Source organism: Dipodomys merriami, unplaced genomic scaffold (assembly GCF_024711535.1).
Source record: "Dipodomys merriami isolate MVZ:Mamm:240054 unplaced genomic scaffold, mDipMer1.0.p SCAF_8, whole genome shotgun sequence".
NCBI lineage: Eukaryota > Metazoa > Chordata > Mammalia > Rodentia > Heteromyidae > Dipodomys > Dipodomys merriami.
Genome location: NW_027206401.1, coordinates 49,468,836 through 49,714,330, shown reverse-complemented (window position 1 = coordinate 49,714,330; position 245,495 = coordinate 49,468,836). Strand labels below are relative to the sequence as shown.

Genomic DNA, 245,495 nt, shown 5'->3' with positions numbered 1-245,495 from the left:
CAGGTGCCAGTGGCTCACAACTGAAATCCTAGCCATTTAGGAGGCTGAGATCTGAGGATCATGGTTCAAAGCCAGCCCTGGCAGAAAAGTCTGTGAGACTCTTATCTCCAATATACCACCAGAAAGCCAGAAGTGGTGGGTGTGGTTCAAAGTGCTAGAACCTGGAGCAAAAATGCTTAGGGACAGCTCCCAGGCCCTGAGTTCAAGACCCCCCTCCCCAACCAAAAAAACAAAAACAAAAGACCCTCTATTAAACACTTTGCACATTTGAATTTAAGAGTAACCTGCTTATCTATGTCATACAGCCCCTTAAGTTCTCTTATTACTAGTGGTTCTGGGTTTCTTTTTCTACAATGCATAGAGTCAGGTAGCTCCCATGCTGGAAACAAATCCACAGAGTATCAAGGCAAATATTGTAGTTAGTGACAAACAGGAAGCTCACCGGTGTCTCTCATGACAATAACAGTAGCAGATTAAAGCACTCCTGGACTGACTTCTCAGGCATGTGCGATCTGCAGCACATGCTGAAGATGGCTGATACTTTCACCAGAGGTGTAAGGAAGCTAAGCATGCATTTATTTTATTTTTTTTTTTTAATTTTATTTTTATTTTTATTTTTTATTTTATTTTATTTTATTTTTGTCGGTCGTGGGGCTTGAACTCTGGGCCTGGGCGCTGTCCCTCAGCTCTTCAGCTCAAGGCAAGCGCTCTACCACTTGAGCTACAGCGCCACTTCCTAAGCATGCATTTAAATGATATTTAGGAGTCAATATTTCTTTTCCAGTAAGATTTGGGATAATTCAGAATATATAATTCATATGAACATAAAAAGTAGCTCAGATTAAGACTAAATATTTGCTTGGCCACTAGTTGGGCTTGGTTTATAAACAAAGTCAGTCACAATATTAACAGGAAACAATATTTCTGCCAAGGATTTGTTGAAGTAGTAAAGTGTACTAACAATTTTTGGAGGTTTGTTTTCTATCTCCCTGAAAACTTTTGTTTCTTATGCATAGTGTTCTCATCTGTGGAAGCTAGATCTAAAATACACGGGGACATGGTAAATTATACAAGATGTAGGTCTCACACACAGTGAGACCAAAGGAGGATACTTGTAGGGGAGGAAAACAAAGGTGCAATGTCTAAGTGCCTCTGATCATAGGAAATAATATTTATTGAAATGAACCTCCAGGAAGTGGGAACAATATCATTGTTAAAAAATTTGTTTCTTAAAATTGAACACTGGGATGCAACTTGCTGCTTAACAATGAATGCTTTACTCTTGCTTAGAGGATTTGAGTCACTGCTTACAGAGCAGCAGCCTCAGTTTCCAACCAAGCATACAGTCTTCATAAGAGGGATCTCAACTATGACATTTCACATATAGAGTAGCCTTTTAGTTTTCAAGAAACAGAATCCCAAGACTACTCTGTGTGTGTGTGTGTGTGTGTGTGTATTTGGCAGTACTAGAGTTTGAACTCAGAGCCTTGTGCTTGCTAGGCAAGTCTTCTAAACATTTGAGCCATGCCCCCAGCCCTTTTGGGCTTCGTCATTTTCAGCTAGGACATCACACTTTTTTTTTTTTTTTTTTTTTTTTTTTTTTTTTTTTTTGCTGGTCGTGGGGCCTGAACTCTGGGCCTGGGTGCTGTCCCTCAGCTCTTCAGCTCAAGGTTAGTGCCCTACCACTTGAGCCACAGCACCACTTCTGGCTTTTTCTGCTTACGTGGTGCTGAGGAATCGAACTCAGGGCCTCATGCATGCAAGGCAAGCGCTCTACCACGGAGCCACCTTCCCAGCCCGGACATCACACTTTTGCCTAGTGAGTATGGGGCTGCAATCCTCCAACCTATGCCTTTTGTGTAGCTTGGATTACAAGCATGGGCCATTGTGCCCGGCTAATTCTGAGACTAGAGTCCAGATATGATGTGGCCCCTATTTACATATGTGCTTTGAGTCTGTCAAAACATTATCCTTTAAATTTCACCTGCACTCATCCCTAAAACTACACACCTGCCATTTGATTCACCAGACATCCTGCAGCTCCTCTAGTCATCATTTCCCCTCCTTAGAAAAGGTCAGTACACTTTGTCCAACAGTAGTTTTTGAGGTTTGTTCTGGGTGGTCTTGGACTGTTTTAAGTCTGGTCTGGGTCATCAAGTAAGTAGAATAAAATGTCTTTTAGGACAATGAAAATTCTACAGGAAAAAGATGATCCAGCAGAATGTGTAATTCGGAAGAACCGGCTTCCAAGCTCTGTGGATTCTGCAACCTAGGGCTGTGAAAAATTAGGGTTCATCTGCAAATGTCTTGTCACTAGAAAAAAAAATTCAAAAAGATAATGCCTACTTTAAAAATGGGCAAGCTACAAAGGAGGAGACAACAATGCTCGATAAGAAATGTACTCATTACCTTGCTCATGTGATTGTAACCCCTCTGTACAGTATTGTCACAATCAAAAACTTATTTCAAAAAATGGGCAGGCTTATAAGGGTCATAATGGGGGGAAAATCAGCTTCATGAGGGTAACAATTATGGTTAACTGAAGTTGAGACCATAACGATGTTCCAACTGGGAAGGAATGAACAAAGTAAACAGGAAGTGTTTGATAGAACATTTACATCTTTCCATTTCAGGTACATATACGATTTTTCCGTTTAACTGTGCGTGCTAGTGCATTTACAGTCGGGAGCTGAATGAACTCGGCCAGCGGGACTGCGCTGCGGGAGGGGGGAGCGGCAGGAGGGCGCGTCCCACCAGGCGGGACGCCCAGGATCTGTCCTCCAACCAGAGAGAAATCAGTGTCCGGTGCCGCCGGGCTGTGAAGGACCAGAGCACTCGCTGGAGTCCCAGCACCGAATGAACAACAGAAAAAAGAAATCCCGACGGCGCCTCCCGCAAGCCCCTGTCGCTGTCAGGAATGGGGACGGATAGCCCTCCACGCACGTTTAAGGACGTCCCCCCCCCACGGAGCGGGGTACACCTGTCACCCTCAAAAGACCACGTCGGGGCACCGTGCCGCACAGCGGGTGGGCGCTGCTGGCCATCTCAGCTGATGCATGCCTTTATAGCCTTTAAACGAGTGCGCACGGCTCAAACAGCACGCCGTTTCCCGGAGAAGCGTTCCTCGCCCTGGCTCTGCTGCGGCGTTAGCATGCTCCCCGGCAATCGAGGATTTCCCTCTTCTTGACTGGCTAGACAGCTCTAACCAGAGACCCTGCGGACCACAGAGACCCGTGCACGGGACCAGACCAGCGTGCAGTATGAATCACAATCCGAGGTGGCCAAGGCCGACGTAGAAGATGAAGGTGGGCGACGTCCCGGCCCCCGCGGCTGGGACACGGTGAGCGCCGCCCACCCCGGCTAAGTCCGTGGGCCAGGTGTAGCCTGGGACTACAATTCCCAGAAGGCCACGCTCGCCTCTGGGGACTGGGCCTCTTCAGACGCGCTGTGCGGGGCCGCGCCTCGCACCAGGGTTGGCTCGGCTGTAGTGGTGTCCGCCGCGAGGCCTGGGCCAGCGCCCCAGCGCACCTGGCGTTAGTGCCGGGCCGGCCAAGGCCGGAGGCCTGCGGGCGGCGGCGGGCCGCTCTAGGCCAGGCGCTGTCATCTCTATGACCTCGGAGGCCGTCCGCAGTGTCCCGCGGGGGCGCGCGCGCCGGGCGCGCGCCTCAGTTCCGCGCGGGGCTGTGGGAGCACCATGGCCGCCCCGAGAGGTGCGTGCGGGTCCGAGAGGGGATGCAGGGGAGCGGAGGGGGCCGCCGCAGCCCGTATTCCCTGCTCGGTGGTGGAGGAGCTCTGCGTTCGCGGGGCCCGGGCCGGCGGGGGCGCCGGGCGCAGCTGGGCGCCTGGCTGCCGGATGGGGCAGCGGCTTCCAGCCGCGGCGGGTCTGGTGCGGGGCCCGGCCGGGGCCGGGATGCGGGATGCGGGCGCGGTGGGGGGCGCAGGCCTCGCGTGCCGGCTCGGGTTCTGGCGGGCCGCGGCTGCGGCGGTCCCGGGTGGGACCTGCCTCCTCCAGTCCGGGTCCTGATCGCTCCCCGGGCCCTTGGCGCCGCCACGGGCCGCGCGGGGAGGTCGAGGCTCCCCGGCCGCCGCCGGTGTCTCGGGGCGTGGAGACATCCCCGGAGCCCTGCTAGCCGAAGGCGCTGGGTGCTGGGGGTGAAGGGGTCGGGGCGGCCACCGCCATCGCCATCCCGGGAAGGCTCCGTCCACACTGCTCCCGGGGACGGACTGATGGCTCGGGGACGCAGGACGCGGCGCGTGGGTCTCCCTGGCGGGGTTCGTGCAAGTTGGGACCCTGCCGCATTGCTGTCCTGTAGAGTGGGAGCTGGGAGACGGTGGGATGGGTTGGGAGACACCGGATCTTTCTCCACCCTTTGGTCAAACAGCACTTGGCTTCACTTCTGAATAAACATTGACAAATACGTAAAGACTATCTTTTTATTTGTATGGCATGGGTGCCAAATGCGTTTTCTTGTTCAGGAGTCTCCATTCGCCATCTGCCGCCGTCCAGGAGCGATGTCTGTAGTCACCCATGCATTGTGCATGCCCCCATTTCAAGGAAAGACAGCTTTGCCACCCAAGAAGTGACACAATACAGAATTGTTTTGGTAACTAACGTAGAATAAGCAAGACTAATGATGAGAGAGCGCTCAGATCCTTACCCGAAAGAGTTGCAACGATGTACAGATTGAGGTTTGCTGCCAGTACTTGTTTTGTGTCTTGGTTGTGTTACAAGGTTTATGTGAGTGTTGCCAGTGCGTACTCTTAAAATTAGTTTCCCTTGCTTCCTGCTTTTTACAGAGGATTTATCTGGGACTTCCTGAATGTCCCAAAATTTCAGGTATTACAAGCAATGACTCATAAAATGAAACGGAAAAACAATTGTGTAACTCCAGACTGTGTCTTGGGGCCAAATTCCCCATGCAGACACTTTGTAAGAGAGCTAATGGGACCCTGTGAAATTGGGGTCCACAGGAAGGTCCCCCGCTGGGTTCTAGGCTAGGTTTATAGTAGGTTTGGGCATAATTTGAATTTTACATTCCATGTTGTGTGTGTATGGAGGGGGTGTGGGGAGGGTATTTGAACTCAGGACCTAGGCGCTGACCCTGAGCTTCTTTTGCTTAAGGCTAGCGTTCTACCACTTGAGCCACAGCTCCACTTTGTTTTTTTTTGGGGGGGGGGAGGGAGGAAAGGGTTAGGTAGGGGTAATTTATTGGAGCTACGAGTCTCACAGACTTTTCTGTTGGGTCTGGCTTTGAATTGTGATCCTCTGATTTCGGTGTCCTACATATCTAGGATTCAGGCATGAGCCATTGGTTCTGGCCCAGTTGACTTACTATAATTTATAAATCAAATAAGTTGAGACTACTGGAATCATTGAAATTTCATGCTGGGAAATTTGTGAATGGAGTAAAGAAACATTCTGATCTAGTAGTAAACTGAAATGTCAGTATAAATCATGACTAAAAATTTCATTTTTGTCACATGCCAGTCAGTAGCGCTTGCCTTTACTCGACCTATTCAAGAGACTGTGATCTGAGAATCTGCATGAAAGTCTGTGAAGCTCTTTTTTTTTTTTTTTTTTTTTGGTCCCGTTGTGGGGCCTGAACTCTGGGCCTGGGCGCTGTCCTTCAGCTCTTCAGATCAAGGCTAGTGCTCTACCACTTGAGCCACAGCGCCACTTCTGGCTTTTTTCTTTTTGCTTATGTGGTGCTGCAGAATCGAACCCAGGGCCTCAGGCATGCAAGGCAAGTGCTCTACCACTGAGCCAACTTCCCAGCCCTCTGTGAAGCTCTTATCTCCAATTAATCACCATAAAGCCAGAAGTGGATCTGTGGCTCAAGTTGTAGATCACTAACTTTGAGCCACAAGTGGAGCTGTGGCTCAAGTTGTAGAGCACTAGCCATGAGCAAAAACACAGAGAGCAAAAAACTAAGGGACAGTGCCCAGACACTGAGTTCAGCCCCAGAACTGGCATCCATATACACCCACACTTACACACACACTCACACAGTTATTTTTATAAGTGGAAATGTTTCTAAAAATGATATTCCATACCAAAGTCCTACATTTTTACAAGTAGCTAAATTTGGTAACTTATCTATTGTGATTAATTTTTTTTTGTTTTTTGTTTTTTTGTCAGTCGTGGGGCCTGAACTCTGGGCCTGGGCGCTGTCCCCGGCTCTTCAGCTCAAGGCTAGCGCTCTACCACTTGAGCCATAGCACCACTGCTGGCCTTTTCTGCTTACATGGTGCTGAGGAATCAAACCCAGGGCTTCATGTATGCAAAGCAAAGCACTCTACCACTGAGCCATGTTCCCAGCCCTGTGATTAATATTTTCAAGATGATATTTCCATGTAATTACTCTGCAAGTACTTTTCAAAGTTGATAACAAAGTCAGAGTTTGTTTGTAGGTATAAATACTACATTTAGTGTTTAGCACTCATGGTGTGTTTTCAGAACCAGCAACCTATATATGAGCCAGAATAAAGTAGATTTGAATTTGCAGTCCTAAGCACTGTTATTTATAAAAAAAAAAAAGATAATCTAGTACATGGCTGCACAAACTTTCTGTAAAGTGCTGATGTTCTCTATAGCTATTCAGTGCTGCAATTATAGGAACAATGTATCCAAAACATTTAGAGACAAATGAATGAGAGGCTACGTGTAACATTACTTATGGACTAGTCCCAGCTTCATGTGTCATTAAAGGTTGCCTAAAGTTTAACAGTTTAGAAAAGAGAAACCTGAGCTCACATGAACACAAGGCCATATGCAAACAAGGACAGTGTAGTTTGCCTACCAGGTCTAGGGAAGTGCATTCCAGAAGAGATTACTGCTGTCTTTGTTTACACTTTCCCCTTGTGTATGAAGGTTTTAAAACAAAGAAAACATTGTAGTGATCTTCATTTCCTTTTACAGAAACATTGATTTTGCACTGTTTGGGTTTTTTTTTTTTTTGGGGGGGGGTCTGGTCATGGGCCTGAACTCTGGGCCTGGGCGCTGTCCCTCAGCTCTTCAGCTCAAAGCTAGCGCTCTACCACTTGAGCCACAGCGCCACTTCTGGCTTTTTTCTTTTTGCTTATGTGGTGCTGAGGAATTGAACTCAGGGCCTCATGCATGCAAGGCAAGCGCTCTACCACTGAGCCACCTTCCCAGCCCAAGGGCTTTTTTTTTTTTTTTTTTTTTTGCAAAGTAAGTTTGAGGAGTTCAGGCTCTAATTCTATTCTACCATATTATTTTCTAGTTAAGATCTGATTTCATTTCAGAGACTGGTCTGTAATGTACAAATTGAATTCATTCAGGGGAAGATATTTGTATGAATACCTGTTTTGTTGTTAAGCTCTTAAATTAACAATGTGTTTGAAACACTTATTTCCTGTGAAAGCTCTCTTTAAATTGTGCTTCCAAAGCAGGAACAGAAGCATGTTCAGCACAGATGGTAGATCCAGCAGCCACCTGGACTCTCTCCATGTTCCTGGACTCTTAATCTTAGTTTGCTAAGTATGATCCACTATCCGTTGCAGCCCATTATTTATTTATCCAGTACAGAGGAACTCAGCCTCTGTGCTCACTCAGCTTACTTGCCCTACTGGCACTCTACCACTTGAGTCATGCCTCCAGCCTAGATTTTTGCTGGTTATTTTGGAGTTGGAGTCTCTTGGACTTTTCTGTCTGGGCTGGCTTATCTTGATGATGTAGATTACAGCTAGGATTATAGGTCTCTAGTTTCTGCCCCCATTGTTTTTGTTTTGTTCTGTTTGGCCTATGAAGTAAGAATGGTTTTTTTTTTTTATAGGTGAACATTTGCAATTAATTTGATGACAGAATACTAACTTTGAACACATGTAATAAAAAAAACCTCCTTAATCAATTCCATTCTTATGAGTGGATGTATATTAGAATTGTACTTATAATTTGTAGAAATGCGGAAATTTGTTTTCTTGTAACACAAATGCTCTATATGATATCCTTAATTTTGCCTTGAAAAGATACTATAGTTCAGGCCTTGGGCGAAGGAAAGAAACTTGATTCCAGGACTTGCGGTTTTCCACAAGGTGTTGGGCTGGCTCTGCCGCTCTCTGGCTGCCACTCATACACGCTTGCGGGCAGTTTTAAATTGACTGCCAGTAAGTTCTCTATTTCCTGCATTTCCTCTATTTCCTGCATTTATAGAGCTTTATTCTTAATATTCTTTGTGTTATGAATTATGCAATGAAATACGATGTGATGCAACTTGGTTTTGATAAAGTTCTGAATTGAATCCTATGTTTTTGTTTGCTTAAGACACCGTTGGACTATATCCCAGGGTAGCCTTAAATTTGAGATCATCCTGCCCCAGACTTCCAAGTAACTGGGATGGTAGGCATGCGCCACCATGTCCCTCTTACAATCTCCCCACCCCCCTTTTTTGTGAGTCTGAGGATTGAACCTAGTGCCTTGCATGTGTCAACCAAATATTCCACAACTGAGCTATACCCCAAGTGCTGATTTATTTCTTATTTGGAGATGGTCTTGCAAGGCTGCCCAGGCTGGCCTTGAACTCAAATAGCTGGGGTTATAGGTGTGCATCACAATGGCTCTATCCCTACTTTATCACTCGATTATTCCTTTTGTTTTCTTTCTACTGTCTTTACATTTCACCCTGCTTTCATACTTTCCTTTTACAAGTTTGTAATTATAAAGTTAATTAAAACATGTGAGAGATGGCATCTTACACTAGAGTTAGTATGTACATAACCTTGCAGTCTCTGCTTAACTTGTAGTGATTTGAAGACAGCTGGGTTTTGTGATCACGTAAAGTATTGTTTTGAAATAGAATTTTAATGGTTATAGGTTAAAAAAAAATTTCGCACTGGAAATAAGAAAGCTCTTGGAGCTGTAAGTAGATTTGTTTTATCAACATGGTATCCCCCAAGTCATGTTTTTTTTTTATTTTATTTTATTTGTGAACATACTGTACAGAGGGGTTACAATTACATGGGCAGGATAATGCGTACATTTCTTACCAAGCATTGCAGCCTCCTCCTTTTGTTTACCCTTCACGTCCCTTCCCAGCCTCCCCCCTCCCCCCCAATCCCAATCCTTCTCCTTCCCCCCCATTTCCCCCCCCCCCACACCGACGTTGTAAAGCTCGTTTTGGACATGACAACTTGTATTTCTCATTGTTGCAACAGTTCCACCTGTATCCTTAAACAACTGGTTTTTCCCATCTCCTCCTCAAGTTATACTGACATCAAATATAGTGAAAGCAGGGGTTATACTGTGGGGGAGGGACATACAAAGCAACAAAGAGATAATCTTATAAATGCGTTAGAAACACATGCATGAAAGAAAAAAAACATTAAAATACATATCTAAGGGTTCATTTTCCTGACATCACATTATCTGACCTTTTCCGCTTGACTCATGCATATACTAGATATTGCAAATAAGGGAAACCATGGGACCTATATTTCTTTGGGCCTGGCTTACTTCACTTAATATAATTTTTTCCAAGTTTTTCCATTTCCTAACAAATGGGGCAATGTCATTCTTTCTGATGGAGGCATAGAATTCCATTGTGTATATATACCACATTTTCTTGATCCATTCATCTACTGAGGGGCATCTGGGTTGGTTCCATATCTTAGCTATGGTAAATAATGCTGCAATAAACATAGTTGTGCTGGTAGCTTTAGTGTGGTCTTGTTTGTAAACATTTGGGTAAATGCCCACCAAGTCATGTTTTTATTTCATGTGTTTTCCAGAAAATGTCGGTCTGCTCTTCAAGTTATACTGCTTGGCCGTGATGACCCTGGTGGCAGCAGCGTATACCGTGGCTTTGAGGTACACGAGGACCACAGCCGAGGATCTCTACTTTGCCACCACAGCCGTGTGTATCACAGAGGTTATAAAGTTACTGCTAAGTGTTGGACTTTTAGCTAAGTAAGTCAAAATGTCTTCTACTTAGTGAAGGCATTTTCTTGAATAGAAAACTAGCTGTAACACCTTATGTATTTGGTGGTTCTACAGAAGTGTTTCTCAGCTAGGGGATGTTTTCCATTGTTACCACCTGGGAGAAGGGCAGAGACCAGCGGTGCTGTGCTGGTACAGCCTCCATTGTGCGCACTCCCCCCCCCCCCCCCCCGCCCGCCCCAGTGCCACTGCTGCTGAGGCTGAAGTCTGCACTAGGGCAGTGCAGGCAAACTGTCCTCCACGGCCAAGTGTAGCTTAGTGTAGCTTGCTGCCAGCTTCTCATTGCTTATGAAGCCAAAACTATTACTATTTGACTCATAATAGAAAATATCTGCTGGCCTCTGTTTTAGAGAGGTATAATAAATATTTTGTGAGTAATTGCTATACAAACTGTTAGGCACTCTGCTAAATGCTTTTCCTGGGTTTCCTCGTTTAGTCTCTCAATATATATATATATATTATTTTTTGGTCTGGTCGTGGGGCCTGAACTCTGGGCCTGGGCGCTGTCCCTCAGCTCTTCAGCTCAAGGCTAGCGCTCTACCACTTGAGCCACAGCGCCACTTCTGGCTTTTTTCTCTTTTGCTTATGTGGTGCTGAGGAATCGAACCCAGGGCCTCATGCATGCCATTAGAGCAGGTGAGAATTGCTGCAGGCATGGGTGTGTATAGGTAAGAGCATGATGCCATAAGGAAGGCCAGTGTAGGCCTTACGTATCAGTAGACAACTTACACATCAGCATTAGCAAGCTCCATCAACAAACGCTGAGGAATTTCTGTGTGACAGTGAATTATGTGGATGACACACACAGAACTGTGTGACGGTGAAGACCGAGCTCAGCATTCGGGTTTTCTACAATGTTGCCATTCAGCACCATTCTTTGACTAGACTGATGAACTTTGAGAAAACAGAGTTCCCAAGAAAGGCCATACAAAACAAGTGACTATAGCCATAACATTAAACATTTGAAGAAGAGTAAGAAATACTATACACCAACTACTTCCAAGCACAAAAACCAAACCAAACCCAAAATCTACATGAGTAGCTTAAATTTGGCTTCACCAATTTTATATACTGTCTATACACTAGGTACATGCAGTATAATATAAATATATGATGTATACCATAAAATGAACGCTTTAAAGGGGTTTTATATATGTAAATAGCCATATGAACATGCACATACATGCACACACACGCACACCTTATTATCAAACATTAAATTCAAAAAGCAGTCCCAAAATCAGCACCAAAAGGCACTCAAATACAAAGCACTGTCCATTGTTTCTAATAGGACAGGCAAGGACAGAGCCCAGGGGTCTGAACAGTGTTTGTGAGCTCTGACTACGACCATCACTTGTTATTTTTAAGCTAGGATCCCACTTCCTGCTTAGCCGCATGCCTGTGTTGCACTCTGTAATTTCACACTTCCTCTTGTTGCTAGGGTCATGGGTTCATCTTCACTTCCAGCTTCCCTCTGTGGAGAACCGAGTCTCAGCTGGCCTGGCGCTCTGATCCTCTCAATCGCAGCCTTTTGTGTAGCTTGGGGTAAGAGGCGCTCCCTCTGTGCCCTGCTGTAGATTGAAATAGGGTCTCATGAATTTTCTTGATTGGGCTGCCCTCCAACTTTGATCCCCCTATTGTTGGCCTCTTACGTAGATAGGATTATAGGTGTGAGCCACTGGAGCCTGACTGGGAAAAACTTTGAACTTCTTTCACCCATTCTTTCCTTTGAGATAGAGAACTGTCACTTTATATAGAGTTGATAGAAATATTATCCCAGAGCATCAACTTCATTTGAACTATGTAAAGGTTAACTTCACTGTAGACTGGTCATTTGGGCTGTTGATTTAGTTTGGTTTTACAGTAACGCCTTTTGTTTTGTAATGTTTAGTCTTGGTTGATCATTAAAGGAATTTTACAGATTGTTAGAGGAATTTTATATCACTTTATATTCTATGGGATGGAGGATAGAAATTTCTGAGCATTCTTTTTTTTTTTTTTGTCGGTCGTGGGGCTTGAACTCTGGGCCTGGGTGCTGTCCCTCAACTCTTCACTGAGCTACAGTGCCACTTCCGGTTTTCTAGTGGTTTATTGGAGATAGGAGTCTCACGCTCTTTCCTGCCCGGGCTGGCTTTGAACCATGATCCCCAGATCTCAGCCTCCTGAGGAGCTAGGATTACAGGCATGAGCCACCGGCACCCGGCAATTTCTCAGCATTCTATAATTCAGTTCCACTTAGAGAAATGTTACATCCAAAGAATCTGTGCTTCTAACATCTTCAACACATAGTCATGCTAAGGGTATTTCAAGATACTGTTAGCAAGATGTAATGGGGTTGTAGAATTCATTTAGCAAATATTTATCAAGGTTCACACTGTGATACAAGAAACATAGTTCCAAGCCAAAAAGATATAGTTCTGCCCTTGTGGAATCTAGAATCTACTTGAAAATTAATTTTTTTTTTTTTGGTTGGGTGTGGGGCTTGAACTCTGGGCCTGGGCGCTGACCCTCAGCTCTTCAGCTCAAGGTTAGTGCTCTACCACTTGAGCCACAGCGCCACTTCCAGCTTTCTGAGTGGTTTACTAGAGATGAGAGTCTCTTGGACTTTCTTGCCCCGGCTGGTTTTGAACCACGATCCTCAGATCTTTGCCTCCTGAGTAACAAGGATTAGAGGCATGAGCTAGCAGTGCCCGGCTGAAAATTAAATTTTACAATAAACAAATAATAAACTGAACTTGCTATGAAGGCAAAACAGAGGAGCTATCAAGAGGCAGACAAGAGGGTCTCCATTTGGACTGGAAAGTTTCTCCCTGAGGAAACTGCACTTCAATTGAGACCTGAAGACTGGGTAAACAGAGCAAAGGGAGCAAGCAACCATTGAAATGAGGAAACATCTTGATTTTATATTTTAATTTTTAGTTTTATTTTGTCTTTGCGGTGTCAATACTGGTGCTTGGCTCAGGGCCTCACACTCTTGGTTGGATTTTTTTGTGCTAGTCCTCGGGCTTGAACTCAGGATTGGGGCGCTGTCCCTGAGCTTTTGGCTAAAGGCCAGTGATCTACCACTTAAGCCATAGCTCCACTTCTATAAAATTCTTGATTCTTAAGCAGTGTCAGTATTTCCTGAGTGCTGTGAGAGAACAATGGTGCTAAAATAAACAGGAAGGTCATTAAGATGTCAAGAGTAATTTTCTGGGAAAGTAGGTATAATGGCTCATGCATGTAATCCTAGCTACTAAAGAGGCTGAGATTTGGAGGATTGAAAATTGAGGCTAGCCCAGAGAAAGGTTGTGAGACCCAATTCCTGAAGGTGGTGGTGTGTGCCTGTCACCCCAGCTAGATGAGAGGCTGAGATCAGGAGGATCAGGCTCCAGGTAAGCCTGGCAAAGCAGTTTGCAAGATTTCCATTTCAGCAGAAAAAGCTGCTGTCATGGTGTATGCCTTTGACATCCCAACTGAGGAAGTATGACATTGGAGAATAGTGCTCCAGACTGGCCGGGGCAGAAAGTGAGACCTTCTCTCAAAAATAACCAGAGCAAAAAGGGCTAGAGGATGGAATAAGCAATACAGTGCCTGCTTAGCAAGCTCAAGGCCCTGAGTTCAAATTCCAGTAACACACACACACACACACACACACACTCTCTCTCTCTCTCTCTCTCTCTCTCTCTCTCTCTCTCTCTCTCTCTCTCTCTCTCTCTCTTACAGAGCTGCTGAAGTTTTTGGGTTTGATCTAAAGTGCATTAGAAATCATTAAATGTTTTAGGCCAAGGATGAACATGAGCCTACTTTGCTTTAAAGACTCACGTTGCCCTACTAAGGAACACAGATTGAGACGTGCAGAGGAGTGTAAGAGCTGGAAGAAGGGAAATGTACTAGAGGCAAGTGAAGATGGCCCAGCACTAGAGCAGAGGAAATGAAGGAGCTACCGGATGAGAGCCAAGCTCCGGAGGTGCAGTCCCTGGGGCTTGGTGACGGGTTGGGATATGTGGTGAGATCTCATATTTAGAGAACGTAGGTTTTCTAAAGTCATCACCAGCATGGAATTAGTGGATACAGAGCCACTGCTTCTAGGGGAAATACAGAATTAGAGCCTCTCACATTATTATTATTATTATTATTATTATTTTGTTGGTCATGGGGCTTGAACTTGGCCTGGGCCCTGTCCCTCAGTTCTTCAGCTTAAGGTGAGCACTCTACCACTTGAGCCACTGTACCACTTCCGGTTTTCTGGTGGTTTATTGGAGATAAGAGTCTCACCAACCTTCCTGCCCAGGCTGGCTTTGAATGGCGATCCTCAGATCTCAGCCTCCTGAGGAGCTAGGATTACAGGCGTGAGCCACCAGCAAATTTTTTTTTTTTTTTTTTTTTTTTTGGATCCGGTCATGGGGCCTAAACTCTGGGCCTGGGCACTGTCCCTCAGCTCTTCAGCTCAAGGCTAGCGCTCTACCACTTGAGCCACAGCTCCACTTCCGACTTTTTTCTTTTTGCTTATGTGGTGCTGAGGAATTGAACCCAGGGCCTCATGCTTGCAAGGCAAGCACTCTACCGCTGAGCCACCTTCCCAGCCCCCCAATTTTTTTTTTTTTAATAACAACAGATTTTACTTGGGTTTCTGTTTAAAGAGATTTTATTTTACAGTATAGTTGAGTTCTTAAATGTTCCCTAAAGGCCCATGTGTGAAGGTGTGGCCCCAGCCTGGCCCTGTGGGGAGATGGTGGATGTTTAGGAGGTGGGTGTAGTGGAGGGGTCTTTGAGGACATGCCTGCAGAGGTTCTCTGCTCTTGGTTTCGTCTCTGCTCTCTGGATACCAGGGGGTGGTTTTGCTTTCCCATATGTCCCCACTGTTTTGATAGCTTTGTGCCTCTATCTTTCCTTTTCCTATGTCCTTGATGTTGTTTCATAGCAAAGCGATTGTCTCCAGAGTGTCTCTCAAATTGTGTTTCTTGAAATTTTGCATGTGACTCAATTGAAGGGTTTTTTTGTTTGTTAAAAATATCACAAAAATAATGTCTCCAGTTAAACATATCCTGATGCACATGGTATCTATTTCTCCTGTTTTTGATTCAACATGGACTACGAATTCTTTTTGCAATTGCCAGTAACAAAGTTACTACTTTTTTTTTTTTTTTTTTGTAATTAACAAGTGTCTTGTAGAGAGATAGTTTGAGACTTGGTCAATGTCTTTTTTTCTCATTCCACTTTCCCAGGAAAATTGCTTGTAAGCTGTATGCTAACAAATGATAGTTATTTTTTTATTTTTATTTTTTTATTGTAAAGATACTATACAGAGGGTTACAGTTACATGAGTGAGGTAATGAGTACACTTCCTATTGAACATTGTTACCCCCTCCCAAGCAGATTCCATTCTGCATTTGCTCACAATTAATGCCTTAGAACAAAGTCAACTTTTTATTGTTTGCTGTTCACATTAACCTAGCAGGATGTATAAATGTTCATACACTATGGGTGTGCTTTAGTGATAAGTCACATTAAGATCAGAGAAGATTCTTCTATTTCATAGCATTATCTAGAATAGCTAATGTGGCTATACCATGGTTATAGATTTTTCCAGCCCTGTTTATTTCTGCTGCTGTTTACATGTCATTACCTCTTCATGCCTATACTATGATGGGTTCAGGGTCTTGGGGAATAAGTAAAAATTCATATGTCTTGTGTGATGGGTATTATTCTCTTCAAATTGAGCCACTATTCTTTTTTCATATCTAGTCCCTCAGCCTCCCACAGTTGGTTTTTGTGCTGGTCCTAGGGCTCAAACTCAGGGTCTGGGTGTTGTCCTTGATTTTTTTTCTTTTGCTCAAGGCTAGCACTCTACTTCTTGAGCCACAGTGCCACATCCAGTTTTCTGAGTGGTTAATTGGAGATAAGAGTCTCATGGACTTTCCTGCCCTTGGCTGGCTTTGAACTGCAATCCTCAGATCTCAGCCTCCCGAGTAGCTAGGATTACAGGCATGAGCCACTGGCACCCAGCTTTTGTTTTTCTTTTCTTTTTTTTTTTTTAATAGTAAGGATTGAGCTCAGGGCCTTGTGCTTGGCTGGGCAAGCACTCTATCCTTTGAACCATGCTCCCAAAAGCTTTCATTTCAAAGGTAGGATTCTGCCTTATCTTTGTGTGGCTGGCCTCAAATCTTCATCTTCTGTCTCTGTCTCCCAAGTAGCTGAGACTACAAGTGTGTACCACCATGGCTGTTAAGGGATTAATATAGGCAATATTTACCAGCACTGTCTTCTGATAAGTATACTACTAAAACAGTTCTTGGAGCTTGGATCAGATAGTGGTAGCTCTGTATCAATAACTGGTTTTTCTCTTCTTTTTTTGCTGTATTTTCTAAATAGAAATGTTAACTTTTTAAATGAGAACACATTAACTAAAACTAGTTGGACATTGTTTTTAGAAGTCTGCTAAACTATAGCATGGGTGTAACAACATAGCTATACTGGGTATGAAGGAGTCTCAATAAAAGAATACTCTTTAAGCTGGGTGTGGTGGTACATGCCTATAATCCCAGCACTTGAGAGATAGAGAATCAAGTTTGGAGGCCAACCTGGGCAAGCCTGTCCCCAAAAGCCAAGTAGCTCAGAGGTACTGTACTTGCCTAACATGCATAGGGTTCTGGGTTCTACCCCCAGCATAGGGATTTACAAAAAAAGCAAGGACAGAAAGGAAAAAAAAAAATGCTTGGCAGCTATCTGCCTCATCAGCCTTTCATGTCCTTTTTAAAAATTTTATTGTAAAGATGCTGTACAGAAGGGTTACAGTTAATGAGTACCTTTCTTGTTGAACATTGTTCCTCCTTCATTTTTCTCCCACTATTCCTTCCTTCCCTCCCTTCTCCCCTTCCCATGTCTTTTTGTTTCCAAAGGGAAACCGGTAGTTTTGGTCGATTCAAGGCCTCGTTAAGTGAGCACGTCTTGGGGAGCCCCAAGGAGCTGATGAAATTGAGCGTGCCATCTCTGGTGTATGCGGTGCAGAACAACATGGCTTTCCTGGCGCTCAGTAATCTGGACGCAGCCGTGTATCAGGTGAGCGGAGTGATGATAAGCAGCAGCTCTGACTTTTAGACACGATTTTTGTGGTGAACGGACTTTAATCTATTGTGTTAGCCAGTATTTTTTTTCTCAATTTTATTAAGGATATCTGAAATAATATAATATCAGAGACTACATGAGTATACTAATTCAAGGTGTGTTTCTAGGTGACATACCAATTGAAAATTCCCTGTACTGCTTTATGTACTGTGTTGATGTTGAACCGGACACTCAGCAAATTACAGTGGATTTCAGTTTTTATGTTGTGTGGTGGAGTCACACTAGTTCAGTGGAAGCCAGTGCAAGCTACAAAAGTTGTGGTAAGAAAATGCGTACAGTAAGTAAAATAGGAAACATCTCGTATACACTTTAGCCATGTACAATTCAGCCACACTGCTGAATATGGCATGATTACATGATTACATTTAATTTAATGATGTGATGAATAGGGATAATGATACGTTAAGTGTCATTATTGTCTGTTTCTTGGAGAATGTTACAATATATTAGAGATGGAAGGTACCCTACTCATAATGTATTTTACCTTGTTTGAGGGGTAACAAAAAGAATTTCAGCCAGTTGAAGTAACTTATCTAGGGATAGTAACTTTGAAACTGTGCATGGTGTGTATGTTCAGAACTTTTAGCTAGCTTAAACAATGGATTAGGATTATTTCATCTAATTTTCATTCTTCCTTAACTCACAGTCTGTGGCACACATTCTTGCTGTCAGGCAATAGGGGAGAAGTGTTTTGATCATTGTTAATAAAAGTAGGAGCTAGTGGCTCACGCCTGTAATCCTAGGTACCAGGAGGCTAAGAACTGGAAACTTACTGTTCAAAGAAATCTAGGCAGAAAATTCCCTAAGACTCTATCTCCAAAATAACTTGCAAAAGGCTGGACTAGAAGTCTGGTTTATGTAGTAGAGGCTAGCTAGGTAGGCAAGCTGAGCAAGTGTGAGACTGAGTTCAAACTCCAGTAGTGACAAAAACCTCTCTCCCTACAAACTCCTTACATGAAGACATCAAGATTAAATATTAAGGTACATATATTTTCTTTTTAATACAATGTGCTTCAGTTATTTCCCTTAGGAGAAGTAGGAAGTAGAATTTGTTATTTTCTGAAGGTCAGGTTTCCCTCCATACTGAACACTCTCCTCAACTTTTAACAAATGGACCATCGTTCTTGAAGAGAAGGCAGCTGGGAAGGTGCACAGAGAACTTGTACAAGTAGAAAGTCTCTTCTTTTTTTGAAAGTCTGTTCTTTTTAAACAGCTATTCTCTAGCTTGGTAGGGAAGAAATGTCAGAAAATGTGTTGAGATTGAGTTCTTGCTCTCAGATGATGCCAAAGCATCCTTATATTATTGGTGACACTTCAAGATATCGAATAGGCAGTGCATACTTAACTCAGTTATAGAACTTCAGAGAAATAACTTGAGAACGCAAATGTGTTAAATATGAGCTTCAATACCTCACCCTTAGAAAAGTCCAGGAAACAGTATGTGAAAAGCTGTTAGCTTCAGCAGTGAGCATGGGCAGAGTGCCTCTCATTACTTCACTTTTATCAGAATAGCGTGAATCCTCACTTAGTCCATTGTGAATGAGGATGTCATGTTCCAGCTCCGCCCAGGGTCTACCCTCCCTCCCCCCAGCACCATTTTAAATACTACTATACTTCATGTGGTGTGGTTTCTAGACAGAAACTTGCCAGATCCGGCCTCCTGCCTCAACAGTTTGCCCTGTATTTCTCTTGTAGATGCTTTGTCATTACTCCTCTATGTCCTGAAATTTCACAGTATTTCCAGATGTTCCCTGAGTTTGCTAGTGTGGGTTATAACTTTCTTGATACTAGAGAACTATGAAATCAGTTTAAGATTATATTATTTGTGGGACAGCAGAGTATCAATTTTATAACCGACTGTGGTGCATAAATACAGTTTGTCTCAAATGTTGTACACCGTGGATTTATTCTAAACAATTTTTTTTTTTTTTGTCAGTTGTGGGGCTTGAACTCTGGGCCTGGGCGCTGTCCCTCAGCTCTTCAGCTCAAGGCTAACACTCTACCATTTGAGCCACAGGGCCACTTGCAGTTTTCTGAGTGGTTTATTGGAGATAAGAGTCTGGCTTTGAACTGCAATCCTCAGATCTCAGCCTCCTGAGTAGCTAGGATTACAGGCATGAGCCACCGGACACCCGGCTTCTAAACAGAATGTAAGATGCATTTGTATTTATGAAGTTCATCTGACTAGTTTTGGTCCATTGCTTCGCCTCTGGAGTTCTTATCCATCCTTAAGTTTGCTATAAATATTATGCTTTCTAGAGTAGAATGCATAATGTCTTCTTAGTTTTCAGTGCTGCGGTTATACCACTTAGATTCTTGCCCTAGCTCTTTATTGTTGTTTTGAATGAGGTCTTGTTATAGTCTAGATTGTCTTCAAATTCACTGTGTGGCCCAGGCTTGCCTCAAACCTTGGATCATCCTGTCTGTTTCCCAGGTGTTCTGATTATAGGCATGCACCACCATGCCTGACTTGATGTTTTCTTTTTGCTTACTACAACATTCTCTCTCAATGGTTTTTATGGGTCAGGTATTTGGTAGTGCCTCAGCTACATGGTTCAGGCTTAACAAGCATTTCTCTGTATGAACATTCACTGTATTTTTAATACTACAAAGGGTAAATTTTTAGTGAGCTCAAAGTTCTCATGTATAAAGAACAACTTGGGCCTTTCTCACTCAATTTTGTCTCAATCCCATTTGGATGTATTTGCTTTTCCTTTTTTTTTTTTTTGGTCAATCATGGGGCTTGAACTCTGGGCCTGAGTGCTCCCTCAGCTCTTTAGCTCAAGGCTAGTGCTCTACCAATTGAGCCACAGCGCCACTTCCAGTTTTCTGATTTTCTGAGTGGTTTATTGGAGATAAGAGTCTCATGGAGTTTACTTTCCTGCAATCCTCAGATCTTAGCCTCCTGAATAGCTAGGATTACAGGCTGAGCCACCAGCGCCTGGCTCTCCTTTTCTCTTGATGTGGTTGGAGTAAACTCTTGCTGAAGTGTGATGACATCACGGTGGTGTTGGGAAGAGAATGCTTTCAGAAGCCATGTGCTGAGAGGGATCAATGCCTTTCCTGCAGGAGTCGCTCTGTCCGCTGGGGAGCAGGCCCTTAGAAAGCTGTACCATCTCTATGACATCTCTGCACCTGCAGCTCCCATCTCCATTACTCCATGGGAATCCTTTCTGTAAGGAAGTGTGGTGTGTTCTACCCTTAGGGAAAGCCAACTTGTTTTCCACTGATGACTATTAAGCTTAAGTTCTTCATGTCATCAGTAAGATTTGTGCTCAAGGAGCAATGACAGCTGCAGCCACTCACTTCCACTAGCATTACATTCAAAGTGCTCTTTCATTGCCCCTTTTTAAAAATGGAAACTTGATTTGTGTAATTCTATATCCTTGCTGTCTACTTCAAGACTCTTTCCTTGAAGAGTAAATACTTTTAAAAGCTTTCTTTAATATTTTATGTTTTTGCAAGGTTTCACTTACTCTTTGGTTGGTTACTCTTTTATTAGTATTAAAAAAGTCTTCCTAGTTACATTCTTCTGGTGATCTGCAAGTCCTTTTGTTCCTTTAATCAGAATTCAGAAAAGATGCTCTTATGCATCATGTGTTTTTTGTTGTTGTTAGTCACGAGGCCTGAATTTAGGACATGGGTGCTGTCCCAAGCTCTTATGCTTAAGGATAGTGGTCTACCACTTTGAGCCACAGTGCTACTTTCAGCTTTTGAGTGGTTAATTGAAGTTTAGAGTCTCAGGGGGACTTTTCTGCCTGGGATGACTTTGAATCCAAATCCTCGGATCCCAGCCTCCCAAGGAGCTAGGATTATAGGCTGGAAGCACCAGTGCTCAACTCATGTTTACTTTTTTTTTTTTTTTTTTTGTCACGGGGCTTGAACTCTGGTGAGCCACAGGGCCACTTCCAGTTTTCTGGTGGCTTATTGGAAATAGGAGTCTCACAGACTTTCCTGCCCAGGCTGCCTTTGAACCTTGATCCTCAGATCTCAGCCTCCTGAGTAGCTAGGATTACAGGCATGAACCACCAGCACCTGGCTATGTTTACTTCTTTTTAATGATGATTTGTCTTCTCTTTCTTTCTGTATTGGGTTTGAGCTCTGTCTCTCACTTGCTAGTCAAGCATTCTACCTTCCCAGTCCCAGCCCTCATGTTCATTTGTGTTCTTTTGAAGTCTTCACCAGAACCTAATTTTCAGAACCTCTTATATCATCTTCTCACCAGCCATGGAATTCTACCTTGAAGTTTAATTTTTTTTTTCCTTTGTAGTATTGGGGTTTAAACTCAGGGCCTTTCACTTGCTAAGCAAATTTTCTATGAAGTGAGCATGACTCCAGTCCCATTTTACATTGGTTATTTTTGAGGCAGGGTCTTGCTTTCTGCCTGGGCCAGCCTGGGCTGTGGTCTTTTTGTCTGGGGATGGCGCATTGGCTCAGCCTTTGTGCTTCCCCAATAACCGGAATAACAGGTAGGCACCACCTGTCCAGCTATTGACTTTTATGTCAGGACCGCCTCAAACCTCAGTCCTCTGATCTCTGCCTCTTGAGTTGTTAAGATTATAGGGTTGAGCTTGATTTACTCAGGATTGACACTCATGTTCTTCAACTGTGGTGTGTAGCAGTTATTCATGCCAACATGTCTGTTGTTCTTCCAAAATTTCCATCATGTCCATGTCACCATTCAACAGTTTCTGTCACTAGTCTAAACATGACAGGAACGCAAGTATTGATTAAACTCTATTTTTAGCAGATGTTAGATGAAATTGTTTCATAATTTGTGTCTGGAAAACATCCACATTAATCAATTTAGTCTATGGTGTAGCAACAGCTCTCTACTTTTATTCTACATCAAAAACAACTGGAAAGTTACTTAAAATTGAGTGCTGGGCCCATCCCCATAGTTTATAATTCAGTAGGTTTGGGGTAGGGCCTGACAATTTCCCTTTCTAATGAATTCCCAGGTGATGCTGCTGCTGGTCCAGGGATACTTTGAGAGCCATTGGTCTACAATGTCCTCTGTTTCTTCTTTTTCTCTTCATATAAACATTTTAGATCAAGCTTTCTTCTCAGCTACTTACTCTCCTTACATTAGGCTTATTTATTTTAAAGAACAAGATATATGCATCCTTATTACAGTAGTGAGACTCATCCCTCTAATTTCACTGATGTTGAAAGAGTATCTGTCTTTATCTCTTAGGAAAGACATAGATCTACAGAGTTAGTTCAGGGAAGAAAGGAATTAAGGTTGAAGCAGTAGGTGGGGACTGATGACATGTATCTCTTGGCACTGTCTCACACACAGTATTGTAATTATGAATGTTTATCAGTCTTCTATCCATGAAGCCATTTAAGAACCAGGATTGTGTATCATCACCTTCTTTATTATTACTACAATTACTATTACTCATTATATGGCAGTGATTCTGGCACACAGAAGATATACTATAAATATTTGGTCAAAACTCAATGAAGTGGTCAGAATTCAATGAAGTTAGCACTTACCCTATAGGTGATAGGGAATAAACAAGCTAAATCATTATCATGGATCATGGAAATCCAATTAGGGCAGTGACAGAAATGAAAAGCAGTGGACTAACTATGCAAAACTGTGTGCTAGTGGTACTTATTGGTATTAGGATGTAGGAGGTGAAAATGTTACATTACTCATATCCTATGTCTGTGATGGAAAGGACACTCTTAAATGCTCTGGTTAATTTCTAGATTGGTCTTTTTATTTGGTTTTTATATTCTATAGAATAATTGTGTTTGACATGAAATGTTATAGCAGAACTATAACACATTTTTTCAATTGCCTAGTCTATTACTAAAATCAACTAAAAATTAATATTGCAGGTGGAACAGAATCCACTACTAGGGTTTGGTGCTATAGCTATTGCTGTGCTGTGCTCAGGATTTGCAGGTAAGTCAGGAAAGCATTCTGTTATCCTGTTACCATATTGGTTTTAGATACTTTTCTAGTAAATTATGGCCCCGTTTGACTCAGTTCATACCTCAGTCCTGATTTAACTTAGTTACCACCGAGTAAACTTGTCATTCTTGACCATTCCAAGAACACAAAAGTAAATAGAAAAAAAAGCATCTGAAAATGGAGCAAATTAGCCTTAGCTCAAGTACCTATTTTTCTGGAATTCAAGTTATCCTTAAGTGAACCTCTGCTGCTGTAGTGGTTAATAGTACAGCTCCATTTCTATTTTATTCTGTAGCCTCAATTCTTCTTAGTAGACTAGGAACTAGGGAATAGTAAAGAAATGGATGAAGTTGTATCTTGAAGATGTAACACAGAAGAGTAGCAGCCAAAAGGGGAAGAGAGAGAGAACATAAAATGACTAACATCAGCAAACAAGGCCTTTGATTACATGTACAGCAACAATTAGTTCTCTAATCAGTCAAATAAAATGCAAATATTTCCAGGTGTGGTGGTGCAATAATCCTAGCTATTTAGGAATTACAGGTAGAAGGTAGAGGTAGAAGGAATTAGAGGTAGAAGTTACTTTCTTAGTATGGCTCAAGAAGTAGGTGTAAAAAATGTGTTAGGAGAACAGGCAGGATTTGGAAAAGTATTCCCATGGTGTACCCCTTATGAACTCTCAACTTCAGAAAAATGCACATACAATATTATTACCTAGTTAGAAATCCATAGGGCCTTCTGGAAAGGAAAATGGCTACATTTAGCGGATTTTATTTAAACTTGGCATACTGAAGACTTTTGGAGGTGATTTGTCAGTTAGAATTCATTACCCGGCAGATATTACAGGGATATTATCTGAAAATTCTTACAGTAATTTTTCAAGTGACCAAAGCATCTCCTTCAGGGGTAAACTGTTTTACAATAATTTAACCGCCCTTTGTCATTGTAGCTTATAATGTTCCCTCTTAGGCATGAATCTGTATGAGTGCTATAAAAAAGCAAATTGTAATGCTCAAGATGGCATGTCATGACCTGAATAGAAAATGTTTGTGTAACTAATGATTAGATTTGCTCCCCAAATCACACTTTATACACTTCTACTACGTGGAAGACATTTTAAATGAATTCATAATATATTTATGTTATACTCTTCTTTCAGGAGTATATTTTGAAAAGGTTTTAAAGAGTTCAGACACATCCCTTTGGGTGAGAAACATTCAGATGTATCTATCTGGGATTGTTGTGACCTTAGCTGGTGCCTACTTGTCAGATGGAGCTGAAATTAAACACAAAGGATTTTTCTATGGTTACACATACTATGTCTGGTTTGTCATTTGTAAGTATCCAGGAATTAACATTTTGAGTAGATCCTTTATTTTTTTAAGAAGCTGGTTGTGTTTTAAACCTGTATTGTATTTTGAAATTATTCCTTTGATACTGTGAATAAGTTTAAAAATGTAATTTTGGTTTTATTTACTTTTGTGGGATAGCTATCCCAAAGCAATTTTGCCTTCACAATCAAAAGAATGTAATGTGTTAGCAATAACTGTATAAGCTCACAGCCCCCAAAGTCCCTTGGGCATCTGAGGACCTACAACTCAGTTTTAGCAGACTTTCAGAAACTTGTTTGTAAAGAAAAGTTTTCCTCTTCCTAGGTTAATTAGTGTGGCATCTCTGGGGATAAGAATTACCTGTTAGGGCTGGGAAGGTGGCTCAGTGGTAGAGCGCTTGCCTTGCATGCATGAGGCCCTGGGTTCGATTCCTCAGCACCACATAAGCAAAAAGAAAAAAGTCGGAAGTGGCGCTGTGGCTCAAGTGGTAGAGTGCTAGCCTTGAGCTGAAGAGCTGAGGGACAGCGCCCAGGCCCAGAGTTCAGGCCCCATGACTGGACCCCCCCCCCCCAAAAAAAAGAAAAGAATTACCTGTTAAACAATGTCTCATTTATTTTCATATTAAATGTTATTTATTTCTCTATCCCAAGTTCTTGCAAGTGTTGGTGGCCTCTATACCTCTGTGGTGGTCAAGTACACAGACAACATCATGAAAGGCTTTTCTGCAGCCGCAGCCATTGTCCTTTCTACCATTGCTTCAGTGATACTGTTTGGACTACAGATAAGTATGTCTTAGTTTGTAATGAATCCACTGTTTCACATGGGAACACTATCACTTCCATGATTTATTTCACCTCATAGTGGAAGTGGCAGTTGGTCACAGCGTTAAGAGAAATTCTACTTGTAAACAGGAAAAGAATTCTACTTTTGTTACCACAATTTATTCTACAAGTGCAGCAGTTTGTGGTTGTAGAATGAGAGCAGTCCTGCTGCTGCTGACATGGTATATGTGAACTTAGGCCTCACTGTTCCCGAGGTGTTAAGACACAGGAAAACAGCTGGCCCTTAGCTTCTGCAGGTTCTGCATCCATGCACTCAACCAACCAGTTGGAAAATGTTGAGGAACAATCTGCATCTGTACTAAATGTGTACATACTTTCCTTCTTGCTAATATTCTCTAAAGTTTAGAATAAATTACATAGTATTTATATTGTATTGGGTATTATACGTAACCTTTGAACGATTTGTATAGGAGGATGTGAGTTATGTGGGTTTGGAACTGGGAGGGTGTCTGAACCAGTTCATGGAGCCAGTTCATACAGAGTGGGTAGTACATGATTAGGTACTCAGAATCAGAGAAGAACTTGAGGAAGTGATTACTTTCAGAATTGAACTAATCAGGCTTATTTTGAGAAAAGAAGAAATTCTCAACTTTCACCTTCCTTTTTTGAACTTCAAAATTTGTTGTAAAAATGCAACCCAATGCTAGGTGTTGGTGGCTCATGTCTGTATTTGTACCTACTCTGGAGGCTGAGATCTGAGTACTGCAGTTCAGAGCCAGCCCAGGCAGGCAGTCCATGAGACTCTTACCTCACAGTTAAGCACCAAAAGCTGTGAATCAAGTGGTAGAACATTATCCTTGAGCATAAAGGCCTTTTGAACTTAAGTCCTGAATTCAAGCCCCAGGACAGACACACAGTCACACATACACACCCAAATGTAGACTTTTATCTTAGCTTTTATAATGATATCCTTATTCATTTAATAACTAATTAAAAATTCATTATAAGCTTGCATTCTGACACCCTTCTGCTATGCTAGCCCTAATATAATTTTCCCTAGCTTTCACACTTGGCATGAAGTTGGGTTTTAAATTATTTCAGCAACAATAAACGGTGATTTCAAACTATGCAATAACAGTCCTTCTCTTCCTATTCTTTTCTCTTAGCAAAAGAACATGAGTTTGTTGCAAAACAACTTACAAAACTGATGTTATAAGTTCAAATTTTGCTTGTACCACTTATTTGAAGCCACAGTGAAGTTACATAGCTTAGAGTGTCTTAACTGTGAAGCATTAACAAAATCACCTGTCCCCTAGGGTTGTCGGATGACCGGCTTAGAATAGGCCCATTACATAAGAAGGAAACTGTTCAAGACCAACCACTTACCAGATTAGTGCTGGGTATTTGTGGGCCTTCCTTTAGTTGCAGTTCTTACCTGATCTGAGTGTTTTTTGTTGTTGTTTTGCTTTTGGTTGTAGGGCTTGAACTCAGGGCTTGGGTACTGTCTCTGAGCTTTTTCACTCATGTCTAGTACGTTACCACTTGAAGCCATAGTGCTACTTTGGTTTTCTGGTGGTTAACTGGAGGTGAGTTTCATAGACTTTGCTGCACAGCTGGCTCTGAACCACAGTCCTCAGATGGTAGCTTCCTGAGTAGCTAGATTACAGGCCTGAGTGAACTTTTAAATTTCAGTTCTTATCAGTCCTTATGTTATAATCCTTATGTCTTTACTCCTGAGGAAAATTTGTTAACAGTGTAAAATGTTTTTGGTCAATGTTGTCTTCACAATCTATTTAATGTAAAACACCTACTTTTCTTAAAGCTGGTATTTTCTAGTTGGGGGTGAACTGTATAGCCATTTATAAGTGTTGCCACTTTGTGCTCTATGTAGAATATGCTTCAGTTTTTCTTAGAATGTAGTTTTGATGTTAAGCACTTATTTATATAATGTCTATATGTCTAGATGAGCCTAGCAGTAATTCAGTTTCTTACATTCTGATGTTCAGGATTAAGATTTTTTTTTTAAAGGTAAATCTGTCAAGAAATGTAATGTTATACAGTAAATCACTATCTGATCTACTCAGAAATTTTCAGTGGTTTGGATTACTGGTCACAATACATTTTACTTAATCATCTTTAAAATTTTTTTGGCAGTACTAGGGCTTGAACTTGGGACCTTATGCTTGCTTGGCAGGTACACTACCACTTAAACCACACTTCTGGCCCTTTCTGCTCAGGTTATTTTTGAGATAGGGCCTCACACTCCTACCCAGGCCAGTCTAGATAGATTGTAAACCTTCTATGTACATTTTCTTCCATAGCTAGGAAGACAGCTATGCCCCACCATGCCCAGCTTCCCGTTCAGATCTGGTTGTTTGGGTTGCCCTTGACCTTTGAGCTTCCCAATCTTCAAATCTCCAGAGCAGCTAGTATTATAGGTGTGAGCAGCAGCACAAGCATCTGGCTAAACTGTCTTCCGAACTTCTACAAATTTTTGGTATCATGGAAAAGCCAAACTACTGCACCTTCTATTTATATATTTCTATTCTATATTGTATATCTATTTCTGTATTACATGTAGTATATATGATATAAATCACATAAGATTGTATCTATATATTCTTTGTTAGAGTGGTTCAAGAACTGGGGGAGAGCAAAGGAAGGGGTAAAAATGTCCAAAAAAAGAAATTGCTCATTATATGCCTTATTAAATGGTAACCCCTCTGTATATCACCTTAATAAAATTATTTTTTTAAAGAATACCCACACAGAAGACACTTAGAAAAAACAAGAGTAACCTCCGAATAATCAATTTTTACATCTGAAAGAGTGGTCCAAGACAGGGATAATTATCAACTTGAAAAGTTATGTATGGTAACTCATCATACCTTTTTTTTTTTTTTTTTTTTTTTGCCAGTACTGGGGCTTGATCTCAGGGCCTGGGCACTCTTCCTGAGATTCATTTGCTCAAGGTTAGAATTCTATCACTTGAGCCACAGCGTCACTTCTGGCTTTTTCTGTTTATGTGGTACTGAGGAATCGAACCCAGGGCTTCATGAATGCTAGCCAAGCACTAAGCCACGTTCCTAGTCCCAATCATACCTTTTTTATTTTACCAGAGTAAGATAATTTTCTTAAAATGTTACCAGCATAAAACAGAATACTTGTTTTCTCCTATGACCTAATAGTGTAACCACACAAAATTAAAAAAATTTAAATTGATGATCATTAGTCATAAAGGCACAAATACAGGCTAAACTTTTTTCTTTTCAGCACTCACCTTTGCTCTGGGAGCCCTTCTTGTGTGTATTTCCATATATCTCTATGGATTACCCAGACAAGATACTACATCCATTCAACAAGGAGAAACAGCTTCAAAAGAGAGAATCATTGGTGTGTGATTTGAGCCTTACAAGATTCATATTATGACTGAACTGTTTGCATTGAACTAGAGCCTTAAGTCAATCCCAGAAGGTAGGTTAAAGAGCAACAACAATCAGTGAACTGTATGGCATAGAATTAATAAGAAAGCTGTATACAGGAAATGCTAATTCAGAGATTTAAAGTGAGCTGCTTGGACCAATCTGAACTGTTTTACAATGAAGGAATTTAATTACTGTATATATACATATATTGTGTACATAGAAAATGTAGAAATATTTAAAATCATGTGACGCTACAATATCTGAGTAACAAGGTGTGGGACAGTGTATAAGGGTTAAAGTGCCAAAGCCATTTCTGTCCTAACTGTTCTCTTGTTCAGGTATTGGGGAGATGGACAACCCCTCCTTGTTCTTTGATTCATGTACAGCAGTTATCCCAGCAACAATTAAGCTCTTTCTTAGAAAAGAGGCAGAGACAGGACAGGCTAGTTCCGACACATACTGTGTTTAACTTCTGAAACTGAATCTGTCTCCTAACTCGGTGATTTCTAGGTAGTGACTGAACTGAGAACTCCTTTAGTGCTGTATTTATTTGTACTGTTTTTTCTCTGGTTCATGTTCCTTTACTGTAGATGATATTCTTTTCACAAAAATTTCTAATGTCACTTTTCTACTTTTTTAAAAAGATATAAAATATAGTTAATTGTTGGGCTTTCAATAATTTATTTGTGATTAAAAAACTTTCTATAATATTAATTGGGAAAATTCAGCAATAAACTTTATTTATCAGTTCTGTTTAATTTTTTTTTTTAAATTTTGGTTCTGTGTGTACAATTGTGTAAAATAAGGCTGTTTTCATGTAATAACTACAATCCAGTTTTGGTAAGCCTTACATAAGAATGACTGCAAGCTGGGCACTGGTGGCTCATACCTGCAATCCTAGCTACTCTTGAAGCCAGCCTAGGCAGGAAAAATCTATGAAACTTTGATCTTCAATTAATCACAAAAAGCCAGAAATGTATTTGTGGCTCAAGTGGTAGAGCACTAGCCTTCAGAGAACTCAGACAGCTCAAGTCCCAGTACAGCATTCTCCCCTACCCTTACCCCCCCCCCGCCCCCAAAAAAAGACTACAGTCAGGAATACAGTGCTTTCTAGGTTGTAGTAACTAAGTCTTTTCAGGGAGCTGCTTTTGTGAAGACTTGACTGTCAGCATCACTGTCCCTGCATCTTTCCACTCAAGATCAAAACTTGATTGCTGGGAATGTGGCTTAGTGGCAGAGTACTTGCCTCGCATGCATGAATTCTTGGGTTGGATTCCTCGGTACCACATACTCAGAAAAAAAAAAATGAAGTGGCACTGTGGCTCAAGTGGTAGAATGCTAGCCTTGAGCAAAAGCAGCTCAGGGACAGTGCCCAGGTTCAGAGTTCAAGCCCCAGGACTGGCAAAAATAAATAAATAATAAAAATCTGTTCCGATCAAAACTTTATACTATAAGGAGAAAAGTGTTTTTAAAAGTGGAAAGGGGGGCTGGGAAGGTGGCTCAGTGGTAGAGCGCTTGCCTTGCTTGCCTGAGGCCCTGGGTTGGATTCCTCAGCACCCCATAAGCAAAAAGAAAAAAAGCCGGAAGTGGCGCTGTGGCTCAAGTGGTAGAGCGCTAGCCTTGAGCTGAAGAGCTGAGGGATAGCGCCCAGGCCCAGAGTTCAGGCCCCACAACCGGACCCCCCCCCCAAAAAAAAAAAAGTGGAAAGGGATATTGGGTGTGTAAAATATATCCTGACTCTACATTTTTATTCCATGGCTGGTCTGTGCTAATGGAATCTTAATGCTACGTCAGAAAATTAGCAATCTGGAAGCCAAATTTAATTATCAAGTGCATGGATGACTATTCTCTAAGATGAAGAAGGTAAACCAGTCTTGCTAATACAAAAAAAATTTCATTCACATTGGGGAGATTTTGGTCCATGCTATTTTGTTTCTCTTTATGTACAAATGGATGGCCATGCTGATCAAGGATTCATGAGATTGAAACAGCTCATACTGAGTCAAGTCACATAGAATCCACCTTTCTGATATGTAGAAACTTAAAAACTTTCACTTCTAGCTAGGGCTGGGAAGGTGGCTCAGTGGTAGAGCGCTCGCCTTGCATGCTTAAGGCCCTGGGTTCGATTCCTTAGCACCATATAAGCAGAAAAAAGCTGGAAGTGGCGCTGTGGCTCAAGTGATAAGAGCGCTATCCTTGAGCTGAAGAGCTGAGGGACAGCACCCAGGCCCAGAGTTCAAGCCCCACGACTGGACCCCAAAAAACAAACAAACAAAAAACCCAAAACTTTCACTTCTAATTATGGTGCCACTGATGGACTGTGCTTTACGAAATGAGATAATACAGTGTACAAGTAATTCTTCACTATTCAAATGAATTCAGTCCCTGAGTTCACATAGTAAGTAGTAGGTACATAGCATATAAAAGGCAAGCATGAACAGGTTCTCTCTGGGCAGCTGTCAGGTAATTTTTTAATCTGTTTGTCCTAATCAATCTGTTTGGCCCTAATCAAAAAAAATCTACCCCCCCAACATTTGATAAAAACACTGGATCTCAGTTACAAAAACAGTTTATGGAAGAATGATATTTTAAGAGGCTGTATGACAGAGTTTAAGTCCTAATTCTTTTGTTTAGGTTTTTTTCAAATACCTAGATACCTGATGACTATGAGAGAACTCATTTGTATGGATAAAACTAAGTTGATTAGTTGTTTAATAGAATAAATTCTGGTACAGAATTATAGTTTAAATTCTATCCTAAACAAGTCATCTAAAAATAATTAGAGTTCTTTTTTCAATATTTTAAAAAGCCATTTTAATTAGAAATTACATCCTATATACAGGTGTTATTCCAAGAAGTTTCATTCCATTGACTAGGACAGAACGGACAGCTTTGAAGAGTTGAAGTCTGGCCTGCAAAATAAAGAATGATTAAGTAACCAATAACAGGCTAACTACAAGTAAATAAGAATAGTTTTTTTTTTTTAAATCATGGGGCTTGAACTCAGGGTCTGGGCACTGTCCCTGAGCTTTTTAGCCCAAGGCCAGTGCTCTACCATTTGAGCCACAGCTCCATTTCCAGTTTTTGAGTGGTTAATTGGAGATAACAGTTTTACAAAGACATTTCTGCCCTGGCTGGCTTCAAATCATAATCCTCAGATCCCTCCTGAGTAGCTAGGATTACAAGCATGAGCAACTGGCCGGCACCCAGCTAATGGTTGGTTTTATAAATCTTGAAAGTAGGAACAACACTCCAAAGTGCAATAGATTGACAAAAGGCAAGGAAATATAAATTCTAGCATCTATTACAGTAAGACTGATACAAAAGGGTCGGTGGAGTAGGAGTTGGAATTAATCACTCTTAATACCTAATGCAAGGAAATGTGTTTCACAGTGTATTTTGAGAAGTATATGAACATTAGCTGTCTCAGCCCAATTAAAATTATTATCTGAGTAAGGAAGTACACAGCTGTGTCTAAATGACATTATTTTAGGAAAGTTTACAAGATTATTAATACTTTATAATATTAGTCTGAGGCTAAGGATTATGAAGAAATATAACATACCCCAGCCACTTCAGGTGGGCTGTCTTTTATTTGGAGTGTTTTATGAGCCACAGATGCAAGATGACTGAAACAAAAATAGGGAGGAAATCTTAATGAGAATCAGCAGTTAATTGCCTATTGTAGATATAAGCCTGATATCCAGCCAACTCCCTCAACTTAAGTTGAAGCCTCTAATCACTAACGAAAGTAACCAAAATTGAGACTGGAATTCACTGCTTTTCTAGTACTCAACCCAGGCTTTAGCTTTTAGTCATGATTCTACTATCAAGAAGCAGGTTCTTCAGATTTTAATTTTGTTAGTTTTACAAATACAGGCTATTGCTTTCTAACATTATTTCCCTTATTTAGATAGCCTTTAAAATAAAAAAGCAGGGCCTTTTTCAGTAGAGTAAGAAAGTTGGATAGAGATTTTTTTTTTGTCAATCATGGGGCTTGGCATTGTCCCTCAGTTCTTCAGCTCAAGGCGAGCACTCTACCACTTGAGCCATTGAACCACCCAGTTTCCTGAGTGGTTTATTGGAGAGAAGAGTCTCACAGACTTTCCTGCCTGGGCTAGCTTTGAACTGTGATCCTCAGATCTCAGCCTCCTGAGTAGCTAGGATTGCAGATGTGAGCCACCAGCACCTGGCCTCTTTAGAGATTGGTTTTTAATCTGCTCTGCATACACACTGACTCTTCCTTATGGCACCTTTGCTATTAAGGTATGGCAGCAAATAGAACAATGTGTCACAGAAAAGATATGAGGATATTCCCATAGTGACTGAGTAACATTTCAAAAGACTTTCTGGCTTTTCCAGCTCTATAGAAGTAGAATTTAAAGAAAAAAAAAAAAAGCTATTTAAATCTCAGTGAGACAGGTTAATGTCACACACACACACACACACACACACACACACACACACACACACACACACACACACACACACACACACACACACACACACACACACACACACACACACACACACACACACACACACACACACGATAAAACTGCCCTACAAAGCAGAATTTCCTTCTTAGTTTTATGGGAAGACACAGGTGTTAAATTAAGAGTAGACTCAACTTTTATTCAAGGTTTAAGAAAATAACCATGGGATCTTTTTTTTATCAAGTTGGCATTGACAACGTGCATCCCAATTCTTTCTCTACCTTCTAGCTGAATGATTTTTCTGTGCCTTAGCTTAAAACCTCTAATGGGCCCAACTGCTCCACAAAAAGTAGTCTATACATTTTATATTCATATACCGTTTTGCAGAGTGGGAACTTCTTTGTACAACCACTTCAAGATAATAATAAAAAATAGTCTATAAACAGCCGAATGGCCCACACACATCATTTCTCATTCATTCAAATGATGTTTTGTAGTTCTTGCTCTACCTGGGCCTGTTCTCCTTCCTAACTTACTGCTCCCAATTACTATCTCCTGCTTTACACTGAACGCCCTCCAATCTCTTAAGGCTGGCTAGATGAAGATCATCTCACATCACAACACACATGACACTTGGCTGTAACTCCTCCATCGTTATCATTGTTGATTCCTATTCATTAGACGATATCACAGAATGAATGTCTATGACTTACTAGTTGGCAAAGATAAGACAGACATTCTTGTGACTTAAAGCAAAAACATACCAAGTTTTACTGAAAGGGATTTACTTACAGGTAATGTTTAGATGAAAGAAATGCCTTGAAAACTGCAAGATTATACTTACCTTAGAGTTAGAAGGTAACTAACAATGTGCCTGGGTTGAAGGTCCTTAGATGTTCTATAAATCACCTCATCGAACCTAAAAGATGACAGGAACAACAAGCAGGGATAGACTGTGCATGTTACACTAAAGTGAGATGTTACGATGTTAAAGGATGGTGGATGTCAAACTCACTTGACATCAAATATATATAAATCCTTGAAAGCAAAGACTAAGTCATCTAGTGCTATCAGTGAAACCTAGTTCAGAGTAAAGATTTGAATCATGGATGTTAGAATTAATATATAAAGCCTGTAGCCATGCTGAAAAACAAATTTGTTTTTGCTAGCAACATTTACCCACAAGGCTAAGTAAGGTTGGTTTATTTTCCCTTCCAGATTACATAGATGTAGCTGGGTGCTGGTGGCTCAAGCCTGTAATCCTACTCAGGAGGCTGAGATCTGAGGATCATGGTTCAAAGCCAGCACAGGCAGGAAAGTTTGTGACACTATCTCCAGTTAACCACTATAAAACTAGAAATGGCACCATGGCTCAAAGTGGTAGAGCGTTAGCCCTGAGAGAGCTCAGGGACAACCAGTCCCTGAGAACCCCCCCCCCCCCCCCCACACACACACACATACAAAAAGAAATTAGATGCATGTGAACAAATTTTTCTGTTTCCAAAAAAAGAACCATTGACCACTGTGTGCCAATAAAAGAAAACTGCCTGTTTTTAACCAACTAGAACCCTTCTGAAAACTAATCTCTACTGACACAGCTACAAAGTGTGGTTTCCTACAGTGTAGGGGAATCAGCCAATCAGACTTGAGACTGAACTGAAACCAGGAGGCAAGATAAAGACTTAGTCTTTGGAAAGCTGCACAAAGGCAGGGATTTCCTTGACTGATCTCAGAGGTCAAGAAGATGCTCTTCCAAAACTCAAAGCTTATCTGTTTATCAAGCTTCCCCTTCCAGACAATGGACTAGAGAGGCGTCTATGCTAATTCAGTGGTGATCATATTTTTGAGGCTCAAGGGCTGACTTTTCAGCAATGGCTTAAGCTGTGCCCTCCCTCTGGTCTCAAAGGTAACAATCACTTTTGGGGCATACCTTTAGGAAAAGTCTAAAAGATAGGAGGCAACCAATGGCCTACAACCCTAATGGTCAGCAAAGATAGCAACCGAAAGTTAATTCAACACACAGGAGCAAAACTACCAGAAAACCCTCATACCTGAGAAGATGCTGGAGAATTGAAACAGATTGTGGCTCTTGTAAACAAGCAGTGTTGAAGTCATTCAGATAACCACATCCAAAAGTCTCTTCCAAACTGTTACCAAAGGATTACAGTTAAAAACATTCAACGAACACACAAGTCATCTAAGGAGAAATAACTGCATGTGATGAATACTACCTCACAGTATATATAAAGAATGCTAAGTCTCCTTAATACAGCCCTAGATGTCAACATTTTGTGACCTGAATCCTCAATTCTCCCTACCTTTTTTCCTGTGTTTATAAAATGTAGGTAACCCTTCTCTGGGCATTGTTATTCGGAGGGTGAGATAAAACAATATAAATAAAAGCATTTGTTACGTAGTGCTTAGTAAAATAGCTAACAATAAAAGATCTGATGTGTTTTAGTCAGTTTTAAAAGATGTTAGAAGGAAGGATGGAAGCTTCTTACCTGTGGAGGCGAGCATGTGTGTACTGGAGGAAGACTCCTGTGTCCCCTCGACTCTGGAAAATACGATCCCAGCTGAACTGATAGTCAGATAAGAGTAACCCTTTGAAGTCCTAAAATGAGAGAAGTTTTCAGCCCTGGGATCTGTTCAGATACCAAACCAAAAAGCCTCATAGGTGAAGAAGTCATAGCAGACCTGAATGATGAGAGCTGCGAGTCCCACCTTCTCTGCAGTCTGCTGTGGGTCCTCAAGTTTTTTACTGGCTGAAACAGACAAAGGCACCTCTCTTTAACCTGAAGGACCCTTTGAATTATGAATAAAGTAGAGGGAAATTATGATTAAAGTAGATGGAAAAAAAAATCGGCCCAAAGTTTTGTATGCTGACAATAAAGAATAAACAAGCAGGCAATTTACCTCCCAAATGTAAGCTAACTTACAACATAAACACATTTTTTTTGGTCTATGTTACAGGGAAGAAATGTGAATTTTTAAAAAATATGATACATAGCTAATGCTTATTTTTCCAGTGGTGAAAGTTAAAGTGTGAACTTATGACTTGAATCCAACCTGTTAACAACACAGGAATTTCAGAGAATGATTCAGATAATCAGATTATGATACTGAAGCTGTCCATGAAAAGAGGACCAAGGTTATGTCAATTCAGATTATATTATATATTTATGTAGATACATAAAAAATATATATATATAAATATAAAATTTATATAAAATAGCATCCAGCCTGAAATCCTTGGCATTTCAGATTGGGGCAAGAAAGCTACTGTGGCACAGTAAAAGTTCAATGGCAGGACAGTTAAAATAAATCACATTGCCCAAAGTCCAGCAAAACATAGAAGTGGCATATAAGTAGGGTATGACTAAGAAAAATGGACTCACTCTTAATGGAGGCCATGTTCTGTAGCATCCTTAACCGAATCTCATTTAAGACATCTTCCAGAAAAGTGACCTCTCCTCTTCTAGTCTTCATTCCCTGCACTACTCCAAAGGGCACATGTTGGCATCTGAAATAAAAAGGCATTTGTTAAGTATAAGCTGCCAGTGTGTTCTAATACCAGTTCATAGAGTAGCTTGACCTTTATTCTTATATTGGAGGTTGTAAGAATAAAGAAAATGAACCACCCATCAGTGGCTCATGCCTGTAATCCTAGCTACCCAGGAGGTTGAGATCTGAGGATCAAAGCCAGCCCAGGCAGGAATGTCTGTGAGACTCTTATCTTCAATTAACCACCAGAAAAACTGGAAGTGGCACTGTTGCTCAAGTGGTGGAGCTCTACCTTTGAGCTGAAGATCTCAGGGACAGCACCCAGGCCCAGAGTTCAAGCCCAATGACCGACCACAAAAAAAAAAAAAAAAAAAAGAAAATGAAACAAGATGTAAATTGCTGTATATCACCACAAAGCATACTGGACAGAGCTTCATCTCACAGACTAACTAGCATGTGATTAAATCACTGGTTGCCTTTATGAGGAACAGAAGGGGATTAGTACTGTTAGAAATCAAAACACTAAGATGTCTGTAAATACTTATCAGGACAAAAATTACTATGAAAACTAAATCTGCTTAACCTGAAGTCTATTTTATTTTTTTTTTTGTCCCTCATGGGGCTTGAACTTTGGGCCTGGGTGCTGGTGTCCCTCAGCTCTTCAGCTCAAGGCTAGCACTCTACCACTTGAGCCACAGTGCCACTTCTGGTTTTCTGAGTGGTTTACTGGAGATAAAGAGTCTCACAGGCTTTTCTTGTCCGGGTTGGCTTTAAACTGCAATCCTCAGATCTCAGCCTCCTGAGTAGCTAGGATTACAGGCGTGAAACATCGGCACCTTGCCTTAACCTGAAGTCTATGGAAATCAAGATAGGTATGTTTTCAGATTTGGATGACTTAAAAAACCATTAGTAACCTTAAGCAGGTAATAGTGAACCATGTAGATATTACCTTTCTGCCCAGTCATATCCCATGATCTTCAGCATTTGAAACACTTGCTGAAAATGCTTCCTCTGCCCTTTATCTGTCTTGGAAGAAAATGTATTTAAAAATTAAAAAAAAATGTTAAGCCAATATATAAAATCAAGGTCAAACGTAAATCAAATGAACATATAGAGAATTTTGACAGACTAATATCATTGTCTATCAACGTATTATAAACAAAAAGGCAATGCTTTTCTGTGTGTGCTGATGCTAAGGCTTAAATTCAGGCCTTCAAGTTCTCACTTGGCTTGCTTGCTCATAGCTAGTGGCTCTGTCACTTGAGCCAGGTCTCTAGTCCTGGTCTTTGCTAGATGTTTTGGAGATGAAGTCTTGTGGACTTTTCTGCCTGAGCTGTCTTTGATCTCAGCTTCCTGAGTAGTTACAATTCTAGGCTACCAGTACCTGAACCTGGCCAAGACCTTTTTTTTTTTTTTTTTTTTGGTGGGGTGGGGGGGAGGAGGAGAAACACAGAAATGGATAGAGGAAGGGTGAGCTAATGCAATCATTATATTCCATGTAAAAAAATGAACTATGTAATTTTTGGGTAGGAACTGGAGGGGGAAATTGGAAGAGAAGGAAGAAAGGGGTGTCACTTTCAAAAAAGCATTGTACTCACAACCTGACGTGTGTACAATTACTTAATAACAAAAAATGAAAAAAAAATAGTTTATAAGTTGAATACTCTGCAGAGAAGGAAACAAGAGCTGCAGCTTTCTCAGTCAAATGGGATTATTTAATCTTTTGACGATTCTATTTAAATTCCTCCCTTCTCAATTGTTCTGACCTTTAAGGAAACCAAAGTAAAGCTTTAAAAGGATGGTTGCTAGTAACTTTCTTTGTAGAAAGGGAGGTCTTTTTTAGTAGGAAAGGACTGAAATAGAAGGCCCTTCAGCAATACAGGGAATGAACTATTGAAACATCAAGTCTGGATGGGTCTCAAGGGCATTCACAATGCTGGGTGCAAAGTCAATCTCAGAATGGTCCACCCAATACAGTTCCACTTATAATGCTTTCTAAGTGACAAAAATTTATGATAGAGAACCGGGTTAGGGTTAGAAGGTGTGATTGTTAAGTGGTTAACCATGAAGGAGTCTGTCTTCAGATATAGTTATTTTGAATGCAGTGATAATTATAGAAATCTATACATGTAATAAAATTTCATAAAACCAAGTCACACAGAAGTACCCACAGAAACTGGTGAAATTTGAATGTAGTCTCTACAAATGCTGACAAAGTTCTATGATCACGGTAGGATATTATCTTTGCCAGGAGCTGGGTGAAGGGAACACGGAAATATTGTAATATTCTTTTGAGTTTAAGTTATTTCAAAATAAAAAGTTCTTTCAAACAATTGATTACACTACACTGATTTGCACATAATAGTTTCATAAAATAATTTACCTAACATAGGCATTTTTTTATAACTATAAAGTATGTGAACTTTTTGATACTTAAATTTAAGTTTAAGTATCTCCCCATTGGCTTTTTTGCTTAAGGCTGGCACTCTATCACTTGAGCCATATCTCTACTTCTACCTTTTTGCTGGTTAAGTCTCCAATTAACTTGCCTTTTCTGCCTTTTGGCTTTTTTTCCCTCAGTACTGGAACTCAGGGTCTCCTGCTCTTGCTTAACTTTTTTATTCTACCACTTGAGTCACACCTCTACTTTCAGCTTTTTCCTAGTTAACTGGAGATAGGAGTTTCTGGAATTTGTGTGCCTGGGATGGCTTCAAACTACAATCCTCAGATCTCAGCCTCCTGAGTACTTAAGTTTACAGGCTTGAGTCACCGGTGCCCAACAGATACTTCACCAGTGTCATGCAGATACTTAAGTCCTATAAAACAATTTTTAAACAGAAGTTGCCACTTTGCACTAAATAATCTCAGCCTCCTGAGTAGCTAGGATTATCTTTCATTCATTATAATGATTACTTACCACATAAATCATTGTATCAAAATTATATTTATCCATTCGATCTATTGCAGCTGCAAGATCTCTGAAAAATATGGGTAAAGTTATACAGATCTGAGTAATAATTACTTTAACCTGTTTAATAAAACAGACTTTTCTACTTCAAACTTTTCTCCTACAGTTTAAGTATGTGCTTATCTAGTCACAATATATTGTGACACAAAATTATAATTTGGAAAAGAAATTCTAAATGCTCTTGGAAAAGTGATTAAAAAACACCCACTAAAGATAAGGTTCTAGAACAAGTAGCATTAAAAAAAAACAACTAAAACAGCTTTGGGCAAAGTACCTCATAGGCAAATGTTTTATGATTAAGTCTCTATTAAAAAGAATCCTCTGTCATTATTTTCCAATAGTGAAGTATTTTTTAGCCACTCTTTTATTAGTGCTATTAAGAACTTTCAAAATCTTGGGTCACTCAAAAGCTATCTTCTAGTACATTTTCTTTTATAACTTTCTCTCGTTCATCTTCCCACCTCTCTCTCCCTATTTTTTTGGCAGTACTGGGATTTGAATTCAGGCTTCATGATGAGCAAATGCTCTAGCATTTGAGTCCTTCTCCTGTATGTTAAAGTCCATAAAAGGGTAGATATAAAATAACATGTTTTGTGGCCTAATATGAAGCTTAGAGAAGAATACTTCTTGATCTATATTCAGAGCAGCATGGCTGAGCCCAAATTTGAGGAGGGCCTGGAGCAGTAGAGGGTCTTCTGTTACAGTCTAGGCTAAAAGGTAAAGCATTGGTAAATTCAGGTTTATTATGTTCTTTGTGCTATTAGTATCCAAGATGGAAAAAGGCTTTGATGAACTTTTTTGAAAAACATGCCCTGGTCATTTGCAGGGCCCTAATACAGGGGAAAGAGGATGCCTATCCCAAGGACTTAAAGTAATGACACAGCTGAAGAGTTAAAAACACATCTGACATATTGTCAGTTTTTTTGTCTTTGTTGGTCATGGGCCTGGGCACTGTCCCTCAGCTCTTCAGCTCAAGGCTAGTGCTCTACCACTTGAGCCACAGTGCCACTTCTGGCCTTTTCTGCTTATGTGGTGCTGAGGAATCAAACCCAGGGCCTCATGCATGCAAAGCAAGCACTCTACCACTGAGCCACCTTCACAGCTCAATACTGCCAGTTTTGAGTTAAAGACATTTGGCAAAACAGCAGGTGCCAGATCCCCTGGCCTTCACGGTGTTTCTTAAAAGCAGGAGATACAATTCCCACATGAGGGCTGGGAAGGTGGCTCAGTGGTAGAGCGTTTGCCTTGCATGCCTGAGGCCCTGGGTTCGATTCCTCAGCACCACATAAGCAAAAAGAAAAAAGCAGGAAGTGGCGCCGTGGGTCAAGTGGTAGAGTGCTAGCCTTGAGCTAAAGAGCTGAGGGACAGCGCCCAGGCTCAGAGTTCAGGCCCCACAACCGGACCCAAAAAAAAAAAAAAAAAAAAGTCTCACAATTCCCACATGAAAGATACTTTCCGAAAGTGGAAAAAATGAGGGAGAGGGTAACAATGTTTGACAAAAAAAGGTACTCGTTACTTTACATATGTAACTGGTACTCCTCTGTACATCACCTTGACAATAAAAAAAAAAAAAGATGCCTTCCCTGTACAAGTAACAGTCCTATCACCAAAGACTGGGAGTTCAAGCCAAGGGAAATCTGTACAGATTTTAATTAATATAATCTTGGATCTTTTAGTCTCCACACAGGAACTATACTTTTCAATATGTAAACATTCAAGTGTTAACAGCACCTTAGTTCTTCATTTCCTTAGAAGGCTTCCTGGTCACATAAATAAACTTGCGTTCTTATCTTCTGTTAAAAAATAAATAAGCTTATGCCTGAGATACACTAGAGCCTTTTGTTAGCAGTTCCTGGGTTTGGCTATGTTGTTTGACTGTTTTATCATTGTCTTTCCTTCTTCCTTATTGGCTTAATCCCAGAAGTCATGTGTGGTTAATAAACCTTGTTCTAATAAACAGTGGCCACTCCTTCCCATAAAGCCAGTCATGGAGAAGGGCAAAACAATACAAACAGTATATGTAAGATGTCATGTTCTTTATCCTAAGATTAGTGAAAGACAATCATTGTGATTGTGGTATTCTTTCAGAGGTCTGACACTGAAATGCATGAAAGATGGTTTTTCATCTATTTAGACACCACTGACTCACTAGTACAGATACTTGTTTTGGTATGTATTTTCTGCCAATGCACAAGTATAAAAGTACTAAATAAGTGATTTTATATACACACACACCCCTACACACACACAATATGCCCTCATTTTAATAGTTTCTAGTACAATGTATTTTGCTGTGGATATTCAATGATGTCCAATGATTGATGTTCAAGAAATTATAGGCAGTTTTGGGGTCGTTTTTCAGCCAATAAATAGAAACCTAATGCATATTTTGAAATACTGAAAGCAAGAGATCTATAGGTGGCAACCAGGAACAGGTAACAATTTTGAGGGTGAAGTGATTACCTTGCATTGATCATAGGACAAAAGACTGACATTTTATACATTCAAACATCAGAGGCTACAAACCTGGTTACATAGAGAGAAGTCCCATCACTTCGCATCACAGTGCAGATGGAAGAGGGGTCACCCTTCCCAGAGAGGTCCACTACAGCAGTTCCTTCTCTAGAAATGCAAAAGGTAACTGTGAAGCAACATAAGCTAGACCTCAAAGTAGATTATCTACTCTGGGAAATCAGAAGCCAACATAGCAATTATCATCCAAGTAGCAATAAGCAAGTCATTCAAGCTATAACTAACAACTAACAAGAACTAGAAATAATAACAATCTATTAAAAGTGGATCTGGCCTGGTGCTGGTGGCTCACCTCTGTAATCCTGGCTACTCAGGAGGCTGAGATCTGAGGATCATGGTTCAAAGCTAGCCCAGGCAGGAAAGTCCTTGATACTCTTACCTCCAATTAACCACCAGAAAACTGGAAGTGGTGCTGTGGCTCAAGTGGTAAAGTGCTTGCCTTGAGCTGAAGAGCTGATGGACAGCACCCAGGCCCAGATGTCAAGCCCCACAACCACCACCACCACCACCACCAACAAAAAAGTGGATCTGAACTAAATGTTAAGTAGCTTGACTTAATATCCTACAATGTGTGTAGATATACACAAAAACATCAAGACACACAATAGATAAAATTTGTCAAAACTTTTGGTAAGTAAAGAACTATCATACATATGCAAGGAAGCAGAATCCCATGGAAATTTACTAACATCTCTGCTTTAACTATGTCCTGCTATTTTCTGATTTCTGCACTTTATTCTTTCAAAGGTCAATTATATACATTTTCATAAACTGCCTTTAATCTTTTAAAAAACATTTAAAAAGTTTTAAGGCTTTTTTTTTCGTATAATACTGAGCCAAGGAAGTAAATTCTACTTTCTTTTTCAAATTGGATTTTGTTAGTTTGTGAGACCTGAGGCAGATCTCACATTTCCTGTTTCATCTTTTTCCTGTAAGAACAGGCTTTTGCTATGGCACAAAAAGTTCTCTGAGCAGCAGAACAGGGCTATATAACAATGACTAAAAGGCTGCATGCAACATTGTTGTCTTATTGAAAGAAGATAGCAAGACCAATTTCAAAGAACACCCATAACTCTACTAAAAATAGTGACCTGATCATACATTGTTTTCTGTAGAAGTCCTTTACTGTCCAGCAACTTTAAAACTTCTTGAAATTTTTCCCGATAAAAAGATTCTCCAGAATATTCATCAAAGTATATTCCTAGGCGCTAAAAGGGTTCATAAACAAGAAAAAATGTTGGTTACATCTCCAATTATCTTACACTATGACAAAATTAAGCATGCTTTCACACTTGGGCATACAAATGAGGAAAATAAAACTTAGATCAAGTTATTTGTTTGCTGAAACTCCTCAATGCCTCCAAGTATACCAGTGAACTGCTGTTCAATATAAAGGACACAAGATCCATGTGACCACTTAATTTAGGATCAAACAAAACAGACTGTATATCTCTTTAACTTGCTTAATTTGCTCAATTTCTCCATGCTAGAATGTAAGTTCCAAAATAACAAAGGCTTTCATCTCTTTTGTTTACTACTGCATACTTCTCATTTCAAATATTCATTAAATGAATGAATGTACACCTATCATATTCAGACCTGAGGAAGTGAAAGATGAATTAGAAAAAGGAAAACAAGATGAATAAAGTGAAGAAATGATAGAAGGAAAGAAAAACTGAAAGTCATCTGACACTGCCTCAAAATTATTTGTATCTCAACTCACTGAAATAATCTTTGAATTCTAATTTTCCATTCAGCGACATCTTCATTTTCATCATTAAGTGGTTGTACAATGGAGTTACCATTCAAGAAAGCAGTATATAAACACAATGAATCTTGATCTAAGTCACTCCTTTCATCACTCTCCCTCATCCCTCCCAACACCACCACTTCCCTAAGTCTATGCTAAACCATGAGCTTAAGGAGCAGCTTTAGGAAGCAGTAAGTGCAGTGGAGAGCTGCACACGGCCTTCAGTGGTAAAACAGAATTTACAGTACCTTGTAAATCCGAATGTACTCTTCAATACTCAAGTCCCGAAATCTCTGCCACAGTGAAAGGGCTTGCGTGTCACCCTGTTCCAAACGCTGGAAGAACTCATGTGCTAATTTTGCTATATTTTTATCATCTGCTGCTTCTTTATTAACTTGCACATAAACCTGAAAGTATATTATATTAAGTGATGTACATAACCAGACACTGAGAGAGGAAAATAGCTGGATGCCAGTGGCCCCTATCTGTAACCTTAGGTACTTGGGAAACTTGGATCTAGCTGATCAAATTTCTGAAGCCATTCTGGGCAGAAAAGTCTCCAAGACTATTGTCAAAACAGCCAGCAAAGGGCAGGGAAGGTGGCTCAGTGGTGGAGTGCTTGCCTTGTATGCCCTGGGTTCAATTCCTCAGCAAAACATAAGCAGAAAAAGCCGGAGGTGGCACTGTGGTTCAAATGGTAGTGCTAGCCTTGAGCTGAAGAGCTGAGGGACAGCAGCCAGGCCCAGAGTTCAGGCCCCACGACTGACAAAAAACAACTACCATAACAACAAAAAAACAGGCAGCAAAAAGCCAGTTGGAGCCATGGTATGAGTAGTAGAATGCCAGCTGAGCAGGCAAGTTGAGTTAGCATGAGGACCAAGTTCAAGTCCCAGTATTGACAAAAAATTGAAACAAATGCAGCAGTGGTACTCATTAGACACTATGTTGAAAATGAACTATACAGCTTGTAGTTAGGGATTGGAGGGAAAAACTGGAAGAGAGCAAGAGAAGGGGTGACACTATCCAAAAAGAAATGTACTCATTACCTAACTAAATGGTAACCTCACCTAACTGTAACCCCTCTGTACATAACCTTTATAATAACCATTAAAAATGGAAAAAATAAAGCATAATCATGAGAATTCACGGCTACAAGTGGTCTCATGACAGATGGTAGCATTTTTCGCCATAAGTTTTTGGTGAAACATGTAGAGCCCTATCACAAAATGTTTATAAATGTATAAAATACAAAGGATTACAAAGGTTGCTGTAACATGCACTTAGCCACATAGGAAAAAAATGAATCTGTGATATATTGGAAGAAAATGCTCCCTTTCTGATAAAGATAGTGAAAATAAAGAGCAACTTTTTCTTCCCAGCCATGTGCATAGTCCCCTAGGTTAAGAATGCTGGTTTAGACACAACTGGTATTTCTAGTTTCTCATACTGCCACTTTCTGCAACTTCTCTGAGATAGACAAAAGACAGCAGGGTAGCTCCATCTGGGGAAAGGAAGGCCAACAGAAGATTTAGCAACTGCTTTCATGACAGAATTTGAAATTGAGGATGGTACAGTACGAAAGGGCTTTCGGGTAGGATACTTAAGAACATGTAGATCACACCCTTCTGGTGTTTCAGCACTATCCATCTTGTTGCTCTGTGCAGCACCCACCCAGTGACAGGTGTGAGGGGCAATGGTTTCGGAAGGACTCACTTCGAATTACCTTCTAGCCTCGAAAATATATTTACCATAAGTGACATTATAACATAAATATTATAGGTTAATGCACAGAAATTACAGACTACAGAATGAGTTGTTAATTCATTTCCAGGTGGAAACATCAATAACAGGTTTACTACCCCATTACTTCCTGAAAACTATCAAAGTAATATGAAAGCAACAAAAATTAGTAAATAAGCTAGAAAAGAGGCTTTAAATTTTTATAGTAACATCAAAATACCACGGCAACATTTGAATAGGAAAAAAAAAGATTTAAAAATAATTGACAGAACTGGAGCCAGTGGCTCACGCCTGTAATCCTAGCTACTCAGGAGGCTAAGATCCCAGGCCCAGAGTTCAAGCCTCAGGACCTGCTAAATAAATGAATGAATGACAGGATGCCAGGCATTGGTGGCTCATGTCTGTAACCATATTCAGGAGACCTAGATCTGAGGATCAAGATTCAAAGCCAGACTGGGCAGGAAAGTCCATGAAGATTCTTATTGCCAATTAATCACCAAAAACCAGAAATGGAGCTGTAATTACTAGCATTGAGCCAATGTTGCCCATCTGTTCCTTTGCTGATCTGCTTTGTAGCTTTTCCCTGTAATAAATCACAGCCTTGAATTCTGGGAGTCCTCCTCATTGAAACTGGAGGTTGTTTTAGGAGACCTGACACAGTTATAAAGAGTTAATCTCTAAGTGGTGCGGTTAGTAACTCCAGAATACTACATAGAAAGCCAATTAAAGATAAATAAGAAGTTGGTAATGTGTGGTAAAACAGCAAACTGAAGACTTCTTGACTTCTGAATTAACTAGCCCTTGACAACTGCTTAGCAGTGCAACCTACATATATACATATGTGTATATATACATATATATGTATACATATATATTTATAATTCCAATTTTTTTTCTTGCTTTGACAGGGGCACATTTGTGTGTACAGAATTTATTATCCATCAAACAAACATAGAATGCCCTTAAATTGATGTCTCATACCTGTATTCCAAAGTTACTAATTGTTCGCAGGTCAACAGGCACTTGGTGTCTAGTATTGTAACATTTCTCATGCTGAAAAAAGTACTTTTTTGTACTTTTAATGGGGTGATATTTTTCCTGAGCCATTAACATGTCCTCTGGTCTTGCCAGACATCTCTATCCTTGAATAATAATAATGAGACACCACAGCATTGTCCCAGAAAACAGGGGTGGGGGCTAAGTAGGTATGTGGTTTCAGGGAACATGGCAGGATAAAGGGAAGGAGAAACTGTTTGGGGAGAAGCTGGAGCATCAAAAGCTGGGGAGCTCTCAGGGTTGTGGCCATCCTTAAGGAAATGGTTCCTGGTGTGCCTACACAGAGAGGCTGGCCTCTAGACCTGCAGAACTGGGTCAGGCAAGGACCTCTACACGTAAAACAGAGCATATGCCCTTGCTCCAAAGCATCAGGTAGGCTGGGATACCAAGCATACCAGAGACCAGTGTGGACTGAAGAACAGCACTTGTATGACTGGATGCAGTAAGGGAACGGTGTGGTTTTAGGGTGAGAATCCCTAGGCATAACTTACACTGCCAATCTCAAGTGTGATGGCCGGGCTTAGAATTACATTTAAAAGCTGTCTTGCATGTAGGGATTCTTTAGGAGCAAAATTCCTATCAACCTTACCAACAATGTTGTCTGAAAAAAGAAACATGACCCAACCTACAAGAACTTGCCAGGTACCAGTGATTCCATTTGTAATCTTGGCTATTCAAGAAGTGGTGATCTGATGATTGAGGTTTGAAATCAGCCTGGGGAGAAAAGTCAGAGAGACTCGAGCCTCCAATTAACTAGCAAAGGGCCAGACCAAAGTCTTGGCTCAAGTGGTAGAGCATCAGCCATGAGCAAGGTGATCAAGAATATGAAGCACCCAAGGCACAAGATCCAGTCCCATTATTCTTTAATACAACTTTTTATAATAATTAGTAACCCATATATATTACGACATGACTTGAATTGACTTAGTCTTCAATTACTCCTTCCAACTCAGCTAGAGTTCAGCAGTGAGAGTGATTATAGTGAAGAGTGAACACTTGTTGGCATGTTTGTGACTAAAATGACTCAGTCTCCCTCCCTTTTTCTTCTTGCTTGTGTTTGTGTGTGTGTGTGTGTGTGTGTTGGTACTTGGACTTGTCTCCAAGATCTGAGTGCTGTCCCTTATTTCTTTTTATTTTTTTTATTTTTGTCGGTTGTGGGGCTTGAATTCTGGGCTTGGGCGCTGTTCCTCAGCTCTTCAGCTCAAGATGAGCGCTCTACCGCTTAAGCCACAGCACCACTTCTGGTTTTTGAATGGTTTATTGGAGGTAAGAGTCTCATGGACTTTCCTGCCCGGGCTGGCTTTGAATCACAATCCTCAGATCTCAGCCTCCTGAGTAGCTAGGATTACAGGTGTGAGCCACCAGTACCCGGCTTCTTAAATTACTTTCTAATGCTTAAGAAATTGTTTTGAGACTCAAATATCATCTCTTGAGAATAGATCCTACTTGTATGTTTTCTAGAAAACAAGAGCAAACCTCCCACCCCAAAAACCTTCAAATTACTATTATAATCTTGCTTGTTTAAAGAGGAAGAAATACAGTTCCAGCAAAGCTTTCTGAAGAAGTTTCTCAAATAAGAGAAAGCAGAATGTTCTAAATGTTTAACTGTTCATCAGCCAACATTATTGCCCATCCACTAAACACCAAGCTTATAATTTCTATCACTAACACCTATCTAGTTACCTGAAATGAGGATATATATATTGCCACATATGCCATGTCTGTCACTGGAGGGCATGCAAAGATACCTGACAACTAATAAATAAACTCAGTTGTCCACATGACTTTCAATTTTTCCTTTAGAAACTCAAGAATAGGGCTGGGAAGGTAGTAGAGTGCTTGCCTTGCATGCATGAGGCCCTGGATTCAATTCCTCAATACCACACAAGCAGAAAAAGCTGGAAGTGGCTCTGTGGCTCAAGTGGTGGAGTGCTCATTTTGAGCTGAAGAGCTCAGGGACAGTGCCCAGGCCCAGAGTTCAGGCCCCAGGACTACCTTCCCCGCCCCCACTCCCCAAAAAAAGGAAACACAAGAATATTAGCATTTCAGCTAAAAGCTGAAAAAAGGGAAAAGACAAAAATCCTCATTTCATTAGAAGTTGTGGATTAAAATAATTGGCAGTGGATTTCATTTCAAAATGGACCTTCAAAAAATACCATAAGGCTATAAAAATCTGGAGGTGTTTTTATGTAATCTTAATAGAGCAAGGACAAGAGCATGTTGATAGCCCTAATGGTTTCTGTCATTCCCATCAGCATGGTGAGTAGGTCCCACTTGCTTTCTCCTGTCTGTAAATGTAGTGCTCAACACTGCACATTGAGGCTCAAGAACACTGGCTTCAGTTATTCAGAAAAGTATACCTGTCCTTTCCTTAATGTTTCCACCAACCTCTAACACAGATGTCAATCTCCCACTATTCTCATGAATCTCAGGAAGGGGAATGCATTGAGGTGCATAGAAAGAAACATATGCATAGTTTTCTGGGTAGCTGAGAATAGGTTTTAGTATAATATTTAAAATGTTATAGAAACAAAGCTTTACTGCTTGCCAGATTAAAAGAGTTTATTTGAGTCAGAATAGAAGAAATGTTAACATGAATAATTTTCATGGCAAACTGTACTGCAAATCAATGGTACTATGTCTGCAAGCAGGTATTTTTATCTTCTGGGCCACATCATATTCTCCGGAGTTCTAGAACTGATGAAACCCTTGCTAAGCTTGTGGTAAAAATATTTGCTATTATTCAAAGTATAAAAACGTAATACAGGGGCTGGGAAGTTGGCTCAATGGTAGAGCGCTTGCCTTGCATGCCTGAGGCCCTGGGTTCGATTCCTCAGCACCACATAAGCAAAAGGAAAAAAGCCAGAAGTGGTGCTGTGGCTCAAGTGGTGGAGCGCTAGCCTTGAGCTGAAGAGCTTGAGGGACAGCGCCCAGGCCCAGAGTTCAGGCCCCATGACTGGACCCAAAAAACAAACAAACAAAAATAAATAAATAAAAACGTAATACATGGGCTGGGAATGTGGCTTAGTGGTAGAGTGCTTGCCTAGCATGCATGAAGCCCTGGGTGTAATTCCTCAGTACCACGCAGACAGAAAAAGCCATAAGTGGTGCTGTGGCTCAAGTGGTAGAGTGCCAGCCCTAAGCAAAAGCAGCTCCGGGACAGTACTTAGGCCCCGAGTTCAAGCCCTAGGACTGGCAAAAAACAAAAAACAAACAAACAAAAAAATCAAACCAAACCAAACAACAACAAAAAGACATAATACATAAAAATTTCCAGGTAATAAGAGGTACTAAAGTTCTTATTTTTTTAATAATATCTTGTCCATCAATAAAATTCTTAAAAAGATAACTTTTGGTGAACATACATAAAATACAAGCATCTAAGTGCAGTGCAGAGATAAACTCAGGAGAAAATGACAAACCTCTAAAGGCCTTTAAGAATTAGAATTTGTTTTTAAAATAACTGCAAGGTTAGAGGCAAGAAAAAACCACATTAAAAAGGAAATGATAAAGTGTTCTTTTTGGCTTTGGCAGAACTGGTAAGGGATTATTTTGGCAAAGCTCTTTCTCATGCACAGGAAGGACATTCAAATGTGAAGCCCTGTGTGTCATCAGTATGTCCAATACTGTCTCCTTTGTAAGGCCCACATATAGCAGAGATACTGACTGGAGAGTACTTGGCTAAGAAGAGCTTTATTACTGAACTACAGGTACAGCTGAAGATAGAAAAATAAACTATCCAAAGAACTCTATCAAGAACAGAAAGGAGTTCACACTATGCAAAAGCTGGGAAGATGAGCTAAATGACATAAACAAAACCACATACAAATTGGGACAGAAGCACATGTTGTTTTTCCTCATACAAGAAAAAGAAGAAAGAGCAAGAAAGTATATAGTCATGTTTTTTGTCTAAATCGGGCCATGAAGAAAGCTGTAGTTATAGCAACTGATAGAAATTTCTCTTGTGTCCAATTTATTCTCAATATGTGAGAAAGTAACTGCCTCTAGTCAACCAAAATTGCAATGAAAGAAACACTTGGAAGTGAACTCTGTAGTAATATAGAAACATTTTCAATTATGTTTTGGAAAAATAATCCATTAAACTTTGGTTCCATGTTTTAAGGAATACTTTTTTAATATACATTTAAAAATTGTTACTAAGTTACATAGTACTCTGAAGAAAATGTTGAGCATCCTTCTACTATCATTTCTTGCCAACTCACCTCAAAGAGATGCTGTAAAGGATTGGACTGGAGTTTCTCTTCATAGCCAAATAGTTTGAAGCCTGTTCCCAGAAGACCTACCATGACAATCCATATATAAAAAATTATATAGTAGAATAGATTAACATACATAAAGATCAATCTCTATTAATTATATAGCATTATATAATAACGCTAACATTTTTTTTCACCCTTGGTAAAGATGTAAACTTTAAGAAGTATTTTTTTGTATTGAACACAAGAATATACTGAATTACATATTTCATACTGCAACTTTATAGATTACTGAAATCACAACCACATTCAGTTTGATAAGACTGTGAACTCATCAAAGGCAGGGGCCAGGACTGTTTCTTCTCTAACAGTGCCCAACACCATCCAAGTTGATGGTAAGAAAACAAACACTGATGAAAGCTCTTCTGTGAGGCAACAGGAATTAGTGAAAATAAACTACTAGGATTTCACACTTTCTTTAAACTTGTAGGTGTTAAAAATAAAACATTAAGGTATACTTATTGTTAGAATATTAATTCTTAAACAAATTATAGGAAAAAGATTTTGATTAATTCTCTCATTCAAAGTAGCCAATTGACATAAATTTACTCTCCTTTGGATATATGTCCAATAGTGGTATGATGAGATCATAGGGAAGATCTCTTTTAGGCCTTTGAGGAATCTCCATATTGTTCTTCAAAGAGGCTGCACTACTTTACATTCTCACTAACAGTGAATTTTCGATCTTTGATAAGTACAGAGATAATATTAATTTGAGCCTTTAAAAAGTACTAAATGAGGGCTGGAGCCAGAGCTCTGTGGTAAGAACACCTGCCTTGCAAGCATGAAGCTCTGTGTTCAAATCCTGATATTGCAAAACAAAAACAAAAACAAAAAAAACCATGATAAATTAAGTGAGTTCTACATTAAAAAAGTACTATATAAAAAAGTACTATAAAAAAAGTACTGTAAGTGGCACTGTGGCTCAAGTGGTAGAGTGTTAGCCTTGAGCTGAGGCACAGCGCCCAGGCCGAGTTCAGGCCCCATGACTGACAAAAAAAAATGAGGTTTGTAAACTAGGATTAGAAATTCCTAGGATAAAACTGCGAATATTTTTACTAAAAAACTCAAGAACTTCATACTGAGAACTTAAAAAAATTTATATTAAGAACTCAAGAAATTGGGCTGGGAAGGTGGCTCAGTGGTAGAGCGCTTGCCTTGCATGCATGAGGCCCTGGGTTCGATTCCTCAGCACCACATAAGCAAAAAGAAAAAAGCCGGAAGTGGCGCTGTGGCTCAAGTGGTAGAGCGCTAGCCTTGAGCTGAAGAGCTGATGGACAGCGCCCAGGCCCAGAGTTCAGGCCCATGACCGGACCCAAAAAAAAAAAAGAACTCAAGAAATTAAAAATCAAAAAACAATTCTATCAAAAATAAGCAAACTGAACACATAGTTCTTGAAAAAAAGAATTACAAATGGCTAAGATACACGAAAAAGTATTCAACATTCCTTAGTCATAAAGGCAATGCAAACCAAAAAGTTCTATCTCATTCTAGTTAGATTTGTAGCCATCAAAGAAAACAAAACACAACAAATGTTGGTGAGGATGTGAGGCAAGAGGATCTCTAATTCACTGTTAGTGGGAATGTAAAGTAGTGCAGCCTCTTTGGAGATCCTCAAAGGCCTAAAATAGATCTTCCCTATGACCTCATCATACCACTATTGGATATATATCCAAAGGAGAGTAAATTAATACAGCAGAAAGACACCCTCATATTCATGTATAGTACAACAATCTCTCTATATATTCATCTATATTGCAATTAGATCAACAGAGGTGTCCAAGACCAGATTGACAAAGAAATTGTACTATGTGCAGTGTACACACACACACAATTGTATAGCCATAAGAAAATGAAATCATGTGATGTGCAAGAACATGGACACAACTGAGGACATCTTGAGTGAGACAAGTCAAACACAAAAAAAATATTGTATGTTTTCACTTATATGTGGAAGCTAGGCCTAAAAGACTTGTGTACTCATTGACAGGTATTTAAGTATAAATATCCATATATACTATTAGTTAGAGGTTAAACACAGAACATGAATCAAGCTTAGAGACTATTCAGAAGATGGGGGAAAGGAAAAATAAAGAGAATCAATAACTATGTAACATATCACAGGTATATATGAGAGCAGCACAGAGAAACTCAACAAAAGCTGATGATCAAAGGAGGATGAAAGGGAAGAGAAATGACTGGGCAGGTGGGACTAGCAAAAGTGGGTATGCCTGGGGAGATGGGGGAGAATAAAGACTGAATACTTCTGAAATAGACTTTTCAAACTATGAAAATGAAACAAGGACACCTGCTGGAAACACTATGTCCTAGAAAGAGGGGTGCAGGGAATCTGATAAAGGGGATCAATACAGCATTACCATCTAAGGAGATTAAATAATCAAATCCCCACCCTGTGTAAGTGATGTAAGTCAATAAAAATTTATAAATATACTAAATTTAGAACTATGTAAACTCGTATTGGAAATTCTTAATACAGACTATACTATTTATATTCAGACTTTACTAAAAGATTATCATAATTTTAGTTTAAAAGGATATATACAGCCTGGACCAAAAGCAGTAATTAAGCAGCTTTACTATTAGGAAAAACTAATGTTTCTGTGACTATGTTAGTTACCAAACTTCTGATCCAAAGACTTCCACGATACTCAAAGTGGAACATGGGTACACACAATACTTTGGAGCTTAGATATCAAGAGAGACAACTAAAGCTGTGTTTGCTTTAAAGCAAAACCAAATATGATTATGACTCAGGGTCCTGGGAGCAGGATATATATAAAGATGCCCAATGTGTTTAAAAAAAAAAACAGAAATGGGAAAAGGAAATGCTATTCCATTTAACATTCAATCTAATACATGTTCAAAAACTAATTTTGTACTTAGGACCCATCTGCCAACTTTCACATGAGGATGGCCGAAACAGCAAAATTACAGTTCTTCATAATGATTATTATAATGGAAATGCTGACAGATCATTAACCAAAGTAGTACTTTAGAGAAAAACTACTATCATAAACCCTGAGGTTAAAATTCAATGAAAAGCATAATTGCATATTTGCTAATGCTTGTAAAATGTCTAAGTTAGTGAAACTAATACAAAGTGGACACCATCTATTAAGTCTGACTAGTGCCCAGAGCTTTGACTATCAGTTGCTGAGGACTGCCACTGAATTTTCAACATACAGGGCATGTTTTCTGACTCTTTCTCAGTGAACAGTAAGAGTACTGGTAACAGGTCCAAGTTCTAATCATTTGGGGGTCTGAAAAAGATTTTTGTAAGCTAAAAAGGAAAATATTCATAAGAAGGACATGCTAAATCTCTTCTCCAAATGAACTTTTGGAACCTGTCAATTCACCACACTTGCTAAAGAACATCAAAGATCAGAGAACTTCAGAGCTGGCAATGTGTACTACATACTTTTGTGTACATTCTAAAATATTATCTAGATCCCTTTAGGATTAGCTAATCCTAATCCTCAGGCCAGAATCTCTCTCTCAGTGCCTCTGATGTGCTGGGTATCGTGGATACAAAAAGAACTAATAAAGCCTGTATCTTGAATGAACATTATCACCTAGCAGGTGAGAGAAGCACACAAACAGAAGACTGTAACAAAAGCTTCCTCAAGGAAAGGTCACATGAGAAGCTGGGCAAGCATGTGTCTGGGTGTCAGAGAATGCTATATTTATAGATTGGCACTACGAATGCATCTTTTTTTTTTTTTTCTTTTTGGTTGGTCATGGGCAGGCACTGTCCCTCAGCTTTTCAGCTCAAGGCTAGTACTCTACCACTTGAGCCATAGCACCACTACCAGCATTTTCTGCTTATGTGGTGCTGAGGAATAGAACCCAGGGCCTCATGCATGCAAGGCAAGCACTCTATCACTGAGCCACCTTCCCAACCCTAGGAATGCACCTTAAAACCTTAAAGAGTTGGTGTTGGGCCTGGTGCCAAGGGATCATCCCTGTGACCCTCATTACTCAGGATGCAGAGATCTGATGACTGTGGTTGGAAGCTAGTCCCACAAGCCCTGAGTTCAAGCCCCAGTACCAATATACACATGCACACACAAGTTTGTTTCATATGCCACCAGATTTTCACTACTATAACAACTCTGCTCTCTGACATCTCTATGACCAATTTACGTGAGCTAAGATGTTGAGGAAACATATCTGAAATAATCTGTGCTACTCGAAAGTCTAATGCTTGGGCCTCATTCTTTGCCTGCGACCCTTACCCTTACTACTGCAGAGTTCAAAGGGAAGCCAAAGTATCACATTTCATTTTTCTCTGGGCCAATCTCATTTCACATAGGATGGCCTAGGGAGGCTAGACCTCCCTACATTTAAACATGGCAAGGCTGTGGCTGAGAAGTGTATGTACATCTAATCTCTCCTCTGTATTCTTGCTCCTACATTTAACCAATATATATGTTACTTTTCTTTTTTTTTAATTAAAAAAAAATTTTTTTTGGGTCCGGTCGTAAGGCCTGAATTCTGGGCCTGGATGCTGTCCCTCAGCAATTCAGCTCAAGGCTAGCACTCTACCACTTGAGCCACAGCGCCACTTCCGGCTTTTTCCTTTTGCTTATGTGGTGCTGAGGAATCAAACCCAGGGCCTCATGCATGCAAGGCAAGCGCTCTACCACTGAGCCACCTTCCCAGCCCATGTTACTTTTCTTAAAACCACAAAAAACATATTTCTCAGGCCTTGTTCTAAATATGAGACATTTAAATAAGAGAAGATTGTGGGCTGGCAATGTAGCTCAATAGCAGAGTGTGTGCTGTCTTTACTCGAGGTTCCAGTTTGATCTTCAGTACCACGAGAAAAACAGGCAGGGCACAGTACTTTGTAAATATTCTTTTCAGATGATCAAGTTACATCACCTTAAAAAAAAATTAAACCTTGAGATGAAGTGGAAAAAAAAAAAAAGCCTCAAACATACTTACCAAATTGCATGCCCCAGTCTCCAAGGTAATTTATTCTTGTTACTCGATGTCCTAAAGCTTCCTTAAGATTTGCTATAAAATTTCCTAGTAATCAATAAAATATTTATTAATTTTGTTAGTTACTTTGCCTTATGTAAAACCTACTCCTTCTGTGGTATCAAGGTTAACATAGAAAATTCTTTTCTTTTTTCTTTTTGTCAGTCATAGGGCCTGAACTCTGGGCCTGGTCACTGTCCCTCAGCGCTTCAGCTCAAGGATGGCGCTCTACCATTTCAGCTACAGAGCCACTCCTGGCCTTTTCTGTTTATGTGGTGCTGAGGAATTGAACCCAGGGCCTCATGAATGCAAGGCAATCACTCTACCACTGAGCCACCTTTCCAGCTCCAAGAAAATTATTTTCATAAAATTTACCAACTTAATTTTTTTTAACTAAAAATTCATTATTGTGTTTTCCTTTGTCTCATAGAAAGGAGGAAGTTATTCCAAAGAACTCATTCACAAGAACAGAATTTTCATCATTACTAAAGGGAGTTGGGAACACGTTAGGATAACTGCTATTCCTAGTTAATTCCAAGGACAGGAAATAACAGAATCATATTGATTAACAAGAAAGATAATGACTTGGCTATACCCTAAGAAACTGAGTCACACTATTCTAAGTAACTTACACAATCTCCTTTCGATCACTAATGACTTTCTTCTCCACGGCTGCCCCTCAAATGCACACAGAGGTCCAAGGTCATCACCTTGATATTTTGTTGATACAGATCTGACATTCAGCATCTGCTGTCTTCCATAGTGCAAAGGCTAGAAGTCTTGTGGTTAGGGTCCAGAAGTTTTCCAGGTTTGGGCAATCAAATGCATTTTTTTTGTAAGATTTGGAAGGGAAGTTACTTATGTTTGGTCCACCTGTCTTGCTAGTACTATTCAAAGAGGTTCTACTTATTTCAGGCCTCTTCCAGAAGACAAGACACAAACAGTGGCAGTTTCCAGATTGTGGGTATTGTAGCTTAGGCCTAGAATGTGATGAGAATGACAGCAAAGAGCCAGGAGCTCCCTTCACAACCGAGTTCTAGGGTTCAGTTTTAAGATTTTTTTGTAATGCCAGATTAACTCAAACCTTCTTTGTAACAAAGTTGTTAGGACAGCTGTTGGATATCATCCTTTTCTGCTTTAAAGAGGAATGGCTTTATTTTCTTCAAATAAATATCACCAACACATAGGTGGAATTACTACAGCTACTTTCTTTGACATCTTTCCTGTTTGTAGTCCATATAAGTTTCAGCAACAGGAACTACTTCTTCAATTGTTACTCATCTTGTATAACTTTTTCTTAGTACCTTATTTCCTCACAGATCCAATTAAATGTTGGACCCTAGTCTTTGGAATTAGTTAGCTACTGGCTACAGTACCTACTAGCCATGTGATCTTAGAAAAGTTAATTGCAGTGTCTGAACTTCTTCATTCATAAGACAGTTAACCAGGGCAATAAATACTCTCTTCTTGGCCCAATATTTTCCTTAACAAATGTAAAAACCACTTTATCATGCCATACCCACCCCCTTACACATTCCTTTGCTTTTGACTTGTGTAATTTTTGTTATATTTTTCTTTTTTATTGTGAAAATACCGTATAGAGGGGTTACAATTACATGGACAAGATAATGAGTACATTCCTTATCAAACATTGATATATTTCTTATATGTTTTTTCTTCAAGCCTTTTCACTTCTTCTCATAAAATAATGCTCAAGAACTCTGTGACAAAGACAACTATTTCAATAATCTATGCCAGAGTACTAATCTGTCCAGTTTTAAATATACTCAACTATGGGTTAAATGACTTCTTCTTGAGCATGCAATACACAGATTTCTACCTACATTGAAAGCCAGATTAGAGGAGACAAACTCCAAAGTCTTTTCCAATGCTAATTATACAATTATAACTTGAGTTTTAAATGTTTGAAATACACAAGCATTTATATACAGAAGCATTAAAGCTATAAAGTACTAATCGTATCTCTCTTTTTTAGAACAGTCCAGTTTTGAAATAGTTCTTGATGAAATTTGCTTTTCTAAAACAAAATATAGGGACTGGGAATGTGGCTTAGTGGTAGAGTGCTCGTCTAGCATGCACAAAACCCTGGCTTGGATTCCTCAGTACCACATACACAGAAAAAGCCAGAAGTACAGCCCTGACTCAAGTGGTAGAGTATTAGCCTTGAGCAAAAGAAGCTCAGGGACAGTGCCTGGGCCCTGAGTTCAAGCCCCAGGACTGGCAGAAAATAAATAAATGAAACAAAATATATTATATAAACAAAAAAAATCTAGAAGGCTACTACCATTCCCACATAACTTTTCATTTTCGTTTCTCAGTTCTTCATGTGTTTTCAGAAAATTAAAAATCATAACACATATACCAGTTAAAACAGATTTCTGAGTTAATCTTTTGCTTTTGAAATGTTTTAATTTCTAAACCACTTTTCTCATTTTATGCAATATTTAGTTAATGCTAGGTTCAAATCAATTGAAACTTTTTTCGTTTTTCTTCTGTTTTTTAAACATTAAATTGTTAAACTGTAGTACAACATATTTTCCCAAAGGCATGCTTAGCATTTTCTATGAAAACAAACACTTACCTATGATGGTGGAACGCAAATGTCCAACATGAAATTTTTTGGCAACATTAGGTGAGCTGAAAAAAAATTTGTAAGACTTTTTTTAAAGTTCTAAAACAAAGAGTTCTAGGAATGGATTGGGTCAAACCTCCACAGGCTGACATATTAGGAACCTTTGATAATTTAGAGCAAAAGTAAGTTAAAGATTTCAAATTTAAAGACAAATTAGAATTAAGAGAGAATTGATCCTGTGATTTATGGTGAGTACCATAAACAGAAGTGGCACACTTTTGAAGCAAATATTTTTAAGTATTATTAAAAGGATGAGTAAGCTGGGCACTAGTAGCTCATGCTTATACTTCTAGCTGTTTGGGAGGTTAAGACTTTGGGAATCTCAGTTCAAGTTCAGAAAAAAGTTCAAGTTCATCAGACTCCTTTGCAATAAAACTCTGGGCGCGGTGGTGGTGCATGCCTGTTAGCTATCAGGAAGCCTAACACAGGTAAATTGTGCTCAGCACATGCCCAGCTCAAGCCCAGCCAAAAATCTAGACCTATCTCAAAAAATAAGGAGCAAAAAAATCAGGGTACTTGTAGATTTTGAACTGTACAGAAAAGAATGCCTTAGCAAAAAAAGTAGCAGTAATTAGTTTCAATTCTTATAGCAAATTCATGATGGATAGCAAACTATCCCAGCCCTTTACTGCAGATCTGACTAAACACATAATAATTCACACTCTTTATGAGGGAGGCACTAAAAATTAGCTACAACAGACTTTTGGAATCTGCAGGTATATGGGTCCAAGGACAGCACTGAGGAAAAAACCTTGAATGCCTAGGATACAGACTTTAATCACAACTGAGACTGGGACTAAGAGCTTCTCTGCATCAGTTCAGCTGAGTGTTCAAAACAGCACGCGATAAATCTGGTGTCACAGGCCTGTAATTCCAGATACTTGGAAGGCAGAGACAGAGGAAATGGGAGTTATCAGCTGCCACAGGGACACCCTGCTTCCAAACAGACAGATGAGGTGGTATACACCTGTAATGACAGCCACTTAAAAGAGGCAGAGGCAGGAGGATCACTGTCAGAGATCAGTGGGAACAAAAAGTATAGGACTCAATCTCATAAAAACAATGAGCAAAAAGGGGTATGTGTGGCTCAAGTGACAGATGCTTGTTTAAGTGCAAAGCTCTGAGTTCAAGCCTCAATACCACAAGAAAAAAAAAAAGTAGTCTACTCTTGAACCTGGAGAGACTTTGCTACTTACTTTGTTTAGCAGAATGTGACCTGCTTTTAAGATTGGATGTTTTCACTCTATCTTAGAGCCCTGAGCACCTTTGTAGAGAGGTCTTGCTCCATTGCATTGGATACATGTGGACAGGGAAAGATGCCTGGCCAGATAGGCCAATAGGCTGCCTTAGATTTAGATTTCTAACTTAGTAAAGCCTTCAGATGAAGAAAGTTATATAAAAGACTACAGGCAAGTAAGAATCATTGAGTTAAGGCCAACCAACAACCATTTCCTGCCAGGTTTCTGTATATTGAAGTGGTTGTTGTTTTTAAAGCAGGACTTAATGAATTTTCTCTTAAGACATATAGGAATTATTCTCAGATACTTAATTCAACTCTTTTACTTTATTAAAAAACTGCTTAAAACTTTAAGCCATTTTTTCTCTTATCATTAAAAACATACCACAAACACAACAAGGCTTCGTTATATGGTAATCAGATTATGTTTCTAACAATCAGGACTACAGACATGGCCTAGTCTTGCAAACTTAAGGATCTGTCTAGCAAATATAAGAACCAGAGTTCAAACTCCAACATTGCCCAGAAAAAAGAAAAGAAGAAATGGTTAAGTAATTCAGAAATATTGTTTTGATTAAAAACAATAGATTACTGGAAATTAAATTAGTGTTTTGGTTCCAAAAATCTTTATTCTTTTAAATAAATATTGAGGAACCCAAAGAAATTTTGTTCATGAGTAATGTATAACAATATTTACTGCATCAGACATTAAAGTTGGAAAGTGTAAAATATTTATTCATAAGGCCTCTCAGAATAATAAAAACTGTGACTCACTATTCCTGCTGAATGAGCACTATTCCTTTGTGCACTTGAGAAGTTGTAATTCATCATTTAATGATAGCAGAGTATGTACTACCTGCCGTGTGAGTTTCATGCAAGTTACTTGAGTTAGCTCATCTAATAACTCACAGATATTCTCTGTTTGGAAAGTGATGGAAAATTTCATTTTTCAATATTAAGATAAAATTAACTTAAACCTAGCTAATTAAAAGTGGTAAATTAGAGCTTAAATTCTGTTCTATCCCAAAGGTCTTGTTACACACTCTTATAAGAAGTTTTACAATTTGAAAGCTTGATCCTATGGATACATGAGCAAATTATGGGATTACAAAAGTACTAAGACATTTACTCAAATATTACTTCATTTAAAAATACTTAGTATGATAATAAACATATTACTATGCCATACAATGCAAGTTTGCTAAAATGAATTTTTAAAAGTGAGTGTTCCTTAATTTAAAAAGAATAAAACATAATCACTAGTGAGTTTAATATCTAAAAAATTATATTTTTAATCATGATCATGATTTAATGATCATTCACTATGATTTTAAGGACATATCATTGGTTTCCAAATGCATCCCTAATCAGTTGGACTCATCAAGTATGTAAGACAGGTAGGCACTCACCTGAAGTCAACTACTATATTCCTCTGGGGAAGACCAGCAAAAAGTTCACTTTTTAATCCATATTTTGAGCCATCTTTGATTACTTGTTGCAGCACAGCCTGAAAAATAAAAGTAGAAATGAATGGTGCAAAAGCCTTGTTTTCTTAATTACTTTGTTACTGAGAACTAAATGCTGTTAATTGGCTCATTGCACTAATCTCCCTTGTAGCCCAGGAGAACAGTCCTAACATGAGGTGACACTGATGCTCCACCTGTTTATTAGGGCTATTCATCCCTCCAGATGAGGAAACAGGAGCCAGGAGTTTTGATAGATTAAGCAACTATCTGAAGTCCCACAGTAAAGAGTAATGACAAAGCCAGAATCAGCACTTAATATTTATTGAGTGTACATTGTATTGCAAGGACTGTGCTAGGTATTTAATTCACATAGCAGCCTTGGAAGTACTACTTTTGTACACAGGGAAAGAAAAGTACAGAAAAGGTTAAGTAACTTCCCCCTCCCCTGCAAAAAAAAAAATGACACTGCTATTAAGTCACATAGTGAAAACTTCCCCTAGCTCTCAGTGATTATGTTAATGAATTTCTGCTTACATGTTGTTTTTATGATACTATAGATCACAAATAATGATAGAAAATGAATAACAAAAATTAAATGCCTATTGGCTCTACAAGTGAAAAAGAAATCTCAAACTTTCAAAAACATATTCTAAGCAAATTTTCAGTTAGTAACAGAACTGTTATATAATACACATATTCATCTTTTTATTACTGGTAATGAGTTTCTCAAAATGGTTATGTTTTAAAACTACTTTGAAACTTTTTATCTATTCTAAATTTGGTTTCGTTTCACTAAGGATATTTTGAGTTCATGATAATGAAGAATTTTAGTATCAGAGAATTGGTTAAGATGATCCCTAAATGGAACAAGCAGAAAAAAAAACAGCAAGTAGTAAACAATACATAACAATCAGAATTTAAGAAGCTGAACAATGAAATGTCGATGAAGGAGGATTGTGAGCTTCAGGTCAACGAGGGCTACATATAATGAGTTCCAGGCCAGCTGGGGATACATACTAAGACCTCAATTGAGAAAAGTGGGTGAAGCAGGAGTAGGAGAAGGAAGCATCTTGATGTTAGAACCAGGTTAAGTTAAACAACTAGAATATTAATTAGATCAAAGAAAAATGAAATTTAACTGAGACAAACAAGTCTTAGGTAACCTGAGAAACGTAGATACAGACCCTAGGAATGGGACAAACTGTGGCCTGGAATTTACTGAAATCTGCGAAGTAAGAATAAGGACAAACTTAAAAGGCAGAATCTCCTTGTAGAAACTCCAAGTTAGTAATTAAAGGGAAATTCCAGAGATAGAGGTTTGAAGTAAATTAGTAAGTTAAATGCCAGGTTACTGGAATTTGGTAGATAATAGTGAAACTCAGAAAGAGCCAGGTTTGATTTTGGGGTGTGATAAGGAAGAAATCTGAAATGTGGTTTTTGCTCTGAGGACTTACTACTTTGCATATAGAGATTGTAGTTGCTACTTTACTAACTTGCTTCTTTGATGGAAAGATTTAGGATAAGGACTTTGCCTTGTGACAATATGGCCTTGGTAATTGAAATGACTGGAATTGTAATCACCATTTTGTGATTCATGGAAACTACACATAACTGAATGAACAGCAGATCTGCTCATTGTCACAGGAAAAATATATCATAGGGAAGTATGAATGCATCTGTGCTATATGTTATCATTTTGTTGTATGCCAAAATACTAATAATTCTGATTACTCAAAACTTAAAATTTTCTACATGTGGCTCCATTATTTTCAAGCCTTACATAGTGGTTATTTGGGTCTAATGAATTTTTCAGATCACATCAAGAAACAAATTGAACATTCCTAAGGAACTTGTTACTGATTTTCTGCTTTAATGTAAAGCAGATTCAGATCCTCAAAGCTGCAATAGAGAATTTCCATGTAAGCACAATTAGCTGCACTTGAAAGCCCTCACTCTTGTGCCTTCATTGAGGGTGGTGGTACACAGGGTTAGAACTCAAAGCTCAATACTTGCTAAGCAGGTATGTCATCAAGTGAGCCAGATCCTTCTAGCTCCTTTGTTTTTTGAAGAGAATCCCTTGTTTTTGCCTGACTGGCCCCTGACTGTGATTCTCCTACCTATGGCTCCTCCATAGCTTAGATTAAAATGAACACCATTAAGCCGGCTTGTTAGTTGAGAGGTAGACCTCAATAATTTTTTGCCCAGGCTGGCCTGGAAGATGACCATCTGATCTTCATTAGCTGCAATTACAGGAGTGAACCACTATGCCTGTAATTTTTTTCTTTTTGAGAGTATTGCTATGTATGCAAACCTTCTTCTGGAGTGCTGGGATTATAGCAATGCAGTACCACAATCAGATGTGGAAATATCTTTGATAAGCAATCTAGTAGACATCTATAAGACAGAGAAAATCCTCTAAGTTTGTTAACTATAATAAATTATAAAAACTCATAGCCATTAAAATATTAAGTTGGTCACTAGTGACTCACACCTGTAATTGTAGCTACTTGGGAGGCCGAGAACAGGAGGATTGTGGTTTGAATCTAACCTGGGCAGAAAAGTTTTAGAGCTGGGTATCTCAATAGAGACTATTCATGAAACAAAGTTATCTAGTATCTACCACATGCCAGGCCCTAAAAACTAAAAGTTCATCAGTAAGAAAGACATGGTATGAATGGGAATTAGAATTGAAAAAGTGGCATTAATCAAATAAAATGCTAACTATAATTTGTTCTGTACAACAGGTAAATAATACTGTGAAAACTACAAATGAAAAGATAAAAACACTACTGCCAAGGAAGGTCCTAAATATATGCAACACTCTACATTCAATCCCAGCATCACACATGCACATATATAATCAAGGAAAAAAAAATATAATGGTTAAGTAGCTATTAACTTGGAGCAGTACTCTAGTACAGGGCACAGTATGGAAACAATGATTTTTCAGGCTGGAGGAAGATCAGTGTGGCTAAAGTAGAATGAAAGCACAATGGTCAGATAATAACTATCTCTTACCTTTGTTAACAGTTCTCGGTTTATTTTAAAATTTACTGTCCTTGGACCAGTGCTGATTTCACTCACCACTGTATCACATTTAAGCTGAAAAGACAATAAATGACATAAAATAGGTATGTTTTATTACAGCTGGATCTTGACTTTGGCCAGTTTCTTCAGTTTCTACATTGGACTTGGAAAAACACATTTTTTTCTCCTGACTGCAATTTTGTATTCAATCTTTCCTCTTCCTTTTCTTCACCTCAAATTTTCCATCTATCACAAAGTGACACTGTATCTCATCATCTTTAGGAAAAGTCCAGAAAATGACATTCTGTCAGTGCCTCTGCTAAAAACTTTTGCACCAAGACACAGAAAGTAATTTATGTTTTATTTACTAACCCACTAGATATTCAACTCCTCGATAAACCTATGAAGTTAATGATACCTGTCATCACTGAAGAGCCACACTAGTCTTTGACAAATTCCAAGAAATAAGGGAAATGGGTTAAATATTCTAATTCTACTATGGATATACTTGCTAATAAAAATGAGAAGATTTTATAATCATATGTTGCTGGCTCACACCTATAATTCTAGTTACTCAGGAGGTGAAAACTGTGAAGCTCACAGTTCAAGGCAAGCCTCCACAAAAGTTGCATGAAACCTCATTTCAACCAACAGCTGGGTGAAGTGTCACAGGCCTGTCATAGTTATGGTGGCAAGCATAAAATGGGAGGATTTCAGCCCTGTATATCCTAGGCAAAAAGCAAAATCTACCTCAGAAATAACCAGGGTAAAAAGGGCCAGGTACATGGCTCAGGCAGTAAACAGGAAGTTCTGAGTTCAAGTCCACATAATAATATAAAAAAAAATATTCAGCTACCCAAATTCCATTTTTTTTTTTTTTTTTGCCAGTCCAGGGGCCTGAACTCTGGGCCTGGGCACTGTCCCTCAGCTCTTCAGCTCAAGGCTAGTGCTCTACCACTTGAGCTACAGTGCCACTTCCAGCTTTTTCTGGATGTGGTGCGGGAGAATCTACCCCAGGGCCTCATGCATGCAAGGCAAGCACTTTACCACTGAGCCACCTTTCCAGCCCCCAAATTCCTTTATTATACGAATTCTGTAAGTTTTCTTTTCTTTTGTTTTTGGCAAGTAGAGGTGCTGAGATAGGATCTCATAATGTCAGGCACACTGGTCATGAACTATGCAGCTCAGGCTGGTCCTGAACTCTTGATGCCTCTATCTGAAGCTGCTCAAGTGCTAGGATTACAGGTGTATGCTGCCATGTCCCAGCTGTTGTCCCTGAGCTCTTCAGCTCAAGGCAAGCGCTCTACCGCATGAGCCACAGTGTCACTTCTGGTTTTCTGGTGGTTAATTGGAGATAAGAGTCTCATGGACTTTCCTGCCCAGGCTGGCTTTGAACTGTAATCCTCAGATCTAGCCTCCTGAGTAGTTAGAATTACAGGTGTGAGCCACTGGCATCTGGCCTTTACAATCTTTTTAATTGTTCTTTTAGAATACAATACCCATCAGAAAACTTACAAATGGAGGTTAAGTCATCTACTTCTTATAATGACTCTATGTCTAATCATTTCTTCTCTTTAATGCTCTTAGAAACTCATTTTAAAACTTGTTACCCACTTGTCTACTTTATCAAGCTTTTTCAAAATTCAAACACTCAACCAGCTTCAATGTGTAAAATTAATCAACACTTCAGCTCTCTTGTAAGTACTTAATAAAAAAAGTGAACAATACCAGCTCAAGAGAAAATGCTTCAAAAGTAATTTGAAAAATTGTTGTAACCTCTAGTATATGGTAAAAATGAATTTAAATGGTATCTTCCAAGATTCTATAAACAAAGAAACACTAAGGAATTCATGCTAGTAGAGCTATTTTTCCCCCTTTAACGTCTAAGGTCATGAATAATGTTAAATAGAGACAAAATACCTTCTCTGCCAGTCTCTTGGCTTGAGCTTGAATATCTGGTCTTGAAAGGTCACTGTTGTTTTCCAGTAAAGAATCCACAGAAAGCTGAAAATCTGCTACTTCTCTAAAGACAGACATTGAAGAGAAAGGGATAATGTCACCTTACAAATATTTCTAGTGTGTAAACAACTGCTAATCACTGTGCTAACCACACTAACACCATTTTATCAGATGTTACATATACAAAACTAAAGGTAAGGGAATTAGTAATTCCCTACTATTTACTCAGAATTTTTTTCTTATCATTTAAATCTTCCCAAATTGCAATTTTATTCTATTTCTCAAATAGGGAGAGATTTAAAATTAAATTTCTCCCTCTTGGGTCCTGCTGCAACTAACAAGCAGGGTTAAAAAAGCCCAGGTATCTAGACTTCTTTTAAAATGCTGCATCTAACTTAATGCTTGCTACTAGTGATCTCTGAACATGAAAGCAAAAGTGTTTTTAAAATGTAATTTGAGTTTCAACATGAAGGAGGGAAGAAAAGAGTATCATTCTTAATACTCAGCTCAGAGGTTCACTAAAGAACACTGCCAATTGTACTTTTCTTCCAGGTGAGGATAAAACTGTAAAAATAAGCCCAATGCAACCCATCAACAACAGTAATACTGCTTTATCACAGTTGTTATCCTTAAGAAGGGAGGGGATAGAGTCAAAGTGTATCAGTGACTTGAACAGTATTTGTAACATTACTGAAACAAAAATCAAGTCACAAAAGTGAAAGAGGAAGATAGAGATTTGACAATTTAGAAGACCACTTTCCATTTTCCCTACTAGTTTTTCTGTAGGTTTGAAATAGTTCCAAGGTTTACATTATTTCCCCTTCCCTATAAAATATTTTTAAAATCAATGAACATCTGTGTTAACTACCCACACTAATATCTGATGCTCATGAGCAAAGTACAAACTAGGCAGAGTAAGATGTATCATGGCTAACTAGTCACATAACATATTCTGGAGGGGCACAAGTGACCTCTTTCATATCACTCATAAAATTCAGGAAAATGACTAAAATCCCTGTGTGACTTCTGATTACCATCCCATTAACAAAACTAGTTTACAATGACCATTAAGAATTTTCCTGGGCCTGTTGACCTCTTGAGCTACTTAGAAGACAGAACTGGATCAAAATTTCAGGCTGGTGCCACAAAAGATGAGTGAAATCCTATTTCAATCAATAAGCTAGGTGGCCCAAAACTTTGATCCCATGACATAACAGTACTAATATCCTTATATCTTCTCTAAAGTTAATACTGAAATTCTACATTCCTGACATTACTATATGGCTGACAGTACAGTCATCTGCAGGGGAGCTGGTTCTAAGACACATTGTGGATACCCAACTCCCTAGTCACTCAAGCCTATTATATAAAATAGTGTAATGTTTGTATATATCCTACATATATTTTCTGTATACTTTAAATAAACTCTGTATTGTGTGTAATGCCTAATACAGAGTAGATGTTATGTAAGTCATTGTACTATATTGTTTAGGAAATAATGACAAGGAAAAAAAGTCTGTACATGTTTAGTGTAGATGCTCTTTTCTTTGAGTATTTTGACCAGGCAGACTATGTGAGATACTGGGCTGGTGGAGAAACTGCATTTTATCCTAGTATTGAAGTTTCCCACTCAAATGGTAAGTATCAGTCGTGCTAACTAAACTCACAAGGAGACAGATATTTCCTTGCTGCTAAATACAAAAATCTATGAGTAAACAATTCTAACAAATGCTTCCTTGTAAATAGTCTAAAAAAATGAAAACAAAACTATGTAGAAGATAAATATGGTACAAAGTATTCAGTCTTTAGTAACTTCAAAAGCCTTGAAGTTATCTCTGTTATGCAATTAAATACTAATTTCACTGGTAGTATAGCAAACACAAAAATTAGCACATATCAGATTATCTAAAATGCAATTTTTTTGGTGCTGGTCCTGAGGCTCACTGTCCATAAGCTTCTTTTGTTCAAGGTTAGCACTCTACCACTTAGGCCACAGCTCTACTTCTGGCTTTTTTTGAGTATTTCATTGGAGATAAAGAATCAAACTTTCATGCCCCAGCTTGCTTTGAACTGTGATCCTCAAATCTCAATCTTCTGAGTAGCTAGGATTATAGCAATAAGCTATCCATGCTCAGCTACAAATTTAATTTTATTAAGTCAATTGGAATTGGTTGAATATAATAAAAATGTTTATAATTAACTTTAAGGACTAGTCTATAAATAGAAGCCTAACAAGTGGGTTTTTTTTTTTTTTTTGGGTCCAGTCGTGGGGCCTGAACTCTGGGCCTGGGCGCTGTCCCTCAGCTCTTCAGCTCAAGGCTAACCCTCTACCACTTGAGCCACAGTGCCACCTCCGGCTTTTTTCTTTTTGCTTATGTGGTGCTGAGGAATCGAACCCAGGGCCTCATGCATGCAAGGCAAGTGCTCTACCACTGAGCCACCTTCCCAGCCCACAAGTGGGTTTGTTTATTTTGTTCTGAATTTGAACTCAGAGCTTCGGCATTGTCCCTCAAAAAGGCTTGTTTTGCTCAAAGCTAGCACTTTACCACCACAGTGCCATTTTCTGTTTATGTGGTACTGAGGAATTGAACCCAGGGCTTCACTAAGCCACATTCCTAGTCCCTTTGGTTTTGTTTTTTGAATTGCCAAAAAATTAAACATTTCAAGCTTAATATTTTAAGAAATATACTGCACTTAACTCTTTTTTGGAAATTGGAATTGCAGATATTGACTTGATCAAGTTTTCTGGCGGAAGATCCAAAACTCTGGAAAGCTGAAAAGTCAAAAGAAACAAAACAGGGCACAAGACTGTTAGACATATTGGGTAGATTGAATGGAACACTACTTAACACAAAAGAAATAAACTACTGATATATTTAACAACAACTAAATCTTAAATGCATCATGCTAAACTAAAGAAGCCTGAACAGAGAATTCTTTTGTTGTTATCAAAAAAACCAGAAAGAGAATATACATTTCCTTTGGCATTCTGGAAATTCCAAAACCATAAGGATTAAGAAAAAAATACATGGACGCCGGGCGCTGGTGGCTCACGCCTGTAATCCTAGCTACTCAGGAGGCTGAGATCTGAGGATCGCGGTTCAAAGCCAGCCCGGGCAGGAAAGACCGTGAGACTCCTATCTCCAATAAACCACTAGAAAACCGGAAGTGGCGCTGTAGCTCAAGTGGTAGAGCGCTTGCCTTGAGCTGAAGAGCTAAGGGCCAGCGCCCAGGCCCAGAGTTCAAGCCCCATGACCGACAAAAAAAAAAAAAAAAAAAGAAAAAAATACATGGGAGTTGGAGGTGTGGCTTGGGTGGTTAACGTTAACCAATGAGTAAAAAATGATACTGGCTGCCAAGAGTTAGTTGAAGGCTAGGAAAGGGTATAAACATAAAAGTACAGAGGAGGATTAAATTTTATGTTTGTAAATTTAAAAATTAAGAAAAATTTTATGGGAAAAGATCAACAATGAAAATTCAAAGATAATCTTCATTCAGAAAGTTTTGGAACCAAGAAACTTGAAACTAGAGGGAAAGGGATATGGGGGTGGGGAAATGATGGAAAGCTAAACTAATCAGGATGCATTGCACACCTAAATGGATATGTTAAACTGAAGCCCCTTGAACAACGATTAGGCATTTCTATAATAAATGACATATATGCAACACACATATATAACTTATTTCCCAGAACAGCAGGAAAGTACAATAAACATTATCCCCCAACCTATGTTAATTTCCTCAAGACCAAGTAAGACTAATCTAACAGGACCAAACTTTTCATAAAACTTCATTCTAAAACCAGGCTGTCTTACTGACAAAAAAAAAAATGAGCTTCAAAAGCTTCAATAGAAGCTTTACAAAAGGCACAAACCATCTTGTAAGATGAAAATTTAGTAATGAACGGAAAAGGCATTGGAGGCATTATTTATGGAGGGAGTATTCTGCATGTAGATGGTAGTTATGGCTCTCCAACAATGTGAATGCAGTTAGTGACTATAAGTTGAAATGGTTAAGATGGTAAACTATGTTATATGTATTTTCCTCACAATTAAAAAGAAGAGCTGAAAGAAAAAGTGAAAACAGATTAAAAATCTGAAAACCATAGCCAGTGGCTCACACTCTTAATTCCAGCTGAGGGCTGAACTTCAAGTTTCTCATCTAGCCTGAGCAGGAAAGCTCATGGAACTCATATCTCCAATTAACTACCAAAAAAGCTGGAAGCAGAGCTGTTGGCCCAAGTGGTAGAGGCGCTAGCCTTGAGTACAAAAGCTCAGGGACAGAGCTCAGGCCAGAGTTCAAGCTCCAGGAACACCGCTCATGCCCCAGCAAGAGAGAGAGAGAAGTCTGAAAACTTATTTGAAGTTTTTAAAATTAATTTTTTTGAAATTTTTTAAAAAGTTAAACTTTTATTAAAAAAAACAAACCAAAAACAAAAAGGAGGCAGGCACTGGTGGCTCATGCCTATAATCCTAGCTACTCAGGAAGCTGAGATTTGAGAATCATGGTTCAAAGCCAATCCAGGCAGGAAAGTCCAGGAGATTCTTATCTCCAGAAGTGGAGCTATGGCTCAAATTGGTAGAGCGCTACCATTGAGCCAAAGAACTCAAGAACAGCACCCAGGCCCTGAGGTCAAGCCCACAATCGATTAAAAAAAAAAAAAAAGAAAATTTTAATAACTGGAAACAAAAGTATGATGCAGAAAGAAATGAGATTTTTTTAAAAAAAACAAAGATTAAAGCAGAGAAAAAAAGAAAGAAGAAAAAAACTTGGAATGAGATAATCAATCCAACCTTAGAAAAGCTGGGGTCCCTGAAAATGGCAGGGAAGTAGGTAAATATATAAGGACAGAGACAAAGTACAAAGCCACAACTTTTAAGTAGATCTGAGCAGCCTCATCTGACTGGGCCCTAACAAATTCTAACTTAAGAGCCAGAGAAATACATCAAAATCTCTCTCTGATGACTACTGGATAAGATTCTCAGAATGTGAACTACACCTGACAGACTTCCCTGGCCTTTAGCAACACTAAAGCTCAAGAATGTGACAGCCTTAAAAACTTGTAAAAAAATTTCCTTACCTTGTGAATGAACACCTGAACTCTATACAACAGATTTCCATCTCTTTCTATTTTGCCTGCCTAATGATCTCCCCCATTCTCTAAATGACTATTAAAACTTTAGCATCCAGTAGAAAAAGAACATTATAGCCTATGAGCAGTCCTCAACCACTCATTTCTCTGGCACAAAGGCAACCTTGTTTCTATTACCAAGATACTAAATACAAGGTCAAGAAATATTAGTTTGGCTCTAGACAGGTGCCAAATTTGGTTAGGAGTTAAACTTGCCAGGTTCAGAATCAAATTATGACAATTGTATAAAATCCCCAATTTTGCTATCTTGATTTATGGGCTGAGAAAGCAAAGCATCAACTGAATAACTGAACCAATCTATCTAGTCTAGAAATCGATAGTTCACTATAACATGCCTTCATTATTTCTTTTGTCTTTATTAGCTAACTTTACAATCTTTGGAGACTTGACCTTGTTTGGTATAGAAGCTTCCTGAAAAACCTACCAATTCTTCAGAAGAAAGCAAAGCATCAAGATGCTTTGATTCCTTGCATTCCTTGCCAAGTAATTTCACCAGCCACATAAACAGTGTTAGATCAAGGGCAGCTTTGGATTATTACTATTATTACTGGTGGGTTGTGGGGCTTGAACTCTGGGCCTGGGCGGTATCCTTGAGCTCTTCAGCTTAAGGCAAGCTCTCTGTTACTTGAGCCACAGCACCACTTCTGGTTTTCTTCTGATTAATTGCAGATAAGAGTCTCACAGACATTCCTGCTGGGGCTTGGCTTTGAACTGCAATCCTCAGATCTCAGCCTCCTGAGTAGCTAGGATTTCAGGCATGAGCCACAGGGTTCAAGGCCAGCTGTGGATTCTTACCTGGTGATTATCCTTACCCAACTCCACCCTCTGTCACTGACAAATTGGCCTTAAATTCTCAGTAAATCTAACCATATTTTCCTAATTTGAGGCACTACCAAGAGCATTGATGAGGCAGTGTTTTCCTTTACCCAAGAAAGTAGTTAAGTTCAGGTTTGTCGCATAAAAGGTAATGTTGGTGACCTTAGGAAATCTAACACTGGCAGAGCAGCATGGCAGAAGAATTTCCCTTCAAATGCCAAGACAAAATAAAAACGAGCTTAGGGGAGTAATACACTGGGCAAATGATGGATACTAAGTTATGCACTAATAAGAAGGAAAGGGGTCTGTAAAGACCCCGAGTGGAACGTTTCCTTGCAAAATTTTACAGGCAGTTAGTGAATTTAAAAAATTACACTTGCTGAATCCCAGAACTCTTCCAAAGTTTTTTTTTTTTTAAACTGCCTCCTTATAAAGTTGTTCAAGTATGATCCTGAAGCAAAAACAAAAACAGTGCCCTGGATTTCTTTTGAGATTTACCAAAAAACTAATCGTAGGCCCAGACTGTATAAGAGAACGCAAGAGACATAAGCAATTTAAATTAGTTTCTCTTCAGAACAGTAATTCGGATCCATTCTCAATTTCACTCAAGTGTGAGGAACACGAATTTCTGCAAGGTCCAATGGTCCCTAAGGCTTTGCACCCAGGGTGAAAGCACGCTGAACTCTGGGCTGGGAAGGCAAGCACCTTTGGGGGTAACTTTCACATCAATACAGAGGTCCTCCCCGACATTCCCCACCGCACCGAGAGCTCGCCCAGCCGCTCGGGGCCGGGGCGGGGGGGGGGGGGGAAGGCGGGCAAGCAAGGGTCCGCAGAACCGGCGGGATGAGGACTAGTTCAAAGCAGTGTGGGTCTTTGTCACCCCCCGGCCCATGCGGGGACAAATACCTGACTGGCAATCGACCTGCGGAAGCCACACGCCATGCCTTGCCTCAGCCAGCGCGCGGCGACGGCGGCGGCCGGCGAGTTCCAGGTTTACCTCCCACTTTCCTCCGCGCGCCCCGCCCCCTCACGCCGGAAACCCGCGTCGCCAGCCAATCAAGAAGCTGTATAGCACGCCACTAACCTTTGCCCTGCCGCCGCGAGGGCGCGCGGGAAACTCCGGCGCACAGGGACGACGCCGGGGTTTTCGGACCATGGCTACCTCCTCGGTGTCCAAGGTACGTGGGGGCGGGCGCTCGTGGTGGCCCCACCACCGCCTGAGGCGTCTTTGAAGGAGGGATGGAGCAGAGGTTCTGTAGGTTTCGGTTCCCTGGCTGGAGGGGCGGGGTGGCCGACGGAGTTCGCCTGTCTTTGCTCGGGATCCGGGGGAGGCCGACTGTGTGGGGCTGCAGGTCGCGGGTCTCCCTCGTGGTGCGGCCTGGAGGACTTCTACTTTCTGTTTTATGGAGGTCTGTTGTCCCGAGGATGCGCCCTCTCATTCTCTTACTTGTTCCCTGTCATCAATATGGACTGTGTGCCTAGCACCACGTTAGGTATTGAGATACCTAGATGAGCCGTGCAGACCGGTTTTTGCACGGAAGAAAGACATTGGTGCGTGGATGTTCATCAACTGTGGTAAGTGTTAGCGAGGGAAAAAGTTCCAAAAGAATAAGAAGAGTGGGAAAAACTTAGCGCAGATGAGAATCTGCGACGGCTTTGTGGAGAAAGTAGCATTTAGGCTTTACCTGAAAAATGAGTAGAAGCTTGGCAGGTGTAGAATTGGGGAAAGGGATAGTCTAACACCTTTTTTTTCCCTTAGAAGACAGAAATAATGGAAAACAATCAGGTAGTTGAGAAAGAATAAGAACGTTAGGAAAATTGAGAATGAAAAAGTAATGCAAGTATGTGTGTATTGGGGGAGTGGAGGTTATGTAGACCTCTCAAGTGGACTGCCTAGGTGACTCCCAGGACTACAAGTCAAAGAGTAGTTGCTAAGATCAATCCTCAAGTTGTACTGTCCAGAGTGGTATTCTTTTGAATATTCATTTGGTATTCAATATTCTTTTGCTATTCATTTGAATGGAAGTAAAATTCAATATTCAGTTCTCTCGTAGCTCCAAGCCACATTTTGAGCTCTTAATAACCCTTGTGACTGTTGCTACTATTTCAGAATAGATGTATGAGATTTCTGTCATTATAGGAAGCTATTCTGGATAGTGTATTCTGGACCATAAGTGCATGGAGAAGCCCCTAAAGTCAAGCTATCTGATGAAAAATATAGATGAAGAAATTGTACAAACATTTCTCCCAGTGAATTAATGATGAGTGCTTACCCAAACATCTCATTTTTAAATGATTAAAATGGTCTATGAGAGTCAAAAGAGCAAGTGCAAATCCTGAGGTTTAAAATTTCAGCAGACTGTGATGCCAGCTTCAAAGCCAGAAAAGATTTGACAGTACACATATTTTTATGTGGGTGATGATTTTGTTCTTCTCAATACAGATCTATAGGTTTTGAGTGGTCAGTCTTCAATCCTGTTTGTTGTAAAACACCTCTTATTTTTGTGTATCTTACTGAAAATGAGATTTTTAAGGAAAGAATACCTATATTGGGATGATTATAAAGTAGACCCAATTAATTTTTGTTGTTGTTGTTACTGGGCCAGCCCTGGGACTTGATTCAAGGGCCTGGATAATGTGTGTTTTTGTTTTTGTTTTTGTTTTTGTTTTTTTTGCTCAACGCTAGTGTTCTACCAGGAGCCACAGCTTTGCTTCTGCCTTTTTGGTTGTTAACTAGAGATTAGAGTTTCACAGACTTTTCTGTTTGGGCTGGCTTTGAACTGCAACCCTCAGATATCAGCCTCCTGAGTAGGTAGGACTACAGGTGTGAACCACCAGTGCCTGGCAATAACAAACTTCTTTTGGAATGAATAGTGTTATTTTGATTTTCATTTTAATACATAGTATTTATGTTATTTTCCATTAAATCTCATGAAAATGGAACCATTAGTTAAATTTAATCAAGTTTATTTTCATCTACCTATTAGCGTCTCAAAGAATAAAAGTGAAATAAGTAATGTGCTTTCTTAGAAACCAAGAAACATCTTTCCCTCCTTTTAAAATCTGCTCATCCATGAATATTTGGGCACTTTTTTGCTCTGTACCTAATTTGTCTTTATGCTTGTCCCCCCCCCCTTTTTTTTAAAATTAGGGCTGTTTTGTGTTTAAACCAAGCTTCAAGAAGAGAAAGATCTCTGTACCAATAGGTAAGTGTCTCAAGATCAAATTTGTTAGCTATTTCTTCTCCCATTTCATCTTCAATATGAAGACCTATGCTTAATTTAACTTAATTTTCTTTTCTAAGCTTGGCTTTCTCTGCATGTTGCTGTAAAGGGTATATTTCAGTAGTGATATTGACTGAACGGAGAAAGGAATACTATAAGGAATGATCTAAAGGGGAATATAAATGTATACTCAAAAGGAAAGCTGTAAAATAAAAATACCTTTTGGGCTGGGAAGGTGGCTCAGTGGTAGAGCGCTTGCCTTGCATGCATGAGGCCCTGGGTTCGATTCCTCAGCACCACATCAGCAAAAAGAAAAAAGCTGGAAGTGGTGCTGTGGCTCAAGTGGTAGAGTGCTAACCTTGAGCTGAAGAGCTGAGGGACAGCGCCCAGACCCAGAGTTCAGGCCCCACGACCGGACCCCAAAAAAAAAAATCTTTTAAGGATTTGTGTGCCATAATTGTTTTATCTACAACTTCTGAAATGAAAATGAAAATCATTTTCTACTAGAAAAGTATATTGATCTTTGATCAAATAAAAATGCTGATTTGTAACACAGATGTCTAGTAATGGAGGAAATATGTATATGTGTGTGTATATGTATATAATAAAACTAATACAGAAAAGCGTAAGAGAAAAAATAGAAATTTGTATTTTCTAATGAAAATTATGTAAAAATATTACTGGATGAAATAAATAATATTGGGCTGTAATGTGGCTTAGTGGTAGAGTGCTTGCCTAGCATGCATGAAGCCCTGGGCTTGATTCCTCAGTATCACAGAAAAAACCAGAAGTGTCACTGGATCAAGTGAGAGTGCTAGCCTTAAGCACAGAAAGACTCAGGGACAGTGCCCAGGCCCTGAATTTAAGAGATTGAAATCCAAAAGATGGAGATTCACAATCATTCCAAGCAATAAAAGTCATCAGACTCCATCTAAAGAATAAGCACCAATAAAAAAAAAAATTAAAAAAAAAAAGAATAAGCACAAAAAGTAGATCTGGAATCATAGTTCAAGAGAGAAAGTGCCACCTGAGTAAACAGTCTGAGTGAGTGAGAGGCTCCAAATTCAAACTCCAGGATTGGAAAAACAAAGAATCAACTGGTTATAGTATTCCGTTTTATAAATAAATTTGCTGCGATGGTTAATTTTGATTGTCAATTTATTTGGATTAAGAGATACCTAGATGATTAGTAAAGCATACTTCTGGGTGTCACTGATGGTGTTTCTAGAGAAGATTGGATCATGTGGATCTGGACATAATTATTTTATCCATTAACGGATGCAAAATTTGAGTGGACTATTGAAGGATGGCATGGATACTGTATTGTCATGGGTGTGTTTAATAGGAGGCAGTGGCTTGCTGGAATTGTGCTTTTTTGTTTTTTTTTTTTTTAATCTTGTTTCTGGCAACCTGAAGTGATAATTCTCCTCCTCCTGGTCCTCTAGCTACTTGGATGTTCTGCTTTGTATCAGGCCCAAAGTAATGGAGCCAGTAGATTTTGGACTGAAATGTCTCTGCACAAAATACATCTTCTCACAGAAATGTCAGTCTAACAAGATAAAGAAGTCTGGCAAGATAAAGAAAAATCATCTAAATGGAATTTAGGAATACACTCCATGCATACCAACATATGTGGGGGAAAAAAAAAACCTCTGAAGTCCTAGATCTCTTACAGTAATTCTACCAAGATATAGACATACCTAGATTAGAACTAAAGAAACTTGGAATGTGCACTTAACTCTTAACTAGTTGTATGGCCTTTGCTCTGGTGTTTCCCTAGGTCTCCACATCTGTAAAGGCAGGGTCTCGATTGGTTTATTAAGATGTCATCCTTATCTCATTCCTCTAAAAGCTAACACATAGTGCTTTGTGAATAGTAAGTAATTTGTGTTACTGTGGACTGTCAAGTACCTCAGCCTTGTAGTTTGTGTTGTAAGACTCCCTCTCTCAGCTGAAGGAAGGGAAAACCTGAGAATGAGCAGCAGAAGACATTATGTTTTCAAGTGGGACAGAGTTGCTGCCTATATTAATCCTTCACACCTTTTCTACCAGTTTCTGCTGTCAATCTAAAAGTGTCAGTTTCCTGAGAGGAAGTAGTGAGCATTGGTTGTGAAAAGACAAGAGGAAACTTGGGTGTCATGGAATTGTTATCTGTCTTGATCTCTACCTTCAAGGGGTGGTTATGTACACTGGCTGACAATATCAAGTTGTTAAAATGAGTATTTTATTTACAAATTATATTTCAATAAAACTAAATTAAAAATGCCTTCATTTGAAACATTTATCTTTAGACAGTCTGTTTAGTGATTAAGTTAAGAAGACTTTTCGAGCAAATAACATGATTGTTAGTCAAAAAGTGGTTATTAGAATCATTTTGGGGAACTTTTTATCTTGATACAATTGTAGATTCATATGCAGTTGTAAGAAATAATAGAGAGTTCTCTACCCTTTGCCTAGTTATCCTCAGTAATACAGACTTATGTTTAAGTATCCAGTTCTGTGTCTGTGTCTGTGTCTGTGTATGTTGCTGGAGATTGAACCCAGGGCTTCATACATGTTAGGTGAGTGCTCTACATCCCAGCTCAAGAGTTTCTTTTTGTTTTTTTTGGGGGTTCTGGTTGTGGGGAACTCTGGGCCTGGGCGCTGTCCCACAGCTCTTCAGCTCAAGGCTAGTGCTCTACCACTTGAGCCACAGCGCCACTTCCAGCTTTTTTTTTTCTTTTTGCTTATGTGGTGCTGAGGAATCAAACCCAGGGCCTCATGCATGCAAGGCAAGCGCTGTACCACTGAGCCACCTTCCCAGCCCCAAGAGTTTCTTAAACGGAGTAACCACCTGAACTTTACACTATATATTTTTGTATTTCTAAGAGTATATCAGAATTTTTATCTCCATTAAAATATGTGAAAATACGTAGAAAGAACTTTCTCAGTGTTAATGTGCTTTAATGATAGAGTGGGATTTGAGCCCAACTGTCTGATTCCAGAGCCCATGGTCTATTAATTAATATAACCACCTCTATATGAAGCAAATAGTTGCTTAGAACTTTTTGTACTGAATTCCATTTATAAAGTAATAAGATTTTCAGTATGTAGTGCCAGTAAATGTGATGTGCATAGTTTTATAATATGAGCTGTTTTAGACCTTTGATAAAATTTTTATTGTGCCAATAAGACCGACAGATACTGTTATAATATGAAAATCTTCAAGAAATTGATGCCAATTATGAGACAGATGGAGTGGGAATGAGGAATATCAATACACTTATTAGCACTTGCCTTCACTAGCTGCATTTCTTGAAACAGAGAAGTAGAAAGATGTGCTGCATTTTCCCTACCATCTGTCTGACTTGAAGACATTTGGGCATGCCCTTGAGGCACTGGTTACTTCCTCTCTTCAGTATTCTCTAGATAACTGCACAGCCCAGGTTCTTCACTATGAATTTTGTTGCAGTGTTACTTCAGCAAATAAATTTATGCCTTGATTTGCCCCTGAACATTTTACTGTGATTCTACCCACTTTCAATATAAAATGACATGTTTTTCTGTTTAAAGCTACCTTTTTACTGTTTTACCTCTTAATTTCTTGCTTTTTTTATTTTTTCTTTTGTGTTTTAATTTTGTAACTTTCCTTTGTTGGCTGTACTGGGGCTTGAACTCAGGGTTCTACACAACAGGAAATATGAAGGAAAGTAGAAAACTATAATAAATGAAAAATATTTGATTTAACAAAGATTTGTGATGGCTTTTGTATGTGAAACTTATTTCTCTTTCTCTCTGTTGCTTTCTTGCTTGTGTGTTTATGACAGAGGCTCAGGCTGGCTTCAGATTTGCGACTTACTGTTGCTGGGGTGACAGGTGTACACTGGTGTTTCAGGCCTCAGCTTGCACATGGATTTTTTTTTTTTTTGGCTTACACAGTTATCCAGGAAAGGGGGGGGGGAGTAGTTATTGTTATAGCTACAAACGGGCATGAATTGATTTTAAATTTCATCTTATATAATCAAAATACCTGTGTAATAATTTTTGAGAAATTAAAAAATTATTATAAATTATTTTTATAGGAAGGCTTGTTTTTTTAATATGAGGAATTAGTCTATTTTTAATGTCTCTAAATTAGAAAAGTATCCTGATTAAAAAAAAATTATTTATGTAGTACTGAAGAATCAAACTCAGGGCCTTATGCATGCTATGTAAGGACTCTACCACTAAGCCACATTCCCAGCCTATTTTGTTTTTTTAATGTAAAGAGTAACATTGATTGATGACAGTGCAAGATACAGTACTTTAAAGAGTTCTAGACTAATACAGAAATAGAGTTAGATTCAGTACTTTAAAGAGTTCTAGATTAATACAGAAATAGAGTTAGATTCAGTAATAATGGAAGATGAAGTTGAAAAATAGCTTAAATAGACAAGTATTTATATAAAAAGGTCAAATCAGTGGGAAAAAGAATAGATTTATCAGTAAATGAATGTTTTTTTTTCCGAATTAGATGTCATATACCATTGTGAATTATAAAATCAGTTTAGTGAATCATGCCACAAGAAAAGAGAACATTTGCTATTACATGATAAGGATTGTTCCATGTGATTTTTGTTTTTTTTGTGTGTGTGTTAAATTACGGTGTAAAATGTATTTCTTTCTTTTTTTTTTTTTTTACAGTATATCCATTTATTTTTTTTGTTTTTTGTTTTTTTTTTTAATTTTATTTTATTTGTGAACATACTGTACAGAGGGGTTACAATTACATGGGCAGGATAATGCGTACATTTCTTACCAAGCATTGCAGCCTCCTCCTTTTGTTTACCCTTCACGTCCCTTCCCAGCCTCCCCCCTCCCCCAATCTCAATCCTTCTCCTCCCCCCCCCCCCCCCCCCCCGCACTGACGTTGTAAAGCTCGTTTTGGACATGACAACTTGTACTTCTCATTGTTGCAACAGGTCCACCTGTATCCTTATAAAATGTATTTCTTAATGTGAATTGTAGTTTTGAAGTTTGAAAAACACTATAATAAAAAGTATTTTGACAAATGGCTAACAAGTTGGAGAAAACATCAAGAGTATAAAATATATAGACTTAAAGCCAGTGCCAGTCATGTACAACTGTAAACCTACTTACTCAGGATACTTGATATCAGTGTTAGAAGTTCAAAGCCAGCCCAAGCAGAAAAATCCATCATATCATCTCCAAAATTAACAAAAAGTTAGGTTGGATCAAGTGGTAGAGTGCCAGCTGTGAGCAAGCAAGCCAAGCAAGAGCTCAAGACCCTAGTTCAACCTTTGGTACCAGCATAAATAAAAATAATTTAAAGAATAAAAAAGTAAATGAGACTGGACCAAAGTATGTCAGTGGAATCAAAATAGCAATAGAATCATTAAAAAGAATTCAAAAGCATAAGCCAAAATATATGAGAATAATAGAAGTAAATATGAATGAGAATAAATAATGAAATATTAATAGTAAATGTATATGCTTCAAACCAGAAACCATTAAGTAAAACTGTTAGAGCTGGAGCAGTAGCTCATGCCTATAATCATAGTTATTCAAGAGGCCAAGATTAGGAGGATAGTGGTTAAAGACCAGACTGGATAAATGTTTATGAGACTCCATCTCAACCAGTAAAAACCTGGGCACAGTGGCAAGTGCTTGTCCTCCCAGGTCAAGGATAATAGTACAGGCAGGCTCAAGTGTAAATGTCAGAACCTACTGGAAAAGTAAAGCAAAAAAAGTTGGGTGTGGATTAAATGGTAGAGCCACGTGCCTAACAAAACCCTGTACAGCTAAATAAAAACAAAAACTTAGAAATTTAGAAGTTAAAGGAAATTTAGATTTATTATTATTTCTGTTTTTTGTAGTGCTGGAGTTGGAGCTTGGGACCTGGCATTTGCTATCTCATGAGCTATACTCTAGCTTTAAAAAATTTTACTTGTGTGTTTAGGAAAAAAAAAACTTCAATTTCTATTTCTCACTATGTGGCTGTATACACCATTTCAGATTTTTAGTGTATAAACCATCTTTCTTTGTTTTTAGAAGACTACTTTAGCAAAGGGAAAAATGAGTCTGAAGACAATAAGCTTCGATTCGAAACTTACCATTTGTTGTGGCAACAGATGAAATCTGAAACTGAGGTGAGTACCTCTTTTGTTAACTTTTCTCCAATACTCATGCTGTCGATCTCCTGCTGCTTCAGTCTCACCAATTTACAAGAATTTTGGTGAATTACAGGAAATATTGGTCAAGAATACTCTTTAAGATGACTCATATTTATAGAGCTTTAGATATTTCATGATACTGGTAATGCTACTCTTACATTGTCCTTCGGTTATTTAACAAGTTCTACAAGTACAAAATGAGAATATTAAAACTAAACCCCTCATCCTCACATATAGGTATTTTCTATGTTCCAGCTCTAAAAGATGGCAGTTGGTACCTCTAGAGCTAGCATATTGTTTCTGAAACCCCTGAGGGAGGTCAGAATAAGCCACTGCAAAGGGTACATGTTTAGCATATTCATCTGTCTATTGCAAAAGGTTGCAGACACAAGAATGGTTCTGAGTAGCAAATCATATTGTAAAAAATATTTACATCTATATGCTTTAACTAAACATTGCATTCAGGTAGAGGCTTCTTTTTCTTTTTTCTTTCTTTTTTTTGGGGGGAGGGGAGGGGTCTGGTTGTGGGGCCTGAACTCTGGGCCTGGGCGCTGTCCCTCAGCTCTTCAGTTCAAGGCTAGTGCTCTACCACTTGAGCCACAGCGCCACTTCCAGCTTTTTTCTTTTTGCTTATGTGGTGCTGAGGAATCGAACCCAGGGCCTCATGCATGCAAGGCAAGCATTCTACCATTGAGCCACCTTCCCAACCCCTCAGGTAGAGGCTTCTTATCTTAAAGTATTCACCTGAAGAAAGACCTGTCTTAGTAAGAAGAGATTGAAAATCTAACACTTGGCTCAGATAGAGATTACCACAGATGGAAGTGGTGCTGTGGCTCAAGCAGTAGAGCGCTCGCCTTGAGCTGAAGAGCGCAGGGACAGCATCCAAGCCCAGAGTTCAAGCCCCACGACCAACCAAAAAAAAAAAAAAAAAAGAGATTACCACAGATGACCTCCTAATGACTAACCTTGTCTGTATAATGAGACAGCCTCTGTTTCTTGCATTTTTCTCCTACTCTCTTATAACCTGTTGCCATTTCCACTCCCACATCTACTCTCACATCCCAACAACCAGCCCCAGAACCATAATTTCTTTCTCTAGTTCAAAATACATTTTAAGCTACCCCTATTTTGCGTTTATTTTGTGTCAGTTACTTTGTCTGGCACATTATATGTTAATACATTTATAGGGGTTTTATTTCTTCTTGTAAATGTATTTTTAGTTTATAGACAGAAATTATTGAACATTCAAAGGGAAGCAAAAAATATGAAATTTCTTTTTACCAGTAAAGACACATCATGTTACTGTTAACTGATTATTCATAAAGATTTGTGTGTGTGTGTGTGTGTGTGTTTGTGTGTGTTTTTGTAGCAACTCCAGGAAGAATTAAATAAAAACCTGTTTGACAGTCTAATTGAATTTCTTCGAAAGTCTCATTCTGGATTCCACAAATCAAGTGACTGGGGCTGCCAAATAAAACTCAGAGAAATTCCAACTGCTGCCCTCATTCTTGGTATGTACATATCTATACTGAGTGCATGAACAAATGTGTGAATACTTTTTAATTGTTGTATTTCTGAGAATTGTGGGGAATAACTTGTTCTAATAAACAACTTTTAGTTACAGAATGAAACTGTAGTTTATGTTCTTTCAAAATCAAGAAGTTTGTTATACTAATCATTTGTGAGTTAAAAAAACTGGTACAGCTAGTGTTCTCTTTAACTTTTTGTCAGGAAGAAGAACTACATTTGTTTTATTCTTCCATATCCATGTTATAAAGGTATATGAGATTTGGATTCAGTGAAAAATCAGTGGGCCTGACTTTGTCTTCTTCTAAAACAATCACATCTTAATACTAAGATATATTAAGTAACCTATAATATATTGTTTTCGTGTGCTGAGTTTTTCAGTTTCAGATTGTACTATATTAACTGCATTAGGAAAGGACTTGGGTGAATTTTATATAAATTACTTTCAGATTATAGGTTGAAAAATTTTAAAAATATCCATCACTAATACCTATCTTTACTAAACACGTATTCTAAGATGGTAGAGAAAGAATTCTCTGAAATATTGGCAAATTTCTATCTTTTTTTTTTTTTTGGTTGGTCTTGGGGCTTGAACTCTAGGCCTGGGCACTGGCCCTCTGCTCTTTAGCGCAAGGCTAGTGCTCTGCAACTTAAGCCACAGCGCCACTTCTGGTTTTCTGAGTGGTTTATTGGAGATAAGAGTTTCACATTAAAACAAAGGAGGAGGTAACAATGCTCAATAGGAAATGTACTCATTACCTTACTCATGTAACTGTAATCCCTCTGTACACTAATTTTACAATGAAAAACATTAAAAAAATAAAAGTCTCACAGACTTTGCTGCCCGGGCTGGCTTTGAATGCGATCCTCAGATCTCAGCTTCCTGAGTAGTGAGAATTACAGGTGTGAGCCACCGTCACCAGCTTTCCTTTTTTTTAAAGGAAAAAAAAGAGTTTTTCCCTCCTGAGTATTTATGTGTGTATGTATTTATGTTTATTATGATAAGGTTTTTTTTGGGGGGGTGGTCATGGGACTTGAACTCTGGGCCTGAGCGTTGTCCCTGAGCTCTTCAGCTCAAGGCTAGCACTCTACCACTTGTGCCACAGCACCACTTCCAACTTTTTCTGCTTATGTGGTGCTGAGGAATCAAACCCAGGGCTTCATGCATGCAAGGCAAGCACTCTACCACTGAGCCACCTTCCCAGCCCCCCCCCTTTTTTTCTTAATGCTTTGCTACCTCTGGAGATATTTATTCAACCCAGCCTCCAAACCAAGTTGCCCTTTGTTTTTGAATGATTTAAAAAGAAATAAGCTTAAAAAAATAATGAAATCACTCCTATTTTTAAAGATCAGCTACCCCTATTCAATAATTTTCCAAAGAGGAATTTTGCTAAATATCTTTCCGAATAAACCAGTTGTGTTAGTCAGCTTTCTGATTCTGTGACAAAATACTCAGTAATCAATTGATGAGGAAAAAAGGTTTGTTTCGGCTCATGATTTCAGTGGTTTTAGTATAGTTTATTGTTCCTTGCTCTTTTGGGTCAATGCCAAGGCAGTCAATCAGGATCAGAGTGAAGAGGCTGTCCTTTCAAGGACGTATACACAACACCCTAGCTGCCTTCCACTAGGATCTACTTTCTGTAGCTTCCATTCCCTCCCAGTAAGTACCAGGCCTCCAGTACGTAAACCTTATGGGGTATATTCGGGAACCAAACTATATCTTTAACATGAACCTTTACAATTATAATTGATATGCCTTCATTTCTATGATATATTTTCTTCATCTCTATTATGAATCATGTTTTTTAAATGATTTTAGTTGGTTGTTTGCTTGATGTCTTGAATACCTTTTTTTTTTTTTTTGCAAGTAATAGGGTCTCATGTGCTTGGCTCAGCTGAGCCATGTTTCCAGCCCTGAATACCTTTTATTGTTGTTAAGTGATTAATAAATTGTATCCATGTATTATTTCTTAGGTGTGAATGTCACAGATCACGATTTAATATTCAGAAGTCTAACAGAAGCCATTCAGAGTAATGTTACTCAATATGTAGTCTCGTTGAAAGCTAAAGATTGTCCAGGTAAACTATAAATGCAAATTTCTTGATGAGACGTTACAAAATGTGTCAGTTCTCTTCTCTCATGTCTTCTTAATCCCTTTTTGTGGGAAAGCATAGTATTGTATAAAGCTTCAGATGTTTAATGTCATCCAGAGTAATTTTAGCTCCCCAGAATAATCATGCCTATTATAGTACTTTTAGCAAATTCTTGTGCCTTTTATTTTGGTCCTGTTCCTGCTGTATCAGCTTCATTGCCACTAATAGTGAATGCATTTCATTAATATGTGTTCCTTAACAGTGAATCTTCTAGTAGGATGAAAAGTTTGGAACACAAAGCTGAAAACTGGGAAATAATAAGCTTATATTTAGCCCAACTGAATGTAGACTCTATAGGTTTATGTTTACAGATATAAACCATCATATTTTCTATTTTAATGGGCTGTCAATGGTAAAGGTAGTCCATATTGGCAGAGCCAAATTAGAGACTCTAAAGCCATGAAATCATAGTGTTATGTATGCTAATACAGCAAAATTGATTGTGTTTGGAAACACAATTTTCATAAACTGATTTGAATTTTTTAAAGGTCTAAAAATGTAAAAATGTTTATAAAGGCAGTCTTTAGTCAGATGATTCATGTAAACACCAATTTTGATTCTTTTTTTAGGAATCTTAAAGTCTTTGTTCAATATGATTTAAACATATAGTTTCTTTGTTTACACATTTGCCTAGGTAATACTTTAATAGATATTTTAGTCTGTTCTTAGTAGGAACTAAATAAATTTAAGTATTAAAGAGAAGATACTAATGAACATTAATAGTATGTTAAATATTATTTTACCTATTGATAAATATCAAAAATTACATTCAAATTAAATAATGTAATATATTAGTCAAGATATTTCAAGGGTTTTTAGAGAATATAAATGTTCTTTTTTAAATATTTTTTCTATTTTGCAGATATAAAACATTTTTTGCAAAAATTTGTTACACAATTGACAGACTGCCGTGGAGATGTAAAATCCAAAGAGGAAGAAAGTGTTCAGGTCACACAGAAGAAGACACATTGTTCAATGGACTCACTTACCACTTGGTATAAGACTATCACAAAGGTAAACACAAATTGATGATTTTCTTCCTGAAAATGGTGTATGAGACTTAATAAGCTTGTATTTCTGCAGCAAGAGGTGTTAGTATAATACTTTTTTTTTTTTTTTTTAGTATGTACTTTTATTAAATAAACCTAATTCCTGAAAAAGGCGGAGGTCTTACAAAGACATTGTATTTATGGGACATTGCCCTGTAATCACAAAAACCAAAACAGTAAAACTATATCAGAAGATGGTTCTGTTACAGATATAATTTCTGTAACAGTGGCTGTACTTTGCTTGCTTTAGTATTTGCTTTTGTGTGATAGTGTCATGCTTCCAGTTCCCTATGTTAATTTAGTCCTCTGAGGAATAATCATGTTTTGTTTTGTTTTTGAAATATAACGTACTCTATGCTTAGAAATCCAAGGGAATACTTTATTTCAACAAAGGAGATAGCTAAAAATAAATTCCATTCTACTGTGATAATTTTCAGTGAAAATGAGTACTTTGATTACTTGGTATCTACAATATAAAACCACAGCTTTAGTTGATAATGTTACATAGACAGTGTGGGTTAAAAAATCCTATGGTAACATTTTCCATTCAGTATTTTTACTGATGTCATCATAAGTTTCCTTTGCTTTATATAAAGGTCTAAAGTAAGTCATGCTTACCACAGTACCTTAATTTCATCCACACTTAGTTATTTTTTTAGAAATCAAACACTATTTGCAGTTTAGGGTTCTTTTTAAGCTTGAAATTTCACAGTAGTAGAACAGATACCTTTAATTAGAAAGCATTTATGTTTTTGTCTTAAAGCAAAGCAAAAAGAAACTTTCTCCCAACAAGGAAAATCAATTGTGTGAACAATTTTCTCTTAATGTTTTTCTAACTTTTTTTTTTTCCAATAGAAAATGCATTCTTATAAGTTACTGATTTTACTGAATGTTTTCTTCTTGGTTATTATCCCCATGTCAGTCACAGAAATATCCCGTTAGTACTGTTGGAATGAGTTTCTGTTAATTAAGTAAGAAAAATAAAAGAAACATTGTCACTGTCTTTAAAAGAAAATACATCAATATTTGGCATTACAACATTGTTTGAGTGGTAAGGCTTACTTTTTTAACTCCTTCTTTCCACAATATCTTAAAAGAAGACAGGCCCCAAAATGCCAAGCAAAAAGAGGATTACTTCTAGCCAATGGCATTCTCCTCCTGTTGTGCTTATCTTAAAGGATATGGAAAGCTTCTCCACAAAAGTACTCCAAGACTTCATCATTATCAGCAGGTAGATGGTGTGTTACTTGGCTTTTGTGAAAATTTTTCTTTCTATTAAGAAAACATTTCTTTTAACCTAAGAGATATCTTCATTTTAAGACCAATTTAATAGAATTCAAAGTGATTTCAGTTTTTTTATGAATGTTGTTTTTTATTTACATTTTAACTTATGAATAAGAAGTATTTAGTCTTTTAATTAGCCTGCTAAGGGAGTATAAAATAAATAAACTATTCCAGGTTAATTTTATTTTAAATCAAGCTTTATTTGATGAGCTATTGGTTTTCTTGTCCCTGTGACAAAGTATCTGACACAAACAAGTTGAAGAGAAGAAAAGATTTAATTTTGCTCCTAGTTTCAGAAGTTTTAGTCCATCCTGGTGGGGAGAACATTGTGGAGCTGAGTTGTTCAACTGGCACTGGCACCTAGAAGGCTGAGAGATTGGAGAGGGCCAGGGGCAAGATATTCCAAAGACTAGTTCCAATTGACACTTCCCAAAGTTTCCAGAACTTCCCAAAATAGTACTACTACTTTGGAATATAGGCTTTTTTGGGGGGAGGGGAGGATGTAAGGATAGATTCCATATACAAACCATAACACCTGTCTTTAGAGGTTTTTGAGTTTGCATATAGCTTTACTGACAAAGATTGTTTTGCAAGTGACATTATCTTATGTTTATAATATTTGTAGTGAGAAACTGCATTTGTGATGTGAGGTCATGAGATCTTCAAGGCACTCTTAGAACACTCATGGTTGAAGTAACTATATTTAAAATCCCCTGGTGTGCATTTTCTGTAGTATGTATTTTAGGATGTCATCTACTTTTTTTTTTTTTTTTTGGTTGGTCATGGGGCTTGAACTCTGGGCCTGGGCACTGTCCCTGAAGTCTTCAGCTCAAGGCTAGGGCTCTACCACTTGAGCCTCGCCCTACTTCCAGCCTTTTCTGCTTATGTGGTGCTGAGGAATTGAACCAAGGGCTTCATGCATGCAAGGCAAACACTCTACCACTGGGCCACCTTCCCAGCCCATCATCTACTTTTGCTTCCTTTGTATATCTACTTTCCTATGCGATAGTTGCCTAAAGTTGTTATAATTTTTGGTCATATATTTTGGTAGTTTTATTTGTCCTTCCTCATTGTTTATAACAGTTGTAGATGCTATGATTCTTTTTTTTTTTTTTTCTTTTAAGCAGTGCTGAACATGGAACCCAATGCCTCATATATCCTAGGCAAGCACATCTCCAGGCTCTGTCTCAAGACCTTCCTTAGTGCTGACTGAATTGCTTACCATGCTGGGAAAGTACACAATACAGCATAGTGATAAAACCAAAACAAAACATCATACCTTTAGAACTCAGACTTGCACTACTTTAGCTATAAAAAATAAAGGACTTGTAATGACACTGAGAAAATCCAAGCCTTTTATTATTTAAAGATAGAACTGCATACTAGTGGAATATTAAAAAGCAGTAGCTGATAGGAGAGAACAGACAGAATCATCAGCCATAGTACAGAGAGCTATGATTTAAAATAGCCCTTGAGAATCTGCTGTTTTACTCTGTTGAACTTACTTGTATTCATTCTAGTATTGCAAAGAATAAATCTTGTTCAGTATATGTTTGGAATAAAAATGAAGGGATAAAACATTTAATGATACTCAGGGAAAGATATGTTGCATTTTGTGTAAGGACGTGGGCAAAGAAATGAAGTGTATGAGACAAATTTGGATAAAATAGTTTCTGATAGAAATGTCCATAAATAGGGGCTGGGAAGGTGGCTCAGTGGAAGCGTGCTTGCCTTGCGTGCATGAGGCCCCTGAGTTCGATTCCTCAGCACCACATAAGCAGAAAAAGGTGGAAGTGGCACTGTGGCTCAAGTGGTAGAGCGCTAGCTTTGAGCTGAAGAGCTGAGGGACAGTGCCCAGGCCCAGAGTTCAGGCTCCACAACCAAAACAAAAGAAAAAGAAATGTCCTTAAGTAAAATCAGTTACCTTGAAAATTAATGAATTTCATGTCACTGAAGCATAGGTAAGATGAACAGTGTAGTTCAGACTGGGAGAGAAGTTAATGTTGTCTAAAATGTCTTTGAATAAGGAAAAGATTGCCCATGGGGCCATGTTTGATCATTTTTATACCTCTGTGTTCTTATGTATAAAATGAAAGAATCCATTACTTCATTTCAGAGCTAGAATGTCTGAAAAATCACTATTTTTGTATTACTGTAACATATAATAATTGACAGTTTTAATATTTGGAATACTTATCTTATAAAGTAGACATTAAAATAAAAGCTAGTCTTAAAGGATGATATATTGAAATAGATTTTCTAAAGAAATTTCACTTTTATATCTTTCTTTACAAACTAGTCAACATCTGCATGAATTTCCACTAATACTTATTTTTGGAATTGCCACATCTCCTATTATCATCCACCGATTGCTTCCTCATGCAGTGTCATCTTTATTGTGTATAGAGCTGTTCCAGTCTTTGTCTTGCAAGGAGCACCTGACTACCATACTTGATAAGGTAAAAAAGGGGGGCGGGCAGGAAGACTGACACAGATGGAAAGAAAGACTTGGAAGCGTAGATTGTACATACACATATTAATGGTAGTTCTCACAGTGCAACATATTTCTTTACGTATTTTAATTGTGATTTTTTTATTTTTCATATTTTATAGAGATTTTTGTATCAAGTTGTCCCTTTAAAAGGTAGATGTTATAAAAGAATGATTATGTCTGTCTGTATTTTTTCACAGCCTTATGCTACATGTAGTTACTAACATGCTTTGATCTTATCTTCCTATCATGTTTTTTTTTGTTGTTGTTCTTTGTTTTTGTTTTGTTTTTTTGGTGCCTGTCCTGGGCCTTGGGCCTGGGTGCTCTCTCTGAGCTTTTGTGTGTGTATGTATGCTTAAGGCTAGTGCTGTACCACTTGCCATAGTCCCCTGTCTATTTTTTTTTAATTTTTTTATTGTAAATATACCATACAGAGAGTTACAGTTACATGAGTGAGGCAATGAGTACACTTCCTCTTGAACATTGTTACCCCCTCCATTGTTTTCCCCCTACCATCCCCTCCCTCCCTCCCTTCCCCAAGGTTCTTTTTTTTTTTTTTTTTTGATTGTGATTAAGTGATTACTTAATTTCCGGAAATTCACAGTATTGTGGAATAAATGATGCTCATTTAAAGTCACAAGTTCATTCTAACTTTCCTGGAGCAAATTGTCTATCACAGTCTGTAATATATAACGGTGCTCACATGTTATATACCATATATGTGATCAGCAGCATGGGGATATTTGGTAGTGGTTCAACCAGATGAGTGGGAGTTCTTTGTTTCTTAAGTCCTGTTAGTTTTGTCATATCACCTAACATTTTGGATTTATCATCCACTTATCAGGGAGACCATGTACTGTTTGTCTCTTCGTTCTTGGCTTACCTCGCTCAACATGATTCCTTCTAGCTCCATCCATTTTTCTGCAAATGCCATTATTTTGTCATTTCTAATGGCTGCATAATATTCCATTGTGTATAGATACCACAATTTTTGGATCCATTCATCTGTGGTGGGGCATCTAGGTTGTTTCCATATCCTAGCTATTGTGAACAGTGCTGCAATAAACATGGAGGTGCATGTGTCCTTGTATATTGGTTCCTGTTGTTCAGGGTAGATGCCTAGAAGTGGTATGACTGGGTCATAAGGGAGGTCAATCTTTAGCTTTCTAAGGACCCTCCAGACTGCTTTCCAAAGTGGTTGTATGAGTGTACATTCCCACCAGCAGTGTAATAGCATTCCTCGTTCTCCACATCCCCTCCAGCATTTGTCGTTGGCTGATTTGTGGATGTGGGACATTCTGACTGGGGTAAGGTGGTATCTCAGGGTTGTCTTTATTTGCATTTCCTTCACCACCAGGGATGATGAACATTTCCTCATGTGTTTCTTTGCCATTTTTATTTCTTCATTTGAGAAGTCCCTCTTTAGTTCCCTTGCCCATTTAGTAATTGGTTTGTTAGGTTTGGGAGGGATTAGTTTCTTGAGTTCCCTGTATATACCCTGTCTATTTTTTGATGGCTATTTGGAGATAAGAGTCTGATAACTTTCCTGCTGGTTGGCTTTGAACCACAATCCTCAGATCTCTACCGTCTAGGATTACAAGCATAGCCAGTGCTCCTGGCTTATCTTGTTGTCCTTGATAACAAATGTTAAAATGAAACCCTAAGAACAAATTCGGGTATTAGCAAAAGAAAAAATGCCCTAGAATGATTTGTCATTTTCAGATGTAAGATTTGCTGTAGATAATTGAAAATTGAAATTGAGTTATTCTACATTTTTAAAGTAAAAATCAGTTATTTTGTCTGTTCATTCAGTATTCTATAGTCTAATATATCTTCATTTAAATCAATAAGGATAAAAGAACTCATGTTTGGTAATAACAATTGCAAAACCTGTGGCTTCTTGAATGAACTCTGGTGTGAAAAAAATGGTTACCCAGTTAATAAGCAATAACTTAAATTTGATGCCTAATTTAAAAATTAGAAATAAGGAATATGGTGTGTATCTTTGGTTGTGAGTTTGTAGTAAAAATTACTTCTTTTTATTTCTTTTCTTTGTGTGCCAGTATTGAGTCTTGAACTCTGGGCTTGGGTACTTGACTGTTCCCTTCCTGGTGCTTGGTCCTTTTTACTTCCTTTGTTTTTTGCAGGGAGAAGGGGGTTAGGCTAATGGTCTTGAGGCTTGAACTCAGGGCCTGGGTACTGTCCGTGAGGTTTTTTGTTCAAGGCTGATGTTCTCCCACTTGAGTCACAGCTCTACTTCCAGCTTTTTGTGTTTAATTGGAGATAAGAGTCTCAGGGACTTTTCCTGCCAGAGTGGCTTTGAAACTTAATCCTCAGATCTCAGCCTCCTGAGTAGCTAGGATCAGGGGCATAAGCCACTGGCACCCAGCTTCTTTTTGTAATTGTTAATCTGGTATAAATTTGTGTTTGGGTTTTTTTTTTTAACTGTATTTTTTTTGGGGGGGGTCTTTTCTTTTTTAGTACTGGGGATCGAACCCAGGACCTTGCACTTGCTAGGCAAGTGCTTTGCCACTGAGCTACATCCCAGCACAATCTGGTATAAATTTGAAGTGCACTAACTAGTACCTTTATTTTTTTGTTTTGGTTTGGTTTTTTTGGGTCTGGTTGTGCAAGCCTGAACTCTGGGCCTGGGCGCTGTCCCTCAGCTCTTCAGTTCAAGGCTAGTGCTCTACCACTTGAGCCACAGCGTCACTTCCAGCTTTTTTTTTTTCTTCGCCTATGTGGTACTGAGGAATCGAACCCAGGGCCTCATGCATGCAAGGCAAGTGCTCTACCACTGAGCCAACTTCCCAGCCCTGACCAGTATCTTAAAAAGCTGGAGTTTATTGGATTGACCAGCCAGGGCTAACTCAACTCGGGAATGAGCCAGCCCCAAACACAAATAGCTTAGGGTTTTTAAAGGCAAGATCCTTGAGGAAAAGGGGCACCACTCGCAGGGGGCCAGTGGTAGTCTCACAACCGGCAAAGAAGCAAGTTACAGAAGCAGAGCTAGCAGTTAGTGATTACAAAATGGTGATTACAATTCCACCAAGGCCTTAAGTCACAAGGCAAAATCCTTATTCCAAATCTTCCCATTAAAGAAGCAAGTTAATTACAGCCTCTATACACAAAGAACTAAGACCTCAAAGCAAAACCACATTCCAAATTTCTTCCTTACCACACCCCAAAATCAAACTACCTTCCAGATTTTCTGATTCTTTCTGAGTTTCATTCCAATAACCTGGTGTTTAACTCACCAATTTACTTCAAGCCTTTATCTTTGGAATTTTTCCTTCTAATGACTAGTTTTGAGCTTTTTTGTTTTCTACAGGGAGATACTGCCTTTCAGTTTGGCCCTATTCTTTTTTTTTTTGTCAGCCGTGGGGCTTGAACTCTGGGCCTGAGCGCTGTCATTTCAGCTCTTCAGCTCAAGGCGAGCACTCTACCACTTGAGCTACAGCGCAACTTCCAGTTTTCTGGTGGTTTATTGGAGATAAGAGTTTCACGGACTTTCCTGCCCAGGCTGGCTTTGAACCTTGATCCTCAGATCTCAGCCTCCTGAGTAGCTAGGATTACAGGCGTGAGCCACTGGCGCCCAGCTGGCCCTATTCTTAAAAATTAATAATTTTGTTCTGTTTGTTTGTTTCTTTTTGGGGGGGCAGTTGTGGGGCTTGAACTCTGGGCTTGGGCACTGTCCCTCAGCTCTTCAGCTAAAGGATATTAGCGCTCTACCACTTGAGCCACAGTACCACTTGTGGTTTTCTGAGTGGTTTATTGGAGATAAGAATCTCACGGAGTTTCCTGCCTAGGCTGGCTTTGAACTGTGATCCTCATATCTCAGCCTTCTGAGTAGCTAGGATTACAGGCGTGAGTCTCCAACACCTGGCTGTTCTCCCTTCCTTCCTTCCTTCCTTCCTTCCTTCCTTCCTTCCTTCCTTCCTTCCTTCCTTCCTTTCTTTTTCTTTCTTTCTTTCTTTCTTTCTTTCTTTCTTTCTTTCTTTCTTTCTTTCTTTCTTTCTTTCTTTCTTTCTTTCTTTCTTTCTTCCTTCCTTCCTTCCTTCCTTTCTTTCTTTTTTTTTGTCTGTCATGGTGCCTGAACTCTGGGCCTGGGCACTGTCCCTCAGCTTTTCTGTTTATGTGGTGCTGAAGAATTGAACCCAGGGCTTCATGCATGGTAGGCAAGCAAGCACTCTACAACTGAGCCACCTTCCCAGCCCATGCTCTGTTTCTAATTTCACTTTTTTTGGGGGGGGGGAGGTCATCACAAATTAAGTTAAATTTTTGGTTGATACATCACCTAAAAAGTATATTCACCTTTGTTTTCCTAGTTATCATGTCATTGTATCATTGTCTCATTGTTTATATTTCATATTTATGAAAACTCAAAAATAAGTGGTATGTTTTTCCCTTTTCTCTTAATCTCTTTCAGCTACTTCTTACAACTCAGTTTCCTTTTAAAATAAGTGAAAAAGTGTTACAGGTTCTGACCAACATCTTTTTGTATCATGATTTCTCAATTCAAAATTTTATAAAAGGACTTCAGGTAAGAGTTTGAAAATTCACAAGCTGGTTCAAATAGTTTGTATGTTATTTCAGACTATTTATATGATAATTAAAACATATTTAGTGGCAAAATATAGGTTTTTTTTCTAAGTTCTACCATCATTCCTTTGTTGCCATGCAGCCAAATATAGAAAATGCATTAATTATCAATAATGGAAAAAGTTCTTTCCATACCAACCTATGGAATGTCAGGAGAAAAGAGTGTTTTGATGAAAACTTACCAGGACTTTTTACCTAAGAAATGTCCTATGTAAAGCAAACTTTTTTCATAATGGGCCAGAGAGTACACACTGTCATTATGCTTTTTTTTTTTTTGTCGGGCATGGGGCCTGAACTGTCCCTTAGCTCTTCAGTTCAAGGCTAGTGCTCTACCACTTGAGTCACAGTGCCCCTTCTGCCTTTTTCTGCTCATGTAGTACTGACAAATCAACCCATACATAGGCCTCAGGTATGCAAGGCAAAGTACTCAACCACTGAGCCACCTTCCCAGCCCCCTGCTGCTTCTTTCATTATGCTTTAAAGATCTAAACACATTTTTAGTTCCTGCATCATACAAAAATAGTAGTTAGATGTCAGTTTGCATACATGTGAATTCATTTACGTTTAATCTTATATATTAACGCATTGTCATTAAGGTTTCATGAATTGCTAAGAGCTAATTCTTAAATTAGGCTTCATAATATTTGCTCTAACATAAAAAACCACATTCTTTAGTGGTTTAGAAGTGAATGTGCATTTCTTATTTTGGCAAATACTACATTATCTTTTATTTTATTATTTATTTATTTATTTTTTTATTTTTTGGTCAGTTGTAGGGCCTGAACTCTGGGCCTAGGCGCTGTCCCTTAGCTCTTCAGCTCAACGCTAGCACTCTACCACTTGAGCCACCGCGCCACTTCTAGTTTTCTAGTTGTTTATTGGAGGTAAGTGTCTTACCGACTTTCCTGCCTGAGCTGGCTTTGAACCACGATCCTCAGATTTCAGCCTCCTAAGTAGCTAGGATTACAAGTGTGAGCCACCAGTGCTCAGCTCCAACACTGACTTTTTAAAGAATGTTTTAAACCTTGAAAACCCTATTTGCCCTAGGAATGTATGAGATTAAGTGATACTGAGATACAGTAATCTCCTAAATTTCTTCTAATTCATTTTCTCATCTGCTTATAAATATTTATCAAGAACTAACATCAAAGCAAGCACTATGCTGAGCCCTTGATATAGAAAGTAAAAAGAAATCGCCTTCAAATTGCTCACTGTATAGCAAACAAGGAAGAAGAAGAAATGCACATTAAGAGTTAGAAGAGAGGCCTGGGAAGGTGGCTCAATGGTAGAGTGCTTGCCTCGCATGCATGAGGCCCTGGCTTCAATTCCTCAGCACCACACAAGCTAAAAAGCCAGAAGTGGTGTGGCTCTAGTAGTAGAGTGCTAGCCTTGAGCTGAAGAACTGTGGGACAGCGCCCAGGCCCAGAGTTCAGGTCCCACAATCAACAAAAAAAAAAAAGAAAGAAAAAAAAAAGTTTGGAGAGTATCACAATGGCTAAATAACTACGTGCATATGACCATATAAAATGATGCTTATCAAAATGAACTACAAGAAATGGAAAGAGTATTTTTTTATTGTACTGTTTGCAGTTAATTCTTTTTCTTTTTTCCTGTGCTTTATTCCCTTTTTGTCAATTGCTTTTGATTTCTGTATCCTCTGTTTTATATAGGTTTATCTGATTTTGGGAGGGGATGGGGAATCACAGAAACAGTGGGACAAAGGGTGAACCAATGAACTACAACCTGGAAAGGGGGGGGAGCGAAGGAGAGAGGTGTTCAGGGAAAAAAGTGGGAGAAAATGAGGGAGGGGGTGGAAATATACTCAACATGTAACTAACCCCTTTGTAGTACATCACCTTTACAATAAAATTTAAATTTTTAAAAAAAGTTACACAGAGCTACAAAAGAAACATCTTAGAACTTTATTAGAGAATACAAGTATATCCTAATGAATAGGAACCATCCAGGTCAAAATGAAAGAATAATTACAAGCAAAACAACAAACGGTAAAGGAAAGGAGCTCTGTTAAAGAACTAATGTAGAAAAGAAATAAGAGGCAAACAGACTTGAAATGTCTCATGAACATTTTTGCCTGGTTATACCCTGAACCATCGTGTCCTAATTTCTGCCTCCCAAGTATCCAAGATTACTGGAATGAGCCATTGCATTCAGCTAGATATAATACTATCTTCTTTTTAGGGATGTGGGATCAGAAACAGGGTCTTTACAGGGTATTGAGCTTCTGATTCTTCTGCCTCAAGTGAGGCTTTGGATTGGTATCTTTTTTATAAATAGTGGGGTATCAGATCTTTAGATCATATATACCCCAGTCCCATCCATACTACATTTACAATCATCGGAATTGCTTCTTCAGGTAATCTATCCATTTTTATTAGTTTTTGTTTAGCTTGTATTTTCTGAGATTACCATTTTTCTAACCTTGTCCATAAAACTGTGGCCTTAAAAATACTAGGAATATATAGCTCTTTATATGTTGGCTGCATTATTATTATGACACTGTGATATCAGTGCCATAAATATATTAGCTCTCAAAAGAAACCTTAAGATGAAGCAGATAGAGGACAAAAGATTTATTACATATATATGACACAAATTAATGTATATCTCACTTTCACATTTCTTTCAGCTTTCTCTATTAGAGCATTTTTATTCCCAGCCCCTAAGTGTTCTGTGCTGCAGTCTCCCTGAAGCCAAGAGAAGAATAAATTTTTTATCAGTTAATCAATGTGAAGACATTCGACGTCTTCCATCATTTAGGAGGTAAAAGGAGAAGTACATTTTTAATTTATACCAGAGACTGAGACAAAATAGAGGATTTTTAATCTAGTTAGTTTGGAGTAAGGAATAGAATAATAGTTTTGTTTTAATTAGAGCAGTGTAAAATGATGGTTTTTAATGATGGGATTCCTTTGTTGGGTTGGAAGATTTGGCATAAAGAAAAAATATTTGTGTATTTATATTTGCTGGTTCTGGGGTTTGAACTCTGGGCCTAGGCACTGTTTCTCAATGCCAGCACTCTACCACATGAACCATAGCACCACTTCCAGCTTTTTCTGTGATTAATTGGAGATAAGAGTCTCATGGACTTTCCTGCCCAACCTGGTTTCAAACCATAATCCTTGGATTGCAGCCTCTTGAGTAGCTAGGATTATAGGCGTTAGCCACTGGCACCTGGCAAAAAAAAAAAAAAAAGTTATATTTTTATTTTTTTGGTCCCAGTCCTGGGGCTTGAACTCAAGGCCTGGGGCTCTGTCCCTGAGCTTTTTTTGTTCATATTTAGTTTACCACTTGAGCTACATAGCTCTACTGGAGATAAGTCCTGGGTTGGCTTCAAACCGTGATCGTCAGATCTCAGCCTTCTGACTAGTTAGAATTACAGGCACCCAGCAAGAAAAGTATTTTTTACAAAGTGATATAGTTCACAAGTTCTCCAGAGTAACTTTTTAGAAACAGAATTTATATTTCTAGTGTTTATTGCTTTATTATCAGACTATTAAGTGTAGGTGATTTAATTAAAATTTGTCATTAAACCATAACTAGCACCTTAAATTTATTTTTGAGAAGAAATGTAAAAATGTGGCCACCAATTAAGAATTTTAAGTAACTTTCCCACTGTGCTACCCAATCATGTAGAATGTTTAATTTTCTCTTTTTTGGTATGGGATATAAAAAATTCTAGGTATGTGGAAAAGCAAGCTTCAGAAAAGCAAGTTGCACTTTTGACCAGTGAGAGAATTTTGAAGGTAAGAATGTAAATGTGTTTTGGTTTCAATCTCCTCTTCGTTCTTTCATGAAAAAGAATGTGCACAGACATTCATTGTTAATTTTATATAATCACATATCCTAATATTTACACAGTGAATATTGAATCTTGATGGCCAATTAGGAATGCAGATATTAATAATGACACAAAACCTCAACTCAAAACTTTACTTATCAAGAAAAAATTTCTCTTAGGGGCTGTTTTCCAAATATATTTGTATTTGTGTAGAGATCTACTTTCTAAATATCTTTTCTCATAGCACATTTGAAATGTGTAGATAATCTTATCTTAGTGGTCATTTAAAGGCTGTAATAAATAAAAGCATGTAGAAGCCAGGTAGCTAGGCACCTACTGCTAAGTAGGTGCTGATTTTATTTGAATATTCATTGTTAATATATTGATAATGTGAGTGCCAGGAAAGTGATGAGGCTAAAAAGTTAGGACTGAGCCGTATAACCTTAGGATTACCAAAAGCAAGTTTTTTCCCCCTCTTGAGTAAATGAATTGTATGTGGACATGAATTAGATGGTAATTAAAAAAAATTGAATTACCTTTATCTTCCAGCTCTTGTTTCCCTTCTTGATAGCCAGTATTTCCAGTTTCTTAAGTAGCATTCTAGAATTACTCGCCATATTTACCAGTAATTGTATATATTTGAGGGATTCCCTCTTCTGAAAGAAGATAAATATAATATAACACCATTCTGTACCTTGTTTTATTTTACATTTATTCTTGGATGTCATTCTACAATAGTACCAAAAAATGTGGCCTAGTTTCCTGTTCAGTGAATGTACCTTCATTTTATTTAATGAGTCCTTTGCTGGTAGACATTTTGAAGCATGTAATGTCTCATGTATTTTTATACCCTAACTTAAACCTGTTTAAGAAAAAAGCTATTAGAAAACATAATGTAAGATGAGCTTATAAGTAAGCCTGGTGCTTGAGTGTGTGTTTTGTTGACACATACTGTTTCCATATTTGGAATAAAAGAATGTTAGATACTAGAGAGCATATTCTCAGCATATTTCTAAACACAAATTTACCTACATTCTAAAATCTTAAAACATCTTAGAATGGCTTCTATTTAGTATTATTTCTTTTTTTAGGATCACACTTGGTCACAGTATAAAGTCATTTCTAGATTAGGTCCAGTAATCATTGAATCATTTCTGTAATCTTTTGAATGCTGTTTGGGAAGTCTTTAGACCCCAATGCAGATTATTTCAGTAGAGGAAATCTCAGAAAGGTTATATGTACATTTACTCAATCTTTTAAGATTAGCTGATCTATAACAGATGAGTCTGCTAGTTGTCTTACTACAACTTTCTGTCCAAATGTATTTTCAAAAGCCAGGAACAGAATACCTTTTAACTATTACAAAAGGAATTAATTTGATAAGGAAATAGCATGATGTTTGTATCTTTTTTAGATTTCTTCCATGATTTATGAGCATTGATTTATTATACTGTACTTTGTCTTGTTGCATTTTCAGCTCTATTTTTATCTTTGTAATATTTCAGGATATTTTGTCGTTTAAGGGCATATTTTCTTGAGACTTACACAAGGAGAAATAAGAAGGAGTACAAAAATTTTCTAACCTTATACAAAATATGTTACTTGTAGGCTACTTACTAAATTAAGGTAGAAAGCATGTTTGAAAACAAGACACTGATGCCTCACATCTCTACCAGCTCATGCCTAGCTCCTCAAAGACTTAGAACTTTGGTGTGAAGCCAGTTTGGAGCCAGTCTGAGCAGAAAAGTCTATGAGACTCTTATCTCCAGTTAACCAACACAAAGCTGGAAGTGGCAGTGTAGTTCAAATGGTAGAATGCCAACTTTGAGCACAAAAGCCAAAGGAGAATGCAAGTCCTGAATTCAATTCCCACTACTGGCACATACATGCACACAGAAGAAAGCACTCAGCATTGAAATACTGGGAAGACTTTTAAATAGTGAAAATTTCTTTCTTATATACCTTATATGTAAAGGTTTGGGGAGATGGTGTAATAGTAGCAGCTTTCTCCAGTTTGTAGGTAGTTTTCATCGTGAAACATAGATAGATACCACATAGACATAGGTTTTAAAATACCTTTGTGGGGCCTGGGAAGGTGGCTCAGTGGTAGAGTGCTTGCCTTGCATGCATGAAGCCCTGGGTTCGATTCTCAGCACCACATAAGCAGAAAGAAAAAGCCGGAAGTGGCGCTGTGGCTCAAGTGGTAGAGCGCTAGCCTTGACCTGAAGAGCTGAGGGACAGCGCCCAGGCCCAGAGTTCAGGCCCCACGACCAGACACCCCCCCCCAAAAAAAAATAAATAAATAAAATACCTTTGTGATGAAGTATCTTTCCTGTCTAAAGTGTCATAGGGTAAATGGAAGATCTGGCTTTACTATCCAGCTCGATATTACAATCTTATATACTTTGTAAAGTAGTTCTGGAAAGTTAGTGCAAACTGGCCAGAAGGATCCTGAGGTTCTTTATTAATGCCTAAGAAATTAGAAATGAGCTTTTCAAATGTTCTGTAAAAGTATTTTAGTGTGTTTTATCACCCAGCAGTACTTAGCTCTATTTCACACAGAAGTACAAGTAGCATGAAGTATAATTGTTATTCAATTATAATTCCTTTTCCTCCAGAATATTTTTCATCCCATTTATAAATACATCTTAAATACTTTAAATGTCTTAATCTTTGTGTGATAATTTATAGTAAGAGAATAATTAAAGTACTCTTGGTTATGACTACTTATGCTATGAGAGGAAACTAGATTAGTTCTAATTACCAATTAACTCAAATAATAGGAGCTTTGTACTCTCAGGAAATGACGTATATGTTGTTGACCAAAGTTTGATTTCTGGGTGAGTTAAGAGTTTAGAAGAAAGTAGCAGGTTTAGTTCATATATTGATACATAAAGTATCGTTTTCTATTGGTTAACTACTAAAAGTAGTGGACATCTGCAAGATATTACTGAAAGACAGAGCCCAGTAATTAAAGTCCTTCATTTGACTTTTCAATGAAGAAAACATATTTAAAGATCATGATACAGATCATAATTCTTTATAAGAAAATGTTACAGAAATAAGTAATTATAGAAACAATTGATTAGGATATAGGGTTTTTAAATTATCTTTAAACTATTTCAGAAGGGTCTAGAAAATGTTCTCCCTACTTCTATTCTATCCTTCCTCCTCCCCCCAAAAAACTTTTCTAGTTAACTTACAAGATAAGCTTAGTCTTTCTATAGGTTTCTTCCTTTTGTAAATGGGTGAAGTAAATAGTACTTCTCTAATAAAAGTTTAAACTTCTTGTTTTAAATTTGAAGTATGCTTTAAGATTCTTTTCTTTGCCGGATTTTTAATTCTGCTAGAATGTAACACAACAAAATTTTCATTTTCAACTACTTTTAAGTATGCAATTTCATGCTATTAAATACATTGAAGAATACATTATTTGTATGGAAATAATGACAAGAGTATCGGTTTGAGTCAAGTAGACTTGGTTTTACTGGCAGGAAAGCTTACCGAGCCACTCTGAACCTTATTTTGGTTGTCAAAAGGTACTGGCTTCTAGATCTATGAGAGAATTAAATAAAATAACAGATAAGAAAGCATAAAGCAAGATAGTAAACTTGGCCTTTCTTAGTAGTATAAAGTGAGTTTTACTATATTTTTAATGAAAAAGGTAAATTTTTTCAGGAGACACAGGAAAAAGATTCAATATAAAAAGTTTATATTTATCTTTTTTTGTGATTAATTGGAATAGAGAGTCTCATGGACATTCCTGCCCCAGCTGGCTTTAAACTGAGGTCCTCAGATTTTAACCTCCTGGGTAGCCAGGATTACAGACATAAGCTACCGGCACCCTGAAAAGGTTTTTTTGTTTGTTTTTTGGGTTTTTTTTTGTTGTTTTGTCAGTTGTGGAGCTTGAACTCTCTGCGCCTAGGTGCTGTCCTTGAGCTGAAGAGCTCAATAGTGCTCTACCACTTGAGCCACAGTGCCACTTCTGGTTTTTTGGTGGTTTATTGGAGATAAAAGTCTCACAGACTTTCCTGCTTGGGCTGGCTTTGAACTGCGATCCTCAGATCTCAGCCTCCTGAGTAGCTAAGATTACAGGTGTGAGCCACTGGTGCCTAGCAAAAAAAAATTTTTAAGAGAAAAATTATTACATGTTTGAAGTTACATTTTTTACTTTTTAAATATTCCTATTATTTTTTCTAAATTTATTAAGCTCTACTAATAAGTAATCATTTGTATCTTAGTTATGTTTGCAAAATATATGGTTAGAAAGTAAAATATTTGCCAAGTATTTGTCAAAACAATGAGTAAGAATATTTACAATGTTAAGAATCTGGAAAAAATAGGTGATATCTCAATCTACTTGTATAAGATCTAGTAGATGACCTTGCTTCTGAATCATGTTTTTTTTTTTTGTTTGTTTGGTTTTTGCCAGTCTGGGGCTTGAACTCAGGGCATGGGCACTGTTACTGGGCCTCTAACACTTGAGCCACAGCTCCACTTCTGGCTTTTTTGAGTAGTTTATTGGAGGGTATGAGTCTTTTGGGGACTTTTTCTGCCCAGGTTGGCTTCAAATTGTGATCCTCAGAACTCAGCCTCCTAAGTAGCTAGGATTACAGGTATGAACCACCAGTGACCAGCAGTCATATTCATTTTTAAGAAGTACAAAATGAGAGAGTGAGGTATAGGGTATAGTCTACAAGTATTAATGATTCAAACACCCACATCTACTCAGCCGTTGCTTCATGTAGACATTTTCTAAAAAGAGGAAGATTCATTTGGTGTTAGTTCAAACTGCATTTTGTGGGGATGATGTGATTATTTCCTTCTCTTGGTAAAATGTGCCAGTCATTGTCATGGTTATTCACAGGTGAGATATCAAAAGTTAACATGCTTCTGCAAATTAAGTCTTTGTGCCTCAGGAATAATTCTTATTTGGAACATCTTCCCAAAACTTTTTTTTTTTCCTTCTTTGATTTGATAGTATCAATGTTTCAAGCAATACGACAGAAAAGAATATAATTGCTGGCACAGTAGACTTGCATCATTCTAGTGTTAATTAAGTATTGCTTTAAGCACAACTATTAAGTTCATTTTTACCACTCCTATTTGCTTTCCTTATAAGCCATGAGACTATTACATTAAAATTTGGAGAAGTCTGCCAAGCACCTGTAATCCTAATTATTCAGGAGGCTGAGACCACAAGATGAAAGTTCAGAGCCAACCTTGGCAGAAAAGTCTCAGAGATTCCATCTCTAAAAGTCAACAAGAAATTGGGCTAGATGCATAGCTCAGGTTGTAGAGTACCAGTCCAGCAAGCAAGCATGAGGCTCTGAGTTCAAACCCCGGTATAAGTAGGGGGAGGGGCGGGACAAAGGAAGCAGCAATTAAATTAATAGCCAGAACTGTCCCAGTATGTGCTTTCTCTGTCCACAGGAAAGTGAACTTCGTGTTATTTCCCACACCTTCTGACCATTTCCATTGTGATATGCTTTAGCACACATCTCCTCACACTACATAGTCATCATAGTCATCTTTCTTCGGGGAGTTTCAGCAGTTTTAATCCATGGTCCCTTGGCTCTGTTGTTGCTCCCAGTGGTGAGGCAGAACATGGTAGGAAGCATATGGAAGAGCAGAGAGTTGCTCACTTCATGGTGGTCCAGAAGCAGAAGTATCAGCTATACCCCAAATACTGTACTTTCTGGGTCCTGAATTATAAAGCCTGTCTCAGATTTCCCTTCACTTTTCATTTCTCAGTTATTAAATTGAGTAAAAACCTGTATTGGAAGACTCACCAAGAGACAAGGGTTTACCAGACTCAACAACAATGTTTCTTAGTTTCCTTCTTCCCCTCTACATACAATTGAGCAGTACTTGCAGAAATCATACATCATAAGCAGACCTTCAGCCACTGTTAACATTGATACTATGCTTTCTGATGATGACCATACTCTTCTAATACCTGTGAGGTAGAGGACAGTGGACCATTCCTCCTAAAGTATACACCAGGTGATTGTTACCTGCAGGTGTATAATAATGAGCTTGTAGTTTGGGTGACTAATACTGTGGTGATGCTAAAACTTACCAGGAGATTAGTATGAGTTTTGATGTATGCATATATATATGTGTGGATATATATGTATACCCATATGAAATAGATTTTACCTTTATCTCAAATATTAATCTTTTGCCTCAAATATTAATCATGATTCTGTGATTTTTTTTCTTTTTAGGTGGAAACTCAATCATTATTAGAAAATTTGCATGTTTACCATTTGAATTACTTTCTGGTTCTGAGATGCCTTCATAATTTTACCTCTTCTCTTCCCAAGTATCCACTGGGTCGACAGGTAAATAAGGCCTACTCATTTGAAATCTACAAAATGGTGCTTTTCTTGTTTTGTTTCCTCTAGCTTTCAGGCATCAGAACTTAAAGTGGATCCAGATCTTATAAATTAGAACACAATCCATTCCAGCTGTACAAATTACTGGTAATTGGAACATGATTTTTTTCTTCTAGAAACAGTCACATGCATCCCAGTGGAATTCTTTCTCCTGCATTGCATTTATACTACAGGGTGTAAGCCTTCCTTGTTTAACGCTTCTGTTCCACCTATATATAGAGAGAACTAGTTCTCCACTTGGAGTGAACTAGAAAATGGAATCTGTTTGACAATGCTTAATGGTTAACCTTGCGTTGAATAAAACACATTACTTTCTGCTCCTAGCAAAACTGCTTAGCTGATCTTTGTGTTTTACCCTAAACTCAACAGCCATCTGAAGAACAGATGAAAGGAATTCTAATTCTCAGGTTCTTAAGTCAGAATTTTGGAGAACATATTAAAGAATTTTAGAATGAGTTGTTTATGAGGTAATCTCTGCCATTGAACCTTGAACAAGCATTTTTTCCCTTATCATTTTCCTATCCCAAAATGACTTGCAATATCAGCTAGTCCTGATATAATTTCATTTTACTTTTTTGCAAGTTATATTTTTATACTCACTTTTGTTATAAATACCATGATGTCTGTTATCATTTAAAGACTACAGTTTTTATTTTGTGTGTCTTGTGTATAAACTTAGTGTATGATTTTTGGTTCTTATGTTGTTCACTTGCAGATTAGAGAGTTGTACTGTGCGTGTTTAGAAAAGAACATATGGGATTCAGAAGAGTATGGATCTGCCTTGCAGTTGCTGAGGTACTTCTTCATTTTATGTTTCCTTTTTTGTGTGCTCCAAGACTGCCTGTAAATAACACCTTCCTCCAGACTCTGCCTGCCAAAAAGTTTCATAAGTAGTCATATTGTGTCTAGGAAGATGTATATAGATCTTGAATTTATGCTTGTAGCTTATGGTGTTTTTAAGGTAACAACCATACATTTCTTTAATGGTACTATCTTGTTTTTGGAATTAGTAGTTTTTAAAAAAACCTATGGTTGGGGCTGGGAAGGTGGCTCAGTGGTAGAGCACTTGCCTTGCATGCATGAGGCCCTGGATTCGATTCCTCAGCACCACATAAGCAAAAAGAAAAAAGCTGGAAGTGGTGCTGTGGCTCAAGTGGTAGAGGGTTAGCCTTGAGCTGAAGAGCTGAGGGACAGCGCCCAGGTCCAGAGTTCAGGCACCTCGACCGGACCCAAAAAGTAAAATAAAAAAAACAAAACAAAAAAAAACCTATGGTTGTTTAAATATTGACACTGTATGAGGAAAATGTAGATATAGATTATTTGAATCTAATCAGCTTAACATTGTAGCCAAGAAACTGCTTACTACTGGCCCCTATTCAATTTTCAGAGAATAGAGAAGCATGAATTGTCATTGAAGGTGGTCATTACTTGATTAGAAGCAACATGAGGAGACAGTGGCCTACATACTTTCTTCCTCCTAATCTGCCTCTATGGACAATTAGCATTGGATAATTCAGAAATTACTTAACTAATACATAAATGAATATCTTAGTGTTACTAAACATCAAAGAGCACTTATCTCTAGCAAATACACCTTAGGAAGTTAGAATCATTTATATTCTTGGCTTTACTTTCTATTTTATTGCTGTTGGTTTATTTTAGTTTGGTTGTTTGAGACAGTATCTCACTATATAGTCCAAGCTGACCTCAAATCACAATCTTTCTGTCTCAAGCTCCCAAATACTGGGCTTACAGATGGGAAGTCACCATCACATCCAGCTATATATTGTGACTCCTTAGTCATTAAAATAATTAAAATAATGACCACCTAGCTAAAGAGATAAATCAAATAGATGTGCGCTAGGTACTACATACTATATTATATAAATGTTTACATGAACATACAATAAAGAATTCTAGAAACTAGATTTTTTTTTAAGTTCTAGTTTTCTCTGGGCCCACAAGAAAAGAACAGATGGACATAGTAGGAGGCAGATTCACACTAAAAGCATGTTGAGTCCAGAAACTTAATAATGCAGACATAAATGATCCTCAGTTAGGTGCAAATTAATTTGATGTTCTGGAAAAATAATTTTCCAAGGAAATTCCATTGCCACTAAAAGGCAGTATTTTATTATTTTCTTAATCCTAATAAACTGTGTCTGTGAATTTATAAACTTGAACTGCAGTATTTCTGGAACTTGTTTTCTATTCAAGTAAACATCCATGTCTTAAATATCCAGTTAATTCTTACAAAGTTTTTGGTTTTAATTTCATGATTAATGATTATCTTCTTCTCCAGTTGCTGTTCCCAAATTCATAGATTCTTTGTCAAGGAGGAACTTGTTTCTTTCTTTCTGAACTTCTTTGGCCTGTCAGTTGTGAGTTATTAATCACTGATCAAGAATGCACATTCCAGGTGGGCACCAGGGGTTCACACCTCTAATCCTAGCTACTCAGGAAGCAAAAATCTGAGGATCACGGTTCAATGCCACTCCAAACAGTAAAGTACGTGAGACTCTTATCTTCAGTTAATCATCAAAAAGCTGGAGTGGAGCTGTGTGGCTTAGAAGGTAGAGTACTAGCCTTGAGCATAAAAACTCAGGGACATCACCTGAATTCAAGCCCCAGGACAGGCACAAAAAAAAAAAAAAAGAATGTTTGTTCCAGCTGAGCACCATTCCTTAATCCTAGCATCTCAGGAGGACAGATACTCAGATTTCACCTCCTTATCCTAGCGATTATATGACATACCTGAAATCACTTTAGCTATGTATGAAACCAAGAAGGCTTGTGGGGGGTTTTGTTTTGGTTGTTTTTTTTTTTTTTTTGGCTTAGTATTAATTTACTTTTTATTTTGTTATTTCAATTTTTATTTTCTTGCATATAGCCCAGGCTGATCTCAAGCTTGGGATCTCCTGCTTCAGCCTCCCAAGTGCTAGAATATACTCATGTGCGACCATGCCCAGATGGAAACAAAATCCCAATGTGGGTCTGTTTGTACCATCAACTGTTTTTTGAGAGATATATGGGTTTAGAGATCTGAACAAAGCAGAAACAAAAAACAGAAAGTGAAATTTTAGGGCCCACATAGCTGGTAGAACACCAGCTGTGAACATACTAAGCCAAGTGAATTTGAGGCCCTGAGTTCAAGCCCCAATGCTGACAAGAACCAACTAAGTGAAATTTCCATCGTTTTTGAAAGCTGAATCAGAAACATAGGCCATTTAAAAACAGAAATGTTAGAAGCACTGCAGATGAGATATAGCAGCTGTTCTAGCTAGGACAGGTACAGTCTGAGCTTTACAAACCCACCTTTCCTCCTTTGCTCACATTCCATGTGGACAAATAGCCAGGGACCCTTTTCCGTTGAGGTGTTCTCAATAGGAGTTGTCTGGATTAAGGAAACCAGGCATCCTTATTCCATCTTTGAACTTAAAGTCAATTCATTGTTGAATGTTCCTTTGGAAAGAAAATATGCTAATGTTCTATAAGAAACAAAAAAAAAGTCCATGAGATTCTTATTTCCAGTTAACCACCAGAAAGCTAGAAGTGAAGCTTTGGTTCAAGTGGTTGGTGGAGTGCCTGCCTTGAGTGAAAGCAAAAGGACAGCTCTAAGGTCTTGAGTTCAGGCCTTACTGTTGGCACTAAAAAAGATCCTAATCAAATTTTCCATTTGATTATTTTGTAAAAATTAAACTGCGAGGTATGATGGCATATACCTGTAATCCCAGCAGCACTCAAGAGGCAATGAGAATCGAGAGTTTCAGGATATCCTGGACAGGACAGTAAGTTCAAGGCCAGCCTGAGCTACATGACAAGATCCTGTTTTAACAAAAAACTAACCAAGGTAGTAAAGTCTCATGAAAAAATTTCTGTCAAGCAACTGCTATGTTGAAATGGCCATTGGTCTGCTTGATAAACTATTTCATATTCATTAAAAAGTATTTATGAGGGGCCAGGCATGGCATAGTAGCACATACATGTAGTCCAGCTACTCAGGAGGCTGAGATAAGTGATCCCTTGAGACCAGAAGTTTGAGGCCAGCCTAGACAATATAGGGAGATCCAGTCTCAAAACAATAATTGTTTATGAGGAATTTGTAATCATATTGGGAAATATATGAGTAGAAAAGAATTTCATGTCCATAAAATATACATAATGTACATTAATATGGGAATATGCAAGTGTGTATTGTGATATGTATCACAGTGTATTGATTTGCTTAAGTCTTCTAGAACCTTTCTTTACTGAGTCTTGCACCATGGAGAGCATATGTTTGTATAAGATAGGAAGTAAGTCATTGTTCATCCGTCTTGAATTGTTGTGAGGAACTATTAAAGACAAAAATCAAGTGGGAATAAATAGTAATAAAAAAAGGATGGTAACCCAACAGGGAGCTAGGTAAATACATTACCTTTCCTCATCAGCTTGAAAGACTTCAAAGAGGAAAATGTTGTTACTAGAATCCCTATGTAAGAATTAAACATATGCCCAGAATCTTTCAGACTTCTAAAATTCATAGAACTTGCATAAATGATAAATGCTTCTGTTTGTTTTGCTTACTAGGCTGGCATTCTACTTGAACCACATCGCCAGCCCTTTATTGCTTTAGTTATTTTGAGTAATGTAACATCTTGTTTTTTTTGCCTGAGGCTACCCTTGGCCCATGATCCTTCTACCTATACTTCTGGCATAACTTGGATTACCTACCACCTTATTCGAGATAGTCTTACTTAGTTTTTTGCTAGGGTTGTCCTTACCTCAAACCACGATCATCCCAATTTTCACCTCCCAAGTAGTTGTGAGTATAGGCATGAGCCAGTGCCCCAGCCCTTACATGATAAAAGTTTCAAGCATTGATATAAAGCAGAGTCCTCAGTTTACAGAAACATGATGGATCAGCTGAACCCAAAGCATACTGTACTCTGATAGTAATAGCAGTTTTTTCTTGGCTTGGGGACAACAAAAACTTCATTGTACCTAGGAGAATTTGCTTTGCTCCCTGTCCTTATTAGCTGATAATGATTCATCTTTGGGTCTATCATTTTCTTTCAGATAAGGAAACCAAAGCCAGAAACACCAATATTTTTTTCAAGTTTATAGAGCAGTACTTTCCACATTTTCCATCCTAGATCCATTGTTTGAGAGTTAATAGCAAGAGGAAATGGTATTTGGGCAAATAGACCATGTTAAGAACACACCCACAATTATAAAATGAGCCAGGAGAAAGAGCTGCTGTGGACTCAGCCACACTGCCTTACCCTGACCCTAGTCATCTCAGCACAAGTGCAGAAAAATGAAGGAAGCAATGGTGTTTAGTCCACTTATCCCAAGTGACCTTCTAAGTTTGCTGTGGAAACTTAAACCCTGAAGTTCATTGATAGCTGAAGGAATTACTTTAGCTGAATGGAATTATCCTAATTTCTGTTTATTTGGCTTTAATTTTTTATCCAGATTGTCTCCTGGTTGAATAGGTTTGAGACCCATTCACCTTAACATCTTTCTTCACTGAGGCCTGATATCATATAATTCTTTATTATTGTATGACTTACTCTCTTCATGGAAAAATATTTTCTTCAGTGTTTCATTTGAGCTAATGATCTGATGACAAATATATTTCTGGTTTTTATCAACATAAATTGTGATCAAGTGAGTGATTCAAGCAGATCAATAGATAGGTAGCTACAACAGAGTAGTAAAAGCAATTTTTAAAAAATATAGTGAGCTCTTGATTGCTAAGGTACCACCAGTTTGCAGTTAACCTCCATTTGTGAGGTTGTCAAGTGGCATCTGATATCAGAAATTAAGGTTTAAAGGAAGATACACATTCTTTGGTTTTCATAGTTACAAGTCATACATATACAGATAGCTATAGATATATTTGCTTTGTTGTGTTAGTCTTTTAAAAAGATCTCTGAATAAATTGCTTTTAGTGACATTTTATTTTCTTAATTTCTGGTCTTCATTAACATTAATACATTTGTAATCCTGGGTTTTAAATATTTTTCAAAGCTGTCTTGTAATGGAATTGTCTGTTTGGAACATGAGGATTTATTCAAAAGATCTTTGAATTAGCCCAGTTTTTCTATTTCTCTTAATCTGACTTTTATATAATTAGTACTAATGAGAAATGATGGGCTCTCTGCATGAAGAAGCAGAACATTTCTTTGCCCTGAAGGATGATTGTTTTTAGTGATGATCCTATGTTTCTGTTTCACAAGGAAGCTGTTTTGTTGTTGGTTTGGGGGGGGGGGTACAAATGATAGAAAGTATAAACCTTTTAATATATTGTCAAAGTTCTTTTTTGAGCTATAGTGATATAATCATTTCTCAATCAAGTTAGTTAAATGCCCTTTAGTGTTCTTCTGTGGCACTAGTGTGAACTATTTAAACACCTTTTTGCCCTTTAATGTTATAAAGTGGCTTTTAAACCTCTGAATTTGGTATTTTCTTTTTAATTTCTTTTAAAGCAGAATGCCAGTTGCAGTGAACCAAAATTGGAAAATGCTCTTTCTCTCTCCCATTCTCTTAAACTGATTATAATTAGCATTTTGCATCTCATCAAAACTAGTTTTTATCAGAGGTGATTCTGTGACCTTGAATGAATTAATCACTCTGCCTGTGCTATATATGCTGCTAGCAAGCAGAATTGCCTACAGTGTTTATCTGAGTAAATTTACTCAGTTGATTTACTGAGTAATGTTTATGAAGCCTTTAGAAGATGTAAAGCATAGTTCAAATGGTAATGCTTAGAAAAATGATTGCTGGGCTTCAGTGGCTCACACCTGTAATCCTAGTTACTCAGGAGGCTGAGATCTGAGGATCATAGTTCAGAGCCAGCCCAGGCAGGAAGGTCTGTGAGACTTTCTCTCCAGTAAACCACCAGAACACCAGAAGTGGCACTGTTGCTCAAGTTGTAGAGCACTTACCTTGAGTTGAAGAGCTGAGGGACAGTGCCCAGGCCTAGAGTTAAGCCCCATGACTGACCAAAAAAAAGATGTTAGTTCTATTTTTGGTACTTTTAAACCTGCATTCATTTAGCATGTCATACTTTCTTCACTTGTTTAATTATTAAGCTTTCATCTAATCTCTCTAATAATGTGATTTATGACTTTTTTCATTTTACAGACAAGAAAACCAAGGATCAGAGATATCTAGTAAACTTGTTCTGCATTTTAACATAGTAAATTCACAGCTAGGCTGTGAGCCCAAATTTTTGAATATTTTCCAAGCTTAAGCTTTATGATGAGAGAGAGCTCTTCAAGAATACCTCTCACTGTCATATATATTGAGGAAAATCTTTTCAAAGGAAAGTGAGGACTACTAATGAGGAATTTATACTATCTGCTCTGACCAGAAATATTTAATAAGTAGGAAATGTTTTAAGTGTATTCATTTTTTTAGTTCTATCTGTCACTCTTTTCCAGAATGTTGGCAAAGGATGAACTGATGAACATACTAAAGAAATGTTACAAGGTTTTTAATTCTTCTGAAAAGCAGCTTGGCAGCACAGTAAAGAAAATAGAAGAGTTCCTGGCTGAGTTTCAGAACCTTGATGGTAAAAATGTAATATCCTACCAGTTCTACTGACAGTGACATTCCTCCATTAACCAAAATATAGTTCATGGTCAGTCAGTATACTAAGCTTCAGAATTTCACACCTTATCAGTCACCAATAGTCAGACTGCTTCTATTCTAGATGTGGTTTAAACAATAGAGTATCATAGCCAGGCACCAGTAGCTCATGCCTATAATCCTCCCTACTCAAGAACTGATATCTGGGAATTGTGATTCAGAGCCAGCCCCGGCAAGAGAGTCCATGAGACTCTTAGCTCCAGTTAATTACCAAAAAGTTAAAAGTAGAGTTGTGGTTCAAGTGGGAAGTGCTAGCTTGCAGCAGAAGAGCTTAAGACAGCACTGAGGCCCTTGTTCAAGCACTAGGACTAGTATTAGGTGGACAGAAATTCTTTAGATTTATCTAAGCAAAAGCCAACAGAAAGGAAAAGAGAGAATAGCAAGTAAATGTAATTATTTTACAAAATTAGACTCAAAAGTCTCTAATGATTGCTGTAAAAAGAAACTTTCATAATTTTATTTGCAGTTCAGGTAACATCTAGTGATCAAATTCTGTGGTATGCTAACATTAAAGAAATATATGTTTTTGGGGGGCTGGGAAGGTGGCTCAGTGGTAGAGCACTTGCCTTGCATGCATGAGGCCCTGGGTTCGATTCCCCAGCACCACATAAGCAAAAAGAAAAAAAAAAAAAAAAGAAATACATGTTTTTGGAATGGGAACATTGAACATTAAAATGCTTAACAGCATAAAGAATAAAGAATATGACTGACAAATGAAAGCAAAAGCTATCTTGGAGTAATGTCTATTTTCAAAACACTGTTAATAAGTGTAATTTACACTTCCTATATTGGAGAAGTAGAAATATATGGCTTTGCAGTCTGGTTTTTTAGTCCTGATTTGACATTACAAATTGAGGACGGTTAAGTAAGGCAGAATGTCAGATTGGAATTATTTTTAAGGTACTGCTACATGTTAGTGAAATGGAATAAAGAATTTAGTAGGTTTATTGACCTTAAATTATGCTTTTTTTGAGACAAGTTATCTACAGTGAAGAAGAATTTTTTTCTTTGAGAATGATATATATTCTCTAGCTTTATCTTCTATTTTAGATTTGGGCCAAACTTTGTGAGTATCAGGCCCCAAGATATACCCTGAACTTTAGGAGGGCATCAGTGCCTTGGCTTTCCAAAAGCACAGTAGTACATTTTACCAGTTACGGTTTTCTCTTCATTTTGCTAAGGAACCATGCTATACTGTGTTTTAGTAGATTACTTCACAACTTTTATACACTACCTATTTCCCAATACGTAGTATTGTAGAAATAGTTATTTGAAAAGCAGAGACAAAGTTTGTCAGGGATTGTGTTGTTTAAAATCTACATAAAGAAAAATAGTTTAACATTTGCATGATTTTTTTAACAACACTAATATTTTGATGCTTTTTGTTGTTGATTTCAGAGGATTTGTTTTCGTTATGATACACTTAAAATTGTAGGTGGTTTCTGAAGAACTTATGGAACCATATAAATTAAGTAATATTAATTGACCTTCTGCATTGAACAAATTATTTACCTGATGATACCTTGATCCCTTGCCACATTTTACTTCATTTGGCTTCATATAGTGTTTGTTCTCTTGACTTGGACTTACCTTAATTATTGTATATTGGTTGTATATTGAAAACAGATGCAAAAGAGGAAGAAGATTCTTCTGGATCACAGTCAAAGGGGTTTCAGAAGACAGACCTCTATCATCTTCAGAAGGTCAAGTCTCATTTCCTTCCAACGTCATTTTTTCAATGTGTGCTCTAGATTAGCTATGCCAATATTTTTGTTTTCAAGCCATAACCCAGAACACTTTCAATTTAGTAGGTGTATTGACCTTGAATTCACACTTTCAAATTCACATCCTGTTTGTCCTGCTGCCCGCCTCAGCTCTGCATGCATACACCCTGTGTGTAGTAGACAGGTGGAAGCTGTTTTTATAGGCTCAGAGTAAAATATTCGGAAAAATGGAACAAACATAGTTGCAAAACAGCCCAACCAGATTGTTAGCCTAAGTATTTATTTTTCTGGTAGGTCAAATTTGAAGAGGTTCAAAGGAGGAACTCATTCATTTTAGATACATTTCTTGATAATTTTAGTGCACATTTATATATAGAATAGAAACTAAGCCATATAACAGTATGCTACTTTTCAGTTCTAACCTCATGATCTTGATTGTCAAATGAAGAATGTTGTTGGTACTGGTACCGTAAATGCCAAGTTATGTAGATATAACAAATATTTTACTCGAGAAAATGTGAAATCTTTGCAGCTACTATTTCCAAAAGGTATAGTGGCTATTGATGGTCCCTTCTTTCATCTTCTCTTCATGTTTCACCCCTTCCTCAGTCTCTTGTATTTTCTCCTGCTTTTTCTTATCCAGTTTCATTCCTTTTCTTTTTTTTTTTTTTTTTTTGGGTCCGGTCGTGGGGCCTGAACTCTGGACCTGGGCGCTGTCCCTCAGCTCTTCAGCTCAAGGCTAGCGCTCTACCACCTGAGCCACAGCGCCACTTCCGGCTTTTTGCTTATGTGGTGCTGAGGAATCGAACCCAGGGCCTCATGCATGCAAGGCAAGCACTCTACCACTGAGCCACCTTCCCAGCCCCTCATTCCTTTTCTTAAATGAACAAATGGATTCTGAGTATGGAGTTCTTTACTATATAACTGAAGAGTGACATGAACTGCACTTTCCCTTTCTCCCTGAAAATTTATTTGCTTAAAGCAAAACATCTCAGAGCCTTACCAGATGTTTAAAAAAAGAAAAAAGGGCACATTTGACTTGGCTTTTAGTACATTCTGCCTATGGAAAGAACATTAGTTGCCTCTACCTAGTAATAGCTCCCTTGGAAACTTTTTCTCAGAATCACCAGAAAAAGTATATTCTTTTCACCCACAGTCCTTATTGGAAATGAAAGAATTAAGAAGAACAAGTAAGAAGCAAACCAAGTTTGAAATACTCAGAGAAAAAGTTGTGAACTTCATTGACTGTCTGGTGAGGTGAGTCTGTGTCTTGTATTAGTAATTGTCCTGGTCCTGCAAATAATATTGGTATAATAACTATCACCAATGGCCAAGATACTTTTTTCCTAGTCTTTTGTATTTCTCCATTCAACTTAGATTTATCAGTTTTATTCCTTTTCCTTTAAGGCATCTAATCAAATTTCTTAGTTTGCTCTTATACTGTCAGCTTAAAAAATGTAAATTTAAACGTAATTTATAAGGCCACATAGGAAAAAACAGTGAATTAGAAAGTGGTTCCCCCCACCCCCATTTACTTTGTTAAAGTGCTTGTATCTCACTTTGTCATGGTTCTGTCTTTGCTAGAAGTAAATACTGAATCTGGGTCATGCCCAGAAAACAGGCTAAGCAGACTGGCCATGCTGCTCCATTTTGTCCTGAATAAAGAACTTCTAAAGAATACCAGAACAACTCATTATCAGCATGAGATCCATTGTTGAACCACCTCCTCAGTAAATATAGGCATCTCTCAGTCTGTCCTCGATTCTTGGGACCTAGATCATTCTGAATTGTAAATTGCTTTATGTAACAGTAAAATCACCCATCCAAAGCTACCTTTAGGAAACTTGGACCATGCTACAAAAAGAAGTATGCAGAAAAAGAAAAAAAGTAGAAACATGTTTTATTCTGTTTTGTTTGTTTGTTTTTAGTGATATTTGAAACCCTCCAGCATGCAAGACACCAGGTGGAAGAAAGTACTGAAAAAAAGTAACAGCTTAGTTTTATTGAGGACAGTAAAATTTGGCAAATAGCATTCCCTTCCTCAAAGTGAAAATTTCTATTTTCCAGGACAGTGTGAGTGCAGGGTCTCTCCTAGTTGCTGAAAAATATAAATGCCAAACAAAATGATCAACAGAATCTGACAAAGTTATAAGAGAGAAATGTGCCATAATGAAGTGATATCTTCAATATTGAGCTGAACTGTTAGTCAAGAATTATTTTTCAGAACTTGCCCAAGGAGACTTGACAAGTTATGCCCATTGCAGTCACTAGAAATTATTTTACCATGCGATTTAACAGACTTACCTAAATATCAGCCTTCTATGGTCTTACACATCCCAAACTGAGCTATGAAACTGTGTCAAGTGTTCCCCTTTCATGATCTTTATCCTAAGGGCTGGCTTCAGAGCAGTTACTGAATAATGTTGAGCATGAATGAAATGTGAAATCACATATCTCTGATTCTCAAGCTTACTGTCTTTACTAAGATTGTCTTTCCAGAGAGGGAAGCGTTTAGGATTGTAGCATATTAAAACTAAAAGACAGAAGTAAAAGAAAGCTGAAGAAGTACAAAACCTAGAGAGAGGTCAACAGTCTAAGTCTCCTCTGACATTTGCCCCTAAAAGCCCCAGCACTGAGTTTGTACGTATTCAATTAATGTAGCCCAGTGGGAACAAAATAAGGCAGATGTTTTGCCTCATATAGAGACTTACCTGAAGATAGAGAGGGAAAAAAAATAGCATTTTGCCTGAATCTTTTAAACATTAATTGTAAAGACATTTTAAAAAGGGTAGGACTACAAATGTGAAGCAGTAGTTTATTTCTTCTATAACTTTAGTTTTGGGGGATTTCCATTCTTCCATTGCATATGAAGATTTCAATAAAGTCTCACCCAATGTCCCCCTTCCCTCCAATATTGAGGATTGAGCCGAGGCCCCTAAGTGCATAGCCTTGCTCCAGGGCTATAAATGGCATCCACAATAGCTCCAGTGGAGTAACTGTGAGGTTGGTTTAGGGGGCGGTAGGAAGGTTTAGGATTTAGGCACATAACTTACAAATTAGGCATTCCATGGCATCCAGGATGCCACCAGCATCACAGAAAACATTTCCTGAAGTAGCAGCTTAATTAGTTCAGTGCTAAGTAATTGAGATGAAAGCAGAATGTTCCCTTAGTGAGGGTCAAATCAAAACCTTACTCTGTAGGTAGGTTTTGCTCCAGTGGACTCAGCAGCATTTGAAATTAGAATGGGTGAAGGGATGAGACCACACCTTGATATGGGAGGAGGGAGAGGATGAGTGATGTGCATGTTAATATCTTTCCTTTCATCTTCAAGCCACTGATTATCTCAGACTAGAGCGTGTATAAGGGGAATTTCATAGGAAGTGGTCTCCTCTCCAGGAGATGAGAAAAGACTCTTGAAGAAGAGGAAGAATGTCTGGTGGCAGGGCTGAGGTAGCTCTTTGTTTTCCTTACACTGACTGAAATGAGCTATATAGTCTGGTGTGGCTAACACACTTCAAGCTCAGAACTGGATTAAGTCCCAGGAATCTTTATGCAGGCATGTGCATTAACTACTTAAATCCAGTGGGTGACCTATTACCTGCCTTCGGTTGTGTGTACCAAAGTTTGTTCAGTTTGCTGCCTTACAGGCTACCTAATGGTGATGTCATTGCTATGGGACAGACCTGCTCTTGAGTTCATTATAGATCCAAAGTGACTTTGTGATGTCTTCTCTTTTAAGTTTAGCTTTGTATTTATTTTCCAGTTCTGGGGCTTGAGCCACAACACCACTTCCAGCCATTTCTGAATATATGGGACTGAGGAATCAAACCCAGGGCTTCATGCATGCTAGGCAAGCACTCTCCCGCTAAGCCACATTCTTAGCTCTAAGTTTATTAAAATTGGTTTGCTATTTAATCCATAGGTGAAAAATAGGAATTCTAACTTATGCCAGGAATATTGTGTGTGTGTGTATGTGTGTGCTGGTTGTGGGACTTAAACTTAGGAACTGGGCACTGACGCTGAGCTTTTGTGCTCAAGGTTAGCACTCTTACCACCAAGCCACATCTCTACTTCTGGATTTTTTGTTTTTGTGGTTAACTGGAGATGAGAGACTCAACAGGCAATCCTCAGATCTCAGCCTCCTAAATAGCTAGGTTTATAGTCATGAGCCACCAGAGCCTAGCTATGCCAAGATTTTAAATAATTGAAACATTATTGCTTAACAATTTTCTCCATACTGTGAAATTGAAGTTTAGCCTTTGTGCCGGGCGCCGGTGGCTCATGCCTGTAATCCTAGCTTCTCAGGAGGCAGAGATCTGAGGATCATGGTTCAAAACCAGCCCGGGTAGGAAACTCTGTGAAACTCTTATCTCCAAGAAACCATCAGAAAACCAGAAGTGGCGCTGTAGCTCAGGTGGTAGAATGCTAGTCTTGAGCTGAAGAGCTGAGGGACAGCGCTCAGGCCCAGAGTTCAATCCCCACAACTGACAAAAAAAAAAAAGAAAGAAAGAAAGAAAGAAATTTAGCCTTTGTTTCTTCCTAAAGTAAATAATTCTTGTTTATAAAAAAACACTCGGGCTGCTAGAAGGTGGCTCAGTGATAAGAGTGCTTGCCTTGCATGCATAAGGCCCTGGGTTCAATTCCTTTGCACCACATAAACAGAAAAAGCTGGAAGTGGTGCTGTGGCTCAAGTGGTAGAGTGCTAGCCTTGAGCTGAAGAGCTGAGGGACAGCGCCCAGGCCCAGAGTTCAGACCCCATGACTGCCCAAAAAATAAAAATAAAAAAACTTCCTGAGGTACCCATTGAAAAAATGGCAACTAAACCATTATCCTCCCAAAAGAATCTCCTAAATTCTCAATTTTAGGCTTAAGCCTTGTGTTTAATACTATTAAGAAAGAGTAAATGTTTGCTATGGTTAAAAAAAAAAATAGAGAATGTGGTTATTTTGGTTTTCTAATTAATGTAAGAAATTCATTAAGATTCCTCTTTCTGGAAGTGGCGCTGTAGCTCAAGTGGTAGAGTGCTCACCTTGAGCTGAAGAGCTGAGGGACAGCTCCCAGGCCCAGAGTTCAAGCCCCACGACCGACAAAAAAAAAAAAAAGATTCCTCTTTCTGTAAGCTGCCTAGCATGACTTGTGAAAGTGATTTGGTACTCTCTTGATCCCACTTGAGAAAACTACACAGCTCTTTCGGTTTCCATGAAGACAAAACTGCCTGAAGTATGGAGGGTATGCATATCTGAACTGCTACTAGCTATCTACAAGATGTCACTCTAAAAAGGTGGCAAGTATGCTCAGGCCTAACTGGCTGAACACAAGGGCCCCAAAAGTGCGGCATTTCTGCTGCATGTATTTAGAAGTGCATAGAGTAATCCTGAACTGAAAATTTAGATGTAGATTCTCTGGCCATTGAGTGAATCCAGATGAGAAAGCTAGCAAGACCAGGATACTTAAAGAATGCATGGTCAGACTGACCAATATATGAGCTTCCACTGCCACACTGAGTTGATCATGACTGAAAAGGAGCAAAAACCAGAAGAAGAGATAACACAGAAGAAAAATATACTCCAGAAAATAACTTTCAGCACAGAAATACATTTAGCCTAAAATAAATGCAAATGAAAGGAAAAGAATCATTAAGGCCAGGTACAGTAGCTGATACCTATAATCCAGGCTACAAATTGGTAGGATCAAAGTTTGGAGCCAACCTGAGCAAAGTTAGTGAGATTCTACCCCATCTTCAACATAGAAGCCAAGCTGTGCAGGAGGCATTCATGGTCCAAGGCCCACCTTGTAAATCCTACCAAAAAATAACTATAGCAAGACTGAGTTGGGAGTAGCTGAAGTGGTAGAAAGTGCCTAGCAAGCATAAGTCCCTGAGTTCAGAGCACCAATACTGCTAAAAATTACTTATTCATACTTTAAATTCAATTTTAAAGATTTAGAGCATAACTTTTGAAAAGAATATCCAAGAATCTGGTCACTTCCTGCTCACACTTGTAATCTTAGCTACTCAAGAAGCTGAGATCTCAGTGTTAATGGTTTAAAGCCAGCCCAGGCAGAAAAGTTAATGAGACTTTTATCTACAACAAACTCCTCTAAAAGCCAAAAATGGAGCTGTGGCTCAAGTGGTAGAACACTAGCTTTGAGCAAAAAAATCTCAGGGACAGTGCCCGGGCCTTGAGTTCAAGCCCTGCTCCCGGTTCAGAAAAAAAGTAAAGACATTGTTAAAAATATGTAGATGAGGGGCTGGGAAGTTGGCTCAGTGGTAGAGCAGTTGCCTTGCATGCATGAGGCCCTGGGATCGATTCCTCAGCACCACATAAGCAAAAAGAAAAAAGCCGGAAGTGGTGCTAGGGCTCAAGTGGTAGAGCGCTAGCCTTGAGCTGAGGAGCTGAGGGACAGCAGCGAGGCCCAGAGTTCAGGCCCCACGATCGGGCCCCTCCCCCCCAAAATATATAGTTATATAGATGAGATGTAGTTCTGAATGAAAAACTAGACTAATATTTGAGTTTTGTTTTATTTGGCTCTTGTTGGTTTTGCCTTCTCAGTAGATTGTTCTGTGTGTGTGTGTGTGTGTGTGTGTGTGTGTGTGTGTGTGTGTGTGTGTGTGTGTGTGTGTGTGTGTGTGTGTGTGTGTGTGTGTGTGTCTTGTTGGTTTTGCCTTCTCAGTAGATTGTTCTGTGTGTGTGTGTGTGTGTGTGTCTTGTCTTGTTGGTTTTGCCTTCTCAGTAGATTGTTCAGGGTGTGTGTGTGTGTGTGTGTGTGTGTGTGCGCGGCTCTTGTTGGTTTTACCTTCTCAGTAGATTGTTCAGGGTGTGTGTGTGTGTCTAAAAGCTAACTGCCTATTTCAGAGAATACCTTCTGCCTCCTGAGACCCAGCCTCTCCACGAGGTGGTGTACTTCAGCGCAGCCCACACCCTTCGGGAGCATCTGAATGCCTCTCCCAGAATCGCCCTCCACACAGCACTCAACAACCCCTACTACTATCTAAAGGTAAGGAGGGATTTGGTTCTCAAACTGAAGCTCACTCCTTGTGCTTTATCGTCACAAAATAGTCTTGTTTGCAGTTCTGGTTTAATGAGCAAAGACTGGCAGGTAGGAGCTGTATCTTTCATATCTTTTTAAGACCTCTTTTCAATTTAGAGGGATTTTCTAACTCAATGAAAACCACCAATCAGTGGTGATGCTGCATATTTTTGACCATATCATGAACTGTCTTCCTTTCCTATGATACAGCCAGATCCTAGGCACAGGGCTTGAGGATATAATGCTACTTGATCTTGTGATAGAACTGAGGAAATAATGCTACTTGAGCTTGTGAAAAAAGGAAATGTCTCCTGAAGAGATTGTTATTTAATAGAAATTATAACCACATATATTAAGTAATTTGGAAATAGTTTAAGTCCCTAGAGTAATTCTGCAAAAATTACTTAAAAGTGACTCACTGATCCTGGCACCACTGGCTCACATCTGTAATCCTGGCTACTCAGACATAAGCCTGCCTAGGCAGAAAAGCCACTAGACTCTTACCTCCAATTAACCCCCAAAAAAGCCAGAAGTGGAGCTATGGCTCAAGTGGTAGAAAATTAGCTTTGAGCTATAAAGAAAAAAGCTCAGGGCAGCGCCTAGGTCCTGAATCCAAGCACCAGGACCAGCACCAAACAATGTTTGACAAGAAGTATACTCCTTACTCATGTAACTCTATACAATAAAATGAAATTTTTTAAAAAATGACCCACCGAAGCCTGTGAGGTGTCCTCACACGCTAGCTTCCCATTGCAGAATGCACAGCATGCTATCTACTGCAGGACAACACTGAGTAGTAGGAAAACACAAATCTGGTTTTCAGTGAGGGGTAGTAGGAAACTTGTTAAGTGCATGTTAAGGAACAATAAAACAAGTTACTTTTTTTTTCCCCATGGGTCTTGAACTCTGGACCTGGGCACTGTCCCTGAGCTCTTCAGCTCAAGGCTAGTGCTCTACCACTTGAGCCACTTCCAGTTTTCTGGTGGTTAATTGAAGATAAGAGTCTCACAGACTTTCTTGCCTGGGCTGGCTTTGAACCGAGACCCTCAGATTTCAGCCTCCTGAGTAGCTAGGATTATAGGTGTGAGTTGCTGACGCCAGGCTTCAATTACTTCTAATATGTAAGGTACAGATTAAAACTCACACAATCTTAGTAGTGGCATCACAGAAAATAAAAACATGTGGTTTCAGTGGGGAAGATATGTAGCTTGGGCAGCTTGTATATATGATTGTGTTCTGAGTAAGAACTATGGATTTTAAATATTGTAGGTTGAAAAGATACTGGTGGCTTCTACAGTTCTTAAGATTTACAATGTTGATAGAATAGTCTTCGAGATAACTTATACCTCTACTAGTTAAAGGATTCCCTGAATTAGATATCACAACTAGAAATGTATGGGGTTTCAGAAAATAATTTATGATTAAAATGAAAAATATGCTTGTCTTCTGTCCTGGGAATATTTTTCCAGTGACTAGAAGCTAGAGAGATATGACCAAGATCTAAAGCTTAATAAGAGCTTTGAATTTCTAATGAGTCCATTGACTAAAGAAACCAGATTATTACTAGTTTACTAGAGATATTAGGAAGGGTTGACTAATGCCTCATTTTTCTTAATCATCACTTTAGCTCACCATTTTTTTTAGAATGAAGCCCTAAAGAGTGAAGAAGGCTGCATTCCAAATATCGCCCCTGACATCTGCATAGCATACAAACTGCACCTGGAGTGTAGCAGGCTAATCAACCTTGTGGACTGGTCAGAGGTATGTCAGGAAGAAAAGAGCAAACTCTGGATTTGGCTACCTTACCCATGGCAACTTCCCTGGAATATTTTCTTTTATTTGGAAAGCATAAACTGCCTCATTCTTCAGAAGCTCAGCAATCCTTACTCCCAATCTGCTCTCTGATCCTGCATTCCTCAACCAAGCCAATTCTGCATTCAGCCAGATCAAAATAAATATGTGATCTGTTAGCATTAAGGAAAACTAAACAATTTAGGTCTGTTTTATGGTACTCCACAAAGTAAGTATGTTATTGGCTAGCATTTTTTTTTAAAAAAATTGAAAGGACTACAAAAGATGAACAGTCAAGAAGTGCAAGAGTAAGCTTGAGAGTGATGGACAACTGTCATTATTCTTTAAAATATTTTTTTCCTCAGAATAGAATTACAGAGATCTGAGCTCTGCAGAAAGTCTTGTCTTCTCACCATTAAAAATATTCCCCAATTACCTGCTTCTAAGAAAAATAGGCCAATTTTTCTGGGGTAAAGGAAATTGAAGGTAGAAGATACAGGGTTTTCTTGGCCTTTTAATTTTGATTCTCTTTGTTTCTTCGGTTCTCTGAATACTTTGTGGTTTTTCTGAAACAAGATTATTCAGGAGCCATTGTATTATCTTTTAATGTATAACTTGCTTTGAAATGATTATCAGTTTTAAGGAGGTGACATTTCATATAATGAAAAAAAATATACCAGCTACCAGCAGGATTAAATATAGCTTATTATGGAAACATCAAAGAGTATAGTGAAAGATATTTGGTGACTTTAGATATTCCTGTTTTCCTCTGTCTTGTGTACTCAAAAGGCTTTTGCAACAGTTGTGACAGCTGCTGAGCAAATGGATGGGAATGCTACCACCTCAGAAGAAAGAAACGAAATTATCCAGTATCCTTTAAAAAAATCAGGTCTAGAGTATTCAAATTGAGTATGAGAAGTTTATTGTGGGGGAGGGGCAAGGGTGGGCATGGATAGCTCAGTAGCAAGCACCAACAAGTATAATGAAAACAAAAGTACAGTTTTTGTTTTTGGGTTTTTTTTTAAGTGTCTATAGTATCTTGGACTGGAAAATGTAGCTCAGTAGTAGAGTACTGCTTTGCATGCACACGGCTTAGCACCAGAAGGGAAAAAAAGTTTTGTTATTTCTGTAGATTTGTACTAGTGTTTGTAAAGATGTTAACTTTTTTTTTTCTCCTCTTCAGACCTGGGGCTTGAACTCAGGGCCTGGGCACTGTCCCTGAGCTTTTTTGCTTAAGGCCAACAGTCTGCCACTGAATCACAGCTTCAGTTTTTTGTTGGTTAATTAGAGATTAGTCTCACTAACTTTCATGCCCTGGATAGCTTCGAATCATAATCCTCAGATCTCAGCCACCTGAGTAGCTAGGATTATAGGCATGAGTCATTAGCACCTAGATAAGAAGTTAACTTTTTAGCATTAACCATGCCATTGTAGAAAAACTTAAATTTCTAAATATTCTGAATTTAATGAGACTGTACCAGAAGTAGTCATTTCTCTACTTTTCTAATGTTTGTTTCAATGTGAGGGATGGCAGTTTTTATATTCTTTTAAAATTTAGACTTTGGGTAAGTGTTCAGGAAGCACTTTTCCATTTGTATATGACTGACAATATCTTCTAATTGCATTTAATGTTTTCTGTTAAGGGTTATTTATGCTAACTTGAGGAGTATATAATTCAACTACTACTTCTTTAACATTGAAATTTTAACCTCTGTCAAAATTTAACATGGTCAGTTTCCTTACCTAGAGTCTCCAGTGCTCGGTTTATTAGAGCTGTTTCTGAACTAGAACTTTTAGGTTTCATCAGACCTACAAAACAAAAGACTGACCATGTGGCAAGGCTAACATGGGGCGGCTGCTAAGGAACGATGAGTGACCCAAGTATCCCATTTAACTTAAGGGCAAAGGGAGGCCGTTCATATAAGTCACCAAAGGAGACTCCTGGTGAGGAGAGACATGTGTGATCCCACAATGTGCACTGCTAACCCCAAACAGATGGTTATTACAACATCTTTGATGTACTTTAGAATACAACAAATAGCATACTTATAGTATAACTAAAACTTGCATTCTTGTTGTACTTTTCAGAGTCTTTAATAAGTTATGGGTGGGTCAGTCTTGACAGTACAGTGTAAATTAATAAATATATTGAACCAGGAATCTAGAATATGTGTGACTGGTATAGTAATATTCTAGCCTTGTCCCTGGTTTTTGTGCAATGGCCTTCCTCACTTGAGTATATTTTATATGAATGAATGCCTTACAGGTTTGTTTCTTCTAGTGGTTGACTACAAAAGTTCAAAAACTGCCTCTGACTTCCTATGTCCTTTAGTCTTACAACTTAACAAGATTCAGGCTGTTTAGCTTTACCCTTAAACACTCAACTTTTGGGTGAGTGCTCGTTAAGTCTTAAAGCCAGTAAGGCCTTTACAAATCACATCCTAAACATGTAAAAATCAGGTAAGGAAACTAAGACTTCAGTGACATGTGGAGCTCTTCCATGGCAAGAACTCATCAAGACATAATGAGACTACAATACCTAAAGCTCATTATTTAATGCTGTATCCCAGAAAGCATTGTGGGACTTTATTCAATAACATATGAAAAGCACTATGCAAATGTGACTGGGTGGTGTAGGGGCAGTACATGTCCACACCAAAAAAACTGGTAGTGGGGGGCAAGGGGCAGGCACACACACCATTTAATTTGAAGGTAATTTCAATGAATAACTAATTCAAGAGAGTAAAGAGAGGGAGAGGGCTGGGAAGGTGGCTCAGTGGTAGAGCGCTTGCCTTGCATGCATGAGGCTCTGGGTTTGATTCCTCAGCACCACATAACCAAAAAGAAAAAAGCCAGAAGTGGCACTGTGGCTCAAGTGGTAGAGCGCTAGCCTTGAGCTGAAGAGCTGAGGGGCAGCGCCCAGACCCAGAGTTCAGGCCCCATGACCAGACCCCCCCCCCAAAAAAATAGAGAGAGAGAGGGAGAGGAAGCTCCAAGATCCCCACAACTGAAGAATCAACTGCAAGCAGACCCTATAGAGCTCTGGGTAGTCTTGTTAACCAGAATCGCATCATCTAAGTTAGGGTAAATGTTTCACGTAATTCACCTAAACAAAAAATGCCAGAACTTATTCAGTCAGCAGAATTTAAACACACACATGCTCAGGGGACTGTCAACTTGAAATTTAGTTTATGATATGCACAGAAAATTATGTCCCTGGGCTGGGAAGGTGGCTCAGTGGTAAGAGCGCTTGCCTTGCATGCATGAGGCCCTGGGTTTGAATCCTCAGCACCACATAAGCAGAAAAGGCCAGAAGTGGCACTGTGGTTCAAGTGGTAGAGTGCTTGCCTTGAGCTCAAGAGCTGAGGGACAGTGTCCAAGACCCAGAGTTCAAGCCCCAGGACTGACAAAAAACAACAAAAAACTATGACCCTTAAAAAGTAACTAAAACAAATACAGGCTTTGATACCTTGTAGCAAAGGGCTGAGCCTGTCATCCTAAAGTCTTATTTATTATTTGTTCTGGGGATTGAACTCAGGACCTCTCACTCTAACTAACACTTGAGTCTAACACTCAAGACTAGTGTTCTGCCACTTGAGACACTGCACCACTTCCGGCTTTTTCTGAGCAATTTATTGGAGATAAGAGTCTCATGGACTTTTTCTGCCCAGGCTGGCTTCAAACAGCCATCCTTAGATCTCAGCCTCCTGAGTAGCTAGGATTACAGACATGAGTCACTGACTCCCAACTCATATATCAGTAATGTTTGTAAAGGTTGTGTAGATTATTTCAAGGCTTTTCTATCTATTGTTTAATTATGTGAAGAGTCAACCATGGGAAAGGTTTTCCAATACTGATGAGGACATTATCACCATGGAAAACTTGGTTTTCTCTGGTATTCAAATGACACTAATGAGTACCATATAAAATTGTTGAAAAACCATTAAAATCAACAATACAAAGCAAGATACTTTTAGTACTAAGTACAGAAGTGAGTCTCTCACTAAGAGCTACTGATTCGTCTTTTACGAGTAGGTGAGAGCAGCACTTGGAAACCATCCAAGATCCTTGCCTTCATCTCACTCAAGCAGAAGAGGTAATTACGGAAGAAACAGGGTAAGAACAAGTGATGTAAGAATTAAACATGAAAGTGAGCCCGTCCCCCATAGCCCAAGTGAGGAGACTCTGTCTTGGTTTCCAGTACTTAGATCCTTTTTTTGAAAAAGGGCCTAGAACCCAGTCTGGGGCTATAGTCTCCTGGGAGCTGAGGGAACAAAAACATGAGATTTTAGGGGGTGGAGACCTTTTCCAGCTGGGAGTCAACCCTTAGAAGAGAATCTGGTAGAAGGGAGAAGAATGAATTTCTCATATTCTTCCTCTGGCCCCTTGGCCCCTCTCCTCTCTTCCCCCGGGCTTCCTTTCCTAGTTCTGCCTTTGTAGGCCTTCCCCTCTGCCCTTTGTCTACTTCTTATGCCCCTGGGAAGCAGTTCTTGAGTGATTTTCTGGGGTTCCTTTTAATTACAAACGAATCTGTAATTAAGGACAACTCAAACTCAGCAAATTTCTGAACATTCCAGCTTGCTTTTTCTTTTCTGCCCTTTTGTTTATGCGTATGATGCAGGCATTGGTAGATACCTCGTCATTCCCAACGATGTGTTTCTGCATCATGCATGGGGTGGTCTTTTTGATACTGTAAATTCAGTTCACTGAAGTAGCTAAATAATGAAAAAGGTTTTTGGAGAAAAGGAAACGGATTTTGCCAGACAAATTTTAAAGAGTTACAGTCCTACCACTATCTCAAAAACAAAAAAGGTACTTTGAGGCAGGGAGTCTTTAAAGGACAGCCCAGCAGAATAGGCTTTGGGATGTTTGGGGCATGGTGGATGTGGGTCTGCCTATGTGCTGGACACATGCTGGATTGTGATAGTTTGAACCAAGGGCTGCAAGGCAGGCACTGTGTTGTCTGAGCCACAGCACCAGCCAGCTGGCACTGGTTATTTTCAAAGAAAGGTCTCACTTTGTGCCATCTTGTGCCATGAACCTACTTGTACTTCCCCCACAGCTGAAATAACAGGTGTGTACTACACTACCACACTCAGACATCAGCTGACATGGAGTGTTTGTAACTTACTTTTTTTGCTTAGGCCAGCCTCAAACTATGATCTGATCTCTGCTTCCAAGCAGCTAAGATTACAGGCTTGAGCCACCACTCCTACCTTGCAAACATTTGTTCTTTTGGAGATACTGGGATTTGAACTCAGGGCCTCCTGCTTGTCCAACTTGAGCTATGACAAACAGCCCAGCTTTTTGCTTGTTATTTTGGAGACAGGTCTTGTGGACTTTTTTTCCTGGGTTGCCTTTGAACCTCCAGAACTGTCTCCTGAATAGCTAAGTTTAGGTTTACTGGAGGAGCCACTAGCATCTGGCTGCAAAAGACATTATTTCCTCAAAAGGAGAAGTCCAAGGAACAGGAATTTAAAACTTGCATAAGTGAAAGCAGGCTGGTAAAAATGAGTCAGTTAAAACTACCAGTTGTGAGCATATTTTGTTGTCTATTTCATGTTGACTTAGGAGACTTAATGAATTTGGAGTTCAGATGCAAAGTAGGTTTAAAAAGCTATTTGCTTCCTAAATCCACTTTCAATGCAATATAATCATAATTCTTTAAGTTTTCCTTGTAACTTTCATTTTTCTACATGGTCCATATTGAGTTCATTAACCAATTTCCCTAAATTCTGATTGAGAAAAATTAGCACTTATTGGCTTTGCCAATTATATATATATGCCTTTCTTCCTGTACATTTTACATTTTGAGGTTCCTGCAATAATTCTGTGAAATTTGTGTTTTTAGATTCTGCCATGATTACTCCCATTAATTACAAGTATTAAGTACATTCAATGCTAAAACTAACCATGAAACTCCATAGTGGCAGCGAACGTCCTACAGTAGGAAGTATTCTGGCTACAACAGGAACTGTAGAAGTGATCAACATGTAATCAGAGTTACTCAGAATGTGAGATCTGAGCATCACTGTTCAAAGCCAGCCTTGGCAGGAATGTGTGGAGCTCATCTCCAGTTTACCACCAGGAAACCAGTAGTTCATGGCTCAAAGTAGCAGAGCACTAATCTTGAATGAAAAAGCTCAGGTAAACAGTCATTGTGGCTGGCACAAGGATCTTATTTGGACATATATGAGGTTTAAAAAAAAAGTTAAATGATTGGTCTTAAATGACTTAAATTTTAGGTGAACCCATACTTTTTTTGGGGGGGGGTGGTCATGGGGCTTGAACTCTGCATCTGGGGCGCTGTCTCACAGCTCTTCAGCTCAAGATCAGCACTCTACCACTTGAGCCACAGAGCTACTTCCTGTTTTCCGGTGGTTAACTGTAGGTAAGAGTCTTGTGGACTTTCCTGATTGGCTGGCTTTGAATGGCAATCCAGATCTCAGCCTCCTGAGTAACTAGGATTACAGTCATGAGCCACCAGTGTGCACCTCATACTACATTTTTATTAGCTTGAGGTACTTGTTAGCTTTAAAAAACAAAAAAATCAAGGATTTGCCACGTTAGGCTAAGTTTCCCCCCAAGTCCATGTTGACATTGTCTCCAGGGTAGTGTTTTTGAAAGGTGGTAGATAGAACCTTTAGGAGGTACAGCCTACATAGAGGTTCTTAGGTCATTTGAGCCGTGCTGGCAAGTCTTGTGTCCCTCCTCTTCTGCTTTCTGGCTGATGAGAGAAACTTGCTCCAGCATGCATCCATAATGTATTACCATGCCACAGACCCAAAGCAGTCATGATTGATGGACTGAACCTCCAAAACTACAGGACCTTTTAAGTTAATTCTTATAAGTGTTTTGTTGTTGCGATGGGAAGCTAACACAGAGTAAGTGGGGGAAACGAGGCAAAAATAAAGATTTGTATTCGGATATAATTTTGAGATGTCTTGTCATCCAAGTGGAGATGTCATCCAGACATACTAGATGAGATCTTTAAAAAAACAAACTAGGCATTTAAGTAATTAAGGAGCGTAAGTTCAGTCTCTAAGACATGTATTATTTAAGATCAGGGAAGTGAAAATGGGGCCAGCAGCAAGAGGTTGGTACCTCAGAAGCAGCAGCTAACGCATAAATGTTCTTTTTTTTTTTTTTTTTTTTTGGGGTCCGGTCGTGGGGCCTGAACTCTGGGCCTGAGCGCTGTCCCTCAGCTCTTCAGCTCAAGGCTAGTGCTCTACCACTTGAGCCACAGCGCCACTTCCGGCTTTTTCTTTTTGCTTATGTGGTGCTGAGGAATCGAACCCAGGGCCTCATATCTGCAAGGCAAGTGCTCTACCACTGAGCCACCTTCCCAGCCCCACGCATAGATGTTCTTAATATTGTAAAATTCCTTAGTGACTTTGCAAGTAAATGGACTAAAGACAAAACCAAAAGGAGTCACTTACAGAATAACCAAGCATCTAGAAAAGCCATGCCAGGTTTTCATGCGGACATCAGAGCAAAACCTCTATCGACAAATTTAACCAGAAAACTAAAAGTTTAGACTTAGCTTGTAATTTATAATCTGTTCAAAGGCAGAAATCATATAACCAGGATAAAGCAAAATAAATATTCAAGACAATAGACCTGATCTTGAAGGAGGGGTGGGGGAAATACTGATACCGCACACAGGAAAATGTGAATATGGATCTGATGTTAAATTAGAGAAATAATAGTATTGGAGTTATATAAAAGTTTACTTAAGACAATGTCAAAGTGGACTTTCTTTGGGATTTTCTTTTGTGTCACTGAGCAGTTGCTTTTTCCTGTACTCAGGTTCACATTCTTCCTCGGTTCTAAAACTTTGACATCTAACCTTGACAATCATAGTATGTTTTATTTTCCTGAGGGGGCAGATAACATAATGTTGCTTAGTTTTATACTATTGATGTGTTGGTGAATTTCTAAACTGTTAACTGCAGTAAATTATATGAACTGATAAAAAACAAGTTTACTATTCCTGGAAGAATGTTCTAAGTTAACATATTAAAAATGAAATTATTTAAAATTATATAAAACAAATACAGTAAAAATAAGTGGATCACTAAAACTGTTCTTTTCAGCTTTTTTGTGAAATTTTCCCTAATAAAGCAAATTGACATGCTGAAGGCTATTTAGGGAACATGGTTGCCACTGGGAGGGAGGGGGGCATGCTGGGTGATGGTACAACTGAAATCTAATAACCAAGGCAAGATACTGGTAAGCTTTTAACCCTCAGCACATAAGTCATTCCCCACCACCCTGCCTACCCCAATCAATGATCTGGCCCAAAGTGCTAGTACTGTTGAGAGACTGACAATCTCTTATCCAACTACCTCGAAAAGCAGATTTTTCTACCCTGTGTGGTAACCAATATTCTCAAATACTAATGGACTGAAAAACAGCCTGGGCATCTTGTGCAAAGACTGTGCTACCTTTGGGCTTGTTCTCAACAACGAAATAATTGCCAGTCACCAAGAAAACATACTTTCACTAATTGGGTCAAGTATAAATGTACACATCCCAGCACATTTAGGATTGGAGTAATGAGTGGAAATATATTAGAATTCAATAGAAGCCACTGAAACACCTCCCTCCTTCAGAAAGCTATGTAGCTGTGTTTGGAAACTATGCGTGGAAAGTGAGTTACACTTGCCCAATCATGCTTTCACCTAGTAAGTCCATTTGGCGTGAGAACTAGATTCATTCTATCTACTGACACCTTTGAGATAAAGATTCTATCTATGCAGTAAGTGATAGAAGAAATTGCAAATTTCATTGTAAATCCTACCAAACAATGAGGAGTTAGTTCACTGATTGCTAGAAACGCTTACATTTAAAACACTGGCTTTATTCAAATACTACCCTCTGTACATTTAAAAAAGACTCAGAACAGAAGTAAATGTTTTATTCTTCCAACTAAATTCCAGTACTACAAGGGCAGTAAAACAATGATACACTTGGGGGTAAGGGGAGGAGATGCAGCAATAAACATTTGTTTAAAAGACTGATAGAATAAATAAAACTACCAAAAAAAATCATATAAACCCATTTTGAAACCCCAGAAAGTCCTGGAATACAGAAATGCCCTCCTTCACAATTTCATAGGAAGCACTGTAGGCTATTTGCTTAATATATTGTCTTCAGATTACATTCTAAATTATTAATAACTGGTTACAGCTTGGTTGTAGTGCACAATTAAAATCACACTAACTTCATCTCAAGTGCCATTCTACAGTTTTATTTACACAACCAGTGAAGGGCATGTTCTAGAATACCAGCTTTAATCCTTTTCAAACACATTACTATAAGAAGCCAATTGTAATGATACAGCAAAATGAGGCCACTGGTATTAATACAGGTAGCAAAGGTCCACATCCAGGTGGTACTGACATCAGGGAAATTTCCAAAACCAGTTGCTGCTGCCTAAGAGTGGTTGCCACTGACGAAAGCTTGAAGAAACCTGTATTCACAGGGGTATATTGCCATTGCTGCATGTCATAATCAGGACCTCCTGCAACAACCAACAAGGAACAAGGCAGCCCACAATTGCAGTGGCGTGATTCATGACACATCTAGAGGAGAAAAGGAAATCAGTGCAAAGAACAGGTCAAAATCCAAACTTCTCTACAGCAAAACTCAAAACCCACCAGGTTTTGCAGTATTGTCCCTAGCTACTTAACTACAAGGATGCCTTGCTTGTGCTGCTTACTTCCTCCAGGCTTTTTCTTCCATGACTGTTAAATTCTCTTCTTGAATTTGAAAATATTTCTCCTTAAAGCTACCCTGATTTGCAGAGTACAATTAATTCAAAAGCCAAATACTTACAACTAGCAGGCTGTTCCCCGTATCGTCGCATTATCTGATCGTGCGTAAACTTCACAAATGCATCATATTGTTCTACAAATAAAAGTACATGTCAGCCACATCACTTGCAAAATACCTTCTCTAATATAGTTGAGCCAGATACACTAAAAATGTAAGGTATATAATAAAATAATTCTAAGCCAGTACCTTAACCATTCCAATAACCTTGGTAATATGCAAAATGAGTTTTTAGTCAGGATAAGAGACAATCAACAGAATGAACTTATGATCTAGAGATCTAAGTGGTTTTTAATGGAAAAATACTTTGCCTTAAAATCCCAAAGAAAAGTCTATATCCTGAGTTATCTGCAGAGCTCAGTATTGATCTTCATCTAAGTTTTAGTCCAAATCACATAATTTGTATACATGCTGGATGGCATTTATTTACTAAGGATGAAAAACACAAGGCTTGCAATACAAAGGTTAATCTTTAACAAGGCACCAGTGGCTCACATCTGTAATCCTAGCTACTCAAGTGACTCAGATCTGAGGATCCAGGTTCAAAGCCAGCCTGTGAAGGAACGTTTATAAAACTCTTATCTCCAATTAACCACCAAAAAGCTGGAAGTGTATCTGTGGTTTGGGTGGTAGTGTTAGCAATAAATAGAAAAGCTCAAGGACTGGGGGAAAAAAGTATCTATGTACTCTGAAAGTTTATTATAAGTAATCTAGGAATGCCAACTTATTGAAGTGCAACAGTCAGAAACTAAATAAATACCTATAATCTTAGCAGATGTTACCAAAAAAAAAAACATGTAAGGAAGCAAATTCTCTTACCTACATTAACACCTTGTTTTAAATTGTTAAGAATCAAAAACCACTAGGCACAGTCTTTCATAGCTGTAATCCCAGCTACTAAGAGGCTGAGATCTTAGAAGACTACAGTTTGTTGCCAACCCAAGAATAAAGCCTGTGAAACTCCTCCTCAACCAAACTAGTTGGGCAGGGCATGGTGCACCTGTCATTCCAGCTTAGGTGAAAAGCATATAGGAGTAAACTCGGGAATTAGGGCATGGGGCTGGGCAAAAAGGAAGACTCAATCAGTGCAAAAGAAGGGCTAGAGACATGAGTCAGTAAAAGAACACCTGCCTGGAAAAGTTCAAGCCCTAGTGCCACCTAAAGTGAACAAACAAGAATTAAAAAGCTTATAAAATGACCATATAAAATAATATCTATTGAAATGAACTCCAGGAAATGGGAACAAAACGTTCCTTTTTTGCAGTTTTTGTTTTTTAATCTGTCTTTTGGAGGGCAAAAGTGGGGTATAGAAATGGAAGGCCAAAGGGTAAACAAATACAGCAGTGGTACTCATTAAACACTGTTAAAAATGAATTCTACTACTTTTAGGTGGGGAGGGGAGGGAATAACTGAGGAAAAGGGGTGATACTGTCCAAAAGAAATGTACTAGCTAGACACAGTAGCTCATCCCTATAATCCTAGCTACTCAGGAAGCTGAGATCTATAGATCACAGTTCAAAGCCAGCCCGGGGAAGCAAAGTCCATGAGACTCTTTATCCCCAATTAACCACCAGAAAACCATAAGCAATGCTGTGGCTCAAGTGGTAGAGCACTCACCTTGAGCTGAACTTAGGGTCAGCACCCAGGCCAAGAATTCAAGTACTCTTTACCCGATTTCTGTAACCCCTCTGTACATTATAAGAAAAAAGTGTTGGGGCTGGGAAGGTGGCTCAGCGGTAGAGCGCTTGCCTTGCATGCATGAAGCGCTGGGTTCAATTCCTCAGCACCACATAAGCAAAAAGAAAAGAGCCGGAAGTGGCGCTGTTGTGGCTCAAGTGGTAGAGTGCTAGCCTTGAGCTGAAGAGCTGAGGGACAGCGCCCAGGTCCAGAGTTCAGGCCCCACTACCGGACCCCCCCAAAAAAGAAAAAAAGTGTTGTTTTTTTAAAGCTTACAATAGTTTTATACAATGTCTTATTAAAGGAGGGGGCATCCTGATCCAAATAGCATACATAATTTTACTTACTATACTTAAATTGTAATTTTTAATAAATTCCACAGCTTAATACTCTAAAATGACATACGCAGTGACAACAAAGGTATTTCAGATGTCTTCAGTGATGGCAAGGTTATCATGAAAGCCTAAAAACCTACAACTCAGCTGAAATAAACAGCTGAAGTTAATTTTTAGCTAAGTATTATTTACATGAAAAGTCAAATTTCTTAATAATTTCTATTCTTATGTTACTTTTTTTTCCTAATGTTACTGAGATGAGGTCTGAGCTTAAAGAAAGTTGAAGCTGGGCACCTTTGAATCATGCTTATCATCCTGGCTAATCAGGAGGTTGAGATCTAAGGACCACAGTTCTAAGCCAGCCTGGACAGGAAAGTCTGTGAGACTCTTACCTCCAATTAATCACAGAAAAGGCTGGAAGTGGCACTGTGTCTCAAGTGGTAGAGTAACTGCCTGAGCAAAAAAAAGGAGCTCAGGGACAAGGCCCAGGCACAAGAGTTCAAGTCCCATGACTGGCAAAAAAAAAAACTGATTTTATTAAGCTGAACTCCTCCTCCGTTAAGAAACGTGGGAATAGGGCTGGGAAGGTAGCTCAGCGGTAGAGTGCATGCCTTGCAAGCATGAGGCCCTGGGTTCGATTCCTCAGCACCACATAAACAGAAAAAGCCGGAAGTGGCGCTGTGGCTCCAGTGGTAGAGCACTAGCCTTGAGCTGAAGAGCTGAGGGACAGCGCCCAGGCCCAGAGTTCAGGCCCCATGACCGGCAAAAAAAAAAAAAAAAAAAAAGAAACGTGGGAATAATGCTTTAATAAATAATGCATTTCTTAAACTGAGTGTTTGGGACACTTAAATCTCTTACCTGCAAGTTTTGTGTTCAGTATTTCTTCATACTCTTCTCGAACTTTCTCTTCACGTTCTTTCAACAAACGTTCACAGATCATACCAACCTGCCGTAGAGTAAATAAGGGCTGTTCTTTTTTTAATGGTGAAGATGCTGCAGATGAAGTCCCTGTGTATAACATGAACAAAAACAACACCTCTTTAGAACCATGCTATAAATCATTGTCTAAATAAAAGAGGTTCATTTGGATCTTTTCAATGTTAATATAAAATCATTTTCAACATTTCAATTTTTAGTAACAAGATTAACCAGGAGTCCTAAAACAAGTATAGTAAAAATTCTATCAGCCTATGGCTCTGGAACATAGTAAGAAGTATTTAAGTTTATAGGGGGAAAGTCTGAAGATGAGTCCCATTACAAAACTGTTGTCTCTATTCTAGCATACTCTTACTATAAAGTTTTAGTGACTAGTTTGCAAGCTTTTCTAGAAAAAAAAAAAAAAAGGAACCTTTTTGGTATAAACATTTTATTTAGAACCAGAATAACAAATGATTAGGCTATAAAAATACACTGTTACCTAAAAGCCATACAGAAAATGTCTTACTTCCCAAAAAACTAGTAATTATTTCACTATAATACCTCCCTCATTTCCCCAACCTCTTAATTTTAAAGGGTTTCTTTTCAGAAAAAGTTATTTCTCACTGTTAGATTAAAAAGAAGCCAAGCACTGGTAGCTCATGCCCATAATCCTAGCTACTCAGGGACATAAAATCAGAAGAATGCAGTACAAATCCAGCAGGAGCAGAAAAATGCAAGACTCTGCAATTAACTGGCAAAAAAAAAGCAAGGAGGCAAGTGGTAGAGTGCCAGCCATGAGCAAGCCAATAAAGTCTTAAGTCAGTGTAAAGTCTGAGACCACCTCAGTTTTTGGGGAGGAGGAATGGGCACAGCCTTTGAAAAGACACTCAAAAGAATACTCTGGAATCTAGATACCTACTCTTTGCTAAAGAAGCATAATTAATTCTTTTTTTTTTTTTTTTTTGGGTCCGGTCGTGGGTCCTGAACTCTGGGCCGGGGCACTGTCCCTCAGCTCTTCAGCTCAAGGCTAGCGCTCTACCATTTGAGCCACAGTGCCACTTCCGGCTTTTTTCTTTTTGCTTATGTGGTGCTGAGGAATCGAACCCAGGGCCTCATGCATGCAAGGCAAGCACTCTACCACTGAGCCACCTTCCCAGCCCATAAAGAAGCATAATTAATTCTGAGTTTTAAACAGTGAACACAATTTCCACTAAGATAATGTAACTTAAAACTCACCTAGAAAGTGCTGAGTACTAAGCACTTACTCAAAATGATATACACCAAACTATATCAGAATTATAATGTCAGCACACTAAATATCCAAGAGCAAATCTGTACCAACACTTTGTCTATTTTACTGAATTAGCAATATGACTTGAGTATGTATCTACTATTAAAATTATTTTCATGGGGCTGGGAAGGTGGCTCAGTGGTAGAGCGCTTGCCTTGCATGCCTGAGACCCTGGGTTCCATTCCTCAGCACCACATAAAGAAAAAAGCCGGAAGTGGCACTGTGGCTCAAGTGGAAGAGCGTTAACCTTGAGCTGAAGAGCTGAGGGACAGCGCCCAGACCCAGAGTTCAGGCCCCATGACCGGACCCAAAAAAAAAATAATAAAATTATTTTCATGTATACTGCTAGATATTTTTAAAGATACTTTGTAGCAACAATTTTTAAGATATTAAATACATGTCTATTAAAAGCTTTATGGATAACAGAATGCTAAGTATATTTAAAAGCTACTTCATGAGCAACAATTCAGAGAAAAGTTTATTTCTTTGATCTCAATAGAGGGGAACAACTGATCATTGTTTATTTTTTGCTTATCTGAATTCTGTATTTTTCTAGCAGCTTTGTTTTTAGATATATGCTGTTTTGTAAAAATACATTTTGACAATAAAGACTTAATATTCAACACTTAAAATTTTAATTCAAAATCCTTAAAGACTGCTAGTGTTAATAGCAACCTAGTATTTATCAGATAGTAAGATATTTCAGACAGTCCCATCAACTTCCAAAAACACAATTCCCAGCTTCTTGAGAACATCTGCCACTAATCTTTTTGAGCACTTAGGATTATGATGCCATCCTTACAATATTGCTGTAAGGACCTTATACACAGAAGCATACACTCATTTGCTACTAACTTCTTTTTGGTGTTTTGGTCTATATATATGCTGCAGTTACTACCTCTTACTCTTCTCTGCACTAGCTCCTTTATAGCCTACATAGCTGGGCATAGTTAACTACTCATTAGAACTGCGTCTGTTAAAAGAATAAAGTGTAGCAGCTTTGTTAAGTTTGCCAGTTAACTGATCTTCAAAGAAACTTACATTAAAAAGATGATGACTGGGCTGGGAAGGTGGCTCAGTGGTAGAGCGCTTGCCTTGCATGCATGAGGCCCTAGGTTTGATTCCTCAGCACCACATAAGCAAAAAGAAAAAAGCCAGAAGTGGTGCTGTGGCTCAAGTGGTAGAGCGTTAGCCTTGAGCTGAAGAGCTGAGTGACAGCGCCCAGGCCCAGAGTTCAGGCCCCACAACCGGACCCAAAAAAAAAAAAAAAAAGGTAAAAAGATGATGACTTTAATTTCCTACAAATATAGTCAACCTCCCTTTGGCATGTTTTACCTACTCTCATTCCCCAAACTGATAGGAATAGTACAGTAGTTTCGAACAAGTTCATATTCCCTGATCTAATTAAGGGCTTTTGAATTTTTTTGTTTTCATTCTGCCAAGTTTACCTATCCTTGCTAAAGGGAAAGAAATCAAATACTACCACAAGACAAACCGTATTTGCTATGGACATGTCTAAAGGAGACACTCTTGATGGCTCGTTTTTAGTTAATGTTTCAGCTTTCTTATTCAAACGGTACTTATTTTCTGCCTTAAATAGCTTTTTTGAAAAAGGTAGGTAAGACTGGATACAAAATCAAAAGATTCACTTTTAGAAATCTAGCCCAATAAGGTAGGTAGTAGGTGTTAAGTATGTATACAGACAATTCTATAAATTCTGTAATACCAGAATTTCTGATTATGAGTAATTACAGGAAATAAAATGGCATCAGTAAACAAGGTATAACTATTCCCAATGAAAGAAGCAAAATCTCATATTGAATGGAGGCTACAAATTATAGTCTTTACACAGTGTCTGCTGATTGTCTTTGGTTAGTGGGAATCCAATTAATGACTATTTTGTCATATTTTTAAGGTATCATACATATATACATATATATAGGTGCTTTGTTTTGTTTTTAATTTTTAGTAATAGGAGTTTAAGTGAGTGAAGGTGTTTGAATTACACTTCTCCCATACTGTTCTCATTACTTTATTACCTGGTGAAGCTGGTCCATTGAGGAGAAATACATTTGGCTGTGCATCAGAACTACAACCTGGATCTGTCTGCTGGAAACTAGTTTCTAAATGTCTTCTCTTCTGCATACGTTTATACTCTTGTTTTATGTTGTACAGAATTTGTTCTAAAAGAAAAAGAAGTTTAAAATTTAGCAAAGTAAAAACTTTCACATCACCAGTTATTTAGAAGAACCAATATATCCAAAATCATTCCTTCAAATAACATACTAAAACTGACAGTCTATAAGGAATTCTTTTCAAATGAGGGCAACTCAATCATCTGGGATTCAATTACCCAACAATGACTAGTGTTGAGCAGAGATTAGCAAAAATTTAAGCTTTTTACTCAAAGGCCAGGGAGTCTGAACCAAAACATAAATTTTACTCAGATTCTTAAGTTACAAAACATATTCATCACATACAAATCTACCAAACAGGTATTTAAAAGTCCATAAATACTTAGAAAAAAAGGATACCAGTAAGAAGTGACTATAGGTCCACCGAATGACAAAGTATTAACTAAGGCTCTAGAGTTTAATACTAATGGCCATGACTAAATAATAATCCAGGATTAACAGAAAAGCATTCTGAATCTTGAGGGAGAAATTCACAGGAAGTTAATTAGTACATAACAGGTCCTCTCAATAAGACAGAACAACTATACCGCAGCAATTATCTTTAACCACAACCACTAAAACACCATATCCTTTAAGCCAGTATGATTCACTTTGAAAAGATTTCTAAATCAGAACAGCTACCATTTACTCTCTCTAGAGAAGGTCTGTTGGAGGTGTCCACTCTCCTTTTAGGCTTTCTGACTACCAGTCCCCTGCTCTCAAATTGTAAAAATAGATCCCGAGCCTAATCTAAAGCAAAACCAAACAAAAACAAAAAAGCAGCAATAGGTAATAAAAAGCAATTTACAAATTTAGTATAGTGAGTAATGATGCTTTAAGAACTAAAAAGTTGAGGCAAAAAAAAGTATATATATGGTAATAAGCCTTTTAAAAACACTGGTAGGTTTTTCATATCTAAACCTTCACTTGTGTCTTTTCTTACTTTAATTTCCCTAGGGGAATTTTAGAATTCTCAAAGGACTTAACTCCTTCCTTGAAATATTTAAAATATTGCCAACATTGTAAGTGCTGCCAGTTTCATTACTGTAACAGGAGTAAGTTCCAACAGATCAATATGGTCAAGAGCTGGGCTTCAGTGGTTAGCTGCTGGGTAGCTGAGATGTTAGGATCTTAGTTTGGAGCCCTCTGGGTAGACAATTTCTAGTTAACAATAAATAAGCAGGAAATGGATGTGTGGCTCAAGTAAGTGGCAGAGCATCACAAGTCTTGGGTAAAAAACTAATAAGCAAGAGAATAAAGTCCTCAATTCAAGTCCCAGTACCAAAAAAAAAAAAAAGGTAAAAATATCTATTTTAATTTTGTTATGTTAACAAAACGTGTGTGTTTGTGTATGTGTGTGTGTCTGTATGAATGTGGGTAAAATATAAGAATTATGGGGCTGGGAGGTGGCTCAGTGATAGAGCGCTTGCTTTGCATGCATGAGGCCCTGGGTTCAATTCCTCAGCACCACATAAGCAAAAAGAAGCCAGAAGTGGTGCTGTGGCTCAAGTGGTGGAGCGCTAGCCTTGAGCTGAAGAGCTGAGGGACAGCACCCAGGCCCAGAGTTCAGGACCCACGACCGGACCCCCCTTCCCCGCCCCCACAAAAAAAAAAAGAATTATGTTTTGCATTGATTAACTTCAGGAGGACTGTGTCAGCTTTAGCTACATTTAATATTTTTTAGAACCTTAATAGCTTAATATGGGTTATAGTTATTTTCCGTTTATGTATAATTCTTTACTTTTTAGTTCATTATTTTAAAACAAACTTACCATTGTGAAATAAAAGTACTGTTTTGGCAGTAATTTATCTTGATATAAATGGATTTAATATTTACAGGTGTGAAATAAAACTTGCAACAAATCTTGTATCAATCAGTACAAGAGCAAATTCATTTTTAAAATCTGTAACAGTATCCTATCCCACAAGATTTTAAAGTTTGTTATTTTCTTTTTTCTTTTTTTTTTCGGTTGTGGGGCTTGAACTCTGAGCCTGGACACTATCCTCCAGCTCTTCAACTCAAGGCAAGCACTCTACCACTTGAGCCACAGCACCACTTACAGTTTTCTGGTGTTTTATTGGAGGTAAGAGCCTCATGGAGTTTCCTGCCCCGGCTAGCTTTGAACTGTGATCCTCAGATCTCAGCTTCCTGAGTAGCTACGATTACAGGTGTGAGCCGCGAGCCCCCAGCTAAAGTTTATGTTATTTTCTACAGCAAGGTTCATTCACCAATTTGCTGTTTAAAACTACCAAAATCCTTACTTTAAAATGCCACTCAATCACAGTAAAACTTATTCACAACCAGACTAGGATGTACTAGCTCAGAGTAACTTGACATCTGCCTTTTGCTGACCTAAAATATTTAACTTCTTGTTCAGATTTTTTGCTTCCTGCCTCACCAAAATCAATGGAAGCACAATTAAAATAGCAAGCTTGTAAAAAACCTGTGATTAAGACAGTTAACACTTTTTAAAATTTACCTTTGTAAAACTCTATACTACACTAACAAAAGAATTCGAAAATATAATGGAGTTCAGACAAGTGAATGCATACGTACAGTCTTGGAAGTATAACTTTTGTTACTCCAAAGTCTCTCCCATACTACTCTGCAGTTAATTCCACCCTATCTCAACTCCATACACATACCTCCGTTTGTGACACATTCCTACTATTACTATAGTTGGCTCTCTGTATCTTTCAGTGCTGAATCTACAGATTCAACTATGAACAAGAATATTTTAACTGAATATGACTGAGTTTTTCATGTATGCTGCATCTACCAGTAAAATTCCCCTTTTATTGACTAGTAGTATTCATTGCGTTAGACAATTCATTTATTTATCTATCCTATGATTAATATGCAAATATTAGTCTTTGGAAAGACATGTTTTCATTTCTCTTGGATAATACCTAAAAGTGGGATCAGATTCCATTAATCACAAATGACCGTGTGTTGGTGTGGTGTTGTTTCTGGAGCTGGTCCTAGGGCCTGAACAAAGGTTCAACAAAGCTCAGGATGCTTTCCCTGAGCTTTTTTGCTCAAGACTAGTCTTTTATCATTTAAGCCATAGCTCCACATCCAGCTTTTTTTTGGTACTTAACTGGAGATTAGAGTCTCAGTTTCCTGTATGGGCTGGCTTAAACTGTGATCCTCAGATCTCAGCCTCTGAGTACCTAGGATTATAGGCATGAGCCATTAGCGCCCAGCTTACTGACTTTACTTTCTAACAAAGTGCCAAACTTTGTTCCAGAATGATTTTGCCACTTGTCATTTCAACCAGCATAACTGCATGAGAATTACAGCTGTTCCACACCATTGCCAATACATGATACTGTCAGTTAAAGAGCTGAAGAATTCTGAATTGCCTGTACTGCTTTTCACATTTAATATGATGCAACCAGCTCATCTAAATCACACTGTGCCCTCAAATGTTCAATACCAGTAACATGTGACCAACATCATGCAGTACATGGTCCAATTTAACTTGGCCAAGATGGCAGTACATATCACCAGCAGCAAACTACAAGGGTCAAGCCTCAATTTATTTCAGTTCATGGGTATAAACAGTTTATAATCCCAATATTTGATACTCCACAAAAGAGAAAATAGACCATGTGTACAACATAAACTACCATGTCAGCTGTATATAGGCCTTCTATATATATTAATAATTTATTCAGTTCATTGTAAGCGAGTTAGAGCTAACCACCTTTCCACAGATTAGCAAATACATTTGTATTTCAAGTACTTTATTTCAAGAATAGATATTTGATAGTGTTGCCAACACAATTTATAGTCCATTAAAGAAGAATAAAACTCAAAGCTTAATGTGCATTATGAGTTGCCTATTCCAGTTTTAACTATGTCCATCATTACACTTGCAAAGCACTTATATGCCTGTCAAGCAAAATTACAAATAGATATATAAACCTTTTGTAAAATCCTAAAATCTGCATCACTCTTTTACCATTCAATACTAAGGGAAATAAGAACAAATTCTGACTCACAGCATTTTTCACTCTCAGATCTAGTAAATGCCATTAAGAATGCTAATAAAAATTCTCCTCTTAATAGGTCAGAAATACCAGTAAAGCCGGGCATCTGTGGCTCACGCCTGTAATCCTAGCTACTCAGGAGGCTGAGATCTGAGGATCGTGGTTCAAAGCCAGCTGGGGCAGGAAAGTCCGTGAGACTCTTACCTCCAATAAACCACTAGAAAAACCAGAAGTGGCGCTATGGCTCAAGTGGTAGAGCGCTCGCCTTGAGCTGAAGAGTGCAGGGACAATGCCCAAGCCCAGAGTTCAAGCCCCACGACCTACCGGAAAAAAAAAAAAGAAAAATACTAGTAAGTCAGAACTTACTCTTGCTGAGTGCTGGTGATTCACACCTGTAATCTTAAGATACTCAGGGGGCTGAGATCTGAGGACTGTGGTTCAAAGTCAGCCAGAACAGGGAAGTCTGTGAGACTTGTATCTCTAATAAACTACTAAAAAAAAACTGAAGTGAAACTGGGACTCAAGTGGCAGCCTTGAGCAAAAAAGCTCAGGAATAGGAACTCACAACTAAGTTCAAGCCCAGGCCTGGCACAAAAAAAAAAAAAAAAAAAAGGATTCAGTTATGGGATCAAGATAACAGGAATTGGTGAGAGAAATAACTTCAAAACAGCATCAAGCTGCGTCTAAGAATAAGGAGAAGACGGAAACTAGAAGCAACCAAAAGTGTGTTTAAAGGAGAATCACAGAGGATATGAAGTTAGAAATTAAGTCAAAGTATACTCTGAGTCTATAAATCCTGAAACCGACGTGAAATTAAATTTTTTGCCCCAAATCCATAGTTATAATTTTCCTACTGCTATTATTAGATGAATCACTAGGGTTCAACAGTTTTTAAAGCTTATGTATATGATACTCTCTTATATCTCTTTACATTCCATCTATTTCAGTATGGAATGATTATCTTTGAAAAAAAAAGTGAAAGTGCATCTAGACAGAAAACAGGATTTTTTAAATCATGGAAGATCACCATTTCTAGACAGAAACACAAATGACATCAAAAAACCTGCACACAATTAAGTACAAAAAACCTGCAGCAACCACTGAGAGCAAAAACTAAGAAAGTGTTCCAAACAGAATAACAGAACACATCTGGAACTATGAACTACACACTAGATGACACCTTGTCTACTTTATGAATTAGAACTCACAATTGGGAATTCTCCCATCTTCATAACCATCTATTTTTCAAGGATCATGTTTACAAACCAAAACAGTTCTTATGTTCTCCATGAAGAACCCCTGGGAACAAAGTACTTAGGTTGCCAAAAGCTATTTGATTAAAAAGAATGGACCAATGCCTTTATATTCACTGTTATATAGCAAACCTGAAACTGTAAGAAATTATAACATCAATCAACATAAAGCTACGTTAACTCTTATCTGGGTTAACATGAATCTTAATTAAGCACAATTTAGTTGTACATAATTATATACTTTAATGTATCTACAGTAGCTTAATACAATACATAATACTTGTTGTATCTAAGAGGTATTGATTTACATACCACCAGCAGGAGAAAAAAAGCAATAATGATACAAAGTCAACTATATTATTTTACTACCAATGTTTGAAATAAAGGACTCCACTTGTTAAAACCCTACAGATAAGCATACATTTTACAAAATGCACAATGAGTTTCATTCCTGTAAAGAGTTTAACAATTCTCAAAACATAGGTGGATTCTCCACAGCATCACAGCTCCAGTTATTATTATTATTATGAGGATATGTAAACCTTGTTGCTTTTGTTGTGAAGCTCTATACTACAGGTATCTTTCTCAAGTAGTTCACAAGCTAGAAAATAATCTTTTTAAAACAGTAAATTGGGAAGAACAAGGGGAATGGAATCATCCAAAATACAAAAACTAAAATGTGCATACTACAGAAAATATCTCATTCCATTTGGTTTAGAAGTATAGAATTCCCTTCCCTTCCTATTCCTACAATTCATGTCATGAATGACTGAACTGACTGAGCCATTCATAAATAAAGCCATGAATTCACCACCAAAGCACCAAAGTTTATAAATTTACTTGCAGAGTTTTGCCAAGTTGAGGCATGTATTTCACACAAATTATCACTGGCTACAGAACAGTGAGACATTTTGACCTTGAAATGACTATAGCTTTTTATCTTATTTTAGAAAGACAAATGAGTAACTCTTACAGGCAAAATATTACACAATGCAAATTGAGAACCTGAGTCTTTGCAGAGACTGAGAACAGACTTCTCGTGAGGACTCTACCACACAATCAAGCTGGAGTACAAACCTATTTTCCTATCATAATTTATTAGCATCTGAAAAAAAATCTAGGCCTCCAACTAGAGCACACTTCAAAAACAGATTTTGCAAACTGATGATTCAGAAGGCCAAACGGAGCTCTGTGTGGAAAACCAGTATGAATGTGTGGCCAACAGTTAAAAGGTATTGATTCCTGAGCATGTACAGCAGTATGCTTGGAGCCATAATGTTGAGGCTCTATATACACAACTGGAGATATTTTTTAAAATGCAGATCCAGAGAGTTGGTTCTTTTTTTCTCATGAGAGGATGCTGTTAAGTCTCTAGCGAAGCTAGAATTCACTAGTTTCAATTCTAACTTTCATTACATCAAACTATGGACCCTTAGAATTTCTGGCCCCTGCTTAAAATAGCTCCTTTAATGGGGTATTTTTTAAATTGTGTATGTATTAATGGACATACAAGAAACTAAAGAGGAAAGGAAGGAATGAGAATAAAAGCTTTAAAAACTGGGGAATTAATGTTTGAAAATACCTAAGCAGACCTAAATTCATTTTCCTACCACTACCTAAATGGCTTTTATAATTCTAAATTAGCAAACCCCTTTCATAGGAAAAAATCTGCAAATTCATTAAATGATTCTACTGCTCTGAGAGGTTCATTATAGAATAAACTATACTGCTTCTTCCATCTCTCCAAAACATATCTTCTTTAAAAAAGAATGTTCATGTTCATCATCATGTGACTTATGAAGAAACATGTATTTACTCTTCTATCCTGACTACTATTAAAAGGAGTTGATAGGTTTACTTCTCTCACAAGAAGGTACTGATTAGAAGCCTACAGACATCTTTTGCTAATCACATGTATTTTTTTAAGTTAGTTATATGGTCAATGCATATCTCACACACACACACACACACACACACACACACACACACACACACACACACACGGCAGAGGGCCTTTTGGGAAAAGCTAACATCAAAAGGTGTACACACACACACACACACACACACAGGAAGCAGAAGCAGCAGAAGAAAGCTAACATCAAAAGGTACACACACACACACACACACACACACACACACACACACACACACACACACACACACACACACACACACACACACACACACACACACACACACACACACACACACACACACACACACACACACACACACACACACGGCAGAGGGCCTTTTGGGAAAAGCTAACATCGAAAGGTCCAAATCCTCATGGCTGAAACTAAAAGGAAGTCTAAACTAAAGATAAAAATTAGTGCCATCTGCAGGTGGAACTGAAGACATGGTTACCTAGGGAGGCCTGTATGTCAGGCAAGACACTGAGCCAGAACTTTAAAAAATCCTAAATTTAGCCAGGTGCTGGTGGTGGCTCACTCCTGTAATCCTAGCTACTCAGGAGACTAAGATGTGAGGGTTGATGTTCAAAGCAAGCCCAGGCAGGAAAAGTCCATGAGACTCTTATCTCCAATTAACTACCAGAAAATCAGAAGTGGTACTGTGGCTCAAAGTAATTGAGCCCTGAGCAAAAAAAGCTCAGGGACAGTACCCAGGCCCTGAGTTCAACACCCACGACTGACCAAGAAAGGGAAGGAAGGAAGGGAGGGAGGGAGGGAGGGAGGGAGGGAGGGAGGGAGGGATCCTAAATTTAATGACCAGATAACAGAAAGAGCAACCAGAGAAGCAAGGAAAACCGTCAAAGAAGTATGTGTTTCAAATAGAAAAGAATGTGTTAAGAGGCTTAACATTGTAAGAAATGTCAGAGGATAAATGATGGAGTGTCACAGAATTCATTGGGGACTTGACAGTTAGCTAAAGCACAAATGCATTAAGCGCTGAAAACAAATGTTTTCTTACTAATTGGGAGGTCCAACTCAAAGGAGCCAGTTAGAGAGATGAAAAATAATAAGAGGACATGGCTCCAGTGGAAAGGATTCTTTCACTGTGTTTTTTCTGTTAAAAAAAAAACTTTTATCACCTCTAATCCTCAATAATATTAAAAGGTAAAGAGCCTAGCACACATGTCAGTAGTGTAGGTACTGTGAAACTAAAGAAACTGCCTTTTTGATGGCCTCTATTTTTTCTGTAGAATAGACAGGCAGGACTGCTAAGCAGTACTGAAAGTTCCATTTAAGGATACCCTATTGTGGGACAGGAAAATGCTCCTAATTCTCACAACAATCCTAGGAGGCAAAAACTATCATGTGCACATTATCAAAAAGGAGGAAAACAAGACTCTACACCTCACTGTCCTCTTTTGAAAGGCCAGTCAACATATGCCTCTACAGTAATTTCAATTTTTAATGTTGAGAAAAATCAGGTACATACATCAATAGAACCTAGAAATTTAAATTTAAATCATATTCAAAGCTTATATTAGTTAACGTGTAATTAATATCATAGTGCAGCATTAGTACATCTCAGGATTTAAGACATAAAAATTAATGGCTTAGGATTTTAAAGGTGGAAAATACGTAAGTTCTATTTAAACAAAACTATTATGAGTTTCTTTTCTAGTGCTAGGTTATATACCACACCAACACCAACCTTTTTAAAAAGTCTACCTTCACAAAGATGACAAAACCTATTACATAATGTAAAATTCTGATCAATATCTAAAATACCAAAGTTAAAAAATGAACCTACATTAAGATGTTAAATTACCTGCATGGAGCCCCGGGCCCAATGTAACTATACCATTCATCTAGGGGAAGATCTGCTATAACTTAAAAATTATTTAATTCTCCTATTATTAGAAAATGTTTCTCCTCAAAACTTTGTAAAATTTTTTAAAGAGTATTGTTTCAAATAAGCAAATCTGAAACTACTAGCTAGTCCATGTCTATTAACCAAAAAGATGAAGAATGTTGAGAAGCACACTTCAAATGTCTCAACATTGTCTTTTATTGCAGTATTTGTATAACTCATTTGAATCATTTTTCTTATGTTATTTCATATTTTAAACTGTTACAAAACAGCATGAAACTTACTTCTCCATCTTCAGTACCACTACCAACTTAGGAAATGCCAAGACTTGAATAACTAAATAAATGTTACATCTTAAAGCTTTATGATAAAACATTCCTATGAGAGAAGGTTACATAATCACTAGCCCTCAAAATTCAGAAGGCATCAGTTCAAGAGCCAGTGCTACAACACTGCTGCTAATGGACCACTGATCAGGTGTTTAGAAAGCTAAGACATGTTGAGGTGAGATGAGTTCTAGAATTCCTACAATCAGCAATATAATTAGGCTTGAATAGTACTTCCATTTTTCATATCTTTTTCAAAGTGGGTGGTCTTATCAACGGCAAGAAATTCACTGTAGTTTTATACATGCAGAGAAATCATTCTGTTAGTCAAAAGGACAGTGGACTGTAAAACTCACAAAATGATAGTTAACTACTTTGAAGTTTAAGATAGTTGAAAATACTCCTTTAAGGAGGTGTTTCTGTAGAAAAAAACCCAACGTTTTATGCAATAACATGTAACAACATTTTATGACAAAATGTGATTCAAATGAGTTATGATACAAATACTACAATGAAAGACATAATGTAGAAAAAATACTTAAAACAATGCTTGTTTTTGAAGGAAAAAATTCACAAAACTAGACATTCTATTGAATAGTCCTTCTACCCTGGTTCTATCTCAATATTCAGCAGGAAAAATACACCTGAGTAACTCACAATGCATTATTTTTTCCTATAAAGCCATTTTAAAACTGAAGAAATTATTCTCCTTTACATCTCTGATTATGTCTCTATGGCAACCATGGCAGCATTGATACCTAAAGAGAAGCTAACCTTTCAAAGACTAGCCTATCTATTCCTGTGCTTAAATTAGGCTTCATTTTTCTAACCCCTCCTCCCCAAAAAAACTTCAAAAATGAATACAACTGCACTCTTCTTTAAAAGCCATAAACTTTTTTCTTTTCAATCAGAGTGCTGGATACTGAAAACAAAACCAAGGCTATACAAAGCCCTCTCCCAATGACCTTCACCCCCACCCCAACTTATCGCACTACACGGTCCAAAATACCAGGCTTAAAATCCACAGTACAAAGTAAAGGAAGAGGAAGAGGTGACATTGTCCAAAAAAGAAATGTACTCATTACCCGACCTCTGAAATGGTAACCCCTCTGTACACCACCTTAATAATAACAAAATTAAGTTTAAAAAAAAATTTTTTTTTTGCCAAACCCAACTTAACAGCTGTCTAAATAACCATACCACCACCAACAAAAAATTAAAACCCACTTCTGGCTCAATACAAATGACATCTGAAGTGAGATGCTGCCTGCTCCAACAGACATCTCATTTGTTTGCCTAGAACCATTTATATTTCATTTAAGCCAGCTGGTGTCTCCATTTGCAGGCATGTATCAATGTCTAGTGAACAATCTATGTTCCTGTAAACTCTTCTCCATTCACAAGCTGTAGCTTCCATTTTTAGTGGCTAGCTTCCAGCAGATACAATGAGTTCTTACAAAGGAATTTAACTCTTCATCCAACTCAATTCCTAAGGCAAATGAGAGCCATGATAGCAAGCCATAAACAATGTGTATTAATTTACTAGTAAACTCACAAAAAAGTTGATGTTTACAGAAGGCTCTCTTCACCAGTCCGTTAATTCTCAGAACAATTATAAAAACATGTGTTGAATTTGACCGACAATCTCTTGTAACGTTGCATAATATTTTGGTTTTATTAAACAACTTGGGAATATCATGACAATCTCTAGGCTAAATGATAATACCACAGATGCTTCAAAAATGAGTAAAGATAGAACACTTCAAATTTGTTTCTATTAACTTTCCAGGATAAGTATTTTTCTCCAATTAGACGCATTCATTTCCCCAACCATATTTATGCTTCTCTCCCCATACCAACTTTCATTCTTCACCCACTTTCACTTCTAACTAGTCAAGAAAATTAAATCTCACTGCTAATACTATAGACCAGAGTGCACAAACTTTTTCTGTAAAGGACCATATAGTAAATATGACCTCTAGAGCAATAGTCTGTTACAACTTCTCAGTCTGTAGTGAACAAAACCTAAAAGGAAAAAAGGAAAGAGTTTTCCAACAAAACATTTAGGGCAACCACTGAAACGTGAATTCCTTATTATTTTCACATACCCCAAAGTAATTACTTCAGCTCTTTTCCAGCCACTTTAAAACTGAAAAGGACAAGCTAGGACTAGGACATGCAGTAATCTTAGCCACTCAGGAGGATCTCAGTTCCAAGCCAGATCAGACAGAAAAGTCTAAGAATCTCATCTCCAACTACCCAGCAAAAGCTGAAGTGGAGCACAAGCCTTAACTACATATCCACACAAGAACTCAAGGACCTGAGTTCAAAGTCTGTGCTAGCTAGCACCACAAAATAATTTAAAAATAAAAACGTGAAAGACATTCTTAGCTCCCAGGTTGTAGGAAGGAATCAATCCTAGCTAATTATTTCAACTAAGAATACATGGATATATTCATTACAATTCAAATACACAAACACACACACACACACACACATATATATTTGAAAGGGGGGGATAAACTCAGGGTCTGGGCACTGTGCTTGAGCTTCTTTTGCTCAAGGCTAGCACTCTACCACTTGAGCCACAGCACCACTTCCAGCTTTTTCTGTTTATGTGATACTGAGGAATTGAACCCAGGGCTTCGTACGTGCTAGTCAAGCATTCTACCATTAAGCCTCATTCCCAGCCCTCATTCCTATCAAATTTAAGAATCACTGTGGTTAAAACCAGTGCCTGGGAAAATTATTTCCAAGGCTGATAAAAGGAAAACCGGAAAGCTCTTTCATATCTGCCCAACACTGTGCAGCTCCCATTATGACAACATTATTACAAAACTATACAAGAGCAAATCCCAAACTGTCACATAAAGACACATTTGCAGGGCTCCAGTGGCTCACACCTGTAATCCTAGCAACTTAAGAGGCTGAGATCTGAGGATCATGTATCAAAGCTGGCTAGGTACTAAATAGTCTGGGAGACTCACTCATCTCCAATAAACCACCAGAAAACCGGAAGTGGTGCACTGGCTCAAGTGATAAGAGTACTCCTCACCTTGAGCTGAAGAGTTCAGGGACAAGGCCCAGGCCCAGAGTTCAAGCCCCATGACCAACAAAAAAACAAAAGATACTTGCCATGTTATTAAAAATTACTTAAACATGCACATTTCATCCAGATTCTGGTGGCTCATGCCTGTAATCCTAGCTATTCAGCAGGCTGACATCTTAAGATCACAGTTCAAAGCCAGCCCAGGCAGTAAAGTTCATGAGACTCTTCAATCATTCAGCAAAAAAACTGGAAGTAGAGCTTTGGCTCAAGTGGGAGAGCTAGCCTTGAGCAAAAAAAGATTTAAAAAAAAAAGAAAAAGAAAAAAAAAAGCTCAAAGCCTCTAACTTTTAAGCCCCAGGACTGGCAAAAAAAAAAAAAAAAAGTATATTTTAGCACATTTAAATAAAAAATTTTAAATAAAAAATTAACTTATTTCTCAAGTCAACGTTTTGCTTTAATACTCAAACTATCTGAAATAACTAATTTTTGACAGATTCAATGAAACCTGTTAGGAGGTGACTTTAGGTTTCAGGCTTTGATCCAACTTCCGAAGTAGGTGTCAAAAAATAGCATGATAAACAGAAGAACAAGATTTGGAAAATATGAAATTGAATCCATTGGTTTAAACAATAGTAACAATTCCAATTCGTTTACTATTATATATAATATACCTAATTGAAATCAGAGATGAGAAAACAACTGCTACAAATGTATCAAAAATACAAATCCAAAATAAGCTCCTAATTCTTTCAGTAAGTCCCTTTAAAGTGAACTACTTGCTGTGTTACAAATACACTCAAGACTACTTTAGCAGCATTGAGATACACTTTTAACTCACAAATTTAACACTCTTAACACTGTCTTCAACCAAATTTATTGCAGGTTATAACCTATTCTAAAATGGCTTAGTAGTTCTAAAATGGCTTAATATATTTACTGACATTATTAGTTTTCAAAGGTGGCATTTCACTAAATAGACCAAAGATATCTACATAAAGAGCTCTTTCATGACATTGTTGGATATTTCTTAAAAACAAGAAGAGCACTCAATCAGAAAGGCCTTTATAAAAAACAGTAACTCTGGGAATTCCTATCAAAACTGGCTACAACTCCAAAACATCAAATATTTAATAGCAAAAATGGTTGTCTGTGTAATTGAGGGTCTCCCCATGGATTTGGTGAAGGGCATTTAGAAAAAGCAAAAAACCTTCTGGCAAATAGAAATACGTACTTGCTAGCTTAAAAAATAAAAGCTAATTATGAGGCAGTTCAAATCAAGCTAATCAAAGGCTTTGTCTAAGTGACAGTACCAAAGACACACACGCAAAATCTTTTCACCGTACACACAAAGGAAAAGAGATTTACACTTCAAATGCACAAAATCCTATCCTAGGATGTGCAGGAACACACAAGGATTTCAAAGTATAGGCAGAGTGATTAAAAAGGAAGATGAAGAAGAAAGAAAAAAAAAAAAAAGAACACCTGGGCACACACATGCTCTCTCTACACAGCAGCCAAAAGGCATTCCTTCACATCACTTTTAGAAAATGTTTCAAGATGCAAATTAAGTCTCAAGTCCCTGGGAACTCCGGTTTGCTTCCTTATTATTCTAAGTTGTTTTTTTTTCCTCCCAACATACTTTGCTAGACAGAAATAAAGAAATAGAGCACTGACAAATAAAAGCCAAGTGCTCAATAAAAGTTCCAGCTTTCTCAAGGTCCGGACGCACGGTGTGTTCACCTCCAGAGTACTCGGGAAGTGCCTTCTCTTTGTTGTTGACCCTGCTAGGGAAACAGGTCTTGACTCAGCCCGAGTGGCGTTCTTGTGGGTGATTAATGACAGGCCTAGATCGCGCCCCGGTGACATCCATCCCCACCCCCCACCCCCTCGGTACTAAAATCAGCCATGTCTGAACCCGAGAAGAAGGAGGAGGAGGAGGAGGAGGAGGAGGAGGAGGGGCTGCCGTCTCGCCTCCAACCACCCAGTCCCAGAGTTCACACGGCCACCACCGTTCGATTCCGGCCAACAGATGTCGAGATTCGGGTGAAATGTGACCTTCCCTCGCCTGGTTGGGGAATAATCTCGCCTTCTCGGATCGTTTCCGCCGGCTCTCCACGGACGGACGGACGGACGGACGGAAACACTCAAGCCCAGTAAATTCCGCCCAAAGAAAAAGGATCTTCCTCTCCCCCCCACCCCCAAGACCGGCGGAACCTTCCCTGTCCCCCCAACACCCCCACCCCCGAATCGCAGGGCCGTTCCCATTGTGTCTCAGCACCCCGAGAGCCACTTAAAACAACTGGGCTGGCCCGACGACTCCGGCGGGCGGCGAGGGGCGCCGTCGCGCACCCCCACCCAGCCCGCGCCCCGGGACCCCTTCCCCACCTCCCCGCCCGGGCCGGCGGCCCGCCCCGCGGGTCCCACCTGTGGTGAGGCGGGAGGAGACCTCGCCGAAGGGGGACGGCTCCATCCGGAGGTACTTCTGCGGCGAGGCGGCCGCGGCCGAGAAGCAGGCGGCGGTGGCCGCGGCCGCGGCCGCCGGGGAGGCGGCGGCGGAGGTGGGCGCCGACAATGGCGCACAGCGCCTCCGCTTCGGGGACGCGGGGCTCAGCAGCGGGTCGAAATCCAGAGTCCTTTTCAGAGTCGCTCCGCACGCCATGGCGGGGGGTGGAGGGGGGTGCGGGTGGGGGTGGCGGCCGCGGCGCCCGAGTCGGGCGCGGTCGGGGAAGGCAGGGAGGTTACGAGCGGGGACTCGCCGAGCGCCCAACCGACGGGCGCAGGAGGAGCCGGTGGGTGTCGGGGGCGCCCGCCGCCGATCGCGCCGCTGCCGCTGCCTCCGCCGCCGCCGCCGCTGCCTCCGCGGCAGGGGCAGTGGCCAGGGCCGGCCCGGGCGAGGGCGGGAGGGGCGGTGGCCGCACGCACGCCGGCCGCGTCAGGGGGGCTCTTCCGCCTCCTCGGCGCGGCTCCCCGGCTAGAGGCTCCGGCCGCCCTGCCGTCCGTCCGTCCGGGCTCCGGAGCCCCCGAGCGGAGACCGGCTCCCTTCGGAAGTCGATCGCGGTTCCCGGGAGGAACGAGGCTGGAACACAGCTTCTAACGCGCCCGGGTACGCTCAGAAGCTGGCGAGCGGCGGCAGAGGAGGAGGGCTGGCGAGGTGGCTGTGGCGGTGGGAGCTCCAACGAACACGTCCAGCCGCTTCCTTGGTCACGGTACGACTCTTCCACCCGCCGCCGGCCTCAATATGGCGTCAATAACAACGCCGCCGATTCAAATCCTGCGGCCTCAGTGCGCCTGCGCAAAGGGGCGGGCTCATCCAAGGGTGCATCCTGGGAGTTGTGGGTTTTCGCTCAGGAGAGGAATCGGCGTGACAGGCGGTTAGTCCGGAGTCAGAGAAACTACATCTCCCGTCACTCAGTGCGCGCTACTCTGAGTTCCGGGTTGGAATTTAAATCCCCCTACACAGCTAGAGAGTAAAAGAGAAAGAAGAAAAGGTTCAGAGACTAGGAGTGAGCGGAGCCAACAAGACTCAGGATCTGTTGACGACGGGAAACAGAAAAAAGCCAACCTAACAGTCGAATTAATAGTCAGTATCAATTTCTGTATATAGAGCGCAACAAAACCTGTCACGTCGTGGAAATAGGAACTGAAAGATCTCGAAGCTACTGGGAGAGACTGAGAAAGTAGTAGAATCAGATTACAGAATCCTTGAGTGAACCCAGTCCTTTGCCCTATGTACACTTTGCTTTTGTGAACAGGGTTTGGACCGTACAGACCAATTGAGTTACTCTGGATAAAAGGTTAATGATACCAGAAATTGAATTTGTTGCATGTTTCTGAAACGGGTGTACGCATATATGTATGTATGTATACACACATGTGTGTGAATATATATATATATATATACACACGCATACACAATTTGGACCCATTTTGTAGGCTGAAGGGAAAAAATATCTCTAAAAGTTGTAATGACCTAAAATAAGGATTAAATGTAGCATTCATTTAAAAGTAACTAATAGAGAGGACTGTACTTTCCTCTGCCTATGGGTGCTAGACCAAACAAAATTAGGTGAAGGCCATATTATCAAATGATTAAAAATACTAAATACTGACTGCCAATTTTTATTTGGTCTACTTAGTAGTCAACATGTTATTATTATTTTTTATTTTTGGTCGGTCGTGGGTCTTGAACTCTGGGCTTGGGCGCTATCCCTCAGCTCTTCAGCTCAAGGGGAGCACTCTACCGCTTGAGCCTATTCTTTATACTATTCTCTTATATTCTTTATACTATCTTTAGACTATTTCAATGTATTCTTGTTTTATAGAATTGTCCAAAGCCTCAAAATTCAGAAGCCTTTTTTAAAAAACATTCTATCAACAAGTAAGCAAGGCACAATTTAATTTAGGATATTATACTTTGGAGTAATTGTCTTTTTAAAAGACATTTAGGTCTGTGAGACTCTTATCTACAACCAACTACTCAGAAAAAGCAGGAAATGGTGCAGTGGCTCAAGTGGTAGAGCACTAGCTTTGAGCACAGAGAGGTTTGAGGACAGTGCCCAGGCTCTGAGTTCAAGCCTCAGGACCAGAAAAAAAAAAAAAACATTTACTAAATTCTAATTACTTCATGAAATCTGTTCACATGAAATATATATATATATATATATATATATATATATATATATACTGAATGCATATAAGGTAATGAATAGAAAAAAGTTCTTGACAATATTTTGAATTTAGTATTTTGAAATAAATATAATTTAAAAGTTTTGAAATTATTTGATGTTGGAAGATAGTATTGAGTTGAAATGCCTATGTTGAGTGCTCAATTGTAATAACCCTCTAGTATCTCAGAATGTGGCTTTATTTGGAAATGGAGTTATTTCAAAAGTAATTAAAGATGAGGTCATACTGGAGTTGGGTGAGGTCCCTAATCCAATATGATATTTTTATAAAAGGGGAAATTCCAAGAGAGGCAGAAAACAACATGAACATGAAGACAGAGATTAGAATGACACATTTCAACACTAAGGAACAGCAATGTTACTGCTATCAACCAGCAGCTAGGACACAAGCACAGAACAGATTTGCCCTCACATTCCCCACTCTGAGGACACCTTATTCTTAGAATTCTGTTTTTCAGAACGGTGAGATGTAAAATTTCTGGTAAGACACCTAGTTTGTAGTACTTTGCTATGTAGGAACTTAATATGGGATTGTGGTTAGCATATGAGATACACAATACTGCCTAGAAAATGAGGAGCGGTATACCACCTAAAGCTGGTAAGGGATATCTGGTAAACTCAGTCATAATAGCGGCTCATGTCATCACTGCACAGCACATCTGGAAAAGGTGGTCAAGATGTAATAGTGACAAGGGTAGAGTACCTCCCTTCTTCCAAGGACTACAGATCTATTTCACCTGTTAACCTCTGTGTTGTTGATCAGGCTTTCTGATCCATACATTCTGCCATTCACTTCTTTTTTTTTTTTTTTTTGCCAATCCTGGGGCTTGAACTCAGGCATTGTCCCTGAGCCTCTCTGTGTTCAGGGCTACCTCTTGAGCCACAGAGCACCTCTGGCTTTTTTTGTTTATGTGGGACTGAGGAATCGAACCCAAGGTTTCATGCATGCTAGGCAAGCACTCTACCACTAAGCCACATCCCCAGCCCCTCTGCCACTCACTTTTTAAGACCTAGTCTAGTCATTAATGCCTTCAGGAACCCTTCACTAATGCTTCAGTGCTGAGTTAGTGTTATAGAGTCATGAAGAAATACCCGTTTGCATACTTTCACCATTTGTACCATATTTCAAAGTAATTCTGTATTCATGGATCTTTCCCACATTTCACTAAATGTCCATCGAATATTTCCTAAACATTTTTTTTTTGTCTGTTATGGGGCTTGAACTCTGGGCCTGGGCCCTGTCCCTCAGTTCTTCAGCTCAAGGTGAGCACTCTATCACTTGAGGCACAGTGCCATTTCCAGTTCTCAGGTGGTTTATTGGAGCTAAGACTCTCACAGATTTTCCTGCCGGGGCTGGCTTTGAACCGTGATCTTCAGATCTCAGCCTCTTTGGTAGCTAGGGTTACAGGCATGAGCCACCAGCACCTGTCTCCTAAACATTTTTTTGCCACCCTGGCCTCTCAATAGCCCACACTAAAATACTGTAAAAACTCTGTCAGAGTAGAAGAAAAACGTCAGAACAAAATGCCTACAACAAAATTTCTTGGCTAAAGTTGAAAATAAAAATAACACTTGAACTGCAAGGTTTAACACAACTTAAGAGTGAATTTTTGTTTTGCAACTTGAGAGAAAAAAGAAAACTATATTTAGCACATTAATGCATAGAATTAGGTCATTGGGGTTCTAAATATATAGTACAGCTAATGATTCTTGTGCCCTACACAGACCAGAATTCTTCTCATGAGTCAAAGGCAAGTTTTAAAGGCTTGAGATATTTAGAGTTGTGTGTTCACCATATAACTAGTAGTTTCTGATTTGTACACTCTCCGAAGTCCCAGAAGAAAATCAAACTCTTTTACCTAGATACTAATCTTTGCTTGATAATGCATTTTTCTTACACCTCCCAAAATATTTCTCAGATCTGATTCAGATGAGGCATTGTTTGATTAAAGCCAGTATAAATAAATATAGCTGGATATCACAAAATCTCACCACCATGAGCCTGAAAATCCTCTTTATACCATAAGTCATTTTCAAACATTTTTTGACATCAAATATAGATAAATGCTAATGTATAAGGTGTGGAGAAGTGTTTGCTGGCTTTTCATGCTGAGGTTGAGTAATTATATGCTCAGCATTAGGAACAGCAGTTCTAATTTAGGAGCCACTTCAAATCTATATTCAGAGCAAGCATTGCCTAGGGCAGAAAAAAATTGTTAATCGTGTAAATGAGTGCAGTTAGGGGAGAGTAGACATTGTTGTTCCTTATTTTGCAGCCTGGCTCAGACCTTTTTTTAGAACACAGTATATTTTGTGCTGTAGATAGGACGCTGGCTAATTTTTATATTCATTATTTTAAGTTGATTGGATAGAACATAAAGTAATCAGAGTCATAAACATAAGCTCTTTAACTTACAATAGGACTAAATGCCAATAAACTCATTATATAAGTTGAAAATGTAAGTTAAAATGCATCTACATTGTACATTGTAACTATATTTGTTTCCCATTCTGATCATGTGGCTTGACTGAGAATATTATATTACAGATTACTACTAACGCACTAGTACTAGTTGGCAAAAATCAAAATTCAAAAATCTACAGTTTCTATTGAATGGATATTGCTTTTGCACCACCATTGTGCCGTCAAATATTTGCAAGTTTGCCATCTGTTTCTGGCAGTTATTTTAATAGGTCACCCAATGAAGTCCCCAGCCTCAAGGCAAGATTACCTGTAATCAAGCCAGATCAGTAGCTGCCTGAGTCTTCCTAAAGATTTTCCAGGAAAAACATCCAGAATACTGCCTAAGTTGTAAACATATTATTGCGAATTTCCTATATCTAATATTTATGTCTGACAGAAGATGACTTCTTCTGAACAGTCCCCTATGGAGACCAATGCAAAGTAAGACATGAACCATGAGACACCAGGAGCCAGACTGTCCCTCCCAAGTTAAAAACAAAAAAAAAGGGGCTGGGAAGGTGGCTCAGTGGTAGAGCGCTTGCCTTGCATTCCTGAGGCCCTGGGTTCGATTCCTCAGCACCACATAAACAAAAAGAAAAAAGCCGGAAGTGGCGCTATGGCTCAAGTGGTTGAGCGCTACCCTTGAGGGACAGCGCCCAGGCCCAGAGTTCAGGCCCCACAACCAGACCTCCCCCCCCCCCCCCCCCCCCCCCGCCAAAAAAAAAAAAAGTTTGGACAGGAAGCTATCATTAGCTGGTGTTGGAGGATGATACCTGTGATCCTAGCTACTCAGGAGGCTGAGATATGAGGATCATGGTTTGAAGCCAGCCCAGGCAGGAAGTCCATGTGATTCTTTTTTTTGGGGGGGGGGGGAGGTCCGCTCGTGGGGCCTGAACTCTGGGTGCTGTCCCTCAGCTCTTCAGTTCAAGGCTAGCGCTCTACCACTTGAGCCACAGCGCCACTTCTGGCTTTTTTCTTTTTGCTTATGTGGTGCTGAGGAATCAAACCCAGGGCCTCAGGCATGCAAGGCAAGCGCTCTACCACTGAGTCACCTTCCCAGCCCTTAAGTCCATGTGATTCTTATCCCCGCTCAACTACTCAGAAAAATCTGGAAGTGGCACTGAAGCTCAAGTGGGAGAGTGCTAGCCTTGAGCAAAGGAAGCTTAGGGACAACTCCCAGGCCCAGAGTTCAAGCCCCAGGACTGGCAAAACAATAAGAAGTCATTGTAATTAAATAGTAGCCAACATGTCCAAGGAATATTGCGGGGATGTGATCTCTTTTAAGAATCTTGTGATGGAGGAATGGGTGGCTGTGGAAAGTAGAATAATATTGGAATGGTGGAAGTTGAAGGAAAGGGCATTATGTTAGAAGCCTTTCAAGGAGTTTAATGGCTGGTCAGCAAAGAAATTCTTGGTCCCTCTCCAAAATGCCTGTTTCACTCTGACATAAAATTGGGTCATGTCCCTTTTCAGATGAAAAGTTTTGTTAAATGAACTTTGGTAATAGCAAAAAAGAAAGAGTAATACATTCCAGAAAACAAGTTGTGACTTACCCCAAGAAACTTTAAAGTGATTCACCTGTCCAACTTTAGGAACTCAAATTCAGAATTTATGAAGTCCTTGTTTTTAAAATTTACATACTTGGGCTGGGAGGGTGGCTCAGTGGTAGAGCGCTTGCCTTGCATGCCTGAGGCCCCTGGGTTCGATTCCCTAGCACCACATATGCAAAAAAAGAAAAAAGCCAGAAGTGGTACTGTAGCTCAAGTGGTAGAGCGCTAGCCTTGAGCTGAAGAGCTGAGGGACAGCGCCCAGGCCCAGAGTTCAGGCCCCACGACTGGACCCAAAAGAAAAAAAAAAATTAACATACTTTGCCACATATACACCCTCAAGTACAGGTACTGCTCAGAAACTTTTACTTTACAAAAAAAAAAAAAAACTCAGTAATGTTTGGGGATATTTCCCAGCCTAAATCAACTAGTAGAATGAAATAGGAGAGGAAAACAAGACTTAAAAATACAATAAGCTGGCTTCAATAAACAATGCAGTAACTAGAAACCAAGAAAGATCCTTGGGAAAAATCTCCAAATTCCAGAATTACCACAGTCTTGAGAGAATGATTAGTCCTACTGTAACTCATCTGGAACTGAGGCATCCACCATATTATGACAGCACTGTATAATAATGGTAATGTCAGACTTACCAAATAAAAATAAGACACCCAGTTAAATTTGAACTTCAGATAAACAAGACACAATTTCTTTAACACGTTTAGCTGAAATCCCACTTTTACTGAATATCTGGTATTTTGTAACAAAATAGTGACTCCAAGTCATTGAGGAAAGCACAAACTGGGGTTAGTATGTGTTTTAAAAAGTGTATTAAAATATATATTAAAAACTTGCCCATGAAGCCAGGTGCCAGCAGTTCATACCTGTAATCTCAGTTACAAAGCTGAGATCTAAGGGTCTCCGTTCACATGCAGTCAGTCTGGACAGGAACGTTTGTGAGATTCTTATCCCCAACTAACCATCAAAAACCCAGAAAAGGAGCTGTAGCTCAAATATGGTACTAGCCTTGAGCACAAAAATTCAAGGACAGACCCAGGCCCTGAGTTCAAGTCCCAAGACCAGCACACACACACACAAAAAAAAATTTCCCACGGATAGTATTTAAGAGTAAGAAAATCCGAAGTTTCCCTTATTCAGAGTTAATTTACATGAAACAGTTTGGGCCTCACGTGCTCTAATCACTGCAGAATGCCAGGCATAAAATCCACAATAAACATTTCATGACTATCTCACCATTTTGGAGCTCCCTTAGTCCCTGAAGGGTGCCCCTAGCCTTGTGCACTTAGTTTACAATGCCTTCACACCTTCTACTGCAGGTGTCACCTCCATTTTCTTGCTCAAGTCCAATCCTGACTCAGAGTCAGAGTCACTGTCAGTATCAGGTTCTCGTTCCCTCTTGGGTCTTTTGTTCTGTGTTTCCATGATGCCACCTCGAACTTTCTCTGTTGAGAATGTTGAAGAGATTGAGATGATCCCTACTCCTTTCCAGTATTGTGGGCTTCCTTCTGCAAGCCCATTATTATAAGGGTCAGCCAGGTGTGTGGTGTAAAGGAAATAAGGGGCCTAGCCTTACCCCAGAAGCAGCTTTTGCAACCCCACCCACTGATAACAAACATCACCCTGAGACCAATTATTAGTCATGTGCAGCCCTCAGGGCTTGTATTAAGGCCAGGGCTTCACTGGGTGCCAGAGAAACTGCTATGTTTCACCTGGAACGTGTGTCCTGTGATTATTCTTTGTGGCTAGTTTAGTCCAGAGAAATTTCCAACAGGCTCATTTTCTACTTTATGTATTTAAAGATTCTTTTCCTAAAGTCTCACATGTCGTAATAATTTGGCAAATTGAAGTAAAATTTTGTGTTTTCCCTAGAGGAAAAAAAAAGTCATCCCAATTACCACCAGTCTGTAGCTAAGCCAGCATCTCTCACAATAGTGCCAGAGCCCAGCGAACCCTTCTTAGGTGATAGCTATTCTCATGCAAAGGGAAAGTCCAAAATCACCCCCCTAAATATATGATAACAGATGAATCTCAAATGCATTGTCTTGTCATTAGGTTGCTCATAGGCCAATTATATGCACTGGAGTCCAGATTTTGAGTCGATTTCACAAGTACCCCTCACCTATATTTCCAAGTAGACTGTTGCCAAGGACATCTGTTCTATTTTCTCTCTTCTTCTTTGTTTTTTTCTTTTTTGTTAGTCCTGGGCCTTGAATTTAGGGCCTGGGGCAGTCCCTGAGGGTTTTTTTCCCTCAAGACTAGCATTCTGTTGCTTGACCTGCAGCTTTACTTCTGGATTTTTGGTGATTATTAGAAATAATCACCAAAAATAATTGCCAGCCTGGGCTGGCTTAAAACCATGATCCTTAGATCTCAGCCTCCTGAGTAGCTCGGATTACAGGTATGAGCCACATGTACCTGGCTTCTATTTTCTTTCGCTCCTAGGTAATGATCTGAGCTCTCACCTCTGATTACATTTCTACCGTGGTTCCTTATTATCATCTGTTGTACTACAAAGACTTCTTCCCATTTAGGTCTTCCCCAAAAGGAATGAGGGTTCAGACTGAAACTGTCATATGTATTTCCTAACCATTCATCAGGCTATCATCCCAGTTCTAATTGGGGCTTCATTGGCATTTTTTTGGTTTTGATTTATAACAATTATCAGTCCAAAACTCAGAACACTTTGAAACAAAGTCCACATTTATTGAAAAGAGAATCAACCAACTCAACTTGAATTGTCTCTGACAAGCAGGCCAAAAGTAATGAACGTCAGGATTATGACCTGAATTCTGACCTCTAAAATTTTTACTGTCTTTTAGGTCACAAGAAAAGATATTAGTCATTGGGTTAATTAAACTAGTATGTGGACAACTTATTTTGTAACATGAAAAGTGGCAAAAGATGTGATTGGAATGTATATCAAAACCATTTTTAACTCTGAGCGTGATCTTCCTTGTTTAAACTACCATGTCCTTAGAGTCCAGTCTCTCTAAAGCACTTGGGTTAGCTAGATAAAAACAATTTCCTCCCTTCAAGAAGCTTGCAATCTGGTGGAGAAATATACATATATATATATATATATATATATATATATATATATACACACACACACACACACACATACACACATATATATAATTGGTAAATGTATATATGTATATACTATTTGTAAGTGTATGTATTCCATTAGTAAATTTATATATAATTTATAACGCATATATTATGTATATATAATATATATTGAATGAATATATAATATATAATACATGTAAACATTTACAAATAACTAGAGAAAGTGGGTTATAAATTATGCCTATTTAACCTCACTTGATTAGATGAGTTAGAACTTAGGTTGGCAATATTTGCAAGTTGGGATAATTTTCATTTATGAGCATCCCACTATAGCCAAGGATTGTTCTCAATATATCCTAGTAAACATCATACAAGATAGTAGTGCTGGCTGATGATGTGGCTCAAATAGTAGAGCACCAGCTGAGCAAGCTTGAAGCCCTGAGTTCAAGTCCTAGTACCCTGGGGGAAAAAAGATAGTAGTACTAATCCCATTTTACTGCTGAACTTGTGGCTCACGCTTGCACTTAACCTAAAATGGATCAGAGTTTCCCAAGTTTATGAAGTCCTCAAGATGCATTCCACACTGTTGAGCTGGGCAACCAGGTCACCACTAGAAGGAAAGAGATATGTTCATTTAAATTTTACAAAGCAGCCTAATGTAAATAAGTGATCAATAAAAATATTTTTAAAGGAGGATCTCAACATGGATTTTAGAACACACACAAGAATGTCACTTATAACTGCTTCACTGTGTTTTGTTTCTCTATGGCACCTGGCTTTTGAGTTTCTAGCTTCAAAAGATGATTGTTGCAGTTTCATGTACTATTCTAGGCAACTGTGAGTTCCCAGAGAGTATTGTGAAATGTCCTGTGACATGTCCTAAATAGCCTTTTATTATGTCTCCAAAACAACACATACTTACAGATCACTAAAAAGTCATGACTGCCAGGTGCCAGTGGCTCACGCCTGTAATTCTAGCTACTCAGAAGGCTGAGATCTGAGGGTTGTGGTTCAAAGCAAGCCGGCAGGAAAGCCTCTGAGATTCTTGTCTCCAAGTAACTACCAAAACAGCCCCAGTACGGCGCTGTGTTCAAGTGGTAGAGCACTAGCCTTGCGCACAAAAGCTTAGAGTCAGCACCCGAGCCCTGAGTTCAAGCCTCAGACTGATACACATATCCCCACACACATATGCACACACACACACACACACACACACACAGAGTCATTCCTAAATAGTATTAGTCATATCTTTTACTTAGTTTGCATCTCCACAGAAATGCAGCTTTGTTTCATTCTTCCTCAGTCCTTGCTACTGCCAGTGTGACCCATAAACCGGAAGTATTGGCATCACCTGGTGCTACACCTGGAACGACGGCATCTAAAACTGCATTTTAACAAGACCTCGGGTGATGTGCGTCACATTACATTTGGAAGCTATACTTCACTTGGCCAGCTTCTCCCTGGCAGATGTGCTAATAACATCCTGCTGCAGGTATGTGCCATGCCCTCTGTTTGTCCAAGATAACGAAGACACACCATCCCTGATAGAGAGAAAGTAGAATAAAAGAGCCTATACAATCCGTCTAAAAATACCTACTTGGATCAATGAAAAATTTTGTATGTAAATGTTCTCTCCTGCAAACGAGTAGAGTTCAGACTGGCTTTCAATGGAGCCACCGTCTTTGCATCTCATAAATCAGGAAAGGATTAATAAGAAAAAGGAAAGATGTACATATTGCTATTATTATTGTTACTGTTATTATTATTGCTAAACAGTTCTTACATTTCTTAGTAATTGTCCCTCCACAACGCTCCACCAGCAATGTAAGAAAGATAAGCTTCTTAGAATCCTCTCAGTATTTACTGAGTATTTGCTAGGTGTCCATCTCTGTACTGAGTACTCCATGCCAGCCTTGATGGGGGCTTACAGGTGAATGCAAATGTAAACACAAGACTGTGGTTACAGATCAAGAAGAAAGGACTAATTCTGCCCTAGTATTACCCCCCCCCATAAACTTTGCAATATTACCTCTATGCCAAGGATATGTTTTCAATAAATTTCTTTAGCACCTAAGATGCCAGTTTTTAAATTGGAGATAGATACTTTCTTCAGAAGTAAGATCATTTTGGGTTAAAAATATAAATAAAAGCAGCAAAACATAAATGAGAGCAGTGCCTCATGCCTATACCCAGTGATTGCTACTTGGGAGGTAGAAATTCTGAGAACTGTGGTTCAAGGCCAGCCTAAGGAAAAAGTTGGTAAGACAACCCCCCCCCCACACACACACAAACACACACATCTCAATAAATAAGCCAGACCTACTGGCATGAAAAGGCATAGGCAGGAAGACTTAGACCAAGACTGGTCTCAGGAAAATAATTCAAAACTGTATTTAGAAAATAAAGCAATAAAGGGCTAGGACATAGCTCAAGTACTAGAGGGCCTGCCTAGCAATTTATGAGGCTCTTGAGTTCAAGCCCCAGTACTTCCCAAACAACAATAACAATAGCAAAATGGAAGCATCATTTGCTACTCCACAATTTTTTAAGTTGTGTAATTCCACATTCCAGCACAGTATTGTAGACTAGTGCTACTCACAGTATGGTTTCTAGATTTGTTCCCAACCATCAGACAAATAAATCAACAATGGTAGCGCAATTTAACAACTTAACATAGTCACAACATGTATGAGCATCACTAAGGGACTGCCATTAGCTGTTTCCATTTTTGATGGTGATGAAGATTGAATCCAGGTCCTCAAGCATGCCAGGCAAGCCCTCTACCATGGAGCCATACCCTCAGTGTACCAGAGGACTCATCTCATTTAATGGGTATAGCTCAAATGCAGGCATCACATTTGCACTAGCTAGAATTATTAAAGGTTAAATTTCTTAGCTATAGCCCTAAAGTTTGTAAAATCCAGAACTCAACTTGTTCATTTGTTTATCAAAGATAATACAAATTTAACTATGAAGAATCCATTTTGCTGGCCTGGGAATGTGACTTAGTGGAAGAGTGCTTACCTAGCATGCATGAAGCCCTGGGTTTGATTCCTCAGCATCACATAAACAGAAAAAGCAGAAGTGGCACTGTGGCTCAAAGAAGTGCAGGGACAGTGCCCAGGCCCTGAAGTTCAAGCCTCAGGACTGGCAAAGAAAAATAAAAGAGTAAGTTTGGGAACTGACTACAAATGAAGAACTGAAAATGAACGTTGACTATACAACACTAAATACTTTGTGTTTAGATATAAGCTGAAACTAGAGCTTACAGAAACTGCTTTAAATTCCTTTTCCTTCATATCTCTGTGAGATGGGTTGCATTGTTATGAATATTATTGAAACAAACATAGCAAATGCTAAGATACATAGTTCCTGTTAGGAGTGCTATCATCTAGCCAATCTAGATTACATAAATTAACAAGCAAAAAAACCCAAAACAACAACCAACAAGCAAGTATAAATGAGCACTGAGGATCATACCTGTAATTTTAGCTACTCAAGAGACTGAGATTTGAGGATTATGATTTGAAGCCAGCTGGGAAAGTTAGTGAAACTCTTATCTCTCATTATGCACCAAAAAAGCTAGTGGTTCTAGTGGAAGAGTGCTAGCCTTGAGAAAAAAAGAAAGAAAAGATCCCCCAGGCCCTGAGTTCAACTCTCTGGACCTGCACCTCCCCCCAAAAAAAAGCTCAGTTATTTTTTAAAATTGATATTCAAGGTGTTTAGTTCAGTGTGCATTGGTGCATATGAGAACATTTAATCTCTTTTGTATTGTCCTGTTGTAAACATGAAACAACATGAAGATACTAAAGCAAGACTCTATTAATAACCTATACTCAACTTCAATGAACAGTGTCTACACTGTTGAAACTCATTTTTCCTGTGTTTTTCTCTGATTAGAGTTATTGACATATACATTTATTGAATCTAGTAATTTAAAAATAGTAGATTTGTATTTTTACATTTTCTTATTTTAAGTTCATTTTTCTAGTAGTTAACTTTTGTTCTATTTACAGGTCAACATAAGGAGAGTACAACTATTTCTTCACCCCAATTTGAGAACATCTTTTCTATAGTAACCTACTTGTTCATGACTACTGTTATCATAATGTGCATGATTAAAAAGAAAGAACACTATTATGCTAGTACATAATAGAATTAATTATATAATATGTATAGAATGTTGAGTAGGTGCTAGGTACTATTATGAGTGCTTTATGTGTATTAAGTCATTTATGAATTAACTGCTGTTCTATCAGCATACTACTGATAAGAAAACTGTGGCACAGAGAAAGAATCCCTTGCCCAAGATAACATAACTTCAAAATGGCAGAGCCCAAATCCAGACTCCATGCTCTGGGGACATAAGACACAGATTATAGTCATTGTTTTGGGCTTAGGTGAGCCTTTAACCCCTGTAGGAAAAGAAAAGAAGGAATTAGAAAAGATAACAAAAACCTTATGCCAGTCATTGAGGTAAGTGCTTTACATGCATGATCTCAGTGTCTTCCAAGTGTAAGATAAGACAGGAAATGGTTTCAAGTGACAGGGAAGATGATTTAATGGGACATGGGTGAACTCACATTTAATATTTTTATTGTATACCAGTGAGAAAGCTATTTCTTTTTCTGGTATCTGACCCATTCTGATTTATGTCTGGCAAAGTCTCTCTTTGGCGTAGATTGTGAATGACTCTTAACAACTTACTTCCCTTCGCAACAGGGTCTTTTAAAAATTTTGTTCAACTTTTAGTTTAAAACAAATAATATTCTATATATAGTGGGGATGTAAAATTTCCTTTTGGAGATCAAAGGTGTGACAATGATCAAGCTGCATTACATTAACCAGGGAGCTCACGCCTGTAATCCTAGCTACACAGGAGGCTGGGAGCTGAGCACTGCAGTTCAAAGCCAGCTGAGGCTGGAAAGTCCATGAGACTCTAATCTCCAATTTACCACTAAAAACATTGCTGAAAGTGAAGTTGTGGTTAAAAAGTTGAGAGAAAAGGCTGAGGGATAGTGATCAGGCCTTGAGTTTAAGGCTTAACACCAGCACAAAAAAAAAAAAAAAGAAAAAATGCATTATGATCATAAACTGACCCATTTTGTACAACTACTTAAAGGCCAGACTGTCCCTCCCAAGTTAAAAACAAAAAAAAAGGGGCTGGGAAGGTGGCTCAGTGGTAGAGTGCTTGCCTTGCATGCATGAGGCCCTGGGTTCCATTCCTTAGCACCACATAAACAGAAAAAGCTGGAAGTGGCGCTGTGGCTCAAGTAGTAAAGCTCTAGCCTTCAGCAGAATTGCTGAGGGACGGTGCCCAGGCCTAGAGTTCAAGCCCCACAACTGACAAAAACAAACAAAAAAGAAGCTTCTCTTTTTTGTTACTGCTTTTTGAGCCTATAGTGGGGCTTAAACTCAGGGTTTTGAGCTCTCACTTGGCTTTTTCTGCTCAAGAATGGTGCTCTAGGCTGGGAATGTGGCTTAGTGGTTAAGTGCTTGTCTAGCATGCAGGAAACCCTGGGTTCTATTCCTCAGCACCATATAAACTGAAAAAGCTGGAAGTAGTGCTATGGTAGAGTACTAGTCTTTTTTTTTTTTTTTTTTTTTTGGGTCCGGTTGTGGGGCCTGAACTCTGGGCCTGGGCACTGTCCCTCAGCTCTTCAGCTCAAGGCTAGCGCTCTACCACTTGAGCCACAGCGCCACTTCCGGCTTTTTTCTTTTTGCTTATGTGGTGCTGAGGAATGGAACCCAGGGCCTCAGGCATGCAAGGCAAGTGCTCTACCACTGAGCCACCTTCCCAGCCCCGAGTACTAGTCTTAAGCAAAACAAGCTCAGAGACAGTGCGCAGGCCCTGACTTAAAGTCCCAGAATTGGCCAAAACAAAGCAAAACAAAAAAAGAATGGTGCCCTACAACCTGAGCCACATCTTCATTTTGGACTTTTGGCTGGTTAATTAAAGATGAGTCTCACAGAATTTCTTGCTGAGGCTGACTTTAAACTGAAATTCTCAGATCTTAGCCTTCTGAGTAGCTACAAGTGTGAGCCACCAGCACCAGCTCCTGAAGTTTCTTTATTGTCTTTTAACAGCTCAGTAAGATAGCTACTATTTCCTATCTGAAGGTAGGAGATGTAGTTTTAGAAAGGTGCAGTAACCTTCTCAAATCCCCCTTTTATTCACGTAGGCAGTCCTAAGTTTCATTTCCTTAGAGGAGGGACATGACAGATAAGAAAGCAGAAATGATGTTTTTAGCTTAAGTCTATTAAGGAAATCATACTAGTCCTTTTGAACCAATAATAACAAAATAGAGTAAGTATCACTAAGGGAAAAGAAAAATGGCAGAACTGAGAGGGAAATTTTGCAGGACCACAAGAATATTTCTCCTTTCTGAACGTGGATATGAGAAAGAGCAAAGACACGAGGAGCTTAGGGCACCAGAAAAGAGAATGCTGGGCTGAAAGGGCCAGAAAGACAGAAACTAAGCCCTGTTCAGCCATAGCCCTTGGGCTACATGGACTGCCACTGCATGAGTCTGGAATCTCAGAACCAGCTAGTGCACTGCAGCTCCGTGAGTGACACTATTTGACTCATCCAACCCAGTTCACTGCATCTTCAAAACATCTTCAGTCCACTGGAAGGCATAAGGGCCAGGAGCCATGATCATAGAGACCATAATTTTGCCTCTTTAGTGTGTGTGTGTGTCCTGGGGCTTGAACTCAGGGCCTACGTGCCATTTCTTGACATTTTCTCCTCAAGGCTAGCACTCTACCACTTGAGCCACAGCTCCAATTCTAGATTTTTTGGGGGGTGGGGGAGTGCTTAATTGAAGATATATCTCACAGACTTCCCTACCCAGACTGGCTTTGAACTGTGATCCTCAGATCTCAGCCTCCTGAGTAGCTAGGATTACAGGTGTGAGCCACAGGTGCCCTGCTCCAATGCCCCCTTAGTTCTAGGTTCCAGCAGCCAATTCTAGCCAGCCAGGGAGGAAGAGGTATAGCAGAGTCACTGAGCGGAAACAGAATCCTGCTCAACAGCTTCAGCTAAGTGTTCTTGGGTAATTTACTAAACCTTCCTAAGCATCATTTCCTCTTTTGCTAAATTGAACAATAATATCCTAATTTGGTTCAAGAATTTATCATCTACAAAACACTTAGCAAGTATATAGTATATTATTGTATACTCGATAGTATATTACTGAGTAATAAAGCGAGTTGTTACCCTGGCAAAAATGGGCAGTTCTGATGTGGTTCCTGAAGGGAGCAGAGTAGCAGCAGCAAGCCAGGTTGAAGTTGGATGAGGAGTTCTAGGAGAACAAATCAAAGAACAAGTACAGTGAAGACACACTGGGTCTATTGTGCAATGTTTGCTGTAACTTCCCTTCACATTTGAGAATCACAGATTTCTTAGGTATTTGTTGGGTTTAACTGTCCAGAAGACAGGGAAATTAACCTAGGATAGTCTCACGGGCTGGAGGAATGACCTAATTAGTAAAGCACTTGCCTAGTGTCAGGCTCTAGCCTCAAACCAGTATGGGATGGGGGTGATATTATCTTAACAAAAATCCAATCAAACTAATTAAGAATAAAGACCTTTCTCACAGGCCTGCAGGACAGGAATAGATCAAGGCTGCAGTGCCCCATCTGTTTTCTCTCTGCATACCCACTTTCTGTCTCTCTCCTTCCCTCCCTCCCTCCCCCACCTCTCTCTCTTTCTCTTTCTCTATTTAACAGAGTAACTGAGGTTTTATTGGCATCATTCATATAATTTAAAAACATAAGAAACAAAACTTACTTGCCTAGGCTGAGAACATTAAGGGCTGGCATGGGACAAGGCTAGGGGGACAGAGGGAAGAGTAAAAAGAAAGAGGTGAAAGGAAATATAACACATAGAGGTCCCACATGGGTTGGCGGGGACTTACTGTGCCTGGCTGAGAACCCCATCCACCCAAGAACTTCTTAAAAATAAAAGTCCAGCTGGGCACCAGTGGCTCATGCCTGTAATCCTATATATATATATATATATATATATATATATACACACACACACATACATACATATACATACATATACATGTATGTATATATATACATATATATAGTATGTGTATATATATACATATATATAGTATGTGTATATATATATACTGTATGTGAGCAACAGTGGCTGACTGAGCCCAGTTTTGCATGACTTCCTGGTTTAAATACAACAGAGATGACTTGCTCTCAACTCCAGTTCCAGGAGAAGGAATTTACTTTTCCAGATGTCTACCACATCCTGATACACTCAACCAAAGGTGTGGGGTGGGGCTGGAGACATCAGAGTGGAGATACACAAGTTGAAACAGTTCATAGAGAAAGAGAACCAAATACTCCATGAACACCTGATAAAGATACTTAACTTTATTAATATTCAAAGAAATAAAAATTAGCATGACAATCTAATAGTTTTGACTATAAGTTTGGCAATAATAGTTCAAAAATTATTGCAAGAAGCTCAAAATGTTTTTGTACATTCCTGAGTATGTTTTGATATTTTAAATGAGCTCTGGCTTTATCCCAACAGCTATAAGAATGTGTCCTAAGGAAACAATCAGAACATGAACAAGATATATCGGTACATATGTCGGCACAGTTATTGAAATATTTTTAGTATTGAATGAAAAACTTCATTATAAATGTCCTTTGGTGGAAGGTAGGCATTAGGGTACAAAGGACTACTGAGAGATTATTAAAAAGAATGAGAGGGGCTGGGAAAGTGGCTCAGTGGTAGAGCGCTTGCCTTGCATGCCTGAGGCCCTGGGTTCCATTCCTCAGCACCACATAAGCAAAAAGAAAAAAGCCAGAAGTGGCACTGTGGCTCAAGTGGTAGAGTGCTAGCCTTGAGCTGAAGAGCTGAGGGACAGCGCCCAGGCCCAGAGTTCAGGACCAAAAAAAAAAAAAAAAAAATGAGATGAATACTTACATAAAGCCAAAGAGCTCTAAAAACAACAAACAACAAAAAAAACCAGCAGGCAACAGAAATGAGTAGATGATTTTATTTAAAAAAATAGAGCATATATTTTACTGTATTTGGAGTATGTATACTCTATATGGAAGGAAAAATACGAAAGTAATAATTGTGTATCTGATAATAGAATTATGGAAAGTTGCCATTTGCTTACTATATTCATTTCTAAATTGTTGAACTTCTAAAATGTAAGCATAGATTTTTTTGGTTGGTCGTGGAGCTTGAACTCTAGGCCTGGGTTACTGTCCCTGAGCTCTTCAGCTCAAGGCCAGTGCTCTACCATTTGAGCCACAGTGCCCACTTCCAGGTTTTTCTGTGTATGTGGTGCTGAGGAATCAAACCCAGGGCCTCATGCATGAAAGGCAAGCACTCTACCACTGAGCCACCTTCCCAGCCCCAGAGCATAGATTTTTTTTTTAACCAGTTCTGGGGCTTGAACTCAGGGCCTAGGCAATTGTCCATGAGCTTCTTTTGCTCAAGGCTAGCACTCTATCACTTGAGTCACAGCACGACTTCTTGCTTTTTCTATTGATGTGATACTGAGGAATGGGACCCAGGGTTTCATGCATGCTAGGCAAGCACTGTACCACTAATCCACATTCCCAGCCTCAGATTGTTTTTATGATCAGAAAGCAAGCAAGCAATAAGATACCCTACTTTGAAGGGTGAGCAAGAAAAATTTGTTATATGAAAGGGAGTAGATCATATTTTAAAATTAAAAGTCTTCTCCTAGTGGCACACAGGCATGCATAGCGGATGGTAACATGGACTGCTCTGCCCAGGACCTTGGGTTATTAGAAGGAATTGTTTTTTTGTTTTTGTTTGTTTGTTTGTTTTTTGTGTCAGTACTGATGCTTGTCAGTAAGGGAGGGTAAGGGTGCTATCCTTTAGCTTTTTTTACTCAAGGCCTGGGCTCTACTACTTGAACCACAGCTCCATTTCCAGCCTTTTGCTATTTAATGGGAGTTGAGTCTCATGGACTTTTCTGCCTGGGCTGGTTTTGAATTATGATCCTCATATCTCAGCTCCCTGAGTAGTTATGATTACAGACATGAGCCACCAGTGCCTGTCTAGAAGGAGGTCTTGAGGACGGAGAAGGGAAGCTCTGGCTCCTTGAAGCACCAGTTTATTAGCTCTATCCCAGTTGGAAAATTTGGTTCGCCCACAACCCAAACTGCCTTCCCTCTACTACAGATTAATAAACTTGAGTTGAACTCCTCAGCTCCAACCTAGAAATAACATATTTTTATACTTACATACAAGTAGAGGAGGCAGGTGAATAATGACAGTTGAGGTGTACAACTGAAGGAGGGCTTGCATATAGGAAGAATTGGCACTAATGTGGGAAAACTGGAGGTGGCCTAATTCCAGAAGCGCATTTACTTGCTACCAGTCATGGGTTTGTGTAAGTTACTTCAAGCTTTTTTAAAAGGCAATCCAATAGGCTGGGGAATTGAAATCCTCACTGGGATTATTATTATTTTTAAGTGTTTCCCTTTGTGTCTTTCCTTTTTCGATAGGAATAATCTCAATGTTCACACCACAGTGGGTTCCAGTGGGAGAAATATTAATCTTGCTGTGTAGGCAAAACACAGTAATCCTTCAATTTCACATGCTGCAAGATAGCTGTATTAATTTGGCATAGACAGAAAGCAGTTTCAATTAACACCGTCTTTTGTCTTCATTTGCAGCAGGCAGTTCACCAATAATGATTTGGGAGCATTGTTTACCAGCAGCATGAGAAATGAGTGGATTTTGTTAGAACTAATGCATGTATTTCACCACATTGCATTTTCAAGGCTCTAACACCTGGTCAGGCAAACCCTTGAGTATAAGGCTTGTTTTCTTCTTTTAGAATTCCCTCCTAAGCAAGAAGCATTTGCAGAATGTCTAGCTGGGGACTTCCGCATTGCTAGCCCATGTAACAGCCTTCCAAAGTGTTTACAATAATGGGGAGGCTGGGGATAATACACTACTGGTCTTATTGCAGAGAGAGGTTTTTTTTTTTTTTTATGTGAAATCTGCCGAATCATTGATATTAGAAATGGTCATTCCTTACATTATGAGATTCTTCATATGAAAATGACCAGCATGGAGATTATCATGCTCCCCTCCCTGTGATTCCCTATGAGGAAATGAGTATTTAAGAGATTAGGAATATTGCCTATAGTTTCATGACTAAGAAATTACAGGACTTTTTTCCCTCCAAACCTATGGTTTTGGGGTTTTTTTGTTTTTTGTTTTGTTTTGTTTTTTAATCATGGCTAAGCAAGCCTCTCTCTGCCTTGTATTTGTCCACAAGATGCCAAACATTCTCTTCTTCCTACCACGTTCTACCTTGGAGCCTCTGCCCCACTCCTAAACCTGGAAGGGACCATTCCTCATACCATGTGACTGACCCCAGGACAGACATCTGATCTAAGCTTGGTTGATCAAGCTTTCTCCCAGGAATTTGGAACAGGGACAAAGAAGCTGAGTCATTTCACTATGAAGGGCCAAGCTGCAAGGTCATGCCCAGCTGGCTTGCTACAACAGGCCAAAGCTTCATGCTAGTCAGAGCAGCATGGGGAAGCTGAGAAATCATGAGTCAACAGAGAGAGGCAGTCTGCAAACAGAGAAACTCAAGGCTGGAGCAGACTGATCCCCAAGATAGAGAGAGATCATCTACCTCAGAGAGAGAAAGTGCCACAGTGCCTAACTCTATAATGTCTAGATATAGCTATATCACCTACTTTCACAACCTCTGTCTTCAAACTTAGCCTCTTTTTATTCAAGCTAAGTGGAATTCTGTTCTTTAAATGCCAGTTCTTCCTGAGACACTTTACAGTTCATGTTGAATTTCTTTTGGGGTGGCAAGCCTGTCCACATTCGTGATGACTACAAAACATCAAAGTCTTATCTCAAACCCCACAGTGTGAAGAATCGCCTTTTTTTTTTTTTTTAAAACATTCTCCTCACTAATTATCCAGACTCTAGAGATTCAACTTTCAAGGAGAATGGGATTTTAGGGCTTTTTATGTGAGTCAGCCTCATTCCAGATCTTCTTCAAGGATATTCTAGAGATGTTTGATCTAGGAATAAAGATCTTATTGTGGCATATAGCTGCCACTTTGGGAACATATATCAGGATTTCTAAAATCTTTCCACCTAAAGTTATGTGTTTTTTTTTAAAGGATTGAGCTAAATTTCTCATAAAGTCCTCTTACTTTATTTTATCTTTGTGTGTGTATGGCAGTGTAGGGGGGTAGAATACTGGGGTTTGAACTCAAGGCTTTTAGCTTGTTATGCAAGTGTTTTACCACCTGAGTTGTACCTCTAGCCCTCTTCTTTTACTTTTTTCTTTTTTTGTAGTAATAGAAGTCAAACTCAGGGCTTCATGTTTTTCAAGCAAACTCTCTACTGTTTAGCTGCATCCCTAACCCACTTTCCTTTTAGATACAGTTGTGGAATATAGGGTTAACCTACCAGGGACACAGTCATGTCTATGAAAAGCTCAGAAACTTCTGTTAATCTCTCTGCCTCTGTGTATGTGCGTGCGTGCGTGCGTGCGTGTGTGTGTGTGTGTGTGTGTGTGTGTGTGTGTGTGTGTGTATGTGTGTGCCTGCATGTGTGTAAGTACTGGGGCTTGAGCTTAGGGCCTGGGCACTGTGGCACTGTCCCCTAGCTTTTTCATTCAAGACTGATGCTATACCATTTGAGCCACAGCTCTATTTCCAGCTTTTCACTGATTAAGGCTCAGGAACTTTTCTGCTCAGGGATTTTGCTACTCAGTTCTCAGCCTCCTGAGAATCTAGGATTACAGGCCTCAGCCATGGCACTCAGCAGAGACCTTTTATTTTATACCGCATACATTTCAACAACTGTATTTAGGCTGTTTTCTTTTTTCCTGTTCACTAATCTCCCAAATTTGTGAAAAGGTAAACATTTGACTCTTCCAGTGTTCTAATAACTTCTGCAAAGTTTCTGAAACTACCTTTTAAAGTTTAGATGGAAGGCAAAGTTCTTGCATCCCTTTCTCTCTTCTTCAAGAAGAAAAAAGCAAAGATTGTAGATTGAGAGCTATCTGAAAGACTTTCTTTAAAAAAAAAGTCCTTTTATGACTCTTCTATCCCTATTATGACAAGTCTTTTTGCAGGAAGATGTAAACACTGGTCTCTCACTGCTTTGCGAAGTTTGGCTGCCCAGTTATTTCACATCTCTCCCAGTAGCCATTTATTGTATTTGTGGCCACTCATTATCTCTTGAAAGCCCTTTCTATATCAAAGAAACTGACATCATGAGTCCTTCCTTCTCAGGATAAAACTAGAACATTCTATTCTGGCCTTTTTTGCAACCAGGATGCAGACATGTAACCTAGTCTCTTTACAATCAGATGAAACCACCCAAGACAGAGATACAGAAAAAAAAACCACCTGAAAGCATGTGTGTTGCAGGCTGTTTGCTGATGAAGCTGAGCAACTTGGCAGAGACACAAAATGGCCAGCAGCCCTAGTGTAGGTACCCAAAACAAAGGGCTATTAGCCCAGCCACCATGCAAGTGTGGGTGGTGGTCTCTGCTGAAACATCCCTACAGTATACTGTAGTCGAGATTTTTATTATATTTATTTGTGTGTGTGTGTGTGTGTGTGTGTGTGTGTGTGTGTGTGTGTGTGTGTGTGTGTGTGTAAGTACTGGGGCTCAAACTCAGGGCCTCTTGCTCTTGCTTTTTTGCTCAAAGCTGGTGCTTTCCCACTTAAGATACACCTCTACTTCTGGCTTTTTGCTGGTCAATTGAAGGTAAGAGTCTTTTGGACTGTGATCCTCAGATCTCAGCCTCCTGAGTAGCATGGATTACAGGTATGAGCCACCAGTGCCTGGCTGGAAAGAATTTCTTGTCAAGTAGTTCCAGAGAATGAATCTCTGTCCCTTCTGGGTAGTCCATATACATGTACCCTTTAATACATTCATTTGTTTTGTTGTTGTTGGTCTTGGGGTTTGAACTCTGGGCCTGGGCATCGTCCCTGAGCTTTTCAGCTCAAGGCAAGAGTTCTACCACTTGAGCCAGAGTGCCACTTCCTCATTTCATTTTTAAACTAGCAACTAAAAATCTTCATGATGAGTTTATTTTCATGATTCATATTAGGCTAAAGGACTTTTTTTTTTTTTGTCAGTCATGGGGCTTGAACTCTGGGCTTGGGTGCTGTCCCTCAGCTCTTCAACTCAAGGCGAGTGCTCTACCACTTGAGCTACAGCGCCACTTCCGGTTTTCTAGTGGATTATTGGAGATAGGAGTCTCATGGTCTTTCCTTCCCCAGACTGTCTTTGAACCTTGATCCTCAGATCTCAGCCTCCTGAGTAACAGGATTACAGGCGTGAGCCACAGGCGCCTGGCTCTAAAGGACATATTTATCATGCAACATTTACTTGTTGATAACCAGTAGGGTCACCTGAATGACAAACCTGAAGTTTTACTGGCTTTTGCTCTCACCTATATAAGCCAGAATGTCTCCCAGAATCCCCAGGGCTGTCTCCATGTACTCCCAAAGAGTTCTCAAGTCCTTTCCTTTGCTTCCTCTGTTACTGGCTGTGGCCTCAGAAGCCATTTGCAGATGTTGGCCTGGTCCCTAGGTCAGTAGGGGAGAAAGCATGATTGCTACTAACGATGTGCTGCCTCTCAGGGCTTTTCCCCCATGTCACTTTGGGACCCACATCACCACAGCAAGAATCCCTTATGAGGCACAGAAATGGAGAGACAAAGGAGTAAACAAATACAGCAGTGATACTAGGCATGATGTGGAAGATGAACTACAGAACTTGTGGGTGGGCTGGGAGGAAAAAACAGAGTGAGGGAAGAGGTGACATTGTCCAAAAAGAAATGTACTCTTTACCTGACTTATATAACTGTAACCCCTCTGTATATTACCTTTATTATAACAATACCATTTTTTTCTTAAAGAATCCCTTATGAAAACACTGGGAGACTAGGTAAAGAAAGCCCTTCTCTCCCTTAAGACTCAGACTTAGGACTGAGCTGAGGGAATCAAATCCTTAATGCCTATCTTTTCCATTTCCTAATTCTTTTTCCCACAAAGAAATGTTGTACTCCCTTCTCCATGCATGCAAATCAACTCATGTCAATTGACAATCCCTTGGCTGGCCTCGAATTCTCAATTCTGCTTCTACTTCCTAAATCCTGGAATTAAAGGTCTGTATCACCAGGCTCAGCCAAGTATGTGGATTTCTGAAGCTTTCTGTAGTTTTCATTCTTTAACCTTTCACACTTGTTGTTCAAATGTTATTTGCAACAAGTAGAAAAGCGTGACCTAACAACTGTTTGTTCTATGAAATGTATGCTGATATAGCCTGTGTGCCAGTGTACCTCCTCACAGATGTCTTCTTCCCCTTCCCCAGGGTATTTGTCTACGAATAGAATCCAGGCAGCTTCTTTGGCAAGTACATCCAGAATGTCAGCACAAGCACTGAGTCTTAGGAAAATGAAACAATTAGGGAGTTTCTCAGAAGTCTTCCTGCCAGTTTTCCCTGAGCCCTAGTGACAATGTTTTTTTTTAACGACTTTAATCAGGACATTTTACTCACCCTAACTCAGAGGCTCAAGGTTTTAGAGATCATCAGAGGATTCAATGTATTGTATTCTTGCTTTGCAGAAATTATTGGGTGGAGTTTTTCAGTGAGTAAATGGAGCAGTAAAAAATCCCTCCTTACCACCACTTTCCACCCTGCTTTGCCATTTGGCATCCATCCACCCGTAGTTATTTTAACAATTCCAGCTTATGGTTCATAAAAGATCATAAAGCAATATTATGCCCACAGATTGAGTTCTGCAAATAACATCCAAACATCTCTCCTCTAAAAAATGCTGCAAAAATGTCTCTGAATTCAAAAGGGACCTGATTTCCATTGCTTTTCAGATCTGCATTATGATTCTTTAGGGCAACATGGTTTGCTTGAGCCTGTGTAGTGGAATTCCTAGAGCTTTTTCAATATCCATCAAAGGGCAAAGGAATGGAATCACTGGTGACTGTGACAGTGACATGCAGGAATGTGGTAAGGGAGATATTTCACAAGCTCCTAAGGTAGCCCTGAAGGAATTACAGGGAAGAGAGATTCCAAGTGAGGCATAAGCACTTTAAGTTTGATTTCAAGCCAGAAATGCATTCTGGAGAGATTTGATGGTCAAAATATCTCAGGATCTCAGTTTATTTCCCCCATATAGCAGTTTTTTTAGTTGAATCCAAGAGGAGAAATGAGAGGTGGTTTTTTTTTTGTTTGTATGTTTGAGGCTGTGTTAGGAAGGCAAGCTACATGAGGAGGGGCAGCAGAGTCATAGAGGGGTATATACAATAAGAAGACGATCCCTTCCTCAGTGCCTGCTTCTACCACTGGAATGAAATGTATATCCTCTCTCACATTTGCTAACAACCAATTTCACAAAACATCCAGAAGGATATTTACAAGATATCCAGAAGGATACAGATACAAATGTAAAATACGTAAACAAGAAGGAGCTAAGCCACATTCATATGTACATGAAACAGACCATCAGATCATTGTACTAATGGTTGAATTGAAAATGGAGAGTGGAGAGAGAGAGAGAGATACAGAGAGAGAGAGAGATATACAGAGAGAGAGAGAGAGAGAGAGAGAGAGAGAGAGAGAGAGAGAGAGAGAGAGAGAGAGAGAGAATTTATCCAATAATTTTTCATGGGATATGAAGTCTCATGGTCTCATGGGACCTGTATGGTCAACTAGAAACCTTAATGCATTAGTTTGCTAAGCTCAAGTAGTTCTGAATTGAAGTATGATTTTGGTTAGTATACCTAAAATACAGTTTGAGTCTGGGCACATGGAAGGATTTTCTCAGATTTTATGCTTTCTTTTTTTTTTTTCCTCATGTTTATCAGCAAAGAGAAGACAGGATATAGAGGAAGGCTAACAGTTTCTTGAGTTCTTCTACTTATAAAAAGCCAAGTGAATCATTTGCTCAAACACCAGCCCAGTCATTTTATCTCTTGTATTCCTGAATGTGAAGCCTGTTCCAGGCCTCCCTCCAGTTGGTAAGAGGATCTCCAGGTGGCATGACAGAAAGTGGGAGGGCTAGAGCAGCAGTTTCTGACTCCCTTCTTTCCCATTGCTGGCAGTCTGTTGGCACAGAGACCTTCCTCTACCTTTTTTTTTTTAATTTAATTTTATTTGTGAACATACTGTACAGAGGGGTTACAATTACATGGGCAGGATAATGCGTACATTTCTTACCAAGCATTGCAGCCTCCTCCTTTGGTTTACCCTTCACATCCCTTCCCAGCCTCCCCCCTCCCCCACAATCCCAATCCTTCTCCTTCCCCCCCCTTCCCCCCCCCCCCCGCACCAACGTTGTAAAGCTCGTTTTGGACCTGACAACTTGTATTTCTCATTGTTGCAACAGGTCCGCCTGTATCCTTAAACAACTGGTTTTTCCCCATCTCCTCCACAAGTTATACTGACATCAAATATAGTGAAAGCAGGGGTTATACTGTGGGGGAGGGACATACAAAGCAACGAAGAGATAATCTTATAAATGCATTAGAAACACATGCATGAAAGAAAAAAACACTAAAATACATATCTAAGGGTTCATTTTCCTGACCTCACATTATCTGACCTTTTCCGCTTGACTCATACATATACTAGATATTGCAAATGGGCATTTACCCAAATGTTTACAAACAAGACCACACTAAAACTACCAGCACAACAATGTTTATTGCAGCATTATTTACCATAGCTAAGATATGGAACCAACCCAGATGTCCCTCAGCAGATGAATGGATCAAGAAAATGTGGTATATATACACAATGGAATTCTATGCCTCCATCAGAAAGAATGACATTGCCCCATTTGTTAGGAAATGGAAATACTTGGAAAAAATTATATTAAGTGAAGTAAGCCAGGCCCAAAGAAACATAGGTCCCATGGTCTACCTTGATTCTGCTAGCATGCTCTTCGTCATCTTCTTCATGCTGGTACTGGCTTGAACTCAAGGTCTGGGCACTCTCTCTTCGCTTCTTTTTTTCTCTCTCACATTGGGCTCTCTACCATTTGAGCCACAGCTCTACTTTTGGCTTTTTGGAGGCTAATTGGACATGAGAGTCTTATGGACTTAACTGCTTGGCCTGACTCTGGTCCTCAGATCTCAGGTTTCTGAGTAGCTAGGATTACAGGCCTGAGTCACCACCACATGCTCACTATTACTTCTTGACCTAAAAGAACATGACCTGTAGGGTCCCTGCAAATGGTTCGTACAGTTGGCTGGGATTTGAGATGAAGGTCACCTACATGATTCCTAGAGGAGAGATGCAGGCTGGGCATTCCCAGCTTGGGCCAGGCACTTTAAATCATAACAGTGTATGTGTGTGTGTGTGTGTGTGTGGTGTGTGTGTGTGTGTGTGTGTGTGTGTGTGTGTGTGTGTGTGTGTGTGTGTGTGTGTGTGTTGTTTCTGGAGCTTGGACTCAAGGCCTGGGTGCTACCACTTAACTTTTTCACTCAGGACTGGCATTCACTTGAGACATAACCTACTTCCAAATCAAAACATTTTAGAAGAGGAAATATGTCCTGTGGTTCTTGGAAAGAAGCAGGCAGGAGATAAAAAGTGTAACATGCGCACCAGCAGCTCCACTAGGAAACACACGAATGTGACTGTCTCTAGGGTAGAACTTGGTCTGCTTACCTGCACTAGGGTACCTGAGCCCAGATAGTAGCAATCAGACAATCAGCAGCACATGCCAGCCCAGGCTCCTGTACAGAAGCTACAAAAATCCCAGACACTTTTCTCCACAGAGTGAGCAGGAAGTCCTTTCTGCTTTAGCTTTCCATCATGGTAATTACAAAATTAGAAAAGAACTGGGTCTCCGGAAACTCTGTGGTTCTTTGGTGAAGTAAAGCAGTGTAGGTCAGAGAGAGGTGAGTAGCCAATGCTAGAGCAGAAGCAGTACTTGCATCCACCTCCTGAATCATTGTGTAATTGGCTTCTGACATGCACAAAGCCCTGAAGAGACGCAGTGGTAAAGGAAGTGAGTGAGCCAAGTGCCTTGGCTCATGGCCAGAGGAACACCCTGCTTGGAGGATAAAACTGCACCTTTTGTGCCAGCAGTTCAGGCAAAGGATCCTAGACTGATAATGCTTAGAATTCAACAGAAGAACAAGCTGAAAGAGATCTAGGTATTTCAAAGATAGTGTGTGAGATTGCCCTTGTTTTTGCTTGGTTTCTTTGTGCTCTTGCCTTAGCTCAGGTGATGAGGGAACAAGCAACCCACCCACATGATCTAAGCTGCATCTGTTGAGATGACGCAGAGGGGCCCTCAGCCAGGTAAAAGAGGGTGTGGAAGCCTGCTACCTCACACTTCCCTCCCAGGTAAATGAAAAGCCAAAGGCTATTATAAAAAGTAATTTGTGTCTAGCTCCTAGGGCGGGGAAATATTTGCATACCAACAACGTCACCCTCCAATTTTTCACCTCGTGCTGTTTCCTGCTCTTGTTCATAAATGGATTCATATGATTTTTCGTAGCTGTAGCTTCTTCAGAGCTGGGGAACACGTGCGGAAGCACACGTCATGGTTTATTCTGGAGGAAAGGGAAGTCAGGGGGAGGATCATTTATTTCATCAGCTTCATAATCACAGAAGTTACCCAGGCTAAAAATGATCTGTAGTCATTCTTTCATTTATGCTTTTTCTGGTCTCTTGGGCTTACTCTTCTCTCCTTCTCTCCCTCTCTCCCTACCCTGCTCTCTTTCTCTCTCTGATAGCTACTTTTAACTTAAGAATTCTTCCTTCTGCTCAGTGCCAGTGGCACATACCTGTAATCCTAGCTACTCAGGAGGTGGAGATCTAAGGATTGCGGTTCAAAGCCAGCCCAGACAGGAAAGTCCATGAGACTCTTATCTCCAATTAACCACCAGAAAACCGGAAGTGGTGTTGTGGTTCAAGTGGTAGAGCACTAGCCTTGAGCTGAAGAGCTGAGGGACAGCGCCCAGGCCCAGAGTTCAAGCCCCACAACCAAAAAAAATAATAATAGAAAAAAAGAAATGACATGGCCAGATTTAATCAGCTTAATCCATGGAAGCCATAGATTGGTCATGTACATTACAGCCAGACTGAGGTATGATAAACACTAATTTAGTGGCTTCACAAAGGAGACCAAAAGATCAAGAATTCAAGATCCAACAATAAACACCAGAAGGACGCATGATGTGGTGAAATAACTACTACTAACTGCTCTAATCACTTTACACATAACTTCTGTCACCTTCAAAACAATCTGCTGGCCATTTACCATTATTATTCTCATGTTTCAAATGAGGATACTGAGGCATAAGATGGAGATTGCAATAGACACAAAGATGTACCATTCAGACTCTCCTTCAAAGGATATTGGGTCTAGCTGCTTCTATTCCTTCTTCCATCTGTTAGCTGCTTCAAGGTTCACTTTAGCTCTTTGATCCAAAATCATAGTTTTTCTAGGGCAGTCTCTACTAAATGACTGAGGCGAGGGGTAAAGGCCCAGTCACCTCAGCTCAGCATCAGAGAAAGCTAATAGGTCATGGTCATGACAGAACTCCTTGTCTGCTTGGCAGCTTTGGAGGTCTGCCTTCATCTCACTGCTGGCACAGTTTACCCAGGAGGCTCCTGGTTTTAGCACAGAAGGTCCTCCTCCCCCACAAAATTGTAATCAATTGCTCTGCTCTGTATTTGTAATTGAACATGTAATTGTAATTTGTAATTTGTAAGTGTTCTTCTTCCTTTCACAAACTTGATCTCAATGTTTGCTTTTTTCTTTTTGCTTCAACTAAGAGCCTCACACTCTTACTTGGCTTTTTCTATCATGGCTGGTATTCTTAACACTCAACCACAGCTCCACTTCCAGATTTAAGGTGGTAATTTAGAGATGAAAAGTCTCATGCCCAGGATGGCTTCAAACTTTGATCCTCAGATTTCAGCCTCCTGAGTATCTAGGATTAAAGGCAGAAGCCACCAGTGCCCAGCTCAGCGGTAAGCTGTTTAGACCTCGTCACTATCTTCTCAAACCTTCAGTGAAGTCTGACCCAGAAGGCCCTTGCTTTTGGTGTGTGTAAACCACAAAGGGCTTGCCTAAGCAGGGAACAGGGATTAACAGAAGCAACACTTCAGACTTGGGTGTACCATGTGACAGCTCTCTTCAAATTCCCCTCACTCCTATCTGCCTTCAGGCATGGAGGAATGTGCAGAAAGGTTTCAAAGGTTACTGGACTTTTTATTGGCAGGAAATAGACTGGAACCAAATTTATCTTCATCATTAGGGGCAGGGAGATTCCGGATGATGGTTTGGCAGCACAAGAACAACAAGTTTATTAAGATAAATAAAAAGTGACGAAGATAGCTATCTGTAGGATAGCTAAGTAGGAAATGGATAATTTGTATTTTTTGGTAAGTTTGATTTAAACAAGAAATACACATTAGCTTTACAATCTGCGAAAAGAACAATAAATAATCAAAATGATCAGTTCGGTGTCGAGTTCCCCTGTGCTCCTGATTCTAGAGATTTTTATCTCTTGCCCAATCACTAAAAAAAAATAAAACAAACACACATAAACCAGGCCATTGGTTGATATCTAGATATTCACATAGTTACAGAAAAATAGTGCATGTGAGGACTCACCATCTTAGTGATTGAGTACACAAAATGTTCTGAGTTGGTACAAAATGTTTTGGCTCTAGGACAAAGATTCTTTGTCAAAATCTGGATCAAGCCAAGGTTAAGACTAAATGGGTCATGTTTTTTAGTCCTGATTGGATTCTTAACTCATATAATTTTGAGTATCCAGGCAATTTTCTCTTCTTAGTTTTTTCCCTAAGTGACTAATATTATTTGTAAACAGGTAATACTTACAAAACATTTTGTGGCTTCAGAGCTTAAGCTTTTAGATAAAAAGGAGTTTACAGTTTTGGCATATGCCATTTTTATTGATCAAGCAATGTTCAACCCCCAAAACAAAAACAAGAAATTATAAACAAGTTTTCTTGCTGCTTTAAAATAACACAAATCCTAATATTAATGAAAAGGCTAATTAAAAGCATGAATTTTGCCAGGCAGTGGCTCACACCTCTATCATTCTAGCTACTCAGGAGGTTGAGATCAGGATCACAATTTGAGATCAGCTCAGGCAAAACAAAACAAAAAAATGTTCACAAGACCCCATCTCAAGAAAAGTTGGGCATGGTGGTATACATCTCTCATACCAGCAGTGAAAGTAGCATTATAGTCCAGGCTAACCTGAACGAGAAGTCAGATTCTATCTCCAAAATAACCACAACAAAAAGGAATGGATGGCATGGCACAACTGATCGAGTACTTACCTGGCAAGTGTGGCGTCCTGAGTTTAAATCTCAGTACTCCCCTCTCCCTACCAAAAGCTACAAAAACATACATTTCCTTTGGGTGCTTTCCCAAAGTACTAAAGAGAAAAATAAAGACCCTTTTGTAAGTTTTTAATAACAAAAATACTTTAGGGTACATTGGGGTGAAAGATCTAGCATTTCATGTTTTCTTATCTTTTCTCTTTTGGTACTGGGGATTGAACCCAGGATGTTGCACTTACTTGTTAGGCAAGTGATTTGCCACTGAGCTACATCCCAGCCCCTAACATTTCATGTTTTAGGCCTTTCAATTTTGTCTTGCTAATTTCTGCATTAGGGCAGGAAGTGACTGACAAATGATTATTTATTGAGCTTTTATTAAAAAACAAACCTGGAAAACGTCCTTATCAAGGGAGAAGAATTCTGTTGGCCTTTAGCTCTGTGTCACCTTGACTGGAAGCTCCAATGGCCTCCAGCCCCCATCCCACAGGTTCCTAAAACCTGGCCCTGCTGTTTTGTCCTTTCTTCTGCTGAGCAGGTATGCTGCCAAGTTGCTGCTTCTGCTTCTGGCTTACTGACAACATTTGCCTTTATGATTCAACTTCTGTATTTCAGGCTACAGAGATCTTAAGATTTTCTTATTAGCAGAATCAGGAGGATGTTAATATTACCAGTGATGGTAAATTTTCAGAAACAGAATATCCTAATGTTTTTTAATTAGCTATAAAATGAAAAACTCTGCCATCTAAGGTAATATCCTGTTTTCAGGGTTTTTTTTTTGAATGATTAAAAAAAATCTGTTTCTCTAGCTTATATCCTAGTTTGAGAAAGCAGCTGTAAAAGATATTCAAGGGCTAATTAGGAGAAAACTTAAATGTGGACTAAACATTTGGTGATAGTAAGAAGTTCATGTTATTTCACTCTGGGCCATAATCTTATTTTAGCTGTGGAGAAAAGTATTCTTTTTTTTTTTTTTTTACTTTTTAGTGTTTCATACTGAAATGTTTGTAGGTGGGATGTCATGGTGTCTTTAACTTGCCTTAAAAATTTCCGAGTTAAAAAGCAGTGAGTTAAAAACATTAAAACTTCTTTTCTCCATCATGCTTGGTATTCATTTTTTTTTTCATGCTAGTCTTGAGGTTTGGGCACTGTTCCTTTACTTTTTCTCTCAGCGCTCGGTCACTTGAGCCACAGTTCCACTTCTGACTATTTTCTTTTCTTTTCTTTTCTTTTTCTTTGTGCCTTCCTAGAGCTCAAATACATGGCCTTGAGCTTTTTTGCTAGTACTCTACCACTCGAACCATAGCTCCACTTCTGGCATTTTGGTTTTTTTTGGGTAGTTTGTTGGAGATACAAATCTTGGGGACTTTTCCTGCCTGGGATGGCTTTGAACCGTGTTCCTTAGATCTCAGCCTCCTGATTAACTAGGATTTCAGGCATGACACTTCCGGCTTTTTGCTGGTTAATTGGAGAGAAAAGTCTCATGGACTTTCTTGCCTAGGGTGGTCTGGACCCAAATCCTCAGGATCTCTGTCTCCTGAGTAGGTAGGGTTACAGACATGAGCCAAAGGAGCTCAGCTATGCAATGTATTTTGGCCAAATTCACCTTCTCTATTATGCTCTTAGTCTCTTTTCTTCCTGCCCGATTTTCAAACTTTATGCTATCTTTATCTATTTCATCCATCTGTCTGTCCATTCATCTGTCTGACTGCTTGTCTATCTATCTGTGTAGCTCTATCTATAATATATTTGATTATGTTCACCTCTAAGTATCCTCTTCTTTTACACTCTTCCTGCTTGAATCTCTCACCAGACAATCATCTTTCACACTCATGTCTTATCATCATCATCATCATCATCATCATCATCATCATTATTATATTGCCATTTTAGGCCTAGATTTTACATTCATGGTTTTCTCTGTTAAGTACATGCCTGAAATATATTAGTGTATATATATATATATATATATACTTATATATATATACTCTCTATATAAGTATGTATTATATACTAATTACATATACTAATATATATGTGTATATATATAGATATAGATATAAAAATATGTTGCCCAGAAGAGTGGAAGCAAAGTATAAAACAGCAAATTGCTCATTAGTTATCCAATATTTGAGTCTTGACAAATCTGGAATTCATGTTTATGTTCTATTGAATTTCAAATGTAAAGTTAAATCTAGAAAACCAAAAGCCTTGTGACAAGGATTTAAATGATAAATGAATTTGAAAATAAACTGAGAAAGAGTTCAAAAAGAAAATAATTCAGTAGATCTCTTTCCTCCCTGTGGTTTTCTTCTGTAAGTTGATTCAAAAATATGTCATTATGTGCCTTTAACTGAAGTTCTCTGCACAAGAAGGTGAAGCTGACAGGGGAGCTTGGTTCACTTAGGCAATAGTGTCTAGTGGTTTTGTTGCAAGAAAATTTCAATTTAAGCCGGGAGCTGGTGGCTCACGCCTGTAATCCTAGCTACTCAGGAGGCTGAGATCTGAGGATCGCGGTTCAAAGCCAGCCCGGGCAAGAAAGACTGTGAGACTCCTATCTTCAATAAACCACCAGAAAACCGGAAGTGGCGCTGTAGCTCAAGAGGTAGAGCACTCGCCTTCAGCTGAAGAGCTGAGGGACAGAGCTCAGGCCCAGAGTTCAAGCCCCATGACCAACAAAAAAAAAAAAAGAAAATTTCAATTTAACACCACACATTCCCAACTTTTGTTTCAAGTTGTAGACAAACTGAACCTTGGTTTTCAAGTTTTTCACTATGGTTAGTACTGTTGTATTAACTTAGTCTAAACATACCAAACACAATTAGCTAGGTGGGAACAAGGTTAGCCTTTGCTAAACACTATCTATCTATCTATCTATCTATTTATCTATCATCTAATTTTTTTGGCAGTAGTGAGGTTTGAACTCAGGATATTACCCTTGCTATCGGAAGGTACTCTACCACTTAAACCTCACTCTCAGCCCTTCTTTTTTTTTTTTTGTCGGTTGTGGGGCTTGAACTCCGGGCTTGGGCACTGTCCCTGCGCTCTTCAGCTCAAGGTGAACGCTCTACCACTTGAGCCACAGCGCCACTTCCGGTTTTCTAGTGGTTTATTGGAGATAAGAGTCTCATGGACTTTCCGGTCTAGGCTGGCTTTGAGCCCGATCCTCAGATCTCATTATCCTGCATAGCTAGGATTACCGGTGTGAGCCAACAGCGCCTGGCCTCCTTCTCGTTATTTTTCAGGTAGGGCCTCCATAGATTTTGCCTGGGATTGACCTTGGACTGTAATTGTTCTACCCACAGCCTCTCTTGTAGCTAGTACAGACTACCACAGCTGACTTATGGATTGACATACAGCCTTGATAACTTTTTCTCCCAGGTTATTCTTGCACCAGGATTCTCCCAGCCTTTTGCTGCTATTTGTTTGTTTTGGAGAAAGGTTCAATCTCTATAGTCAAGACTGGCCTTGAGCTGCAGATCCTCTTACCTCTGCCCCAGCAAGCTGGAATTATAGGAATGCACCACCATGCCTGGCATTGCCTAATTTCTCAGTCCCAAAGACAAGCTGGATATAACATATGATGAGCATTATGTGGCTTCTTAGAAGAACTTGAGAGATGAGAGGAAAGGCACTACGTCATGAGAGAAGGCAGGCAGGGCTGGGAACCAGAGCCTTTGATTCTAACCTAGCTCAGCTATGTAAACCAGGTACAACGATTCACCTGTCTTGGCCTTGATTTTCTTTTATTGACTTTGAGTAGATGACTCACAGTGTGTGTTTACTATATGCTGTCTTTCATGTCTGTGCATGGCAAGGTTTCATGATGTCCAGTGTGAAGTAGGGCACAGGCTTTGGAGCACGATCATCTTGGATCACAGTGATTGGACCTATATCTCCATTTATCAGTCTTTCCTTCTATAAAGTGGGATAATAATAAACTTTATGTTATGGGCTTCTGTGAGGTCTAAATGTGTGAATGCACCTAAAGCCCTTAGAATAGAGCCTGACATAAATGTTGGCTGACATTTGAATTAAAATGAATGTCTCCCTTCCAGATGGATTTTTCTGAGTTTAGCATTTTTGCCTGGTCACCACCCCCAAATGTCTGGATTGTCCATATGTGCCCTGTGAATATATCGTGACTTTCATTATTCCTTGGAAATGTTTGGTGGATTTTTTTTTTTTTTTGCATGGCTATTAAAGCTCTAATTTTCAAGCTGTAACCAAAAAAAAATTGTTAAGAAAAAAAATCCTTTAAATCCCTTTGAATATTCTTTGGTTTCAGTCTCACTATTGAATACCTCTATGTGACAGTAAGTATCAGAATTCAATGTCAGGATCTAAAGAAAGGTAATGGCTTCTGCTGTTCAAGTCCCTAGGCCTTGCCTAAGTCCCAGCTCAGAGGTATTTATTCACTTACTGGTTCATTCAAGTGTGTGTTTTGTGTGTGTGTGTGTGTGTGTGTGTGTGTGTGTGTGTGTGTGTGTGTGTGTGTGTGTGTGTGTAGCTTGAACTCAGGGCCTAGGTGCTGTCCCTGAGCTGCTTTTGCTCAAGGCTAGCACTCTACCACTTGAGCCACAGGTCTACTTCTGCTTTTTTTTCCAGAATAGTTTATTTATTGGAGGTAAGACTTCCCTGCCCAGGCTGTCTTCAAACCACAATCCTCAGGTCTCAGTCTCCTGAGTAGCTGGGATTACAGGCCAAGCCACTAGTACCCAAGGAATCTCAAGCTATTATTGAGTACTTGCTATGGGTCAGTCACAGTATAAGGTTCTCTTTTTGAAGGCTACAGGAAGACAAGTGAAAACATGTGTAAATGACCAAAGGGATAATCGCTGTCACAAGGACTTAAGCAGAATTCTGTGGGAGTCCAGAGAACCAAGCAACTAATTGTACCTAGAGGAGCCATTGTCTATGGAAGTGGACCTTGATCGGCAAGTTGGAGTTTTGTGTAATTGTGTATGTTTGTCTGTTTTGGGCATTCTAGGACAGGAGAACAGCAAAGGCCATTGTGACAGGAGCTGGGGACTGTCAGGAAACTTCTACATATCTTAGAAATGCAAAGTTTACTTACTTTTTATTTTTTTGGGTTGGTTGTGGGGCTTGAACTCTGGGCCCAGGCACTGTCCCTGAGTTCTTCAGCTCAAGGCAAATGCTCTACCATTTGAGCCACAGCACCACTTCTGGTTTTCTGGTGGTTAATTGAAGATAAAAGTGTCATGGAAGGCTGGGAAGGTGGCCCAGTGGTAGAGCGCTTGCCTTGCATGCATAAGGCCCTGGGTTCGATTCCTCAGCACCACATAAGCAAAAAAAAAAAGCCAGAAGTGGCGCTGTGGTTCAAGTGGTAGAGCACTCGGCTTGAGCTGAAGAGCTGAGGGACAGTGGCCAGGCTTTTTAAAAAATAAAAATTGGCAGCTTGATCAGAAAAAAAAAAAAGTGCTAGGAAGGTGGTTCAGTGGTAGAGTGCTTGCCTGCATGCATGACGCCCTGGGTTCGATTCCTCGGCACCACATAAGCAGAAAAAAAAAGCCAGAAGTGGCGTTGTGGCCCAAGTGGTAAAGTGCTAGCCTTGAGGTGAAGAGCTGAGGGACAGCGCCCAGGCCCAGAGTTCAGGTCCCACAACTGGACCCCCCCCCAAAAAAAAAAGAGTGTCGGGGACTTTCCTGCCCAGGTGGGCTTTGAACCGTGATCCTCAGATCTCAGCCTCCTGAGTAGCTAGGATACAGGTGCAAGCCACCAGCATCTGACCACAAAGTTTATTTTTTAAGTGCCAAGAGTCTTCTAATTTCTTACCTTCCTCCAGGAATGAGAGAATTTATACTAAATGTACTGTTGATAAGGGAAATATCTAAGATACTTAAAAGTTAAGGCTTGGGCTGGGAATGTGGCTTAGTGGTAGAATGCTTGCCTAGCACACATGAGGCCCTGGGTTCAATTCCTCTGTACCACATAAACAGATAAGACCGGAAGTAGTGCTATGGCTCAGGTATTAGAATGCTAGCCTTGAGCAAAAGAAGCTCAGGAAGGGCTGGGAAGGTGGCTCAGTGGTAGAGCACTTGCCTTGCATGCCTGAGGCCCTGGGTTTGATTCCTCAGCACCACATAAGCAAAAAGAAAAAGCCGGAAGTGGCACTGTGGCTCAAGTGGTAGAGCACTAGCCTTGAGCTGAAGAGCTGAGGGACAGCGCCCAGGTCCAGAATTCAGGCCCCACGACCAGACCCCCCCCCAAATAAAAAAAAAAAAAAAGAAGCTCAGGAACAGTGCCCAGGCCCAGAGTTTAAGCCCTAGGACTGGCCTACCCTTGCCAAAAAAAAAAAGTTAAGGTAGGCGCATAATGATTTTGTTACCCCAAAGAACTTGGTTATATTAGCAGCTATGTTTATCCCAAAATGTACGTAGTATGAGATATAATCTATAATTTTCCAAAAGTCTGTTTTGAGGCAGGCTTGTGAGAAAGTAAGGAGAATGGATATCACAATTAAATTAACCCAAAGGAACACTCATCAACTGCTGTAGTTAGAATGCTGAGTATCACTCAAAGGCCCAAGTGTTAAAAGGCCTTGTTTCCAGTGTGGGGCTCTTGGTAGGTGGTCAGCCTTTTAGAGGCGATGCTTAGTGGGAGGTCTTTAGGTCATTGCAGGCATACCCCGGAAGGAAATGATGTGATTCCAGCCACTTGCTCTCTTTTGCTTCCTAGTTATGAAGTGAGCACTTTTGTTCTTCTATGCACTTCCATTATGACTTAAGGCTTCACCACAGACCCAAAGCAACAGGACCAACCAATCATGGACTGCAACTTCCAAACCTATGAGCCAAAATAAACCTTTTCTCCTTATAAGTTGATTATGTAATATACTTTTTACAATAATATAAAGCTAAATGATACATAAACCTACCAACTAAATTCAACAATAATGAACAGTTTTCTACTTTATCATAATTTATGATTTGTGTTTATGATTTATCAATCATTTAAAAGAAAATAACAGGTGTTATATTTATATTAAAACATTTTCATACACATTTCCAAAAATTACATTCCCTTGTGTAACCAACTATCAATGTCATGCCTAACACATGAACATCATTTCCTCATTTTGAATATTTAGTCCAGACTTTTTTTTTCTTTGTTGCTCCTAAATTATGTTTTATAGTTTTTCTTTTGGATAAGACAATTATATATATAATCTATATTTAATGGTTAGCATAAGTTTTTTGGATCTCTTGGACATGGACAATACTAATTTCTGATTTAAACTGTATTCTGCTCCCTATCAAACTGCTTTGAAGACTGAAATAGCACTTGGGCATGTGTACGTCCATATACATGTGTCAGTGACATGGATTGATCTTCTGAGAAAGGCAAAAGAAAAGAATGGTTGAGGTTTAGAGAAAAGTCATAGTGTAAGAACCTTATCCTTTCAGGCTGAATAGCTCCAAAAGTTGGGTTCACTTTTTTTCTAGCAGTGAGTCCTAGAGAGATTAAATTGATAATAAAAATGCTAGCAGATGATTTTCAACTTTTCTTCTTGACACTTCACAGTGGACTTGGGTATTTTAATCTCTTAAAAAAAAGTGAAGCAAGAACATTCTGACCGCTTTGCAAAATCATTTTCTCACACCTCTTCTCACTATTCCACACCACCCAGGATTCAATCAGCACCATGCAGCTCCTGCTAGACTCCACAACCCAGGCTAGGCCATCTCTGATGGAAGGAGTCTGCCTGAAGATGAGTGTTATTTATCTCTACCACAACAGAAACAACAGCACAAGGGAAAAGGCTTATGACATTAAAAAAGAAAAAAAAATGAAGATAAATGATAGTCATTGAAATATCTTTTGAAATAATCTCCAATGTATAGAAAAGTTCTAAGTTCAAAGATTTTTCCACCCAGAAACATGAGAAGACCTTGCCAGGATAATGGTCCATCATCTCCTATTACTTTATTATCCTATATAACTACAATGCACATCTCAAAACTAGAAATTAATGTCTATATATATATTGTTGGTACCTATCATTCAAATCCTATTTCAGTTTACCACAATTTTTTTTTTTTTTATGGTCATGGGTCTTGAACTCTGGGCCTGGGTGCTGTCCCTCAGCTCTTTAGCTCAAGTCTAGTGCTCTACCACTTGAGCCACAACACCACTCTGGCTTTCTGGTGGTTATTTGGAGATAAGAGTGTCAGGGACTTTCTTGCCCCGGCTGGCTTTGAACCGCAACCCTCAGATCTCAGCCTCCTGAATAGCTAGGAGCCACTGGCACCGGGCTAGTTTACCACATTTGATTGCAGCAAAAGATCCAGTTCAACATTACAAGCAGCCATTAATTGTTATGTCTCATCAATCTGTCAGCAAGAAGACTATCACCAGTTGAAGAGCCTTGATCTTTTTTTTTTTTTTGTCGGTCGTGGGGCTTGAACTCTGGGCCTGGGCGTTGTTCCTCAGCTCTTCAGCTCAAGGCGAGAGCTCTACCACTTGAGCTACAGCGCCACTTTCAAGATCAAGATCTTATAGCTTTAAAAGTGTGTGTTAAAAACAAAACCCCTCTTTGAAAGTAGCTTTTCTCAGATATTTCATGATAGCAATGAAAACAGACTAATATGGTCTCGTTTTTAGAACCACCAGTATTAGTGTCTTTAAATCTCTCCCTCCTTTGCTCTTTCTCCTCTGCTTCTTCTATTACATCTAACTCACCCTTTGTGATTGTACTTGTATAGTTCCATCAGAATTATCCCCGCCATCTCAAAGTCCTTTCACTCAATGACTCTTGCCAAATCTCTTATGTAATATAACTTAGGTTTCAGGGATTGAAATGTGGATATCGTTGTGAAGGGGAATCTGTTTTTCTATATCCCAACATGTATACACACATATATTTCTGTATCTAAATATATTGAAAATCATGAGTTCACTTGGATACCTCTAATTCCAGTCCAACAACTACACAGCCCATTCTATGCCTCTCAGTTTCAACATTTAAAAAAAATATTTTTTATTGTAAAGATACTGTACAGACAGGTTACAGTTACAAGAATAAGGTAATGAGTACATTTCCTATTGAGCATTGTTACCCCCTCCTTTGTTTTTCCCCTACTATCCCTTCCCTCCCCACGTCCCCAGCTCCTCCCTCCCCCCTCAAAGTTGTAAAGATCGTTTTCAATATAGTGTCTTGTACATTTCATAGTTTCAACATTTTCTACTCCCTTCTCCATCTAGAAGAAATTTGCCTCTCATGATCTTTAATAAGCTATTTAGATCCAACCCCATTTGTCCAACCTTTCTTTGATTTGTTGGGTTTCTGGGTCTTTATTAAGAAAATTCCATCCTGTATCAAGGAGCCCTAGAGTTTCTCTTATGCCTTCCTGTAAATATGACCGTATAAGATGATGAAATGAAATGAACCCCAAGATACGGACACAATAAGTTTTTTCTTTGTCATTGTTGTTTCTAATGTACTATGTGATTTTTTTTGTTTCTTTTGTATATTCTTTCCCCTATGGTATATCCCCTCTTGTCATCATATTTGATTTTGGTACATTTTGTATATACATTTATCTAATTTGGGGAGGGATAGGGAAATAACAAAATGCTAAAACAACGACACAAGATGATCCATTGCAACAATGATACTCACAAGACACTATGTTGGAAATGAACTTTATTCCCCCTGTATAGCATCTTTACAATAAAATAAAATAACAAAAACAGTGTAAATAGAAAAAAAATAAGTTATTTATTGAATGAATCCCTATGTCACCAGCTTCCTATTCCACCAGTGCGCCCTGACTCATTTAGTTGGGCATCCTACTATTGTGCTTGGCCTGTGACTCTTTACACCTGTTTGCCCTTCTGCAGAGACCCCCATCTCACCCCTCTGGGATCTACCATGACAAGGCAGGCTGTCCCAGTAGGAATGCTCCCTGACTGGCCTGTGCAGGCTCTGACACTGAGCAACCCTCCTACTTATCCTGTCAGGATACAAACCCAGCTCTCATCCCCACACCTCTCCCTAGCAGAACCAGGTGCTACTTGCTCTGTTCTACCTATGGTTTGGGGATCAAATGACTGAGAGGAAAAAAAGAAGAGAAAGAAAAGCCCAAGTGACATATTTTTAGGAGAAAGGGCACTGCAAGTTCAGTCCAAACAAAGGTAGGAAATGTGGAATGTTAAGCACTGGGGAGGGAGGGAAAGTGAGGAGAGGAGGGTGTTATGTGCACAGTAGAGGACTTGAGGCTTGAAGAAATACTATCTGTTTCAAGTATCCTCTCATTCTTCTTCGAAGCCAATTTGAATGTTTGAGGGATCCAGTCATATTTTTCTGGGCTAAGAATGTTGCCACCCGCCTGGAACCTCATCAAACTACTTTTTATTTAAAAAAAAATTCACCCTTCAGCTCCTGATGTTTTTTTATGCTGATTAAGAACACTGAGTTGGCTAGAAGAACAAGGAGGTTCATTGTTACTCTGTCTCTCAAAGCAGGGGAGGCTTTTGATCAAGTTGAGTGGAAGTTTATGTTTGAGGTACTATGAGAAATGAAATTCAAAGATAAGTTATGAACTGAACTTGAACTGTATTCCAAGCTCAGTAAGCAGAAATCCTTTTAATCTGGAAAAAGCCCATCACAATTGCTTTTCTAATCCCTTCCTTTCCTACAGATCAAACTCCTTCTTAAGTTGTTTATTGCTTATCTATTGACTGAGAAGTTGAGAAGGGCATTACAAAAATAAACTGAAGATTAATGATATTTCAAGGGTTTTTTTTCTTTCTTTCTACTAAGGAGATGGAAAACCTGACTTGGGTGCTTTCTCTTTTTACCTGGCACTGAGAACATAATGTCCAGGAGTGTTTGAGTATGACTCTGTTTCATTGGGTGCACGGAAAGCAGAAACATGTGGGTTCAAATCACACTTTCTGAGTTCCTCTACTGGCTTCTGAGTGTGTGTGTGTGTGTGTGTGTGTGTGTGTGTGTGTGTGTGTGTGTGTGTGTGTGTGTGTGTGTGTGTGTGTGTGTGTGTGTGTGTGTGCGCGCCAGTTCTGGGGCTTGAATTTAGGGCTTGGGCACTGTTTTTTGTATTTTAGCTGCAAGCTGGCCTTCTGCCCTTTAAGCCACAACTCCACCTCTGGCTTTTTGGTGATTCACTGGAGGTAAGAGTTTCATAAACTTTCCTGCCCAGAGTAGCTTTGAACCAAGATCTTCAGATCTCATCCTCTCGAGTAGTTAGGATGACAGGCGTCTGGCTGCAATGACTTTAAATGAGTTGTTGAATTTCTAATTTGGTCCACCTTTGGAGCTAATGATACTCTTCATCCACTTATCTCAGAGGGATGCTGTAAGGGCTGATTAATGATCACAGTAGTTGAGTATCTCGTATGTACAATGAGCTAAGAAATGAGACCATGGGTCCAGAGACTTCTTCAAATTAGAGCTGATCATTGCCCTTGGGAATGAGCTACGCTTATGGTGTTGGTATTATTTTGGCTGTTTCTGCTTGTCTTATTCATTCATCTCATGCTATTATTAATTATATCCATAATGATATGCTTGGTTTAACACAGATGAAGTCATCCACTACAATATATTTTGTATACTTCCTCTGTGCCTGACAGGGTATTAGAATAGAAAAACCTAAGTCAGACCCTAGGAACGACACTTAGGTGATTTTTCCTCTCCCTGTTAAGGTTTTTAAAAGGAACCAAAGTTGTTTTGGGGGAAAGGAGAGATAGGTGAGGAGACAAAAAATTATATTATTTTCAATAAATATGCAAAAGGCCAGACTTTAAGCTGGAAATAGGATGCAGTGAAGCTTTCCTCCATGTAAATGCTGAGTTATAGGGTCTGGGAAACCTAATATGGACTTCCTATTTAAAGCAGCTTTCTCCTTTGCAATGGTAAAAGCTGGACAACTCTCAGGAAAGGTAAAGACAGTAAGATGAGAAATTAAGCTGAGAAGAGGAAGCCTTATGGACTGGGAATGTGGCTTAGTGGTAGAGTGCTTGTCTAGCATGCACAAAGCCCTGGGTTCGATTCCTCAGTACCACATAAACAGAAAAAGCCAGAAAGGATGTTGTGGCTCAAGTGGTAGAGCACTAGCTTTGAACACAGAGAAGTTCAGGGACAGAGTCCAGGCCCTGAGTTCAAGCCCCTGGACTGGCAAAAAAAAAAAAAAAAAAAAAATAGAGGAAGCCTTAAAGCTCACCAATTGTCCTCATGTTTTGATAGGCCCAGAGACATGTCTGTATTTTGGAATACTAAGCAACTCTCATCTTGGCTAGCCTGGAACGATTGCCTAAGGGTTGGGCGTTGCTAGACAACCACAAGTATTCCCCCAGCTCAGAAAGAATAAAGGTAGCCCCTGCCATGTTTCTTGCTGGCTGGCTCCTTTTCTCTCTTTCTTCCTTTCTTCTTCTCCAAACTCCTGCTTTTCTTTTCTTTTCTTTTCTTTTTTTTGGGTCCAGTCATGGGGCCTGAACTCTAGGCCTGGGCGCTGTCCCTCAGCTCTTCAGCCTAAGGCTAGCGCTCTACCACTTGAGCCACAGCGCCACTTCCGGCTTTTTTCTTTTTGCTTATGTGGTGCTGAGGAATCAAACCCAGGGCCTCATGCATGCAAGGCAAGCGTTCTACCACTGAACCACCTTCCCAGCCCAACTCCTTGCTTTTCTACTTACAAGAAAATAAACAAAATCAAATGATAAGGTCAGACATGATCCAGACATGTGATCCAGTTCATGCTTATATTGCTACTGTTAACTCTGATGATTAATTTCTTTGAATAGTCAATTTCCTTCCTTCCTTCCTTCCTTCCTTCCTTCCTTCCTTCCTTCCTTCCTTCCTTCCTTCCTTCCTTCCTTCCTTCCTTCCTTCCTTCCTTCCTTCCTTTTGCCAATCCTGGATTGCAGTTTGAGTCCATAAAACTCTTACCTCCAATAAACTACTCAGAAAAAGCTGGAAGTGACACTGTGGCTTGAACAAAAGAAGGCCAGGGGACAGTTCCCAGGCCCAGAGTTCAAGCCCCAAGACAGTCAAAAAAAAAAAAAAAAAAAGATAAGCGGAGCTCCTGGTAGAAGGGATGGATCCTAAAGTTGGGCATCACCTGGAATGCTTTGTTGTGCAGAGGTTAATATGGTGTCCCTAGGAGAAAGCTACTTGAATCTCAAGCTCACCAGACAGCTTACAGGCCATATGGGTCCCCAGACACAATCAGAGGCTCCACACAGCCTGCATGAGCTCTCCGAGTGTCCTTTAGCCCCTCTGGCTGGATGTGATTTGGTGCACTGCTCTGGGGTCAAATCAGACATTGTTCATGTGTGAGTCTTCCAGGGGACAGTGGGCCATGATATGATGTCCAGGGCCTGGCATGAGTGACTGTTCAAGGCCATGGTAAGGGATGCCCAGTCTCAATGGGAGGGGCCTTTGCCCTGATTGCCTTGCCAGGCTCCTTTTCTGCTTTTAGTTCCTTGCTAAAACATGATATTAATCAAAATGACTCCTGTCCCCTTGTAGTGAATGCCATCATGAGATGTTCAATAGAGGAGTGTTAAGCCAGATATATCACACATGAACTGAAAATGACACCCAAACCGATTATTTAACACTCATGAAAAATCCTCTTCTGCCCGACAGATGGTCACTGCCTTTAATGGCATTATCTTTGAACCTGCAACAACAGGAATGCTTCATAGTTTTATATCAACCAGAGCTGACATCCAAGTTCAAAATGAAAATACACAAAATAATACAACACAGAGTGAGACAGAGGGCTTGGTGACTTTGTCTCCAGTTGTTGGCTTTGGCTCTAAGCAGGGCTTCTGGTTGGTCACCATAGGAAAACTTTTGGACTATTTTCGACAGACCACATGGAATTTCTATTATTACTTTTATCTTGGCCGCCTCCAGGGCCATAACCAGCAGCCTTATGTCCCTTACCCTGCCAAGTGGTATTTCAGAATATAGGTCTAGTACACAGGGACTCTAGGACCCTGTTTTGGGGACTATTACTTCCTTAGGAGTGAGAGCATCCCAGAAATATCTTTGCTCTTGTGTACCTGATGCTGTTTCTGGAGGACAAGCAAAGATAGCCTAATTTTTCTTTTCGAAAAACTGTGTTATAATTAACCGTGTCAAAATGGAAGGTATGGCCAGTCACCAGTGGCTCATGCTTGTAATCCTAGCTACTCAACAGGCTGGCATTTGAGAATCCTGGTTCAAAGCCAACTCTGACAGACAAATTTGAGAGACTCTTATCTCCAGTTATCTCCAATTACACAGCAAAAGCCAGAAATGGAAGTGTGGCTCAAGAAGTTGATCATTAGCCTGGAGTGGAAAAATCCAGGTGAGCTGAAGGACCTGAGTATAAGCCCTAGTACCAGCACACACACACACACACACACACACACACACACACACACACACACACACACACACACACACACACACACACACACACACACACACACACACACGAAGGTACCAATAAGCCCTTCAATCAGAAATTAAGTGGAACTTTATGAGTTGCAATACACAAAAAGAATGCTAAGTATCCAGAATGCTACCAGCTCTCTAAACAGCTCCCTCATGGAAAGCTCCATTTTCTTCCCCCAAACTCCATTTTCTCCTGTAAGAAGGAAGAATGAGACAGTCTAAAGGTTTAAAACCTCCTTTGGATTTAAACAGTATCTATAAAGCTTCAGGTAATTCAAGTAATAACCTAAGAGTTTTAAAAATATATATTGCAGCCTTAAGCACTGAAAGCTCCCTAGAGTCCTGTGGCCTCACCCACTGACATTCATGCTCTCTCACCTCCTCGCATTTGTGTATTTCTCTAGACTTTGTAGGGCATAAAGTTCACTTTGTGATGTGCAGAGGTTGATGTTCTCTAATTTCTATTCTTCTGAAGCTTTAGGAAGATGGAATTTTTTTTTTTTTTTGGGTGGGCGTGAGGCTTGAACTCTGGGCCTGGGCACTGTCCCTCCACTCTTCAGCTCAAGGCTAGCGCTCTACTACTTGAGCCACAGTGCCACTTCTGGTTTTCTAGTGGTTTATTGGAGATAAGAGTCTCACGGATTCCTGTCCGGGCTGGCTTTGAACCGTGATCCTCAGATCTCAGTCTCCTGAGTAGCTAGAATTACAGACATGAGCCACTGGAGCCCAGCTGGGAGGCAACTTTTAATGGAGTTTTTGTTTTTGTGTTGTGCTGGTTTTAGGGTTTGAACTAGGGCCTGGGTGCTATTCCTGAGCACTTTTGCTCAAGGCTAGTGCTCTACCACTTTGAGCTACCACTCTACTTCTAGTGGTTAATTAGAGATAAGAGTCTCGCAGACTTTCCTGCCTGGGCTGGCTTTGAATCGTGATCCTCAGATCTCAGCCTCCTGAGTAGCTATTATAGGCATGAGCTACCAGCACCCCGCTAATCTAGCTTTTCTTTGATGGTTAATTGGAGCTAAGAGTCTCACAGACTTTCCTGCCTGGCTGGGTTTGAACTATGATCTTCAGATCTCAGCTTCCTGTTAATGAAGTTTTGTTCCTTCAAGTCCCACTGCCATGAGCGCTGTTAAAAATGGAATACAATGTGAAGAAGTATGTCTTTATATGGTTGATGGAAAATGTAGTCAAGATCCAGAATTCCAGGACGTTCTGCCTTTAGTAGAATGATTCTGACACAGGGTAGTATGGCACATGGATGGTCTAGCTTTGGAAGCAGATTATCTTGTTTAATTCTAATGCTATCACTTTTAATTGCTTGACTTAGGGAATGGTACTTAATTTATCTCTGTGCCTTCGTTTCTGTAATCTATCTGTGTAGAATAACAGTCCTTATAGGACTGTTGTAAAGAATACATATGATGATACAGGTAAAATATGTGCCACAGAGCACACAATCAGCATTATTATTACTATTATTTTAGTTATCTGGAGTTAGTATTGATCTCATTATGACTTATATTCCAAATAAGTAGAGAATTAAGCACAAATAGAAACTTATCATATATATATATATGCACAGACACTTTATACCAAAGTCAAGATTTTAAGATGTTTTGCAGCTGCAAACACTCTAGAAATATTCCCCAGTTGACCTCCAAATGTCAGCAAACATATAAGGAAGAAGCAAAGTGATGCCAGGACAGAAGATTAGGAGGTCCCTTGCCTGGGCTAAGCCCAGGCATTTACGAGATCTGCAGCAGCATCTTCCCAACAATTATTTGAGGTGGCATTTGTCTTTTACTAGCATTAATTAGTAACTTGGATAAGGAATAATCTAGGTCAAGTCACTCCCTAGACTAGGTTGGTTACAAATAAACAAACGCTTACAGATGATGAGATCAAGGTGTTCATTTACTTACAGAGATGGAGGAGCCTAAAGCAGTGGAAATCAGGGAAGAAGCCAGGGACATTTAAGTTCCATTTTGGCCTTGTCGTCCTTGAGCTGACCTTTCTCCATCTTTTCATGCTTCTTTCCTGCTTTTCTTCTTCACCATACCCTTCACTTTCTTCAGTTCTGCTTCTCCAAGCATCTGTGTCTACCCTGTGATCAGACTTTTTACTCCCGTTGATCTTCTTGGGAAGCTTCTGTTTCTCATTTTATTGTATCCTGTCTCTCTCTCTCTGTGTTTCTCGTCTCTCTCCCCTTTGGTGCCAGTACTAGGGTTTGAACTCAGCCTCATGTTCTCATTTGGCTTTTTTTCACTCAAGGTTGGTGCTGTACCACTTGAGCCACACTTCTGGATTTTGGCTGGTTAATTGGAAATAAGAGTCTCATGGACTTGCCTGCACAGGCTAACTTTGAACTATGATCCTCACATGTCAGCCCTTAAGTAGATAGGGTTACAGGCATAAGCCATTAGCATGCCTGGCTTTTATTCATTCATTCATTCTTTCTTTTTTTTTGCTCATCCTGTGGCATAAATTCAAGGCCTGGGCCCTGTCCCTGAGCTTCTTTTGCTCAAGGCTAGCACTCTTATCACTTGAGCCACAGCTCCACTTCCAGCTTTTTCTGTATATGTGGTACTGAGGAATTGAACCCAGGGCTTCATGCATACTAGGCAAGGATTCTACCACTAAGCCACATTCCCAGCCCCCTTTTATTCATTTTTTAAAAGCCTAATCACATACTTTTGTCCCTAAACCTCTCTCCTTACCTTGTTGCTCTCATGATTTCTCTCAGCAACTAAAGGAATTACATATGCTAAATCACACAATTCTTTTCTTTGTTGTGGCTAAAGCACTATGTCACTGACACTGATAAATAATGAACACATTCCTTTAAAAAAATGTCAATTGTTGCTCATTTTTTGAATGCCTGCAGTGTGACACATCGTTGCTGACAGCCAAAGATAATGGGATACTATTCTCATTTTATAAAGTTTAACATTTTTGTTTTGTGTGTATATGTGTGTGCTGGAAGTGTGGCATAAACTCAGTGCCTCAAGCTTTTCTTTAGCTTTGTCACCCAAGGCTAGCTCTCTACCACTTGATCCACATCTCCACTTCCTCATAGATTTTTTTTTGTTTTAATGAACATTTTAGATTTTGTTTTTTAGTCACTTTTTCAAGCCCTCATAGCTACCGACAGAGTGGGATTTAAATCTGGACTGTCCTTTTTCAGACTTCCTGGAGAATCTCATGTATTGAATATGAACAAGTTATGGTGAGTAGGAGGGAGGCCTGGGAAGGCTGTGGGAGATCTGGGAGCCGAGCCTGACAGAAGGATTAGAATTGTTACCAGAAGTCAGACATGATGGTTCATACCTGTAATTTTAGCACTTGGGAAGTAAAGGCAGGGAAAATGCAAGTTCAAGACTAGCCTGGGTTGTACAGAATGGGTTACCAGATTTAGTGTTGAGTTGGATGAGGTAAGGCGGGCAGTGTGTTTGGAACTGAGGGCACAAAGTAACGAGAGAGAAAATGGATGTATGTGGGCGACCAGAAGTACACGAGGTTTTGGAGACAGCAAAGGTGGGATCTCTTTGGCTTCCTCTTTTGTGGGCATTTGTCGCTAAATCAGACAAGTGCTGACCAGAGTCTTAATACCACAGTTAGTTATCCCAAACAGCCAAATAGGGAGATCCACAGGAGGAATGCAAATTCTGACCCCAGAAAGTGCAAAGTCCAAAGCAGCTATTTCTTCAGTTGCTAAACGCAGCATTGGGAGTAAGGCAAACCCAAAAGGGGAAACTGAGTACCAAGGGACAGCATGGAATAACAATGGGAAGAGAGCTTGAGTCCAGGGCACACAAATGAACAGAACTGGTAGACACGGCTTGTTTGAAATGGCTTCAGGGGCAAGGACAGACCTGTGTGTTTATAAACACAAGGCCTAGACAGAAAAAGAAAAAGAAAAAAAGAAAGGCCTTGGGACATTCAATGAAAGGTATGTTTTTTTACTTCCCTGAGGTAGGAGTAACTAGGCCTGGTGGGGACAGGAGAGGTGGGAGCTGGATTAATGGTGGCAGAATGGGTTCATTCATTGGTGGCAGAGTTGACATATTGGGAGCCACAGAGATAGGTCTAAATTGTCCTGCCCCAAAGAGCTTCAGAGTGAAGTATAATGTATCCAGTGATATGATTGTCCAGAAGTTTCATGGCTGTTCAGGCAAGCTTATGTAGACAGGCAAGTTTATGTAGACAACTAAGGGATATTTATGGTGCTTGTGATTTCTTTTCTTTTCTTTTCTTTTCCTTTCCTCCCTCCCTTCCTTCCTTCCTTCCTTCCTTCCTTCCTTCCTTCCTTCCTTCCTTCCTTCCTTCCTTCTTTCCTTCCTTCCTTCCTTCCTTCCTTCTTCTCTCCCTTTCTTTCTTTCTTTCTTTCTTTCTTTCTTTCTTTCTTTCTTTCTTTCTTTCTTTCTTTCTTTCTTTCTTCCTTCCTTCCTTCCTTCCTTCCTTCCTTCCTTCCTTCCTTCCTTTCTTTTTTGCCACAGCCCCAATTGTGGCTTTTTCTGCTTATGTAGTACTGAGGAATCAAACCCAGGGCCTCATGCAAGGCAAGCCCTGTACCACTGAGCCATCTCCCCAGCCCCTCTTTCCTTTCTTCCTTTCTTCCTTCCTTCCTTCCTTCCTTCTTTCTTTCATTCTTTCTTTTTTTCCAGTACTCCAGCTTGAACTCAGGGCCTGGGCCTCTGAGCTTTTTTGCTCAAGACCAGTAGTCTACTCTTGAGCCATAGCTCTACTTCTGGCTTTTTTTTTCTTTGGTGGCTGGGATGGCTTCTAACTGTGATCCCCAGATTTCAACCTCCTGAGTAGCTAGGATTACAGGCATGAGCCCCTGGCATCTAATTATGATTCCTTTTCTTTCAGAAATATTCCTTGACTGATGTATACATACTATTGTGCTTAGTACTCTTTTGGGTACTGGGAAACAGTACGTCTCTGAGAAACAGTGGGAACCAAGGCATAAATGTCCATGTGTACATGGAGATTTATTATAGCAGAGGAGATAGAGATAGAACAATTACACTAATGGAGTGATCAATTTGGGAAGTGAATGCTAGGAGAGACTTACCAAGAGGATGTCATAGACGGTGGTGAGTGAGGAGGCCTCTTTGGAGAACTGATATCCAAGTGGAGAATTGAAGGATCAGATAAAACATAGGGGCCCCAAGAGACCTCCATGCTGACAGAATGGCAAGTGCAAAAATCCTTGAGCTAGGAAAATATAAATTGCAGTGTCAAGGGAAATAAAGGACAGTGTGTTGTTGACATTCAGTTAGCAAAGGACATGTGGGCTGGGGAAATAGGCAGGGGCCTGGATCTGTGGGTCCTCATAGCTTTCATATTTTCTCTTCAAAGGGAAGCCAGTAGAGAATGTTAAACAGGGAACTGACATAATAAATGTTTTAACACTAGTTGCTGCTGGAGAATAGGTTAGAGGCTACTCTAGGCTAGGCACTGGTGGCTCACACCTGTAATCCTAGTACTCAGGAGGCTGAGATCTGAAGATTGCAGCTCAAAGCCAGTCTGGAAGGAAACTCTATGAGACTCTTATCTCCAATTAATCAGAAGTGACCATATCAAAAAAAAAAATAATGTCGGTGACGATGGAGAGGTGACAGTAGAGATCTATATTGTCTAAGTCAAAGTAGAATCTAGAGGATGTCATTGTTTCTCTAGGAGGGAAGCAATTCTTTAAAATCACACAAAATGTGAGTCTATAACTGAACATTTGTTTTGACGCCAAAGTTTCAATAAGACGCTGAATTCTTTCCAGAATAACCAAGAAGGAAAGCAGATTATGTGTCCTTTCTTGATGATCCCAGCAAGTCGGCACATTAGGTTATGAGCTGAAGTTGTGTGCTTTACAATTTTTGAAGCCAATGTTCTCTTACTTGTGATCATTAATCTCTTGTCTGCTACAGTTATATTTGTTTATATAAGACTACAGGCTGGATGAATTTCCCTTGATCTGAACCTCCTTCATGAGAGGGTCACAAAAGGACAAAGGGATGTTATGTGAGCTGAAATCAAGATAAGAACACAGCACAGAGCAACAGAGGCTATGCCTTATGATACTTGCCTGATGCTGCATAAATCTTTTTGTTCTGAGAAGAGTATCTCCTTAAAAAATTTATTCATTCCCACTGGCAAAGTGGTTTTCTACAAAATTTGCAAATAATAGCATAAAGGTATATAGATAGCTTTAGACTTCAAAGCAAGAATATTAAAAAGACATATCTTCCTGCTGGGGGCCATGGCTTACACTTGTAATCCTAGCTATTCAGGAAGCTGAGATCTGAGGACTATGGTCTGAAGACAACATAGACCAATCTGAAAGACTCTTATCTCCAATTAACCAGCAAAAATCTAGAAGTGGAGGTGTAGCTCAAGAGATATAGTGCCAGCCTTGAACAAAAGAGCTAAGAGACATCACCTAGGCCCCGAATTCAAGCTCCAGTACCAACACAGATAAAAAAGACAGAACAACACAATCCCAAATACTCTTTCCTCATAGTTACTTCTCTCTACTCTAGCTACAATCCAGGAAAATATTTCCAAAGCATAGCTAAAGGGCAACCTTACCTTCCCTTTTTCCTTCCAATGTCCTCTTCTTCACTCTCTCAAAGAATCTTCAAAAAACAAAAGCATCTTCAAATAAATAATCTGGAAGAGTAGTTCATTGGGAGTGTGTAATTTGATCATCTTTGGATACATTACGTGATAGTATTTCTATTTCCCTCATTCAGAATGTTAGGATGAGAAATGTCTTTGCTTTGTCTCTTTGAACTGCAGTCAAGGCTGTGAAGTAGGACATCATTGGCAAACACATCTGAATAATGATCAGGGTCCCAGGGAATATGTAATGTCTGACAAGGTTGACAGGGTCTGGGTTTAGAGTCTCCTTTGAGGGCTCCAAATAGAAAAGGAGGTAAGAGAGATTTGAAGAGGAGAATGAGAAGGGGCCCTGAGGAGAAGCAAGCAAGATTAACAGGCAGCTGGCATTTATACATTTTTCTCAACCTTCATGGATCTGACAACCTAATGAAGGAGGAAATTGAACCCCTTAGTAGATACTTGTCCACAGTTTTAACCTAGAGCAAGAATCCAAAGTGCTGGTGGCTCATGCCTGTAATCCTAGCTACTGAGAAAGCTGAGATCTGAGAATAGAGGTTTGAAGCCTACACAGGAAAGTTCGTAAGACTCTAATCTCCAATTAATCACCAAAAAGCCAAAAGGGGAACTGTGGCTAGGGGTAAAGTGCCAGCTTTTGAGTGGAAAAGCCAAGGGACAGCACGCCAGCCTTGAGTTCAAACCTCCCCCCAATGAAAAACCAATCAAGGTAGGTACCTGTTGCTATTACCAGGAAATAGTGGAATTCCTACTTAAATATTAAAATACAGTTCATGTAAGGTAAATTAAATAATTAGGTTTAATTAGGTTGCCGAGAAAGAGAACAGCTCGTTGTCTTCAGGCAGGAAGAGAAGTTTATTTTAAGGAACTGCTGCCCCACCAAGCAGGGTGGAAAGGCTTGGCTGAAAGGGCTTGAGGGCTGGTTTGGCCGGCCTTAAGTAGGGAAGGGGGTGGGAGAGAAGGTAGGGCCAGGTAAGGGAAGGTGTGGTAGCCTGGGAAGCAGATGTGACCTCAGCGATAGGACCCCTCCCACAGCCCCATAGGAGGTGTGACCAGGGGCTGCCCAGGATTTGACTTTGGAGGACGGGGAGGTGACTGCCCCCAGGTGTGCCATTACCTAGGTGACACAGGTACTGGCTGGAGCCTTAGCCAAGAGGAGGGAGGAGTCTGTCTTGCCTTCTCAGGGTGGACCTTACAGTTCAATGCTAATGAATCTACCAAAGCTCTTTCACATCAATTTATGGGAAAACAAGCATCCCATTCTTTTTCAGTGCCGTGCAATAGGAGGAGAGAGTCTGGTCTTCCTAATTAGGAAAACATTGGGTTCAGATTTTTTTTTTTGGTGCAAGTCCTGGACTTGAACTCAGGACCTGGGCACTGTCCCGGATTTTTTTTTTTTTTTTTTGGCTCAAAGCTAGTGCTTTACTACTTGAGCCACTTCCTTTTCTGAATAGTTTCTTGGAGATAAGAGTCTCATACTTTCCTGCCCGGGATGGCTTTGAACCGTGATCCTCAGATCTCTGCCTCCTGAGTAGCTAGGATTATAGGCATGAGCCACTAGCCTTCCATTTGGGTTCAATTTATCAGCTGTAGGGTAAGTATGAGCTCAGATTTTCTGAGGAACCAAGCACAAAGCAGGCATCCAGAAAGTACTTGCTAAGTGGATGAAGTCAGTTCTGAGCTTTGATTACAAAGAGAAGAAATTTAATACCTCAACGAGGTGTCATGAAGGTGACTGATACTATTAGAAAACACCTGCCCGAGAAGACTGGTTAGTGAGAACCTTGGAAGAACTTCAATTGCATTGTTGCCCCCCGGCATGGTTTGTTCCTGTCTCCCTTCCTCTCTTTCAAGTGTTACTTGTTGTCTGTTTTTTTACCAGTTTGCTGATGAACCTTTTATCCCTCTATTTGAGCAGCACCTTTGCAGAGATTTTAGCTCTATTGAAGAACACAGGGAATTCTTCAGGAAAAATTACCAACCAAAAAGCAGAATCCTGATCCATGTGTTGCCATTGGTCAACCTTTTAATGATGTTCTGGAAAGAGTATTTACATACAAACACAGTGTACTGTTTTTTTAGGGACCTCTAGCCATCTAAACAAATGCTTCTGAACAAACAAGATCTTTCAAGTCACTTCCTTTTATCTCCTTGTCTGCCTTTCCCCATCGGTTTCTGTTTTCCTTGCCACCCTCAGCCATTCGTTTTTAAAGTAATCATCTTCTTCCGGGACTTCTAACAGTCCCTTGTTTATTTCTTCTGCCTAAGACTTCCAATCACCCTTCCCTATGCTTTAGTTTTCATCCTATTTTATTTTATGGCAGTCCTGAATCTAGGGCCTCACACATGCTAGACCAGTGCTCTACCACTGAGCTATACTCCTTAGCCTTAAGTCTCATTTTATTTTATATTTTTCTTTTTGTCGGTGGTGTGGGGATTTTGGAAGTCAGTACCTCACACTTGCTAGCAGGCACTCTGCCACTATTGCTGTGGTCCATCCCTTTTTGGCTTAGGTATTTTTTTTTTCTTTTTCTTCCAAAGTCTCAAATTTATGACCAGTCTCTCCTAGATCACAATAACACCTATTTTTGCTTCTCTGTAACTGGGATGACAGGCATCTGCCTCCACAGTCAGCCTTTGATTGGTTTAGATCTCCTAACATTTTGCATAGTCCAGCCTTGCTCAAACTGCAATCCTAAACTTCCTTTCCCAATTAGCTAGGATTACAGGAATGCAACACCATCCAGATTTCAGTTTCAATGTCACGTCCTCAAAATTGTCTTTTGTAGTCTTGCTGAGTTGGTCTGATCTCTCATCATACGGTCCTGTAATTCTCTGTAATTTTCCTCATCCTAATTTGTTGTTGTTGGTAGTGGTAGTTGTGGGTCTTGAACTCAGAACCTGGGCCCTTCCCCTGAGCTCTTTTGCTCAAGGCTAGCTCTCTACCACTTCGAGTCACAGCTCCAGTTTTCTGGTTTTTTTGTTGTTTTGTAGCAATACTGGATTTTGAACTCAGCTTCACACTTGCTAGACAGGTACTCTGGTTTTGAGCCATGCCTTCATTTAAAGCAATGTGGCTTGCAATAAGATACAAGCTGATGTAGCATATTTAGTGGGTTTTTTTTTTTAACTGTATTTTTTTTTTTGTCTTTTCTTTTTTGGTACTGGGGATCGAACCTTTTGCCACTGAGCTACGTCCCAGCCCTTAGTGGTTTTTTTTTTTTATTGAATGCTGTTTGAAACATTAGTCAAGTAAGGTTATTTTTTTCTAGTCTGGTAATTTCTAGTTCTATATTGCTTCACCACTCTTGATTCTAGAGCAAGACGGGGTGGGCTCAAACCCATTCTCTACTACTGAGTTTATTGATTTTTTTTTTTTTTTGGGTCCGGTTGTGGGGCCTGAACTCTAGGCCTGGGCGCTGTCCCTCAGCTCTTCAGCTCAAGGCTAGTGCTCTACCACTTGAGCCACAGCGCCACTTCTGGCTTTTTTCTTTTTGCTTATGTGGTTCTGAGGAATCGAACCCAAGGCCTCAGGCATGCAAGGCAAGCGCTTTACCACTGAGTTACCTTCTCAGTTTATTGATCTTAAGCAAATGACTTAAATATTCAATGCTACATTTTCAGTATTGGTAAATTTGTACAATACCAGTGTCTGTTTAACAGAACTATGTTGAAGATTTGCTGAAACAGTGGCATAAAATTGTTGGATATTACTCAATTAATGTACCTTATTACTGCTACTACTATTACTTTGCAGGGAGATGAAGGAGAGGAATGAGAGAGGGAAGGAGAGATAGAGAGAGAAGAGGCATAGCTGATAATAAGATTATCAGAACTTTCCTTTGAATTTTAGGGTGCTTCCAAGTCTATAATAGAGTAGTACCAGCAAAAACAATGGAATGAAGCTGGGCTGCTGTGGCCACCTGTAATCCTAGCTACTCAGGAAGTTGAGATCTGCAGATCATAGTTCCAAGCCAGCTCAGGCAAGAAAATCCATGAGACTCTTATGTCCAACTAAACTCCAAAAAGCCAGAAGTGGAGCTGTGGCTCAAGTGATAGAGCACTAGCCTCGAGCACAAAAGCTCCGACGTGGTGCTCCGGCCCCAGTTCAAGCCCCAGGATTGGCATGAACACACATAGGTGCCCTCCCCCCCCACATAAATAAATAAAACTTAAAAAACCAATGGAATATGGACCTATGAAAATCTTTTCCTTTGTGAAAGCAACAAGGAAAACGCAGATTGTCAGAATAAACTTTTGTTTGGAACTCTGAAATCTATCAAAAGCCTGTGGCAATGAAGATAGCATCTCCCACCTTCCCAAACAGCTGAATCTGAGAAAAAAATAGGCTTTGTGGCATTTTAACTTGCCCTATTCTCACCGCTCAGACTCCTGGTCCATGGCAAGCTAGACCCAGCAGTCCATAGTCAGGTTGCTCATGAGCAGGGTACTAGCCATGTACAGGAACCCCAGCTTGATCTCTGTCAAAGTCTTATTCTCAGAGAACAGTTATTATTTCACTTGTCTGATGGTTCTCTAGAAAACCTATTTACAAGAGTGTATTTATTTAACCTAAGTTGGAACTTACCCAGTTTTACAGCAAAAGGCCTTCCACCCTGAGATGTGGTATTTGTTGAAAATATTTAGAGGTAATTGTTTAACTTTGTCACTACTGGAAGCATTGGATAAAGTTGGAGCAAGCAAGAGGCTAACCAGAAAGCTGAAAAGAAAAAATCTGATGAGGAAGCATTCTGCAGAGACTCTGCAAAGTTCTGACAAATTCCGATAAATTTACAAGGCTCTGTGCTTGTGTAGCACTGTATATGTCAAGAGTTGTGTGTATCTATGCTCTGGAAGGCCTGAAAAACCATAAACTCCTGTCTCTGACTGACCTTGAGGCTCTGCAGAAAGTGAAGGCTAAAGCAAAGCTGTCAAGCATCTGGTTAAATATTGATCCAATATGTACACAGAGTCTTTCAACAAAAACCAGAAGACTTACCAGTTCTAGAAGTTTAAATATCTCTGTCCAATTACAAGATGACCACTAAGCGAACTAAGCAGAATTGCACAAGAAACTTTACTACTTGTATGTACAAAAGGCATACAGATTTTTAAGAATTTGTCCAGGAAAGTTACTAAATAAATAATAGCAAATAGCATTAACAAATCTTTAGCAAAAGGAAGAATTTAATTTCCAGAGCTATTATATTTGTCATTTAATTGTATTTGATACGTTCATTTTCTACACAAAGTCCTAGAGTTTCAAAAAATGAACAAAATGTGGCTATACATAGGGCAAAAGTCAATCTAAAATCTCCCTGAAGACTCAGCTACTAGATTTACTAGACTTTAAATCAGATAATTTAAAATATATTCAAAGAACTAGGGGCAGGTAAGAGAATGATGCCTTACTAAGTAGAGAATATCAATAAACAGAGGTCATAAAAAGAAGAAACAAATACAAACTCTACATTTGAAATTATTATAACTTACATCATTTTAGTTATTTGCCAGAAAAGTTCAATAGCATAGTTAAATAGGCAGAAGAAAGAATGAACAAATGTGAAGACAGGTCAATTATATTATTTGAGTAACAGAATGAAAAAAAGACGAGGTGAATAAATAATGTGGGACAAAACCAAGGATACCTATATATATATATATATATATATATATGCATATATATATATAATGGGAATTCTAGAAGGAAAGAAGAAAGAGAAATCAGAATATTTGGTGAAATAATATCTGAAAATCCCCCAAGTTTGATGAAAATTCTGTAACAGTTGCAGTATTCAGAGAGACAAAACACTTTCAGTCTCCAAGAGCCAATATTTGAGGACAAGGCTGCATTATGATTTAAGGTATATCCTTTACACAAGTTGTCATGGAGCTTGCACAATGATGTCAGATGATTCCAACCAGACAGGAAGAATCCAAGACTGCTTTCTGGGCTAGCTGGGGATGCTCAACATTTGAAGAAGAAACTTGAGTTGTTGATATGTTTGTAGTGTTTTGCATTTTATTCTCATTGGACATGACTAGAAAATGCAGAGCAATATGAGAATTCTTCAGTCCATCCACAGTTCTTGGAAAAGTGTGCTATTTTAGGGGGTCATAATAGGGAAAAAAAAAGAAAGTACAATGTGCTTAAATGGAGAACATTTACCCTCTTTCATCCCCAAAGTATCCTTCAATCTGGGGGCTAAAACAGATCTGAAAATTCTTTTTCATGGTTAACTGAGACCTAGAGTTAGGTTTGTAACCAAAAGTGGGTCATTAAGTTGTAGAACCAAGGGATCCACACCAGAGTAAAGGTCTTGGAAGAGCAGTCCAGCAAAGGATGGGGTGAGGGATGTCCCTGGGTGACAGGTGATCCACAGTGCCTGCCCTTAGGAGTCAATAAGGAAGAAATCAGGCCCCAGGCAGTGCTAGAGTACTCAGGTGGCAAAAGAGATGTATTACAGAAGTCTGACCTTGTTTGCCACCATAATAAAGACCAAAGTTGCTGCTCCAGACAGAGTGAAATGAACCTCAGGAAGGCCAATGAGGACAGAGATGACACATGGACTAATGCTCATCCCCTCAGGAATTTAGGCTATTCTGGGAAGAAAAGAACTTTAAAAGGAAAAAAATAATCTTTATGAGATTCCATCTTAAGGACGAAAGTGACTTGAATCCCTAGAATTGGGCTAATTTCAATCTCAACTAAATTTTCTATTGGAAGAAATGGGATCTTGAGAGCTAACTTAATTTGAGTCCTAGACAAAGAAAATAATAGCTTTGCACATCTGGACTTGTTGCATGGTGAAAATGTATTCCCACTGTACAGATTTAGATTATTCCCCTTTTAGTTCACAATTATTCAGCATCATATCTGCATTTAATTGGGTAAATTAACTATCCTGCAAAAAGAAAGAGAAATATTCTTTGAATAGTGTGGGAGGGTCCACCCACCAGTCTGCACTGTGAGCATATGTCCCTGAGTCAATGTGAGCTGAGACATGTGGATAAACCATCCCCAGCTCTGCTCAGTACCCAGGCCTTCTCATAGAGTGAGCATCTCTCAGCTGAGTTTGGTTCTATTGTTGTTGAGACAAATTTTTCCCTACTTGCATTTTTGTGCATCAGTGATACACAGCAGTGGGTTTCATTGTGACGTTTTCATATATGCACGGTCTATGCCACATTCCCATCTGCCCTCTTGCCCTCTCTTTCAACCCCTGTTTCCCCATGGCCTTCTTCTTCTCCCATTGTTCCTATCTACTTTCTTGTTGTGAAGACACTTCACAAATGTAAGACAAATGTAAGGCTCAACTCAAGAGACAACAGTCTGCTATAACAGTAGAACAAACAGTGTTCTGTTGACTTTACTGAGAGAGAGTAATGGGGTCCATGTGGACTCTTCGTAACGCTATTCAAAGGGGATTTTTGTCATGTACTTTTCTCTAGACCTTCTAACATCTTCCTTGGGCAGGATGATTTTTGATTGAATATCCAGAGTGCAGTTATAGTCACACTGCAGTTGAAGAGGCTTTATGTTGCCTTTAATAACTTTACAGATCAAGTTAGCTGAATGTTTACTTTTCTCAAAACGTTTGGGATGACCGTTCTAAATTAAGTTGAAATGTGGTAGTTTCATACATTCTTTTAACAAAGTACTAATGTTTGAGGAAAAAGATTGCCTTGTGGATTTAGTTTCATATATACTGAGGTCTCTCAAAGATGAACAAACATTTGAAGCCAACTGGAATTTGATGCTGAGTGAAAGCATTCAGCTAGCTAAGTCCAGTTGCCAAGGCCTTGGGCAAAGATCCTGGAATGGGAGCCATGACAGGTGGGTCCTGTTTCTAAGCCTCAACAGACGCTACAGTATATCTGGGCATCTTTCCCTCTTCTATTGGTTAAAAAGTCAGAATGGGGAATTTAGTATTGACATGCCTTTTTCTCCACTTTTTTCTCTCTCTTTTTCTTTAGGAAGCTAAGGACTGCCTTTGTTGAAAATACAACTTTTGGGCTGAATGGTAGAGCATCTTCCTAGTAAGCAACTGAATTCAAATCCTAATATTGCCAAAACACAAAACAAAATACCTAGACCTTTTATTTTTTAAAGTTTACATCGTTTTAAAAGCTCAATAATAATAGTGTGCTCAGTTTCTTTGTATCCCAATTTTCTTCTCTATGAGTTAAAAACTTTTAAGAGTTCAAAACATTTTCCAAAACAACTAAGAGTCAATGTGATTTTGTGGAATTTACTCCCAGGTTTCTACATAATATATTGCTATTGCTGTTGTTCAGTTTTTCTTGCCATGGAAGGTGAGGATTTCATTTACCATGTCCTCCAGCCCAGTGCACACATGGGGTATATGTAGCTATAGTTTGGGTGAAGGTTCACTAGTTGGAAGCTGTGGCCATAAGTCAAAGGTTATAGCTGCTGCCAAAATGCCATACACTGGTGGGTAGTGGTGGTTGTAATATGGTGTGTGTGTATGTGTGTGTGTGTGCGTGTTTGGATGGCTTTTTCCCCCAGTATGAGTTTTTAGAACTTCTTTTTTTTTTATTTTATTTTATTTTTTTTTTATTTTTTTTTATTTTTTTTTATTTTTTAATTGTATTTTATTTTATTTGAGAACATACTGTACAGGGGGGCTACAATTACATGGGCAGGATAATGCATACATTTCTTACCAAGCATTGCAGCCTCCTCCTTTGTTTACCCTTCACTTCCCTTCCCCGCCTCCCCCCTCCCCCCACCAGTTTTTAGAACTTCTATAAGCAGTAGTCCAATCATACCTCAGTATTAGAGCACTTCTCATCTCAGGCAGGAACCAGAGGCGGAGATAAAGCACTATCAACATTACGTAGTGTGCAGTTACTATAAACTTGCAGGAACTGATCACCAAAGCAATGGCTACAGTAGAGTGTGGGATCAAAAGAATGTACATTGTGTATAAGAAGTGCTCGAACTAAAACATTTGTTGTTGATTTCAGTCCAAGTGATTCAGACCAGAAATCCTCGCACTCCTCTGAGTGCTGAACCCTGTGTTTATGTCTCAGAGGAGCAGTTTTGACATCTCATTAAGCATAGCTACTAGAATACATGTATTTTTCTTCTCTTCCTGCCAAAAAAAATCCGGCTAAAAGAAAGTGAAACAATGAAAATATAAGAAGAGCAGACAAAGGAGATCAGCACAATTTTTGGAAGCTAGAATGCATATCAGTAAGTAGTAACAGATTTAATACAATAGGAACAACTGAACTTACAATACAGGCAGAGAGAGAATCAATAATAAATGTCACTGATGGCCTTACAAGTTAGACACCAGGAAATGCTGAAGGTAAGCAGAGGGATGGGGCTAAGTGCAGCTTCATTGTGTAAATCCAGATTCTGGGGCATCTCACCCCTTCTCCCCAATTATTTTCCTTTCCTCTGTGCAGCCTAAAATCATCCTTACCCTTCCCAGTTGGAAGACTGTGCTTTTCTTTCTGAAGAGACTGAACCAGATGGATTCTAAGGATGAAACTGATCAAATAGCCACAGTGCTAAATGTTGAAGAGGAATTCTCATTTCTGTCACCAAGTTTGGGGATGAATTATTGATAGGTACTGTCGAAGGAAGACTTAAAGATAAAAGCATTTAGAAAAGGAAAGAAAACTTTATCCAATTCAGAAGGACTGGCTCATTAAGTTAAAGAAACGTGTTTAAAGAAGAAATTAAAGAAGATCATCCCCCCCAAATATTGAACTAGTAAAATGACATTGTAAATATGCAAGGGACTCTTGAGGGAATTGGACATAGGGCACAGAATGGAAGTCTTGAGAGAACTGATTGGGAGCATTGAATGTCCAGTCAATGTTAGGTGCAGGATATATAAAGCTATTAAATAGTCTAGGGCCTTCTTGAACTAATGATGAGTTAGAGTTAAGTGAAGATACTGAATGACCTAGTAAGAAAGTCATGATCAACCATGAGCATCTACTATATTGCTATGTCTTCCAGAGGGTCTTGAGTTTATTGGTGATAAAGTTCCCATTTTGAGAAACTCAGTGATTGATCTTCCTTCATAGAATTGTCCTTATATTTATCCATAGGAATGTTGGTATTCCAGAATGGCAGACAAGAGACCTTTTCTTACCCAGGGAAAGTAAGGATAGTAATCTGAGTTCCTTAACCTGCAGATGGCACTAATGATAGCCTACTAGATTATGAAATTTGTAGGAATGAGCTAGCTAATTAGGATGCCACATAATGAGAGAGACACATACACAGAGACAGAGAGAGAAAGAACATATCATGCAATTTGTGAAAATGAGATGGCTAATTAGGATACCATCACATAATGGGAGAGACAGAGAGGTAGAGAGAGAGAAAGAATGAATAGATGGTGGACTTTGTAGAAATGAGATAGCTAATTAGGATGCTACCACCTAATGAGAGACAGAGAAAGAAATAGAGATAGAGACAGAGGGACAGAAAGACAGAGACACAGAGAGAATTGAGATCTGATAAGTAGAAGGCTAACTTTTGAAACTACAAAACATAATTTTGGTACCTCACTCAGTTTCTTGAGTTAAGTCAGTTAGGAGATTCAGATTCCTGTGTTTGAAGGAGAGGACAGATTTTCATGAGGAATGGATTTATAATGTGTTACCATTATGTAGACAAATATTTTCCTTCTCTTTCATTAAGAAGAAAGGGTAACTATACTGAGAAAAACAGAATGTCCATCTTCAATGATCAAATTGCAGGACTGGGAAGGTGGTTCAGTGGTAAGAGTGCTTGCCTTACATGCATGAGGCCCTAGGTTTGATTCCTCAGCATCACATAAACAGAAAAAGCCTGAACTGGTGCTATGGCTCAAGTGGTAGAGTGCTAGCCTTGAGCTGAAGAGCTAAGGGACAGCGCCCAGGCCCAGAGTTCAGGACCCATGACTGACCAAAAAAAAAGATCCAGTTGCTACTTGTATCTGAGTGAGTACTTTTGCAAGCTATATGCTAAATAGAATTTTGGCCCAAATCGATCTCACAATGAGTGCAGAGGTACTGTGAGACAATCTTCCTGTTATATTCCATTCCCTGAGGGTGTATGAGACCTACCCATCACTAGGAGAATGCTCACATGGGCTCCCTAACTAGTAGAAAAAGGGCCATTATGAAGCAAAGAACAAGTGGGAGCTCCTGAAGCTGCTCCTCCCTACTGTTCTGCCCTCTCAGCCTAGGTAATAAGTCAGAAGTGTACTGTGTGCCAGGAGGAGTCGCAGAGATGGAAAAGATACAGTTGTTATAGTTGCTGTCATTTGGCCTGTAGAGTTCCTGTAAAATCTTGATAGCTCATTTCGGATTATAGACGCTCATCAGTTTCATTAGGTACACACCCTAATTATTTCTTTTCTTTCCTGGTTGTTGTTCCCTCATGGTTCCTATCAACATAGCATCTAGCAGGTAGCCATTGATCTGATGAATCCATACTTTTTGATCCAAATTCAAAAGGAGGATTAGTAGTTTAGTTTCACAGAACACACCCACACTAGGTCCCAGGATTATGCAAATACCCCTACTGTCTATCGTGGGGATTTCAAGTCATGTTAAAAGTAACCAGATCACCATTTATCACCATTTATTTAGCATCTTGCTAAATGGATGTGGTAAGCTGGAAGTGGTACCTACTGGTATGCTTTAATAAAAGCATATTTGCCAAAGGTAAAGCCAATGAAGATTCAAGGTTTTGTCACATTGGCAAACTTGGGGACATCTGTTGGTCTGGAAAAGGCCAAGACATTCCTTCTAAAAGGAACAAAGTAAAACACCAAGGATTTGCATCATCTACTTCCTACCACTAATACTGATGAACAGTGCTTGCCTTTCTAGAGCTCTGTGCTTTGCTAATGAGGAAGAAGAGCAAGCTTGGAGGTTACCTCAGTGGCCCTCTGGCTTTCAAAGCAGTCTTTGAATTGGCAGCTGGTTGTCTTGAGTCTGTCATTTTCTCTTTTAAGACTTCAAATTCTGTGAGTAGCAGTAAGGCCTTTGCGCAATTGCTCCCATGCGTTTGAAGACCACAGCCTTCGCCTCATCTTCTAGCTTCACCTAGTATCAAATACATCCACATGAAAGGCTTAGACCTTGTGATGTCATAGTGTTCACGGGATGTCCATCCTGCTTACTACCAATAACAAGAAACCTATTGTTTTCAGATCAGTGAGTAAACCTAGTACCATCTTATCCTCCAAGGCCTCCTCCCTAGGACCACTGATAGGTAGCAACATCAGAATTCTAAGGTGATCTCCAATGGCTTATGCTTTGTATTGTTCACTTTGCTTTGAGTGTGGGTGAAACTTGTGAATATGTTACTTTATACAACCAAAGAGGTGGTGCAAATGTGAAATTCCAAATCAGTTGTCTTTAAGAGGGGGTATTATCCTAAGTCTTTGCTAATCACATGCGTCATTATAAGCTGTGTTAAGAACTCAGAAACAGAGGGATCAGAGGGATTTGGAACACAAGAATGTGCCATTGCTGGCTGGGAAGATAGAATAAGATACTTGGGAAAAAATACAGAGGACCTTAAAAGGAGAAAACAAACCCCAGCTGCTAGTCAACAGGTAATAGGAACCTCAGTATTGTGAGGACCTGAGTTCTGATAGAACCCAGTAATCTTGGAAGAAGATTCTGAGCTCCCAAGGAGATCCCAGCTCAACCTGTATGGTGATTTCAGTCTCGTGAGAACTTGAACTAAACCCAGTAGGTAGCCTTCTGGCCTACAAAGTTATGCACTGAGAAACAGGTATTGTTTGAAGTCGTAAAGTTTAGGGCAATTTGTCACACAGTAATAGAAATAAAATACATTCTAAGGCTGCTTTGCTAAAAAGCAGAACCCAAATCCAAGGTTTATATGCTACTACATTATTAGGAGTTCAGTATTCCAATGGAGCAGTAATAGGAAAAGGCAACGATACCATGTGAGGATGTTTATTAAAGGAACTGATTTTTTAGTCTTGGAGCCCTTTTTTATAGTTGTAAGGGCTTTTATTTTTTAAATTTTTTTTATTGTAAAGATATTGTACAAAGGGGTTACAGTTACATGAGTAAGGTAAGGAGTACATTTCCTATCAAGCATTGTTACCTCCTCTTTTGTTTTTCCCCTACCCTCCCTTCACTCCCACCTCCCCAAATCCTCTCTCCCTCCCACCAAGTTGTAAAGTTCGTTTTCAACATAGTGTCTTGTACATCTCATTGTTACAATGGGTCCTCCTGTATCCTTGTTTCAGCATTTTGTTATTTCCCTTCCCCTTCCCAAATTAGAAAAATGAATACACCACATGCAAAATGTATATACAAGATACAGCCCTTTTTATCAAGAGACATAAATAATAGGTTTTTAGGACAGTTCTCCAAATAAGAAAAAGGAGAATTATTTGTTGCCTCCTCTCTCCCTTTGGTCAAAGATTCTCCTCACTTCATTGTCCTCCCTGCATCCCCCCACATTTCCTATCAATTCACCCAGGATTGTCCTGGGGTCTCATACCTTGGCATCAACAGGAAAGATGCAGGAGGGGGGAGTAGAGGTGTGTCTGCAGGCAGTCAGTATATGCAAACAAAATTGGTTGAAACATACAAAGCACTGGCTGACACAGTGTTGACTGGGCTGGAACAAGAGGCTAAAGATCACAGAGAAAGAGAAGACTGAGAACATCTGAAGAGCCGTGTGAAAGGTGACTGATTTTGTTGGAATGATGTCCTCTTTAATGTGGAAAGAGCTGAAGAAGTGGTTAAATTTTACTATATTTTGTTCTGACCCAATTCTTTCTTTGACAGGGATCACTAACTACAGTTGCAAAACCCATCATCATATTTGCTGTAAACAGGATATCTAACTTTGACCCCTGGGGAACTTCAATGTTCCAAAGCAAATTTTTCACTGTAATTTTTTTTTTCACAGTGAACATGAGTTTTCTCTAAGACTTTTTCTTTTTTCCTAAACCTGATCTCATGATTTAAAAAAAAAAATTCCTACAGTGTTTGATTTGGAAAGTGTCTGAGGAGTTAGCTACCACCCTTTGATCTATAAGGCAGTCTCTAAAAGTAAACATAGATTTGTAATAACAACCCCTCTGAAGTTCAGATTACACTGGCTTTTGCCTGTACTTGCTTTGAAGAGTCTCCATTTCCTCCCTCAATTTCTTTGCCCAGGGAACGGATAAGCTTTCTTTTGTAGTTATTATCACAGAGAAAAAGTTTGTACGACAAGTCTATCAGAAGGTTTACCCTTCCGTCTTCTTGATCAGATCAGCATTACCCTTTCGCCCCTAGCTGCAAGAGAGGCTGGCTGGGAAAGGCAGGGCCTGGGCCTTTGTAGAACAATGAAGAAGAGGGAAATAATGTTACTCTTCATGTTTTTTTTCCCTTCATTTTAATCAGTTCTATCTCCCAGACTTTATCTTAGATAACTTGACTAAAACTGGAGATGGCATCTTTTCTGCCACCCATTTCAAAATAGATAATTTTTCTATACACAGCTCACCTCATCCATTCTGTGTTGATTCTTCTTAAGGCCATTCTCAGAGGGTGGCCTTCTTGTTAAGTTCAGGGGAAAGCTTATTCCCCACAAAGCATAAAATAAGAGCCACAACTTTTGACCTACACAATTTTAAAGCTACATACAGTTTTGAGTTTTACTGTGTTTTGTTTGAATCCCTATAGCTACTTTACATATTTATTACTTGTTTTGACACCTGAACCATCTGAGCTTGCAAATACTGGGAAAGAAATCAATTGCATATTCATTGGGAAAATTGCAAACAAAACAATACAAATTAACTTTCCAGAATAGAGACGTTTATTTTTTAAAGTATCAAATGTTTCTAATTTTAGTTCCTTCAAATAAAAATCTACTCAAAAGAATTTTAAAAAATCTTTATATCTATCTATCTATCTATCTATCTATCTATCTATCTATCTATCTATCTATCATCTATCTATCCATCTATCTAGAATTACAGAGGCTACAAAATATACTTTAAGCTTATCTTTGAAATTGCAATATAGCCTATTACCATAGCTACTTTGGGTCTTAAGGTGTGGCTCAGTAGTGGAGTGCTTGCTTGGCAAAGACAAGGTCCTGAGTTCAAACTCCAATACTGCACACACGCATGTGCGCACACACACAAAGTCACAAATGAATCTATTTTCAAGATATATGTACATATGGACATGTCAAAGTGAAACTCCTTTGTACAAGTAATTGATGCTATTAGAAAATGTGAAGGGAACCAATACTCCTCCAACTCTTCAATGAAATTGAAAGAGAAAGCTCACTACCGAACACATTCTATGAAGCCATCATAACCCTCATCCCAAAACCAGGCAGGGACTCATCAAAGAAAGAGAACTATAGACCCATTTCTTTGATGAATATTGATGCAAAACTTCTCAACAAAATTTTGGCCAATCGACTTCAACAATTCATCCAAAAAATCATACACCATGATCAAACAGGATTCATTTCAGGGATGCAAAGCTGGTTCAATACACGCAAATCAATTAATATTATTCATCACATCAACAGGAGCAAGAATAAGAACCACATGGTTATCTCAATAGATGCAGAAAAATCATTCGACAAGATCCAACACCCCTTCATGATGAAGGTTTTGGAAAAATTAGGAATCCATGGAACATTCCTCAATACAATAAAGGCTGTATATGACAAAACTACAGCCAGCATTATACTCAATGGTGAAAAACTAAAGCCTTTTCCTCTTAACTCAGGAACAAGACAAGAATGCCCACTCTCTCCACTCCTCTTCAATCTAGTATTAGAATGCCTAGCTACAGCAATAAGACAAGATGCAGACATAAAGGGGATCCAAATAGGGAAAGAAGAAATAAAACTCTCCCTCTTTGCAGATGACGTGATCTTGTATTTAAAGAATCCCATAGACTCCACTCCCAAATTACTCAAGCTGATTCAAAACTTTGGCAAAGTAGCAGGTTATAAAATTAACCCCCCAAAATCAATGGCTTTTCTGTATGCCAACAATGAGAAAAGTGTGGCTGAAATTAGGAAAGCATCCATTTGTAATAGCCCCACAAAAAATAAAATACCTAGGAATTAACTAAAGAAGTTAATGATGAAAACTTTAAAATCTTGAAAAAGGAAATCAACACAGAACTAAAAAAATGGCAAAGCCTCCCATGCTCCTGGATTGGAAAGATTAACATCGTGAAAATGGCAATACTTCCCAAGGCTATCTACAAATTCAACGCAATACCTATCAAAATTCCAACCTCATTCTTCAAGGAAATAGAAGAGGCAATCCACAAATTCATATGGAACAATAAAAGACCCCGAATAGCAAAAAACGCTCCTCAACGGAAAGAACATTGCTGGAGGAATATCAATACCAAATTTCAAACTCTACTATAAAGCCATAGTAATCAAAACAGCTTGGTATTGGCATAAGAACAGACCTCAGGACCAATGGAATAGAATTGAAAACCCAGAAATGAACCTACAGACCTATAGCCATCTAATCTTCGATAAGGTAGCTAAAACAATAGAATGGAAGAAAGACAGCCTCTTCAGTAAATGGTGCTGCCAAAATTGGTTAACTACATGTAGAAAACTAAAGCTAGATCCTTATATATCACCCTGTACCAGAATCAACTCCAAACGGATCAAAGACCTTGAAGTCAAAGCAGACACTCTGAAAACATTACAGGATGGAATAGGAGAAACCCTAGGTCTCCTTGGCTCAGGCCGAAATTTTTTGAATAGAGACCCGGAAACACAACAAATCAAAGAAAGGTTGGACAAATGGGATTGCATAAAGTTGCAGAGCTTTTGCAGGGCAAATGACATAGCTAGCAAGATCAATAGAAAGCCCACGGATTGGGAGAAGATCTTTACTAGCCATACAACGGACAAAGGTCTCATATCTAAAATATACTTGGAACTCAAAAAATTAAACCCCCCAACAACAAATCCTCAAAGAAACAACTGCGCAATAAATAAGTGGGTGAAAGACTTAAAGAGAAACTTCTCTGAAGAAGAAAGAAGGATGGCCAATAGACACATGAAGAAATGTTCAACATCCCTAGCCATAAAAGAAATGCAAATCAAAACAACATTGAGATATCACCTCACCCCAGTTAGAACTGCAAAAATCAAGAACTCTAACAACAACAGATGCTGGAGGGGATGTGGACAGAAAGGAACCTTACTTCATTGTTGGTGGGAATGTAAACTTGTTCAACCACTTTGGAAAGCAGTATGGAGGTTCCTCAAAAGACTTCACATAGATCTCCCCTATGACCCAGCAATCCCACTTTTGGGCATTTACCCAAATGTTTACAAACAAGACCACACTAAAGCTACCAGCACAACAATGTTTATTGCAGCATTATTTACCAAAGCTAAGATATGGAACCAACCCAGATGTCCCTCAGCAGATGAATGGATCAAGAAAATGTGGTATATATACACAACGGAATTCTATGCCTCCATCAGAAAGAATGACATTGCCCCATTTGTTAGGAAATGGAAAAACTTGGAAAAAATTATATTAAGTGAAGTAAGCCAGGCCCAAAGAAACATAGGTCCCATGGTTTCCCTTATTTGCAATATCTAGTATATGTATGAGTCAAGCGGAAAAGGTCAGATAATGTGAGGTCAGGAAAATGAACCCTTAGATATGTATTTTAATGTTTTTTTTTCTTTCATGCATGTGTTTCTAACGCATTTATAAGATTATCTCTTTGTTGCTTTGTATGTCCCTCCCCCACAGTATAACCCCTGCTTTCACTATATTTGATGTCAGTATAACTTGTGGAGGAGATGGGGAAAAACCAGTTGTTTAAGGATACAGGTGGACCTGTTGCAACAATGAGAAATACAAGTTGTCATGTCCAAAACGAGCTTTACAACGTCGGTGCGGGGGGGGGGGGAAGGGGGGGGAAGGAGAAGGATTGGGATTGGGGGGGAGGGGGGAGGCTGGGAAGGGATGTGAAAGGAGGAGGGTGCAATGCTTGGTAAGAAATGTACGCATTATCCTGCCCATGTAATTGTAACCACTCTGTACAGTATGTTCACAAATAAAATTAAATTAAATTAAAAGAAAAAGAAAATGTGAAGGGGGAAAAAAGAATCATTGCCTAAGATAAAAGTAAGTGCTATCTGACTTGTGGGCTAAGTGTCCCATTAGTTTGTTTCTGGAACAGCTCCTTAAAGAGGAAGAGAAGAAAGAGCAAGACAAGGAGATTGCTAGTGAAGAAGGATGTCTTGGAAGAGGAGGGGAGTTAAGAGCATTTTTGCAGGGCAACCTCAATAATAAAAAACTTCATTGTTTCTGTTTCAGGATAGAGAACACTGTGCCTTCTCTTTATCTAAATGGAAGAGCTTCTACTAGATTTTATTCTTGGCCTCTTTCTACCGCTAGAGGAATTGAGCATATACTATCCAGTCTTCTTTTTCTCATTCTCTCTTTTAAAGATTGCTTTTTCTACTCTGGCCTCTGACATGTTTTAAGTAACCTGCCTTTGAAGGAATGCCTGTAGAGGGCCAGTTGTGCTTGTTTAAGTCAGAGATAAAGTCATTTGAACCTACTATGGCCATTCACCAAAGCCATGTCATCCTATCTGTTCTTCTATCAGTGAGAAACTGATGTTCTGCTCTCCATTTGTCAAACTTCTGGGTCTGTATCTCACTGGGTTCTAAGGCATGGAACCAACTTAAAATCTTTCAGTAATCTCTTCTGACTAGTCTTATTTATTTACTTATTTATCCATTGAGAAATTGGCTCCAGTGAGGACTTTATGACAGATGGTACCACAATGTGGAAGTGTGCAGAGAGACTCAGGGGTTAGGCTTGCTCTTTCATAACAGCCTGTGCTTGAGAGAACTGACACTCCCACAAAGGCTACATTACGCTGTTCCCATGCAAAATAGCTCCATTAACCTGATTACCTCCCTTTAAGCTCCACCTTTTAAAGATTCCACCTACTCTCAACATCACTATTCTAAGGACCAAACTTTGAACACATGAGCCTTTGGGAGACTTTCAGACCATAATCAACTACCTTTTCTTGAGTAGCTGTTAACCTTTATTGAAATATTCAATTCAAAGATATTGTGAAGAATATGATCATGAATTATGTTGTTGACTCTGCCTAGAAATCCTAAAGGTTCGGTACTCTTACAGATGAAGAAATAGTTCTAGGAAGTTAAGAACCTTTGCATGTTTAAGGTGGCTAGTGAATACCAGAACTAGGTTTTAAACCTGTTTCTTTCTCTTCCTCCTTATTCTTAGCTCATCCTAAAGTTTGAGCTCAGAGCCATGTGCTTGATTGGCTATTGCTCTACTTCTAGGGCCACACTTCCACCGGCGCTGTTTTTGCTTGCTATTTTGGAGATAAGTTCTTGAAGACTTTCTGCCCAGTCTGGCTTTGAATCTCAGTTTTTGGACCTCAGCCTCCTGAGTGGCTAGTATTAGAGGTGTGAGCCACCAGCATCTGAGTCTCATTTTCTTCTGACTCTTAGTCCTATTCTTAGCTGCTGGGTTATAATGTCTCCCATAGCTATTCAAGTATACAACTATGAGAAATAGAAGGAAAAAAAACATTTTGAGACAAGAATGAAAAAAAGCCCCATGAAAGGTAATTGAGGTAATATGGATTATTCATAAGCAACAAAGTTTGTCTTCCAGAAAATACTGGCCCAATCTAGTCTATTTGTATGAAAAAATTATCTGCAGTTACTTCAAGAAAGAATAGTCCATGAGAAAAACTGGGCTTATATTTACTTTCAGGGAATGCTCAGGTTTTATTTTCTTCCCACAAGCTTCTTCCTTCCTTCCTTCCTTCCATCCTTCCTTCCTTCCTTCCTTTCTCTCTCTCCCTTCTTTCTTTCTTTCTTTCTTTCTTTCTTTCTTTCTTTCTTTCTTTCTTTCTTTCTTTCTTTTTTCTTTCTTTCTTTTTTCTTTCTTTCTTTCTTGTCAGCACTGGGGCTTGAGCTCAAGTCCTGGGTGCTGTCCCTTGAGCTTTATTTGCTCAAGGTTGTTGCTTTACTGCTTAAGCTGTACCTCTTATGAACTTTTAGAAGTCTTATGAACTTTTCTGCCTGGACTGGCTTTGAACTATAACTGTCAGATTTCAGTTTCCCCAGTAGCTGGGATTACAGGCATGGGGCACAGGTACTGGACTGTTTTTTTTTTTCAGTTTTTTCCCTTCACAATCCTTGGTCCAATGTTTATCTTCAATAATCAACACTGACTAAATCATGTTGGGACTCCAAGCCTTTGGCCAAATATGAAAATCCTAGAGTGACAAACTTTTGAAAATTCAGGAGGACTGTTAATATTGACTTCCTTTTCTAAGCATGGTTAAAAGTAATTATCCACAGTTTGTAATATTCTTTAAAGATAGATGATTAGGTGCGAAGCTTTGCATCTGTACATATCCTACTGTGTCTATATGCACACCCCATATACAGCATGAAAGGAATATTTTTACTTTTCTAATGGCTTCCTCAAAATATCTTAGAATCAGTTGCATAATATTGAAAAGTGGGATCTTGAAGCTAATCTCAACTCTTGATTTCCCTTTCCCACGATTGTAAAATGTGGGACATTGGTAATGATCTTTGCTGAGTCAGTATCCTTGAGGGAGGGATCCGTTTCGTCATTTCAAAACATCCTAGCAAAACTCCAGCTCATTCACATGTGCTAACTTGCAAAGCAGGGTTGTTCCCAGACAGCTGGGAGTGTAACCCAGGCACCTGCAGGAGGAGAACTGGAGGCTGCTAAAGATGAAGCAGGAAAACTGAGTAGTCATTTACATAGTCTGAGTGAATCCAGCCAGCAACAGGGAAGACTGGCAAAAGAGAAGTCCTCTTTAGGGCTAGGATTTCTGATTTCTGAGGAAGGAAGAGAGCAGTAGCAAAGCGGGGAGGACTGGTTAATAAAGATTTGTGTATCTTTCTGCGTTCTTGTTTTCTTATCTACACACGGCTTCATTCAATCAAATAAGTTCTTCAATAGCTGAGCCAGGCCGTGAAAGATCATCCCGGGGAGCAGGAATCAATAGGAAGAGAGGTGGAGGCAAAGTCGCATCTTGCTGCTGGGTTTGATGGGCTACCTGCAGTCTTCTGTATGACTTGTTTAACAAGCCTCTGATTAGTGTAGGAAGTTCCAATGGAAAGCAATAAATCACTCCTGTGAGCTGTGGAGAAGGTCATCTTTGTGACCATTGGGGAACCTGGGAAATAGAATATCCTGATTCTATTCACAAGCACAGCAAGTTGGACTTAACTAACCCCAAGTCTATTACGTGGCTTAGTATTCTAACTAATGTCACCAAACTAAGCTTGGTCCTTGGTTAAACTGTGTTCTAACCTTCATGTCTGCTTTGGGCTTTATTGAAGTAAAGGTTTATTTAAAGAGGCAAAGACAGATCAGGTGCCAGTGGCTCCTGCCTGTAATTCTAGATACTCAGGAAACTGAGATAGGATGATGGGGTTCAAAGCCAACCTCTGCAGAAGAGTCTGTGAGACTCTCTTTTCTCCAATTAAGCACCAAGAAGCTGAAAGTGAAGTTGTGACTCAAGAGCAGACCACCAGCCTTAAGCAAAAAAAGCTCAACGACAGCACCCAGACACTGAGTTTAAGCCCCATGATTGGCGTGCGCGCGCGCGCACACACACGCACGCACGCACAAGACAAAGACATACAATTCTTCTAGACTTCCAATATCCTTTGGCTTTCTCAAAAATACTTGAATGTGACAAAGTAGTTAGTTTCCCAAGAGTTTTGTACTACAATGTCCTATGGCAATCCACATTTCTTCACCCTTCCACCCTTTCCTTATTTATCAGTTTAACGCTCTAGGCAAGAACTTACTTTTATTTATTTTCACAAAGGATAGATTTTAACTGGTCATTTGTTCCAGCCTTTTGAGCACCTGCTAATATGTGGTGGGAGACCTCAAACTCCAGAAGACTAATCTTTAGTGAATGTCAGATAGGAACTAATTTGTCATTGTTATATTGTTTCTCTCAGGAGGGACATCCTTTGTTACGGAAGCACATCCCTCAAGAGAGTAAGAAAGTAAGAGTTTGATTTTGTTTTATGCTCTCTATAAACCCGGAGACTTTGGGCTGTGGGTCTTTTCATTTTTCTCTATTAAAGTTTATCATCACAACGTATCCAGTAATTCTGAATGGGTTGCTGCTCAAAATGATTTTTTGATCATGACAATATGTGAAGGTCTAAAGAATTAGAGAACAAACTGATGCAGTTTGTCCAGAATAAAAAGGAGAAATTGTGGAAAGTGGTAAGATTAACAGTAGTGTTGGGATCAATGTATAGAAATATAATGAGAGACACAATTATACTTTCAAATAATCTGGCAGCCACATCACAAGTCAGTACTAATTGAATAATACTGAGGTTTGAACTCAGGCTCATGCTTTCCAGACAAGCCAGCCTTTTGTTGTCTGGTTAGTTGTGAGATAAGAAGTGTCCTTGGACTATGCTCTGCCTATTATAGACTTTCCATTATTGCTGGTTGACAAGTGCACAACACTGCATCTAGCTTCCCTCCATGGAGATGACATTTTCTGAGTGGCCTGGAACTGTGATCCTCCCATGTAGCTTACGATGACAGACATATTGCACCAGCTTATATAAGTCAAGAAGAGGGTCTCATAAATTTTCTGTCCAGGCAAGCCTTGAACCATAATCCTTTCATTCTCAACCTCCTAATCAGCTCGGATGACAGTACTGAGCCATGGGCCCCACACTTGAGTAATCTTTTTATTGAACTCAGTATACCTAAAAGAATACCATTTCAACATGAAATCAGTATAAAACTATCATGGAGGTTATTTCCATTGTTTTGTGGCACATACACACGCATCTCAAAACATATCAATGAAAACACGAAAACTTGTTATCTTCTGTATATAGCATAATCTCAAGCCAAGCTTGCTACATTTCAGGTCTCAACATCTACATGTTGTTAGTGACCCCATATTGAATGAATTCTGCCATTATTTCCTCTCTGTGGTTGTTTCTCACAGGCTTTGCTTTGAAACTCTGAGGCTAAATTCTGTGGAAAAGCAGGTTTTGCTTTGGATATTTTAAAAACAAGCTCCTGGTTTCTAGCTTTTCACTTCATTTCCTCTTGGCTCAGTCTATTTGGAATAATATTGTAAAAATTGATACTGGGTGAAAGGGATTAGGGGAAACTGGATTGCTGTTGATGGATCAAAGCCAGTCTCCTTAAATGGCTGTTTCTCTATTTAGAGCTACTGTTCCTTTCTCATGTTGGAAATCCTCTAGCCAGTCTACCACATTGCAATAAGATGGATATAATGTGACAAGGCCAAACTTTCATTTCTAGAGGAATTCAGTTTAGCTAGATAATAAATAATATTCTCTCACATTTTATCCTTTTGATTTGTTTACTTATGAGGTAAGTTTTTGCTATGTAGCCCAAGCTAGCCTAGAACTTTCCATTTTTCTGCCCCAGCCTCCTGAATTCTGGGATTACAGGTTTGTATTACCACACCCAGCTATAAATGATTCTTAAAAAATGAACATTCTTTTCCCACATAAGGTTGCACTTTACTGGCAGTGATCCAGTATGGAAAGAAGGCACACTTGTTCCAGTGAGAGCAATAGAGCGGCCAACATTATGGAATGAGAATTAGATTATAGGGTCTTCTCCGCATCCAGTCATCCAGAGTTCAGGAAAAGTAGGAAACCCTTACTCATCTACTCAATTTTCTTTTCTTAATGATAAGGTCTAGGCAGGGAGTTTTAACCTGCCCTCTCCACAGGCCCCAAAGGCATAATCACCATGACACACCACTGTGCCTAAAATCACAAGACCGAAGTTCCAACACTTCTTTATCCTGCCCAATTGTGCAGGTTACTTAAACTCTTTCTATACTTGCATACTGGTGGTATGATGTTTATGTGGCAGGGCAATTGGAGGGGTTTAATGAGGTACAGGGCATAAAAACACCTGTGAGGTTGGGAAGGTGGCTCAGTGATAGAGTGCTTGCCTTGCATGCATGAGGCCCTGGGTTCGATTCCTCAGCACCACATAAACAGAAAAAGCTGGAAGTGGCACTGTGGCTCAAATTGTAGAGCACTAGTCTTGAGCTGAAGAGCTGAGGGACAGTGCACAGGCCCAGAGTTCCAACCCCACAACCCACCAAAAAGAAAAAAAAAAAACCAGAAAAAGTTGGAAGTGGCCTTGTGGTAAAGTGCTAGCCATGAGCAAAAACAGCTCAAGGACAGCACCCAGGCCCTGAGTTCAAGCCCAGGACTGGCAAAAACAAACAAAATAAAACAAAGCAAAACAAAAAACCCCACAAACAACAACAACACCTTGGAAGCTATAAGACTTTGTACACTCTTCAAATATGAATAGTGTTTTGGGGAAGGTCCAAGATATATTTGTTGGCAATTCCAAGTCTTGTGAAAGTTTGTGGGTTTCTTAACCCTACCTTATCCTTATTCTAAACTCTACCATATTTTTCCAGTTAGCAGACACCTAGTTCAAATTGGCTGACAGATTTTTTTCCTTGTAGAGGAAACCAAGAGAGTTGATTAATTGCTTGAATTAAAAATAAAATTGTAATAACGACTTTCAAAGTTTTGTGTATGGACCCCTGTGGGTCCCTGAGTAACTGTCATGAGCCTCAATTTTTATTGTAGTGCTGAAGATTATATGTGCCTTTTTGTGTGTGTGTGTGTGTGTGTGTGTGTGTGTGTGTGTGTGTGTGTGTGTGTGTGTGTGTGTGTGTGTGCCAGTACTCATGGCTTGAGTGCTTTCCCTTAGCTTTTTTGCCCAAGGCTGGCACTCTACCACACTCTACCTCTTGAGTCACAGGTCCACTTCCAGCATTTTTGTAGTTAATTGGTGATGAGTCTCACAGACATTCCTGTGCTGCTGGCTTCAGCCCATAATCCTCAGATCTCAGCCTCCTGAGTAATTAGGATTATAGGTGTGAGATGCCAGTGCCCAGCTTTCCTGTGCCTTTAAACTAATGCTCTGACAGCAATGATGTGTAACAACACTGACATTTTAACACAATTAAGGCAGTAGCATTCATTGTAGTCTTTATATTTTTTTTACTACCATACATGTATACACATGTGCATCATGCAAGCATGCTCTCACACACACAAAATCAAAAGCTATAATTTTGCTAAGGGAGAAGGTCTAGAGGACCAGAGGCATGGCTCAAGCGGTAGAGCACTTGCTTACTAATCACAAGGCCCTGTGTTCAATTCCCAGTACTGCCAAAATAATGATGATGATGTTGACAGTGATGTTCTTCAGAGGGAGGGAGTGAATTTGATCAAAGTACATTATATTCATATATGGAAATATCACAATGAAACCAACTCCTTTGTATAATTAATATATAATATAAAAAGAAGCCAGGTGCCGGTGGTTCCTGCCTGTAACCCTAGCTACTCAGGAGGCTCAGATCTGAGGATTATGGTTCAAAACCAGCCAAGGCAGGAAAGTCCTTGAGACTCTTATCTGCAATAAACCACTAGAAAAGTGGAAGTGGCACTATGGCTCAAGTGGTAGAGTGCTTGCATTGAGCTGAAGAGCGCAGGGACAGTGCCCAGGCCCAGAGTTCAAGCTCCATGATCGACAAACAAAATAAAACAAATAATATAAAGAGACAGTATCTTTGGTGAAGTCTTGAAAGTTATGAACTGTGTTACATCTTGATTCTTTTTTTTTTTTTTGTCGGTCGTGGGGCTTGAACTCTGGGCCTGGGCGCTGTCCCTCAGCTCTTCAGCTCAAGGTGAGCGCTCTACCACTTGAGCTACAGCGCCACTTCCAGTTATCTGGTGGTTTATTGGAGGTAGGAGTCTCACGGTCTCTCCTGCCCGGGCTGGCTTTGAACCGCGATCCTCAGATCTCAGCCTCCTGAGTAGCTAGGATTACAGGCGTGAGCCACCAGCGCCCGGCACATCTTGATTCTTGAGTGTGCAACTTTCCAATATTTTGTGTGATAAAATGATCAGTATTCATGTCTCACATCTCCGGAACACTGAAGCCTAGGTCTGTGGACAGTGCTTACATCACTGTGCGAGGTGTGAACTGAACAAGTGACTTTTCTCCCACAGATACTATTGTTACTGCAAAGGATAAATGACAATTTTTCAGATCTAACTACTTCTGCAGCGATTTGCTTGAAGGAACTTTTCCTGTCACTTCAAGGCAAACAGCAAATAGCCTTTGTGTCAATAATAAAACTTGAATATCCAAATGAAAAGTAAGATTTGTTTCCATGCTGGGAATTACATCTCGGGTTTTGCGCGTGCTAGGTAAGTGCTCTATCATGGAGCCAGCCACATACCCAGCCCTGAAAAGTAGAATTTTGAAAGGCTTGTAACTATGGCTGTGAGCTTGATAATTTTGCAATGCTTAAAGACTTCTGATGGATCAGTATGATATTAATAGCTTTAATTTTAAATATATGTTTGTGAACTATATCAGCTGAGAGAAGATATGGTATATAAGTCAGCCAACCAATGTTTTCCAAATGACAATTGCATGAGTAAAAGATCTATGGGAAGTGCTAGATAGAATAGTGGATTTCAAACTATCAGCCAAAAAAAGGGAAAAAAAGAAGTGCGTTTATATGATTTTAGATTCCACATTGCACCTAAACCTCAAGAAGCTACCACTTGCTGTGTTTTGATAGAGTATACAAATTATTCTCAATCACCTTTTTTTGAGGGGGGGGTCCAGTCGTGGGGCCTGAACTCTGGGCCTGGGTGCTGTCCCTCAACTCTTCAGCTCAAGGCTAACGCTCTACCCCTTGAACCACAGCGCCACTTCCGGCTTTTTTCTTTTTGCTTATGTGGTGCTGAGGAATCAAACCCAGGGCCTCATGCATGCAAGGCAAGCGCTCTACCACTGAGCCACCTTCCCAGCCCTCAATCACTTTTTAAAAAATAAAAAAAAACCTATAAAAGACCCTATTATTTTAAAGCTACATGTTTATATACTACATAATTTTACATGAGTTGAAATGACAAATCACAACAGATTGAATACAGATTGAACGCATGTAGGAATTCATGCTTTTTATTAGTCTCATTAGAGGGATTTGCAATTAAAAAAATATTGTCACTGTAAGCTTCAAAACAAAAAGAAAACAGAAAATCAGCCAGCCACTGGTGGTGTATGCCTGTAATCTTAGCTATTAGTAGGAGGCTGAAATCCCACGATGCTGGTTTGAAACCAGCTGGGATGAGACTCTTTTTCTTTTTTTATTTTTATTGTGAAAATACTGTACAGAGGGGTTACAATTACATGGGCAAGATAATGAGTACATTTCTTATCAAGCATTGTAACCTCCTCCTTTGTTTCCCCTTCCCATCCCTTCCCATCCTCCCCCTGCCCCCCCAATCCTCCCCTTGTCCCCCCCCCCACCAAAGTTGTAAAGTTCATTTTTCGACATAATGACTTGCATGTCTCACTGTTGCAATGGGCCCACCTGTATCCCTATTTAAACGATTTGTTTTTCCCCTTCCCCTCCACAAATTATACCGACATCAAATACAGTGAAAGCAGGGGTTATACCGTGGGGGAGGGACATACAAAGCAACAAAGAAATAATCTTATAAATGTGTTAGAAACAATCGCATGAAAGAAAAAAAACATTTGAATACATATCTTAGGGCTCATTTCCCTAACATCACCTTTCTGACCTTTTCTTCTTGACTCAGACATATACTAGATATTGCAAATAAGGGAAACCACGGAACCTATGTTTCTTTGGGCCTGGTTTACTTCACTTAATATAATTTTTTTCCAAGCCTTTCCATTTCCTAACAAATGGGGTAATGCCATTCTTTCTGATGGAGGCATAGAATTCCATTGTGTATATGTACCACATTTTCTTGATCTATTCATCTACTGAGGGGCATCTGGGTTGGTTCCATATCTTAGCTATAGTAAATAATGCTGCAATAAACATAGTCGTGCTGATAACTTTAGTATGGTCTTGTTTGTAAACATTTGGGTAAATGCCCAAAAGTGGGATTGCTGGGTCATAGGGGAGCTCTATGTGGAGTCTTTTGAGGAACCTCCATACTGCTTTCCAAGAGACTCTTTTTCTAAAATTTTATTTTATTTTATTGTAAAGGTGATATACAGAGGGGTTACAGTTAATAAGTAAGGCAATAAGTATATTTCTTGCAGAACATTGTTACCCATCCCTTGTTTTCTCCCATTTTTGGTGGTGAGACTCTTATCTTCAATCACACACACACACACACACACACACACACACACACACATACGCACAGAGGGCTGGAAGTGGTGCTATGGCTCAAAATGGTAGAGCACTAGCCTTGAGCAAAAAAGCTCAAAGATAGCACTCAGGCCCTGAGTGTGCGGGCACACACACACACACACACACACACACACACACACACACACTCATTTGAGAAAATCTTATATTGACATCTATGCTCAGTTGGTATGTGCAAAGTGAATAAAAGAAACTATAGGGAGTCAAAGAGAAAGGACAAATAAGTGCAGAAAGAAGCGGAAATGAAAGACTCTGTGTGTGTGTGTGTGTGTGTGTGTGTGTGTGTGTGTGTGTGTGTGTGTGTTTAGCCTTGAGGCCTACCTATCTAGATACACTACCCAATTTAGAGTTCTAAAAGTTTTCTGTGTATTCACTCTTTCTGTTTATAAAGGGGAAGGAGCTGTTCCCTATGTGATGCTCCTAAATCTCAGCCTGTACCCTCAGGCAAGTAAGTAAATACCTTTCAACTCTTTCTGTAAGTCAGTACCATGTTATCTTCAGGCCTGCATCCTAGTGGGTTCGTGAATGTGTTTCTGGAGGTTCCCCCAGCTATTACAGTTGGGCCACTTAATATCAGAAATCTGTTCTCATGAAGCTTTTGACAGGCCAGAGAAATTGTTCATGATGTTTGGAGTTGCTTCTCTGAGGAAGGTCCCCTTCTCAGACTTGGTGAGACCTTAGTCACATAGGGAAAACCAAAGACATATTCTGATCAAATTTTCCATTTGGTTTTCTGGAGATATTGACAGAGGATGTGGAATGTTTAGATTCTGTTTCCATAGTAGCCAGACTAGGGAGAAGGGGTGTGCTTGCCCAGAGGCAGAGAGATGCTTTGTAGCCTGTCACCTCCTCCCTACCACATCTTACATTTGCAAAAATGAATTCTTTCTTTGCAGGGCTTCCTTTTACCTGAGAACCTGTCCCTGTACCAACCCCCACCCCCACCCCTGCCCCATTCATTATCACTCTGGCACTAACAGTGGGGGAAATATATATGAGTTTTGATGGCACAAGGAGGGATTTGAGGACCCCCACTATTCTGGTCTTCATATTTCCTTTATATTTCTTCCTTTAGCACCTGTGGCCCTCATCCATGCATGCCTAAATCTAACTGGCTGCCTCAAGGCAATGGGTCAGGCAGCGAGGCAAAAGGGATCAATCCAATATGGGCACCTTCCAGGGGCCTAGAGCCAGGGCAGAGCCAGGGGTATAACAGGACAGCTATGTCTGGACCAGGCATGTCTGAGTGTGCACTGCCCTAACTCATGCTTGGCTTGTCTGTCATCTGCCCCTTCCCAGATGAAAGCACTCTGCTTCTGTGATGACATTTTTGGAGTCTCTAATTTGGATGTTAAAGAAAGAAAAGAAAGAACAGAAGAGATTTTGTTGCTTCTTTGGAGAAGGGTCCAGTTGTTCAAAATTACCGAGCACATTTTTCATCAGGGATGAGGACTTCCTTGACCCCTGCCCCCCATCAAAGTCAGCTGGCGACCAGTCAGGACCATGTGCAGTAGAATCTCCCAGTGTTTTGCATCAGTAATGCCACTGTCATCTGTTTTATCTGCTGGAGCTCTGGAGCTCAGCTGGAGACTCTGGGAGCAAGTACAGCCCCACAGCTAGAGCCTGAGAACGATTGAGAAGCATCTCCCAGTGTCACACACTGGGAATCACAGAGGCACATCCTGCCCTCACAGGACCCAAGGCTTTCAAAGCAACTCTATGGGAAGCATGGATTCTGCAAAGATTTGTCTCTAGGCAGCGCTACAGCCTCCTCTTCTGGCACCAGGGAGGCTGTTGCTTCCCTTGGGATTTCTGACACCATCAAAGGTGAAAGGAGGCAAAAGTAACTACGCCTCCCAGCGCAGAGTGGACTTCCTGGCAGCCCCTGGAAGAGAATCTACCACGGAGTGCCCTGGAGGGTGTGGACTGGGTAAAGTGTGGCCTGCCAGAAGGACAGATTTCTTTTTTGTACAACATAGCTCAGTGCTTCATTCGCACTGCCTACATTATGCTCACACGTTGTCAGTCTGACAGCCTGTGGGTTTGGGCTGGGTTTGCAGCTTTATTAGGCATTGCAACAGCTGAACAGACTTTTTCTTTCCTTTATTCTTTTTGGAAACGCCACTTTCTCTTAGCTTAAACATTCTTAGACTTTTCTTTAACACTCTCTTTTGTAGAGTTATGAAACATGGTACGGTGATGGAAATGATCAGAGAATACATGTGCAGCACAATCTAGCAACCACCTCCAATATCAAGGTAGACCATTTCTCCCTTCCAGAATACATCCCTCTTCCATTGCTCCCCTCCTAGTCTCAGTCCTTTTACTAAATCCTTGCTTTTTGTTTTTTGGTTGGTTGTGGGGCTTGAACTCTGGGCCTGGGTGCTGTCCCTGAGCTTTTCAGCTCAAGGCTAGCATTCTACCACTTGAGCCAGAGTGCTGCTTCCAGTTTTCTGGTGGTGAATTAGAGATAAGAGTCTCACGGACTTTCCTGCCCAGGCTGGCTCTGAACTGTGATTCTTAGATCTCAGCCTCCTGAGTAGCTAGGATTATAGGTATGAGCCCCCCCCCCCCCGTGTCTAGCTTGCTTTTTGTATTTTGGAGTAGAGGAAGGTTGTGGTCTTGGTACTTGAAATCTGGGCGTAGGTATCATCCATGAGCTTTTATGCTCAAGGCTAGCACTCTACCACTTGAGCCACAACCCCACTTCTGACTCTTTGGTGGTTAATTGGAAATGAGTCTTATGGACTTTCCTATATAGCCTGGCTTCCAACTGCAATTCTCAAATCTCAGTCTCCTGAGTAGCTAGGATTACCTAGCTAGAGCCATGGGTGCCTGGCTTCCTCCTTGATTTTAATGTGATTGTTTCTGAAACATCTCCTTCTGTTTTAACAGGTAATCATTCTGGAAATAATTTGGTCTTGCATGTTTTCAAATGCATATAAATTCATGCATATAATGGTATCATACAATTATCTCACTACTGATTTTTCTGATGATTTTATGGTTACACAGAACTTTACCTTGTTTTTCATAGATATATAATGTTCCATTGAGTGGGTACCAATCAGTGTATTTATTCTACTTTTGCAGGATATTTGAGCTGCCTCTAGTTTTTGACTCCTATCAGTTATACTGCTTTGGACCTTTTTGTTCAGATTTCTTGGTACACAAACTGTTCCTAAAAAGAAAGCTGCGATTCTGCTTTATCTTGGAGCTGAGATATGAGCTGAGAGGTAGGGAGGCCCTTGTGATCAAGAAGGTACAGGAGCACCCATTTGCCATTTGTCATTTTGGTGGGCCCATGTGGCTTGCAGGTCACTCTTACTCGAATTCTCCCTAAAAATCGACATGGAAAGAAGCAAAAACTTGCCAGTGAGGCTAAAGGGAGCAACTTGAAAGAATGTTGAACTAGAGATCAAAAAGCCCTTCATGCTATTGGCTTTTGATGTTTCCCTAACTGTACACTCTGCAGTAATTAACTAACTTATCTTCAGAGCTGGCTACGTTTTCCCTCCCCTGAACCTCCTAATCAGCCATGCTTCATTGAAGGCCCTCACCACTGTGTGTAAGGTTGCTTTAGGTGGTTGCTGGTACTCAGCGCTGTTGGAATAGCCCTGGGGAAGAGCTTTGAAGCTCGCTTACATAGGCTGCAGAACCAGAAAAAGTTGGCACTGAAAGTCCTAGAGATTCCTCAGGCAGATTCTGTGACCATTTACAGGCCTGTAGGGGAAAGTGGAGTTTGAAGGGAAGTAAGCCGTGTTGGTTTTCATTTGGGTTCAAGGAGGAAGCCCATTCTCCTCCTATTTGCTTCATTTTGTCTTTCTCAGCCCCACATCTCTTAGATTAATTAATTGCTCAATTCTTCCATCTTTGAGGAGAGAGGTTCAGGTATCCCCCCTCCCCCCAAGTGAGCCTTTGCCAGAGATGCCTATACATCCTTCAAGATAGCGAGGGGACACCAGGCACAGGGGAGGTAGGAAAAGGAAGCGTGGTAGAAGTGATCTGCAGTGACAGAGGTAAGGAAGACTGCGTCATGTGGGAAGAGATGAGGGAATGTGGGAGGGGAGTCTTTGGTCTTTATAGTTACATGTGCATGTTCACTAAGATAAGTACTTAACAGAAGGTAAAAGGAAGGAAGGAAAAGAAAGACAGAAGGAAAGAAAAAAGAAAGAAGGAAAAAAGAAAGAAAAAACAAAGAAGGAAAGGAAGGAAGGGAGGGAGAGATGGGAAGAGAAGTTGGAAGGGAAGGGAAGGGAAAGAAAAGATGCCAGGCTCTGGTAGCTCAGGTCTGTAATCCTAGTACTCAGGAGGTTGACATCTAAGGATCGTGATTGGGAGCTAGCCCAGGCAGCAAAGTCCACAAGACACTTATCTATAATTAACCATCAAAATCCCAGAAATGGAGTTGTATCCCAAGTGGTAGAGTACTGGCCTTGCCTTGAGTGAAAAAGTAAAAATGCTCAAGGACAGTACCCATTCCCTGAGTTCAAGAACAGTATAACAACAACAAAAAAAGTTGATTAGGGACACTGGTCATTTAAGCTTTTATCTCAAGTTCCTCTTTATATTCCTGCTGTCATATGTAGCCCATATTTGTGTGCTATAAACCCTACTACATAACACTGTCATTTATTTTTGTGTGTGTGTGCCAGTCCTGGGGCTTGAACTCAGGCTGTGGGTGTTGTCCTTGAACTTTTGTGCTCAAGGCTAGCACTCTGCTACGTGAGCCACAACTCTTGCGTGGTTATTTGGAGATAAGAGTCTCATGGACTTTCCTGCTTAGGCTGGCTTTGAACCTTGATCTTCAGATCTCAGCTTCCTGTGGTAGCTAGGATTACAGACAGCCACCAGCCCAGCAACACTGTCATTTTATTTCAAAGAAAATAAGAGAAGATGGTTTCTTATATTTACCCACACATTTACCATTTGTGGAGTTTCTTTCAGGAGATTCAAGTTTCCATCTGCTATAATTTCTCTTTAGCCTGAAAAAAACCCTTTTTCTGAGGCATTTCTTATAGTGTCAACAACAAACATTCTTAGTTTTCATTTATATGAAAATGTCTTCATGCTGCCTTTAGTCTCAAAGGATATTTTTACTAGATATAGAATCCCAGCCCCAGTTTTAATTTTTTTCTATTCTTTATCTCTCATGAGAAATCAGCTGTCATCTATATCATTGCTTTCTTTCTTTGTGGTTCTGGGAGTTGAACTCAAAGCCTCATACTTCCCTGGCTGGCACTCTACCTCTTGAATCATGCTTCCACCCCTACTTTTTGCTTGCTATTTGGAGATATAGTCTCAATAGACTTTTCTGCCTGGACTGGCCTTGAACTTTTGTTCTCAGGATCTCAGCCTCCTGAGTAGCTAGGATTTCAGGTGTGAACCATTGGTGCTTGTGTGTGTGTGTGTGTCACCCTGGGGCTTGAACTTTGGGCCTGGGCACTGTCCTTGAGCTCTTCAGCTCAGGGCAAGCACTCTACCACATGAGCTACAGTGCCACTTCCAGTTTTCTGGTGGTTAATTGGAGATGAGAGTCTCATAGACTTCCCTGCTCTAGCTGGCTTTGAACCGTGATCCTCAGATCTCAGCCACCTGAGTAGCTAGGTGTGAGCTACTGGCACCCGGCTGGTTTTATTGTTTTCTTTTTGTGCTCATTTATATTTTATTTTTGAATTAGCATAATTCCTTACATGCATATATTCAGTTCACTTTGAATACATTCATTGTTTTCTTGTGTTTGTTGCTTTACGAGATTTTCTTTGGGCTTTGAATTTCAGAGTTTTGGTTCAGATATACACAGGTTTAAATGTTATTCTCTGTTTTCTCACAAGTCCCCGAGACTGACTTAACTTTTTCATTTTTCCTTCTCTGTTTTAGATTGAATAATTTCTTGACCTATGTTCATATTATCATACTTGTTCCTTTATCATTTCTTTTTTTTTTTTTTTTTTTTTTTGGGTCCGGTCGTGGGGCCTGAACTCTGGGCCTGGGTGCTGTCCCTCAGCTCTTCAGCTCAAGGCTAGCGCTCTACCACTATGAGCCACAGCGCCACTTCCGGCTTTTTTCTGTTTGCTTATGTGGTGCTGAGGAATCGAACCCAGGGCCTTGAGCATGCAAGGCAAGCGCTCTACCGCTGAGCCACCTTCCCAGCCCTCCTTTATCATTTCTAATCCCTTAAGTGCATCTGTGAATTTTTACTTAACACACACACACACACACACACACACACACACACACACACACACACACACACATTCTAGAATTTCCATTTGGTTCAAAATACTTGTTTTGATTTTTATCTTCTCATTCATTATGTTCTCTCTCTCTCTCTCTCTCTCTCTCTGTATATGTGTGTGTGTGTGTGTGTGTGTGTGTGTGTGTGTGTGTGTGTGTGTGTGTGTGCTAGTCCTGGGACTTGAACTCAGAGCCTGGGAGCTCTTCCTAAATTTCTTTACTAAAGACTAGTACTCTACTCCTTCAGCCTCAGTTCCATTTCTGGCTCTTTTGGTAGTTTAGTGGAGATAAGAGTTTCATGGAGGGGCTGGGAAGGTAGCTCAGTGGTAGAGTGCTTGCCTTGCATGCATGAGGCCCTGGGTTCGATTCCTCAGCACCATATAAGCAGAAAAAGCCAGAGGTGGCACTGTGGCTCAAGTGGCAGAGCATTTGCCTTGAGCTGAAGAGCTCAGGGGCAGTGCCCAGGCCCAGAGTTCAGGCCCCACAACTGACCAAAAAAAAAGTTTCATGGTCTTTTCTTGTACTGGCTTTGAACTGGGATCCTCAAATCTCAGCTTCCTGAATAGCTAGGATTGTAGACATGAGCTACTGGTGCCCAGCTTTCTTTGTGTTTTTGAGCATAATTGAAATGGCTGCTTTAAAACGTTTGTTTGTTGATTTCAATGTACAAATCTGTGATTGTAATTTCTCCTGTTCCTTCTTGCATGTAAGAATTTTGGATTGTGCCATGCACACTGAAGTGCCAGTATTTACTGGATTCAGTACATTACTGTGGAAAGTTCGTAGTTCCTTTAGTCTTAATTAGGCTTCTTTGTATCTATTCAGCATATGTTTAATTTGGAGGTTAGCCAGAGTTTCAGGAAGAGTTTATACATGGAATTTGGAGACTCCTTCTGTGGCTCTCCCCTTTTCAATATTCCTCCCTTCATTTTCTTACTGATTTCATCCAGAATTTTCTCTTCTAATTTCTTAGCTAGTAAGGTTTCTATTTAGGTCTTCACTATTTTCTTATGGAATTGGTTGCCACTGTTCTAAAACAAATGAAAATCCAGGCAATTATTTGTGTCATATCCTTCCTCTAAATACTGATCATTTCTAACTTCCAGCTTTCCCCAGGTTTACAGCATTTGCAAATGGCTTCAGATTTGTTGTATCCAGAGTTTGTAATTGCTACTTGGAGTGGGGTAGGTCTCATATAAACTACCATATATAGGAATGAAACCTGACATCTAATCTTGTCTAATGAACTTGTGGCTTGATTTCTTATTTATTCTGTTAAAACAATATGGTAGACTGATAAGAAATTCATATACACTAAAAATGAAAACTGAATGACAGTAAAACTTTCTTAAGTATTAAGAACCAGTGGACTGGGCGCTGGTGGCTCACACCTGCAAGAGGCTGAGATCTGAGGATCGAGGTTCAAAGCCAGCCAGGCAGGAAAGTCCTTGAGACTCCTATCTCTAATTAACCACCAGAAAATGGGAAGTGGCTTTGTGACTCAAGTGGTAGAGCGCTAGCCTAGAGCTGAAGAGCTGAGGGACAACACCTAGGCCCAGAGTTCAAGTCACATGACCAACAACAACCACCACCATTACCACAACAACAAAAAGAACCAGTGGGAGAGAGGAGGGCCAATGGAGAGGCTGAATATAGTGAAGTGTGTGTGTGTGTGTGTGTGTGTGTGTGTGTGTGTGTGTGTGTGTGTGTGTGTGTGTGTGTGTGTGTGTGTGTGTGTGTGTGTGTGTGTGTGTGTGTGTGTGTGTATGAAAACAGAAAAATAAACCTGCTAAAATTCCTTTATAAAGGAAGGTGGAAGGATGAAGAAAAGAGATGAGGGTGAGGGTAATAGTGTACTTTATAAGCATGAATGGAAATGTCCATGAAACCCTGTTGTATGCCTAATCTATGCTAATAAATAATATTAAAAATATTTACTTCAACATCAGAAATGATTTGAACATTAAAATTAATGGTTATAAAGCACAGTAATTTAAAACATTTAGATTTTAATAACTGCTGTAGTTAGCAAAGATCTGGAGATATTTTTTGAAAATTGGAGAATTTCCACAGATATGCTGAGAATCACTGAAAAAATTTAAGAACTTTTGAAAAAGATTCTTTCTTCCAGAACCTAGCTATTTTTCTGTTCCCACAGAAAAGCAGAAACTCTTCTCTTTTTGCTTGCTTCAAAACTTCATCTTCCAGAATTCTCTTTTATATTAATTTGTTCAATGTGTGTATACTGAAATAGATCTTGAAGTTTATAGAACTCTGCGGTAAGAGTAGAATTGGGTGGGAAAAAAATAGAGAATCTTCATTACTTCATGACACGATCTTGGAAGGATTCTCCTTGTCTTTATTTTTGGTTCAGACTAGAAATGTTTAGGGATTTAGAAAAAATCCATAGCTTTCTCTACATTATGTAACATCACTCTGTAGAAATTGGACTGTTTCCTTTGGTCAATGTATTGTCCTATCTGACTGATGAGCCCTTAGATTCTTATGAGACATGGGAGTTAGTGCTATTGTTAGAAGGGGTTGAAATCTTTATGGCTCTGCTCAGTAATGAATATTGAATTGCAAAACTTTCTAACCTTTCCTATATTAAAATAACACATATAAAATGGGTAGAGTCCTAGTGTTTTAATTGTGGCGAATCTTGAGTGACTAAGATTTGTGGGCAACTCTGTTCTTAAGACCACACTTCCTGAGAATCATCTCTTTCATGATATTCTCTGTTAATGAGACTTATTTAGCCATATAATATTTTATAGGCGCTTAAATATGAATTTCAAAGCCTTTTGGGGATGATTAGCATAAAAAGAAACCAAATAAGTATTATCATAGATAAGCATAAAATAAATAATTAACAGATAAAACAATATTTATGAAGACTCAAATTCAGGTTATTTAATTTTCTTTCACTCCATGACAGGCGTTTTTGTTTTTTTTTTTAAATTAAAATGAAACAGCATTTCCTTGAAGTACATCTTGGGTGGTCAAAGACAAAGAAAATCTTTTTACCAGAGGCAATGCATTTTGTATAAGTAAGAAAGATATGTCCTTATAAGGCTACTCATTAACATCCCCATCCTATTACCACTATAGCTTGCCAAACCACTGACTCAGAGCAGCTGGAAAAAGTTTTTATTCCGAATTATGAGAAGCATCTAACAAAAAATGTCAAACACTAGGCTTTATGGAAGGTATAAAATTATAAATAAACATTTTATTATTTGAACAAAATGTGAAAATTTTAACTGGTTTACCACGTGACCTTTTTTAGGCTGTTGATTGCATTCTTTTTTTTTCCTCAAAATATTCTTCCGTTTTATGGACTGAGGCTTTGATGCTTTGTTACATTCACTCATGAAGTTAAACCAAAGGTAGTGGATTTTAGTTGTTCATTTTTGGCAATATTGGGGCTTGAACTCTAGTCTTTGCACTTGCTAGGCAGGTGCTCTACCACTTAAGCCACACCCTCTTTCCTACTTCTTTGAGGATTGTAGAATGAAGAATTTAAACGTTTCCCCGAGGAAACTTACGGAGAAAAAAAAAATTTGAAGTTAAAAAATAATGAAAGCAAAGAATATTCTTCAAATTAATTGATCATAACCTGCCAAATATCTGAGGTTATTTCCTACTTCTTTTTTCTTACCTGGGCCAATGTTGGGCAGGATATAGTGGGAGTAGATCCTGGACAATAGCCCATAATCCTAGCTACTCAGGAGATAGAGAGATGAAGATTGCAGTTCAAAACCAGCCTGTGTAAGATAGTCTGTGTAACTCTTTATCTCTAATAAACTACTAAAAGAGCTGGAAGTGGAGCTGTGGCTCAAATGGCCAAGGGCTTGCCTTGAGCAAAAGAAGCTCAGGGACAATGATCCTGGCCCTGAACAGGATTCAAACCCCTAGACCCGCACATCAGAAAAAAACAAAACTTATCAGTGCCCACAGAGGTAAAGTTTTACTTTCTAGCTTTCTTAGGCAAACAGATTGCCTCAGGTAAGAGACATTTGTTGTCTCTGAGCACCCAGTACAGGCTTCAAGGAAATCCTTTCCTGAT

The 245,495-nt window shown here is 39.4% G+C and overlaps 4 protein-coding genes across 7 annotated transcripts; 2 read left to right on the top strand and 2 right to left on the bottom strand.

The window, feature by feature from the left end:
• The first annotated feature begins 3,483 nt into the window (after positions 1-3,483).
• Positions 3,484-29,287, top strand: Slc35a1 (solute carrier family 35 member A1). 2 transcript variants are annotated; one of them, XM_070010671.1, is made up of 8 exons: positions 3,484-3,710; positions 9,748-9,925; positions 16,837-16,996; positions 17,170-17,322; positions 22,916-22,982; positions 24,151-24,327; positions 24,973-25,107; positions 28,378-29,287. In XM_070010671.1, the coding sequence occupies exons 1-8, from the start codon at positions 3,695-3,697 to the stop codon at positions 28,503-28,505; spliced, it is 1,014 nt and encodes a 337-aa protein (XP_069866772.1). In that variant the 5' UTR covers positions 3,484-3,694; the 3' UTR covers positions 28,506-29,287. The 2 variants fall into 2 exon arrangements, with proteins under 2 accessions (XP_069866772.1, XP_069866771.1); XM_070010670.1 differs by lacking the exon at positions 3,484-3,710 and adding an exon at positions 4,508-4,604.
• Positions 29,288-31,253: 1,966 nt separating this feature from the next.
• On the bottom strand, positions 31,254-73,109 carry Rars2 (arginyl-tRNA synthetase 2, mitochondrial). Its single transcript, XM_070010669.1, has 20 exons — positions 73,013-73,109; positions 68,838-68,911; positions 66,100-66,202; positions 64,171-64,254; positions 61,096-61,193; positions 58,399-58,454; positions 55,761-55,844; positions 50,739-50,815; positions 43,968-44,126; positions 43,071-43,177; positions 41,964-42,059; positions 39,387-39,447; positions 37,419-37,495; positions 36,364-36,488; positions 35,663-35,730; positions 35,470-35,579; positions 35,017-35,112; positions 33,810-33,884; positions 32,095-32,158; positions 31,254-31,441 (listed from the first exon to the last, which is right to left on the bottom strand). The coding sequence occupies exons 1-20, from the start codon at positions 73,046-73,048 to the stop codon at positions 31,355-31,357; spliced, it is 1,737 nt and encodes a 578-aa protein (XP_069866770.1). The 5' UTR covers positions 73,049-73,109; the 3' UTR covers positions 31,254-31,354.
• Positions 73,110-73,212: 103 nt separating this feature from the next.
• Orc3 (origin recognition complex subunit 3) lies at positions 73,213-125,139 on the top strand. Of its 3 annotated transcripts, none has more exons than XM_070011074.1 (20): positions 73,213-73,284; positions 75,258-75,312; positions 81,361-81,458; positions 82,852-82,993; positions 84,984-85,088; positions 86,026-86,177; positions 87,310-87,443; positions 89,796-89,955; positions 94,417-94,530; positions 97,237-97,370; positions 98,290-98,353; positions 104,619-104,735; positions 105,505-105,584; positions 112,220-112,350; positions 114,054-114,130; positions 115,308-115,408; positions 121,007-121,148; positions 122,826-122,942; positions 123,762-123,841; positions 124,729-125,139. In XM_070011074.1, the coding sequence occupies exons 1-20, from the start codon at positions 73,261-73,263 to the stop codon at positions 124,832-124,834; spliced, it is 2,133 nt and encodes a 710-aa protein (XP_069867175.1). In that variant the 5' UTR covers positions 73,213-73,260; the 3' UTR covers positions 124,835-125,139. The 3 variants fall into 3 exon arrangements, with proteins under 3 accessions (XP_069867175.1, XP_069867174.1, XP_069867173.1); XM_070011073.1 differs by lacking the exon at positions 73,213-73,284 and adding an exon at positions 73,590-73,681 and having other exon boundaries at positions 87,313-87,443; XM_070011072.1 differs by lacking the exon at positions 73,213-73,284 and adding an exon at positions 73,590-73,681.
• A 6,737-nt stretch (positions 125,140-131,876) lies between these two features.
• Akirin2 (akirin 2) lies at positions 131,877-154,364 on the bottom strand. Its single transcript, XM_070011076.1, has 5 exons — positions 154,033-154,364; positions 139,070-139,213; positions 135,680-135,829; positions 132,813-132,884; positions 131,877-132,559 (listed from the first exon to the last, which is right to left on the bottom strand). Exons 1-5 carry the CDS (start codon positions 154,265-154,267, stop codon positions 132,549-132,551), a joined length of 612 nt encoding a protein of 203 aa, XP_069867177.1. The 5' UTR covers positions 154,268-154,364; the 3' UTR covers positions 131,877-132,548.
• Positions 154,365-245,495: the final 91,131 nt, after the last annotated feature.

What these genes read in the sequence shown, in the direction of transcription:
- Slc35a1 (XM_070010670.1), top strand. Translation starts at nt 4,529, where the DNA reads ATGCATTGTGCATGCCCCCATTTCAAGGAAAGACAGCTTTGCCACCCA. An exon ending in AGTGTTGGACTTTTAGCTAA is followed by an intron (nt 9,926 to 16,836) that starts GTAAGTCAAAAT and finishes TTGTTTCCAAAG; the next exon opens with GGAAACCGGTAGTTTTGGTC. An exon ending in GCTGTGCTCAGGATTTGCAG is followed by an intron (nt 22,983 to 24,150) that starts GTAAGTCAGGAA and finishes CTCTTCTTTCAG; the next exon opens with GAGTATATTTTGAAAAGGTT.
- Rars2 (XM_070010669.1), bottom strand. Translation starts at nt 73,048, where the DNA reads ATGGCGTGTGGCTTCCGCAGGTCGATTGCCAGTCAG. An exon ending in ACCGAGAACTGTTAACAAAG is followed by an intron (nt 61,194 to 64,170) that starts GTAAGAGATAGT and finishes TTTATTTTTCAG; the next exon opens with GCTGTGCTGCAACAAGTAAT. An exon ending in TTGATACAATGATTTATGTG is followed by an intron (nt 37,496 to 39,386) that starts GTAAGTAATCAT and finishes TTTTCTTCCAAG; the next exon opens with ACAGATAAAGGGCAGAGGAA.
- Orc3 (XM_070011072.1), top strand. Translation starts at nt 73,616, where the DNA reads ATGAGCCGTGCAGACCGGTTTTTGCACGGAAGAAAGACATTGGTGCGT. An exon ending in AGTATCCACTGGGTCGACAG is followed by an intron (nt 104,736 to 105,504) that starts GTAAATAAGGCC and finishes GTTCACTTGCAG; the next exon opens with ATTAGAGAGTTGTACTGTGC. An exon ending in GAAAGAAACGAAATTATCCA is followed by an intron (nt 123,842 to 124,728) that starts GTATCCTTTAAA and finishes TAGAGTCTCCAG; the next exon opens with TGCTCGGTTTATTAGAGCTG.
- Akirin2 (XM_070011076.1), bottom strand. Translation starts at nt 154,267, where the DNA reads ATGGCGTGCGGAGCGACTCTGAAAAGGACTCTGGATTTCGACCCGCTG. An exon ending in CAATGGACCAGCTTCACCAG is followed by an intron (nt 135,830 to 139,069) that starts GTAATAAAGTAA and finishes TGTTATACACAG; the next exon opens with GGACTTCATCTGCAGCATCT. An exon ending in ACTGAACACAAAACTTGCAG is followed by an intron (nt 132,885 to 135,679) that starts GTAAGAGATTTA and finishes TTTTATTTGTAG; the next exon opens with AACAATATGATGCATTTGTG.